Source organism: Thamnophis elegans, chromosome 13, assembly GCF_009769535.1.
Source record: "Thamnophis elegans isolate rThaEle1 chromosome 13, rThaEle1.pri, whole genome shotgun sequence".
NCBI classification, from domain to species: Eukaryota; Metazoa; Chordata; class Lepidosauria; order Squamata; family Colubridae; genus Thamnophis; species Thamnophis elegans.
The window spans coordinates 17,256,193-17,471,419 of NC_045553.1; the positions used below are offsets into that span (position 1 = coordinate 17,256,193).

Genomic DNA, 215,227 nt, shown 5'->3' on the forward strand with positions numbered 1-215,227 from the left:
TCACAATATTCTAATTTTCTGAGATTGTGGATTTGGGGTTTTCATGTGCTGTAAGCCATAATCATAATTATGAGAAATCATGGCTTGAACTATCTTGCTTTGCATGTAATGAGTCTATCTCATATATTAGTTTCACCTTTTAGGTTGAATTACTGAAATAAACTTTTGCATGATATTCTAATTTTTCGAGTTTCACCTATAGTTTATCTTTTTTTTTTACCATTTGTCCTTTTTGCTTTGTATGTTTTTGAAATGTTTATTTTTTTAGCAGATTTTTTTATTATTTTTTCCCTTCTACACCACCTTAGTCATTACATCAACATTGTTATGTCATCATACCTGTACATGTATATAATATTTCGCTTCTATATTTACACACCTTTATACACAGTTCTATATATATTTATATATAGTTTTTTGGTTTAATTAATTTTATTCTTGTTTTGCAGCCATTTGTACCAATTGTTCCAAATTTCATAATAGTCCAACTCTTCTTTATCTTTTAATTTCAGTATTAATTTGTCCATCTCTGCACAAATGTTTAAATGGAGGTAGCTTTAAAAAAACCACCAGTGCTTTTGTTTACGTTTTTTATTTCCATAATTTAAACACTAGAAAAAGTGAATTTGAAACAAAAAAAAATACAGAAATAAACAAAAAACATGTGATAATGGCACAGAAGAGCCACCAGTACAGGTGTGCAAATTCCCATTTGGTTTGGATTACGAAAGGCCAACCAAGCAGTCTTCCTTTCAAGCTGCTCCCAGTGATGGGGGTGTCTGACCAGGCTCAAAAACCATTTGTTGGAGCTCAGAGCTGCTCTTGGCCCCATGATGACACCTGCATTGAAGAGTGAACCCCCATCCCTGTTTCTCCCAGATAGGCACAGTCCCCTCCCAATTAGATATTAGGAAATATTAGTCTACCCACCCCAAAACCTAATCACATCCTTGGTTGCCTCCACATTTTCCTGAGAAGAGATTTCTTTCAAGTGCTCTTAGTAGAATCTTTTTCATGATTGTACTGAAAATCAGGTGAGAATTGGGTCCTTGCCTGGGGAGAATGCTGCTTGAAGGCAAGCTGCCTTTTGCAGGCCTGATCCAAGGGCCATTCAGCAGCAGCCCCCATCCCCACTCTGGCCCCCTCCACAGTGGAGCTTTCTTGGTGGACCACAGAGCCCACCGTCACTTCAGTGGCCATATTTTCTTCTGCAGGGCTCTTCAGCCATGACGACTTTAAGACTTGTGGACTTCAACTCCTATAATTCCTCAGCCAGCTATGCTAGGAATTGAAGTCCAGAAGCTTAAAGTCAGTATGGTTGGAACGCCCTGTTCTTCTGGACAGCTGCAGCAAAACCATGCTGAGAATCCTTGCCTTCACATCAATGTGATTTCAGACATAAAGCACTGAGAAAAGAGATGAAGCACGCCAACCGCCATATTAAGGTTGCCAGAAGAAGAGGAAGGCCAAGTAGTCGCCTGCCCACCTGCAGTCAGAGCAGCAGCAGTTCCACCTCAGAGCCACCCCTCCGGCATCTATACTGGCGTGTCATGTCATAAAATCCCACTATGGGACAAAAGGATACTTCTAATAAATGATTCAACTCAGCCCACCCAAAACGTGGAGATTACAGACAATCTGGGATCTTCTACAATGATCCAAAGTACGAAGGGAGAATCTCCGGTGTCACCAATTTGCATGCAGCAACAGCAGCAAACACATAATGTCCCAGTCACACGGGAACCCAGATCTGGCTCTCGGCTATTAAAAAGTGTTCCCATTCTCTTTTCCCCAATGGGAAAACTATGTGGAGCAGAAATGCTACATTTCTACTTCCAGGCACACATGTGGCAGGGTTCCTCTACTTCTCCAATTTCAAGGCCCTCTGTCATCTACAAGGCCAATTTCATCGTCTTGCCTGTTCAGGTATGGAATGCAAGCTCAAGGAAGAGTCTTCCATTTCCATCCCGGTCTGGCATACCCTCATTTGCCCCCAGAGTCCACGCCACAGGTGACATGAAGCGTCCACATGAGGTAGCAAAAGTGCAAATTTCAGATATGAGAGAGAAAACAAAAGGCAAACCCTTTGAACGATTCAGCCATTAAACCTGGCCCAAATTACAGGCACTATAGACAGCCAACAGCTGTTGATCATCATGTAAAATTTTCATTTAAGATAAATGTTTCAATCTCCCTAACACCCCTAAGGAAAAATCTGTCATTTCCTCTCTGTGGCTTCGTACAGCTGCTACTTCCATCAGGATCCAGTAACACGCTGCTACTCATGCTCCCAACCACTTTCTTCTGTTGCATTTGTACAATTCACTCCACTTGGGATCCAAACAAGTCACAATCCGGAAACGGGAATCAACAAGAGGTGCTGAGCGACAGTTGAGGTGGTAGAAGGAACACACACACAAAATGGAGGACCGTTGAAGTCTCATTGGCATTCTGGCATCACATCAGAATTAAAATTTCCTACGACAAATTTGCTGGCCCCAATTCCAAGGAATAAGAGAGAGGAAGCCTGCAGAACAGGCTGCGATGAAGGCGGAAGAGAGTAAAACCACTTCCTTGGGATCCTGCGTCTCCTAATGCAGGACCTGGAGGTGAACCTCTGCGCTGGGTCCCCACGCAGCAAAACAAAGCAAGTGCCACATCTAGGTATGTCTGCCACAGAATACAATTTGGATGCCGCACACAGCTTCTCTTCTTTGAGCAAAACATGCCTGTTGATGGACACAGTGGGCCCTGCGGCCCAACAATGCAAACTAAGATTGGCTAGAAACAAACAAAAGAATAACAAACACCTTAAAACTCTTTCGTCCTGGCTGCCACATTACTCGGGTTGAAGAAGAAGAAGAACAGCAGAGTCAAACCCACAGCTAACTTCGGGAAGTCTTTACAATCCTAATGTCTCTGAAGGTGCTGTAGCCTTTGTTTAGCCTTTTTTATTTTTTAAAAAAACCAACCCCACAGATGCAAATTCCTTGTGACAATGGAGGCTAAAGACAGGGCTCTTTCATAAGGTTAACAGAAATTAATTATTCTCCTCCAACATGTAGGAAAATATCACTCTATGGTTCAGTCAGGTAGGTTAGTCCAACCTTGGGAAAACAAGGTTCCCCCTCCAGGCACACCCAATCATTGAAGCGCCACCAGCTCTTCTGGCAGATCAACCCAAACTCAAGTACACGATGAAGCTTCTTCCTGTGTCTCCTCCTTGGCAAAGAAGGTCTCAAGATCGGTCAGTTTCTGAATGAGGAGGACGTCCAGTTCCCTTCCTTCTATGGCGGCCTTCTGCGCCCGAGTGTAGCCGCCCATCACTCGGACTCTGCTACGAGCTCTCCTCTTCCGGGGAATGGTGAAGTCCTGGAACTCCAAAATCCGTTTTCTCTTCTGCTGGCTGATAGAGATTAAAGACCCATTTTTCTCTTTTGGCTCTTCAAAAATGGTTTCCAGGCACCTGGGAAAAAAACCCCAAAGAGGTGAACTTCGGGCATCATCATTGTAATCTGAGCAAGGACCCAAAGCCCTTGCACACAATTAGCAATCGGGCTCAAAGCCAGATATGTTTTCTCAAGCCACAGAGCACATGGATGTATACCTCTGCAGCCATGGAGCAGATGTCAAAGGGAGACCCACTCAAGCCATTTCCCCACGACTTTCCTTTCTGCACCAAATCACCAAATCCCCCATTCCAATGCTATGCTGTCTACAGACTCCTGCTGGGTAACCAACCTGGTTGCCGGGGGAGATTTGTAATTCTGATTGGTATAGATTTCCTCCAAGCTGAATTCGGTCTTCTTTAACCTGGAAGGCAAAAGGAGGCAGCAACTCACCACCAACTCATCTTGTTAACTAATAACCTCACATTTCAAGAGCAGTTTCCATTGTTTAGTCAGAGAAGAGAAGACATTTAGCTATGTACCAAAGCTGCTTTATCATGCCTGAGTGAAGCAAGACCCCTCTTCATCCCACCAGGGAAGGCTTCAAATTGTTGCAAATGTTAGCAGCGTCGTTGTCTCAGCTGCAGAGCTAAATATGGAGTCCAGAACTGTTTTTAAAGTATTTAAATAAGCAAATGCAAATGTAACAACACTTTCTCTGCTGGCCCCAACCCCTTCTGGTAGGACGGCTGCTTCACCTCTCTGCCCCAAGCATCACACTGAAGATATTGGCACACAATCACAGAATCCCTTGGACCAACCACTCCTGTTAATGGGACAGCTATGGCAAGAGAACCTTCAGCCAGCCATGAGGGAATCACCAGGCGGCACCGAGGATGGTCACTCAGGCCCTTGTTATCTCTGCTATTTGTGTGTCGTCCAGCTACAGCTGGTATGGAAGCTGGTGCCCATTTGCTGACAAGAGCACACTCATTCGGCTAAACAACATCTGGGTGTTGTAGGGGCCAGATCCAATTCAAGGTGCTGCCGTTTACTCATACAGCTTGGCCCCTTGTTACTTCTGGGGCTGTCTTTTCCAGGGAGAACCCGCCTGCCCTATCTCATCCTCAGGAGCCCAGAACCGCCTGCCTGCCCCAGCGTCCCCTGGCCCTTTGCCCATGTGATTCAGGCCATTCGCATTCAGAGGCCTCTTGGGAAAGATCTTCCTAAGGAAACCAATGCATCTTCACCTTAATTCTTTCATAATATTTTTATGTACATTGTTTTAGGGTTGTGAGAAAAAGTGGCATACTACTTTTATTATTTTATTGCTTCACAGTTATATGATTGTTTTACCTATTGGCCTTAGTGCTACTTGTGTGGGCCATCCAGAGTTCCTTCAGACAGGCAGCCAAAGCAAGAACAGATGCAAATGGGGCCAAGCAACCCCAGGGCTCTATAGACAAGAGGCCTGCTTCCTGGTCAGCTTCTGATGCAGGGGGGGAGGGGGGCTCCCTGGAGCTCTGCAAAGCCACCAGAGGGGCTGCTGGCCGGGATGTTGGGAGCCACACTGGAAGGCTCCCTTCTTTCTGCCCCAGAGCTCCTCCGCAGTGGCTCCACACGCAAACTTCATGGCCTCCTGCTACTCCCAGTTCTTCTGGCTGCTTCCATCCCACGTGTGGGGGGGGGGGGGGAAGAATTTACACCGAAGCTCAGGAAGAGAAGCAGGAAGTCTACTGCAGATCCTCTGCCTTCTTATCCACTACTGTGACTGCAGGGACGAGCCACAGACTGAACGGTTCTGGTTCTCATGTGGACCAAGGCAAGGGACGGTTTGTGTGTGTGTGTGTGTGTGTGTGTGTGTGTGTGTGTGTGTGAATACCGAAGGTATGAATAGTTTCAGTATTCATACCTTTGGTATCCACTGATCTAATACGGTTGGCCGTATGCTAATCCCCAACCCAGAGAACGATCTGGTTTTTTTCAACCTGTGGCTGCTTTCAGAGAAGTAACCCAAGCACTCTCCCCTCCCCATCTGTCTTTCCTGACACCCTCCCCATCCCTGGAAAGCTCTTCAGTTAGATATGCCGATCCTCCCCAATCCTGGGAAGCTCCTAGGACTTCACATATGCCAAGCAAGTAGGCAGACAAAGGCAACGGTCCTACCTCTTTGGTCTGGGAAGCCCCATGGGGGTGAGGTTGGGGTCTGGCTTAGGAATCGTTTTCCGAATGCGGATCTGAGACACTTTCTTTGGCCTCTTCTCCGACTCGTCCTTGGGGGAGATAAGAGAGATGTACATTTTCAGCATTAGTCCAGATGTGCCTTTCCCCATCTGCCCTTCTGGTCCACATCTTCTCCTCCCTCAAGTCCTTGAATGGCTGAGCCGACAGACAGTAGAACCAGATGCTGACAGGAGGAGTCCCTGCAGTGGCTTTCCCAACCCTTATGCTGAACCCCACACTGGCACTTCCAGGGGCCCTTAGAAAGATGAGGCGGCCCTGGAGCTGATGCTGACTGAGAGTAACCGCCATCTCCATCCCCTTCAGCCCCAGCAGGCTTTCCTTCTCACACGTTTATTTCCACCCTCGGTCACTTACTCTACCAACAAAAACATGGTCTCCGTGCAGCAATGAAAACACCCAACAGCCAGCTTGAGTTCGTACGAGGTCTCCTCTGCACTGCACCACTTACGTTTTGCAGCTGAGCTCCAGTCTTAGGCGATGCCGGGGCAGAAGCTTCGTGTCCATCTCCAGAGCCAAGAGCTGGAAAGCCTAAAGGAGGGTGAGCCGGTTCCGGAGCTTGGCAAGATGTTGGCAACACCACAGACAAGATGGATTCCAACCTAGGAAAGGGGCAAAGAAAAGGAAAGGTGGCTGAGCCCAGTTTGGAGCTGTGACACCGTGGCAGTAAAGTCAAGCATGGCAAGGAACGTCAGAGGGCAAGAAACGGAGGTGTGTCAAGCCGGGAGGTCAGGAAATCCAGGCGGTTCAACTAAATATCAAGGTTTTTTGCAAGCTTAAGCTCTCTGCAATAATCTGAACTAACAAACAGTCAAAGCAGGTTAGAGAAGAGAGAAGTGTTGATGGAATTCAAGGTGGGCTGGACTCTCTTGTAGCCATGAAGAGACTCCAAACTGATACCACTCAGCCTGGTCATCTCCCACATCGGGGCTGGTGGAGCCTTGAGCAACTGAAAAGGCAAAGTAGGTTGCAAAGGGAACCTGGCTCACCCCAGTTGATCTGAATAAACAGAGGCAGATACGGTGGGAAGCTCTGCAGACTCCCTTCATTAACCAGAAGAGAAACCACCTTTCAGTGGGAGACTTAAAGCAGGAGACTTCTCAGTATCTCAACTCCTCCCCCTCCCCCCAAAAGCCCCCCAGCTTCCATGCCTTCCCGAAGGCTCAGCTGCCAAGGCTCCCCAGCTGCTTCTGCACACCTGGGGGCACGCAGGGCAACCCTGAGGATGGCCGATGGCTTCAGGACGCTTCCTTTGCCTTCTGATTTTTTTTAATGAGAATTTTGAAAAACAAACTTTTACAAATATTTACTTCCCTCCCCCCACCCCCACCTTCCCAGAACCAATACAGGGTATAAATCTTTAACAAAAACAATCTAAAATACACTTTAAAAAAAGATAATAACATCTTTCAATTGAGCTTTAGCTCCTCCTTGCCAGACTAGCTCTAGACAATTTATAATTCCTGGTCTCTAATCATAAGCTATCTGGAATTTCTTAGTCCCATATTTATTTTGAGTATAGTCAATCCATCTTTTCCACTCCAGTTTATATCTCTTGTTTGAATGGTCCTTAAGATATGCAAATATTTTGGCCATCTTGGCTAGGTTTGTTACTTTCAATGTCCATTCTTGAATAGTAGGCAAATCTTCCTTCTTCCAGTATTGCGCCACCAACAATCTAGCTGCAGTTATTAAGTGCAAAATCAAATTAATCTCTACAACTGTACAATCAGTAATTATACCTAACAAAAATAACTGAGGGGTAAACTTTATCCTTTTTTAAAGAACATTTTGCATAATCCACCATATTTTTATCCAAAATCCTTTAACCTTTTTGCAAGTCCACCATATGTGAAAATATGTAGCGTTCACACAATCACATCTCCAGCATTTAGGTTGTAAATTCGGATACATAGAAGCCAATTTTTTAGGATCTAAATGCCATCTATAAAGCATCTTATAAAAGTTTTCTCTCAAGTTTTGAGCTTGTGTAAATTTTACATTTCTTACCCAAATCTTTTCCCATGTATCCAACATTATTGGTTCTTCAATATTTTGAGCCCACTTTATCATACAGTCTTTAACTAATTCTGTTTCCGAGTCCATTTCTATTAATACATTATATAATCTCTTTATATGCATTGGACTTTGATCTCTAATTTGTTTGAGTAGATTATCCTCGACTTGCATAAAGCCAATTTTTTGATCTATTTTCCATCTGGCCTGTAACTGCCCATACTGAAATCATGTTTGGATTACCTTTTCCTCTTTTAGTACATCCAAGGGTTTTAATTGTAGTACACCTCTTTCTAAGGTAGGAAGCTGTCTGTAAGTAGTTACATCCTGTTTTTGTACTATGTTCATATTTTCTATTGCGTGTCTGGGAATTGCCCACATGGGTATCTTTATCATTTAGTTTGCATTGATATTTTTTCCAGACCCGCAGTAGAGCATTCCTTAAATTATGACTTTTGAAATTCTTGTCCACCTTTTTGTTATATAGCAGATAAGCATGCCAACCATATTCCAAATCATGTCCTTCAATATTAAGTATTCTATCATCTGTTAAGTTAATCCAGTCACTAATTACAGATAAAACTACTGCTTCATAATATAGCTTTAAATTGGGTAATTTCAAGCCTCCTCTCCCACGCACATCTTGCATTATTTTTAGTTTTACTCTCGGCTTCTTCCCTGCCCATACAAATTTATTAATGCCATTCTGCAATTCTAGCAGGCTCACATCTTTTTAGAGTATTGGTAACATTTGAAAAAGAAATAAAAATTTAGGTAGAGTATTTATTTTCACTGCTGCTATTCTTCCCAGCAAAGATAACTGTAGTTTCTCCCATTTTTTCATCTCTGTCTGTATATTATGCCATAGTGGTTCGTATAACTTCCCATTTGAGGTTGAAATATAAACTCCTAAATATTTGACTTTTTAAACTATTTCACATCCTGTCATTCCTTCTAGTTCATCCCTTTGTTTAGTGTTAATATTTGTAACTAGTATCTTTCTTTTCCCTAAGTTTATTTTAAATCCTGACACTTGGCCATATTGATTAATCATATTCATTAAAACCTTGCTAGATTCCTGTGGTTGGGTTAATGTTATAACCAAATCATCCGCAAACGCCCGTACTCGATATTCTTGCTGCCTAATCTTGATTCCTTGTAAGTCCTCTGAACACCATATTTTATTCAACAATAGTTCCAATGTTATGATAAACAATAATGGGGATAAGGGACAACCCTGCCTTGTACCTTTCTCAATTTTAAATGAATCTGTTAGATTTCCATTAACTATGATTTGAGCTGTTTGTTCCTGATATATTGTATTGTATTGTATTGTATTTGGTTTATTTGTATGCCGCCCTTCTCCAGGAGGGACTCAGGGCGGCGAACAACTCAGAGGGGAAAGGGAACATAAACAACAGTACACATAATTAAAATACACGAAAATCACACAGCCATACCAGTCGAGAGGGGAGGGGAACTCATCAACCCCAGGCCTGCTGGCACAGCCAGGTTTTGACGGCTTTCCGGAAGGCCTGGAGAGAGGTGAGGGTCCGGATCTCCGCGGGGAGTTCATTCCAAAGGGCCGGAGCTGCTACAGAGAAGGCCCTCCCCCGGGTAGTAGCCAGATGGCATTGGCTGGTGGACGGAACCCGGAGGAGGCCGACCCTGTGAGATCTGACGGGTCTTTGGGAGGTAATTGGCAGCAGGTGGTCTCTCAAGTACCCAGGTCCAATACCATGAAGGGCTTTATAAGTTACGACTAGCACTTTGAAGCGTATCCGGAGACCGATCGGTAGCCAGTGCAGCTCGCGGAGGATAGGTGTAATGTGGGTGTACCGAGGTGCACCCACAATCGCTCAGGCGGCTGCATTCTGGACGAGTTGAAGTCTCCGAATACTCTTCAAAGGCTGCCCCATGTAGAGCGCATTGCAGTAGTCCAGTCTTGAGGTCACGAGGGCATGAGTGACTGTTGCGAGTGCCTCCCGGTTCAGGTAGGGGCGCAACTGGTGCACCAGGCGAACCTGGGCAAATGTCCCCCTGGTCACAGCCGACAGGTGATGTTCTAAAGTCAGCTGTGGGTCCAGGAGGGCTCCCAAGTTGCGCGCCCTGTCTGAGGGGCGTAAATTTTCACCCCCCAGCCTGAGTGATGGAATACTGGCCAAATTCTTGGGAGGAAAACACAACAGCCACTCGGTCTTGTCTGGATTGAGTACAAGCTTGTTAACCCGCATCCAGACCCTGACAGCCTCCAGGCACTGGCACATCATGTCAACCGCCTCACTGAGTTGGCACGGGGCGGACAGATACAGCTGAGTATCATCCGCATATTGATGGTATTTGATCCCGTGCCGTCGAATGATCTCACCCAGTGGCTTCATGTAGATATTAAACAGAAGGGGGGATAGGACCGAACCCTGAGTAACCCCATATTTCAGGGGCCTATGTGTCGACCTCTCTCCCCCAACTAACACCGACTGCGACCTGTCCGAGAGGTAGGAGGAGAACCACCGAAGAACGGTGCCGCCCACTCCCACCTCTCGTAACCGTCGCAGAAGGATACCATAGTCGATGATATCGAAGGCCGCTGAGAGGTCAAGGAGCACCAGGATGGAGGAATGACCTCCATCCCTGGCTCTCCAGAGATCATCGGTCAGTGCGACCAAAGCGGTTTCCGTGCTGTAGCCAGGCCTGAATCCAGACTGAAAGGCGTCCAGATAATCGGCTTCATCCAAGGACCGTCGGAGTTGAGAGGCTACCACTTTCTCAACAACCTTCCCAATGAAGGGAAGGTTGGAGACTGGACGGTAGTTGTTCAAACTAGCTGGGTCCAACGATAGCTTCTTCAGGAGGGGTCTCACCACCGCTATCTTCAATGCCGGTGGGAAGAAGCCCTCCCGAAGAGAAGCATCCACCATCGCCTGGACCCAGCTCCGCATCACCTCCTTGCTGTTCGCGACCAGCCAGGAGGGGCACGGGTCCAGTACACACGTGGCAGCACTCACCGCTCCCATGGCCTTGTCCACATATTGCTTTAATTGATTGTAAAAAGTGCTCTCCTATTTGCATTTTTTGCAATATTTTCAGCAGGAATTGCCAATTCACTCAATCAAAGGTTTTCTCAGCATCTAAAAATATAAGCGCAGGGTTGTTCTTTCCCAGGTATTCTAATGTATTGACAATTAGTCTTACATTACTTCTCATTTGTCTCCCTTGAATAAAACCTGTTTGATCATTATGAATCAATTGCTGAATAACCAACATTAACCTATTCGCTAGTATATTAGTAAAAATTTTATAATCTATATTGAGTAATGATATAGGTCTATAATTTTTTGGTTGAGTAAAATCTTGATCTTCTTTAGGTATCAGGGATATGAAGGCTGTCTTCCAAGATGGGGGTACCTTCCCTTCCACTTGGATCTTATTAAATAATTCCTTAAGAGGTTCTACCATTTCTAATTGTAAATGTTTGTAATAAGCCGCCGTCAAGCTATCTGTACCCGGTGCTTTCCCTGAAAAATATGGAACGCTTCACGAATTTGCGTGTCATCCTTGCGCAGGGGCCATGCTAATCTTCTCTGTATCGTTCCAATTTTAGTAAATGTGCTGCTGAAGCGAGCACGCCTTCTGAATTTTTTAACTTTTAGGTTTTACTTTTAAGTTTTAACTTTACCTCCTTTTCAACCTCTCCTTTTACTTCTGATTCTTTTACAGGGAATCTTCGACTTCCAACTGTTTGTTTAGGGACCATTCAAAGCTACAATGGCCCTGAAAAAAGTGACTTACAGTTTTCACACTTAACAATCGTCACATCTCCACAGTCATGTGACCAATATTCAGATGCTTGGCAACTGACTCTCACTTAACAACCATGTTAATTTAACAACTGCAGCAAGAAAGGACATAAAATGGGGCAAAACCCCAGTTAGCAACTGTCTTGCTTAGCAACAGAAATAGGGCGTTGGTACTTACCTGATACGCCTCTTCTCATAGTGGCGGGGGGGGGGGAGTATCCAGGATAGGATGGGTTGACTTTATCCTCTCGTTGATTGGACTGAGTCATCAGAGCTCTTGGTATAAGCCTCTGGTCCACCAGGCTCCACCCAGTTTATAGACGAACAACTCTATCCGACTCGTTGAACCATCCACTCCAGACCTTGTTAAGGTTTCTACTTTTTATTGAATCCTACTATGATCCTGTTATTACAACCTACAACATAGTAAACTGTTCTGATCCCCCTCTTCGCTATTACACACATGACAGTCAGACAAGGCTTGTAAAAGAATGTCTTTATCAGTCCTGGCTCAAGTTGGCTGCGAATTCAAAACGTAGATAAAGTCTCTGGCAAAAAGTTACGAAGCAAATGCAAAACAAAAACTCTTACAGCAAACCAGGTTGACAGAAGGCAAATCACTTATCCAAGTGCCTCTTTAAATCACGAAACTGGACTCATGAACAAACCACGATGAACCACGAACGACGTTGACTTCTGCCACGAAGGCGTGGCACCATCCGTCTTTTATCTGCAGAAGACCCTAACGAGCAACAGCTGCTCATTATTCCTGCATCCCGACGCAACTCACAGCAAGCTTCTGCTGAGTCACAACCGTAAACGTTACCTTATCATGACAGGGGGGGTCTGGATACTCCCCCCCCCACTATGAGAAGAGGCGTATCAGGCAAGTATCCAGGATGGGACGTACCAAAGCCAAACGTCCCTAGGGTGGGTAATAAGTTGAAGACCCCTGGCCAAACTAAGCCTGGTGAGATGTATCCCCTGCCCTGTGGACAGCCTGTAGTACCCTGCGCTCAAACGAAGCCTCCACCGAGGCAAAGGTGTCCAGCTTGTAGTTCCTCACGAAGGGTGAGGAAGAAGACCCTGCGGCTGCCCTACATGTCTCCGTCAATGAGGCCTGTGTAGCCCAGGACGCCGAGGTGACTGCACTTCATGTGGAATGTGCTGTGATGGGTTGGTGCCTGCATGCCCTGGGATTGGTATGCTGTAGCATGCAGATCCTCACCACCTGCCTATTGTGGTGGAAGTCACCTTTTTACCCAGAGACCCCGGTTGGTAGGAGAGCAACCGGGCCTTGGACTTTCTATTTGGTCAGGTTCTTCTGAGGTAAATCCTCAGAGCCCTCCTTATGTCTAGGGTGTGCCACTTACTCTCTAGCGGGTGAACAGGGTCCGGACAGAAATTGGGGACACCCAGGTCCTGTAATTCGTGGAAACATGAACCCACCTTAGGTATGAAGGAAGGGTCCAGCCGCAACACCTCTCTGTCCTGGTGAAAGATGCAGAGGTCGCCCTCCACGGACAGGGCCTGCAGCTGTGATGTCCGCCTGGAAGATTGATGGCCACCTTAAGGGTTAAAAACTTTAGAGACATTGTTTGCAATGGTTCAAATGGAGCTCCCTTAATGCGTCCAGCACTTTATGCAAGACCCAGGAAGGGCACCTGTGTATCGTGGGTGGTGTGAGGTTGGATGCCCCCTTCAGAAACTGCCTTGCCAAAGGTTGTTGACTGAGTGCCTGGGCTCTACCGCATAGAAGCCCGAGGAAATGGCCGAGACTTGTCTCCTAACTGTGTTAGGTTTTATGTTGTAATATAGTTCCTTGTGCAGGTGTGTGTTCTCCATGGCCTAGTTCATACTAGGGCCTGCAGAGCCACGCTGAATCACACAGGAGAAAACAAACTCCGAAAAAGCCATAACATCCTGATAATGCATAACATAACAATCTGAGATGTGCCCTACCATTGACGTCCAGGATTTGACCATATATAGACTGAGCAGTAGATTAGAAATTGTACTTTTACAGGCTGTTTTTACTCACATGCTATTGCTCTTCCTGCCTTTGTTCTATCCCAATAAAAGGGGCTACCAGACCCCCAATCTGGGTCGCTCCATCCCGAGAAAATTTGTCTCCTGTCTTTTCTCAACATTGGCCTCATGGGCGAACCACGGAAACTTCACATTTGGTGACCCCGACGTGATTTTCCTGTGTCACCAGCCTTTCACTCATCCACGACTTGGCAAAGTCTCGCAACCAGGGCCAGCCGTTAGCGAACGGAGCACCCTCCCAATCGTGAGTATGGGCTCAGGCTTCTCGAAGGCTCAGACTGCACACCTGCAGGAGCTTCGGGAAATCGTTAAATTGTCTGTTGCAATCTCTCAAGCGGCAGGTCATCCGCTTCCCATTCCCCCGAAAAAACATTTCCTCTCTCTATTGGCTTACATCTATAAGAATTGTCCCATTTACCCAGAAAAGGGCTCTCTTAAAGTCTCCTTATGGCTCCAATTGGGTATTTATTTCCATGAGGAACCTCGAGCCCCGCCAGAAGTTCTCACTACTTGGAGACTTCTTGTAAGATGCCTTCAAATTCATGAGGAAGATATGCAGGGGGCTGCTTTTAAGCCCTCGGAATTATCTCCTCCGCGCTACGAGGAGATCGCCCCTCCTGCTAGCCAGGCGATGGCCCTCTCCGAGGCCTCTCCAATTCCCCCGGCCTCTCCAACTCCCCCGGCCTCTCCGGAAGAGAAGGTTTCCCCTCTCCCTTCCGCCCCTTCCCCCGCCCCGCAAGTGTGGCGTAGTGCTCTCCAAGATGCTCTGCGCGATGCTTACAATCAAGGGGACATGGAATTGGCACAGGATTGTTTCCTCGTTTCCTTTCAAACCAATGCAGCTGGGGTGGTTGTGCCTAATTATATCTCAATCCCCTATAGGGCTCTTAAAGATCTTAAGCAAGCAGTTTCCACCTATGGGGTGCAATACCCGTACTGCAAAGGACTGTTCCGAAACCTTTTGTCAGGGGACCCCTACATGCTGGAGGATTGGAAACTTCTCCTCGGCATGCTTCTTACCCCCTCTCAATATGCCATTTGGGCCTCCGAATACCTTAAAGAGATTAACAAGGCAATTGTCAGGGGTCTGCCCAACAATGTTACCGCCCCCAGCTACAGGGAGGGGCTGGGTTTGATACGGGGCCTCTGCAGGCTACGGCCCCCCGGGAAGCCCTTGATATAGTGGGACGGGCAGCTGTTAAAGCCCTGGAAAAGGTGGATGATCCTATGGATGGCACCGCCCGACGATCCTTTGCAAAAACTATGCAGGGTCCTAACGAACCCTACTCAGATTTCATTGATCGCCTGCAAAAGGCAGTGGTCCGTCAGATTGACAACGAGGACGCTCAATTTGAATTGGTGCGGAAATTGGCTTGGGAAAATGCTAATGCGGACTGTCAGAAAGTTCTGCAGCCTGTGGCAGCCAATCCCTCCTCCACTGTAGCTGATTTCCTGAAGGCTTGCCGGGTGGTGGGAACCCAAGTTTTTAAGGTGGAAAGCCTCGCGGCTGCCCTCCAACAAACAACTGCTGGTAAAACTGGAAATTGTTATAACTGCGGGAAACCCGGTCATTTCTGGACTCAGTGCAAAGCCCCATGGCAAAACTCTGTTAATCCTCCCCCTCGTCAGCCTGGGGCCAAGCCTCGCACTGTTTGCCTGCGATGCAAAAAAGGTTTTCACTGGGCTAATCAGTGCCGCTCTAATCCCCCCCTCCTCCCCCTCCTCCTTCAGAGCAGGGAAACTAGAGCAGGGGCCTTCAGCCAGCCCCGCCCCAAAGGCTGAGTCAGTCAAGCTGCTGATTCAATTTCTTCTTTATGCAGCAGAGACTGTCACCGCTCCTCTTCCTACTAACAATTATTTTCTGCCATTGCAACCGGACCGTCCCCTGCCCCCGCTTCCTCTTTTAGTCTTTCCACTCCAGGACTTTGTCTCCCGAGGTGTCTTGACATCCCCATTTCTGAGGGATGCTGAGGATCTTTCCTCCTTAGGATTTATTTTCTCTTGCAACATCCCTCTTACGGTGACGGCAGGTGACCCGGTCGCTACTGCCATTCCATTGTCGCCTGCTATTTATTCTGCTTCTTCTCCTATGCCTGTTTCCTCCTTCGCACCCTTTGCTCTTGCCTTGGAACAGTCCGTACAAGCAACCCGCCCGATGGCTTCTTTTAATCTTAACGGCCGCTCCTTTGCTGGGTTGCTTGACACTGGGGCGGATGTCACAGTGATTCGTAATGATGAGTGGCCCCCGGACTGGGAGACGGACGCTTCCCCCTCAGTTCGTGGGGTGGGCGGCTCCCAGTCTGCAAGGGTCAGTCGTCACTGGCTTTCTGTTTCCTCTCCTAAGCTTTCTACTACTGTTTTCATCAAACCTATTGTTCTACCACTTCATGTCAACTTATGGGGACGGGACCTCTTGTCTCGGTTGACTACCACACTAACGATTGAATGATTCCTCCCCCTATCCGCCTCACTTTGACCACCACGGTTCCAGTATGGGTTGACCAATGGCCCATGCCTGAGCACAAATCTTCAGCATTAAAAACGCTAGTCCAGGAGCAATTGGACAAAGGCCACCTGGAAATCTCTTTTAGCCCTTATAACACTCCGGTGTTTGTGCTACAAAAGAAAACTGGAAAGTGGCGCCTCCTCCAAGATCTAAGGGCCATTAACAAAATCATTCAGCCCATGGGCCCATTACAATGTGGCCTCTCGAATCCCAATCTTATCCCTCAGGACTATGATCTGATGGTACTTGATTTAAAGGACTGCTTTTTCTCTATTCCCCTGCATGCAGAGGACCGGCAACTTTTTGCTTTCACTATTTTAGAATACAATAATGCATATCCCAATCGCAGGTTCCAGTGGAGAGTCTTGCCACAAGGCATGTTGAATAGCCCTACCATGTGCCAATATTTTGTGCACCAGATCTTACAACCATTCAGGGCACTTTATCCTCATTTCAGACTGTTCCATTATATGGATGACATTTTAGTGGCAGCCCCTGGGCCCAGGGGGACAGTCTTGAAGGAGTTCCCGGTACTCAGGGATATTCTAACACAAGCTGGTTTGCATATTTCTCCTGAAAAAATACAAATGTTTCCTCCTTTTTCGTACTTGGGTCATAAACTGTCATGCTCTTTCTCCACTCCTGTTCTTCCTTCCTTAACCCTCCCCCGACGAACCACGCTAGTGCAGTTGCAACAATATCTTGGCTCTGTTAATTGGGCGCGCCCCTACATGGGCCTTTCGACTACTCAATTGACCCCCCTGTTCTCGGCTCTTAGCACAGGAAAGCACCCTGCCGATCCCATAACGCTCAACGATGCACAAATGCAATCGTTGAGAACAGTCCAACAGGCTCTAGGGATGGTTTGGGTGGACCGATGTGCGACGAGTGCCCCCTTGTGCCTAGTGATACTCAATACACCATCCCTCCCCACTGGTGCGATCATTCAAAAACTGCAAGATCGCACCCTAATTCTGGAATGGTTACATTTGGCACATACTCCAAAAAATACAATTGTACAAAAAATAGAGCAAATTGCCCAGCTGGTTGTCAAGGGGCAACTTCGTACCAAAGCACTGATGGGCCTTGAACCAACCACTTTGTATGTTCCCATGCCGCTACATGCTTGGGAGCAGCACATGATCCACTCAGAGTCCTTGCAGGGAGCCGTTGCCGGGTGGAATGGGACGGTCTCCTGCCACCCCCCCTTTGACTTTCGCTTTAAACTTATTTCACAAATTCCTATGTCTTTTTCTTCGCTTTCTGCCACTGCACCTATTTGTGGCGCTCCGACTGTTTTTGCTGATGGCAGCAAGATGCACGGCGCCTGTGCCTGGATGGAAAAAGGGGTGTGGCTTACACAAACCACAGGCCCACAATCCAGCGCGCAGAGGGCTGAACTTGCTGCCACCATTTTGGCTTTTGACAGGTTTTCGCATACCCCCTTCAATCTCATCTTGGACAGCCTGTATGTCACTCAGATTGTCAGGACTGTCCGTGGCGCCTATCTTTCACCTGCCACGGAAGCCCCGCTTATGTCTCTCTTTCTAGCCTTGCAAAAGGCTATTGCTACGCGTGCCTATCCTTTCTTTGCCGCTCATATTCGCAGCCATCAGCCCTTTCCTGGCCCTCTACAGGAAGGGAATGATCGCGCCGATGCAGCCGCAGCTGCGGCGACCAATTTGGAATTTCTCACCCAAAAAGCATTATGCACCCCCTGGGAAAGCCATGCATATTTCCATCAAAACAAAAAAGCTTTGGTAAAGCAATTTGGCATCTCTATAGCAGAAGCCGCTGCAATTCTCCAACAATGTCCCACTTGCAGCAAACAAGCACACAACCTCCCCATTGGGGCTAACCCCAGGGGGACGGGTGCATGTCAAATTTGGCAGATGGATGTCACCAGATATCATCCCTTTAAGCCCTGGTCGTATCTCCATGTCACTATTGACACCTATTCTGGTTTCATCATGGCTACCCCCCAGAGGGGAGAAACCACAAAACATGTTATTAACCATTGCCTGCGAACTTTTTCGGTGCTTGGCTCTCCTAAAGAACTAAAAACCGACAATGGACCCGCTTATACAAGTTCGGCATTTGCCTCGTTCCTAGCAAAATGGAACATTATTCATAAATTTGGCATTCCATATAACAGCCAAGGCCAGGCAATGGTAGAAAGGGCTAATCAGACCTTAAAAGATGCCCTAGCACGTTACACGGCCGGGGAAGGCAAAATAACACCCCCTAATTTACCGGCCATTCAAAACATCCTTAATCTTTGCCTTCACACACGTAACTTCCTCAACGTCTCAGGCCAACCTCCAGCAACAGCAGCAGAACGACATTATGCGCCTCCAGACACCAACCCAGCTAAACCTCTCGTCTACTTCCGTCAGCCTCCCGATCCGACTTGGAAAGGCCCTGCGAAACTACTTGCCTGGGGGAGAGGCTACGCTGCCGTTCAGCATGACGACACCATCCTTTGGGTTCCTGGACGAGGTGTCCGCCCATACCACCCACCTGCTGTCGGACACACCCCCGCCATACCACCTGTCATCCCGCTGGATCCGGTGCTGCAAAAAACCAACAACCTCACGCCCTAAATTTGGCATCATTTTGATCTTCGTGTTTGCTGTCTTCATCCTCCTGTTCCTGTTAAGTCACCGTACCGCCAACGTCTCCACTCCACACCTTGTGTCCCGCAGAAACACCCTCCCTACAAGCAACTTCAACTGTAGCCAATGCATCATCAAAGTATCCAAAGGGTCGGCAACCATCAGCACGCTGATCTACTCCAATATCCCTCCCGAGGGATGTACTCAGGATCTCCCTAAGTGCATTCTTAACAAGACTGAATACAGTGTTTGTAAACAGGGCAATGCAGTGACATGCCACAGCCCAGAAATACTTACCAAATACAACATCACCCTATGGGCCGGTCTTGGCATTGTTGCTGGGAACGCAGGAGCAGCCTAACTTGCATACCTTAATCACACCGTTCGCTCAAAAGCAGAACAATGGACTATTGACATTGATGTCTGTCTGGCCATGGACAAAATAGCCTTCCGCTCTTGTGGCTCCCACGCCTGGCGGGAAACCTACAAACACGACCATAAATATCTTTGTACCCGTAACATGCCAACCCCCCCTGAATACTTTCTTCACCCCTGCGCATCATGGGGAGAGCCGCAGAAGACCGTTTGGCGTGGAGTCTGTGATCACACTGGTGGCGGCTACTGAGGGTGCTACAACCCTTTGAACACAGCAAAACAGACTATTGAATCCTTTCGTCGGATACCAAACAGCAACAGGGTCTCTTTCACCCTCTCAAAAGACCATCCTAAAATTGAAGCCTACGGCCTGGGAATTGATGGAACGGGCAGTGATCCACTTATCTATATTACAATCACAATTGACAGTCTCAAAGAATCCAGAGGCATACAATGGTCCGTTTATGACACCATCGAAGGACTTGAAACCAACGCAAAACCAATCATCTCTGACAAAGCTCGCAACCTGTTCCTAGAATTTGCCACCGAAATTGCCCAAACCCTAGGGGTAACAAATTGCTTTGTATGTGGGGGCACAAACATGGGCGAACAATGGCCCTGGGAGGCCTTAGAGGGTGACCCAGTGTTACTGAACAACCTTTCCCGGGCTGGGAATCTCACGATACGGCCCCACGCTTCTGATACCACCTGGACATTGACTACTAACATTGTGGGTACCCACTGTTACTTCCGCAATGGTTCCTTTGCAGTGGGCACCCTCTTCTGCAAAGGCCAGTGGGTCAACTCCTCATGGACCTCGGCTGCCAACATCTCCAAGCCGGAGCAGTTGAACACCATGGTTTTTTCCTACTTTTCCTCCTCAACACGAAACTGGACTGCCCCGGTGGGGATGTATTGGGTGTGTGGAAATTTTGCTTATGAGTACCTCCCTCACAATTGGGGAGGCGCCTGCATTTTAGCATGGATTAAACCCTCCTTTTTCTTGCTACCCCTCACTGCTAGACAACACCTGGGAATCTCCGTGTATGATGATTGGAGAAGGAAAAGGGTCCTAGACCAGGGGGAGGGTTTTGGGGGGGTGCGGGTTGGGAATTGGAAAGATGACGAATGGCCCCCCGAACGCATTATTGCTTATTATGACCCCGCAACATGGGCAGAAGATGGGTCGTGGGGTTACCGAACCCCAATTTATATGCTTAATAGGATAATTAGGCTGCAAGCTGTGCTAGAATTAGCTGGTAATCGTATTGATAGGGCGCTTAATACCATTGCCACAGCACAGGATAAGCTGCGCACTGCAGTTTATCAAAACCGCTTAGCTTTGGACTATCTACTTGCAAAAGAGGGAGGGGTATGTGGGAAGTTTAACCTGACAAATTGCTGCCTACAGATTGATGAAACCGGTAAAGTGGTAGCTGATCTCACTGCTGACTTGAGAAGATTAGTGCACGTGCCCGTACAAACGTGGACAGGGATTATGGATGATGCGGGGTTCTTGGGGGGCATCTTCCGAAACTGGAAGCAAGCCGCCTTTATGGCAGGCAGCATTTTCTTAGGCCTCCTATTACTATCCTGTTTTATCCCTGTCATCCGAAGTATAATCCAGTCCACAGTGGAGGGCATGGTGCAAAAAAGGAGTATCAACATGGCTTTAACAAGCCTTGATATGCAGCAACAAAAAGCACTGTTGACAACTCTGGTAGATGAAGAAGAAGAGTCTTTTGACAAAAAGAAAATAAAAAAGTAGGAGATGTTGTAATATAGTTCCTTGTGCAGGTGTGTGTTCTCCATGGCCTAGTTCATACTAGGGCCTGCAGAGCCACGCTGAATCACACAGGAGAAAACAAACTCCGAAAAAGCCATAACATCCTGATAATGCATAACATAACAATCTGAGATGTGCCCTACCATTGACGTCCAGGATTTGACCATATATAGACTGAGCAGTAGATTAGAAATTGTACTTTTACAGGCTGTTTTTACTCACATGCTATTGCTCCTCCTGCCTTTGTTCTATCCCAATAAAAGGGGCTACCAGACCCCCAATCTGGGTCGCTCCATCCCGAGAAAATTTGTCTCCTGTCTTTTCTCAACATTGGCCTCATGGGCGAACCACGGAAACCTCACAGTTCTAACCCCTTGTCCAGGCCTGCCTGAAGAAATTTGAGATTAAGGGTTCTATCCCCTTGATGGAAAGTCTTTCTTCCTTCAGGATGCTCCGCTCAACCGCCAAGTGGTCAATTGGAGCCATTGGGGTTCCGGGTGTTCCAGTGACCCCTGCCTGAGGGAGATCCTATCCTGAGGAATCCTCCGCGCTCTGTCCCCCAATAGCAATTGAAGGTCTGCCAACTGTTCTGTTCCACCCTCCTTCACTTGTTAACAGACGACAGGCAAATAAAAGGAAAGGGAATTCTCTTTATCAGTTCTCTGTTTCAAAATGGATGCGAGCCAAACTAAACTAATTAAAGTCTCTGCCAGAAGATAACGGACTTTAAACATAAATCTTTCTTACGGTAAATACAAGAAGAATCGAACGGGAGCAAAGCCCTTCTTCCCAAAGTCTCTACAAATCAGGGTTACAGAAGTCAAACCACTTTTCGAAGTGCACAGCAAAGAAACCACAATCCAGGATCAAGGAATGTTGACTTCTGCGAGCAGGGCGTGGCACCACCAGTCCTTTTATCCCTAAGGGAAGCCTCTAACGAGGCACATCTGGTTGCAATCACCTCCTCGGAGTCCTCCATTGTGCCTTAGTCGGTCAGCTCGTCTCCTACGTGCATCCTGAAAATACTCACAGAAGGGTTCTTGTTCAGCCTCTTGTCTCCTCCCCACTGCTCCAAGGCTCAGTCTCTCTTATGTCCTCCCCACTGGCCCAAGGCTCTGCCATTACCTGGGGACCAACTAGTCTCTCTGAGCCCTGCTCGGAGGCAGACCCCTGTCCAGAACCCTCCTCCTCTTCCAAACACGACTCAAAAGCTCCCTCGCTGTCAGAGTCTGATAACAGCTCCCGAGGCTCTAGCCGAGTCACAACAGCCAACCATGGCCTCCTGGGCCAATAGGGGGCAATCAGTACCACCTCCACCCCCTCCCAAATAATTTTTGGATGAATGCCTCCTCCTTTCCTATTTAGATGGCTTGGGAGGCTTGTGACACCCCCCCCCTTGCTTCCAGCTCTGCCGTGGGGGAGAGGTGCTTCTTTTTGTCTCTGCCTTTCCTCCCCCCTCCTTCTCTGGGCCGCCTGAGGGGTGGTCACTAACCTGGTGGGACTGCCGGCTGTTGTTGCCAGTACCTGTGTCCTGCCAGTCTCCTGTTGCCTCTGGGCGCCGCCATCTTGGAACACGTGGTCCCTTTTGGCTTCAAGATGGCGCCTGTGCCAGGAGATGAAGGCGCCCCTTTTGAATCTTCTGGCTGGGCGGCTTTGCTCCGAAGAGCTGCCGTGCGCCTCCACTGCCGTTTTCTTCGCTTCCCATGCCGCTGGAGTCCTTGCTCTGCCCATGAGCCCCCTCCAATGAGGTGGGTCATGTACCAATGGAGCGGGCGCTCCACAGCGTTTGCAAGGCTCTCTTCCAGGGGGCGGGGGGCTCCGCGCCACCCTCGCCTGTCCCTTCTCTCGATCCGCAGCTCTTGGGGAAGTCTCCGGTGCCGCTGGCATCCTTGCAGCAGGGCTTGCTTGCCAGAGGCTTCTGCCCTCCGTCTCCTGCAAATTCCTTTCTGAGTGTTGCTTGTCTCATTCACAAGCCTGGGTGGCGGGCCGCCCCCTGGGGGGCTTTTGGCCGATCCTTACAGTCCAGGGAGTTGCCAGCTCGCCTGGGATGCTGTAGGAGGGAGACACTGGAATTTTCCTTCATTCCCTTTCTTGTATATCTTCGACCTGTCGGAGTTCCAGGATGGTCAACCGTCCATGAGTGGACTGAGTCTAAAAACTGGGTGGAGCCTGGTGGACCAGGGGCTTATACCAAGAGCTCTGATGACTCAGTCCAATCAACGAGAGGATAAAGTCAACCCATCCTATCCTGGATACTCCTCCCCCTCACTATGGAGAACTGGGGCTAATCGTAAGTTGAGGACTACCTGTATTATGTAAACTGCCCAGAGACACTTAGGCAAGATTGGTAGTGCAGAAATAAGGAACAAATTCTAAAAGGGAGGAGAAACACGGATAAAGGGAGAGCTCAAGGCAAGAACAGAAACGGTTTCTTTTGTATCTAAGGAGGTTTTTTTTAGGGGGGGGTGTAGAGGAGGAGCGCACTCACCTCACGTCCTTCTTCACAGCCCTGGAAGTGTCACTTGGCAGGCTGGGCACCAGGGGAGGCAAGCTTAGGCTGCTTTAAAGGGGGGGGCGGGAATCACAGAAAACAAACAGAAAATTAGAACATAACACAGAATGAGATGACATTCATTGAATCTATATTGCAAGGAAGATTGAGCGGAATTAGAGCTTTCCCGGCCTCTGTGCTAGCACAGGGGTTTTCAAATTTGACCACTTTAAGACGTTGGGGCATTCTGGGAATTGAAGTCCACAAGTCTTAAAAGTGGCCAAATTTGGAGACCGCTGGTCTAAGAAGTAGTTGCGCTGGAGGTAAAAACGGACACCTGAACTGGGTAGGAGGAAGCTCCCCTTGGCAGCAGCTCGTCTCCCAATGGCTTCCTAGACAAGGGAAAACTTATCCCAGCCACCACCCAGCCCTCCGTTGGGCTGCCATCCTCCCTCCCACTCTGCCAGCACCTCTGAAATGGGTAGGAAAGGCCAGCCTCAAGAAGGGCATTCCTAACAGGCGCTGGACTGAAGCAAGAGCTTCAACCAATGCAAATTCATGGGTTGAGCACAAAGGGCAAGGAATTCTGCATGAACACTGGAGAGATTGACTGAGTTCTCAGCTTCCAAGAGGCCTTCAGATGGACCAAGAGCAAGTCCACTTGCAGGCCGCAAGCGGTGAACGTTTGGCTGGGCCGGGGGGGGGGGCTGATGAGCAATGTGGGGGAAACGCTTCTTGCCTCCCAGCTCTGAGCCTTGGGGCCAAGGGCTCCTCCCTTTCATCAAAGCTTCGGCTGGAACTACTGCAGGGCTTTGTGGAAAGGCCATTCCGAAGCCATCTTTGCTTTTGCAAAAACAGAAGGTTGATTCTACGTGAGAGAGGATTATAAGGCGGAAAATCCACCTTGACCCAAGACTGAAGTCTCACGCAGGGCCAGGAGGCTGAAACTTAGGAAGAACGCTTGCAGGAATTGGAAGGCCTGGTCTAGTGGAAAGATGGGTGTGGGCACCTTCCTGGAAACATCAGGGCATGGCTCAGTTTGCTAAAAAGTTGGGATGCTGGCATAGATGCCGCGCACCTTTTCTCCCAGCAAATTGAGATGTGTGTGTGTGTGTGTGTGTGTTAATGAGCCGATTTTACTGCCCTTTGAGTTGACATGATAGCAGTGTTCCAATCTTTGAGGGGCTGCCACAAAGAAGAGGGTGTCAAATTATTCTCCAAAGCACCTGAAGGCAGGACAAGCAATGGATGGAAACTAATCAAGGAGAGAAGCAACCTGGAATTAAGGAGAAACTTCCTAACAGGGAGGACAATTAACCAGTGGAACAGCTGGCCTTCAGAAGTTGTGGGTGCTCCATCACTGGAGGTTTTTAAGAAGCGATTGTATAACCATTTGTCTGAAATGGTCTAGGGTCTCCTGCTTGAGCAGGGGGTTGGACTAGAAGACTTCCAAGTCAACAAGCAGATGAGGAGGCAACACCTGGGCATTTACAACCATTATAGGCAGACAAGAGGACTGTCATTCAACTGCCAGGACCAGGTGCTCCAGGAAGCAGCCCATTGTGGTAAAATTCTGGACCCAGATTGCTGGAGGCAAGAAGCTGACTTGTAAGCTGCTTAGAGGGCTGTAAAGCACTGGGAAGCGGAATAAGGGCTACTGCTATTCTGCCTGGGCTTAAAGTTCAGTTCTAAGAGCAGAGCCTGGTTTGGAGTTTGCCAGGGATCACGAAAACAAGCACCACACTAAGACAGCACCTAATCCCAACAAGGATAAGAACTTTTGGAGGGAAATGGAGGCTGGATGTCCCTTTGCAAAGTTTAAGACTTTGATCTGTTGTAAGGGCTAAGTACCAGACATTGATTTATGTGGCTACATCTACTTGTAAATCCTAGCCGTATGGAGTTAACGCTGCCAACCAAAAGCTTATGGAAGATGTGTGCTGCAATAAAGTACATACTTTATTGTATGTACATACATTGTGTACATACTTCTCTGTTGCGGACAACAAACAGCCCTCATAGTGGCTGCGAGGGAGAGAAGCAGAGTCAGTGGGGTCCCCCTGAAGAAGCAGATTTACCCAAGACCCCTAAGGAAGGAGCTGGGAGGCCTCCCACCCAAGAGACAGACAGACAGACAGTCTGATTCCCAGGAGGAGGACAGGGCTTTACCTGGTTCGGTGGCTCAGGCCGGCTGTTGCAGGGATGGCTGCTTGTCCCTTCCTGGGACTGGAATGCAGAGGAGTGGATTCGGAGAGATGGGTGGACAGTCCATGCTGGCGCCAGATGGACAGAGCGCTGCCCAGCAAAGAGGGCCAGGAAGAGAAGAGGTCAGCTGACACAGAAGTGCAACACTGGAACCCCTTGAAGCCTCGAGCAAATTGCAGCAGGCTCAGCCACTGGAATGCTGGACTTCGACTGCTGGGGCGTCTCCTCCTCCTTGTCCAAGCACGAAAGCAGCCGGGGGAGAACAAGGCTAAGGCTGTAGGGAGACCGGGGGTCGGGCAGTCTGGACTGCAAGCAACGGCCTCTCCCTCCTTGGGGACCGACATGGAACTGGGCTCAGCGTCTGTCTGGATTGGCGTGATATCTGAGCAGCTCTGAGGCAGAAGGAAAGAGGGGCTCCACGTAGAGGGCTGCTGAGGCTGTGGACTCTCCAGGGCCAATCTGGAGATGAGGCTCGGGGACCCAGTCTTGGGGAGCTTCACAGTGGGGCCAACACCCACTTGGTGATAGAAAGACACCGGGAAAACCGGAGTGCTGCACCCGCAAGGACTGTCGTTGCTCAGCTCAAAGAAGCAGAGGATGGTCGACTCGACGGAATAAATGGGCAGAGGCTGGGAGCCCCCCATCTTGAAGCAGCAGCTGCTGAGCCTCGGAGGAGAGCTCAACTTTAAACTGACGGAGAAGATTTCCAGCAGCCTCCTCCTCCTCCTAAGCGGGCCCCCCTTGGCAGCTGAAGGAAGCAGCACCCTGCGAGGTGGGAAGGGCAGGCATGGAGGGGGCAGCAATTTCTCAGCTAACCAGGAGAGCCTCGTCAACAAGGCGGCATCTTTGGGCTGCCCGGTGAGCCAGGAGGTGGCCAGCGAGCTGCTCCGGTGGCCTTGCTGCTTTGCTGGGGGGTCCCAAAGAATGGCTTCTGGGGCTGCCGATTGTGCAGAATAAACAAGCTCCCCCTTTTCCCCAGGGACTGTCTCAGGGGGGGCCTTGGATGCCAGAGGTTTCGGTGCCCTTAGCCGGCGTGGCATGCCAGCTTTTATGTAGGCTGTTCTGGACACTTTCCCCAATGCTGGAAAAGGTCTTTGCAGGCACAAAGACCCAAAGATGACGGTGCCTCTGCTCTGATCGCAGCCAACAGCTCGAGCGAAGCTGCCGAAAGCTCCCATGGAGTTAGGCCAGCGGTTGGCCTGCCACCTATGATTTCGGAAGTGAAGATTCAGGCTTGCTGTCTCTCCACACCTCTGGCCCCTTTTTTGCCTTTTTGATTCGCTTCGCATGTGGAAAGGGGGCTCCTGCTGCCGCCTCTTTTGTCCTAGAGAAGCCTTCTCATCAGAGACGTTGCCTGGAAGCTGTCCAATGGCAAGCCTTCTTCCCACTTGGGACTTTGCTTTTGGGGGAGGCAACTGAGCCCCTGCTTCAGAATCTCCCCTCCCGATACGCTCGTCCAGTCCTTTCTCTGGGCCTCCTGCCAGCTCCTGGCCGCTCTCTACTCTCAGCAAAAGTCCTCCTTTAACACTGGGCCATGTGGGGAAGCTTGCTAACCTCCCGTCTTTGGGGCCAGAAGGTGAGGACACTGAGCTGCCGAGGGTTTCTGCCGATTTCCTTGAGACAGAGAAAAGTTTAGCCTGCAGCGCACAATTCGGGCTCTCTACATGCCACCAGGTAACCAACGTCTCTGGGGAATCTTTGGCTTTTATGGAATCAGATTCTGAAATGTCTTCAGGTGAGCCAAGGGGGAGTCCTGGGGGTATCGCAGCCTTGACTGAAAATGTGGCCTTCCCATCCCTGAAAGGAAGCACTGAATTTTCCAGGAGGGTTTCTGAAGACTGTTCAGTGTCAGAAAGAAGGTGAACTGGAAATCCTTCCACCATCTCAGCTGTCTGGCCGGCCTCACTTGGGTCAGCTCCCAAATCCTCTTTTGCCTCCCAGGACTGCTCTAAAGGATACAGGGATACAATCGCTTCTGCTCTGGGACCCTTGAAGGGCTGGCATGTCCTCCTGCTAGTTAGAGGGAAGGCTGCAGCCACATCTCGTCTAAGGGAGCTGCTCACTCTTTCGCTTTCCAAACCAAAGGGCCGGCTGCAGCCATCAGCTCCTCTTTCAAGCAGAGCAAGGGGAGAGCCGTGAGTTTTCAAAGAAGGGAAGGTTAACGCTGCCTCCTCTTTTGGAAAGAAGCACATTTTTTTATTCTGGGAGCCTAAGCCTGCAGATATCAAACTAGATGTTTTCCTTTTTCTGTACGATTTTAAAAGTAGTCCTTTCATTCTTTCCTGGCCTTTAATTTTGGCAAAAGCTGTTTGAAAAGGAGATGAAGCCAATTTACTGGCAGACAATAATCCATATTTAAAATTGAACTTCTCCGATGGACTTTTGTGGACTGATTCAGAGGCAGAATGGAGATCATTGGTCTTTGACTGAGGAGCCCGATTCTTCGCAAAATCATTCCGGTTCAGTGATTCAGAAGTAGACTCCGGGCATCCACATAGTGTCCTGGGACTTTGTGATTTTAAAAAATCTTCATTCAGCAGGTTGCCAGTAAATTCAGACCCCTTATTATTATTGGATGATTCAATGATGATTTCTGGAAATGGACCTTGATGATATTCTGTTAAAAGTGCAGCGGCTGGTGGAGTTACCTTCAGCTCCATCTTTGAATGCAATGATTCATTTTTACTACACTGGACATATTTTATAGCCGAACTAATCACAGTTTGCAAATCATGATGATTTAGTTTATTGTAGAAAATTAAGGAAGGCTGCTGGCATCCTAGAAACTCTGTCTTTGGTGAATCGTTTTTCTGTTCAAATAAGGTGCAACTATCAAGGAAATAACACGGATAAAGAAATATTTTCATCTGATAAATGGGTTCCCTCTGCCGAACTGAATGTTTAGTACATAAAGAGTCTTTTTTATTTAAATAAGAGAGATTCCATGCTGGGGAAGAGGGGTGAATCCGATATTGTTCTTGTTCTTCTAGGCACTGACCTTTTCTAAAAGTGGCTCTACAAAGAAGGAAAGTTCTGCTCAAGTCTCCATCAAATGCAAGCTTAAGAAACAGCCTAGTATTGTTATGTCCTGTTGCCTTTTCTATTGTTTTCATTCCACCAGCCCCAGCGCTAAGTAAAGCTTTGTGGACTTCTCTTTCACGGGGAAGGAAAATATGACTCTTCCTCTCCAGAATACTTTCTGAACCATCGAAAACATCTCCTCCATTAACACACCAGTTTTCAGCTTCTGCCTTTGACAGATTAGAGCAAGGAACCTCCAGAGGATGAGCTGAGTCCAAGGGGCTTCCCGCCCTCTCCAAGCCCACCCAGTTATTACTGCAGGGAGAGCAACTGAAAAATTTCTGTAGGGAAAAGTATTTCATGCTGGACTCCAAAAGGGCCGGGCTTATTCCCAAGCTGAAAGAGATTTTGAGGGCTGCCTCTCTACTGCCTTTTTGTAGATTCTTGCAATCGAAGAAGAGATTTCTTGCCAGGGCGTAGATCTCCTCTGGAGCAGAAGAAAGATCATTCACGGTCTGGTCACTCAAGCGGAGGGCTTTTCTCCAGAAGGGCTCCATGGCAACCTCCCCATTCCCTGCCCCTCTCAGCACCCATCTGACCATCTCCCAGGCCCCTTCCTTCATTGCCGCCTGGAGTCTGCCACTCGCTTGACCTGGAGCAGATGCTTTCTTGTGATGAGGACAGGCCCTGGCCTTTCCCATCACAATGACTTCCTCTGGAGACAGGCTGCCCAGGGGCCCTCCGGGACCTACACTTGGGCCAGCCTTCTGGGCAAATGGAGGTGGGCCAGGGGGTTGAGCGACTTTAAGGCTTTTTCCATCAGCAAGCAGGCTGACCTCCGTGAGGCAGAAAGAACTGCTGGCACACCAAGGCAGAGCAAAGTCACAGAGCAGGAGGGCTGTCCTCAGATTGTCCTTAGGCTCCACTCGGAGGGGCAAGCCATTTCGCCCCAAGTCCAGCTGAGGAGCCAAGCAGCTGGGAAACGCAGAAACAGACTTTAGACGGCAACTGTTCTGGAAGAACCCAAAGTTCTTTCTTTTCAGCAAAAGAGCTCCATTTCCTTTCCCCAAAGTGATACATTTTTCATGGCAGAGAGAATCTTGGATGCCGCTGGGCTCTAAAGAGCTCATTCTCAGCTCATCCTCAAAGGCTGCCTGGGCAACATCACAAAGGGGGGAGCAGCCAATTTCAGAATGCCGGTCTCTTGGCACGGTTAGCTGTCCAGCTGGACTTGGAAATCTGCAGTGTTCCAAAGGAAAATGTTCTCCACCCCCTTTGCAGCAGCTGTGCACAGCAGGCCCTTTCTGGATTTCAACTATTCCTTTATGCACAGGGCTAGAAGGAAAATCCACACTGTTGTCCCCCTTGTGCTCGTTGTTGGACAGCTCTCCCCGAGGGCTCCCTGCCTGCAATGGAGCCTCAGCTGTCTGCAGCTCAGAGGCTGCTCCCAGATCTTCCATTCTTCCACTGCCCGGATTGCTCTTTAAGCTCCCCACTTGCACTTCATAGGCCGCCTCAGAGTCATCCATGCGCTCCCCCCAAGGTGTGCTGCCTTGCAAGGTCTGACCTGTGGTTTCAAGCCTCGTGCCTGGTGGGCAAACATCCAAAGGCAGACCAAGGCGGTGTTTACTGGGTGTGCCAAATGTTCTTTGCTGAACTGATGGACGACTGTTAAAAACGGCATTTATTTCTTGGCCTGGATTCCGACACTTCTCTTCCGCAGCCTGCCTGGCACAGGGTGAGAGTTCTTCTTCTTCTGACGAGTCAGGACAGAGAGGTTCTTGAGAGCCTAAGCTGTCATTTCCTGAAACTGCAACTCCACCTGAGCACGCACCTGTCCTCGCTTGGGCCCTGGGCTCTCCCGTGTTACAATACAGCCCAGTCCCATCAGCCTTCATACCTGCCGCTTCTTTCGGGAGCCTGGATGGCTTTTCAGACACCACTTGCACTTTTGCTGGGCTATCTTCTAGAAACACAAAAACAAAAGGAAAACAGGACTAAGGTGGGACCATCCTCTTTTAAAACAATCCTAATCCATATTGTCCTCACACTGCCCATATTACAGCAGAGGCTCCTGTGCCTAATGCTCTGCCTCTCTGCGGTGCCCGTCCTCACACCTCTCAAAGGAAGTATGTCCTCAGCTGCCCCCCCCCCCCCCGATTTTTCAGAAAAATCCCCCTTGGGAATCCTTCCTAAACACCCACAAACGTAAGGACTCAGTGTCTTCATCCACTCAGCAGGTGCCCTGGAGGCAAAACCCGGAAAAAGGCCACACTTGATATGCAGGAGAAAGGAAGCTTCATTTTCTGTCACTACCTGCCTGGTTTCCACACAGAGGATTATGTGAAGGAGCAGCCGGGGGAGGGGAGGGGAGCTCCGGTTCATGACAGCCACATATGCTTCTGCACAGCGAGGTCCCCACACACAAGGCTTGTGATCAGCAGGACACCCGCTGCTCTGTGGACATGCCAGAACTCCAAGAAGGTTCTAGAATTCAGCAGGCGCTACTGTGGAGTTTATGATGAAAGCCAGAGGAAGCGCTTCAGGTGTCCCTGATTCCTGGCAGGAATCAATGGAGGGACTCAGAACTCATCCTGGCCAAAGACGAAGAGGAGCCTGGGAGCATCTTTTTCACTCCAAAGGAGGCTTTTCTCTGAGGCTTCATCTTTTAACTTTTCCTTTTGTTTTATTGTAATTATTTGGATTGTTTGGAGTTGTCTAGTTGAGAGTTGGGCAGAGTACCAGTTAATAAATTAGTATTATTGATTTTTCATTAATATATGGTAAAGGTAAAGGTTCCCCTCGCACATATGTGTTTGTCGTTCCCGACTCTAGGGGGGGCGGTGCTCATCTCCGTTTCAAAGCTGAACAGCCAGCACTGTCCGAAGATGTCTCTGTGGTCATGTGGCTGACATGATTCAATGCCAAAGGCTCACGGAACGCAGTTCCCTTCCCACCAAAGGTGGTTCCTAGTTTTCTACTTGCATTTTAAAATGTGCTTTTGAACTGCTAGGTTGGCCGAAACTGGGACAAGTCACGGGAGCTCCCTCCATTATGCTGCACTAGGGATTCGAACCGCTGAACTGCCAACCTTTTGATCAACAAGTTTAGCATCCTAGCCTGAGCCACCACGTCCCATAATGCATGATACACATTAAAAAAAAAAAAAAACAATCCTAGGAGGGAACTAACCTCTGCTGCTCAACTAGAGAAATTCATGAATGGGGACTTCCGGGGCGGGACTTTGCCGTTGGCGGCGGCTTAATTGAGCTGCCCCCAGATTTCTGGCTCGTTATCTACTTAAACACCCGTAGATATCTCTTTCTTCAGACAAGAAGATAGCAGAGAGAGACCCAGCCGGTAAGAACTTTCTTTGAAGTTTGCAGCTTTTTTTTTGCTGCGAACAGAAGGGGGGAGTTAACCAAAGCTGAGTCATACCTCCGGCCAAAAATCTCGGCTGTTTTTACAGCACAAGGCAAAGAAACCCCTCTTAGGACAATTTTTGAAACTATTTTATCTGAAACTAATACAAGCAGAGCCCGTACCTGAGAACTTTATTTGTTATTCCTAAGAAAAATCCTAGCTTCGGTGTTATAAAGGCTTCCTTTGTGCAACTGTTTTCAAAATGGCGATTCTGCAGCTTTCGCATTTGCAATAATGGTATATCCCTAGTTCCTTGGCAAGGAATCAAAGGAATAGCCTCTCACGAATTAATCAGCTCTACTTCTCTGAAGATTCTTTTCTTATCAACCTCTAAAAGTTTTCAAAGACTCTTTGCTAACATAGAGACATTCCAAACAGAGGTTTTTTTTTTTTTTTTTCTGAACTGTTTTGGTGTAATGCCAGTCTTTTGAAACCTTCCGTAAACTCTCTGCAAAAAGGAGGAACTTTTCCTTTCCTTTTTTTTTTTTTGTAAGTTGCACAGTGGGCCAGCAAAATTTGATTAAGTGCTTAAAGCAAAGACATAATGGCATCAAAATTAAATCCAGCGAAATTACCTCCAAGAGCTACGTCCCCCATACCTGGCACAAATTCGCAGCCCCCACCCTCTATGCCCCCTAGTGAAGAAGTACCAACGAAAGAATTCTTTTTGGAAATGTTTAGAGAATCTAGAGAACAGAATTTAGAAACTTTCAGAGAATTCAGAGATGAAATAAGGAATGAGATAAAAGTCTTATATGATAAGTTTGATACTAAGATCACCAAAATGAATGATGATATGATGGGAATTGTAAATGTACTGACAGAATATGTTTCCGGAATGGAAGAGAACTTAGAGGTTCTTAATGAAGCTAAAACTAACTTGACATCTAAAACTGAAGTGGTGGAACAAAAAGTTGAAAATGCTGAAAAACAAATTATTATGATACACTATAAACAGATGGAGCTTGCATTAAGAGTTAGGGGGCTGCGTGAAGAGAAACAGGAGAATTTAAAGCAGATGTTTTCAGAGGCTTTTGACTGTCTGGTGGGAAGACCGGGATCCAATTTTGATTGGCAGATCGACAAAATTTATCGCGTTAATTCTTGGGCGGCAAAACAGAAGCAACTCCCTCGAGATGTGGTAATATACTTTGTTACAAGAGAGTTCAGAAACATGATACTACAAGAGTCCTATAATACCAGGCTTCAACTTGGCGGACAGGATTTGATTGTCTTGAAAGAAATACCACCTCAAATGTTAAGAGCCAGGAGAGATTATGCTTTTTTGGTGGAAGAGCTCAGAAAGCGTCAGATACAGTATAGATGGGACGTCCCATTTGGTATCATAGTTACATTTGACAAGCAAAGATATCGTCTCAACTCTGTATGGAAAGCTCGAGATTTCTATCATAAGATCCTGAAGGTGGGACACCCTGAATCATCTGGATATGGAGAGAGACCACGAGAAGGACAAGATAAACAGCAAACCACACAACTACCAGACAAAACGTACCATCTTCCCCTCCCGGAAGGGCAAGGGGTCAAGGAACAAAGACCTAACCGTACGACTACCAGACAAATGGAAAAACAAGCTACAACGCAACAATCTCAACAACCATCGGCCATTGATCAAGGAGTCACAGCAACAAGTTCAGAAGTCGTGGGAGGAGCCAGACCAAAGGTTAGACAGGCCATGCGGGAGGCTCTAAAAAAACTTCAGGCAACCAAAAATGACAACTAAGATTTTGACATGGAATGTGAACGGACTGAACTCTCCACAGAAGAGAAAGAAAATATTTCATTATCTCAAACAGTTTAAGAATGATATAATTTGTTTGCAAGAAACTCATATCAAATCAACTGATCAAAAATACTTGTTTAATTCCAAACTTGGTCAACATTTTGTGACCTCTGCTATGGAAAAGAAAAATGGCATAGTTGTATACTTAAGAAAAGACATTAAAGCCGAGCTAATTGAAGCAGATCCCTTTGGAAGATATATCGCACTAGACCTAATCTTAGAAGGGAAAAAGACATTACTTTTGGGAATTTATGCTCCTAATCAACAGCAAGATGGATTTTATAGAAATCTCCATGCTAAATTAGTACAGTGGGACTTTAAGTCTTGTATACTACTGGGTGACTGGAATGGGGTGATTGATACTAAAAGAGATAAGAAGACATCTCGCCCGAACACTAAAATCCGAGCTAAGTTACCCAAATCTTTTTTTGACATGATGGATGATTTCGAATTGCGAGATGTTTGGCGCGAAAGGAATGCAGAGGAATATGACTTCACCTTTTTTTCTGACAGACATCAATCTTTATCAAGGATTGATTTTATACTAATTACTAATGATTTACTTTCTAGGGTGAAGAAGACAAAGATTGCGGCGAGAGTTCTTTCGGATCATAACCCAGTTTGGATGGAACTGGGAAGGGTAGTGCAGGCAAGAAGGTCTTGGAGGTTGAATGAAAATTTATTCAGATATGAAAAGTACATTAATGATTGTAAAAAATTGTTATCTGAATACTTTGCTCTCAACATGAATAAGGGTACATCTATGGAATATGTATGGGATGCAAGCAAAGCGTATATGAGAGGAGTACTGATGAATATAAACAAAATACATAGACACAAACAAGGGCAAAAACGAAAAGAATTGGAAGAGGAAATTAAAGGGAAAGAGTTGGAATTAATGCTGAATCCAGGCGATATAAAGGCTAAGGAAGCAATCTCTATATTAAAATCCCAATTTGATATGCTGATCTCTGACCAGGTAGCCACCAGTTTATTATATGCAAAACACAATACTTTCTGCAACGCAAATAAACCCGGTAGGTGGTTGGCTAATCAGATTAGGAAAAAAAGAAAAACTCGAAATGTATCTAAATTGTGTTATAGAGGGAAGGAGGTGTTTCAACAGGAGGAGATTCAAAAGGCATTTCGGGAATTTTATACAGAACTGTACAAAGGGGACAAAATTAGGGGTTTAGACATAGATAAATACTTAGATAAAGAGAAAATCCCCTTAGTTAGAGAAGAATACAGGCAAAAGTTGAACCAACCAATAACCTCTGGGGAAATCCTGCAGGTAATTAAACAACTAAAGTTAGGGAAAGCACCAGGTACAGATGGCCTAACAGCGGTTTATTATAAAAACTTACAGTTAGAAATGGTAGAACCTCTTAGAGAATTATTTAATAAAATTCAATCGGAAGACAGAGTTTATATCATCATGGAAGACAGCGTTTATATCATTGATACCCAAAGAAGATCAAGATATTACTCAGCCAAAAAATTATAGACCTATTTCATTACTTAATGTAGATTATAAAATTTTTACTAAAATATTAGCAAATAGGTTAATGGTGGTCATTCAACAATTGATACATACCGACCAAACAGGTTTTATACAGGGGAGACAGATGAAGAGCAATGTTAGATTAATCATTAATGCTTTAGAATATTTGGGAAAGAATAATCAAATCCCTGCCGCATTCATATTTTTGGATGCTGAGAAGGCCTTTGATCGAGTTAATTGGCAATTCCTGTTGAAGATATTGCAAAAAATGCAGATAGGAGATAGTTTTTTACGGTCAATTGATGCAATATACCAACAGCAAACAGTCCAAATCATAGTCAATGGAAGCTTAACAGACTCTTTTCAAATTGAAAAAGGTACAAGACAGGGCTGTCCTTTGTCCCCACTATTGTTCATTATAACTTTGGAAGTATTGTTGAATAAAATACGGGGCTTGGATGGTTTAAAAGGGATCAAGATTAGACAGCAAGAATATAGGGTCCGTGCCTTTGCGGATGATTTGGTCATAATATTGGAACAACCGCAGGAATCCAGTATGGTTTTAATGAATACGATTAATCAATATGGCCAAGTCTCTGGCTTTAAAATAAATTTAGGAAAAACTAAAATATTAGCCATAAATATGAATACTAAACAAAAGGAAGAATTAAGAGTGATGCTAGGATGTGAGGTAGTTAAAAAAGTCAAATATCTTGGAGTTAATATTTTAACTTCAAATGGGAAATTATATAAGCATAATTATGAACCACTTTGGCATAATATACAGACGGAGATGAAAAAGTGGGAGAAACTGCACTTATCTTTGTTGGGTAGGATAGCGGCAGTGAAAATGAACATCTTACCAAAATTTTTATTTCTTTTTCAAATGTTACCAATACTTAAAAGAGATGCGAACCTTCTAGAATGGCAGAAGGGTATCAACAAATTTGTATGGGCAGGAAAGAAGCCGAGGGTAAAGATGAAAATAATGCAGGATGTACGTGAAAGAGGAGGATTGAAATTACCTAACTTAAAATTATATTATGATGCAGTGGCATTATCTGCAATTAGTGATTGGATCCATTTAACCAATGATAGAATATTGAATATCGAGGGACATGATTTGTTATATGGTTGGCATGCTTACTTGTTATTTAACAAAAAATTGGATAAGAATTTTAAAAATCATATTTTAAGAAATGCTTTATTGCGGGTCTGGAAAAAATATCAACACAGACTAAACGATAAGTTGCCCATGTGGGCAATTCCTAGACATGCAATTCAAAATATGAATATAGAACAAAAACATGATAGAACCACTTACAGACAACTTCTTACTTCAGAAAGGGGGGGTGTTACAATTAAAATCTTTAGAGGTACTTAAAGAGGAGAAGGTAGTTCAAACATGGTTTCAGTATGGCCAATTACAGGCTAGGTGGAAAATAGATCAAAAAACTGGCTTTGTTAAAGTTGAGGACAATCTGTTTAAACAAATAAGAGATCAAAGCTTAATGCATATAAAGAGGATATATAATGTACTAATACAGATGGATTCCGAAACGGAACTGATTAAGGACTGTATGATAAAATGGGCTCAGAATATTGAGGAACCAATAATGCTGGACACATGGGAAAGAATATGGGTAAGAAATGTGAAATTTACACAAGCACAAAATTTGAGAGAAAATTTTTATAAGATGTTTTATAGATGGCATTTAGATCCCAAAAAGCTCGCTTCTATGTATCCGAATGTACAACCTAAATGTTGGAGATGTGGTTCTCTTGATGCTACATATTTTCATATATGGTGGACATGTCGTAAGGTTAAGGCATTTTGGATAAAAATATGGTGGATCATGCAAAATATCTTCAAAAGAAGGATAAAATTCACCCCTCAGTTGTTTTTATTAGGTATATGTACTGATTTTACAGCGATGGAGATTAACTTGGTTCTGTATTTAATAACGGCAGCAAGACTGTTGGTGGCGCAATATTGGAAGAAGGAAGACGTGCCTACAACTCAAGAATGGACTTTGAAAGTTATAAACTTAGCCGAGATGGCAAAAATTTCAGCATATCTTAAAGAACATTCAAACGAGAGATATAAACGAGACTGGAAAAAATGGATTGATTATACACAAAGCAAATATGGGACTAAGAAACTCCAGATAGCCTATGCTTAAGATTAGCAATAAGTTAAACTGTTTAAAGTTTGGGTAACAGTAAGAAGCTGAGTTGTTTTAAGATACTTTAGACTGTGTTTGTTAAAAAGTTATACCGTGTACGGGCTCTGGGAAGTCGGGGGGAGGGAAGGGAGGTGGGGTTTTAGGGGGAGGGGGGAAATATAATATGTGTTAGATCTTAAAGTACATGATTGCACTTGTATACTGTGGCTTCTTAATGTTAGGGTAAGAATAGGACAAGCTGAACATATTGATAGACAATACAAATACACCGAAGAGAGGAGTAGAGCGAAAGAAGAAAGAGGGGTAGAGAGGGTGGGAGAGAGGATTGTAGGCAGAAGGGGAAGGAAGGGAGGGAAGGTATTGGGAGAGAGGAGTGCTAGAGGGGGAGGGGAAGTAGGTAGAGGGGAATGTCGGAAGGAAGAATGAAAGTTGGAGGGGGGTGAAAGAGGGTGTATGGTGGGTCAAGGTGGTATATTGGGTTTGTATTTTGGGGGGTATTGTTTATAAAAGCGAGGGCTGTGTTTATTATTCAATGTTATATGCCCCGGTTATGCACAGTATACATGTGATGGTATGGAATGAAATGGAAATAAACGTATTTTCACAAAAAAAAAAAAAGAAATTCATGAATGGGGACCCACCTTCTCCCCCGTTGAGGGCAATGGAAACTTTTGTAGAGGGCAGCCGTGAGGCTAGGCGAAGGGGTGTCAAACGCAGGCCACACCCACCCCAACTCCATGAAGGGGAAAATCATTGTGAAATGTCAAGTGACGGCAACATGACACCACGAGTTTGACATCCATGGGCTAGGTGAAGGGGAAAAGTTTGCTAGCAACTTGACAGTCTCAATATAACTGATGAACCATTATTATCCTTCTCGATAAAAAGAGGCCATCCACATTTTTAGATAAGGATCTTGCTAGATGCTGGCTGGGGAATTCTGGGAGTTGAAGTCCATACATTTTAAAGCTGCTGAGGTTGAGAAATACTCCATTACTTCACTTTGATGGTACTCCCTCACTAGCCCAACTGTAATATCCCTGCTTAGGTACACTAGCAATGTAGCCCAAGGGCTTAATCCACTGGCAATTAATCTTTTGCATTTATACACAATATAGGGAATGATAGGCACTGCTAAGCAAAATGCTTGTAAAACCATCCCTCAGAATAGTGAAGACAGGTACACACGTGTAGACACACATACACACACACACACACAGTTATAGAGCCCATTTGGTGTTGGGAGAGCAGGCATCAGTCCAGAAACCAGAAGACTGTCCTTCTAGTCCTGCCTTGGACACAAAGGCAGCTGGGTGACCTTGGGCCAGTCCCTTTCGGTGATGCAATGCATGGATAACCTTGAGAAAAGGAAAGGCCAGCTGCTGACCTCCAACTCTGGAAAGGCCCATCCTAATCAACCTAGCAGTTAAAAGGGATAGAGGGAAGGTTGCATTTTCAGGCTTGCAAGAATCTGTTAATGCAGCCTGACAATAAAGTAGACTTAGCTCATCCAGTCACATTTCCTATCTGGTTTACTCAGGAAAGCCAACATTAACCTTGCAAGTCTTCTACTTCCTTCCAAAGAGAGGAATTTCAAGAATGGCTTGGGACCCCCAAGGACCTCCACTGACCGCTGAGCTTCTGGCAGCCATGTTGTGGCAGCATCAGCAGCAAGCAGATGCAGAGGACTAACTTTCAGAATGCCATCCAACAGCCAGCACAGCAACTGGGGCAGAACGTGCCTCAACCAGAGGCCCCACAAGTTCTTCTGCATGCTGGAAGTGTCGGAAGGTGGGAGTGAAATAATGGAATGCAGGGATGGCCTTGAGAAGTAGGGAGAGAAGAGGCTGCCTAGGAAACAATTGGCAAGAAAGGCAAGGCTCCCCACAGGCTTAATGGTCAGAGAAACAAAGAAAAGAAAAGAGAAAAATAGAATAGAAATAGAAACAGAAAAATACGTTATTGTCACTTTAAATGTATACTAATCAGCATACATTAAAATGAAATTTTGTTGCATTCAGCTTTCTAAAAGATAACCATTATATGCGCGCGCACACACACACACACACAGGTCTGACACAGAGAAACATCATAGTCTAGTCTGAATGTATACATATACATGGCAGGGGAGGGGGGAAGAAACCTGAGTTTTATGCCAGAGGATCAAAGCTGCTACAGAATCTAGTAATCCTACAATAGATACTTTGAAACCTCCTCCGGGAGCAGAGCAGCAGAAACAGATCCTAAAGTGTGTGTGTGGGGTCTCTAACAATGCTGAGAGTTCTATGCACATAGCGCTTATAAGCAGTATCTTGAATGACAGGAAGTGAGCGTCCTATAATAATCTCAGCTATCCTTACAACTCTCTGTAGGGGCCTTCTATGTGCTACCACCAAAGCAAACAAGGATGCAGTTTGTTAAAACACTCTCAATTGTGCCTCTGGGAAAAGGGGCCAGGACAGAAGGAGAAAGATGTGCTCCTGATCCAAAGCAGGAAATACAGACACTGGTTTGCATGCTCAATGAAGGTAATGTATGAAGGACCTGCCCTAATTCAACATATAAATGGCAAAGCGGGAAGTTTGTTTTTTCAGATTTTCAAAAATATGTTAACATGTCAATATGATAGTACATTTAGGTCATCTATTTGTGTTTCCTGTCTGGTTTACTCAGGGAGGCCCGACCAAAGGAAGCAAGAGCAAACCACTCTGGAAAAATCTTGCCAAGAAAACTACAGGAACTATTTATGTATGCATGCATGTTGTATGTACATATGTACCGGTATATACACGTGTACATATTCATATATTCATATATATATGTGTGTGTGTGTGTGTGTGTGTGTGTGTGTGTATGTATATGTATGTATGTATATGGAACGTACACATACACAGAGTGCCTCTCAGTCACAGTGAAGCGGGGAGCAGATTTTCCCCACCTCAAATGGGCCTCAGCAGCAATATTGGCGTTTGCAAACCAAAGCCACAAACAATGTATGATCGTACCTAGATTCTGCAGCAAGTCTTTTATTTCAAGGCAGGAAGGACTTGAAACGCATTCCCTCCCCTTCTGGGTCAGCTGGAACTCATTCTGAAAGGAAAGCAGGTAAGTTAATCGGCAGAACAGGGGGAAGACGAGCAGAGCTGTGGGGAAAAGTCAGAATTTCCCGAAAATCTTTCTGGGCAGAGCAACAGCCTCCCAGCCCATCCGTGTTTGGAGGCAGGCTTGCCACAGCCGGGAGCATAGAGAGGCGATGGGCGGTTTCCGGGCGCGGACTTCCGGAGGAGCCCCAGGCGAAGGCCCCGCCGGGTGAGTTGCTGAGGAAGCGGCCCGCCGTGCCTCCTGCTGCTCTTCGCGCCCGTCTCGCCCCGCCCCCAGGCGGGGGTGAAGGCGGCGGCAGGAGCCCCGGCCCGCACCCCATCTCGGAGGCCGGAATCGGCGGCCCCTCGAGTAGGAAGCGTGGGCGGCTGGGACCGGCCGCTTCCTTTAGGCCTCGCCCTACGCGGCGGCTTCTCCGCTTGCAGGGAGAGGCCTCTGCCGGGGAGAGCGAGCGAGGTTCTTGGCCGGGCGGAGGAGCGGAGAGCAGCGCCTTCCAGAGTCGGCCCTGCGCTGCCCGCGGTAGAAGCGGGGCCGCCGGTCTGTCTCCCCGCCTTTGGAGCCTGAGGCGACGATCCAGGATAAGGAGCGAGGAGGATGGACGCAGCCTCGTAGGTGGCCCCTCCGCCCCCAGATCCCAAGCCCGACCCCGGGACCGCTCTTTGCACCCCGTGGGACGCTTTGGGGGCTCCGTTTCAGCCCCGCAAAGATAAAGGCATGAGCTCGCAGGGCAGGCACAGTCTCCGTTGATGGTCGGAAAAGCCGGTCCCTTAAAGGCTGGTCTGGTCTTCAGGAGGCTCCCCAACCTGTGAAGGGGGCTGGAGGGACCTTAGAGCTCTGGATTATTTAGCCATCGCCTTAGACTTACATGCCGCTTCCCAGGGCTTTTACAGTCCCCTCTGAGCGGTTGACAGAGTCAGCCTCTTGCCCCCAACAATCTGGGTCCTCATTTTACCCACCTCAGAAGAACGGAAGGCTGAGTCAACCTTGAGCCAGTCAGGATTGAACTGCTGACAGCCGGCAATCAGCAGAAACAGCCTGAAGTGCTGCACTCTCACCACCAGGGCTCATTTACGTGATCCTCTTTCCTGCAAAGGGGCATCTTGGGGGCAAAAGCTTCCTTTTCCTTCAAAATAAGCTGTTTATCACAAAATGCTCATTGCAGCCTGGCCAAAGGAAATCAAATGTGGATTTCCAAAATGGACTGTGCTGTCCATAAACACAACATTTTAAAAGTCTGGACTGAGACCAGGCAGGGGATCTTAGACTTTGATGTATAGAGGGTTGCCTCATCCCTCTTGTCTTGGTGAGTGAGATATTTCACTTCTCACAAATCCTTTCCCTCACCTCTTGTGCCCTCATAAATAAGGGCACTTCCTTACACTGGGCCACTTAGATGCCCTGTCCTGAGATTCAGAAATCCCTGCTAAAATTATTTGGAATGTATTTGCATATTGAAATTGAACCAGCTGTACACATGTTCAGTTGAATTGTCCAATAGATCATTGTTGGACATTGAAGCTAATCTCCCCTCTAACTGTAAAACTTTTGAGTTGGTTCTAATGGGCAGCTAAAACATCACTTATGAAGTTTCCAAAAAAGTTATCAAATTTTCTGCTTGTGGAAATCGATCAGAACAAGCCATTGGATTAGAACAAAATCTAATTAGGCATATCTGTTAGAAAAAGGATTTTTCTATTGGATGCTTTGTATTTTAATTATTTCTTTAGTCTATGTCCGTACAGAAATAAACAATATATAAAGCTGTTGGCACCTGTGATTTTATTTTGTTTGCTTTGGCTTCCTCACAGCATATAATGGAAGAGGAATAGCTTCTCTTGTATTACTTGCCTTTGTTCTGCGGAAAGTAGAAAGTTGTCTAATGCCTGATTTTTGATAATCAAGAAGATCAAGAATTTGGAAATCAAGATGAGAACCAACAAAGTTTACAAGCTTGTCATACACAAGAAAGGCTTCGGAAGCAGCGGTTAGTAGCCTGATTGAGTGCAATGGGCCTTGGGTGCCCTGAAGGTGCAGGAAAACACTAATAAATCTTTTGCCCCTTGGGTGCAGAATCTTCCAAGCTGTGCAATATCTGGAGAGCAACAAGGCCTTTTAGGGCAAATTTGAAGTTCCCAGCTTAATGATAATGATAACACTTACTTGTAAATCAGTCTGGAAAAAATGCACTCTGTTCAATGGGACATAGTCCCTAATAAGGTTGCTTAAGGTGTTAAAATCATTTATGTTTATAACTGACCAACTTTATAATGTGTTCCATCATATGCAGGGAGGCTAAGACACACCTGCTTAGTTTATTCTTAGGATGAGGTTTGGATTTGAAGTGAACGCCCCTGCTCTCGGTTACAATGTTTTCTCAATTTAAAAGCTCTTGTCATGACTGCCTCTTTCCTATCTAAGCTTCATGAGCTGACAGTGTGAATTTAGCAAGGGTGGGGAGGAAGGAGAGAAAGATTGAACTGCAAGGAAGGAGGACAGAAGCCCCCCAGCTGAGCCTTGTGAATAGCTCCAGCCAGCCAAGCTCCAGCCAGCCAAGCTCCAGCCAGCCAAGGTCAACTATATGCAGAGCTGGGAACTGATAATCTGTTTCCTGCACAATAGACAAGCACCTTATTTGCGGTGGGGGGGGTGTTTGAGGGGAAAAATTATTTGGTGGTGTTTGAACAGAAAAATCTCAGATTCAGCATATGATTCTTCTGTAACTGCCTAAGCTTTAGTGAAGTATATTCTTGGAAAAAGCAAATGGCCAGGAGTCTTTCTTTGCTAGATGACTGAGGGGGACGGTTGACCCTCTCTAGTTTTTCTGTATATTTCCCTCACTCTGGCACTCCTCCTATCTTGGGTTTCTCCGCTTTAGGGGCATTGAGGATAACTTTGGAACTGCTATGAAAGTTGCTCTAAACCACAAACATCTACAAGGTTCTTTTCCAACTCTCCTTTTCAGATGATGAACTTATGGTGAACCCCAAAGTATTTCTTCAGATCAAGTTGGGAGATATAGTGGAAATAGCCCACCCCAATGATGAATACAGGTGACTCTCCTTGTGGCTCAATCTGCTTTAGGACATAATGCATGATGGTGGGAGGAGTAGTTAGGGTTAGGGTTAGAAAGGCCTCAGCACCACAAGCTGAACTGGTGTTTTTGCTTTAGCTGGAGAATAGTGGGAGCTGCTGGGAAGTCTGGGGCAGCCAGTCAGATGGAGAAGACCTTGTGACTGTTGCTTTGTTTCAAATGGCAGATGTTGCCTGCTTCCTAAGAGCCGAGGTGGCGCAGTGGTTAAATGCAGCACTGCAGGCTACTGCTAGATCAGCAGTTCAGCGGTTCAAATCTCACCGGCTCAGGGTTGACTCAGCCTTCCATCCTTCCGAGGTGGGTAAAATGAGGACCCAGATTGTTGGGGGCAATATGCTGACTCTCTGTAAACCGCTTAGAGAGGGCTGAAAGCCCTATGAAGCGGTATATAAGTCTACTGCTATTGCTATTGCTTCCATTTGGGGCTCTTGGTGGTATAGAAAACATCAGCATGTAATAATATATCTATTAGAAACCAAGAGCATACAATTAAAAACCCTTAAAAGCTTGTGGGAAACAAAATGCTCCTAAATGGTGACCAGTAGGACTGCTTTGGGAGTTTTACTTGGCCAGAGGCATGAGAAATTTGAAATTCTCGAGGATCTTCTTGGCTGAAGTGCTTTTTGGTTGCTGGAGAGACCCTGTCCCTGATTGTCACTCTTGCTTTCCAGTCCACTCCTCCTGCAAGTGAAGTCACTCAAGGAAGACTTACAGAAAGGTGGGATTTTTCTCTCTCTATTGAAAACTGCCAGTGATGCTCTGACAGCCGCCAGTTCTCATTAACCGTCAGCCGATAACCCACTAACCAGAGAGAGCAATTTATTGTATATTCCTTTGATTTCTATTCCCCCTTTTCTGCAGAAGCTCAAAATAAAGTCTCTGCCTTCCACGTGTCATCACACATTGGTGAAATAAATTAGATGGGACTAGCTCAGGCCCAGCTAGGACCTTCCAAGGCTGCATGTAGAGGACTGTTCATAAGCAGAGGAGCTGGTCTGTGCCATAAGCTTTGAAATGAGCTTGGCCCTTAAGCGGTTTGCACAAATCCATCAGTTGGTAGGACTGTGTTTCGCACTCAAGAGAAATCTCTTCTCAGGAAAGAGCAGAGGCAGCCAAGGATATCATTCTGTTCTAAGGGTCTAGATCAAGCATATCCATTCCGTGGCCTGTGGGCCACATGTGGCTGTGGACCCACAAGATCATAAACTTTTAACATCGCTATGTGACTTATATACCTTAACTATATTATATATTTTATATGCAGTCTTCACTCAGGTAAGCCAAAAGGTTGGACACCGGTGGTGCAGAGTAAAATATTCACTTAAGATCTGGTTTTGGGAGATCTGGAAGAAATCAGGTTTTTTTTTCTTCCAGTCCTGGAGCAGGTGTCATGAATCCAAGAGCAGCCCTGAGCTCCAATGGTCAGTCTTTGATCCCTGGTCAATTGCTTGCAGTGAGACTTGAGCCCCTTCAGGCTCAATCACTGGGGAAAGCTTGAAAGAAATCCTGCTGGGTTGGCCTTCTCGTAATTCAAGCCAGATGGGAATTGGCACCGTTCTGTATGGGAGAACCTTGAATCGCTGATCACTGCAAAGTTTAGATGGGACTGACGACATTTATGTCAGACTTCACTTCCCAAATAGCAGGCATAGTTGATTATTTCTGGAACAGGTATAATTTATGCCATTTTCATCCTACACGGGAGTTGGCTCTCAAGCCATCTTCTTAGGATGATGGGTTCCTGGCTTGTCATCATCCTTTCAGGTCAAGGTCAGAAGCCAGGGTTTGTTCATCATTTGCTTGAGAGTTGCCTTTTTAGACGGGGGGGTCACACTGGGAATATTTAGGTACTGTTGCAAGAGGGCAGTTGGGGAGATTTTGCATCTAGTCTGCTGCCAGCACTACCAGTCCAAAAGCATCATTTCACCAGTTGCTGTACGGTGACTCCCTGCCTTTTATTCTCTTTTTCTGGAGCCTATGGGGGCGTTTCTGAAACACACTCTGGGTCATTGTTTGTAATTTCTAAGCAAGCATTGGGATTACTCTGATTGAAGCAGGTGATGTTGGAGGCTGTTGCTTTGCTCTGAATTGGCCAAAAAAGAGAAGTCAGAAGAATAGGGGACGAGGCCGACCCCGAAGCAGGAATCTGTAGGCCCAGCATCACCCCAGAGATAGGTCAGTGTTTTTGTCACTGAGTGTTGCTTTGGTTGCTTGCTCATCATTCTCAGTCATTGGTCAGTGGACCAACTCTTTATACCCTGATAGGCAGGTCAGTTCCTCTGATGTCATGTTTCTCAACCTTAGCAAGTTTAAGATGTGTGGAACTCCCAGAATTCCACAGCCTGGAATTGGGGAGAGGAATTCTGGGAGTTGAAGTTCACCCGTCTTAAACTTGCCAAGGTTGAGAAATGCTGCTCTGATGTTACTGCTGGAGTGATTCCACGGAAAGCCTCCTCCAATTCTATCAACTTTCTCTCCTTTCTTTGCACAGAAACCATCAGTGTTGATCAGACTGTTGCTCAGGTGTTTCGACTGAGGCCCTACCAGGATGTCCACGTGAACGTTGTGGATCCCAAGGTGGGTGAGCTTTTTGCTGCCCTTCAGCTTTCACTAAAGATGCTTGGTAGGCTTCCTGCTGTAGGAGATGACCAGGCTGAGCCCAAGGGAGGGGTCCAAGGCATCATCAGTCATGAGTCCCTTCACTCCCACCAGAGATTTAAGTCCAGCTCACCTTGAATTCCTTCTATTCTTTTTTTTTTTTTTTAAACATTTTATTTATTTCATTTTCATTTTCATTTTATACAATCACTTATATACTGTGCGTAACAAAAAACAAAAAAAGGAAAAAATCCACCATAAAAAAAAAAAAAACCCAACATGACGCTTCAATCCCCCATACACCCTTTCTTCTCCCCCTCCAACTTTCATTTCTCCCCTCCAGCATTCCCCTCTTCTACTTCCCTTCCCCCTCAGACATCTCCCCCTCCCTCCATCTCACCCTCCTTACATTCCCCTCTCGCTCCCTCTTTACTTCTCCCTCTTCTTTCCCTCTTCTCCTCACTTTGGTGTATCCCTACAATTAATCTATTCAGTTTATTTTTTAGAAAATAAAAGAGAAAAAGAAAAAAAAGAAAAACGAGCCGCAGTATACAAGTGAATTCTTATTGTTCTAAGAATTGAAACTGTAATTCCACCCTCCCCCCTCCCCCCTATAATCCCCCCTCCCTAACCCCCTTACGGCTTCCCAGGTCCCATACCCGGCATAGTTCTTTAACAAGCACTTGAGTATAATAAAGCCAGCTAACTTTAAAGTTAAAAAAATAAAAGAAAAACAAAAAAAGGGAATAGTAAAAAATAGAAAAGAAAAAAACACACACAGAAAAAGAAAAAAAAAAAAAGAAAAACAAGAAAGATCAATAAACCCACTACATTAACACAGCTTCCCATCATCTGTAAATCTTAAACAATGTAGCTCATTCCAAATTTCGGTTATTTTACTACTTGCAGGGTTTCAAACTGTGTTAGAGCCAGGTAAGTTAATCAATTAGGATTCCCCAACTAAAAGTCTCATTGCTTTATCTATCTATTCAGACCTTTAATTTATCTCTTTTTTATCCGAATATCCAAACCTTTCTATAAAACCATTAAACTCAAGTACTTCTTTCATTTTTCGTTTCCAACACCTCCCATTCTATCCTTACCCACATCCACATGTAAATTTTTTTACCTTCCACCCTGCCTTTATCCATATCCACATATATATTTTATCCGCGTCCATTGCTCCTCACATATTTACTCCACCTTCCTGGAGACTCTCTGACTAATCTTTCTTAACCTTATATTGAAATAGCAACTGATACAAACATCAGCTTGCATTCTAGCCCCAAGTAGTCTTGTTAAGCTTTCGCTACCCTTCCCTCTCCCACGCGCCTCCCAACTCCGTTCGTCCCAGACCACAACTCAAAAAGATCGCGATCTCCGCTCTCCTCGCCTAGGAAAATAATTCATGCGCAATTTGAGTTAGAGTTCAAACAAATCTTATATACAATATGTGTCCACAATCAGCAACGCTTCTTTCAGTCTCCATGTCTCATCGTCGATATACAACTTTTCCATTTTATCCCAGGCAGAAATCATAAAGTTTTAAGAACATCGCTAAGTCTTTATTCTTTACTCTTCTGCCCTTCCGGAAGAGGAAAGCAACACCCTCCGCCTTGTAGCCACGTGTCTCGCTGCTTGTCTTCTCCTTCTCCTTGTCTCTCTCCAGGTCCGGATGAATCAGGAAGTCCCGCCTTCAGGGTCTTGTAATAAAATTCTCGGGATTCACAGACAGAATTAATGCGGTGTTTTTGATTGCCAAATGTAACTGTAATGCCAGCTGGGACTTCCCATTTGTATGGAATCTGAGAATTTCTGAGTTCTTCAGTTAAGAAAATGTAATCTCTCCTTGCTCTTAATATTTGAGATGGTATCTCTTTAAAAACAATCAAGTCCTGTCCATCAATTCTCAACCTCTTGTTGTAAAGCTTCTGTATTATCACATTTCTGGATTCCCTTGTGGTAAAGTATATAATTATGTCCCTCGGAAGCTGTCGCTGTTTTGCTACCCACGAATTCTGGCGGTAAATTTTTTGAATCTGCCAATCAAAGTTAAGTCCCGGACTTCCCACCGAGCGGCTAAGAGCCTCAAAGAAGATCTGTTTCAAATTCTCCTGTTCGTTTTCACGCAGTCCTCTAACTCTTATTGTGAAGGCAGTCTTATTATAATTTATCATGACAAGTTGTTTTTGAGCATTTTCAATTTCCTGTTGTAACGTTTGAATTTTGGATGTCAAATTAAAGTTAGTTTCTTCCAAAAGTTCCAATTTATCCTCCGTTTCAGCAATATAATCTGTCATGACTGTCATTACTCCGATCATATCCTCCTTTGCTTGAGCAATTTTAGCATCAAATTGATCATATAAATCCGATATCAGTTGATTAATTTCCTGTCTGAAATTATTAAGCGTTTTGAGAAGAAATTCTTGTGTTAACAAATCTCCAGTGGAGGACGTAGGAGGCAAGGGTAGCGGCTTCATAGCAGTTTTTTGAGATATGTTATTAAGGAAGCGCTTCTGCTTAGATTTGGGAGCCATTCCAGAATAAAAATAAAAATAAAAGACAAGCAATCAGGCTAGCCAAGAATCAAAGTCTCTGCTCCCCTCAGTTAATCTTTTAACAGTTAATACGGAGAAGCCTTCAGGAGAGTAGGGCTGACTAAGTACGTCACATCAAACACAAAAGCTATAAGATCGCCATCTTGTGACGCAGCTAGAAAAGGGAGCCTTTTGCAAAGTTGAAGCTGGTATTTTAGATAGTAATAAAAGAAATTCCTCAGGAATGGTCCCCGCCCGGATTAATTTTTAAATAGCTTAGCTTTGTCCTGGGGAGGGGGGGCACACTGCCTAGGGCTGCAAAAAAGGCAGCTGCGGAGAACTGGCTGGAGTAAAAGCTCAGCTAATGTTGAACCTCTTCTCCATTCACAGCAAAAAAAAAAGCTATGAATTACAAAGAGATCCTAACGACTGACCTTCTCCCTGCCCCTTTCTGCCAGAAAGGGGAGATATCTATAGATCTTATAAGATATACAGACCAGAACCCTGAGAGGAGCTCCGTTGAGCTCCCGACGGCGGCAGACTCCTCCCCCCGAAGCCCGAATTCCTTCTATTCTTAACTCCCACTCATTTCCCTTGATTGTTAGTAATTCTGATTCTTGTAGAGAATTTAAGCTTACAATAAATATTTATGCACATTTTAACTGCTTGGTGCTCCTGGTTTCTCTGGTGCTTGACACTTGCTGAACCTTCTGATGACTAGAGAAGTTCTAAGAGTAGCAGTATCTGGGCTGGTCCTTAGCTATAAGTGCCATCGCAAACATAAATTTCCTTTCCCAGCCTAGCTGTCAGTCCTGCCTGTTTCTGATGTGTGCTTTGGTATTTTGTCCTATATGACAAATATGTTCACTCCATTCAACCATCCCCTGTGTCACTGCCCCTTCATTTAATAACCAAGAAAGAAACCACTCAAGTCCATATTTCAGAATTAAGTGTACTTTTACTGGTTACAAACGAAAAGAAGCAAAGCAAAGCTGAATCTGAATAAAAAGGCGCGAAAGCAATAGATATCAATGCAAGATTCAATCCCCTCCCCTTGGTACCCCAGTCCATAGTCCAATCATAATTCACCCAACTGTCAGGTGGGAGACATCTTCGAAAATCATCATCAGGATGGAATGCTGAACAGTTGGCCTTGGCGGGAAACTCCCTTCCGCATGCGCAAAGAGATGGTGAGAATAACTCCCTAATTAAACAGTCCTCCAGCACAGAATGATTCCCCTCCCAAATACCATGCCCCCCCCTCCCCGTTTCAATGGCAGCCGAAAAGTAGCAGCGAAGCAGAGGCTGACACCCTGCTTTTTCTTCTGGAGATTGTCAAGGAGTTAAGATGGCTAAATTTATGAAATTTGCAAAATCCTCTGGTGCGCAATAATACAGGATTTCCCAACCTTGCCAACTTTAAGATGTGTGGAGCTTAACCCAGAACTCCTGAGCCACCAATGCTGGCTGGGGAATTCTGGGAGTTGACATCAAAGCACCTTTAAGTGGGCAAGGTTGGGAAAACCTGCAGTAATAGATAAAGAATTGCTATTTAGGTTTAGGTTTATTGGACTTATATGCCGCCCTTCTCCCAAAGGACTCAGGGCGGCGTACAACATAAAAACACATATTACAAAAGTTAAAAGAAAGATTAAATAGAATGTCCAAAAAACTCAATAGACATTTACAATGAGATTTAGAAATTAAATTAAAATTAACAATTAAAATTAGTAATTTATTTTACTCAGGCCAGGCCGGCTTAGTTAACAAATGCTTGAGTGCTGTTGGTATTTATGTCCTGAAGTTATTTGAAAAGGGAAGTAATATGCAGATAGTTTGAAGGGTTGGAAAAACTGTACCCAGGAATATCAGCAGAGGAGGAATGCTGGAGGCAGAAATCATAGTGCCCTCATGTTGCTTTTTAGGATGTGACTCTGGATTTAGTGGAGCTGACATTCAAGGACCAGTACATCGGACGCGGAGATATGTGGCGCCTTAAGAAAAGCTTGGTGAGGATCACATCTGTTGATCTGAATATTTCCCGACTAGAAATGTCGTGCCAGCTAGAAATAGACTTGCTTCTTAAATTGTTATTTATCTCCTGCAAGTCCTCTTGCGTGCATATTGTTCTAGTTCTCTTTTTTCCTTTCCTTGTCCCCTCAGGTTGGCACGTGTGCTTACATCACTCAGAAAGTTGAATATGCAGGAATTCGGTGAGTACGCACCTGTGCCTTCCTCCCTTTCACAGTGCGTATAGAAAGTAAGTTGAGTTTTAACAGGAATTAATGCCTGTCTCCAAATAATCAGGTCTTACCTTGCAGGACAGACTTCGGCTGTTTCCATTCCCAAGGAAACCTCTGTGGTCCCCAGCTCTTTTCTCTTAGTGAAGTTCAAAGCCCAAATTTGTCCCATTTGCTTCGGTAAAACTTCCTCCCAGAATACGGGCATGGGCCCTCATGCCAGATCTCACCAGAGGAGGGAGGTGGAATCTGCTAAGGTCTCCTCCATTCTTCCTCTTTGCTCTAGACTGCAGGGAGAAGTACTTGGAGCTTGTTTTGCCCGGGGTGGCACAGCTTGGGACTTCAATTGACGACAGAGCCAGCTGATGAAGCCTGTTTGCCCTGCTAACATCCTGGCACTTTAGCACTATAGTCACTGAGTAAGGAGGCCAGGATGAATGATAGCTGAGAATCTCCTTGGGAGTGGAAGTTTTGCTTGAACCCTTGAATTTATTTTCTGTTTAAAGAAGGAGGTTTAAAAGGCACCATGTTGAGGTTTTGATCATTAGCGAAGGCACATGTAGACAAATCAGATGGATGAATTTAAACATTGATGGGTGGTCTGAGGAAGATACTTTTGGACAAAGGCCTCTGCAGTGAGGTCAAGTGGCTGAGGCTGATGAAAACAATCATGTCACAATACAAACCCTGCCACCCCTTTGTACACATGTCACAATGTGAAGCAAGTTGAAAAAGCTAGCACCAGGATGGCATTTTTGTCCTTTTGATAAAAGCAGCAGGAGCCCATGAAGGTCCTGGATTTGGGAGGGAAAGCTGCTCCTGGAGGGAGAGAAAACTCTCCCAGTATTTAAATCCCCCTCTTGCTTTGCTTTTCTTACCTGCCTTTTGGCCAGCAGTTCTCCATTTTTCACATCCAGCTTTCCCAGCAAGGTTTTCCCCATGTTTTCAGTCCTCTCTCTTGGTTTCCTTGCAGGGCTCAGGCAGGTGAACTGTGGGTCAAAAGTGAGAAAGTCACCTGTGGCTACATCAGCGAGGACACTCGGGTAGGACTCTAACTTGAGACATTTCCTTTCATTTCTCAAATGCTGAGCTCCAGAATCCCTGCAGTTAACAACCAGGGAAGCCACTTCCCAGCGTTCCTTCTGCAGGAGATCCCTGGGTTATCTGGGGAGAGGGAGGGTGCTAAGGGCCCCCTCAGTTTGCTCCCATGGCTTGCTCATGGGGCACGGGGCCATGGCTCAGCCTTGCCAGGCAAGTGTTGCGGTATCTCCTGCTAATAATGGAGGCATCAGCTGACTGGCTCTCTTAGACTTACCTGCCATGAGGGCAAATCTTAAACATGGAAACCATTTGAAGCAAGAATGTTGCCCAGCTGTGAGTGCTGGAGTTCTTGTAGCAGTCCTGCCACTGCAGTCCCACAAGTAGCTTCCGGGTTCTGAATCCAGCGCTTCACGCTGAAGAAGTGGATGAGGGTCTCTGGAGCATGAGCTGAGGCACGGGGCTCCTTGCCCAGAAGCAAGCCAGGTTTGATCATGCTGATTCAGAGGGAGTCCTTCAGACCAGGCTCAGCTCCTCTCTTCTGGGTGCCTTGCAGGTGGTGTTCCGCTCGACTTCAGCCATGGTTTATATCTTCATCCAGATGAGCTGTGAAATGTGGGACTTCGACATCTATGGTGAGGATCCCTTGGCCACCTTGGCTGAGTCTCGGCTTGCGTGGCAACTCATCCACCCCAGCCAAAGACATCCTCGCTCTCCTTTGATGGAGAAAGGGGGCAGATGGCAAAAGAAGGACCTCCCCTTTTTAGTAAACTTCAACAATTATGAGGAACTAGAATATCTGTTTTAAGAGTTTAATTTGTTTACCTGAAAAGGGTTTTTTTTTAAACTGACATAAGTTATAAGTCAGTAAAAATGGCATGGAGGAATCACAAAGGAAAGCAGGAAACTATTTTCTTGGTGAATAATTCAGGCAGACGCTGATCTCAGTTTTGCCCACAGATGCCATGCAGAACACGCAGGGCCTCGGCCACTGGGCTCCAGAGGACCAATCTGGGTTAGGCTCAGGGCTTTGACTGCAAGAGCAGCTCCCCTATAGGTGGAAAGATGCAGGAGGGTCTACTCCTACAATAACAGCCCCAAAGCCAGGTAGAAAAACCCGAGTCTGAAAGGTCCAAGAGAGGAGCCCCACTGGGCCTCCCAAAAGAGGCGAATCCACAGCCAGGCTCTGCCACTATGTGGGGCTTGGATCAGATGGAAGGATAGAGTCATGTGGAAGGAAGCTGCCCCTCAAAGGCTGTGCCTGTGGCCCTAGGAGAGCTTGAGGGGAGCCAGGGGTGCAGGAACTGGTGACCCTCTTTTGCACCATAGGTCCAATGCCACCTCTGTCCCATGCAGATCTGGCTGGGTGAAGTAGCCCAAAAGCTTTTCTGCCAGAGAGGGGGCAGCCTCTCTGCTGGGGTGGCCCGGCTTCCCTCTTACACTTGGTTCTCTTTCCTCTGCAGGAGACCTTTACTTCGAGAAGGCCGTGAACGGCTTCCTGGCTGACCTTTTCACCAAGTGGAAGGTAGCTCGGGAGCAAACCCTGTTTCCCCCGAAAATAAGACGGTCTTTTGCCCCATGAAATATGGCCTTGGGCTTATTATAGGGGGAGGGCTTATTGTTTTCTGGGGCAGGTGAGAAGCAAGGCACACCTTTTACCTTTCCAGCTCCATCGCGTTCCTCGCCATTGTGCTCAGGGAAGACGCTAGTTAAAAAAAAAACCTTCTCGCGAGTTGAATCAAACTTCTTGAAGTTGCGAGAAGGCTTATTTTTTTACCAGGGGCTTCCGTGGACACAATGGCGAGAAACGCAACACAAACCTGGAAAGGTAAGAGGCGCGCCTCGCGGCCCAACACCGCCCACCTCACCCCAATGGTAAAGGCAGCCTTCCCCGCCGTCCCTTTAGCGAGGGTTGGCAAGTGGGGGGAGGGGAAAGAGGTGCGCCTCTTACCTTTCCAGGTCCATTGTGCTCCTCGCCCTTTCGTCCAGGGAAGCCCCTTGTAAAACCTCATGAGTTCAACTCGCGAGGTTTTTTTACAAGGGGCTTCAATGGACGAAAGGGCAAGGAACGCAGCGGAGCTGTCAGTCTCTGGTAGCGCTAGGACACACATCTCGCTTCTCCCCCCTGCCACCTGCCACCCCTCATTAAAGGGGCGGCAGGAAGGGAATCAGGCAGGCTGCCTTTACCATTGGGGTGGGCGGTGGTTTTTTGCGCGAGAAGGAACAGGCAGGAGGGGGTGATCATATTTCTGGCCTGCTGCTCTTTTTGCGTGGGAGGGAAGGGCAGGGGGTGGAAGCACTTTGCTTCATCTGCTGCTGTTTTTGCGGTGGGCCCTCTTTTTGCCCTGCAAGCTGTACCAGTAGGTGGTACAGTGGTAATGGCGGGGACCAGTTGCACATGTGCTTAAATAGTTGGGGCAGGCTTATTTTGGGGGGAGGGCTTATTATGGTGCATGCTCTGAAAAGCCCCATTGGGCTTATTAGCAGGGCATGTCTTATTTTTGGGGAAACACGGGCAGAGCTTGTCACTGGCCTCAAGGGATCCAGCAGCTGGGCAGGGCTTGTGGTCCTTCCTCAAGCCGGCCTGCCTCAGGACAAGCTCTGGAGGTTCAGAGACCAAGCCGGAAGGGCTCTCGGAAGCAGGGGGCTTGGGGGCAGGGACTCTGACGAAGCCCCTTTCTTGCTCAGTGGGGAATTGAATGTGGAGGAGAAGGAATCCGTTCCTGCCTGACGTGACATTGCCTGCCCTCTGTCCCTTGACTCCCCAGCAAAGGAAAGGTTCTCTTGGGCTACTTTAGAATTCCCCCCCCCCCCCGCTGTGGTCAGAAGGAAGAATGTAAGTTCTTCCTGTGCTGCATCTGTAAATTCTCCCTCTCCCACCCTCCCATGTCCTTCCCACTTGGGGGGGGGGAACTGAGCAACCTCTGGGCATGTCAGAGGTGCAGTTTGTGTGGAAGGAGTCTGTGGTTCCCATCAGGAGTGGATCTGCTTTTGTCCCGACAGGAGAAGAACTGTAGCCACGAAGTGACAGTGGTTCTCTTTTCTCGGACCTTCTACAGCGCCAAGTCGTTAAGTGAGTCTGGAGAGACCCCGGCCTCTTTCTCTCCTTCTCCTCCTCCTCGGGAAGCTTAAAGCAGCAGCTTCCTCTGATACCCAGCTTGGTTTGTTTCCAGATGAATTTCCAGAATTGCACCGTTGCTCAGTCCAACAGGACCACGAAGGGCGCTTCTACGAAGACTTTTACAAGTAGGTCTTCCCTGTGGCTGAGCCGCCTCTCTGGAAGAGTCAATCTGCCCATGAAAGTGGCAGGGTCTCTTCAGCCTGCCAGTCAGGGGCTCTGGGAGAAAGCTGTAGGCAGAGAGCCCTTGACCTCTCTGGGGAATGGACAGTTTGCCTTCTTTCATAAAGCGACTTCATCATTCTACGTAGTCCTTGATTTACAATTGGTTGCTCAGCAACTGGGCAAAGTTATAATGGATCTCCCCCCCAAAAAAACTATTTATGACATGGTTTTGAAGTTATGACACACACACACCCCCAACTGTGAAGAAGTGGACAATGTTCTCTGTAGCATGAGCTCAGGCACCTGGGTGGGGTGTGTATGTGTGTGGATTGTTGCCCCATCTGGCTCAGTCAGCTAGTGTCGGCAAAGGATTCGGGGGATTGTAGCCACCCTTTTAAGAAAAGGATTGGTGCAGGCCCACTTGGGGAGGTCACCTCTCAGTCTAAACATGCCAGGCAACCTCTGCCTGGTCTACACTCTTTTATTTTGGGGAAGAGTTTGCAGAGTTGAATGCCAGCCAACTAGGCTCCCTCTCTGCCACAGTTGGACATTTACAAAGAAGACTGAAAACATTATAACTGGACAACTTATCTAAATTTTAAACATCTGATGTTTTCATGGAAGCAGTGCTGTGCTACTTGGGGATTTTATTTTATTTTTTAAAAACATTTAGAATTATGACAGCTATAAAGTTGTTGCTATTCTGAAAAAGTCACACATTTTTCTCTTGCAGATTCTAAATTTGCAATGGCTTAAGATTTCTGTCTCTCCCTATAATCCCCCCCCCCCCCCGGCCGGCCCGCTGTAGGCCATGAGTGGCTCCTGCTCCGTCCTCATTCTTTGTGCTCTTTCTGGGTGGCTCACTCACGATATTCATTGCAGGGTTGTGGTTCAAAATGAACGGCGAGAGGAATGGACTTCTCTGCTTGTGACTATTAAGAAGCTCTTCATCCAGTACCCAGTTCTGGTGCGCCTGGAGAAGGCAGGTGAGATGTGATGGGCGGCACAGGAAGTCCTCGATTTATAACCATTCATTTAGCCACCGTTTGAAGTTATGATGGCACTGAAAAAAGAGGATTATGATGGAGCCTCAGAATTAACAGCTATTTGCAGCATCTCTGTGATCATGTGATCAGAATTTGGGGGCTTGGCCACTGGAATGTATTTACGACCGTTGCCATATCTCCTGGTCATGTGATGGCTATTTGCGACCTTCCCAGCCCTGCTCCATCAGGCAAAGTCAATGGGGGGAGTCAGATTGGTGTAACAACCATATGATTCACTTCATAAGGGCAGCCATTCACTTAACAGCTAGGGCAAAAAAGGTTGCAATTGGGCATGACTCACTTACCAACTGCCTTCCTTAGGGATGGAAATTTTGGTCCCAATTGCGGTTTAGGTCAAGGACTGATAATATGGCCTTCTGGTTTGATTCCACTCTGTAGCTTCTGCTGCTTCTGCTGGGAACTTGGCACAACGTAGAGCTACGCAGCAGTTATGTCCTTGGGCACCCGGACATAGTAAACAAAATGGGGCTTCTCTGGCTAGCTAGCTGCAGGCTTGTATGGCTGACCTGGCAAGTCCAAGGAAGGGAGGGGCTGTGGGGAAGGAGTTTGGCTTTATCTCCTTCCTGTACAGGTGCCTCTTTGCTGACCTGTGAGGCCATGAAAGGCCTTGCCCAAGATCTCACTTGCCACAAGGTCCCTGAAGACCATTTCCCCCACAGGCTTCTCAGCCTCAGTGGGACTGGACTTTGTGCTTGTCTTGTTTATACACATCATGGTTAAAACTTAGAGCAACGAGTAAATTAATAACAATAAAGAATGCTGGTTTATCTTCTTTGTTTCCTCCTCCCTCTGTTCTGGATGATGAACAATCAGAGAATTTCCCACCAGGATACAACTCCACCTCTGCTCAAGGAAATTATTTGGAGGCCATAAACCTCTCGTTTAATGGTGAGTTTGGGAAATTCTTGCCTTGCCCTGGGATGTTCTTGGACCAGGAAGAGCCCCATTGCCTTAGCTATTTATTTGTATCCTGCCAGTCTTACAGGACCATCCCTTCTCCCCTCCCCCAGGCTGCCAAGCTGAAAAGGTTGGGGGCTGTTTTAGATGAATGCCTTTGTTACGTGCAAGAGATGCTCCTTATAAAGCCCCGGGTGCCCTTTTCATTTTTGTCCTCCTTTGCTCCTTTTTAGTGTTTGACAAACATTACATCAACCGAAATTTCGACAGGACAGGGCAGATGTCTGTGGTCATCACGCCAGGGGTTGGGGTCTTTGAAGTGGACCGTCTTCTCATGATCTTGACCAAGCAACGGATGATAGACAATGGTAAAATAATGTTATTAACAATGGGATAAATTCCAATTGGTTATAGTTTTTGCCTCAGTGCTGGGGATCGGGGTTAGGGTTATGGGTTCCCTTCTCCCCTCTCCATGCAAAGCCCCAGTGATGGAGAGAGCCAGAAGGTCTTCCCTCAGAGTCGGTTGGCTTCAGTTAGTTTTTCTGATCGTCCCCATCATGGAAGGGTTTTGAAACCACCTGGCCAGCTTTGATGAGTTTCCTAAGATTTGGGGCTCCGAGCATTCCATAAGTGAATCTGCTGCTCTTCTTGGTTCTGCCTCAAGGGCTTTACTCTGAGGGTGTCAGTTGCCATCAGCTTCTGGGCAGGCTTGTACTCGGGACAGCGGAGTTACTTTCATCTCTTTAATCTAATCGAATTTAATTTGATCTCCTTAATTTAATCTTTAATCTTCAAGGCAGCTTCAGTGCCCTTGTCTTTCAGTTGGCATGAGAAGAGCCTTAGCTGAACACTTGCCTTCCTTCATAACCCAGAGTGTGGGGTTACTCTTTGCCCATCACAATATGCCTCATTTCTTAGTGAGTTCTGGGCTGTGGGCATCATGGAAAGCCTAAACAAGAGTGTGAAGCTGAATGAAGCCAAAGACCCACCTAAACCGGGTGGCTCTGGGAAGATCACACCTGAGGCATGCAAAGGTTGAATAGGCCACCTCCTGGGTTGGGATACTTTATGGTGGGGTTGTGCAACACTTCAAGTCAGTAGCCAGAGTGTTCTTTGGAGAAAATACGGGGCCCAAGGCACCCTTGTGGGCACCCCCTTCATTCAGGAAACTGCATTTGGCTAGATATGTGGTCCCAGGAAGTACATCTTTGATTAAAGAAGTTGTGACAGGGGGCTTTAGAGGAGTTGTGGGCTTTCTCTCTCCAGAGGTCCAAGGTGAAGAGTTCTTCTGTGAGGCATAGCTCTCTGCCGTCCAAGGAAAAGGCTCTGCTTCTCTAAGGAGGTGCTGGCAGGCACAGAGTGCAGGAGGGCCTTTTCTCCATCTGCACATAATTAATTCATCATTGTTGACTCTTTAGTAGCCTATTTCCATTTTCACTGTAAGTAAGGGATAAGAATTGGGTCTTTTGGAAAGTCAGATCTTACTATCATTAAAATAAAGTGAAATAAAGGCCTTTTTTGTTTGCTTATGAGACATCAATCAAATATATGAGCATCATATATTATCCACAAAATGGGTTTTTTTCATTATGCGTGAGGGATTGTGAAGCTGGACAGAGAAACCTCTTGACCCCAAGGTCCGACATTCGCCCAGAGGTCACAGGGTTTTGATGTGATTCAAAGGTTTGCTCACAAACAAAAGTATTTTTAAACGGAACCACTTTGATGCAGTTCTTGGGTACTTGAGCTGGCAATGTTCCTCTTCTTTTCCCACTCCTTCTCATGTCCCTCTTTGGGTTGCTTCTCTTTGCAGGGATCGGGGTAGATCTGGTGTGCATGGGAGAGCAGCCCCTCCATGCAGTGCCGCTTTTCAAGGTAAGGACTCCTGGCTCGGCCCATCTCCTTCAGCTTTCATCCCCGACTCCCACCAAGGCAAAGGGTCAGCTACTGGATCTTTCCCCAGCATGGGCACCCAGTTCCTCTGCCAGAATAAAGCTTCTGGATGAAAATGTTAAAATGTGTCCATACGGTTGTGTTTCTACCATCCTTGAGATTTGTGCAACATGCGGCTGCAGACGTTATCAATCTATCTTCAAGCTTTTTTCCCTCGGTTTTCTTCTTCAACCCAGATTGTTGGGGGCAATATGCTGACTCTCTGTAAACCGCTTAGAGAGGCCTGAAAGGCCTATGAAGCGGTATATAAGTCTACTGCTATTTCTTGTCAAATAAATTGTTTAAGGAGAGAAAGGAAACAGGATCTCAAAAGTCCTGTGGGTTGATGGCCTTGTGGGTCACCCTGTCCCTCCATCTGAAGGCAGGTGGTACTTGGGGGAGGGCTCAGTACTGGAGGGAAGAGAAAGGCAAAATTGGTCAGGAAAGAGAGCCGCAGAGAAAAACTCAACTCCTCAATGCTTTCGGCTCCATCTTCCACACTGGCGGAAGCCCTCTTGATTTCAGTTTGCTTCTGAGCACCTAACATTGAGGGCCAGGGACAGTCTTCTTTTAAACCTGGGCAGGCCACCTCCAGCTTCTTTGTTGCCTTTCAGCCTCGGCTGGTACCAACACGATTGGGACCATTGCATTCAGTATTCCAAGGGCCACAGATTGCTGGGCTGAAGTATCCATGGATGAATTCCTTACCTACAAAGCATCTCTTTTGGTTCTCCAGACACCTCACAGCTATCTGACTCTTGGTTTCTCCTTCTCTCTCCTCCTTAGCTACACAATCGCTGCAGTTCTGGGGATCCTCGCTTGGGAGATGATTACAATATACCTCACTGGATCAACCACAGGTGCGCATCTGAAATCCAGACCATTGTGGCTGGGCTCTGGCAGGAGCAGGCGGTGTCCACTTGGGGCTATCTACCTATTGCAGCTTGGGTTTTGGAAGACAGGCCCATCACCCTGACTTTCCCAAGGCCTGCAAATACCTCTGGCTGCCTGGTTTGACTTATCCTTTTCTGCTTAAGACACAGAAAGTGGGTTTGTGGGGGAAGTGAAAATGATAATGCATCTTTTGTTTTGGCTCAGTTCCTTGTTTCCGAAGTGAGGCGTGGGAGGAGTAGCACATGGGTTACTTTTGCCCTGGAGACTGAGGTAAATCTTGAGGCCACACCTCCGTTCCTCCTTCTGACCTCCCAGATTAACCTCAGTCTCCGGCCCAGAAGGAGTGTTTTTCCTGACTCTCCCTCACTTCGTAGACTTAGGAATTTTTCTTACAGGTTTTTTTCCACAATTTTATCTTTTTACCTTCTGCATCTGCTGGATTGCTGCACCACTCCTCTGCCGTGCTCAGCATAGCTAGAGCTCAAGCCTCATTGCTTGCTAGCTAGAGCTCAAGCCTCATTGCTTGCTAGCGTGCGCGCGCGCCCCAAACAACTTCCTCCCCCTCGCGTAAGAGGGGGAGGAAGCTTCTGCACCACGTGGTGCAACAGAAGCCGCTGCGCGGCTCCCAGAAGGCCGACGAAGACCAGCAGAGAACCGGGGATCCAGCGGGGATCGCCCCAATGCTTCCCAGCCTTAGGAGGAGATCGGGCCGCAGATTGGCAGCCGCCATCTCGCCCATCGCCATCTTGAGCACATGAGTGAGCGCATGACCGGCGTTCTACGGACGCCGAGAGCACTATAAAAGCACCGCCGAAGCCGGAAGAGGCTTCTTCAGGCCCCAACTCCGTCGGTAATCCGGGGAAGCCTGCAAATCGGTGCCTGCCAGTGACTCGGGCCACCGATCGGCGGCAGGAAGAAGAGGAGCTGGGATTCGTCGCAAGAGGATCGAATCCCACCTAATTAAGAGGCCGGCAGAGAGAGAGAGGAGGCTGTTGATCAGCACGACTGTAAGTACAATGGCGGAGGCGGCGAGGAGCAGGGGGGCTAAGCCCAGATCCCTAAGGGTTTTGGATCCGGGTGAGGGGACCTCCAGGAGGGTTCCCCCAGTCCCCAGAGGGAGGTCCCCAGCCAAGAAGGGCAACCCCAGGGCCCAGGGCAAGGCAACCTTTGTGAAGGATATTAGGATCACCAAGGCCTCTGCAAGAAGGTTCAGGGCCACCATCAGCCCCTCCCCTTCCAGATCTCGCTCCCCCTGCAGGCTTCCGGCCCTGGAAGAGGCCTGGGCGCCATCCCCAGGTTCCCCAAGGGGCTCAGGCAGAAGGCATAGCTCCCTATCGCCCCCCCCCCCCATCGCCTGCACACACATCTGAGCCTAGGGGTGACCCATTTGGGCGCAGGGCACCCAATCCAGACAGGCATCGGTTGACACCGCAATCCCCTGAACCCAGGGATTATCTACAGTCCCCAGAGCTCCACCCTTCCCTGCCTGAGCTCCCTGCAAGCTTTCAGGATGTGTTAGCCAGAGCCATAGCCCAGGGGATCACTTCTGGGATGAAGCACCACTCCCAGAGCTCCAGGAGTAGGTCTTCCCGGGACCAGCCCAGGGGTCACCAGGATCGCTCCAGGGCATCTGCTACCATAGGGGCCAGGTCTCCCTCTCCCTCCACTGCCAGTGAGGATTCGGAGTTAGAGCAGGGAGAATTGAAGGAGGTGGGGTTCTCTGAGGATGAGGATGCTCAGGCACCTGAGGCCCCCAACATCACTGGTCTTTCCCCCCCCTCTTTGTTTAGCTCCTTACTTCATAAGGCCAGAGCCACAGCAGACCTGGATACCCCCACTAGATCCCAGGCCTGCGACTGCCACGCCTAGCACTAGCTAGATGGATGCAGTTAAGTATGCTTCTCGAGCCTTGTCATCCTCTGTAGCGTCCAGGCGCCTGTTGTGGTTGCACCACTGGCAGGCGGAGTCCCGGACTAAGTGGCACCTGGCAGGAGCAGACTACGCCGGGGACAAGCTTTTCGTTGCCTCACTGGATCCTATCCTGGTGGAGGACAAAAATAAGCGGAAGGTCTTCCCGGCTACGACCAGACGGTCAGATCACCGGCATGCTCTGTACCCCAGGAGAACATCTTACTGCCCGCCTGAATCGGACGTCCAGAACCAGAGGTACCAGACCCCCAGGTTCCATAGACAAGGGGATAGGCAGTTTCCTAGAGACAGGTTCAGGGGCCAGCAGCAGAGCAAATGGCCCTTTCAAGGAGGGGGCAGTCGCCCATTCCGCAGGTTCAAGTTATCCGTCCATGGATCATCCCATCGGCGGTCGCCTCTCCCTCTTTGCGGATGCCTGGGAGCGAGTCACTTCAGACGAGTGGGTCCTCCAGACTGTTAAGCTCAGGTTAAAGCTGGAGTTCCGCTCTCAGCCTCCAAATAGGTTCCGTACCTTCACCACCTTTGCAGATCTGGCCAAACGAGCCCTTAAGGCAAAGGCCATCAAACATCTGTTAGATATCAAGGCCATTGAGTTGGTACCAGAGGGGGAGAAGGGTTCTGGATTCTATTCAAACCTGTTTCTGATCTCCAAGAGTTCAGAGGGGTGAAGAGCCATCCTGGATCTTAAGTTGCTCAATTCCAGGGTGGTCTATCATAGGTTCAAGATGGCCTCCCTGAAATCCATCTTAGAAGGCATCCGTCAGGGCGACTTCTTGGCCTCTATCGACCTCACGGAGGCCTACCTTCATATTAGAATCGCCCCGAAACATCATAAGTTAGATTTTCCCTTGAGGGCAGTCATTTCCAATATAGGGCCCTCCCCTTTGGGCTGGCTTCAGCCCCCAGGACCTTTACCAAGGTGCTGGCCGCGGCCACGGATCACCTGCGTTCCTTCCCAGTCTGGCTCTTTTGCTACCTAGATGACATCCTCGTCCTAGCGAGGTCCCCAGACACTGCCAGGCAGGATCTGGGGCATACCATGGACACTCTCAGGTCCCTGGGGTTCGCTATCAACCTAGAGAAGAGCCACCTGGACCCATCTACCAGTCTCCAACACCTAGGGTCTATTATAGATTCGGTATCCGGAAAGGCTTTCCTTTCCCAGGATCGAAGGGACAGCATTGTGCAGCTGGTTCAGGAGATACGCAAATTACGCTCTGCCCCTGTAGTTCTTCTTTCCAAGCTCCATGGGAAATTCATCTCTTGTATAGGGATCGTGCCTTGGGCTCGCCTACACGCCAGGGAGCTTCAGTGGTTCCTGCTTCCATACCAGAGAGCCGGGACGAGCGACACCAACTTCAAAATTTGAGTGTCACTTCAGGTGCTGCTTTCGCTCCGTTGGTGGCTGCCCAAGCACTAGACAAGGGAACCAGCGAGGAGGGTACTCACAACGGACATGAGCCTGTTTGGCTGGGGAGCACGCCTGGAGACCCAGATAGCCCAGGGACGCTGGACTCCAACAGACCTGCGCAACAACATAAACTGGTTGGAGCTCAGGGCTATCCATCTGGCCCTTCGTCACTTCAAGACCACCGTGACCGGTCACCATGTCCTGGTCTTGACGGACAACGTGGCAGCCAAGGCCCACGTGAACAGGCAAGGGGGCACACATTCCAAGGCCCTTCGCGATGAGGCCCTCTGGTTGGGGAACTGGGCAGAGAGGCATCTCCAGTCCATCAGAGCGGAACACGTCTCCGGGACAGAGAACCAGCAAGCGGATTGGCTCAGCAGGGAGACGGTTGACAACGGACAGTGGCAGCTCCATCCCAGCATCTTCCTGCAGATCTGCGAGAGGTTCGGACGCCCAACGGTGGATCTCTTCGCAACCCCAGCGAACGCCCAGCTGCCGAAATTCGTATCAAGGTTCCCGTCCAGGGGAGCCATGGACACGGACGCCCTTCGATGCAGATGGCCACCAGGTCTTCTCTACGCCTTCCCTCCCCTTCCCCTCATTCCGGGGGTTCTGAGGAAGTTAGTGTCAAAGGGAGCAAAGATGATTCCAGTGGCTCCTTTCTGGCCACGCCATCCCTGGCTAGCAGACCTGGTGGAGCTGTCCTCAGCTCCTCACTGGAGGATTCCCCCGGGGGAGGTGTCCCTACACCAGGGGTCTCTGGAGCATCCAGATCTGGAGTGGCTCCATCTGACCGTCTGGCGATTGAGCGGGAACAGCTGAGAGGGGCACATTTTTCTGCAAAGGCCATTAGGACCGTCGAGGCGTCCAGGAGGCAGTCCACCACTCGCATCTACAACGCCTCCTGGGTTGCTTTCGTGGAATGGTGTCAAGTTAGGGACATCATCCCAGCTTCGGCCTCTGTGCCCCAGGTTCTGGACTTCCTACAGGAAGGTCTGGAGAAAGGTCTGGCCCCCAGCACCCTTAGGAGACAAGTCTCTGCCCTCTCCATGGTCCTGGGGTGTGTGTGGATGCACTGCCTTTGTCTCAATATCTGGTCCTAAGGCGCTTCCTTAAAGGAGCAGCGAATCTGAAACCCCCAGTGGTCCATCGATTCCCTATCTGTGACCTACCCACAGTCCTCCAGGCATTGACGGAGGCACCATTCGAACCCTTGAGGGAGGTTTCCCTACAATTCCTGACCTTTAAGGTCGTCTTCCTGGTTGCATCACTTCAGCCAGGAGAGTATCCGAGCTCTTTCCAGAGTCGACCTCTGCACCTTTCTGGAGAACTGGGTCATCCTCAGACTGGACCCCGCATTCATGCCCCAGGTCAATTCTCCCTTCCACAGGGCGTTAGAGATAGTTCTGCCGGACTTCTGACTGCAGCCCTCCAGGGATAGGGAAAGATCATGGCACAGGTTGGATGTCAGAGGAGCCTTGCGCATCTATTTGAAGCGCATGGCGCCCTTCAGATGTTCAGAGGCCCTCTTCATGTCCTTTCAACCGTCCACACGGGGAGCCAAGGTTTCCCCAGCCACCATTAGCAGGTGGATCAGAGTGACCATCTCTCAGGCCTACGAGGCACGGGGACTTCAGGTCCCAGAGGGCATCACAGCGCACTCCACCAGAAGTGCGGCCACTTCAGCAGCCTGGGTCACCCAGGCTCCCATAGAGAAGATTTGCAGGGCTGCTGCCTGGTCTTCTCCATCGCCTTTCATTAGGCACTACCGGCTAGACGCTTATGCCTCCGCAGAAGCAGCCTTTGGGAGGAGGGTTCTGCAGGGAGTCCTAGACTCTCGAGGGGCTCAGGCCCATTGATCCCTCCCAAGGACATCTAGCTTTGGTATGTCCCATGTGTTACTCCTCCCACGCCTCACTTCAGAAACTGTCAGTTGGTCTTACCTGAACTGCATGTTTCAAAGAAGGCGTGGGAGTACTAACTTCTCCCCCTTTTTAGGATGCACCGCACCAGGGGCCTGAGTTAGTCCAGTGGTCAGTCAGGGCCAGACAGGAAGGATGTGTGCTTGTGCTATCTCTGTCCCTTCCTTCCAGGTGCTCTGCTACGAACCATCGGTTAATCTGGGAGGTCAGAAAGAGGAACGGAGGTGTGGCCTCAAGATTTACCTCAGTCTCCAGGGCAAAAGAGCTGGGTTAATACCCATGTGTGACTCCGCCCATGCCTTCTTCGAAACATGCAGTTCAGGTAAGACCAACTGACATTTTCCTTTTTCCAGAAAAGATGCTGCTTCAGATATTTTTCCCAACCTGTTGTGCTTTTGCTTCCATCTCTTCATAGTTTCTACACTTCAAAAAGTCAACTTCAATGCAACAGTTTCACCCCACGGATCAAACTGGCAGCTCGGAAGGTGAGTGAAGTGGCCTAAATGTGGAGTGCAGCCATGGCAGTGTAGCTGTACCGTCTCAGATTTCAGCCGCAGGAATAATCACCACCAGCTATTTTTAAGCACAGACATTGCAATGATTGAAGGGAGGAAATTAAAAATTCACCCTGCAGAGCAAGCTGTGCAACTCATAGAGGGGGAGAAGGATCCGATCAATACGTGAAAAATAATTATGACCCACAAGTAATGATTATGCCAATCAGCTATTGGGCAGCTAATGATATATGGCAGCTGCCTTGGAAGTGGCAGTGTCCCCGAAGCCTGGTGGTGTTGGGGTGCCCAGCAGCCTGTCTGTGGGGCAGAAATGGCTGCACAGAAAACCTTGTGGGGGCCAGTGGATCTTTCTTGGTAGCAGCAACTTTGGTGGCAAGAGATTGGTTGTTTCAGACAACACCGCAGAAGGCTGCTTGGTGGGCTACATCGTGCATGTCTGCTCTAGAATACTCATTTCAGGATGTTTTTTTCTTTTTTGCATGTTAAATTTCAGCCACAGAGTGAAAAAGCCAAAACTAGCAGGGAATCTTGTGAGTAACACTCCTACATTACTGCATTATTCTTTTTAAAAGATGGGAACCTCTCCTTCTCTTTACTATATGGAAGAGAAGCAGGGCAGTATTTTCATTTGTAACTAGCCCTTCTACTGCACAAGCAATTTTCTGTATTCATGGCTTTAGCAAGAATCCTACACAGACTCAGAAAAATGGGGCACTCTGTGCCACATAATATGCGATAACTGTTCTGAAGGAAAATGAGTTACCCCTGTGGTAAGATGGGTGGCCAGTACATTTTACAAATGAATGAAATAAAACAGACACATCAAAGATTATTGCAGGGACAACAGTTTAATCCCCACTCCGTATAACGTTCCAGCATCTCCCTGCCTGCCCAAACTCAACAGCACATTTTCCAGTCGAATGAAGTGATATGATGGATGCAAATTGTGTTAAGCCTGGCACTGCCAGCTATTGGACTGACTGGCCTGGGGTGAAAAAGCACCCCGGGCCTCCTGAGACCTGCAGCCAAGGGCCTCTGAAAGAGATGCTGCTCAGTTTCAGCCCTGCTGAGACTTTGCTGGGATCCCCTCGTGAGTTTTGTCTCTGCAGAGCTGACCTTTGTAGGCAAGGAAATCAGGCAAGTAGGTGGAGAAGGTGGAGACTGGACTCTCTGCTGATCTACCCCTCCACACCCCCACCCTGTTGGGCCACATGCTCCATGTTTAAGTTGGCAGAGTGGTTTTGGTGTGGGTTTGCCCACAGCCTGGGACCCAGCTCTTAGAAAGCCCTCCAGTCACAGGCGGCTCTGCTTGTATTCCAGCCTTGGGAACGCCTAAGGAGACCGAGAACGCTCTTCCCATTCAAGTTGACTACGATGCCTACGATGCCCAGGTGTTCCATCTGCCTGGCCCCTCCAGAGCCCCACGTTGCACCACCTTCAGGTAAGCCTGCATATTGCAAAGCGTAGGTGACTCCACTGGGGAAAAGAGAGGCGAAACGTTTATGTTTGGGTACAAGGAATTAAAAATACTGTGTAAGATAGGAGAGTCCTAGATCTGGGGAGCAGTAAGGAGGGAGGGGCCTTAGTGGATGAGAAAAAAACTTGCCATGCTCCACTCTGGCTGAACAATTATCTCGACAGAAATGTCTTGCCTGGTCACAGCTTCCACCTTCTCCCAGTCCCACTTGGCCTACTGGCTCCACTCTCCATGCTGAATGGCAGGGCAGACGTTGATCAACAGGATGTGTCTGGGAAGGCAGGTTACATGCGTAGGGTGGAAGAAATGCGGGGTGGGTTTATCTACCCTAGAGATGATTAAGGGAGGCAGGCTCTGGCCTTCAAGTACTGCAGGAGACCAAGGAGGAAGAGAACCTTCTAAATTCTAGGAGAAACATCCTGGCAATAATGGTAGTTTAGTGGGGAACAGGCTTCCTCGAGAGCTGGTGGGCTGTCCCTCACTGGGGGTCATTTAAGCAAAGGGGAATTTGGAAGCAGCGTCCTGCACTGGATGGGGAGCCAGAGAGAATCTCTTGAGGCAGCATCCATGTTGCAGTTTGCTATGTGATGCCATCCCAACCCTGGCAGTCTCCATGATCCGTTATACAGGCCTCCTAACCCCATGTGATCTGCCCCTTGTGGGTTTCCCAGCAGGCCTGTACGGGAGAGAGAGAGTCGGCCCTGGAAGACCTCCAGTTCCTACGATGCGTCCTCCAGCCCCTCCATGCAGAGTCGGCCTCTGCCCCCCGAAGAGGTCCGGAGCCAAGCTTCAGATGACAGCTCTCTGGGGAGGATCTCGGATATCCTTGTGATCCCCCGGGCCCACCTGCACCTGCAGTATGAAGTCAGCAGCTCTTTGGGCTACACCAGCAGCCGAGGTCAGCACAGGGCTCCAGCCACTTCTTTGGAATCGGTGCTTTGGGTTTTGTCACCTTTAAGGGTTATTAGCTTAAAAAAACTTTCAGAGTCCCGAGAGTCCATTTCCACAGTGCAAATTACAACCCTCTCACAAGCAAGACGAAACCCAGCGTCAGTCACAGATTTCTTCCCAGTTTACCTTTTCCTTCCCTTTTCTTTTGGGCTGGTTGCATTTGCCTAGAATTTATAACTAAGGAGAAGCTTAGTCCTCCTAGAACTTCTCTATCTTATCCTGGAAATGTCACTCTGTTTGAGTCCCAGTGATTGGTTGGACAGAGTGCACTGGTCATGGGTTGGAGCACTATGGAAACAACCCTGGTCTTACCTGCTGCATGAACCAATCAAGAAGTAATGCTTTTCTAAAGTTAATTGAGCAGATCTCAGGTGAGGAGAGCAGTGGTGCTCTGTTAAGCCATGGTTAGAATTGAGCCTGTTGTGAAGGGGTCCTTGGTGCTCTCTGAGCTTGGTTGTTTTCTTGCAGATATTTCATTACCAAAGTAGATAACATCATCAGTGCTCTCCATGAACTTGTTGCATGGCACAACCAGTGAGAGTACTTCATTCTTCTGGGAAGCAGCTCCCTCCTCACCTTGTCTTGGTCCATGTCCTCCTCCTCTCCCCACCCCCACTCTGGCCTTAGCTTGCCTCCTCTTCCTCTGGATTATGTCTTGCTCTTGGGCGCTTGGGAAGCCATGATCTCCTCCTAGGGTTCTTAGCTTGGGCCTTCTGTGGCTTCCTATGCACTGTCTCCACAGGGTTTTCAGCTCTCCTTTTCTGCTGTAGGAGAGACAGGAATCTTTTCCCCCCCCACATTCCACCCAACTGGAAAGAATGAAGAGGGCCTCTCTGGGTTCTAGAATTCTATGATATTTGGGAAAGCTGTATGCAGAAACAGGGCATCTTGCTTGAAAGCAGCACTGGATCTTTTGGAGCTCCAGGAATTTCTTATTGAAGGTGAGTTTTTATCCCCTCACAGATCACCTTGAGAACATGTTGGAGTCTCAGCAGCGAGACTCGAGCGCCCCTGGAAGATTTCACGTGGGGAGTGCCGAGTCCCGGCTGCACTTCCGCTCTGCCGGGGGATACACACCACAGCGGGCACTGATCAACCCCTTCGCGCCTTCCCGGATGCCCATGAAACTCACGTCCAACAGGAGGCGCTGGATGCACACGTTCCCTGTGGGTAAGGATCTCCTCTTTGGCCTTTGTTGGTTTGCGTAGTTGTGTAATATGCAACTTCTTCTTTTAGGGGGCTTCTGCCAACCATAGGGGTTCTGTCACCAACTTTTGCTTGGTTTGCTTTTTGTTCTATGGTTAGAGTTACTTCTATTGTCATACTCTTTGAGACTCATAGTTCAGTCAGGAAAGCTTGAGTTGATTGATTGGTTGATTGACTGACTGACTGACTGACTGTGCCATCAAGCTGTTGTCTGCTCTTAGCAAGCACAGAGATAAGTTTTCCCCATGATGCTTTCTCCCCAGTCTGTTCTTTTAGATCTTCCAAAGGTGCCCCCAACACCAGTATGATTGAGTCCACCCATCTTGCTACTGGTGTTCTTCTTCTCTTTCCTTCCTTGTTCCCCAGCTTTTCCATGATCCATTAGGTGTTTCCTTGGCTGGCCATGCTCTTCTCAGGAGTCTTCTCCAAAACTAAAGTGGAAAAGCATCAATTCTCCTTCTATCCTGCTTCTTCAAAGTCCAACTTTCCCTTTTGTAGGATGTCACGCAATACCATGGCTTGTCCATTTCTGATCTTTGTAGTTATAGAGACATGGTGGCATTAAAATACCTTTCCAAGACCTTCATGGCTGCTATACTGAGTCCTCGCCTGCAGTTGGACTGCTTCTTGGTTTAGTGTTGATGGTTGATCGTAAAAGACAGAAGTTCTTCACCACTTCAGCATCTTCATCGCCAATTCTAAAGCTGATTGTCATCTGTCATCATTAGTTTGGTCTTCTTTATATTTAATTTTAGTCCCATTTTTCACTGTGCTGTTTAACATTTGGAACTAGGGCTTGCAAAACCTTTGCATTCTTGGCTCTAAGGAGTACTAATAACATGGCATAGTTCATTGGTGTTTCTTACTCCACATCTTGAGTCCTTGGGCTGCGTATGTCTCATAGTTGGTGGGATGTGAGCAACAGTATATTGGCTTGCGAAGAAGTGTCTAGATTATATATCCCACTTATAAAACTGGACTTTTATTGTGTTTTTGTTACATTAGCCAAAATAAATCACAGGCTGGTAATCTCAGTTTCTTTTTTCTTTTTTTCAAATAGATTTTTTTAATTTTTTGTTAAAAATTTTAAAACCCTTTTACAAACAAATTGTTGTCCAGGTTTCCCCCTTTTACATTTTCTCATAGTCATAATTTGTCTTACATCACATTCCCATTCCAATTTCAGCCCCATTTATTTCTTCCCATATTTCCATCTTAAATTTAATTTTTTCTTAACACATAAACAATATTATTTTTTTGCCCTTTCAGAAAATATATCAAATTTATCATTTCATTTTCCATTTGTTATTCTAATTTCTATAGGTGGCATATATCCTCAAATTCAATTTTAATATAATAAGCAATTTACTTAATTGGTTATCCACAATTATTATCTTATTTAACTATATATCGTTAGCAGTATTAACATATTTTATTTTTCTACTGACCATTTTCTCTTAACTTATCCCTTACTCTCTTTGATGTTCCATTTTCCACCAGTTTTCTGTTTGTCCTACTATCCCCTACTCTTAGATCATTTTTTTCTCCCCCCCCCCTTATAGGTATTATATTTTTTCTTCTGAATTTTTCCTGTCATTCTTCTATAAATTATTTGAGTAACCCTCCCTAAGATTTCTCTTTTTTTCTTCCCACCATTTTTCTCTTCGTCTTTTATTGCTTTTAGTTTTTCCAAACCTCAAGCTCTGACTCTTTAAATCCATAAACATTAAAAACCTGGTGGAAAAGACAAGCTTCCGCATGCAATTCCTTATTAAACCCTCTTCTGCACTCCATCCCAGCACTTGGGGGGCATGAGGGGGACGTCATAAACCATGTCAGTTTTTGCCAAGCAGTGGGTATCTTCACGCTCCACTCTCCAGTTTTTTCTGGGTATAACAACTGGCTGAGCTGTCTGTAGCTACCTAATTCCTCCTTTTAGCAATGGGATCTATGCATTGGAATGTATGTGTGTGCGCACACACAGATGCTAATCCCATACATACCCAAAGAGTAATACAATCAGCTTTGATTAGGGAGAATAATGAAACAGCAAAATTTGTGATTGGACAGGTCCTTCTGGAGAAGCCATCCAGATCCATCACCAGACCCGTCAGAACATGGCCGAAATGCAGGGTAGCGGGCAACGGGACTGGACTCACTCCTCAGCTGAGCTGTTGGAACTGGCTTATCATGAGGCGGCTGGCAGGTAAGGGCAGTTAGAGAGTGGAGCCTGAACTCACTGGGCACCCTGCCATAGCAGGATCACCATCTCATTTAGGAGTTCTTCACTGGCAGAATATTTATAGCTTGGAGTTGAACTGCAAGGTTCAGCTGCAAACTATAAATATAAATATTCTAACAGCGTAAAAGGTCATTTGTAGTCTCTGAGCTTGGCTAGTCTCCGAAGTGAGGTGAGGGAGGAGTCACACATGGGTATTAACACAGCCCTTTTGCCCTGGACACTGAGGTAAATCTTGAGGCCACACCTCCATTCCTCCTCTGACCTCCCAGATTAACCTCAGTCTCCAGCCCAGAAGGAGTGTTTTACCTGACTCTCCCTCACTTCGAAGATTTAGGAATTTTTACAGGATTTTACCTTTTGAATCGATTCACCCCTCCTTGCTGTGCTCAGCGCTGCTAGCCAAGCCGCGCCACTGGCTAGCATGAAACCAGGCGACTGGACGGTCGCGTAATTGGATAGAAGGCCCTGCGCCACGTGGTGTGCCTTGGAGGGCTCTACGCGCCCAGGAAGCCTTCGGAGAACCGGGGATCCATCAGAATCGTCCCCCAACGTGCCCAAGCTTCAGGGAATTGGGTCGCAGATCGGCAGCCGCCATCTTCGTTTTCCGCCATCTTAGGAGCACGTGAGTGAGTGCGTGACTGGCATTCCTTCTATGGACGCTGAGAGCGCTCAGAAGACACCGCTGGAAGAGGCTACAAGAGGAGGCCTCAACTCTGCCGGCAATCCGGGGAGGGCCCAGAATCAGCAGTGAGCCAGCATTCGAGCTGCAGATCGGCGGCAAACTTCGAAAGAGTGTGGTGCCTTGAGGATCAAGGCACACAAAGAGAAGAACCCGGCAGGGAAAGAGGAGGTGGTGCATCATAACCGTGAGTACTATGACAGAGGCGGCAAGGAGCGGGGGTGCTGAGGACTTGGATCCAGGCGAGGGGACCTCCAGGAGGGTTCCCCAGGAACCAGAGGGAGGTCCCCCGCCAAGAAAGGCACCCCCAGGCCCCATAGGAAGGGAACCTCCGGGACGGAGGTTCGCATTACCAGGGCCTCTGCAAGAAGGTTCAGGGCCACCATCAGCCCCTCTCCTTCCAGATCTTGCTCCCCCGGCAGGCTTCCTGCTCTGGAAGAGACCAGGATGGCATCCCCGGGTTCCCCAAGGGGCTCAGGCAGAGGGCGTAGCTCCCTATCGCCTGCCCACCCATCTGAGGCTAGGGGAGACCCCTTTGGGCGCAAGGCACCCATCCCTGCCAGACACCGGCTGGCACCGCAATCCCCTGAACCTAGGGAATTTCTGTAACCCCCAGAGCTGCATCCCTCCCTTCCAGAGCTTCCTGAAAGCTTCCAGGAGGTGTTAGCCAGGGCCATAGCCCAAGGGATTGCTTCTGGGATGAAACACCAGTCCCAGGGTTCCAGGTGTAGGTCTTCCCAGGACCAGTCCAGGGGTCACCAGGATCGCCCCAGGTCCTCTGCTGCCAGAGAGCCCAAGTCACCCTCTCCCTCCACTGCCAGTGAGGCTTCGGATTTAGAGGAAGGGGAGTTGAAGGAGGTGGGGTTTTCTGAGGATGAAGACGCCCAGGCCCCTGAGGCTCCCAACATCACCGGGCTGTTCCCCCCTCCTTGTATAGCTCCTTACTTCGTAAGGCCAGGGCCACAGCAGACCTGGGACCCCCCCCCCCCCCCCCAGAGCCCAGTCCCGTGACTGCCACCCCCGGCACTAGAGGGGGCAACAAGAAGGGGCCCTTTCACAGGCCCCAGGTGGAGAAGGAGGAGATTCCCACTCCAGAGATGTTCCTAGAAGTGCTTAAATCCCAGAGGGTTAAGCCAGGGTCTTTTCCGAGGTGGCGCAGTGGTTAGAGTGCAGTACTGCAGCCACTTCAGCTGACTGTTAGCTGCAGTTCGGCGGTTCAAATCTCACCGGCTCAGGGTTGACTCAGCCTTCCATCCTTCCAAGGTGGGTAAAATGAGGACCTAGACCGTGGGGGCAATATGCTGACTCTGTAAACCGCTTAGAGAGGGCTGAAAGCCCTATGAAGCGGTATATAAGTCTAACTGCTATTGCTATTGCTATTCCCAATCCAGGGGGCAATGAGCGTAGATTTTATAATCTCAATTCTACCTTCGCCCAAGCTCTGCAAGTACCTTCAGTGGACACTCCGGTCGCCAGCCTGGCTTCAGCTTCTGCGATGGTGATTGGAGACATAGCTAACTGTCTCAAGGCAGAAGACAAAAAGACGGAGATGATTGTGCGTAAGTCTTTCCAGGCAATAACCTGGGCTATTAGGGCGGCCACTTCAGCATCCTTTTTTAACAGGTCAACAGTACTATGGCCGGCCACGGAGGTACGACTGCTGCAGGACATCTCCAAGGTGCTGGCAGCCACTCAGTTTTTGGTGGACGCCATGCTGGATGCAGTTAAGTATGCATCGCGACCTTTGTCATCCTCTGTAGCGTCCAGGCGCCTACTGTGGCTGCATCATTGGCAGGCGGAGTCTCGTGCAAAGTGGCACCTGGCAGGAGCTGACTACACTGGGGACAAGCTTTTCAGTTCTTCGCTGGATCCTATCCTGGTGGAGGGCAAGAATAAGTGAAAGGTCTTCCCGGCCACGTCCAGACGGTCAGTTCACCGACAGGCTCCTTACCCCAGGAGAGCATCTTACCGCCCGCCTGACACCGACTCCCAGAATCAGAGGTACCCGGTTCCTAGGTTTCATAGACATACAGGATAGGCAGTTCCCAAGGGACAGATTTAGAGGCCAGCAGCAGAGCAAGCTGCCCCTTCGAGGAGGGGACGGCCGTCCTTTCCGCAGGTTCAAATGATCCAATCGCGGATCACTCCATCGGTGGTCACCTCTCCCTATTTGCGGACGCTTGGGATCCCGTCACATCGGACGAGTGGGTCCTCCACACAGTTAAACTCGGGCTACAGCTGGAGTTCCGCTCGCAGTCCCGAATAGATTCCGCACCTTCGCTTCCTCCAGAGATTCGGCCAAATGGGCCCTTAAGGCTAAGGCCATCAAACACCTTCTAGACATCAGGGCCATTGAGTTGGTACCAGAGGGGGAGAAGGGTTCTGGATTCTATTCAAACCTGTTCTCCTATGCGCTACTTGGGGAATCCAAGCATGGGTTAACTTTGTCCATTAGCCTAGAGACTGAGTTATGTAAATGTTGACCACGCCTCCTCTGACTGGATGGGTCAGTTTTTTAACTCAGTAAAAAGAGACATACATCAATTTTCTCTAGACTGATTGACAAAATTCTCATCTATTTCTTGGATTCAACGATCATTAGGAAAGGTTAAATTTGGATTATTGCAAGACGGAAGGTAGAGGTGGCAATTCGCTGCCAGTCCAACCCTTTTCGGCGTTGGATTTATCGCCCGGGTATCGGAGGCTGCGAGGTCCACAGGAGCCATCGCACCTGGACACAGCAGCCGCATTTCTAAGTGTGGGATTGGTTCGCCGCTTCCCCTCCTTTGCTGATCGTGCGCACCCTGGGTTGGTTCGCCGCCCTGTGCTGCCTCGCATTGGGAGCAACCTGCCTGAGCGGCGCGGTCTATTCTCAGGCTTCTCTTTACCGCCGCCGTTGCCTTTCATCGATCAGAGCTGCCGTGGGTCTCGCCAAGGTTATCGTGGGGCCACAGGGCTTCCTGGCGCGTTGTCAGTTGGTTGGCAATTTGAAGTTCGCGCCTCTGTTGCGGTCACCATTTTAGATCGAGATTTTGCGTGCGCCCAGAAATGGCCGGAGGAGGCGTGTCGTGTATTTTCGCGACCAGGCAGTGGCGTTGCGCCAACGGCTCCTCCTCTTTCCCTCACTTTTGGCTTGCTGGCTTAGTGAGGAGATCGACTCAGCGCAGCTCTTCCGTTTCACGCCTTGTCCAGTGGTTCGAATTCGTGGCGTTTTGAAATACTTGAGTGAGATTGAGCCCTTTCAATTCTCCCTTATTATTACAATGGCTGATCAGTCCATCTGCGGAGGTACTGTAAAGCCCACAAGTGACTCCCGTTCCCCTGGTGATGGGGGGGGACTAGCCCAAGGCCCGGCAGGGCCGTTACAGGGCTTCCAGCCAAAAGCCCCGTGCCTCATCCACAGCTCGGGATAAGTCCCATAAGCGTAGGGATAAGTCCAAGGCAGCGACTAAGACCTCTGGGGCGCCTAGCAGTTCACCCCCATTGCTAATTCCGCAACAGGCTTCTCCCGTACACTCTACACAGCACCAAGGTTGGTCCCCTGATATTCAATTGCCCCGGGCATCTACTTCTGCAGAGGGGGTATTTGGGCCTCAATCCCCCCCGGTTCTATCGGAAGCGAGTGTAGCCTCGGCCCGCTCACCCCCATGTGCAGGGCCCTCTGCTACATTTACTCCTACCGCTGCAGGCCTCAGGCCGGTGGAAGGCCAGGATCTGGGCCTTCCCCCCTGATCTTTATCAGATGATCTCTGCAGCTATTTCTAGGGGCGTGGATACGGAGCTGCATCGTAGAGCCCAGGTTCCAAGGTCCACTGGTGCCCAGACTTGCCCTGATCCCCAGGCCATGCAGGTAGATTTATCAATTCCTCAGACAGACCCACCTTCGCCTCTACCCTCAGTTTATAGTGAGGATTCGGCCTTAGTGGAGGAAGGTGACGTAATAGACAGGGATTTTTCTGATGATGAAGGATTGGCTCTGGATCAGCCTAATTCTTCTGGGTTATTTCACCCCACCTTGTTTAAGTCTTTATTGTATAAGGCGAAGACCACCACTCACATGGGGGAGGCAGCCTCTAAGGATAGCACTGCAGTTGGTCTGGATGCAACTGAACGCCTTTTTGCTGAACAGGTTTCCTAGCAGGAGGTTATTCCCAACTCCAAGCTGTTTCTAGATCTTGTTCAAAAGCAGTGGGATCAACCGACTGCAGTTACCCCACCCAGCAATGGGGATAGGAAATTGTACACTTCCACTCCAGAATTAGAAGATATTCTACAATTCCCAACAGTGGATCTACCTGTTGCTGCCCTAGCTTCCCCAGCTTTAATTCCATCAGAGATTTCTGAAGGCCTGAAGGCGGAGGACCGTAAAGCCAAGTTAGTCATTCGTAAGACCCATCAGCCTGCGGCCTGGGCCTTATGTGCTACTACTGCGGCGTCCTTCTTTAATAGGACCTCCTTGGTCTGGCTCAGGCAGTTGCAGAGTAGGCTTGCCCCTGAGGACATGCGCCTTCACCAAGATATTACCAAACTGATGGCAGCCCTGGAATTCTCTGTGGATGCCACTCTTAATGCAATGAAATTTGCATCTCGGGCTGTCGTTTCCAATGTTGCGTCCAGGCTTTGGTATGGCTTCGCCATTGGCAGGCTGACATTAAATCCAAGTGGCACCTTACTTCCACGCCTTTCAAAGGTGGAGCTTTGTTTGGATCTCTTCTAGATCCAATTCTCATTGAAACTAGGGATAATCGTAAGGTACTCCCTTCCACCAGTGGGCGCACCGACAGGAGGCAGCAGTCTTACAATAGTCCTTTTGGGCCGGAGATTCAGGATTCACTACCACCCCTTATGTTCCCCACTATAACAGGGCCTTTACCCAACCGCAGGACCGCGGCCAGGATCGCACGGGATCCAGGGATAGGGGCCGCCAGCAGAACCAGGCACAATCCCAGGCCAGAAGGCCATTTCGTGGGGCTGGCAACCGGTCCTTTTGGAGGTACTGGTGACTCACAGGGGGAGGAACCCATTGGCGGGCGTCTCCTGGCCTTTGCTCATCAGTGGGCAGAGACCACGTCCGAAGCCTGGGCCCTTCAGGTTGTGAGGCTGGGCCTCACTCTAGAATTTTTCTCTATCCCCCCGAGCTGACTCATCAAGTGCCCTGTACCCACGTGCCTGGTGAAAAGGCGTCTCATGGACACCGAAATACAACACCTTATCTCCATCAACGCCATAGGTGCCAAAGGGTCAGGAGGGGCTAGGTTTTTACTCCATCTTATTCCTAGTGCCCAAGAGCTCGGGGGGATGGCAGGCCATCCTAGATTTGAAAAGGCTCAATCTATACATCAAGTATCAAAAATTCAAGATGCAATCTCTCAAAAGCATCTTGGCATCCATCCGCCAGGGCGAAATGATGACATCAGTCAACATCAAGGAGGCGTACCTCCACGTGCCCATCCATCCGGCACATCGGAGGTTTCTACGCTTTCATTTCGCTGGCCGGCACTTTCAATACCGGGCCTTACCTTTGGCCTGTCATCGGCCCCTCGAACATTTACCAAGCTCCTGGCTGTTGTAGCGGCGTCGCTTCGCTCAGTTCCAATACGAGAAAATTGTTATCTAGACGACATCTTGGTTTTGTCTCCATCTCGGAACCAGGCCCTACGGGATCTATAGGTAACAATGGACTCACTACAGAGCCACGGGTTCGTTCTGAACTTCCCCAAGAGTCACCTGCAGCCGACCACATCGTTACTCCACCTGGGGAGCATCATCAATTCCGTGACGTGCGAAGTGTCCCTGTCTCCAGAAAGATGACAGAGCGTCCAGCACCTGGTGAGTCAGGTATTATCTCAGAGACTCTTACCACTGGCAACGCTTTCCCACCTACTCGGGAAAATGATTTCCTGTATCAACATTGTTCCCTGGGCCAGGTTCCATGCCCGCCCACTTCAATGGTTCCTGCTCCCCTTCCAGAGGGCACACACCAGGCATTCCCAGATCAAGGTTCGGCTCCCGCCCAAGCCTCTCAGGTCCCTCCGGTGGTGGACATCCTCCAAACTTCTCAGGGGGTGTCCATTCAAGGAACCGGACCGCATCCAAATTACAACGGATGCCAGTCTATTCGGGTGGGGGGCCCATGCCCTGGACCGAGTCGCACAGGGCCGCTGGTTGACTCAAGAGCTGAGAAACAGCATCAATTGGCTGGAGCTCTGTGTCATCTGCCTAGCCCTCCAAGAGTTCCGGGACATAGTGTCACACAACCACATACTGGTCTTGACCGACAATGTGGCCTCCAAGGCCCATGTAAACCGCCAAGGGGACACCCACTCCAGGGCCCTGATGTTGGAGGCAGAGAAACTACATCACTGGACGGAGAACAGACTGTTGTCGATTCGGGCGGAGCACATCTCGGGTGTTTCCAACACACAGGCGGACTGGCTGAGCAGGGCCACTGTGGATCAAGCGGAGTGGCAACTCCACCCCAACCTCTTCCAGGAGCTCTCTCGCCGGTTCGGCCAACCTGAGGTGGACCTGTTTGCCCAGCCTCACAACTTGCAACTACCGCGATTTTACACCAGGTACCAGACTCCCAGGGCGGAAAGGGTGGATGCTCTACGCAGCCCATGGCCGGCCGGCCTTCTTTATGCCTTTCCACCTCTCCCGATCCTCCCATTGGTCATTCAAAAGATCCTGACGGAGCAGGCGGAATTTCTGTTGGTTGCCCCGATGTGGTTCCGGCGTCCCTGGTACGAAGACCTCATGCACCTGTCGGTCTCACGTCCATGGAGGATTCCAGACGACCAGATCCAGCTCAACCAGGGGACTCTCATCCACCCAAACCCCCAGCTGCTACAGTTAGCCGTGTGACACGTGAGCAGGGTATTCTAACCGGACTACACTACTCAAGTAAGGTTATTGACATTATTCAAGCAGCCCGTCGCCCATCTACTACTCATATATATGAAGCCACCTGGCAGACGTTCTGCAGGTGGTGCCACTGCACCGGAACTGACCCTCTCAAGGCTTCAGTGCCCCAAGTCTTGGACTTTTTGCAAACGGGACTTGACAAGGGCTTAGCACCCAACACACTTCACCGGCAGGTCATGGCCTTGTCCACGGTGATTGGGGGCGGCCAGGGCCGTCCATTGTCTCAACACTCACAGGTCAAGTCCTTTCTAAAGGGTGCAGCTAATCTCAGACCCCAGACCGTGCACCGTTACCCTACTTGGGACTTGACTTTGGTTCTCAGGGCTCTCACAACTTGTCCATTCGAGCCCATTCAATCCATCAGCCTCTGGTTACTAACGCTTAAGATGGTGTTCTATTTTTTTTAAAAAACATATTTTATTTCAATTTCATAACATATAATCACATGTATACTATACATAGCCAATATCATGTAGTATTAAGTAGTGATTACATCAGTTCCTCTTGTCTTCAACGCCCCTAAAAGATTAACACCCGTTATTAGCTCTTCTACGCTCCCTACACCTCTTTCTTCTACCTCTCTCTTATTTCCTATCTTCCCTCCCTCTTCCTTTCCTACTCTATTTCCCCTTCCTTTCTCCTTCTTCTCTCTCTACATTCCACTTCTCCTTATCCTCAACCTTCTCATCTTCCCCCCTTACCCTCTCTCCTATCCCTCCCTTCCCACTTTTCTTCTCCCTTCTGCTTCCCACTCTTCCTTTCATTGGTGTATTTCTGTTTCCATACTACTCTATTTCCTCTTCCTTTCTCTTTCTACTCTCTCCCCTTATCACTCCTCCTTATACACCTCATCTTCCCCCTTCACCCTATCTCCTATCCCTCTCTTCCTATCTTCTTCTCTCCTCTACTTCCAACTCTTCTATATCCTGACTTCCCTCCATCATTTTCTACTCTACTTCCACTTCCTTTCTCTTTCTCTTCTTTCCCTTTACCACTCCTCCTTATACACCTCATCTTCCCCCTTCACCCTCCCTCCTATCCCTCTCTTCCTATCTTTCTTCTCTCCTCTACTTCCCACTCTTTCTCTGATTCACTTAATGTGTTTCGGCATCTGAGCAAAATCCCTTTTGTGTTGATGGTATTTATAATTCCATTTCAATATACTTAAAAAAGAAAAAAATAACAGTATACATGTACAATCATCCAACATCCCTCCTCCAGCTTAGTAAACTCCACTCCCTCCCACCCTCCCCCCAAGCCCCTAACCTTCCCCCACCCTGACTTCCCAGAACCAATACAAGGTATAAATCTTTAACAAAAACAGTTTAAGATATACTTAAGAGAAAACGTAGAAAGTTAATAACATCTTTGAATTCATATTAGCACCTCCTTGCTAGGCTAACTATAAATAATTTGTATTGTTTCTGATCTTAGACATTAACTATCTGAAATTTCCTAGACCCATATTTATTTTGAATATAGTCAGTCCATTTTTCCCAGTCTGGTTTATATCTCTCATTTGAGTTATCCTATTTTAGCCGTCTCTGCTAAGTTTGTGATCTTCAATATCCATTCCTAACTAGTAAACAAATTTTATTTCTTCCAATATTGCGCCACCAACAATCTAGCTGCATTTATCAAATGCAAAATCAAGTTGATCTCTACTGCTGTAGAGTCAGTAATTATACATAACAAAGAATAGGTGGATTTTTTTTGAGAGAGAGAGCATTTTACATAATCCATCATATTTGTGTCCAGAATACCTTAACCTTGTTATAAATCTAGCATGTAGTTAATATTAATGTTTTTTTTTTCCAACCCATAGCAAGGCATTCCCCAGAGCATGACCTTTAACGTTCTCATCCATCTCTTTATTATACAGCAAACAAGCAGCCATATACCAAATCAAACCCTTCAATACTGCTAAATTAATCCAATTGCTTAACATTCCATATTAGGGATTTAGTTACCATCCTTAGCCCCCTGAAACTTTTTAATAGCCATCTGAACATCTTGAAATTTAACCTTTGGCCTAGCTCCTCCCACTGTTTCTGATGTAACACCTGTATGCTCCTGAACGATGGCTTGTGTACGTTGCTTTCTTAATTCCTGTTCCATTCGCCTGGTAACCACATGGTTTTGTCTTTGTTCTTTAGCATCTTGTACCTCTGAAAGAACAAGTTGATCCTCCCTTGTTAAAACTTGAGTGGCTTGCTTTCCATCATATCCTTCTCTTTGTCTAGTTCTAGAGGAAGAGGTGTTCTTGGTAGCTATCACGTCAGCCAGGAGGGTGTCTGAGCTGGCGGCGCTCTCAGTTCGCGCAGACCTCTGCATATTCCATCCCAACAGAGTCGTCTTTCATTTGGATCCGACCTTCCTTCCAAAGATCAACACATTGTTCCACAGGGCTCAGGAGCTCATCCTCCAGGACTTCTGCCTCGCCCTTCCCATCTGCAGGAACGCCAGTGGCATCACCTGGATGTCCGCAGGACTCTTTGGTACTATGTGAAATGCACTGCGTCGTTCAGACGGTCGGAAGCGCTCTTTGTATTCTTTCAACCATCATCCATGGGGCAGAAGGTGTCTTCCCATACCATCGGCCAATGGTTAAAGGCATGCATCGCTCTTGCTTATGACAGCCACTACTGACCGGCTCCCAGGCGCATTACTCCTCATTCTACCAGGAGTGCGGCTACCACAGCGGCCTGGGCTACGCAAGCTTCAGTGGAAGAGATTTGCAGGGCGGCTACCTGGTCGTCGCCATCACCATTTATTAGACATTACAAGGTTGACGTGTATGCCTCGGCTGAGGCCTCCTTTGGGCAGCGAGTGTTGCAAAGGGTGCTTTCTTCTCTGGAGGACCCTGTCCAGCCTAGTTCCCGCCCTGGCACTTAATTGCTTTGGCATGTCCCATGCTTGGATTCCCCAAGCAGCGCACAGGAGAACAACGGTTGACTTATCTGAACGGTCCTTCTATGTGCGCTGCGGGGGGAATCCAAACCCGCCCGCAGTTTCGGCTGGCCAGGGCTATCTCAATACTCTGACTCGAGGACTGACCTTGCTCTGCTTAATGACTTGACTTACTCTGGACGTGACTGTAAATACCATGTTCTTGGCTACAGCCATAAGTGACATTGCTACACATCTTTCAATGGCTGACTTTGTACAAAACTGACCCATCCAGTCAGAGGAGGCGTGGTCAACATTTACATAACTCAGTCTTTAGGCTAATGGACAAAGTTAACCCATGGTTGGATTCCCCTCGCAGCACACATAGAAGAACCGTTCAGGTAAGTCAATGGTCGTTCCTGGTTCCCAAGAGTTCAGGGGGTAGAGAGCCATTCTGGACCTTAAACTGCTTAATTCCAGGGTGGTCTACCATAGTTTCAAGATGGCCTCTCTGAAATCCATCCTAGAGAGCATCCGACAGGGTGATTTCCTGGCTACCCTCGACCTCACCGTAGCCTACCTACACATCAGGATCGCTTCTGAACTCCGTAGATTCCTCAGGTTTTCCCACGAGGGCAGCCACTTCCAGTATAGAGCTCTCCCCTTTGGGCTAGCTTCAGTTCCCAGGACCTTTACCAAGGTGTTGGCCGCGGCTGCGGGTCACCTTCGTTCCTTCCCAGTCCGACTCCATTGCTACCTGGATGACAGCCTAGTCCTAGCCAGGTCTCCAACCACTGCCAGCCAGGACCTGGGTCTCACCATCGACACACTTAGGTCCCTGGGGTTCTCGATCAACCTCAAGAAAAACCATCTAGTTCCATCCACCAGCTCCTAGGGTCCATTATAGATTTGGTGTCTGGAGAGGTCTTCCTCTCCCAGGAACATAGGGACAGCATTGTTCAGCTGGTGCATGAGATACGCAAGTTACGCTCTGTCTCTGTAGTTCTTCTTTCCTTGGGAAATTCATTTCTTGCATAGGGATCGTGCCTTGGGCTCATCTCCACGCCAGGGAGCTTCAGTGGTTCCTGCTCCCACACCAGAAAGCCGGGACTGGCAACACCAGCTTCAAGGTTCGAGTGTCACCCAGGTGCTCCTCTCGCTCCATTGGTGGTTGACCCCTAGACAAGGGGTCACTCTTCAAGGAACCAGCGAGGAAGGTGCTCACGACAGACGCAAGCCTGTTCGGCTGGGGAGCACACCTGGAAGCCCAGATAGCCCAGGGCCGCTGGACTCCAAAAGACTTGCGCAACAACATCAACTGGTTGGAGCTCAGGGCCATCCATCTGTCTCTACGTCACTTCAGGACTTCGGTGACATACCACCATGTCCTGGTTTTGACGGACAACGTGGCAGCCAAGGCCCACGTGAACAGGCAAGAGGGCACACATTCCAAAGCCCTGCGCGATGAGGCCCTCCAGTTGGGGAACTGGGCAGAGAGGAACCTTCGATCGATCAGAGCAGAGCACATCTCCGGGATAGAGAACCAGCAGGCGGATTGGTTTAGCAGGGAGACGGTCGACAACGGAGAGTGGCAACTCCATCCCAATGTCTTCCTACAGATCTGCGAGAGGTTCGGACGCCCGACAGTGGATCTCTTCGCAACCCCAGCGAACGCCCAGCTGCCAAGCTTCGTATCGAGGTTCCCGTCCAGGGGCGCCATGGACACAGATGCCCTTCATCGCAGATGGCCGCCCGGTGTCCTCTATGCCTTCCTTCCCCTTCCCCTCATTCCCGGGGTTCTGAGGAAGTTAGTGTCAGAGAGAGCAGAGATGGTTCTAGTGGCTCCCTTCTGGCCACGTCGTCCCTGGTAGCAGATCTGGTGGAGCTGTCCTCAGCTCCCCACTGGAAGATTCCCCTAGGGGAGGTGTCCCTGCACCAGGGGTCGCTGGAGCATCCGGACCCGGAGTGGCTCCATCTGACCGTCTGGCGATTGAGCGGGAACAACTAAGAGGGGCCCATTTCTCCGCGAAGGTCATTAAGACCATTGAGGTGTCCAGGAGGCAGTCCACCACTCAGATCTACAATGCCACCTGGGTCACCTTTGCGGATTGGTACCAAGCAAGGGACATTGACCCAGCTTTGGCTTCCGTGCCCCAGGTTCTGGACTTTCTACAGGAAGGTCTGGAGAAAGGTCTGGCCCCCAGCACCCTTAGGAAACAAGTCTCTGTCCTCTTCACGGTCCTGGGGGGCGGGAGTGGACTCCCCGCCTTTGTCACAGCATCCTGTCCTAAGGTGTTTCCTTAAGGGAGCGGCGAATCTGAAACCCCCTGTGGTCCATCGATTCCCAACCTGGGACCTGCCCACGGTCCTCCAGTCACTGATGGAGGCACCTTTCGAACCCTTGAGGAAGGTTTCCCTACAATGCCTGACCCTTAAGGTCGTTTTCCTGGTTGCCATCACATCGGCCAGGAGGGTATCCGAGCTTAACGTTCTGTCCACCAGAGAGGACCTCTGCACCTTCCTGGAGAACCGGGTCGTCCTCAGACTGGACTCCATGTTCATGCCCAAGACCAACTCCCCCTTCCACAAGGCATTAAGAGATAGTTCTGCTGGACTTCTGTCCACAGCCCTCCAAGGATAGAGAAAAATCATGGCACTGGCTGGATGTTAGAAGAGCTCTGCACATCTACCTGAAGTGCACGGTGCCCTTTAGGCGTTCAGATGTCCTCTTCGTCTCCTTTCAGACGTCTACCCGGGGAGCCAAGGTTTCCCCGGCAACCATTAGCAGGGGATAAGAGCGGCCATTTCCAAGGCCTACGAGGCACGAGGACTCCAGGTCCCAGAGGGCATCATCGCGCACTCCACCAGGAGTGCAGCCACCTCAGCGGCCTGGGCCACTCAGGCTTCCATAGAGGAGATCTGCAAGGCTGCCGCCTGGTCTTCTCCATCGCCTCTCATCAGGCATTACCGGCTAGACGTGTACACCTCAGCGGTGGCGGCCTTTGGAAGGCGAGTTCTTCTGGGAGTCCTGGACTCTCGGGGGGCTCAGGCCCATTGATTCCCTCCCAAGGACATCTAACTTCGGTATGTCCGATGTGTGACTCCTCCCACGGCTCACTTCGGAGACTGTCAGTTGGTCTTACCTGAACTGCATGACTCGAAGATGGTGTGGGAGTAGTTACTTCCCCCCCCCCCTTTAGGGCGCCCTGCGCCAGGGGCCTAAGTTAGTTCAGTGGTCAGTCAGCGCCAGGCAGGAAGGATGTGTATGTGTTTTCCCTGTCCCTTCCTTCCAGGTGCTCTGCTACGAACCATCGGTTAATCTGGGAGGTCAGAAGAGGAATGGAGGTGTAGCCTCAAGACAGTGACGTGCAGGCAGGGGAGGCAGGGCCTCACCACTGTCATCATGAAAAGAAAAAAAAAATTAAAAGGAAAAAGGCTGAGGTAGTTGCTGCCAGAGTCACAGTGGATGACTCTGCTTAGTGCTTTACTGTTTAAAAAAGCCTCTAAAAATGTGCCCTCTGCAGGAGGAGGCGGGAGAACCACGTGCCTCATTTAGTCTATCTTTATGATCACTGGAGCAGAGTTAAGCAAGGGTTAAAAGGCGAAAAATTCCTTATGTAGATGAGGCACATGGTTCTCTCGCCTCCTCCTGTAGAGGGCACTTTTTTAAGAGGCTTTTTTTAAACAGTTAAGCAGAGTCATCCATTGGAGATTCTGGCAGCAACTAACCCAGCCTGACTTCAGCAGCTCTTGCCTTTTTCTTTTTACATTTTTTACATTTTCATCATGGCAGACAAGAGGAGAGTTGAAATCCTCTGTGAAACAGCTGGAAAAGGTATGTGGGTCGGAGGGAGGAATTCAAAATTATTGTAATTTGTAAGTAATTGTAATTTGTATTATTGTAAGTAGTGTGTATGTGTGTGTGTGTGTGTAAGTGTTTTACCCGCCTCTGCTGGCGCGCAGGCTGGCACTTTATTTTTTATTGCAGCCCTTTCCGAAAGCCCCGCCGAAGCCCTGACGCCGCATCCACCATAGAGCGGGACGTGTCCCGCTCTATGGCAGACGCGGTGCCAGGACTTTAAAGCCCTGCAGCCCTTTCCGAAAGCCCTGCTGAAGCCATGCCGCCGTATCCGCCATGGCGGTCGTGGCGGCAGGGCTTTAAAGTCCTGGCGCCACATCCGCCATAGAGCGGGATGCGTCCCGCTCTATGGCGGATGTGGCAGCAGGGCTTCGGCGGGGCTTTCGGAAAGGGCTGCAGGGCTTTAAAGTCCCGGCATCGCATCCGCCGTAGAACGGGATGTGTCCCGCTCTATGGTGGACATGGCGGCAGGCCTTCGGCGGGCCTTTCGGAAAGCCGCACTGGGTCTTTGGCGGAGCTTTCCAAAAGCCCCGCCGAAGCCCCGGCGCTGGCAGACATAGGGCAGCAGAAATAGGTTGGCTTTTGCCCGCTTGCCTCACCGGCCATAAACCTCACTGCACATCACTGCCTCAAGATTTACCTCAGTCTCCAGGGCAAAAGGGCTGTGTTAATACCCATGTGTGACGATTCCCACACCATCTTCGAGACATGCCGTTCAGGTAAGACCAACTGACATTTACTTATAGACCGGGGTGTCAAACGTCTGATGACATGTCACGTCATGTATCATAACTTTCCCCCCCGTCGCTAAAATGTGAGTGGGCGTGGCCAGCGCGTGATACACCCGGCCCTCAAGCCGCGAGTTTGAAACCCCTGTTATAGACATTTACCCAACCAGGTAATATCATCAGTGCCTTCATCCTTGCATTGATAACATTATGTAACTGGGTCACAAACATCTGGAAGAAAACACCAAGGTCAGAGAACACCAAGGAACCCACCAAAATACCTGTTCCTGTCATTTGATTTCCATTTTAGCCTGGTACTTCCAGTTCTCATTTTTCTGACATGCCCAATGAGGTATTTTTTTAAATTGCCTTTTGATTTTCTTTTCTGGGCAAGGAGAACCTTCATGGTGACAACTGAATAAGTCATGGATGGAAAGGATTTTTATCATCCATTGAAAAAGCATCAGGCAGGTGGCCCACCTTGCCTCCTCTCTTTCGGTTGACTTGCAAGATGCTTGCTGAGCACATGGGGAACACCCGGGGCTTTTGTTTTTGCTGAGGTTTTTCAGGGAGGGGATGGAGTTGGGGGTCTGGCTCCAAGCAGAGATGCCTTCGTCTCAGGCGGGTCTTTCTTTTCTTCCCTCCAGGCATGGCATTTCTAGACAGTCAGAGGACAGCAGTTCCTGCTTGAGCTTCAGAGACATGAAAGATTATCCAAACCAGCTAGCAGGCAGCCAAGGTCCAGGTAATCAAGACAAACATTTCTGGCTGAGATGGCTTGACTCTCATCCACAAAACCCACCTGACTTTGGATGCCTTAAGGTAGCCAGGAAGAGCAGATCCCATGGGCCATTTTTAGCCATTTTTCTGCTGCTAGGATTTTATGGGCACACAAAACTGAATGGCGACTGGAGTTGGCAACTTGAACAGGAGTTGGAAAGGGACACCGAGACACTGGAAGTCTTCTAGTCCAACCCCCTGCTCAAGCAGGACACCCTATACCATTTCAGTTCGCTCCTCTTAAAAACTACCAGTGATGTTACCCCCACAACTTCTGAAGGCAAGCCGTTCCATAGTTAATTGTTCTCAGTGTTAGGAAATTTCTCCTTAGTTCTAGGTTGCTTCTCTCCTTGGTTAGTTCCCATCCATTGATTCTTGTCTTGTCTTCTGGTGTTTTGGAGAATACTCTTCTTTGTGGCAACCCTTCAAATACTGGAACACTGCTATCATGTCACCCCTAGTCCTTCTTTTCATTAGAATAGACATATCCAATTCCTACAATCTTTCTTCATATATTTTAGCCTCCAGGCCCCTAATCATCTTTGTTGCTCTTTTTTGTACTCTTTCCAAAGTCACAACATTTTTTATAATGTAGTGACTAAAGCTGAATGCAGTATTCAAGTGAGGCCTTACTAAGGCTTTGTAAAGCGGTATTAGTACTTCATGTGATCTTGATTCTGTTTATGCAACTCAGGACAAGATTGTTGTCTGTTGTTCTGCTGTTGCAGCCAAGTTCCTCCTGCATTGCCTTTGTCTGTGTGGGAGGTGATGCTCAAGGGATTGGGGCTCCCTCCCTTCAAAGAAACCTGCTTTGGGTTGGTTGCTAAGAAATGTGTAGCCTCCTCATTGATTGGAATCCTCACCGATCTTTACAGCATAAAAATAGTAATAAACCCAAGCTGTAGCTTGTAGATTTCAAAAGCAGGTCAGGACTGAGGCAAATCAAGGGGTTGATTTTCTGTGTGTAGGGGATAGTGGTGACGATATTATTTGTTTGATCCTTTGGAACCTCATGCAGTTCCTTGAAAGCCCTCTGTATCTCCTTCCCTTCCAGCAAAGGCAGGAATGAATGCCCAGACACTCAACAAGGAGCTGCTGGATGGTTCACCTGATCCAAGTAAGCACAAGGGGGCAGGTGGGGGAGATGAGGTTGGTGTGCATAAAGCCGAGTGAGTTTGAGAGCTTTGAGCTGGGGGGTGTCTCTCATGTGGAACTCCTTCCCGGATGCCCCTGAAGAGGAACAGACTGGCTGTCTCCCCTCTCCCTGGGAGGGCTTTGGGGTTTGGCATCCCAGTTCCTGCTTCTGGAAATGACCCATGAGGGTAGGGCTCTGAGCTCATAACAGATAAAAGGAAAAACAGAAGCAAGAAACAAGCAGGTGCTGGATGGCTTGTCCACATTGCTCTAGTCAGGGTGGAGAGAGCAGCTAATAAACCTCCTGATTCAAGCAGATCTTCTGGCCTCAGTGAGGAAGACACAGCAAGATCAGAGGGAAGGAACCTCCAGTGCCAGATCTCTCTCTTCAAAGGGTTAGCAGCCTTTTTCTCACAGTTCCCGAAGAAGCTGAGGGTCACTTAGGCAGCAATAAGAATCCAAATGCAGGCTCCTATTTTAAAGAAACGGTACAAATGGAAAAGCCCATTTTTAAGCCACTTCTTCTCTTTCCTTCCAAACGTTTCTGCTCTGAGGCAGCCAAAACAGAGTTTGAATGTTGATTTGGCTTATTGGTGTGCAGAATTACAACGATGGGAGGGGTTCCTTCCAAGAATGGGGACCCTGTCCTGGGAAGCAGCCTGGATCAGCTTTTAAGGGCCACCTTAGGCCAGCGATCCAATGAAGGCCCAAGGAAATAACTCCTTCAGCAGCCTTTGCCTTGGGTGGGGCTGGGGTGGGGTCTTTGAATGCTTGTTCCTCTCCCTGGGCTGGAACAGCCCTTCCAGGCAACCCTACAAACCAGAAAGTGGAGCCTTTCCCAAGCAAAGCTGTGCGAGATCACACAGGCACCGTCCCCCCTCTGGGCATCCCAGGAAGGACCAGCTGGAAGTAGAAGAGTAGCAAGCTGGAAATGGCTGATTTGGGGAGGCCTATTCCTGCCAAGGTTCTTCTTGAAGCCAAAGACGATGCTTTAAATTGGCATCGAAATGTATTTGTGTGTATGTATTTGCCTATGTTAAATATATATGCATCCCAGCAACCTGGATTGAAATGAATGAGAAGTGCTAGAAACTAAATGAAACGTTAGGCTCCTGAGCTGAGTTTTGGAGTCTTGTTTGATCAGCAGTGGGACATAACTGATGCTGCCATTTTCATCTCTCTTTCCTAAAGCTGAGCAGGAGAGACTTCTGGAACCCGCCTCCCCATCATCCTTCCTCCCCCACCCCCACCCCTGTCCTGCCTCTGCCAAGAAGATCCTTTCAGAATCCAATCCCAGCCCTCCCCTGGGCCTTTGCCTTTGCTCCCCACTTAAGAGCAGCCCTTCACAGTTTCCTCAGGAGTGTTTGATAGGGGGCTCTTTGCCAATAGAGGTATGAAGAATCTCAGGATCTAGTGCTGATTGGATGACTTCCAAGAAATCTTGAAAGGTCCCAGAGACAGATCCCCTCAGTCATAGCCTATGGGGCTTTCTTCTACCCTGATAGTTGCACAGAAGGGGGTGCCCTCTGTACCGTGTCCCTAGGAAGAGGTGAGGGGGTGGGGCTGGGTCCCCTTCAGAGGGGAGTGACGGTGGCTATGAGGGTCTCTTTTGGGGCAAGTCCAGCCAAACCACTTTTCCCTGGATTTCCTTCTCCAGTTTCCACTTTTTCCTGTCCTTGGTTTTTCCCCTCTTCCCTTTTCTGTTTCTTTTTGAGCCCTTGGAATGCCCCCCCCCAACTGTTGTCTCTCTCCGCTGTGGCTGCCATACTGATGTGCCTGTTCTGCCAACACAGGCTCCCCCCCCCAATTTCTCTTGCACTGACACAAGAGGAGGACCTGGTTTAATTCGCTGGGCTGGGCTTTGAATCCTGGTGCTGTTCTGTGTTTTTGTGTGCTTCATTGTGCTTGAGAGTGATGTTAATTCTCAGCGGCTGATTTGGCTTGGATTCCAAATCACCGGGCGAGAGAAGCATATTAACTTTTCAACCCCAGTTGCATGATGGGAATGAGCTGGCATGGGCTCACTGCACTGTTTAACCGACTCTGTCTTTCTCCCCCCACCCCCTCCCTCTCCCCTCTGGATTTCATGTCTTCCACCCCTGATGTGTCTTTTCTCTTCACTGGCTTCTGTGGCACCTCCCACCATTCTTGGCTCCTGGTCTCTCCTCCTCCTCCTCCTCCTCCACTTCCTTCTTCTCGCCCTCCATACACAACACGAGACAGTTCTGACGCTGTCTGCTCCCCCCATAGTGCCAGGCTTCTGTTGTACTGTTGGGGTGGACTGGAAGTCTCTCACCACTCCGGCCTGTCTTCCCCTGACCACGGATTACTTCCCGGACCGCCAGAGCCTGCGCAACGACTACACCGAGGGCTGCTACGATCTCCTTCCTGAAGCGGACCTGGAGAGGTGCGTCTGCCTGGTGATCCACTGGCTCTTGCGTGACCAAATCACACAGGCTTTTGCTTGAGCCCTACTGGGCGTGGCTAGGAGGAGAAGCACCTAGTGTTGTCCTCTCTTCTCTGGCTTGACCCAGGGGTCACTGGTCAACTTCTTGCAAAGAGGGCGAGGGCTCTTTTCCCCCCACTCGGGCTCTGTTGCTGATTGAGCCGCAGAGAGGAGCCGGGCTGGGCCTGGCTTTTGACGCAGCTATTCAGAAAAGCTGCATGCTACAGAGCTCCCCAGAGTGTTCCTTCCGCCAAGGGGCTCCTTTCAGTCCTGTTTGGCCAGTCTCTCTCTCTCACTTGTTTAAACCGATCCTCACTCTGCCCTCACCTGGGACATTCCTGGTAGATTTTGGGTTTCTGAACTGGGAGCTTTCAGTTCCAGCAACAGCACCACTGTAGTCCTTAGGCACGGATGTTCGTGGTCTCTTCCTCCTCCTCCTTGGCTGGGCTTGGAGCTAGTCCAGAGGTGGGTTGCTGCCGATTCGGCTTGGTTTGGCCAAACTGATAGTAGCGGCGGCAGGAGGCTCTGCCCAGACGCTTCTGCGCATCTACAGAAGTGTTGCGCATGTGGCCAAACAGGTAATGAAAAAATTGGCAACCCACCTCGGGGGTAGTCGTGTCTTGGGCTGCCTCTTGGGGTGCCACACCCACTCATGAAACAACCTTCAGTACCCAATGCCTTCCCTTGATCAGGAGCCCAGGCTCTTCCTACTCAACAAGGTTTCTGGGGAGGAGGGGACCAATCTTAGGGGGAGCTGAGTTGCCAGTGCACCCAGCCGTGGTGAGGGGGCACTTGAGCTGAGTAAAAGTGTGGCCTGTAGGTCTCCAGTCATCCAGGGAGCAGTGCCAGAGCGAGGGGCAGCCCCAAGAGTGGCACCAGCCAGTCTTAAGGGCACCTGAAAGGAGGAGAACCGAAGCAGCTGGAGATTTGATTCATTCATTCATTCGATTATATAGTTGCCCATTTCACATTTGTGACTCTCAGCGAGAAATAAAACAGATGAAGTATGTAATATAAAGAATAAAGCCCACAGCAGCCGGGCATCATCCAAACAACAATCAATGTAGAAGAACAAATGTCACAATGGTTGTAAGTTGAGACACACATGACCAACACCATTTGGGGATTTTTTTGCAATGGTCATTATGCAAACACTGCGGTCGTTAAGTGAATCCATTTTTTGCCAGAAACCAGGCCAATTTCCATCACTGTGACTGATCCTAATTCAAGGACCAGCTGCAGAGGCCTCTCCATGCTGTGGAGGCCTGGGAGCTCTCCCACACTCAGCTTCCCTGAGCTCCTGGGAGCAGAGCAGGAAAGGGGTCCTGGCCTTGAGCAGGGCCTGTGGCTGAAACTGCGGGTGTCCAAGTCTCAGGCCCCAGCGCCCCTTATTCCTGGCCTCCTCTGGTGCAGGTTGTTCTGGGGAAGAGGGAGTAAGGGAGGGGGAGGGTCCCCTGTGCCTACCTGTGATGACCTCTCCCCCTTCCTTTCTCAGGAGGGATGAGGAAGGCCTGCTGATGACAGCCCAGCAGGTCTTTGAGGAGTTCATCTGCCAGCGTCTCATGCAGGGATACCAACTCATTGTGCAGACCAAGCCCCAGAAGCCAGCAGTGGTCCAGCCCCCATTGAGCAGCAGCCCCCTGTACAGCAGAGGTGAGTCCCCACATTGGGAGGTAGTTTGGACGTGGGCAGCCAAGGGCACATGGACCAGGGAGAGGCTGAAGGTAACCAGCCATTGACCTGTCTGAGCATGAAACATCATGGACCTGATCAAGTGTATGATGTGCCCAGTCTGATGAGAGCCCATCTGAACACAAAGCTGCTCGGAAGCAAAAAGCATCCTGGGATGGTACCCAGGATCCAGGAAGATCCAGGATCTGCCCTGGACCAGATGAAAGTCAAGGAATGGTGGATGGTTAAAAGTTCCAAGACTGGGATTTGGATTTTCCTACTCAGGAACCAAATTATAGCAATTGTCCATGACTTGTCCATGTCCATGATGAAAACCAGCTGGTCCAGGAGAAATAAGAAGGGAATAGGAGAAAAAGAGAAGCTCTGTGTAAGTTGGGAGAACTGTGTGAAGTGTGTAAAAGGTGTGTGTGTGTGTGTGTGTGTGTGTGTATGTGTGTGTGTAAAGTGTGTTTCTCTGCCCTTGGCATTATATTTGCCCCTCCTACTTGCTGCATCTCTCTGTCTCTGCCTTGATGGGAAATCTTTCTAGACAGAATCAAGCTGTTTCAAGACAACGTAGAGAAACGGTGTGATTGCTAATTTCAATCTGCTTACATTTTTTGGGGGAAATGATCTGCACTTCTCCTGTGCGCTGCTTGGGGAATCCAAGCATGGGTTAACTTTGTCCATTAGCCTAGAGACTGAGTTATGTAAATGTTGACCACGCCTCCTCTGACTGGATGGGTCAGTTTTTTAACTCAGTCCAGCCAGAAGAGACGTATAGCAATTTTCTCTAGACTAATCGACAAAATTCTCCCTTATTTCTTGGATTCAGTGATCATTAAGAACGGTTTGAATTGAGAAGGCGGGGCTTAGCAGTGAGAAGACGGAGTTTCAGGCTATTCCTGAAATTCCTCTATTCCGAAGGATTTTTGGACGGGTTCTTTGAACTCTAGCTGTCCCGGAGACGACAGTGAAGGTGAGGAGAGACCCAGGACCTCAGAGACACCCGCAAAGTCTCTGGGGGGTGGTATTAACTCCTCGTGCCAATTCCTTTCTGGATTAGCTGCGTGCTAACTGAAACTGCAGGTTGCCCCTAAGAATGGTAGAAGTGATGTCATCTGGTAAGCTGATTTTATTATTCAAGAGAGACTGTCCGCATTAAAAGCTTAAGCTAATTGAAACCAAAGAATAGAAGAATTTAGCGGCGAATTGGTTTTTTTTTAATGGATTTATGGCTGGTGGCTACTTTACTTCTTAAACGCTTCAAGAAACTCTCCGACATCCTCCCCCCTCTGACTCTCCCTAAGTGGATCGTAAAGTTTATTTTCTACTAATTAGACCTTCACGATCTGACATCTTTATTACTTGGCTCTGTTTACGATCAGATAAGATTGCTCAGCTTGCAAAGAGACTAAGAAAAGTGCTTCGAAGTTTGTGGAAAAAAAAGAGCTTGCAATTTTTAACTGCGACACATCATGGCGTCTCAAAATACCTCTAAGATTTCACTCCAGATTCTTTTTTCCGCATGTCAAGAGCTTTTTGACTCTTATCAGAGACTGGAAAGAAAATTGGATCATCTGATTTTAAAATATGAAGTAAAAACTGAGATCGTTGAATGTTTAAATGTTCCTGAAATACAAATGGAAAATGTGAGAAATGGTGTCTGGTCTATCTCAGAGGAAGAAAGGAGGGGGGGAGCTATAAAGAAGACTCATTTAAAGAGACAGAGTGCAGGAGGAATGGAAAATCCACCCTTGAGAATTAAAGTCAATTTGAAAAATTTTACAAGCCCGGGACAACATTATTATTTCATCACTGACATTCAGAGTCAAAAGGTGCGAAGATATCTTTGTCTGGATTTGCTTATAAAAACATTTGGTAAATTTATCCAACGAATGACTATTGGACTGAGAAAATCTCGCTGTTGGAGGGACACAGGCTGACAGATGGGAGAATACAACTTAAAATTAGCTAAATCTGATTACTTTAATTTGTAATAGATATAGCTGAATAATAATTAACATTGATGGTAATGTATATAATATGGAATTGGCTAATAGACTGAAGAATACAATTGAAATCTAGCTAAACCTAATTGCTCTCTTTGTAACAGATATAGCTGAATAATAACTGATATTGATAGTAATGTATATAATGTGGAGTTGATATGATATATAACAATTGGATATGAGAAAATATTTTTGAATTATACATAAAGAGTATTAACTACAACAATTATTACTATTATAAAAACTAAATAAAATACATACAATCAAATGTTAATCAATACTGGGAAAATGTTATGATATATGATATAATTAAATATTATGGATGTTCAGCTAAAATAGGATATGAGGATTTGATGCTAATAGAGGATTTTACAAGCAAGTAAATGAAAGGTCAGCATGTGTTATGGATTAACTCTTTGGCATAGTTAAGGATGAAGGATGTTTAAATAACTATAGGTAATTAAAACTGAAGGTATAATGATGTTAATATGGTAAACATTTGAGTCAAGATATTTGAATTAATATGAGTTAATGGAAGAGAAGCACCAAAGCATGTTGTAACCAGCTGATATACTTCTTCTTTTTTTAAAATAGATACCTGTGTTTTGTTTTCCTTTCCTGCCTTGTCCTTTGTAGTTTTTGTCTTTTTTTGTTTTATTTTTTCTTGCCTTTTCTTTTTGTTTTGTTTTTCTTTTCCCACCGGTGTGGGCAGGTATTGTTCAAGATTATTACTTGCATTAATATTTTTAAATAATAAGTACAGTCAAATGAAAATGGATATATAATAATGTTTGAGGTAATATGAGTTATGTTTGTTGATTGTGGAGGATCTGTAATCGATTGATACATTTTCTACAGATGTAAAGAAAGATGCTGTACTTGTTTTACTTAAAATTAAAAAATATTTATTAAAAAAAAAAAAAGAACGGTTTGAATTGATTTATTGTGTAACGAAAGGTAGAGGCAGCAGTTCGCTGTCAGCCCGGACCTTTTTCGGCATGGGGTTGATCGTGCAAGGTTGGAGGCAGCGAAGTCCACAGGAGCAGCTCCATCTTCATACAACTGCCGCATTTTAAGCATGGGATTGGTTCGCCACTTCCCCCTTACTGATCGGGCGCATCCTGGGCTGGTTCGCCGCCCCGCGCTGTCTCGCATTGGGAGTGACCTGCCTGAGCGGCAAGGTCCATCCCCAAGCCGTTATTTATTGCCGCCATTGCCCCTTCCTTCTCGGAGCTGCTGCGGATCTCGTCAGGGTGGTCTCGGTGCCGGGAGGCTTCCAGGCACGTTGGCAGTTCGTCGGCGATTTGAATTTCGCCCTTCTAGCGCAGTCGCCATTTTGGACGGGGTTTTTGCACGTGTGCTCAGAAACAGCCAGAGGAGGCGGGGCGTGCATTTCACGCTCAAGCAGCAGCGTTACACTTACGGCCCCTCCCCTTTCCCTCACTTTCGGCTTGCTGGCTTGGTGAGGAGATTGACTTAGTGCAGCTCGTCTTTCCCATGCGGTGCCTTTGTGCGGTGGTGCAAATTCGTGGCAATTTACTATTGTGAGGTTGAGCCTTTTCAATTCTTCCCTATCACAATGGCTGATCAATCCATTTGCGGTGGTATTGTGGAGCCCGCAAGTGAATCCCGTTCCCCTGGTGAGGGAGGGGTCTAGCCCAAGGCACGGCAGGGCCGTTACCAGGGCCTCCAGCCAGAAGCCCCGGGCCTCATCCACAGCTCGGGATAAGTCCCATAAATGTAGGGATAAATCCAAGGCAGCGACTAAGACCTCTGGGGGTGCTGGCATTTCACCTCCGGTGCTACTTCCACACCGGGCCTCTCCAGTGCGCCCTACAGAACACCAAGGGTGGTCCCCTGATATTCAACTGCCCAGGGCATCTACTTCCGAGGAGGGGGTATTGGGGCCCCAATCACCCCCGGTTCTATCGGAGGTGAGTGTAGCCTCGGCCTACACTGTGCCATGTGCTGGGCCCTCTGCTACATTTACTCCTACCGCTGCAGGCCTCAGACCGGTGGAAGGCCAGGATCTGGGCCTTCCTCCTGATATTTACCAGTTAATTGCTGCAGCTATTTCTAAGGCTGTGGATGCGGAGCTGCATCGTAGAGCCCAGGTTCCAGTGGCCACTGGTACCCAGACTGGCCCTGATCCTCAGGCCATACAGGGTGATTTGTCAATTCCTCAGACAGACCCACCTTCGCCTCTGCCCTCAGTTTATAGTGAGGATTCGGCCTTAGTGGAGGAAGGTGAGGTAATAGACAGGGATTTTTCTGATGATGAAGGATTGGCTCTGGATCAGCCTAATTCTTCTGGGTTATTTCGCCCCACCTTGTTTAAGTCTTTATTGTATAAGGCGAAGACCACCACTCACATGGGGGAGGCAGCCTCTAAGGATAGCACTGCAGTTGGTCTGGATGCAACTGAACGCCTTTTTGCTGAACAGATTTCCCAGCAGGAGGTTATCCCCTCCCCCAAACTGTTTCTAGATCTTGTTCAAAAGCAGTGGGATCAACGGACTGCGGTTACCCGACCCAGCAATGGGGATAGGAAATTGTACACCTCCACTCCAGAATTAGAAGATATTCTACAATTCCCAACAGTGGATCTACCTGTTGCTGCCCTAGCTTCCCCAGCTTTAATTCCATCAGAGATTTCTGAAGGCCTGAAGGCGGAGGACCGTAAAGCCAAGTTAGTCATTCGTAAGACCCATCAGCCTGCGGCCTGGGCCTTATGTGCTACTACTGCGGCGTCCTTCTTTAATAGGACCTCCTTGGTCTGGCTCAGGCAGTTGCAGAGTAGGCTTGCCCCTGAGGACATGCGCCTTCACCAAGATATTACCAAACTGATGGCAGTTCTGGAATTTTCTGCGGATGCCACCCTTAACGTAGCGAAATTTGCATCTCGGGCTGTCGTTTCCAATGTTGCGTCCTGGCGTTTGCTATGGCTTTGCCATTGGCAAGCTGACGTTAAATCCAAGTGGCGCTTTGCCTCCACTCCCTTCAAAGGTAGGGCCTTGTTCAGATCTCTTCTAGATCCAATTCTCATTGAAATTTGGGATAAGCGTAAGGTTCACCCTTCCACCAGTGGGCGCACCAACAAGAGACAGCAGCCTTATAATAGGCGCCAGTCCTTTCGGGCTGGAGATTCAGGATTCATTACCGCCCCTTATGTTCCCCACTATAACAGGGCCTTTACCCAACCGCAGGACCGCGGCTAGGATCGCATGGGAGCCAGGGATAGGGGCCACCAGCAGAACCAGGCACAATCCCAGGCCAGAATGCCATTTTGTGGGGCTGGCAACCGGTCCTTTTGGAGGTACTGGTGACTCACAAGGGGAGGAACCCATTGGCGGGCGTCTCCTGGCCTTCACTCATCAGTAGGCGGAGACCACGTCCAACGCCTGGGCCCTTCAGGTCGTGAGGCTTGGCCTCACTCTAGAATTCCTCTCCATCCCCCCGAGATGATTCATCAAGTGCCCTGTACCCAGGTGCCCGGTGAAAAGGCATCTCATGGACACCGAAATACAACACCTCTCCATCAATGCCACAGAGCAGGTGCCAAAGGGTCAGGAGGGGCTAGGGTTTTATTCCATCTTATTCCTAGTGCCCAAGAGCTCAATCTATACATCAAGTATCAAAAATTCAAGATGCAATCCCTCAAAAGCATCTTGGCATCCATCCGCCAGGGCGGCATGATGACATCAGTTGACATCAAGGAGGCGTACCTACACGTGCCCATCTATCCGGTACATCGGAGGTTTCTATGCTTTCATTTCTCTGGCCGACACTTTCAATACCGGGCCTTACCCTTCGGCTTGTCATCGGCCCCTCGAACATTTACCAAGCTCCTGGCTGCTGTAGTGGCGTCGCTTCGCTCAGTCCCGATTCGAGTGAATTGTTACCTAGACGACATCTTGGTTTTGTCTCCATCTCGGAACCAGGCCCCTACGGGATCTACAGGTAACAATGGACTCACTACAGAGACACGGGTTCGTCCTGAACCTCCCCAAGAGTCACCTGCAGCCGACCACATTGTTGCTCCACTGGGGACCATCATCAATTCCGTGACGTGCGAAGTGTCTCTGTCTCCAGAAAGATGACAGAGCATCCAGCACCTGGTGAGTCAGGTATTATCTCAGAGACTCTTACCACTGGCAACGCTTTCCCACCTACTCGGGAAAATGATTTCCTGTATCAACATTGTTCCCTGGGCCAGGTTCCATGCCCGCCCACTTCAATGGTTCCTGCTCCCCTTCCAGAGGGCACACACCAGGCATTCCCAGATCAAGGTTCGGCTCCTGCCCAAGCCTCTCAGGTCCCTCCGGTGGTGGACATCCTCCAAACTTCTCAAGGGGTGTCCATTCAAGGAACCGGACCGCATCCAAGTTACAACGGATGCTAGTCTATTCGGGTGGGGGGCCCATGCCCTGGACCGAGTCACACAGGGCCGCTGGTCGAATCGAGAGCTGAGAAACAGCATCAATTGGCTGGAACTCCGGGCCATCCGCCTAGCCCTCCAAGAGTTCTGGGACATAGTGTCACACAACCACATACTGGTCTTTACCGACAATGTGGCCTCCAAGGCTCATGTCAACCGCCAAGGGGGCACCCACTCCAGGGCCCTGATGTTGGAGGCGGAGAAACTACATCAATGGGCAGAGAACAGTTTGTCAATTCGGGCGGAGCACATCTCGGGCAACTCCAACACACAGGCGGACTGGCTGAGCAGGGCCACTGTGGATCAAGCGGAGTGGCAACTCCACCCCGATCTATTCCAGGAGCTCTCTTGCCAGTTCGGCCAACCCAAGGTGGACCTGTTTGCCCAGCCTCACAACTCGCAACTACCGTGATTTTACATCAGGTACCAGACTCCTGGGGCAGAAAGGGTGGATGCTCTATGCAGTCCATGGCCAGGCGGCCTTCCCACCTCTCCTTCCACTGGTCATTCAAAAGATCCTGATGGAGCAGGCGGAAGTTCCATTGGTGGCTCCGATGTGACCCCGGCGTCCCTGGTACGCAGACCTCATGTACCTGTCGGTCTCACGCCCGTGGAGGATTCCGGACAATCAGATCGAGCTCAACCAGGGGGCTCTCATCCACCCGAACCCCCAGCTGCTACAGTTAGCCGTGTGGCACGTGAGCAGGCTATTCTAACCAGACTACACTACTCAAGTAAGATTATTAACACTATTCAAGCGGCCCGTCACCCATCTACTACTCATATATACGAGGCCACCTGGCAGGCCTTCTGCAGGTGGTGCCGCTGCACCGGAGCTGACCCTCTCAAGGCTTCGGTGCCCCAAGTCTTGGACTTTTTGCAAACAGGACTTGACAAGGGTTTAGTACCCAACACTCTTCGCCAGCAGGTCGCAGCCTTAGCCACGGTGATTGGGGGCAGCCATGGCCGTGCATTGCCTCAACACTCACAGGTCAAATCCTTTTTGAAAGGTGCAGCTAATTTCAGACCTCAGACTGTGCATCGTTACTCTACTTGGGACATGACCTTGGTGCTCAGGGCTCTTACGGCCTCCCCATTCGTGTCCATTAAATCCATCAGCCTTCGCTTACTGACTCTTAAGACTGTGTTTTTGGTGGCCATCACATCGGCCAGGAGGGTGTCTGAGTTGGCGGCGCTTTCAGTTCGCGCGGATCTCTGCATATTCCATCCCAACAGAGTCGTCCTTCCTGACCTTCCTCCCAAAAATCAACACGTTATTCCACAGGGCTCAGGAGCTCGTCCTCCAGGACTTCTGCCCCCGCACTTCCCATCCGTAGGAACGCCAGTGGCACCACCTGGATGTGCGCAGGACTCTTTGGCGCTATGTGAAGCGCACTGCGTCCTTTGTATCCTTTCAACCATCATCCATGGGAGAGAAGGTGTCTTCCCATATCATCGGCCGATGATTAAAGGTGTGCATCGCTCTTGCTTATGACAGCTAATCCCGGCCGGTTCCCAGGCGCATTACTCCTCATTCTACCAGGAGTGCAGCTACCACAGCGGCCTGGGCTACGCAAGCCCTCAGTGGAGGAGATTTGCAGGGCGGCTACCTGGTCGCCGCCATCACCATTTATTCGACATTACAAGGTTGATGTGTTTGCCTCGGCTGAGGCTTCCTTTGGGCGGCGAGTGTTGCAAAGGGTGATTTCTTCTCCGGGGCACCCTGACCAGCCTAGCTCCCACCCTGGCACTTAATTGCTTTGGCATGTCCCATGCTTGGATTCCCCAAGCAGCGCACAGGAGAACGACCATTGACTTATCTGAACAGTCCTTCTATGTGCGCTGCGAGGGGAATCCAAACCTGCCCGCAGCTTCGGCTGCCCAGGGCTACCTCAAGACTCTGACTCGAGGACTGACCTTGCTCTGCTTAATGACTTGACTTACTCTGGACGTGACTATTAAGGCTTGTTTTTGGCTACGGCCATCATTGACATTGCTACACATCGTTAACTTGCTGACTTCGTACAAACTAACCCATCCAGTCAGAGGAGGCGTGGTCAACATTTACATAACTCAGTCTCTAGGCTAATGGACAAAGTTAACCCGGCAGGCCTGGGGCTGCTAAATCTTTCAGCCCCATTCGAAGGGTATGACTGTTGCTGCTTTTAAAATGTGTTTGTCTTCTTATTTTTTATTTTCATTTTGTACCCCTCTTCCCTTTTTGATTGTTAGCCGCCCTGAGTCTCTCGGGAATAGGGCGGCATACAAACCGAACAAATCAAATCAAATCAATCAAACCCATGCTTGGATTCCCCTCGCAGCGCACATAGAAGGACCGTTCAGGTAAGTCAACGGTCGTTCTAAGTAATCTTTTTTCTCCGCCCAGGTCTTGTGTCACGCAATCGACCTGAGGAGGATGACCAGTACTGGCTGAGCATGGGCCGGACCTTCCATAAAGTGACCCTGAAGGACAAAATCATCACGGTCACTCGGTATCTACCAAAGTGAGTATCTGTTCCTGTCCACTCTTTGATTAGGCAATGGGAGCCACTGGAAGTCTTGCAGGGTCTTCATTGTTCTTTAGGGCAGGGCCTCCATTCTTGGCAATTTTGTGGACTTCAACTTCCAGCATGGCTGACCGAGGAATTCTGGGAGTTGAAGTCCACAAGCCTCAAATTTGCCAACATTGGAGGCATCTGTTTTAGAGCGTTGGAAAAGAATCCTGAAAGCCTGTCAGAGCCCTTGCTCTTCACCCTAACACAGACAATGCATCCGGTAGCCTCACCCGTCGGCTTTATATTCCCTGGGGAAGTCAGCGGGCCATTCATAATTAGCAGGGGTCATCAGGTTTCACGGTCTTGTGCATGAGAGTAGGAAAGTCGGTGAAAGGCATTGCCTAATCAGCTACTTTTATGTTAAGAGACCTCCCCTCGTGGCATCTGACTTGAAAAGGCTTGCTTTCATGTTTTTGTTCCCTTTAGGTACCCGTATGAATCTACCCAGATCAATTACACTTACAGCCTGTGTCCTTCCCACTCAGACTCCGAGTTTGTCTCTTGCTGGGTGGACTTCTCCCACGAGAGGTTAGAGGAATATAAGTGGAATTACCTGGATCAGTACATCTGCTCGGCTGGTTCGGAGGATTTCAGGTAAGCAGAGGGCCTTGGTTCCCCAACTCTTTAAATAGTGCATAGGAAGCACCTGGTTCTTTAAAAGGATGCCCTTGTGAGGGGTCCCAAAGGTAGGATGGCCAGTCTAACTGAAATAATGCTGGTTTATTGTAAGACTCATTGACTAAAACTACAACTCTGAAGATACAAACCACTTCTAACTGCTTGATCCATTCGTGCGGATCCTTTTTAAGTTTCTTTCTCTGTCCGTTTAAGCCCCTAGGGACTCCTGTCTCTCTTGCCTGGTTGCTTCGTAGGCAGCTTCTCTTCCCCTCGTCTCCCAAGGTCACCCACACAGTGCATTACAGAACATGAGGGAGAAATAAGGTTTTTGCTCATCGTTCTTGCATTTCACAGAGAATTTGGAATTAATAATAATCACAGCTGCATCAGCAATGTGCATTCTCCGTTAACCCAAATTCAGAGGGTCCTGTAGTCTCAGCTAGAAGGATAAGGCTCTGTTTCAATTAGCGATCTCCCGGATTCTGACATGTGGGAAGTGCCATCTCTAAATCAGGGAACAACCCTTGCAGCGGGAGGGATAGCAAGATATGTAGAGAATATTTGTAGCTCAGGATTGAAATGAGGGGCCCTTGGTGCTCTCTCAGCCTGGTTGTTTTCTTTTGTTACCCAAACTAGGTAACATCATCAGAACTAGTGATGCTAGCTAGTTAGTGCTAGTGATCAGAGCTAGTGGTAGCACTGATGATGTTGACTACTTTGGGAAATGAAATGTCTGCAAGAAAACATCCAAGCCCAGAAAGCACCCAGGATGCCTTTAGCAGTATTGGGCCAGGAGGACGAAGCGTCTGACCTGGAGCAACACCTTGTGTTTGCTCCTGGGTGTGTCAGAGGTTAAGGGAGAATGTAGAGAAGGGAGTTAAAAGAGGTTGATGAAAGGCCATGGGGAATGAGAGGAGGGGAGCATCGCTGTGCAGGATCTTGAAAGATCTTTCACCTGGGTCTCTATTTTTCAAAATGAGCCAAAGCGTTCCAAAAAAAACCTGGAGGAAAAAAAATGGAAGTCATTTCAGTATTAATAGGAGACATTTGCAGTTGCCCAGTAAGAAAAGATGCTCTGGACTTTCTCTTTAGGCTTATTGCTCCTGTGTGGGAAACCAGAGGCTGGAAGCTCAGATGTCCACCGATTCCCTGGAACTGGATTCAGGGCCTGGGGAGAGGAAAGATGAGGAAGGATGTCCAAGGCGTGGCTTTCTTTTCCCCTGCAGCGATAAACGTGCTGCTGTAATAGATTCCATGACTTGCCATCTGCAAATCCCTTTTTGCATTTTGGTTGTTATTTTTTTACATGAATGAAGACAAACATACAAGTCCCAGGATAAAAGTTGCAGGATCCAGTCTGAGTCGGTCATCGGGGCCAAAGGTTTTTTCTTCTTCCAAGCTTTTGGGAAACCATCATCAGGGAAATTCTCTCTCTCCAAAATGTCTGGAGGGAAATATCTAACTATTCTAGAGAGAGTGCTTCCCTGATGATGGGCTCCAGCACGAGCCCAAAAACCTGGAAGAAGAAACTTTTGGTCCCGGCGATTGAATCCTGCATTATGACTTTTAATACAAATATGACTTTCCTGATCTGTATCTCTTAATATTTCAAGATATGGAATAGATTTAATAAACGACCCTCCTGGCAATTCAATGCTCATACCTCTTATCATTTTGGGGCAGAAGAAAAACCCTGTTTTGGACACTTATCCTTCCAGATGGCCCAGTGGGGAAGGGCCTCTCTTCCTTCCAGGCTTTTAATATTTAAAGGTTTAAACTGAAGGTTGCGGGGACAAGAGAGCTTTTGAAACCGTCACTGGGAAACGTCTGTGTCCAATGACAGCCTGTGATAGCCCCATGGAGGAAACCACTGATTTGATCTCGCCCCCCCATGGCTGCCGCTTTCTCTCCACGCAGCCTGATTGAGTCGCTCAAATTCTGGCGGACACGTTTCCTGCTCCTGCCGGCCTGCATCAGCGCCACCAAGCGCATCATGGAAGGCGAAGCCCACTGTGACATCTATGGCAGCCAGGCTCGCTCCGACGAAGAGGAGTGGCAGCTTTTGGACGGCTTCATTCGCTTTGTGGAAGGGCTGAACCGCATCCGCAGGCGGCACCGTTCAGACCGGATCATCCGGGTAAGTCAGGGCACTCCGTCCGGGAGCTTCGAGGGGCTTGGGGTTCCCCACTCGACCTCTGGTTGCAGAACAGAACTGGGCTGGGATTCCATTGTAGAAGGAGCACAAGGGTGTCTCATCCTATTGGCCAATGGAGTTTTTTTTTTAAGAAAAGGAGGATGAAAAGGTCTCCTCCTCCCAAGTGAAGAAAGTAAGATTTCATTTACCTGTCAGATTTGTTTCCTGCTGAATCTTCCCGTGTCTCATCAACTCAACACAATAAAAACCATCTAGTTCAGATGACCGTCCTTGGAAGATTGTGCAATGCCTGCACCTCTGCTTTCAAGAAAGGGATGGAACAAATTCTCTCTGTTGTTGGAGCTGCTGTCCATCATAGATAAAAGGCAGAAAGCTCCCAAAACATTTCCAGAGTCCTTTGGGAAAATTCAAGGCTGTCCTAAAACTGACCCACCCCCCTTTCAGGTCCCCATGAGAATCTCTTCTCTTTCCCTCCTCTCGCTGACTCTTTGTTGTCTTCCTCCTGTCCAGAAAGGTCCTGTAATGAAAGGCCTGCAGATCACCAGTCCCCTTCCTGCCCCCTCTCTGGAACCTCCAGGGCCGCCTCCGCTGGCCAAGAAGGGGACCTCGGCACTCTCGGCTCTCTTGGAGATGGAGGCCAGCCAGAGGTGAGTTCCCGGAGAAGCACACCTGCACGGGATTGTGTCACTCTCTCCATATATGCATCCACCCATCCCAGTTTCTCAGTTTAGGAACCTGCATGCTTCATATCTGTCCGGCACGGAAGTGGTTCAGCCAATCAGTGAGTTGGATCCCTCTGGAAGAACCTCTGAGTGCATAGGATCTACTTCATGTATGCACACTTGTTAACTCTCTCTGGAGTCTTCCACCCTTTTCATGCCTCAATAATCTGACACAAGTCAAATCTTGTGTCAAGGCTCCGACTAAGGAGCCCAAGCAAATCTGATCCCTGAGACTAGGATCCTTCTTATCCTCCTGTGGGGCGCGGTTTCAGTACAACCAAACTATGAGACAACTCCATCCCCAAGTGTCAATTTGGCCAATTGGGCACTTCTTCCCCAACCTCATCTGTTGCCAGTAGAGATGACCTTGGTCCTCAAGAGAAAGCTCTCTGTTGTGTCTAGTAAGGCATTCCAACCTCCCTTCCCCTCTGGGTGGCCACTGAGGAAAATGGCTGCTGCCAGGTTCGGTTCGAAGTTGACATCTGCATCATAGATAGCAAGGATGACACAGGGCCTTTCATATCATCAAAGTTTGAATAGCAAAAAACCCTTTACGACCTGTGGATTTCAACTCCCAGAATTAGGAGTAATGACTAACACCTTGAAGGGGATCAAGAAACAAATAGGCAACAGTGCAGCTCGTGCAACAGCAGTGTTGCATGTGTCACCCAAGGGGCCTCCAGATCTCTCCACAGTGCTGTCTTTTATGCCAGCTGTAACTTCTGAATATTCTTCAAGGGTAGCCCCAGGTAGACCACATTGCAGTAATCCAACCAAGAGATGACCCGGTGCATAAGTGACTGCCCTTAAAATGCTCACTTTTACTTTTGAAATAATCATATGGGTCCAATTTTGTATGAGGCATTTTATTTGTTTGTTTGTTTAATTAATTAATTAATTTGTTTGCCACCCATCTTATCACAAGAAGACTGGGTGACTTACAGTGTTAAAAGAATAAAAAAATGCAAAAATATGTATTCAGGTAGTCCTTAATTTACAACCACAATTGAGCCCAGAATTTATGTTGCTAAGTGAGACATTTGTTAAGTGAGTTTTGCCCCATTTTACAATTTTTCTGGCCACACCTGTTAAGTGAATCACTGCAGTTGTTAAATTAACATGATTCTTAAGTAAATTTGGCTTCCCCACTGACTGTGCTTGTCAGAAGTTCACCCCAAAATAATCATATGACCCCAGGACTGCGACTGTCGTAAATATGAACCAGTCATCAAGCATCTGAAAATCATGTGACCATGGGGATGCCAGAAGGATCATAAGTGTGAAAAATGGTCATGCCACTTTTTTCAGTGCTGTTATAACTTGAAACAGTCACTAAATGAACGTTTCTTCTACAGTGAAGGCTGAGAGATTTTCAGGAACTTCTTTGGCTTGTTTCTAGGATATTGGGGGAACAACAAGCCACAGTCCTTGCTGGGAAGACCTCTGTTCAGCCAGCGGAGACGGGCAGCATCGCCATGACACCCACCTACATGGACAGTCCACGGAAGGTGAGGACGGAAGCTTCAGCGCAATGACACACTCCTGCATGGGGCTCCGTGCACGAGGCTTGCATGTGCCCTCTTTTAACCACTGACAGGGTCACCAATCGGAGATAAGAGTCTTGACACCAGATCAGGTGGACGAGGTATATGTGAAAGAGGCCGTACGGTGGCTGAGGAATTTTCGGAATCAAAGTCCACCCATCTTAAAAGTGGCCAAGGTTGAGGAGCACTGAGCCTCACAGTTAGCGAGTCTTTCAATGTTTGGGCTGTTGAGCTGAGGAGGTCCTTGCATTCTTCCAAGGTGAAAACGTGTATGTGTGTGTGTGTGTTGAAATGCTTGACCCACAGTGCAGCTTTTGCGTTGCATGCCTGTTTTGATAGTTTTGGCTCACCGCTGGGGGCTCAGCCCCAGTTGCAAGATGGCTCCCTTTGGCAAAATACAACCCTGATATTCCAGCCCCTCCTGGTTGGGTTCAGACTTGGGATGTGAATGCTGGCCCAGCCAGGGCTTTGCAACCTCCAGGTTCAGTTCCAATGCTTGGAATCTATTGTAGCTGGCCAGCTGCAAGCTGCATTCTGCAACGCATCTGCTTTTCCACCTGCTTTGAATGTCCCAGTCATTCAGCTAAACTCTCTTGGGCACTAAGTGAGACCTTGGAGAGGTTCCTGCCCCCCTGAGACAGTTGGAGCTAGCGGGCATTTCAAGAGGTTGGACTTTGAGTGGTGTGGCAGGGCCAGGACTTCCATTTCTGCTCTGACTCTCAGCTGGTCATCCCCATCTGTAAAATGGGCAGCAGAGAGACGGCCTCCTGCAGGGCAGCTGAGCCAGCTTTTCTGTCAAGGTTTGGGAGAAGATTGGATGATGGTACATTAGCACAGATTGGCACCAGGTTTTTGTTTTATGTTTGAACTGGTTGTGTTTTATAGTTTTTAAAATCACTTTCATCCTCATCCTCATTCTAGACATTGTCCATCCACTGCAGGATGAAGAAAGGCCTCTTCCACATGTTTCCAACCAATATGGCCCTGAGCTTTCTTTGGCCAGTTGAGCCCTTGATACTTGCTGATGTCCTTAATCCATCTTGTTTTAGGTCTCTTTCATGGACGCTTTTGATCTATGACCGCCTTGGTCCACCTGCCCTCAGTTCTTCTTGCTCTGTGACCAACCCATTTCTGTTTCCATTCTTTTACTCTTTTGATGATCTCGTATACTTTCGTTTGTTCTCTAATCCACGTGCAGCTCTTTATATCTTGTCTTGTGATGCCGAGCTTGTCTCTTTCCGAGGTTCTTCTCCCAGTAGGTGGAGACATCATCCAGACATGGGTATTCCAGCCAGTATCCAATAGGACTGGGTCTACCAATTGACAAGTCCCGACCTCCATGCTAGCCTCCCCAGCTTAGACTCAGTCCGTTTCCTTTGGACTGGTTGTGTCTGGTGATCTCTCCGACAGATTTATTAGTTGCAAGTAGGATTAATTGGTAATAAGTTGTAATTCGCTTTATTGGCTATTCTAAATTGATAAATTAGGTGCTTGGTGCTGAGGTTTTTTGGGTGGGATTTATTCCCTGGTCCTAACGGCTTCTGAGGAGATTGGACCCACGAGTTCTTCTCTCCAGCCTTTTTGTTGCCGTTTCGGCACCTGGCTGTGTTCCATGGAGGCTTCACCGCTCCGTTAGCCATTCAGCTTGTTTGCGGTTTCTGGGCTTTGGCCGCAGAATTGACTGTCAGCAGCCTCCGTTTCCAAGCTGTCAGCTGCCGCCGTGTCGTGCTGGGTTTGTTGTTGGAGCAGCGGATCCCCTTATCAAGGCTAAGGCTGTTTGTTGATGGCATTAGCGACTGCGAGGTTCTTTGCATCACTTGTAGCTTTTGCATCAGTTGTGAGGTGAACGCCCATGTTTCACCGGAATGTGTTGGAGCAGGTAGCACACACTGATCAAAAACCTTTCTCTTCAGACATACAGGGAGGGAGGTTGTTCTTGAAAATTATATTAGGTTGCCGAATGCCTGCCAATCACATTTAACATGCCATTTAATTTCCTTTATTGTATTGTATCACCTTCCATTGAGATCTGTTGGACAAAGAGTATTTAGTGGTCTACTACTTCTAGTTCTTCTCCAGATATAAAAAAAAATCCACTATTTGATGAATTTATTAAACATAACCTGGCTCTTTTTCAGGCTTTATTTTTAAGCCAAATGGTTCTCCTGCTTCGTTGCAGCCCTTGTAGGTGTCTTTGCAGCTCTTCTGGGTCTCGTGAGAAGAGAATAACATCATCTGCAAATGATTTAAGCGATTTAAATTGATTTTTATTCCATATTTTGCCCAGTCTAGTTTGCTAAATCCTTCTTCAAGGCAGGCTGAGAAAAGGATAGGTGATAAGTCTCCTTATCATACTCCTCGTTCTATGTTGATTTCCACTTTAAGATCATGAAGGCTAATTGGCATCCCATGTTACAGCATTTCATCCGTAACACGGTCGTTTCATCAGAGATTTTTGACTGCACAAAGTGTTTTTCCAGTGGTGCTATAGATGTACCAGATTCAAGGATGTTTTTGACAATTTGTCAAAAAATCTCTTCCAAATCTTGCAATAGAGCAAAGTGGTTTGATAATCTCAAAACAGCTCCTCTAACAGTTTATCACTCTATTTTTGTTTTTTGGTGACGTCTTTATCATTTTCATATGTTCTTTTCACAGTCTATCATCACTTTAGTTCGTACCATTCTATGGTCACTTCCAACATTAAAACAATTGATAACAGTACAATTATAAAATATGGTTTTATCACTTGACACAATGTAGTCAATTTTGCTTCTGTACCCAGATGGACTTTTCCACGTCCACTTTCTGCTAGCTTTTTTCTTGTAAAATGAGTTTATGATACAAAGTTCCTGTCCTTCATCAGACTCTACTAGGCCGTCGCCTCTATTATCACATTCACCAATTCCATACAGGTCAGTTGCTTTTTCTCCAGATATTGTTCTTCCCAGTCCTGCATTAAAGTCACCCATTAGTAGTTTGCATCGCCATTTTTTTTGTCTTGAAGGCGAGACACATTGTTGTAAAACTCTTCGACCTCATCATCACTATAGCTTACTGTTGGTGCGTAATCGTGGATGATTTGAAACATGTATTGTTCATTCAATTGAATGATACATTGGACTACTCCAATAGACTTTTAAATTTTACTATAGAATATTTCAGCTTTTGGTTGATGAGAAAACTAAATCCGCCATATTCTCCCTCTTCAGTACCTCTGGTGTAGAGGAAATGCCCAAACCTATCAAGTTCAACTCAATTTTCACTTTTTTTGTCATAATCCAGTGATATCCCAATGCATATTGTTGAGTTCAAACAGAAGTTCTAGAGGAGCATCCGTTTTCATTGTTCAAATGTTGACCATTCCTATGTCCAAAGTCCAAAGACTTTGATTTAACTCAGGGATTCTTAGCATCCTCTACCTTTGGGCAGGTCTTACTTCTGCCATGGTAGTTGCTTTAGGGCAGGGGTGTGAAACTCACGGCATCACATTGTTGTCACATGATGTATTGTGACTTCAAATTCGCTAAACTGGGGGTGTGCGTGGCCAGCATGGGATGCATCCGGCCTGTGGGCCGTGAGTTTCACACCCCTGCTCTAGGGCCTCCGGGGAATGAGGGCCGTTTTTTAAAGTTGTATCAGCATGTGGAAGGAATAGATCTGCCACGCTGGTCCAATGCGGGTTGGCAGATGTGATCGGTGTTAGTCTGGGGTAAAAATATATAAAATCACCTTATATATTTTTAAACCTTTGATTGGAAGTGCCCTTTGATTGGCTAAAAGATGGGCAGCTATATAAAAGTTTTAAACCTCCTCGAGACCTATAAGATCTCACAGATTAGGCCTCCTCCGAGTGCCATCCGCCAGCCAGTGCCGGCTGGCCACTACGCGGAGGAGAGCCTTTTCAGTAGCAGCTCCGACCCTTTGGAACGATCTCCCCGTGGAGATTCGTACCCTCACCACCCTTCAGACCTTCCGCACAGCCCTCAAGAGCTGGCTATCCCGTCAGGCCTGGGGGTAAAGATTATAATTCGCCCCCACCCGAATGCTGAATGAATGTTGTTTATTCTTTTAATTACGTGTTATGTCATATGTTATTGTATGTATCCCCTCCCATATAAGTTGTTAGCCGCCCTGAGTCCCCTCAGGGAAAAGGGCGGCCTATAAATAAACTTATTCTAATTCTAATTCTAATTCTAAAGAAACAAACAAATAAATAACTGGTAGCATGAAAGAGATGCCTACCTTTCTTTGCACCTGCTGCTTCAGCCTCTCAGCCGCAGGAGCCCAGAGCAGCAGTCGCTCTGCTCCATTCTCCACGCTCTGTTGTCCTGGCGAAAGAAATACATTGATCTGAAGTGCCCCAAATTGTTACCTTGGGAATGCAAACTGTGGAAGAGACCACACCTGATCCAGCTTCTCATGGCAGCCTGGGTGGGAGCAGAAGGCTCGGCTCTCCTTTGTGCATGCTCTGAATGCTTCCTCCTTTCACCTCGTGGCCCCTCCCCACAGCCTGCTGCAGTTTTCGTGCCCTATTACCCTTCCACTTGGAATAACAGATCTGCACAACATGTCTCTCCCCCCCCCTCCGTTTCTGTTGCTGCCTTTGCTGTTTCCTGGTTCTTCAGGATGGGACCTTCTTTATGGAATTTGTTCGAAGCCCCCGCGCAGCATCTCTCTTCCACACACAGGTCAGTTTTTGACAGGTCGAATACTCTTTGTGGCAATGCTACCCAATGTCCACATTCCTCCCTGGGGAAGGCCAAGTCCGTCAGCCTTCCAGGAAGACAACAAGAAACACGACCAGAGGAACTGATTCTATTTCATTGTAACAGAATCTTGCAAGTCTGAGAGTACAAATCTCTCACCATCTCCAAGAAACCTTGGACAGGCCCTTCTGAGCCTTTCTCCACCCACTGTGCAGCTGAGGGCTGTTTCCTCTCTTATCTGATTGTTCCCTAAGCAAAATCTCTTTGCCCTGTTTTTCCAAGGTCTTCCCCAGTACCATTACAGAGTCTGCACGAGTTACAAGGATGTGGTTTGGTTGAGGAGGAAAATGCTGTTTGCCTGCCCTTTTTGGTGCCCTTTCCATCCCTGGACTGTGGTTTTCTTTAGAAAGCAACCAGGCCGAAAGCTCTTGGCCCTTTTTCCTGTAGAGACAGGAGAAAAGTCTATGGGAGCTGGACCACCCTCGGCCTTCAGCTTGTGCAAAGGAGCAGAGAACAGAAGTTCTTGGCAACTTGATTTATGGTGGCCTTGATGTTTGGAAGACCTGAATTCCCCATTAGAGCAAAAGGCGCTTACACATCACAGCCCCCCTCTTCCGATTCCCCCAACCCAAACTCGGGCTGTTCTGCCTAGCCAGAATGACTACATGGCTCTGATACCGACCGGATTGAGAGCTGAATACCATGGTTGGGTCAAAGGGCTGTAAATTAGAGAGGAGGGGCTGGCCCATGGGTAGTGGCCTCTGCTCCAGATGTTGGAGACATTCCGCCCCAGTTGGCTTGCACTGCTGTCTTGAGGTTTGGCTGGGCAGATCCAGGCCCAGGTGAGGGTGCTGGCAGTGGAGGAAGGAATTTCTCAACTGTAGCAATTTGAAGATGTGTTGACTTTAACATGAGGAATTTGGGGAGTTGAAGTCCGCAGTTTGCCACGGTTGAGAAAACTCTGCTCAAGAACCAGTTCAGGTTAGTTGTGCTGTTGCTTATTCTGCAGAGGAGGACTTGAGGGGGTGGTGGGTAGGTGAGACCATTGCAATGAATTCAGGGCAGGGCCACCTCTGATTGCCTCCTGACCTTCTGCTTCCAGCGGCTGGGGAACCTGTACCAGCAGCCTTCTCTGAAAGGACACCTGGGCCCAGGAAAGAACCGAAGCTCCTCTGGCTCCCCTTTCAGCTCTTCAGGTGTTACTTGATAGAAAGGCAAAAATAGAAAATGGGGCAGAGGGGCTAAGATTTCTTTTATGGGCAAGTAAACAAATTGTACGTTGAGCAATTTCTCCCTGGCATAAATTGGGATTGCTTCTAACTAAAACAGGACAGGTCAATAGTTTGTGGAAGATTAGGACCTAGCACAGGAATTAACCATTTCCAGTAAAAAGAGGTAAAGATTCCTCAGTATTCATTCATAGATGCTGGAAAGAATGACCATTGGCTTACCTCAGCCGAATACTGAGATGCTGCAATAATCTTATTTATGTCCTGATGGAGACAAGTGTCCTCCACAGGCAATTTAGACTGCAGGTCTTTCAACCAAAGGTTGAAAGCCCTATTAAAAAAGGAGGCAGAAGTAGAGGCCTTAATGGCCCAGGCTACCGCTTGGTGTGTTTTGTGGCAAGCCTTTTCTGCCTTCCTATCCTCTGCCTTGAGACCCTCCATAAGATCAGCTGGATGAACCGAAGTAGATGTCAAGGAGGCCACTGGAGGATCTACAGGGAGTAATTTGAGGACATCTTCCAAATTTGCCTCCACTGAATAGAGTCTCTTATCCCATCCGCTTGGAGCGGCTAGGGTTAGGGTTAGGAAATCTGGCTGGGACTATTGGCGTTGCACCGTGTCCATAAACAGTTCAAACAGAGGGACAAGATCCTGGGCCAGAGCCTGCTTTTTGAACATGCTGTCCCTGGGACTAGGAGCGGCCGCTCCGGGGTTCCCTGTCCTGGTGGTCTTTGCCTTGTGCAAAATGGACTTAACTGTAGTGGGTTTGAATAACCCCGAGAATGCAGGGGTGTCTGGGGGGAGATCTTCATCCTCAGACAGTTCCTGATCATCCTAATCCTGCTCATACCCTACAGAAACCTCGCTAATGGCAGAAGATTCCAAGGATGGGTGCCTCACCCTGCGCGTGAAGGGCCCAGAGTCCTTCCTGTGCCCGCCTTCTGATTGGCTATCTTTGCGCTGAAATACTTCAGCTATGCCCTGTGAAATGGCACGTACAATCACTCCTGCACTTCAGAAGAAAGCACGATGCCCCTGTCCTTCCTGGAGCGATGCCTAGCCTGAGGAGGGGTGAAAGAAGGCTCTGGGCCTCAAAGCCTGGGAGGAGACTCGGGAGGGGAGCCTGCCTCAGACTGAAAAGAATGGCCTGGAGAGCTGGGGCCCACCACTGAGTTGTCAGGGGACAAATCTAGGTCCTCGCCCTCCTCCTCCAATACGTGCAGGGGGTCTGGGTGATTAACGGGGGAGGGATCCCTCTCTTCCTAAAGCCAAGCAGATCTGCCCTGGTGCTGGGCGTTTGGGGCTGCTTCCCCTGAGGCCTTGCCCTTTCCTGCCATCCTGCTCCTCCCTTGGGCCTTGCCCCGGGTGCTGCCCCCGGGCGGGCCAGAGCTACCGTGTCCTGAAGGCCCAGGCTGCTCCGATGCGGCGTTAGGCATCTCTGCAGGCTCAGGTGGATCTGCTGGCTGGGGCCCTCTCACAGCAGCCAAGAGGGAGGAAAGCGTTCTCGCTGGGAAACGGTAGCCAAGCACGCCTTGTTTCCAAACCTCAGCTCCCAGCTGCGTGGTTTTGCTTTCTCTGTTACCAGCGTCACTGTGGGAGGCAGAGGCTGCGCAGTAGTTGGTAGTGGAGGACCTGGAGAATGACCACTTGGTAGCCAAAACAGCGCGCCTGCCCAGAAACAAAAATTAAGGCTTGGGTGGTAGCAGCGCTGCCAGCGACCCGGACAATGCCCACACACTACCCGGCGGCAATCCTCCCAGGAGTTGAGCAGCGCAGGCAGTCTTATGATTGGCCACTACACGCAGGGAGGGGGGGGTGTTCCAAAATGGCGGCCACAGCCATGTCAGCCGCAAAAAGGGGAAAAGCCGGCTCTTTAAAATCGGAAGCAGGGTAAGCTGTTCGCGGCGCCAGACGCCCGCAGCAACCTCTCAGCTAGTCAAGGAATGGAGGCAAGCATCCCCCCCCCAACAGCTCACTCCTTGCTCTCTCACCTCATAGCTTGATCCGATGCATCAAAAAATGGGGGAAAGGGAGAAAAATACACACAAGTAAAATAACAAGTTAAAACAATAAATCTGTGTGCTCAATTTAGAGAGTCCAAGCCGAATTACATAAAAACAGCTCGAGTTCAACCTCAAATGGGAAGCTATATAAGTATAATTATGAACCACTATGGCATAGCATACAGACAGAGATGAAAAATTGGGAGAAATTACAATTATCGTTGCTGGGAATAATAGCAGCTGTGGAAATGAATATTCTACCTAAATTTTTATTTCTTTTTCAAATGATACCAATACTTAAAAAAGATGTGAATTTGCTAGAATGGCAGAAGGGCATTAATAAATTTGTATGGGCAGGAAAGAAGCCAAGAATAAAACTAAAAATAATGCAAGACGTGCGTGAGAGAGGAGGCTTGAAATTACCCAATTTAAAACTATATTATGAAACTGTAGTTTTATTGGTAATTAGTGATTGGATTAACGTAACAGATGACAGAATACTTAATATTGAAGGGCATGATTTGGTATATGGATGGCATGCTTATTTGCTATATAACAAAAAGGTGGATAAGAACTTTAAAAGTCATATTTTAAGGAATGCTCTACTGCGGGTCTGGAAAAAATATCAATACGAATTATGGAATAAGATACCCATGTGGGCAATTCCTAGACACGTAATAGAAAATATAAATATAGTAGAAAAACAGGATGTAATTACATACAGCTTCTTACCTTAGAAAATGGTGTATTACAGTTAAAACCTTTGAATGTACTAAAAGAAGAAAAGGCAATTCAATCATGGTTTCAGTATGGGCAGTTACAAGCCAGATGGAAAATAGATCAAAAAGTCGGCTTTATGCAAGTCGAGGATAATTTACTCAAACAAATTAGAGATCGAAGTCCAATGCATATAAAGAGATTATATAATGTATTAATAGAAATGGATTCGGAAACAGAACTAGTTAAAGACTGTATGATAAAGTGGGCTCAAAATTTTGAAGAACCAATAATGTTGGATACATGGGAAAAAATTTGGGTAAGAAATGTAAAATTTACACAAGCCCAAAATTTGAGAGAAAACTTTTATAAGATGTTTTATAGATGGCATTTAGATCCTAAAAAATTGGCTTCTATGTATCCGAATTTACAACCTAAATGCTGGGGATGTGACTGTGCTGATGCTACTTACTTTCATATATGGTGGACTTGCAAAAAGGTTAAAGCATTTTGGATAAAAATATGGTGGATTAGGCAAAATGTTCTTTAAAAAAGGATAAAGTTTACCGCTCAGTTATTTTTGTTAGTTATAATTACTGATTGTACAGTTGTAGAGATTAACCTGATTTTGCATTTAATAACCGCAGCTAGACTGTTGGTGGCACAATATTAGAAGAAGGAAGATTTGCCCACTATTCAAGAATGGACATTGAAAGTAACAAACCTAGCTGAGATGGCTAAAATATCTGCATATCTTAAGGACATTCAAACGAGAGATATAAACTGGAGTGGAAAAAATGGATTGATTATACTCAAATACGGGACTAAGAAATTTCAGATAGCTTATGACTAAAGAAACTAGGAATGATATAAATTGTTTAGAGCTAGCCTAGCAAGGAGGAGTTAAAGCTCAAGTGAAAGATGTTATTAACTTTTTTTCTTTTTAAGCTTATTTTAGAATGTTTTTGTTAAAGATTTATACCCTGTAGGTTCTGGGAAGTCGGGGGGGGGGGAGGTTGGGGGGGAGGGAAGTAAATATTTGTAAAAGTTTGTTTTTCAAAATTTTCATTAAAAAAAAACAACAGCTCGAGTTCACTTAAATTCATCCTGACTGGGCCAGACCGAGTTAAAAAAGCTGCCCTTAAGGAGGAACAGGAGGCGTGGCCAAAGAATTGGAACCATACTAATTTAACCCACAGGAGAATCTTCTTTTCCTAGCACAGAACTGGCAGTTGGAGAGGTTATCCTTGATAGGTGGCTGTTTTCTCATGGGTTCTTCCTCCAGATGTTGCTTCAGGTCAAAGGGAGGCTGGCCTTTCTAGACCCAGCTGATTTTCGGCTGATTTTCCAGGTCACCTAGATTATGTATCTGCCTTCACTACTCCTGAACGCCGGACCAATTCTCATTTTCATGATGGATGTTTTCATTATTGAAGCCTTTTGATGCTTGGGAGGATACACCTGAAACTCCCAAGAATATACACTCGGGGCCAGCTCAGAGTTCCTCTGAGCGCCTGCAGGGCTTTATCGGGTGCTTTCAGGCCGATGACCTCCGTGGTGGCCACTGCTTCCCTTCCCCCAGGTCTCTGTCGACCAGTCTGTCCCAGGAGTCCTGGAAAGCAGCACTGCTGTCAACCCACCCCCGCCTGCAGATCGTAGCAACATTCAAGCCAGCGCTCTCCACGGAGGAGACCAGACCTCGGCCACCTCTGGTCCTGTGGAAAACAGGTAAGAAGGGCCAGGCGGGGCTTTGAGTGAAGATCTGAGAGCTGTCCTTGAATGGATGTCTCCTGCCTTTGTGGCTGTCCTGCAGTCCTTTCCCAGCTGAGGGCATCTTTTCTTTCGATTCTGCAGCTCCCAGCCGTCCTCTGCCACTTCCCTGACGTCTTCCTCTACTTTGCTGGAAATACTTGAAGCTATGAAACACCCCACGTAGGTTTCCTCCGCCCCTGGCAGCCCCTTTGTGAAAGAGGGTGTGGCAAGTGGAGTCCAGCCATTTCCCTCCTCGTGGGAATCTCGAGGCAGGCATCACAGGGCCGTGGGGGGGGGGGGGAAGAGAGGCAAAGGTTGGGGACAGGTGAGAAGACTCTGGGCGTCCTTTACCTGGATCTTGCTTGGCTCTCAGCACAGGGATCCAGCTGCTCTCAGAGCAGAAAGGCCTCTCCCCCTCCTGCTTCATCAGCGCAGAAGTCGTGCACTGGCTGGTGAACATGGTGGAAGGAGTGCAGACGCAGGCCATGGCCATCGACATCATGCAGGTGAGGAGCTCTTGGCAGCCCTCTGGCGTTCTCTCTCTGCAGCCTGGATGGGATTCCTCCCTTCTGCCTTAAGGAAGACTGGGCATCGCTTCAGGAGCCCAGGGGGGAGGGAAGGAGGAGGGCTTCCTGGCAGAATCTGGGGGCTTCAGGCAGCCTTGGGGACAATTAGAGAAAGTTCCACCTGTCCTTCGTCCTGGAACAGGGTCCCTTTCCTCCCTTGGGAATTCCTGCCTACCTCTCCCTGTAGACCAGGGGTATCAAACTCAAGGCCCGGGGGCCGGATCTGGTCCGGGGTGTGTGTGTGCTTAGATCTGGCTCGTGGACCGGCCCACGGTGTCTCTGCCAGTGAAAATGGAGCTCAGGAGGGCCACGGGCAGTCCCCTCAAGCTCCATTTTTGCTGGCAGAGGGTTGCAGGAGGCCTTCCCAGCTGAAAATGGAGCCAGGGAGCCCGATTTCACTGGCAGAGAGCTTGGGCCACCACAGGCATCCCCGATACGAGTGACGTTGAGCTGGGTATGCCCCCCCCCGAAGTCAAACACAACCTTGATGCAACCCTCAATGAAATAGTTTGACCCCCCCTGCTGTAGACAGTTGGAGATGAACAGATTCTGTGGACCAGGATTCCCCTCCCCCGCCCTTTTGCCTGCATGTCTGCTGGCTGTCCTTCCAGCTGAAGCCACTCTTCGTTTTACCTTCTCTCTAGAAAATGCTGGAGGAGCAGCTGATCATCCACGCTTCCGGAGAGGCACTTCGCACTTTTATTTATGGGTTTTACTTCTACAAGATGGTGGAAGACAAGGAGCAAGAGCGAGGTCAGGTTCCGGGTGGTTTGGGGCCACCTATGTCCCCTCCAGGGGCCCTGGGCTGCCTCCTTGGACTGCTAGAGAGCAAACGGGCGACACAAAAGAGGCCTGTGGAAAAGCAATGAAAACTTCCCTGCATCAAAGAGCCTTTCTGCGGGGGGGGGGGGGGGGAGAACAGCACGATGGGTTGATCACGGTCTCTCCTCCTCTCCTCACCCTCCCCTGCTCAGAAGGAGCCCCAGGAGGCACCATTCAACCTTCTATCTTGGGAGAGAAGCTTCTGGATTGGGGAGGGGGACAGATGGCTCTAACCTTGAGAGACCCCCGCCCCACCCTGGCATTCCTCTGCCCAAGGGGCAAGAGGTCAGCTGTCTCCCCGCGAGACTTCCCCCGACTTTTCTCTTTGAGCAAAAGGCTCTGCTGGAGGTTGCACCCCAGACTGATACCTGAGCAGGGAGAAAGTTCCTCCCCGCCATCTCCTGTGGGACCTTCCCCAGGCCCTGCCCCAACGGAGCATCTCTCCCCCTCTTCTGCAGGGGGCATCCAGCAGCCCTCCCTGTGGCACACGGCAGCCAAGGACGAGTTCTCCGCCTTCCAGCGCAAGTGGTTTGAGGTGGCCTTTGTGGCAGAAGAGCTCCTTCATTCGGACATCCCAGCCTTCCTCCTGCCATGGCTGCCCAGCCGCCCAGCCTCCTACGCCAGCAGGCACAGCTCCTTCAGCCGCAGCTTTGGAGGACGGAGCCAGGCGGCGGCGTTACTGGGTAACTGGAGCGCAGAGGGTGGGTGGGGGTTCTAGATGGTTCCAAATGTGGGTTTTCTGTTCCTCCAAGCTAGGTGAGACCTGGCCAGGAAGATGGGGGAGGAAGAGAGTGATCTGGAAATGTTGCATTGACTCCCGTGTTAGAGCGTTTAAGCCAGGGTTCTCCAACCTTCACAACTTTAAAGATTTGTGGACTTCAATTCCCAGAATTTCCCCGCCAGTAAAGCTGGCGAGGGAATTCTGGGAGCTGAAGTCCATATGTTTTAAAGTTGCCAAATTTGGAGATTCCTGCTTTAGGCCATGATGGGTATTGCTGAACCAAAATCACCTGAGAAAGTTAATCTCAGGTATCTGGGAATGTCCTTCCCTGCTATGTTCTCATATATTTATGTAATAGAAAATATGTTCAAAGGCCAGCAGGTGAAAAAAAAATTAAGGGAGAATAAAATAACCCTGAAAATAAAGTTAAATATAAAAGGTGAAAACTACAGGATGACAGAAATCCGGTAACAAGGATCAACAGCATTAGGACAAATCCAATATTGTTGGTTGCTTGGTGGTTTTCTTGCAGATGTTTCATGACCCAACTAGGTAATATCATCAGTGCTAGTCAGTCCCAGAGAGCAAACCCCATTCCCATTTAGCACTGATAATGTTCCCTGGTTGGGTCATGAAACATCTGGAAGAAAACTACCAAGCTCAGAGAGCACCAATGCCTCCCTCCCCCTAATCCTCCTCCTCCTCCTCTCCATTAACTCCATTTCCTTCGGTACTGATGATGTTACCTAGATGGGTCGTGAAATGTCTGCAAGAAAAGCCAAGCTCAGAGAGCACCAAGGACCCCACAGTTCAACCCTGAAGTACGAAGATTCTCTTCTGTGGAAGCCAATCTTCTCCTTTGGCTTGAGAGGGCAGCTGAGGAGAACTGGGCCTGGGTCTTTGGCCTTGGCCTTAAGAGTGGGATGGAGTTCCACTCTTGGGAGGTGGGGCGTTGAAAAGGGAGGGCACCTGGAGCCATGGAAGAGAGCCTGCACAGGCCTAGGCCAGGTCTTCAGGTTGTTTAACTACCTGCCCTCTGACATTGCTGTGGAGAAGCTCTTCAGAGGGCAGCAGAGGTGACACAGCAGGACCAGGGGGGCTCTGGCCTAGTTTCCCCCCAGTCACCCCAGGTGCATTTCCTAAACTCCTGGCAGGTTTCTGCCCCAACTTCCTCTAAACTGAAAAAGTAACCGAAAGTGGCAGTGGGGAGGACACCCTGGAGTGACCCAAGTCAGCCAAAATGTTTGCCTTCCATTCTGAAGGGAATTAAAGAGGCCAGTGAGTGGCTGATTAAGGAAAATTCAACCATTAGCTGCAGCAACAAATGCAGGCTCTTGGCTCATTTCCTTATTCCACCTGGGTCACAGCATTGGAGGTGCCACCTGGGGGCACCCAAAATAACAGGACTGCAGAGTCTCTGGAGCACCCAGGATTAAACGCCTGGAATAAGGGCTGGTCCTGCTTCCTGTACAGCTTACGGGTGAGCAGGCTGCCCAGAGGCTGATCTGTCCCATTTGCCCTTCCTCCCTTCCCTTATGTTCTTCGGCTCCTCTCCGGGCAGCTGCCACAGTGCCCGAACAGCGGACAGTGACCTTGGACGTGGACATCAACAACCGCACGGACCGGCTGGAGTGGTGCAGCTGTTACTACCACGGCAACTTCTCCCTCAGTGCCGCCTTTGAGATCAAGCTGCACTGGATGGCGGTGACGGCAGCTGTTCTCTTTGAGATGGTGAGCTCTGGCAGATGGGCATCCTGGGGGAGGGGTCAGAACGGCCTCTGGCGGATCTGCGGGTTTCCAAGGATGTGTCTGGTCCTCATTTGAGCCCGGTTTTCCCATCGCCCTCCCCTGTGTCCACAGGTCCAAGGCTGGCATCGCAAAGCCACTTCCTGTGGGTTCCTGCTGGTCCCAGTCCTGGAGGGGCCGTTTGCGCTGCCCAGTTACTTGTACGGAGATCCCCTTCGAGCCCAGCTGTTCATCCCACTCAGCATCAGCTGTCTGCTGAAAGAGGGCAGCGAGCACCTCTTTGATGGTGAGCGGGGGAACGGGGGGGACGGTTGCTTTTCATGCCAGGGGTAAGGATCTGCCTCAACTGCTCTCCCAAGAAAGCAAAACTCTTGGAACCAGCTATATTCCAAAAGGAAACTGAGTCATTGCAGGAGAGTCAGGTGGGGTCTGAAATCCAGGCGCCAAGAAGCGGATAACTAATTGCCCCCGTCAATCACCACCACCACCACCACCTTTCTCAGGGCAACCTTTGAACCTCCCTTCTCTGAAGCTCCCAAGCACTTACAGCAAATGTGAAAGCATGAAAACTATGCCTGGTGGCAACTCTGCCTGTCTGTTTATTTATGAAATGTACCGTATTTTTCAGAGTTTAAAATGCACCAAGATTTTGAAGAGGCAAATTTTTTAAAAAAGCTTTTGCACTCTGCAGACTCCAAAAATGGCCCATTTTTCACAAAAACAGGCCCGTTTTTGGGGGGGGGGGGGGGGAAAGCATGCATAGCCTTTAGGAGGCTTATAGAGTGCTCCTGGGGGCTAGGAGGGGACAAAAACGAGCAAAAACCAGCCAATTTTTCACTCATTTCTGCCCTCCCCAGCCCCCAGGAGCTAGCATGGCCATTTTGGTAAAAGGGGCGGGGTTTCGGGAGACAAAAAATACGTCCAGATTTTCAGCTTCTTCTTTTTTTTTGCAATTTTTTTTATTTTTAAACGTAAAAAACAACATAAAAAAATTTCTCATCCATTACATACAGCATGTCATTTGGTTACAAGTGTTTTTGCATCCATATTCTCAATTACATATACAATTACAGATTTTCCGTCTAATATAACTAGATATCTCACTTTCATTGTACAACATATATTCAATTACGATTAATATTTCTTTCTTTTCAATAAACCTAATTCCCTTATATTCTTTACAGATTTTCAGCGTCTTTTTTGAGGGAAAAAGGTGCGTCTTATACTCTGAAAAATACGGTATATGCTGCCTATCTCACTATCAAGTAACTGTTACAATATCAAAAGCAGGCGTAAAAACATTCAATATTAACCTAAGTTAAAAACAGAGATGCAACAGGATCTTCCTCCTAGTCCACTAACCGTCCCAATGTGGAATGTTCCCCTCAGATCCCCAGCCAATCAGCCATCCATGCCTTCATAATTGGAAGGTGAGCTCTTCCTCTACCTGAACCTGCAGAAACACTTGCATGGGTCTTCTTAGGAGGAGGAGAGCTGACAGGGAGGGGCAGGAGAGGGGAGTCCAGAGAATGGAAGAGGGAAGAAAGCATGGGACCAGCAACTCCTCCGCTAGGCCAGGGCAGGCAATTCCAGCAGTGGCGCAGCAGAGACCGGGCAGGGAAGGACTTTGTCTACTAACTTGGGTGGGAGAGGCTGAATCACCTGGAGCTCTGGGGAGACCAGCTCAGGGCTTTCTTGGTATCAAAGAAGGTAACGCACAAGCATTTCCCAGTTGTTGATTCTCCATAAAGCTTCACGGGAATTGCCCCAAAAGTCCTGGGATCTTGGTAGCAACCAGAACCTCCCTCCTGGTTTTCTTTGCAGGCTTTGAGCCAGAAACCTATTGGGACCGGATGCACCTTCTGCAGGAGGCCATTGCACAAAGGTGAGCAGGAGAGGTGCAGCTGGCCAGGAGGGAGGGGCAGTGGGGGACCCAAGGCCTAGAAGGAAGCTAGAAAGTCCGCAGTGCCTCCCCCGCAAGGCTGGGCTTTACTTTTCCTTCCTCTGCTCCTAATCCAGAGAAGAAGCACAGCATTGGATGGGGAGATTTCAGTGGGGCGATGAAGCTTCGGGCAGGCCAGGCTCTGGAGGGACTAGCCCTACATGACGTGCCTCTCCTTACGTGCTCAACAAGAGCTGCGCTTTGTTCCCACCAGGTTTGGATTTGTACAGGATAAATACTCGGCCTCTGCCTTCAACTTCCCTGCAGAGAACAAGCCCCAGTATATCCATGTTACAGGTGAGCTCTGTTTCCCTTCTGGAGTGGAGGTGGTGAGTCCTGCATCAGATTGCTTCTGGGCAGGTGACAGATACATCCAAAGGGGAGGCTGCAGCCCTTGTCTGGCAGTTCCAGGACCCCGCAGACAGCAAGGAAGCCAGAAGAGCCTTCTTCCTGGAAGCTCACCTCTCTGTGTGCCCACGTACCTCTGCCCTGCCCTGCTCTTGCTGCTGGGCACAGGAGAAAAAGGGCTTGCCATGGCTCTCTGCTTCTGTCCTACTCTTGCTGCCCTGAGGGCCCCACCCCAGCCTCTGGCTGGTTGATGGCCATGGCTAGTCCAAAGCCCAGCCAGCCGGTGTGATGCTTCTTGCCGCTGCTCCTTCCCACCCTGCCAGCTTCAAGTGAAACTGAACTTCTGCTTCAGAACTCTGCTTTGCTCAGGAAGAATTCTGGGCTCCTAGCAGGGCTCTGGTTTGTGTAAAACCAGAGAACGCTGTAAACTTTGCTTCCACAGTAGCAGCCCACCTTCTAGAATGGGCTGGAGAACCGTGGCCTTTTTATGACTTATGGGCTTCTTGCCGGCTCAGGGATTCTGGGAGTTGAAGTCCACAAGTCATAAACAGGCCATGGTTCTCCACCCCTGTTCTGGAAGAAGCCCCCCCGCCCCGCCCCCCGGTTGAGGTGGGCCCAAGGGACACGTCCCGCGCATTAAGCTCCTATTCTGGAAACCTTCCTCTCCCCACTCAGGCACAGTCTTCCTCCAGCTACCGTACTCCAAGCGGAAGTTCTCCGGACAGCAGCGCCGTCGACGCAATTCCACCAGCTCCGCCAACCAGAACGTCTTCTGCGAGGAGCGCATTGGCTATAACTGGGCCTACAACACCATGCTGACCAAAACATGGCGGTCCAGCGCCACTGGCGATGAGAAGTTTGCTGACCGGCTGCTGAAAGACTTCATGGACTTCTGCTGCAACAAGGACGGCCGGCTCATCTCCTTCTGGATGGGCTGTCTGGAGAAGATGCATGCCAGCGCGCCCTGAGCACAAAGGCAAACTCGGCCGGCAGCAGCCAAAGCCACATGGCAGACTTTGCATCCGAGCGAGCAACCAGGGCCTGCAAGGGCCAGACTGAGAGGGAGGAAGATTTGAGAAACCGGAAAATAGCGGAAGGCTGAGGCTGCAGATGCAATGTGTATATCAATATGTAAATATATACAGTATAAATATGGAATTTACAATTTAATCAATGGGAAAGAACATCCTTTCCCTCCGTTCTTTGTATTCTGAGGAGCCCACAGCCTATTTCAAAGGGAGGTAAGGAGGGAAAGAGCCAAAATGGCCACAGCTGAAGAGATCCCGGTCGAAAAGAGATTTTACAGGTGCCAGGTGGGAAGAAGCCAGAGAGGAAGATTTTGACCGGAAAGGATGAAGGAGAAAGATGGGATCCCCTGCTGAGAGGTGAAGCCAGAGAGAGGAGCAGAAGGAAGCCCCCCTGGCACCTTTGGTCTGGGAGTTCAAGTCCTGTCTCAGGCAAGAAAACCAGATGGGTGACTTTGGGCCAATTGCTAGGAGACGGGAGTTCTAGTCCAGCTTTAGGAATCAGAGCCAGCTAGGTGACCTTCAACTGGTGACTCTCAACCCAGCCCACCTCACAGGGTGGTGGTGGTTGTGGAGAAAACAAGAGGGAGGAGTATTGATATGTTCGCCCCCATGAATTATTTGTAAATATTTAATAAAGGTGGACTGTAAATAAAAGAAATGCATAATAAATAAATCTGGGCCCAGGTGTCTCCCAAAGGGAAGGAAGAGCCTTGCTAGCCTCCACATTCCTGCCTGTTCAAGAAGGGAGCAAAGCCTGCCCTCCTCCTCCCCAGATTCAGCCCAGTTCCCCAGAAGCCCTTGTTCCAACAGGAGGAGGATTCCTCCAAAGGAGGCTGGTGCCCACCTTGCCAGGCAAAGCTCAGAAGCTGCTGAGTGAAACAGAAGGCCAGCATGGCAGGCCCTGCATAGAGGAAGAGGAGGCAGAGCGGAAGGTCCTGCCTGCCGGAGGTGCAGGCAAGGACACCTGCAGGTCTCCACAAGGGCTGAGTGGGGGGATTTGGCCAAGGAGGCCTCCTGCTTCTTCAATTGGTATGCTGCCCATCTCTCTCTCCAGGGACTCTGGGCAGCTGCCTGGGCATTGGCCCTTACCCAAGCGAAGGGGCTGTGGGAGTGCAGCCTTCCTTCCCCAAACCCTCTGGCTTTACACCACCAGCATCAGTGGGGCCTTTGGGCACTTGCTGGCGCTATCAGCCATCCACCAGAGCATGCATCTCTTGCTGGAGGAGCCACCTCGCTAAGGACACATTGGTCCCCTCAGGCAGAGAGAGGAAGCTGGGCACGTGCCAGAACACCGCCCCCCCCCCCCGCTGCCCCCAGCAAGGCAAAAGCAGCTGCCCTGCTTGAGAAGCAATGCAGCAAAGATCGGGGGAGAGAAAAGGGGGTCCCGAAGGCCGCCTCTGGAGCGAGACGGGGCGGCTGCCGTCCCTTACCAGCTAAGTCGAAGGGGAGGCGGGGCTGCGTGGCACGGGGGGAAAGAGCAAAAGCCTCCATTGCAGCCAGTAATGGTTGGCGGCCGCTGCCGCCTTTCCCGGCTGCTGTCCACCGGCCGCTCACCCGGGCACGAGAGAGCTTCGAGTCCGGCACGGCGCCCGGGAGGCAGCTGCGCACGCCGGCCGGCACTGGCAGGTAAAGGAGCTCCGCTGGGCGCTTTCTCCCCTGCCGGCGACCCCTGCTGCGCCCCGCGGGCAGCGCCGAGGTCGGGCCGGTGCTTCCTGAAGCCTGGCGGCCACTTCCTGCAAATCCGCTGACCGGCGTCTCCCACGCAGCCGGAAAACGGGCCAAGCGTCGGGATGGCTTTGCGGGTCTTGGAGCGCCCCCTCCGCCTTTCCAGCCACGGGAGCCCCAGGCCCGCTCCTGGCTCGCCCGGAGGCGGCGGCGGCGGCGGCTGCGCCTCGGTCTGTCGGTCTACAGGGACCGCGGCTCTCCCCCATCGCCAACCCCGGTTGCTGAGAGGGGCCCGGGCAGGGACGGCCTAAGAACACCGGCGATAACCTGATCATTGGTTCCACCATGAAACTGTCCCCTCTCAGGAATCTTCTCCAATATGCTCAGAATCATAGGGTTGGAGAGGGTTTAGTGTAGAGGTGTCCAAACCTTAGCAATTTGGCTTGTGGACTTCAACTCCCACAATCCCCCATCCCTCTTCAGTAAGAGAGGGCACCTACTCACATTCATTTTGTTAATTTTTCATTCTGGATTCCCACAATCCTAGTATTGAGTTTCTTTCAACTCTTTTTTTCTACATTCAATTATCTCAAAATCCACTCTTGGCGTTGTAGTGATCTCTCTGACATTCAGAAACCTTTTGCCACCCTTGTATCCATCACTAATCTTCCCAGACTTTCATCATAAACAAATCAAATCTACCGTGGTTTTAGATTTCGTTATAGACCCCCATGAATAGATTTAAGCTTACAGATCTTCTTTTAAAGAGAACCGTGGCCATTGTTCTAATTCACTGTGGAGTTTCCAAATAGCCCATTCACTTTTTTCTCTGCTCTCTTGTCTCACTCCCACCCTTGCATTCATGTCAGCCAGTGGAACGTTTTGCCCCGGATTGTTCAAATCATTGCCAATTGTTCCCCAAAGTCGTCACAGGTTCTTTTTCAGTGTACAATGGAGCAGGATGTGCAGCTATCACCAAGCCATTAATTACTACATTCATACCCACCCACAGTAATCTCATGACTCCCATTCTTACTCCATGAGATAATATAACCCTTCCATTCTTCCTTGAACCCTCACACCTTGCTTCTTTGCATGCAGTCAGCTCCAGTCCAATTACGTTTTCAGTGTTAATGACCAACTTGGACTTTCTCCCCTTGTACTCTGTGGAAGGAGCATGTATGCCTTCTCCCTATTCTTGATTAAGTCTTCTCTGGTTTAAGGGCAGCTGACCCTCTTGTGCCTTCTTTCACCTCCTAAAGGAGAAAGCTAAGCTCAGGACGAGCCAGGTTATTTCCAGGAAGGCCATACTTGGCACAGTTTGGGGTAATAAAAGTCTCCCGTCACTGTGACTGCCTGCCTTTAGAGAGATCTCTTCTTTGTAGCAATCTAGCCGTGCCTTATTTTTCCCCTTTTCTCTTCCCAGTTTGTCTCCAAGTGGCCCAGTTAGCATAGAACCTGGTCCAAAGCATAGCCAAGGCGTGGCTGGTGCACAGGTAAGGCCCAATTACACAGTTCCCAGGGGGTTTGGCTGGATTATTGTTCCTTTTAGGAAGACTCATTTATTGTCAATCTTAATGGCAATCTAAAATGATTGTATTTTAAGCAATTTGTTGAAAAATAAAGCATTTTGAATTCCCTTGACTGAAAAGGTTTGGATTAGGCAGGGGAGACCCACAGTCCTAAAAGGAAAGAGGACCCTTGTGTGGTTCGAGGGAGGAGAAGGGACCAAGGATGAAAAAGGCAACCTGTCGGCAGCTGCTTTGGCGATAGAGGCAGAGGAGGCCAATCACCACAAGTGCCTCTTGGGGGAAGGTTGTCTAGGAGCCTTTCCTGCCTGCTGGACTTGTTCCCCAGGCCTCTGGCTTCAAGGAGCCCCGAAGAGAATCCAGGGAAGCCTTAAACTTAGAGCTAGGATTCTGCCTGCCTTCCCTGAGAGAGACTGCAGCAGCTGTGTGGTCAACTCATTCTCTTCCTGGGTCCCCTGAAGAGGTTTAATATTAGGATGATATAAAGGATGGAGAAGATGAAAGCACATTTATTGATTTGGAGGGGAGCCTTTAAAAGTTTGCCCTTCATCACTGAGACACAGGTGTGAAATTAGCAGTTTGACTTATATACCGCTTCATAGGGCTTTCAGGCCTCTCTAAGCGGTTTACAGAGTCAGCATATCGCCCCACAGTCCGGGTCCTCATTTCACCCACCTCGGAAGGATGGAAGACTGAGTCAACCTTGAGCCGGTGAGATTTGAACCGCTGAACTGCAGATAACAGTCAGCTGAAGTGGCCTGCAGTACTGCACCCTAACCACTGTTCGGGTGATCCCTGCATCGTCTGGGAAAATGTGCTTTCTTTCATACTTCTGGTCTTCTTCATCCTCCAAAAGGAGAAACACTGGACTTGGTCTTAAATACTTGGAGGCGCCTGCCCCCCCCCCCCCAAACCAATACTGACTGGGAAGTCCCATCATCATAACTGGAGCTGGTGGGAGAAGCCGGTCTTTGCTCCTTCCAGTCATGGATGGATTCAGCATGCAGGGACAATGGTAGATGCCACAACAGTTTGGATCGGGAGGCACTTCAAACAGTCACTCACGCCCTCGTCACCTCAAGACTTGACTACTGTAATGCGCTCTACATGGGGCTGCCCCTGAAAAGTGTTCGGAGACTACAACTAGTCCAGAATGCAGCCGCGCGAGCGATACTGGGTGTTCCAAGATATACCCACATTACACCTATCCTCCGCGAGCTGCACTGGCTCCCTATCGGTCTCCGAGCGTGATTCAAGGTGCTGGTCATTACCTTTAAAGCCCTACATGGCCTAAGACCCAGATATCTGCGAGACCGTCTTCTGCCGCATACCTCCCAGCAGCCGATAAGATCGCACAGGGTGGGCCTTCTCCAGGTGCTGTCAGCCAGACAATGTCGGCTGGCGGCTCCCCGGGGGAGGGCCTTCTCTGTAGCCACTCCGACCCTATGGAATGAACTACCCCCAGAGATCCGGACCCTACCCACTCTCATGGCCTTCCGAAAGGCTATCAAAACCTGGCTATTCCGGAACTTCCTGGGAGGAGCCTACTGGGGGGGGCAGCAAAAAATCAGCTGCCTCCGAATTCCTGGCTACGTACCTGTTTAGAGGATCTTCCATCTGACGTCTTATCAGGTTTTCTTATCCTTCAGGCAAGAAGGAAAGAAGAAACTGTTTTGCTGGCAAATGCTCTTCGATTTTTGCAGCTTTGTGCTTGCAAGGAAAGGGGGGCTAGCCCAAGGCAGAACGGCTGTCCGTGCTGGGAACTTCAAACTGCCTTGTGCAGGACAAAGTAGGTCTCTCCCACTCTGCTCAAAGTTTTGTTTGATTTAATCTTATCACGAGCTGAATCCGTTTACTGCGTGCACAATAATTGCTTATCAACATTTTAGCTTCTTTTCTTTTTCTCCTCCGAAAAATTATTTACTCAGAGGCTTTTAAAATGGCGCCGAGCAGGCTGGTTTCTCCGGTAATAACGAACACTTTTTGCTAATCCCCACAAGAATTCAAAATAAAAGAGATTGCTTATCATATGTTTTGGTTTCACAATAGAAGAATTTTACTCCTTCATTAACCTTGCTTATCTGGAAGTTAAATGGTGATGAATCTGCTGAACGGTCTTGTTACAATGTTTACTCACTGAAAGTTTTGCCAAGCCTTAAACTTCAAAATAAAAGCCTCTTTACTTAAAGCTGCATATTCAGGCAATAGAGTTTTATTAACTGCAGGCAGACAAATTTTGAAATGGCCTCAAAACCAAGTATTAACTTGAAGTCGTCACCTTCTACTTCCAGGGGCACATCCTCAGTGCCTGGCACAAAGCTGCAGCCTCCGCTTCCTACGCCCCCTGCTGGGGATGTATTAACGAAAGAATTTTTTCTGAGTAATCTAAGCGAGGCTCTTAATGCACAGACAATTAAAATGGAAGATAAATTTAGAGATAATAGAGAGGAGAGAAAAGAGGAAATAAAAGAAATGAAAGAAGAAATTAAAAGTGAAATAAAAGGACTTAAACAGGAGCTGTATGAGAAATTTGAGGCTAAGGTTGATAAAATTAGAGACGACATGCTGAGTCTTGTAACTGTATTAACAGAACATATTTCTGGAGTGGAAGATACTCTAGAGGTTCTTAATGATGCCAATGCTAACTTGACATTGAAAACAGAGGTGGTGGAACAAAAAGTGGAAAATGCTGAAAAAGAAATTATTATGATACAGTACCGACAAATGGAGTTCGCATTAAGAGTAAGGGGGCTGCGTGAGGAGAAACAGGAGAACCTGAAACAGATCCTATCGGAAGCTTTTGACCGCCTGATGGGAAGACCAGGGACCAACCAAGGCTGGCAAATTGACAAAGCTTACCGCGTTAACTCCTGGCTGGCAAAGCAGAAGCAGCTTCCTCGAGACATTGTTATATATTTTACTACAAGAGAGTTTAGAAATATGGTACTGCAAGCGTCTTATAACACTAAGCTTCAAATTGGAGGTCAAGACCTGGCTGTTTTGAAAGAGATACCACCTCAAATGTTAAGAGCCAGGACAGACTACGCTTTTTTGGTCGAAGAACTCAGAAATCGTCAGATACAGTATAGATGGGATGCACCATTCGGCATCATATTTACATTTGATAAGCAAAGGTACCGCCTCAACTCTGTATGGAAAGCCCGAGATTTTTATTATAATATATTGAAGGCCGGACACCCTGCACCATCTGGACCTAGAGAAAGACCACAAGAAGGACAGGATAGACAGCAAACTACACAACCACCAGACAAGATGGAGCATCTCTCTTCTCTAGAAGTGCAAGGTGCTATGGAACCAAGACCTAGCCGCATGACTACTAGACGTATGGAGAAACAAGCTAAAAAGCAACAGCATCAACAATCATCGGCCATCGATCAAGGAACTACAACAACAAATCTGGAAGCAGTGGGAGGAGCTAGACCTAAGGTTAAACAGGCCGTGCAGGAAGCTCTAAAAATGCTTCAACCAACCAAAGATGACAACTAAGATTTTAACATGGAATGTCAACGGACTGAACTCTCCACAGAAGAGGAAGAAAATATTTCATTATCTCAAACAGTTTAAGAACGATGTAATATGTTTGCAAGAAACTCATATCAAGTCAACTGATCAAAAATATTTGATCAACTCAAAACTTGGTCAACATTTTGCAGCTTCTGCTATGGAAAAGAAGAATGGTATAGTTGTATACTTAAGAAAAGATATGAAAGCTGAATTAATAGAAGCAGATCCCTTCGGAAGATATATTGCTTTAGACTTAATCTTAGAAGGGAAAAAGACATTACTTTTGGGAATTTATGCTCCCAATCAACAGCAAGATAGATTCTATAGAAATCTTCATGCTAAATTAGTACAGTGGGACTATAGTTCCTGTATACTATTGGGTGACTGGAATGGAGTGATAGACACTAAGAGAGATAAGAAGATTTCCCGCCTAAATACCAAGATGCGAGCAAAGTTACCCAAATCTTTCTTTGACATTATGGATGATTTTGAATTGAGAGATATTTGGCGAGAAAGAAATGCAGAGGAATGTGACTTCACTTTCTTCTCGGACAGGCATCAATCCCTCTCAAGGATTGATTTTATTCTAACCACTAATGATTTGCTTTCTAGGGTCAAGAAAACAAAGATTGCAGCTAGGGTCCTTTCGGACCATAACCCAGTTTGGATGGAGTTGGGAAGGGTAGTGCAGGTAAGAAGGTCTTGGAGATTGAATGAAAACTTATTTAGATATGAAAAGTATATTAATGATTGTAAAAAATTACTATCTGAATATTTTGTTTTGAATATGAATAAGGGTACATCTATGGAATTTGTATGGGACGCAAGCAAAGCATATATGAGAGGAGTTTTGATGAATATAAATAAAACACATAGAAATAAGCAAGGGTTAAAACGAACAGAACTGGAAGAGGAAATTAAGAGAAAAGAGCTGGAGTTAACAATGAACCCAGACGATACAAAGGTTAAGGAAGCTATTAACATATTAAAATCTCAATTTGACATGTTGATCTCTGACCAGGTAGCTACTAATTTATTATATGCAAAACACAATACTTTTTGTAATGCAAACAAACCTGGCAGATGGTTAGCTTATCAGATTAGGAAAAAAAGGAAAACTCGAAATATATCTAAACTGATTTACAGAGGGAAGGAGGTGTTTCAACAGGAAGAGATTCAAAAGGCTTTCTGGGAATTTTTTACAGAACTGTATAAAGGGGATAAAATTAATGGTTTAGACATAGACAAATATTTAGACAAAGAGAAAATACCTTCAGTTAGAGAAGAACACAGGCAAAAATTGAATCAACCAATAACCTCGGGGGAAATCCTGCAGGTAATTAAGCAATTAAAGTCAGGGAAAGCACCAGGTACAGATGGCTTGACAGCGGTTTACTATAAAAACTTACAGTTAGAAATGGTAGAAAGAGAATTATTTAATATGATTCAAACGGAAGGTAAAGTCCCTCCATCTTGGAAGACAGCGTTTATATCTTTGATACCCAAAGAAGATCAAGATACTACTCAACCCAAAAATTATAGACCTATTTCATTACTGAATGTAGATTATAAAATTTTTACTAAAATATTAGCAAATAGGTTAATGTTGGTCACTCAACAATTGATACATACAGACCAACAGGTTTTATACAAGGGAGACAGATGAAAAGTAATGTTAGATTAATTATTAATGCATTAGAATATTTGGGAAAGAACAACCAGATCCCTGCTGCGTTTATATTTTTGGATGCTGAGAAGGCCTTTGATCGAGTTAACTGGCAATTTCTGTTGAAGATACTGCAAAAAATGCAGATAGGAGATAATTTTTTACAGTCAATTAAAGCAATATACCAACAGCAAACAGCACAAATCATAGTCAATGGAAGTTTAACAGACTCTTTTCAAATTGGAAAAGGTACAAGACAGGGCTGTCCTTTGTCCCCATTATTGTTTATTATAACTTTGGAAGTATTGTTGAATAAAATACGGGGCTTGGATGGTTTAAAAGGGATCAAGATTAGGCAGCAAGAATATAGAGTCCGCGCTTTTGCGGATGATTTGGTCATAATATTGGAACAACCGCAGGAATCCAGTATGGTTTTAATGAATACGATTAATCAATATGGTCAAGTGTCGGGCTTTAAAATAAACTTAGGAAAAACCAAAATATTAGCTATAAATATGAATATTAAACAAAAGGAAGAATTAGGAGTGATGCTAGGATGTGACGTAGTTAAAAAAGTCAAATATCTTGGAGTTAACATTTTAACTTCAAATGGGAAATTATATAAGCATAATTATGAACCACTTTGGCATAGCATACAGACAGAGATGAAAAAATGGGAGAAATTGCACTTATCTTTGCTGGGTAGGATAGCGGCAGTGAAAATGAACATTTTACCAAAATTTTTATTTCTTTTCCAAATGTTACCTATACTTAAAAAAGATGCGAACCTTTTAGAATGGCAGAAGGGTATCAACAAATTTGTGTGGGCAGGAAAGAAGCCGAGGGTAAAGATGAAAATAATGCAAGATGTACGTGAAACTACCTAACTTAAAACTATATTATGATGCAGTGGCATTATCTGTAATTAGTGATTGGATTCATTTAACCAATGATAGAATATTGAACATTGAGGGACACGATCTGGTATTTGGTTGGCATGCTTACCTGTTATTCAACAAAAAATTGGATAAGAACTTTAAAAGTCATATTTTAAGAAATGCTTTATTGCGGGTTTGGAAGAAATACCAATATAAATTAAATGACAAGATACCCATGTGGGCAATTCCTAGACACGCAATTGAAAATATGAATACAGCACAAAAACAGGACAGAATTACTTACAGACAGCTTCTTACCTCGGAAAGGGGGGTATTACAATTAAAATCTTTAGAGGTATTAAAAGAGGAGAAGGTAGTTCAAACATGGTTCCAGTATGGGCAATTACAGGCTAGGTGGAAAATAGATCAAAAAATTGGTTTTATTCAAGTTGAGGATAATCTGTTTAAACAAATAAGAGATCAAAGCTTAATGCATATAAAGAGGATATATAATGTATTAATACAGATGGATTCGGAAACAGAATTAGTTAAAGATTGTATGATAAAATGGGCTCAAAATATTGAGGAACCAATAATGTTGGATACATGGGAAAGAATCTGGGTAAGAAATGTGAAATTTACACAAGCTCAAAATCTGAGAGAAAATTTTTACAAGATGTTCTATAGATGGCATTTAGATCCTAAAAAGCTGGCTTCTATGTATCCGAATGTACAGCCTAAATGTTGGAGGTGTGGTTCTCTCGATGCTACATATTATCATATATGGTGGACCTGCCAAAAGGTTAAGGCATTTTGGATAAAAATATGGTGGGTCATGCAAAATGTTTTTAAAAGAAGGATAAAGTTTATTCCTCAGTTATTTTTACTAGGTATATGTACTGACTTTACAGTGGTAGAGACCAATTTGATTCTGCACCTGATAACTGCAGCAAGACTGTTGGTGGCGCAATATTGGAAGAAGGAAGACTTGCCTACAATCCAAGAATGGACATTGAAAGTAACAAACTTAGCCGAAATGGCTAAAATATCGGCATATCTCAAAGATCATTCAAATGAGATATATAAACGAGACTGGAAAAAATGGATTGACTATATACAAAATAAATACGGGACTAAGAAATTCCAGTTAGCCTATGCTTAAGATCAGAAATGATTTAAACTGTTAAAAGTCAGTTCAGTAAGAAGAAGCTAAGGTCAATCTAGAATGTCATTAATTTCTTTATTTCTTTTTTCTCAATAGATTTTAGACTGTGTTAGTTAAAAATCCATACCGTGTACGGGTTCTGGGAAGTCGGGGGGGGGGGAAGGAGGAGGGGGGGGTGGGGGGAGGGAGGGAGGGGTACACACAACAAAAAAAATTGTACTTCAATGTCTTAATGATTGACAAATGATGACATTTGTGTTTTTTTTAAAGAAAAATAAAAAAGTTCTGTTCAAAAAAAAAAACAAAAAAAACCTGGCTATTCCGGCAGGCCTGGGGCTGTTGACCTCATGACCGAGGTCCAGCCCTGTTTAGATGGAGTGCATGATGTGGTTTATTTCTTAATTTGTTTCCTCCATTTTTTTTAACTCTGCACTTTTTTAAAATTTATCTTCTGTAAGCTGCCCGGAGTCCTTCAGGATTGGGCGGCCTATAAATTTATTAAATCAAATCAAAATTTATTAAATCAATCAAAATAAAGAACAAGGGACAGTTGTCAAGTTCTCAGGCCAGAAGATCCATGGAGGACAACAAAACTGCATTTATCACGCATGCAAAAGTGTCTTCCTTCAGCCTGTGGTTCAATTTGAACTGTCTGGATAAATGAATAATGTAATGATTATGTGTACTCTCTTTTAATAAAACACAGATATATATTTCAATCCAGGACATAGAAGCCTTTTTCCTCCATCTGCAGGACAATATCCTTTCACCCCTGATCACAAGCAGCCATGCTGGTCCAGGTGAGCCAGCAGAGTGGACTGCCTGCTTATCTTTTGCCTGTTTTTCCAAAGGATGTGAAATTCCAGGTGTGGTTTTCCTTTGGAAGTTGGCCAGTTTCCAAATTCTAATTGTAGTTGCTCTCATGATGGCATGTTTGGATGGACATTTGTGGTTCATTTGCACTCACAGCCTCCGTAGAAATGTTGGCTTCACTTATTAGGTTTTTTTAGGTTTTATTAACACTTATAGGCCGCCCTTTTCCCTGAGGGGACTCAGGGCGGCTTACATAAAATGAGGGGAAGGGATATACAAACAATAACACATACAAAACATAAAGTAAAATAATAAGCAACATTCATTCATCATTCGGGTGGGGGCAGTTATCTTTGTCCCCAGGCCTGACGGGCTAGCCAGGTCTTAAGGGCTGTGCGGAAGGCCTGGACGGTGGTGAGGGTACGAATCTCCACGGGGAGATCGTTCCAAAGGGTCGGAGCTACTACTGAGAAGGCTCTCCTCCTTGTAGTTGCCAGTCGGCACTGACTGGCAGATGGAACTCGGAGGAGGCCTAATCTATGAGATCTAATTGGTCGCAGGGAGGTAATTGGCAGAAGGCGGTCTCTCAAGTACGCAGACCCACTACCATGAAGGGCTTTATGAGTGACAAGTAGCACCTTGAAGCGCACCCGGAGATCAACAGGTAGCCAGTGCAGCTCGCGGAGGATAGGTGTTATGTGGGTGAACCGAGGTGCACCCACAATCGCTCGCGCGGCTGCGTTCTGGACTAGCTGAAGTCGCCGGATGCTCTTCAAGGGCAGCCCCATGTAGAGCACATTGCAGTATTCCAGCCTAGAGGTCACAAGGGCCCGAGTGACTGTTGTGAGAGCCTCCCGATTCAGGTAGGGTCGCAACTGGCGCACCAGGCGAACCTGGGCAAATGCCCCCCTGGTCACAGCCGTCAAATGATGGTCGAAAGTCAGCTGTGGGTCCAGGAGGACTCCCAAGTTGCGAACCCTCTCTGAGGGGTGTAAAATTTGACCCCCCAGCCTGAGCGATGGAACACTGGTCGAATTGTTGGGAGGAAAACACAACAGCCACTCGGTCTTCTCCAGGTTGAGTACAAGCTTGTTAGCCCTCATCCAGTCCATAATGGCCTCAAGACCCCGGTTCATCACGTCCACCGCTTCATTGAGTTGGCACGGGGCGGACAGATACAACTGGGTATCGTCCGCATATTGATGGTATCTTATCCCGTGCCTTCGAATGATCTCACCCAGCGGTTTCATGTAGATGTTGAATAGTAGGGAGGATAAGACCGAACCCTGTGGCACCCCATATGTTAGGGGCCTAGGGGTCGATCTCTGCCCCCCCACTAACACCGACTGCGACCTGTCCGAGAGGTAGGAGGAGAACCACCGTAACACAGCGCCTCCCACCCCCACCTCCCGCAGCCGTCGCAGAAGGATACCATGGTCGATGGTATCGAAAGCCGCCGAGAGGTCGAGGAGAACCAGGATGGAGGGATGGCCTCCATCTCTGGCTCTCCAAAGATCATCGGTCAATGCGACCAAAGCGGTTTCTGTGCTGTAACCGGGTCTGAAGCCTGACTGGAAGGGGTCGAGATTATTGTTTCTGTGACAACGTGTTGCTGTCTGGAAACTAAGGGAGAGAGCAGCTGCTGCACCAACTCTGCCTGGTGCGCCATTTGCCACCAATCTTTGATCAGGAGACTCTGCTCAGAGTCATTCATGCCTTGGTCAGCCCCAGTTCCAAACTGCCTCTATAAGACGGGCGTTAAAGGCCACCAGAAGCTGCAGCTAGCCCAAGAGGTATGTGGTCACAGGTGCATCTCTATTTGCCCAGGCAAGATCCCTCCGCTTTAATTGCTCTTCTGGGTTAATTTGTTAGTTGCATCCAACAACTTAAGCCATTCATTTACTAACCACACCTGGGCGTCTTCCCTGCTCTGTGAATGATCTCCTGGCAACCCCATCAGATCTACAGTTGGAGGTCGGGGAGGACCGGAGGTCGGGGATTATACGAAGCTCCGCGGGCAGTTCATTCCAGAGGGAAGGCGCTCCCACAGAGAAGGCTCTCCCCCTGGGGGTCACCAGTTGACACTGTCTGGCTGACGGCACCCTGAGGAGGCCAACTCTGTGGGATCGCACTGGACGATGGGAGGCTACCGGTGGCAGTAGGTGGTCTCGCAGGTACACTGGGCCCTCCTGAATTGGGGTCTTCCACATCACTCCTCTTCAAGCCCTCCACTGACCTACCTCAGCTCCATCCCACTCCTGCCCTACAGGACTCTACTGTTCAGGCGGGTCATCCAACAGAGGTGGGGCTCCTTAGAAGAGGGAAGCAGGAATTGCTGGCCAGGCAAAGCCCTTCAGTAGCTGCTTAGATGGTCTTTACGTAAAGTGGCTGCTTTTAGCAGGATTCCAGATCCTAATAGCAGATGGCTGTGGTTTTGTTTAACAGGATTGCACCACTTACACCAGTTTAAGAAGCACCAGTGCAAATAAAATCTGTCTTTAGTATCCTGGGCCTATCTGTTTTCCTTCCAGTTTGCCAGCCAGCCAGCCAGGAAGGAAGGAAGGCTGCTTGGGGGAGGACTTAGCTGCATGTTGGAAAAAAGACAAGTCTTACCAGGCGAAGTTGGTATGGCAAGAATGCGGTTAAAACCAGTAACCTGTTCCACACTCTAGGAGAGTAATCCAAAATGAGTTCTCCATTGACCAATCCCCCCTCCCCCTGCCATGTATTGCTGACAGAAACTTCAGCAGTGATAGTTTAAAAAGCCAATATTAGTCACTTAAGTTATCCCTTGCTAAGTGCATCAGCATTCTAATATGAGTTAGGTGGTAGAGAATAAACATGGTGACTTGGACAGAGATATGCAAAAAAAACCATTATCTTGGCAAAAGGGGGCAAAGCATTTTGCAAAAGAATTTTTTTTATTTTTCCATTTTTCATAGCATATAATCACATGTATACTATTACATAGTCAATATCATGTTGTATTATTAAGTAATTACATCAATTCATCTTACCATCAACTACCAAAGAAAGAAAAAAAAAAGAAAAAACCAGTTATTGGCTCTTCCGCTCTCCATACACCATATTTATACCTTATACAACACTTTCTTCCCCCTCTCTCCTTCCCCTTTCTACATCCTTTCCTCCCTCCATCATTTTCTACTCTACTTCCCCTTCCTTTCTCCTTCTCCTCTCTCTCCTTACCACTCCTCCTTGTACACCTCATCTTCCCCCCTCCCCCTCTCTCCTGTCCTTCTCTTCCTATCTTTCTTCTCTCCTCTGCTTCCCACTCTTCCTCTAATTCACTTGGTGTATTTCAGCTTCAGAGCAAACTCCCTTTTGTGTTGATGGTATTTATAATTCCATTTCAATATACATAAAAAAGAAAAAATAGCAGTATACATGTACAATCATACCTTAAAGTCCAGCACCCCTCCTCCAACTTAGTAAACTCCGCTCCCTCCCACCCTTTAAAGGCAAAGCATTTTAAGCCCCAAACAATGAGATAACTTTGGAAGTGACTCATGGAGACCCTGCCCTAACTAACTGAAGGTGAAGGGGCCACACTGTCAGAGGCACCAAGGTCTCTTTCTATGGGCCACCTCAATCAAATACTTTTGGCCTTTCAGTAGAGTTGATATTGTAGTCTGCCTGTTGAGTGTAACTGGCGATAGGGATGGAACTTAAAAGGATTTAGATTCAGATTAGAAATAACTTTTGGGCAGCAAAGTCTGCCAAGAGACTGGATAGTCCTCTTATCAGGAATGAGATAGTGATTTCTGCAGGGAATTGAATCTGGTGGTCTCGTAGGTCACTTCCAACTGATCATGGTTCTCTGATCTGTGCAGCAACAGATTTAAGTGAATTTGGTTTGGTTTGGATTTATTGTAGTAGAAGCTCACTGGAAGATCCTTTTGAACACAAGATAAAATAATATTGTTGGACTTCGGGTTGCAAGTCTGCATTTTAACAGGGCATTTAAAAGATAAGGTATTTTGCACAACAAAAGACTAGCCCATAAATATTTCTCCCACATACATTCTTCAAGGATTTAGAAGCTGCATATCTATAGAAACAAGGCTTTGTAGTACAGCTGAGCATGTTGAAACAGATAGTAACCTAGGAACTACAAGACTAATGAGAATAGGTGGGATGACAGCCCTATATTAAACCAAATCAAATTACACACAGTGTGATAAGAACAATAAATGGGTGCAAGGTCATCCGATTGTCAATTAAATTCCCAGGGCTTTGAGCAGCTCTAGAGGTGAAAGGAGAGATGGGAAATAAGTTCAGGCTGGAGCAGGATCTCCCTGCCTTCTCCCTGTTCAGCCTAAGGCAGTGGGAAGACATCCAGGAACGCCCATAAGGTGCTGGATTACAGTTGAACACCTGTTACGGGATTAGTATTATCAGCATAACAATAATATTGAATTTGTATTCAAAATGAAGGCACCTGGTGGAAAAGAGGATCTGGGATTGATCCTGAGAGATACCTGCTGCAAGGAGAAATTTATTGGTGGAAAAAGAACAAGACGACAAAAAAAGATTTTATCCAAACAAGGGCCCAGCCAATGATACCAGGTGGCTTTCTTTATGCCAGGGACAGTAATCTGGATTATCCAATGGAGAAGTGCCAGCACAAGTAAAGCTTTGAGAAAAGACCTTCTCAGTGGACTGGACTGGCCAAAATCCAGACTGAGATGGACCCAGAAGGTTTTTGGGAGATTAAAAAAGCCAGGTGTGAGAGAGGAAGGCAAAGGTTTTAAATAAAGGATGCAGAGCCAAGGCTGCTAAATTGCATCCAGAATGATCTAAGGACCTCCTCCTCCTCCTCCTCTTCTTCTTCTTCTTCACCACCAAAGGATCAAATGCATGCTTATTAAAAAGACTGTGATTAAAGAAGTAAATAATACAGGCTAGAAAAAGAGATTAAAGAGTAGGATGAAAAAGGAAATCAGAAAGGAGCTGTCTTATTTTTTGTTGAATTTCACTCTCCTTCAAATATGGAGGAAGTAGGAAGCCTAGCAGACGACAGCTAGGAGAAGGAAAAGAATGGACATCATTGGTCACCTTATTAAAGAAAAGTCCTCACAAACCCTGAATTGAAAGAAATACTGGGAGATTACAGATTTCCTTGACTGAGTAGAACTGGAGGCAAGCAGGGAATGAAGGCAGGCATAAAGCTGGGGAGGGATCCAGCCTCAAAGCAAGCCAGTTTTGGATGAAACTAATGGCCCAAAGCACTGTGTGTGTGTGTGTTGTGTGTGTGTGTTCACAAGGTATATGGTGAAGAGGCTCTTAGTAGTAGTTTGTAGCCAGGAGCATACTACTCCAGAGTGACTTTGGTGAGAGTAGGGTTTGATTATAAAGGCGTGTCATGTATATGTTGGTAGTAAATTTACAGATACAGATTAATAGAGTTGGAAGGGACCTTGTAGATCATCTATTCCACACACTCCCCCGCCCAAGCAGGAGGTCCCACACCATTTTTGACAGATGGCAGTCTGGTCTCTTCTTGAAAGCTTCCAGTGATGAAGCTCCCACAACTTCTGAAGGCAACTTCTGTTCCATGGGTTCATGGTTCTTCTTATTTCTCCATATTTCTAAGTTGAATCTCTCCTTGATCAGTTCCATCTGTTATTCCTTGCCTGGTCTTAAGGGGCTTTGGGAAATAGCTTGACCTGCTCCTCTCTGTGGTAGCCCCTCAAATATTGGAAGACTGCTATCATGTCTTCCCTGATCCTTCACTTCATTAGACTAGACGTACCCAGTTCCTGAAACCATTCTTCATATATTTCAATCTTCTAATCAATTTGGTTGCTCTTCTCTGCACTCTTTCTAGAGTCTCAACATCCTTTTTATAGTTTGGTGACCAAAACTGGATGCAGCATCCTCACTTGATCTTGATTATATCCCTTTATTAAAACATTTTAGGATTGTGTTGGCTTTTTTGGCTACTGCTGCACACTGCTGCCTCATATTTAACTGGTTGTCCACTAAGACTCCAAAATCCCTGTCACAGTTACTGCTATTAAGCCTGGTTTCACCCAGTCTATATCTGTACTTTTGGTTTTTCTTGCCTAAGTGTAAGACTTTACTTTTCTCTCCATTGTACTGAGTACTGAGAAAGTCACCCAAAGAACTGAATTACAGCATTTATGGAAGATCAAGTAGCTAAACTCCACTTAATGTTGATCTTTTTATGGCTGTTTTGAACTCTAGGGGTAATTGTTGGCAATAAATACATTCCACTACTCAACAGCTGATCTACTGTATTTGTAGCTATAAAATTGTCATGGATGATTACAGCCATAAGGTACAAGCATGCATGTTTGAGTTTGCATGTGTATTTTTAGAGAGAAGTTTTGTCCTCTAAAAATGACATTGCCAACAATTTTGTGTGCATTTACAGGTTACTGAGCTGAATGAGCTTCTTTCAGATGGAGAGAGAAGAAACCTGTTATCTAGCCTGGGAGAAAGGAAGTGCCAGGGAATCTTTCTGGTGACTCATCAGCAGCATCGAGCAGAAAGCCAAAGCTGATGAGAATGAAAGGAAGCTGGAAAAACGGAAAGCATAGAAGGAGAAAATGGAGAACACAGGGATGTCTCGGCTTCCCAAGGTAAGTTCTTGACCAAAAACTCTGCTGATGTTCCATGAGAACAAGAACGAAAAAGGGTCATTGCTGCTGTTTGGCTAAAGAATTCCAGAGGCGAAGAAAAGCAGCATAATGGATGCATCTGAAGTTGCTTACAAGAAAGGCTGCGAAATGGCTGCTTTCTAGCCAGATAAACGTTGGGTGCAGGTATTCTAGGGCTGGACCCGTGGAATGAGGAAGATCACCTCACTTTGAATGTCAATCAGCAGGAAGAGGAAGCCATCGGAAGAACTTTGGGATCCCAGCTCTCCATCCATTCTCACCTCACTGCTGCTCTCCTTTGTTGTGCTCTCACCATGCGCCTAGTGCATCTCTGTGTGGTTGGCCAAATGTACTGCTGCACAGACAGAGCTCTATGGTTTAGCATTGTGGTGTGTTTTTATATAATTTTATGATATCAAAATATAAAATACAGGTTAAAATAAAGATAACGGGGAAGGAGAAAGGAGGAAAAGAAGTGTGGGCTAAAGGGAGGAAAGCATTAGGTTCTCCTGCTTGAGCAGGGGGCTGGACTAGAAGACCTCCAAGGTCCCTTCCAGCTCATTCTATTCTATTTGAAATTTCCTGACAGAATTTATCAGCACAAAGATAATAACATTACAGCCACAACTTTTTACTTTTGCATACTTAGTGTCCACTAGCTGTTTCTATAACAACAGACTTATCTAATCAGCAAATCCCAAAATCAACCTCCCCCCCCCAGCCCAGAACAAAGTTTAGATGGAGTTTCCAAGTAGAAACAAAAGTAGATGGTTTTTTTTTCTTTGATTAAAGCAGCTAGTGTGGCCATCTCAGCTCCGTAGCTCTCATCAGTTTTTCCAGCCATTCTTCCATTGGGGAAGTTAGTGCATCTTTCCACTCTTGCTGTGGTCAGCATATACATCAACAAAGTTCCTGATTTTTTTTTCACGTTCCTTTTCCACTCACTTCTTGAGTTCTATTTTCATTTTGAGGGTCGTCTGTATTAAAATACGAACCTTACCCCAGTATTTCTTCGCTTTGTCACAAGTCCACCAAAGATGGTAAAAAGATTCTTCTTTACATTTCCAACATATATTTGAAACACCAATATGTCATTTTATTTAAAAAAATCTTTTAAGTTATAATACATTGTAAATTTTAAACCCTTCACGTTTTCCCATTGTTCAAGCATTATATTATACTTCCATTCTTTGCCCATTGAATCATGCTAACTTTCACATACCCATTTTCCAAGTTCAAATTCAGTAACCATAAACCTTGGCAATAACATGTTCATCATTACCACAGAATATAATTTCAAATTCATTTTTTACAGAGTCAACCCTCTAACATTTTTGGTCCAGGTTGAATGTTTCCTTCAGTTGTAAACATCTTAACCCATGACAGACGTGTCCTTCGGACTCCAACTCTTCTTTGGACTTGAGATGAGGTTCATCTTGATCAAAAAATGTCTAGCCTCATTACCAATTCTTTTCTAAAAAAGAAAAAAAAGTTCCCTGAGGTGATATCCAAGAGGTACCTTTGAAGAGAACCTTATTTTATGTTTATTCCAAACTTCTGACACACAAGAGCTGCCCCTTCCCTCTCTGCTCCCTGCCCCTTTGGGCATCAAAGTCAAATGCTAGAAGAAGAGTTTATTTTGCCTCTGTCCATGTTTAAATCTCTTTATACAACCTGGATGTAGCTGTGGGAGAGGAAAACTGAAATGGCTGCTGGAAGAAATCCAGAAAATGGCTTTCTAGGACAGCTTTGATCACCGACATCCCTCAGAAGGAACCATAAATCCTTCTGTTGTGTTTGCACATGGGGATTCATTCATACAGTCCCCTCCTGCCTCATCTTTCAGGGTTTTAATGAAAAGCTAACATTCAGAAGTACTTGATTTGGTGCTTGGTGAGGGGTCTGTTTCCACATAGAGTTCATTCCAGAAAAAGAATCCATCATGGATCTGAGGCATTTTGTTAGGCTTGTCAGCAGGGCCTCTGAAGGGTTCTCCATTCTGCCAACAGTGTCTTTGTCTGGCTACCTTCTAAGCCTTGGTTGAGATGGGTTCTCGTGCTTAGGTCTGCTTCCCCGTTTTCACATGCTCCATCAGATCACCAATCCTGCCTTGCTTCTGAGGGCTTTCCTCTTGACTTTCAGGGAATGTAGCCCTACTCATGCCATGATGTCATTGCCCAAGCAATGGTTGCCATGGGGACTGGATGACGTGTCATGTTGAAGTTGCTAGGGATACAGAGCTGGTTTGGAGGGAGGGGAGATGAAACATCTGCAAAGATTCTTTGTCAACAGAGGAGAAGAGCAGGAACATAATTCAGAGGAGACACAATACAAATTTAATTTCCTGGATTTTGAATGTCAGAGAGGTCTCACGTGCCATCCACTCAAATTAATTCCAAGACAGGAACTCGTAGGGAAAGAGTTGAGTTTGGGAGGGGGGACGAGCTTTTTCAAAGAGTCCTAAAAAGATAATTTTGAAGACTTAAAATGACTGTGGGGGGGGGGGGGGGAGACAGCAGCAGCCAATCTCTCTGTTGGCTTTGTGGAAAGGACTCCTGTGGCAAGTGGAAGGAGGTCACCCCAGAAATAGGTACAGAAACGCCTTTGCAGAAGGAGGGCCAGGAAAGCTAAAAATAAGGTGAGATTAATGACAACGCAAAGAGTGTCTTCAGAAACTCAGAAGGGAAAGGAAACCATAAACCAGCAGCTTAGTGAAGGAGGAGAGAAGAAAGAAGCCAGAGTGGCTTCACTCAGGTGTTGGATGGAGCAGATCCTAAGGGACTCTTTCCAGGTCTCCCTTCCTAGGAGGAGGTCCAGATTCCAGTTCATGAATGTTACAGAACAACTCACAAAGGTCTTTACAGAAGGAACTTTCGGCCAAAGGGGCCTCTGGCTCTTTGGGAACACTTTCCCTTTCCAGAGTAGCCGAGCCTTTGTCTTGGTGAAGGGGGAAGGACCCATTGGTGGAATTTCAACCTCCTTGTCCTCCTCTCAGGAGGGCTGAGAAAACTCAATGGAGCAACGACCTGCATTTCTGCAATGACACTGCAGGAGGCAGAGCACCCCAAGGGGTGAGTCAACAGCGGCACAGATGCCATTCTTCAGGATGATGAATGCAGGGTGAATTATTTCATTTCCCCACTGAACCATTTCGCTTCCTCCGTTTATTGGCACAAGGCACGGGTAACGTCTTTGGTGCAAACATGTGATTTTTGCAACAGGGCAGGCCACTAAAACAGTCACCACTCATGAACAAAGATACTGTTGGAGAAGAGCCAAGGTAGCCCTAGAAGAAAAGCACTGTTTCCCACCAGCCAAAAGTCAGAGGATTTTGTGAGCTAGGTTGATATGGCATATCAATTGCCATATGTCCTACATCAATCTAGCCTGCACCAGTCTAGTCCCTCAGTGAAACTGCTTGGTCAGAAAAGGGACTTCAACAAAATTGTGCCTAATACTGGATTTAGTCCTACTTGAGAGACCTGCTTCAAATTCTAATTCAGCCAGTTGCTATCATCTGACTCTACCTCACAAGGTGGCTTCAAGTGGGAAGGGGGCAGATCTATTGGGCTTACCTACCTGGAAGAGTGGCAGGACAAGAAAGGCATGCAATAAATAATTCAATGTTTTCCATGCTCTGCTCAGAAAGGTCTAACAAGGAAAACTTTACACCTTCCCAGTTACAAAATAGTTTTATTGATTCATGTAAGTAACCAACTGCTTCCTTTATTGATAACCACTGAAAACGGTATAAAAGAACAGAGTAAACAGTTTAAAATACAAGGCAGATTGCATAGTAATTAATTGGCTGAAAGCCAGCATTTAAAACCAAAGCAAATTTCTCTCTCTCTCTTTCTCTCTCTCTCTCTCTCTCTCTCTCTCTCTCTCTCTCTCTCACACACACACACAGATCTTCAGGCTCTTGCAAGAGGCATTTAAAGGACAAGGTCCAGGTAGAGGGCCACTCCAGGTGAGATTGTGTTCTGCAGATCTTGGCAGTTGCAAAAGAACCATGATGGAGAGGAGGTTTTGTTTGTATCTCCCTCTGAAATGGTGGTTAAAGGGAGGCAGCAAATGGTTGGTCAGGAGTCCCAGCCCAATCCTGGGCCGAGAAGGAGGGCAGCCCCCAGCACCAAAACTGCCATCTCAGCAAGAGGTTTTCAGGAGATGAACTTGGTGGGGGGGGGGGTGACATTGTCCTTTGGGAAAGTGGACCCTCCACTGAACAGAAGGTCTCCAGGTACCCCTCCAAAATCACCAGCCCCCTCTGGAGTGCAGCCCCATTGAGAACAGGCAGGCTCCCCACCACAACCCCATTCAGGAGCCTTTGGTCTTCTGAACCTTCGTCTGGTCAAGAATCGTCATTTATTTGGGCAGAAATTGGAAGAAATCTGGGGGGGGGTGTTTCTGGGGAGTACAAGCACACATGATTCAGGGGTTGTGTGAAAGAGGCCATTGGCTGTCGAGTGCTGGGAAAATGAATCACCTGGTCAGGAACGTGGCCCGTCTGATGCCACCTGGGAAACCGGTGCTGGGAAGAGCCAGTTTCTTGGCAAAATCCCTTGGCAGAGCAAATGCAAGGCTGCTAACTGCTTTTTTCGGCTGCTTTCAGACAGAAGACTCTTCCTAATGCTGCCAATTAAGGATGTGGCATAACTGTTCGTTCTTCCCGTCCTTAATGCATTTTCTGTGGGAAGCAAAGTGAAGGCAGACGCGAGAGAAAAACCGTTGCAGGCTGAGCGCCTTCCCCTCAAGGAGCCGGGAAACAGAGGTACCCCACAAGGGTGGAGAAGAGCCACCTCCAGGAGCCTCTGCAAAGCCCCCCCCCCCATCTGCTGACATTGAACCCGCAGCCTCAGGCCATGGGGTGGAAGTTGGGTCTGCCCTTCAGGGTCAAAGAGGCTCTTGGCTCACTGGATGGAACAGGCAGCACCGATTAGCAACGCAGCCTTTTTCTTAACCCTCAAGTACGCCTATGCGATAAGTATTTTGATAAGCTCAGCAATAAATAAATCATCATGTTCGAACAGCCACGTCTCAGGAGGATCATTGACCAACTGGGGAAGGTTTGGGAGCAGCCGTTTCTCCACCTTGGGAGCTTTAAAATGGATGGACCTCAATTCCCAGAATCCCCCAACCAGCATGGGCCGGTCCGTCCATCTTAAAGTCGCCAAGGTGGAGAAGCACCTGGTCAGAGGAGAGCAGCCAGAGTGAGGTAGGGCTTGGAAGAAAAAGCTGAAGTGCAACAGTTGGCAGTCTGGGAAGGTGGAGCCTGGAGAAGGAAAGACTACATCAGGGGTCCCCAAACTTGGCAACTTTAAGACTTGTGGACGCCCACAAGTCTTAAAGTTGTCAAGTTTGAAAACCTCTGGACTACATGATGGAGAGCTTTATTTATTCATTAATTAAATTTATATGCTGCCATAAGAGAAGGCAGGGCAGATGGGAGAAGGTGCAAGAGGCTCCCCTTACATGGAAGTGAATTTAGGAAGGGAGCAGCAGGCTCTCCTTCATGGGGGGAGGAGGGGTATCCATCAGGGGACCCTGCAGGAGTGGAATGGATTCCCGTGAGCGAGATAAATGAAAATAAATAAATAAATAGCTTTGGCCTCTGGGCCGGTGGTTGGAGTAGAGTTGTTGCAACTCCACCTCCAACCAATCATTCTTTGTTTCTGTAGCAAATAATGACATGGCTAGTTTCATATCGGTGGACTTTAAGCTTCTAATAGGATTAAACTTATAAGCATATAAACCTGGTGAACTTTGACATTCAAATATGAAGCTCATCAAAACTGCAGTGGGATCAGAAGAATTTTGAATGATTCTTTGGATTTCACTTTTGAATTCTTTTGATTTCTCTCAGCAATGTATCCTGGGTTAAGCGTAGGAGAAAAGGGGAGAAGAGGACATCGGTGAGCACAGATTGATGCTAGCATGGCATCAGTGCCAGCAAAGCTCTGGCAGAGATTGCTCCCTCCCTCTGTGGAGCAAAGTGCGCGTAGGGGGGAAGTGGTGTGTCCTCCATTAGCCACCTTCAGATTCTCACAGCCCCACTGGGGGCCCAGGTTAGTTGGCACAGCCACATCTAAAAAGGCCTTTTGGAAGGCCAAAAGGATGGGTGCAGATCTCACCTGGGGGGGCACGATGTTCCAGAGGAGGGCAGAAATGGAGCCTGCCAATTGAAATTCCTTGAATGACAGGGTCTACAGCATGGCCCTTCTGCCAGGATAGATGGGGAGAGCTTCTCCCTCTTTGGATCTCTGGCTTAATGAAGCTGCTGGCAGGATGCCTGTATTTTCACGTACAGGCATTTCCTCTTCATTGCCTTTGCACATTTCTTTTCATCATCAAAATGTTTTTATCTCCAGTTTCTTCCCTTTTACCCATTCACCCCCACCCCATGTCTTGCTCCATCACCCTGTTTCAGTTCTCCTCCAAGGAAGCCCACAAGGTGCCAAGCAGGAGGTCTGGAGGAGAGCTGCAGGAGATGGAAGAAGAAGAATTGGTGAGGTGATCTGGCCTGGTTTGCTTGGTCCTTTCTTCTCAGTTCTGGAGGCCATCCAGGCTTCTGCCCTCCCTCTTGCCAACACAAGGAGCATCCTCAGCTCAGCTTGAAGGTTGCTTCCTAAAATTTCTGGTGTCCTCCTGAGCTGTCGGTGCCTCCCAAAGTTTGATCTCTTGAAGCAAGATCCAGTGATGGATTAAAGGCACGTCCTGCAGGTTGGATTGCCTTACTAGCGTGGACAGGAGGTTCCCCCCCCCAGGAGCCTCCTGGCCCAGGCAGAGGGTCCCTTTCTTTCCCCAGTCTCCATGCTCAGCTGCTCCTTCCTTCCTCTTCCTCTTCATTGCCTTTGTCTGCAGTGCTTCATTCAAACTCCATAAAGGACATATGCACGTCATTTGCTAATTGGCTGCTTTTTAAAATCAGTCTTTTTTATTTATTTCCCAAAAAAGGGAATCCAACATTATTTAACAAAAGTGATAAAAAATGTGAGGTTGATGTCCACCCTCATGTGATCAAGCCCCAATGCTATTCTACATGTGCCAGAACATACTTGCAAGACAACAAAGTCAGCAATATTTGAAAAATTTAGAAGGACATAACTCTCCCCCCCCCCAAAATGTTATAATTGTAAAAGTATGTAAAAAACAGAACCAATCTTAAAAGCCAATATTCACTACAGTGCTATTTTTGAAGAATTTTTATACACAATAGTTGGGATATCAGACCTTCTTCTGGTAGAGCCTTCTTTAAACCAGGTGCCACCACCAAGAAGGCTCTGGATCTGACGGCTCTAGGCCTAACTTCATGACATGACATCCCCACCTCTGCCTGCCCCCCATCCTGAACAAGCAGAACTCAACTCTCCCCAGAGTTCAGCCAAGGTGGGGAGACTCTAAACTGATCTCTGTTTGGACAATGGCCAAAGAGGTGATGCTGAGCTGACCTCACAACAGAGCAAACTGTGAGGCTCCTGGGGAGAGCAAACCCCATTACTCAGAGGAGGAGAAGGGACAATTTATTTTTTGCCTGCTCAGCTGTTCTAATTATACTAATTATTAATTATTAATATTGATATTAATTAATTATTAATTATTGTACTAATTATTACCATTACCAAAATGGACCTTTTGAGGGCAGCTTAAGAATTTAAAATTATGAAAATATAAAATATTGGAATCCTTCCAAGAGAGTCCCCTTTAAATCCAAGAGAGAAGAACAGCAAAAGTGATAACTTCCCTAGGAAAGGAATTCCCTTTCACAAGAAAAGGTTTCAGCCAATGCCTTTAAACAGTATTAGGCAAGAATTAATCAAGCTCTGTAGAAATGAGCCACCAAACGTTAGAACTGATTCAGTTAGGCACCGAGTCTAAGCTTCACTTTGCCGGCTTTCTTGCAAAACTGAACAACAAGTCATAGATATGCAGCAGAAAACTTCTGACAAGACTTCCGGTCTGGCGTCACGCTGGAACGGGCTGCTGACAGACTCTCTGTTCGGTTCGCCCGGTCTTTCCACGAGCGTGGCCGTAATAGGCAAGGTCCCTTCAAGGTGCGAGGACCTTTGGAGAGGGGAAACCTCTGTGCAGTGGAGGGTGAAAGGCGATCTCCTCCCACGAAGCAAGAGGCTCCCTCAGAGTTCATGCAAAAGAGGTCGGCTGATTAATGGCCGACCAGAAGGCGTGACTGCCAGCCACTAATAAGGAAGGGAGAGACAGCTGCAGGGAATATAGCGGACCAAATGACGGTAATCACAAGATCTGACTTAAAAGCCTAAACCTAAAAGATAAACAACTTTACTGCAATAAATACAGATACGTGTGTGGGCGCATTTATCTGCAGCGGCTATTAAATACAAACAGTGAACTTTTGTGAAAGCTGATTGACGTTGTGAATAGAAGAAGACAGGCTTTGGACTAGTTAAATTTGAGGATTAACAGAGGACGAGACGAAGAAGAGAAGCTGGATTTGCCTGCCTGGGAAAAAGGAAAGAAGTTTAATCACAAGGGTTTGAAGTACCCGGTGTCATATTACAGCCAGAGACAGCAGAAGGAAAACACTACACTGACAACAGGAAGAGATTGATGGGTGAGTTCTAAATACTTTCTGGCCTCTCCTGCACCCTGTCGTATCACGCTGAAACGTTTCTCTTCCTGACTCTCCCAGATACTATAGAATTAACTGAGCCTATATTTCACAGCCCTGCTCCAGCTTAATTACCCTGTATGTACCCCGGGCTCTGTATAACTACTTAAGCAGCACTCAGAAGGTACTAGACTTACACCTTATAGGGGAAGAGCTGAATTAAAGCAAATGGCAACGAAAACAGTAACCTTAATTAAAGGGAGTAAAAAGCAAACTCCCCTATCTACCCCGGTGAGGGAAAAGTCCCCTGAGGGCAGGCAAACGGGAGATAAGGCAGCCCCAACCCTGCAAGACCAGGAAGTAACAATGGACTCCCTACAAGAGACAATATTGAAGATGGGGGAAAGTGTCGCCAAAGGCCTGGAGGGAGTAAAGAATGAAATGCGTGAAGTAAGAAACAATATGGGTAAAATTGAGGAACGTATAGGAGTAATACAAACAGCGCTGCTGAAAAATGAGCAGGAAATTCAAAATGTTAAGGGGAGAACGGAAATAGCGGAAAAAAGGATAGACAAAGTGGAGGACAATCTGGAATCTATAAACTCAAGCCTGGAGGAGGCCATCCTCCAGCTAGAATTAGAGCGATCAGCATATTATTTAAGACTACAAAACGTGGAGGAAGCAAAAGATGAAAACCTCCGGGAGCTGATTGGAGAAATCCTGGGATTAGTCCTCGGCAGGCCGAAAAAAGAGGTTATTAATGATCTGGACGAAGCCTATAGAGTCAATACAGGCTTCGCGAGACGCCACCGGCTTCCGAGGGAGATCCATGTGAGGGTGTTGAGAAGACAGCTGAGAGAGGACATTCTAAGTACAATAAGAGGGGACTCTCTAACATACAAAGGTAAAGAAATTCTCATCTTAAAACAGACTCCACGGAGAGTCAGAGAGAAGAGAAGGAAATACAACTTCCTCTCCACACGTTTAAACAGAGACAGAATTCAGTTCAGATGGCTCCTTCCAGAAGGAATGTTGATAACATGGAGGGAAAAGAAATACCGAATAGATACCTTGGCGAAAGCTCAAGAATTCCAGGAACTTTTACTAGCAGACGATGAGAGATTTAATAAAGAAGGACTTTTAAGACAGGGGGACACTATAATTGAAACTCAACCAGAGGGGCGGGGGCCAGGAGAGGCCAGAGAACGAGAGAGATATGGCAGAGAAGATTCGAGAGCAAGGTCACCCATCGAGACTCGATCCAAAGGTGCCCTCAAAGCGAATAACGTGTAAGGGAATTGAAGAATGGGAAACGAATGTACTATCAGCTAATGTAAATGGTCTTAACATAACTTCCAAAAGAAAACGTGTACTGTTGGATCTAGTGAAACAAAAGTTAGATGTAATCTGTCTTCAGGAAACCCACATTAAAGAAAAATACAATAACCTGTTGGTCTGTCCAAAACTAGGTAAAACATTCTGCTCGTCAGCACAAACCAGAAAAAGAGGAATTGTGATGTATATAAAAGAATGGTTGAACCCCAAATTAATATATGCAGACAAAGATGGTAGGGTATTAATGGTGGAGATAATTAATGGTGGGAAAAAATTTTTACTAGTTGGAATCTATGCCCCAAATCAAAAACAAGAGAGATTTTATATTAATCTATATAAGAGGATAAATGAAATAGAGTGGCAAAATATATGTATTCTAGGGGATTTCAACGCTATAGCAGATGGTAAGATGGACTATAAGGGTACCCACAAGAAAAGCACAAGAAGGAAACTACCGTCTGCCTATGTAAATATGGTGAAGGATTTAGATCTTTATGATGTCTGGCGAGCAATGAATGACAAGATGCAACAGTACACGTTTTACTCCCATCCACATAATTCATGGTCCCGTATCGACATGGTTTGGTCAAACTCGGAGCTACTCATGGATACTGTAAATATTGAAATAATAACCAACAAGTGGGCCGATCATCACCCAGTCTTATGGCAATGGAAAGGGAAGGCAAGGATAAAAGCTAGGTGGACATTAAACCAGAACATACTACAAGAGAAACAATTTGTACAACAAATAGAAAAGGAACTGGGCTACTTCTTTAAAGAAAACGGTAAAGAGCAGACCTCAATACAAAATGTTTGGGACACGATGAAGGCAGTTGTGAGGGGAATTTCCATAGCCTATATAATAAGAAGAAACAAAATACACAGGGAAAAACTTAATACACTGAACAAAGAACTAAGAGAGACGGAACTGCTGACCCAGAAAGAGCCAGAAAATAGTAGACACAGGGAAAAAGGAGAGTTAATTAAACACCAAATAAATTTGATCTCCCAAGAGGAAATAGCACAAAACATTAAGAAAATGAAGCAGAATTATTTTGAACATGCAAATAAAACTGGGAGATGGTTGGCCCACAAAATAAGAAAGGAGAAGGTCAAAAGAATTATTAAACAACTGTATGACGAGGAGGGGAATCTGAAACAAGAAATAGGAGAAAAGAAAAAGATAGTACAGAACTATTATAGGAAACTATATAAACAAGACGAAATTATTGAACAGGACATTAGAAAATACCTTATAAAGCAGAAGCTTCCAGTCTTGTCGGAGGAGATGAGAGAGATGCTCGATAAAGAAATTACACAAGAAGAACTGAAAAAGGCCATTCAAAAACAAAAAAACAATAAAACACCTGGGCCGGATGGGCTCCCGTCGGAAATATATAAAAAACTTCAAAATACCATAGAAGACAAATTATTAGAACTATGTAATGATACATTGCAAAATGGTAGGGTCCCAAAATCATGGGGGGAAGCTTACATTACCCTAATACCAAAGGAAGAGGCGGACAGTAGCAAGGTCCAAAATTATAGACCCATATCCCTGTTAAATGCAGATTACAAAATCTTTGTATCAATATTGGCGGAAAGACTAAAAATAATATTAAATCAAAGTATCCATTCGGATCAAAACGGCTTTCTCCCAAAAAGACATATTAGAAACAATACAAGAATAATAATGGACACCCTGGAATTCTATCAAACAAGATCCGAGAAACAACTCGCATTAATCTTTGTCGACGCTCAGAAAGCCTTTGATAACCTAGATTGGAACTTTCTAACCACTCAACTAAAAATGATGAAATTTGGCGATAAATTTATTAGGATTATAGAATCTATATATTCACGGCAATCTGCAAATATTATAGTCAATGGGGAACTAACGGAGAGGATACAAATTGGAAAGGGTGTTAGACAAGGGTGCCCGCTCTCCCCACTACTATTTATTACGTCACTAGAGGTCCTTTTAAATCGGATAAGATCAAATCAGGAAATTAGGGGCTTGACCATAAAAAGAGAACAATATAAAGTACAGGCCTTCGCGGATGACATGGTCTTTATCGTAGAAGACCCCTTACTTTCAGGACCGAATTTGATGAAGGACATTGAGAACTTTGGGTGTGTGGCCGGTTTAAAAATAAACAAGGAAAAAACAAAAATGATTATAAAAAATTTCCCCAAAAACCAGATTGGAGAACTAGAGGAAACAATGGAATTAAAGGTAACTAAAAAAATTAAGTATTTAGGGATCTGGCTGTCTGCGAAGTGCTCTTCCATAAAAGAAGACAACTATGATAAGTTGTTACAGAATACCCAAAAGGACTTAAAAACCTGGTCAAAACTACAACTATCACTGATGGGAAGAGTCGCAGTAATTAAAATGAATGTTCTCCCAAAAATCCTCTACCTATTTCAAACGGCACCGGTTAAGCTAGGGGAAAAATTTTATAATGATTTGGACAAAATGATTCGAAACTTTATATGGAATGGTAAAAAGCCCAGAATAAAATATATGCACCTGCAGGATAAAAGAACTCAAGGGGGAATGGGATTACCGGAATGGAAAACATATCATCAAGCAGCAACAACTATGTGGATAAAAGAATGGGTAATGTTAGCTAATAAAAGAATCTTAACAATAGAGGGCCACGACCTGCAATACGGGTGGCACAACTACTTATGGTGCGAGGGAAATAAAATCCACAATTATTTTAGTAGTCACCATTTAAGGGGGGTATTGATTAAGGACTGGCTCGAAATTAGAAGGAGATACTATACGCAACTACCTAAATGGATATCTCCGACGGAAGCCCTGATATACCCGAATTTGATAAACTTGGATAAAATTGTTACCTACCAACAGTTGCTAGACGACCAAAACAAACTAAACCCCAGGGAAAATTTGGCTGATAAGGGAATAAACATCGATTGGTGGCCATATCTTCAAATTCAAAACAAACATAAATTCGATCTAGCACAACCTGGCTTCCAGAACAAGAACCAGGAATTAGATAAAATTTTAATTGGACCAGATGAGAAATTAATTTCAAAAATATACAACTGCTTACTGATTCGAAAAACGGAAGCAGAAAGAGTAAAAGAAGTCATGGTAACCTGGGCCCAAAACATCGGCCACTCAATAGATCTAGACGACTGGGAAAGAGTCTGGGAATGGAATCTAAAATTGACAAAGTCGACGGCCTATAAAGAAAATATATATAAAATGTTCTACCGCTGGCATCTTCCACCGACAAGACTGGCGAAAATGTCTTCAAAAGTTTCAGCCATATGCTGGAAATGTAAAACGGTGCTGGGCACGTACTACCATATGTGGTGGACGTGTCCGGTAGCCAAAGCATATTGGAAGCAAATACTAGGATGGCTGAATGGAATCCTGTCAATTAAACTATGCTTTAAGCCGGAAACTTTCTTATTAGGAATAATAGATCAAAAAATTTGCAAATCTGACCAATACCTCCTAGTCCATATTCTGACAGCGTCAAGGATTGTTTACGCACAGTGCTGGAAGAGTGAAAATGCCCCCACCAACACTATGGTGATGAATAAAATTTTAGAACTAGCAGAAATGAACAGACTGACGATGCGAATTAATGACAAAGAAGACACAGACTTTTATACAGTCTGGGAGAAGCTATACAAATGGCTTGATGAGTCAGTGAAGACCTAGACATAAAAAGAGATAGCTAACTAACCTATCACGATTAAACCAATAACTCAAATGAACAATATACAACAACTGAGAGATAAACGAAAGGAGAAATGTATCAGGGGCGAGAACCCACCGTCGAGCAATTTTGTCACGCTACAATGCTGGGAAAACTTTAAAAAGCTGATAGGAAATTCGCTATAATTACCTGCATGAAATTAGTGATCAAACTTCATTTTAGATGAGGCGAGAAGACGTATAATCCTTGCCTCTTCAAGCAAGGAAAGGGAAAGAGAACCAGATTGTCCTCAGCAGAGGAAAATATGCAAATGTAACAAAGGTTAGAAGGGAGGGAAGGAGGATAGTAGGGAAGTCAGGATGGAGAGGAGAAAGGAGAGGAATAGGAAAGGCAGAAGAAGGGGGGAAGAAAGAGGAGGAAGAGAAAGAAGAGAAGGGAAAGAAGGTGGGAAGAAAGAAGGAGAGAAGAAAGAGAAGAAACTGGGGGAGGAAGGAGGGAGGGAAGAAGAGAGGGTAGTAAAGAGGGAAAGAGGGAGGGAAAGAAAGAGAGAAGGAGAGTTGAAAGGAAGGAGGGAAGGAGGGAGGAAAGGAGGGAGATTAAGAGAAAAGGAAGGAGGAGGGAAAGAGGCAGGGAAGGAGGGAAGGTATGTGTGAAGGAGGGGGGGAGCGAGGGAGGGAAAGGAGGGGGAAGGAAAGGAGAAAAGGAGAAAAGAAAGGAGGGAAGGCAGGGGAGAAGGAAGTAAGGGGGGAGGGAAGAAAAGAGGGAGGGAAAGATACCTAACCTTTGATGTTTATAATGATTTGATAGTATGGGAATATCTCGAAATGTAGTTGTATTGTTTGTTACAAGTTATGGATGTTGTATTTTCTTTTTACCAATAAAATCTTTAAAAAAAAAAAAAAAAAAAGAAAACTTCTGACAAGTAGGATTAGGAAGGTTTCACAAGGACCCATTGTGAGTAACCTTGTATTAAATATGACACTTGCATGACAGAGTGTTCAGTTTCATGACAACTGTAATCAAGTGTGAATACTAACCTTAAAAAAAGTGGCCTAAAATGACATGTTGTAAATAACAAAGAAACTTTGTGTGTACTCTGAGTAAAAACCAACTTTTACTCAGGGCAGCTTGGGCCTTTGTCCCAAGTGTGAGGTGCTCTATTTCTGCAGAAATAAGCAGCTGGGACGTGGCTTTCTCATTCCAACATGGTTTATTGGCCATTCTAGTCAGGAAGACATAAAGTCAGCTGAGGCTCCGGCCAACTATTTGCTGCAATGTCAGCCAAGAGGATTCCGTGGTCGATCTACCTGGGGCCCCCGGGAAGGCTGTCCTGGATGCTCAGTGGACCAGAAGAGAGTCTTGTCCCCAACTCTGCTCTGCTCTTTCCTGTCGGTCTGATTCTTCCTGAGCCAGGAAGTGGAATCCTGCAAAAGAGCCCCACGGACCATTGACCGCTTGACCAAGAAAGGTCTCAGGGCTGTGCCTGGGTCTCCAGAGTTGTCCTGATGCTGGCATCTGCTTTGAAGGCCAATGCCCCCCCCCTCCACATCCCCACAGATGACTCCTGCTCTCTTGCTTTTTATGTGGTTTTTTTGGGGGGGGGGGCCTGAGCATGCGCATCTCACCTTCTTCATAAAGAGGCACCCCATATTTTTACAAGGGGCTACAACATTTGGCTACCACAATTAAAAGATCATGAATTCATTTCAATCAAATAGGTTGCAGCATATTATTTAATAGAGCTCAATGGAAACAAGAACACATTTTCTGTATTCTTATTCTCATCCCACGGATAATCAGGCAGAAGCCTTCTCCATTGTGCTGGATGAAACCTTCTATCGCATTGTCTACTAGATGAAGGTTCTGGTCTAATTAGATTTATTATTTGTTAAAAATTCCATTATTTATTATTCTTTTATTATACTAATTTAATTTGCGGGGGGCACAGAGAAACTGCATTGCATGTGACAGCAGTGTAAACAAGAACTGCCTCTACAAAGTTAGACTAAGGACCATCTAGCTCAAGAACCAGTTCAGGGTCTCCAAAGTTTGCAACTTTAAGATTTGTGGACTTCACTCCCAGAATTCCCCAGCCAGAGCATGCATTGGGCTCTATCATAATAAGCTGCAACCTATTTGATTGAAATGAATTTACGATATTTTTAATTTTTTTAACAGAATCCTGGAAACTAAATGTTGTGGCCTTTTGTGAAAATTTGAAGTGCCTCTTTGTGAAGGTGTGATGTGCATGCTCAGGGCAGAAAAAAGTCTGGGAGGTGAAGTCCACAAGTCTTAAAGTTGCCAGCTTTGGAGACCCCTGAACTAGAAGAAGCTCTCCAAGATTTCAGACTGTTTGGGGATTTTGAGGGGGGGGGGTATGGATTTCTACAACAAGAAACCCACTGAGCAGATGCAATTCAGGCTGAAATCACAACCAAAACATGGACCTAAACAGCAGTGAAAGTGATACCAAAGAAATACAGGATTTCCTCATGAGCATGGGAATTTTCCTTGACCCTGTTCAAACACGTCGGTCCTGGCCAGCCGCAGAGATGCGTCCTCTTCCTGAAACCGAACTCCCTTTCCTTGTGAAACTGATCCAGCTGGTTCAGCAGCTCTCTAAACAGCACTTTCCAAATTTTGGCATTTCAAGAAACTTCTTTCCCAACAAACTTTATGTGTGACACATCTTTAGAGAAACCAGCACGACTCTGTCAAGGCGTAAACAGAAGTAAATGCATCCTGAAGCTTTAGGCAATTAAGTTTTTTTGATTGCTTTGTTTTTCTTGGAAATGTTTACAGCAAATATTTAGGCAAAGTCTTCTGATGCTTGAAAGCATGGTCAGAATAGTTCTCCCAATGCCCAAAATCATTCTCTCTGTTGGGCAAGATCTTGAACACGACTCACTGCTGTTGGATGAAGAAGAGTCCAAATCTATGGGGAACACAGTGGCCACCATGCTGCTCAGCACACGGAAAGGACATTTTCTGGCCCAAAGTTGTTTCTTCAGCTGCTGCCCCTTCCATCCCACTTCCAGGAGGGCAGAGCCGAGCCCAGGCGACCTGGCCTTGTAGGAGAATCCTCAGCAAGTGCTCAGAAGGGAGGAGCAGCAAGCTGGGACCGGGTCTTCAGAGGAAAAGGGGGGGGGGAACTGATAGAATGAAAGGGGGGGAGGAGAAATCCAAGGAATTGCTGATGCTTTTTGTAGAAGGTGATGTGAGGGCCATGCCAGGACCGAGAGCTGAGAAACTTTGCCCAAGGGGAGGATCTGGAAATGAGAAAGTCGATTCAGGAATTCTGAGAGTGGCGTCTTGGGGAAGGGGATTTGGGATCCCAGCAGTGGGACCTCTGTCTGGACCAAGAAAAGCGCACAGAGTATCCATGACAACCATAAAGAGGAAGGAGTTCAGAGGTTCAAGATCCATTTCACTAGAAAACAGAGACCAACCAGGGGAGTGTCAGGGAGCTGGGAAAGAGAAAGGAACTGACTCCCAAGAGGATATCAAGTTTCAGGTCAGCAAAGGGCAGCAGGATCTCTTCCTGGGCGAAAAGCACCCTTCCTGTTGTACCCGATCGGGGTCTCCCGAAGGAAGCCCCCAGAGAAGCTCAGAAGCCAGCTGCCAGAGCCAACCAGGACTGGTGCCAGGAGTGCCTGCCAGAGGTGGTGAGGGTATAAACTGCCAATCGCCCGGACTCGCCCCTGAAGACTTCCTCCAAATCCTTTGGCCCAGAAGCACATTCATGCATTTTGGCCTTCAGGGGAAGAGGATGTGAATATTTTAGCCCCGACGGCTTATAAATGTTCCGCTGCTTTAGTGTAATCATCAACCAGCATGGCTGGCCGGGGAATTCTGGGAGTTGAACTACCTGTCTTAAAGTTACCAAGGTTGAGAGGAAGAGTGGGCCGGAGAAAAGAACAGGACCTCTTGGGGGGGCTCAAGCATAAAACTGATGAAACTTTGGCTCAGGTTTTGAAGTCACGGATGGTTTTTTAACAGTAACAGAGTTGGAAGGGACTTTGGAGGTCATCTAGTCCAACCGTCTGCTCATGCAGAAGACCTGTACTAGGGATTCGAACCGCCGAACTGTCACTAGTTGCCCTAAAGTCTGTTTTGCTGTACTCATCACGTTCTATTTTACGATATCCCACTTATCTACACGGCTGGGATTTGCTCCTTGGCCTTGCAGGACATGCCACTGTTCCCCCACCCACCCAAAGTCCCTTTCAAAGGCTTCAGCTTCTTTGGAGTCTCTTTCTCATGGACTCCCCTTTATTGCTGGGAGTTGAGAGAGAATTTGAGGCCCTGAGGAACTACTCTGTATCCAGGACGCACTGGAACATTAAAATATTAACAAGGCCCAAATTCTTCCTTTTGCACTTTTTTCCTCCTCCTTCTTGTAGCCATGTAGTAACTTCCTTCGTGTCTTTTTTTCATGGTGACCACAGGCTCCAGCCCAACACTCTGCTTTCCATGTGGCCGCTTTGACAGGGGCAGTGATGGGGCCTCCAGAGGCTTTGGCTGGTGTGATGTGAAAAGGCCCACAGAGAGAGAGAGAGAGGAACAGGAGAATTCCCTCTGGCCCAGAAGAGAAGATTTGGGCCACGGGTGGTCATACAAGATGCAACCCAGATTCATAGTCAGGACTACTTGCCAGGCTAAACCAAAATGCTGCTAGATGACATCTGTCATTCCATGGTGCTTGGCTGGGGTTGACGGAGCTTGTATTTTAGTTGGGAAAACCAGCTTGAGTCATTTGCAGGGAGAGGACTTGCTGGAGAAGCTCCTACAAAAAGTTGGCTCCTTACCAGGTTCTCAAGGTGGATGTAGGCTTCCCAGCAACCCTCCCTCTCTTCCCCCTCTCCAGTCTTGAGGTGTCCCTGATTGTCCTGGAGATGAAGAACTAAAGGAAGGGGGAAAAGTGCTGGCTGTGGAGCTCCAGCAAGTTTGCACTCAGGTCAGAATGTAAATATTCAACCTGGGCAGGAAGTTTTGCTAAGAGCAGCCCCTCCCCCCTTATCTCAAGATAAGCTGTGCAAACAAAGGTGCTTAGGAAGATGAGGGCCTGGTCAGCCCTTGCATGGGGCTTTCAGGCTCAGTGGCATAACAAGAGTCTTCACCAAGCAATCATTAAGAGAAGGAAAAAGGTTCAAGACTTGATAGAAAAACTCATGGCACGACAAAACCGCGCTTGTCAAAATAGCGGTGATTAAACCGCGTCGCTAAAGCCGCGACACCATCACCGCGCGTCATCACCGCCACGACAACAGCGCGGCGACAGAAGGGCACTTTAAAGCGGATTTAAATTAAGGTAAGTGTTAGGATTAGGTTTAGGGGTTTGCTATAGATCCAGCTCCAGATACATGCTTCGTTCTTTGCCTCTGAACCTCCAAAGGTAGCCCTCCTCCTCCAGCTGCTCCTGCTGCTCCAACAGGGGCGTCCTGCGTGGGTCTCAGCAATCCGGGGGGCGCAATGCCCGTCTTGGGGGTGCCCACCAAGACCCCCGCCAGGGCGGCCGGGCTGACAGCGGCAGCGGGCACGGGGCAAAGCAGGCTGCCCAGCAGCAGCAGCCCGCGGGAAGGGTCAGCTCAGCCACGGGGGGCAGCAGCAGGCGGGGCGCGGGCTCCGCCAAAGCCGCCCGCCCTGCCTCTTCCTCCGGGGGAGGCACCGGCGGTGGCGGAGGATGCGGCAGCGGTGGCAGCTGAGGCTCTCCCGGGGCCGGCGAAGCGGGCTTGCCCGGCGGCGGCCGCCACCCGTCCAAAGAAATGTTGAGGAAGAAGAAGGCGGCCTGCCTCCGCCGCGCGTCGCCGCCCCACTTGCGAGCCCCTAGGTTTAGGTTTAGAGTTAGGTTTAGGGTTAGGTTTAGGGTTAGGTTTAGGGTTAGGTTTAGGGTGCTTCGGTAGGCGCGGATTTGCCCTCCGCGGTTATGTCATCGCGGTAGGGTCGTTTTTTTCTTAGTGCTTCGGACGGCGCGGATTTGCCTCTGCACTTATGCTGGCGCGGATAAGGGCTTCCTGGTTTTGTGGTGGAACCAGAAAAACTGTCTCTAGCTCCAGGGATAGCTGGACCTCATCCTAGGAGAAATGTGCAGTACGTCCCTCAGGTGAAAGTCCTGACTTCAGAAGGCCTGTGGCCAAAGTGAAGGAGGGCTTATGGCTGTGTTCTTCAACCTTGGCAAATGGGAGATGGGCGACCTCAACTTCAAGAATTCACCAGCTAGCCAGCTGGGGAATTCTGGATGTTGAAGCCCACCCATTTTCAACTTGCTGAGGTTGAGAAATACTATGTTAGGCACTTGAGTTCAACACAGTCTGGGTACCGACTGATACACAGCTGTGTCCAGTGACTGGGGAGAGTCAAGATGTTGGTGGCCATTGAGGGCAGAGGAGAGGGAGGGCAAGGTGCTGGTATGGGGGGGGGGGTGAGAGCCTGGCCATAGAAAGGCCAAGCTGAAAACTGCTGAGGACACAGAGAGAGCAAGGGCCCTGCCCACCCTGTGGTGGCCTAAATTTTGTTTTGGCCCAAACCTATTCTAAGTAAAATGTTCTAGATTTCAGTCCTGATCTCGAAGAGTTAGGCAGACTTTCCAGAATGCCAAGTTCGGGGTGCAAACTAGCTGCTCTTCCATTTTATGTACATCCCTACCTCCTAGAATCCTGCAGAAACTTGCCTGATGACATGGCCAAGCTTTCATGTGTAATCTTGGTGAAATTCTGCAGAAAGGATAAAGGGCCAGGCAAACTGAGGGAAGCAAAGGTTATCACTGTGTTCAAAAAGGTGAAAAAGGAATATCCAGGGAAGACCAATAATTCTGATAAGGTTACTTGAGAAAGTGTCTATGGAGATCCTTAGTCACTCTGGTCATGGTTGTCCCAAAGTTGCTTTTTCAAGAGGCAACTGGACAGTCAGAGCTGAAGAAGCTTCATGGCAAGCCATCCCTTGTGGTGCTCGGTCCATAATTTCCTTCCAAGCTCCAGAGGAGCCACCAATCAGCCCTTGAAAGAGGGTTTAGATGACAGGTTTGAGTTAAATGTCAAGCAAGATCTCCTTTTCCTCTGGGATTCCTGGGAGGGAGGTTTACTGGATGACTCTTTGATCCTTCTCTCTTTGATTTTCAGAAATATAGAAAGAAGAACGAGTAGCCATAGGAGGAAAGAGGAGATGACTTCATATCTTCCAAATTCCAGACTTCCACTGTTAGGCTTAGAGTCAGGATGTTCTTGAGAAATTGGTCATGTGACCTTGCTATATAACTGTAATCAAAGAACAAGCAATTAAAAAAAAAACTTTATTGCTAGTCAGAAAAACAAAACTCTGTTGTTAAAAGGCAGATGAAAATGGAGCGGCCACTGAACTGCTACCCTTCAGAGGAGGATTACAGGCCACTGTGAGGTTGGCTCTGGCAGGACTCTGGCCCTGAGCAGCAGAGAGGAGGATGCCCAAGGTCCTTTTGGAGAGTCCAACTTCTGAACTGCCAGAAGTGTTGCTCCATTTGTCTTGGAGTTTAGGGGCAAAGGCTACTAAATGAGGTCAGCATTTTTTTTAGGAAAAACACCTCCGAAGGCTCATAGCTCTGCCTGAGCTCACTCTTGCTGATGTCACAACACCCACTTCCTGTTCTTTGGACAATTTCCCTTGTTTTTAAAATGCAACTTTACCCCAATGGCAGGAAGGATGAGGTCTTGGCTGGGGAATTTTGGGAGTTGAAGCTGCCAAGGATGAGAGATGCTTATGAGGCGTCCTCCATAATTGGAGAGCTATCTGGTGCTGCCTCTCTTCCCAGAGTCAGTGGTCTTTCTAAGTAATCCTGTGCAAGCCTGAACCCCAGGAGAGATCCCTCATCCTTCAGCAGATCCTGATCTTTTCCTCTTGAGAACAGATTCCCAGAAACGCTCCTTCCTCATTCACTTGGCAAGGAAAAACCAGTGGAAAGCACTGGAACCACTCCCCCTCTCCCTGGTTAGCTGGGCTTGGCTATGGATGGAGTGGATGAGTCACTTGCTGTGCAAGAGGTGCTCTCTTTGTCCATGGTATTCCTGCTGTGAGAAGCTCACAAGCCATCTGGAATTTCCACATGCCTGAGGTTCCCCTGAAGATTTATTTCAACAAAGGTTGATGTCTGCCAGGAAGTTTGGTCCATGGCTACAAAAGGGCTTGTTAAGCAACTGTGTTACCTGTGCTCCTGCCCTTCACTTGTTACCTTCGAGTTCAGGCACCCCACCCTTGGCTGGAGCTGATAAGAACTAGACCCCTGAATGAGAGAGAAAGGCAAAGGGGCTTCTTTGTCCACCTGAAAATAGGAATCACCAAACAATTCATGCAAAGCAAAAAGCATAAATTAATGGGAGGGGTTTCTCTTTTTACAAAGTACAGAAAGAGGTGATACATACATTTGGTACATGTGATACATCAAAAAGCAAATAAATTGATTACATGTGAAAGTTGAATAGTAGAAACATTTTGTAGAATTCTAAATAACATTCCATAAATGGCCAATTTATGGGTTACATTGCTCTTTCACAACTGGGCTCCTATCTCTCTCTCAAAACCTTCAGGGACTTCAGAATATGCTGCCTATGGCATAAACGTCTATGGAGGTTCTCAGTCATCCAGGTCTCATCCAGGTTTCACTGGTGCTTTTCCCAAAAGGCAACTGGACTTTCTTGGTTTTTTCCTTGAAAAGTTTCACTTCTCACCCAAGGAGCTGCTTCTGTTCTTTGCAGTGGTGGATTTCTACCGGTCCGCACCGGTTCTTGCGAACTGGTTGGTCGGTGGACCCGGAGGCCAGTAACTTCCGGGAATGCCGGCACTGGCCCTGTCGCTCGCTATCGCCCTTGCCGTCCCGTCGCAGCTCGCACGCTCGGTCTCTCATCTGTCTGCACTAAACTAGACTAGCCCAGCCTGCCTCTCACTGATTGGCTGGAGTCCAGCCAATCAGTGAGCGGGCTGGCGGCGAAGCATTTAAAAGCGTGGCGCCAATGGCCAACATTCCTCTTTTGAAAAGAGTCTTTCTCTTTTGGAGACTTCTCTTTTCAAAAGAGTCTTTAGTTCCCTTCAGGCCTTGCCTCGTGAAAGCCGCGGGCTGGTGTACACCACGCGGGCGAAGGCAGGTGGGGGGCGGTAGCGGCTGCAGCGGCGATGGCGGACTAGCTTTCGTGGGGGAAGGCCTGAAGGCCTTCCCTTGCGAAAGCCACGGGCTGGCATACGCCACGCGGCCGAAAGGCCCCCGCCCCCCAGCTCTAGACTTGCCTGGCTGGCTAAGCCTGCCAGGCGACCTGCTTACTGACAACCCTGTATTGAGTGTAGAATATTTTAAAATGGTTTACTTCAATTTATTGTGTGTGGATTCTTTTTTTAAATTGTCTTGGACTATTTAAAAAAAGATTCTATCCAAAATAAATTAAGATAAACCATTTTTAAAAATTCTGTACTCAATACTTTAAAATGTATTGTGCATAGAATTTTTTAAAATAGTTTTACTTAAAAGTATTGAGTGTAGAATATTTTAAAATGGTTTACTTCAATTTATTGTGTGTGGATTCTTTTTTAAAATTGTCTTAGACTATTTAAAAAAAAATTGTATCCAAAATAAATTAAAATAAATCATTTTTTAAAATTCTATACTCAATACTTTAAAATGTACCAGCACCATCGCTCAGAAAAAAATTAATTGAACATTTTCAATCAAAGGCACACCTTATTTGCATGGAGAGCAGTAAGCAACAGGAGCAGGAAGCTTTAACCAAATCCCTGGATAAGTCAACTGAGAAACATTTATCCAGTATTTGCACAATATTTTCTACTGATAACGATGTGGCGCAAAGATGTAATCCATTCTCAGACATCGAAGCGCAAGTAAATTTGCTAAATATTGTTGGAGTGGATGTGGGAGTTGGCTTGCATTCACGGAGATCTGCAGTGAAAATCGTTGAATTCATTGCAAACCAAATCAAGACCACCATGTTTTCAAGGATTATTGCAAATAATCGAAAGGTGTGCCTAATAATTAAGGAAGCCTCAACACTTTCAATGAGAGCAGTGCTGATAGTTTTTGTTAGAGTTGAGGATCCAGAATGCCCAGCAACCATCTTCGTTGAGCTTCTGGAATTACAAAGACAAGATGTGGAGACCATATATTCTGCATCAATGGAAAGCTTGCATAAAGTTGGATTTACCACCGAATATCTACGGAAGAATTTAATCGCTTTCTGCTCCAATGGTGCCAACGTTATGCTTGGTAGAAAATCTGGAGTCAGCGCCAGAATAGTTCAAGACTTCCCAAACATCATCATCTGGCACTGCTTGAACCACCACCTGCAACTTGTGCTGGATGATGCAATAAGAGAAGTGAAGCAGATCAACCACTTCAAGATCTTCCTGGATAAAGTGCACACCACCTTCCACAAATCCTGCAAGAGCCAGAATCACCTCTTCCAAATCTCTGAGCAATTGGGCATAGAAATTGTGAAGATTGGCAAAGTTTTGGGACCAAGATGGGCTGCCTGTAGTTTAAGGGCAACCATGGCTGTGTGGCGTGCTTATCCAGCACTACATCAGTTTTTTCAAGGCAATGAAAGGTTCCCAGGCATGGCTTCCTATTTTGAAAATTTAAATTTTTTGCAGGATTTGGCCCTGATGATCGACATCCTAAGTGAGATTTCTGTTCTGCCAAATGCCCAACAGGGGAGAGAGACAAATATCATTGTGGCCGAAAAGTTAGTGTTGCGAACAATTGGTGCTTTTGAAGTGCTTAGACAGAAAAAGGGCAGATATGAAAACGAACTTGTGGAATTGCTAAAAACACAAGCCTTCCAAAATATCAATTTAGCTCCAAATCAACAATTTGTTGCCCTTCTTCATGAAAAACTTTTGCAAAGCATCATCACCAATTTAAAGAAAAGGCTGATGGATTGCGACCATCTAAGAACAGGTAGCCTATTGCCAGCAGTAAACAAGTTACACTTTATCACATATTTGGAGCTAGGTTACTGGAACATGAAAGATGTAGTTGTTCCATGGGGTGAGGCAGAGGAAGCATTGGTTGAATTTGGCAGTATTTTTAATTATGAAATTGATTTGAACAACTACAGAGATTTTTTGGAAAATGTGCTGAAAAATCCAGAGAAGTACAAAATTCCTGACAGTATCAGAAAAGTTAGAGATATTGTCATGACAATTGCTGTTAGTTCAGCAGAGGCGGAAAGGGGGTTCCCAAAAATGAACCTCATATGTTCAGAGCAAAGAACACGCCTAATTGTTCCAAACATCAGTAATCTGATGGTGATAAGTGTTGTTGGCGTACCTGTTGAGAGATGGGACCCAATTCCTACAGTGAAAGTTTGACTCAGAGCGCACCACCACACGGCTGATGACCCACGAGTAAAGACGAGGAAAGCTGCAATATAGGAATCTGGAAGCCTAAGAACAGTATGGAGATATCAACAACCAGAAAAGCAATAACACAAGTTCTTGAGTGTATCTCTTTCATTGTGTTATTCTTATGTAAGGTGTAAGTGCAAGCAATTAAAGTCTTCCTTTCTGTGTCTGTCCTTTGTGCAGGTTTTCTGAGCAAAGTAAAGAAATAAGGTGGTGTGCAGAAGACCGGCAAGCCAGTGATGCTTCCTCTGTAAGTATGTATCTTTATTGTTGGGTGTGGTGTGGTCTGTGTTGTGTTCATCCTTGAGATAGTAAAGTGCAAGCAATTAAAGTCTTGCTTTCTGTGTCTGTCCTTTGTGCAGGTTTTCTGAGCAAAGTAAAGAAATAAGGTGGTGTGCAGAAGACCGGCAAGCCAGTGATGCTTCCTCTGTAAGTATGTATCTTTATTGTTGGGTGTGGTGTGGTCTGTGTTGTGTTCATCCTTGAGATAGTAAAGTGCAAGCAATTAAAGTCTTGCTTTCTGTGTCTGTCCTTTGTGCAGGTTTTCTGAGCAAAGTAAAGAAATAAGGTGGTCTGCAGAAGACCGGCAAGCCAGTGATTCTTCCTCTGTAAGTAGCTGTCTTTATTGCTGGGTGTGGTGTGGTCTGTGCTATGTTCATCCTTGAGATAGTGAAGTGCAAGCAATTAAAGTCTTGCTTTCTGTGTCTCTCCTTTGTGCAGGTTTTCTGAGCAAACAAAGTAAAGAAATAAGGCAGTGTACAGAAGACCGGCAAGCCACTTATGCTTCCTCTGTAAGTAGCTGTCTTTATTGCTGGGTGTGGTGTGGTCTGTGTTGTGTTCATCCTTGAGATAGTGAAGTGCAAGCAATTAAAGTCTTGCTTTCCGTGTCTCTCCTTTGTGCAGGTTGTTTGAGCAAAGAAAAGCAAAGTAAAGCATATAAATCCAATAAACCTAAACCTAAACCTAATAAGGTGGTGTGCAGAAGACCGGCAAGCCAATGATGCTTCCTCTGTAAGTAGCTGTCTTTATTGCTGGATGTGGTGTGGTCTCTGCTGTGTTTATCCTTGAGATAGTGAAGTGCAAGCAATTAAAATCTTGCTTTCTGTGTCTCTCCTTTGTGCAGGTTATTGGAGCAAGGTGGTGAGGTGGTGGTGCAGAAGACGCAAAAAAGGAGGGTAATTTTCCTTTTCTATTATTTTGTGTGCTGGTTTCATCCCAATGCAGTGCATGCAATGAAAGAGTTCATTTCTGTGTCTCTTCTTTGTGCAGCCCATTCATTGGAGTTCGTGATACTGAAGACTGGCAAGAACAGTCATCTTCCTTCTGTAAGTAGCTCTTTTATTGTTTTTGTACTTATTTTAATCTTATTCATCCATTGAGGCAAAGAATTCAGTGACATCGTCTTGGCCACTCCCATCCAGTCACATGGTCGGCAAACCACTCCCACAAGGTCACATGGCTGGCAAGCCACTCCCACCAGGTCACATGGCCAGCAAGCCACTCCCACAAAGGAGGCCACACCCACAGAGTAGGTTCCAAAAAATTTTGAAACCCACCACTGGTTCTTTGGATAAGAAGTAATACGTTTTCAAAGGAAAAAAAACAAGAAAATCTCTCTTGTGTAGCTGCTGAAAAACAAGTCCTCGCCTACCAAAAGAAATGGCCTTGGCCAAGAGGGAAAAAACAGGTTTTTCTGAAGTTGAAAAAGAGGTGCAGTCTGCCATGTTAAAAGAACTAATATCAGCTTTTCAGATGCTAACCATGAAGCCTAAAATTCCAAGTAAGCCCATGTTACCCAGCCAGGGGGAGGCTTCTCAGCCTGAAGGGAGCCCTTTTGCCTTGGAGTGGGTGGGTGTGGGATTTGCCTGCATTTACCTTGCACTTGTTTTGCAAAAGTGCAAATGTTCAAACTATTTTGACCTCTGGGTCATTCCGCGCCTCCCACTCCTATAAGGGTGGATCCGCCGCTTGGGTCTCACTTTTGTGCTGATGCTCCCACATCTTGTCCTCTCCTGCATTCCGCATTTAACCCTGGGATCCTGCAATCATTACCAACTTTATTTAGACAAGGTGAATAGCTAATCATACCCAGAGATTAGGAGGTATCAAGGCACTTCTAACATTTACTCTCCCTTAAAACCACACAAAATACTGATACACACACACACACACACACACACACACACTGTATATTCAGGTTTGCTGCTTAGAATATTGATGTATTCCCATTGTTATTAAATCTGATTTGTGTTTTTTATTTTATAGGTTATATTATTTTACTTCTGTTTGCAGTCCTTCCATTTTCTCCCCTTTTATTACTGTAAGATGCCTAAAGTATCCCCATGGTAAGAAGACAGCAAATAAATTTTAAAAATGAAATTTTCTTGTCTGAGAAATGGAGAGTCTTTCTGTCCATCTTCTTTCCTTCTGTTGCTGCTCCAATTCCATCATTTTCTCGTCTCCTCTAGTTTAAGGAAGAGAAGGCTTAGGCGTGATGTGATAGCAGTCTTCCAATATTTGAGGGGCTGCCACAGAGACAAGGGAGTCAAGCTAGTCTCCAAAGCACCTGAAAGCCAGATAAGAAGTAATGGGTGGAAACTCATCAAGGAGAGAAGCAACGTAGAATTAAGGAGACATTTCCTGACAGTGAGAACAATCAACTAGTGGAACAGAAGTTGCCTTCAGAAGTTGTAGGTTGTAGAGGTAGAAATAAGAGGGGGAAATAGCAAAAACAGATGTTAAGATGATACAATGTATGGTAGAACTATGAGAAGGTTTAGAATTGAAGGATATTAGAAATTACGTGTTAGCAAAACTAAAAATGGAAATGAAATGTAATTACTAGGAATAATACTGTTATGTTTATTAGTATTGAACTGTATGACATCCAGAAATCAAACCATTCAGGCAATGAGATGTATAAAAATAAAAAAAACTTAAAAAAAGAAATTGTAGGTTCATCACTGGAGGTTTTTAAGAAAAAACTGAACAACCACCTGTCTGGAATGGTACAGGGTCTCCTGCTTCAGCAGAGAAGTTGGACTAGAAGACCTCCAAGGTCCTTTTGAGTTCTGTTATTCTATATTCTATTTCTCCTGCTCTGCAATGTTTTGTATCTTTCTTTGCTTCTCTGTTCCTGCTTTCCCTGTTGTTCTTGTAGGTAAGAAAACCAGGCGGAGCCTCCAATACTTTATGATTAATGCTCCTCACCAGCTACTTGGGGTGAGAAGTCCAGAGTACAGGATAACAGTACAGCACCTTCAGTGCTTTCATACCATGCCAAGGAATCCACTTGTTCCCAAACAGCCTGGACACTGTGGCCAAATAACAGCAACTCTGACGTTGACACACTACTTAGGACAGAGAAGAAATGCATTTCAAAAAGAATGTCAATTTTTTTGAAAAAAAAGCAATGCAATGAAAGAAGGCAATATTCTCCCCCTGCATGTAGGGCACTTCCTTTCCCTCCTCTCTCCAGAATCACTCTGTGCTTGGAAGGGGCTGCCTTCCAGATGTGCTAAATTTGCAGGACTGGAACCTAAAACATCTGGACATCAGGCCATTTGGAAAAGCTGCCCAGTGCCCCCACTCAGTGGGACAGGCTGGGAGTCCAGGTCTTGCTTACATGGCATGCATTTTTTACATAAATAAACCCTTTCTTCAAAAGAGGCTCCTTGAATGTTTGTTTTAATCCATGAAAGGGAACTTATTATGGAGAAAATCAAGGAAGGCTGTTGAGTAGAATCAGGGTTCTACAACCTTGGGAACTTTAAGACTTGTGGACTTCAATTTCCAGAATTCCTCAACCAGCTGTGCTGACTGAAGAATTCTGGGAATTGAAGTCCACAAGTTCCCAAGGTTGGAGACTTCTGGAGTAGAAGGAAAAGAGAGAGAGAAGGAAGTTGGTGTTCTTTTGTGGGGGAGGTAGGGAGCCCAGATTGGACTTTCTGAAGCAGAGATGGAAAACCTTGGGAAAGACAGGAGGGTGTTGGGGATGGAGCCCTCTCTTCAAGGGGACAAGGCTCAGCTCCATTGAGGCCCCCTCCTCTTTCTGCCCTCAGAGCAACAGCCTCCAACTCAGCCTAGCCTTTTGGAAGGGCCAATTGTTTCGTGATTGGCCCCCTCCTAGGATGGCCACATTCCAGACAATGGACCTTCTCCTTGGCCAGGCCAAAACTGGTGGGCCAGGCAGGTAGAAGCCACCAAGGCCCCCTTGTCACTGCAGCAGCCCTCACCATGCAGGGTTTGAGCACCGTTATGCTGGCTGCTTGTGGTTTGGCCACTTGGCTTGAAAGTTCTGCTCTGGCTGGAGTCCGTAATGCAAGCGGTGGGTCAGTGGGGGGTTTTGTACAGAAAAGTTACCTGCAGAGATTTGTTTTTAGAAGGTCGAGCTCCAGCTTTTTCAAAGTTAGGCTCCAGTAAACAGTTGAAAAGTTGTCAGCCCTTGTCCCAATTAAGGTTAATAACTTGCTTTCTGGCAAAGGTTCATTGATCTTTAACAGTTGCATGAAGCAGCCAAAGACATTCCTCTGTGTGAGTGTGTTGTGCGTGTCTGTGAGAGGGGGGAGGTGAGGGAGAGAGAGACTTTTGATGCTTTGCAGCTTCTCAACCCCCAAGGGGCTTTGTCGAGAGAGAAAAAGATTTGTGAGCCAAAAAAGGTGAACTTCCTTATGGTACTTTCAGTCCAGATACTGGCAAAATGCTTCCCTCAGAAAGTTGCAGGTGCTCCATCACTGGAGGTTTTTAAGAAGAAATTGGACAGCCATTTGTCTGACATCGCATAGAGTCTCTTGCTTGAGTACATGGTTGGACTAGAAGACCTCCAAGGTACCTTCCAACTCCTATTCTATCTGTGTTATGAGGTGAAATGAAAGAATCTTAAGACGGGCATCTTCCCACAAGTCCCCAGTTGGCAGGCCTGCCCCACCTGGGTTTTCTCACACATGGGTTCAGTTTAGGATTGCAGGGTCAGAGTGCCCAGAGTAGGAGGGATGCTTTTTTCTCCTTTGCTAGTTGTAGTTTAATCATTGCTGTTTGCCCATGTATTTCTTGTTTAAGGTAAGTGGACCCTTGCCAAGGTAAGCAAACGGGCAAGAATGCTGCTAACTTCCGTTCACATCAGCAGACACAGAACCTGCTGGTGTGAATACTTTCAGATCTATTCAGGGATCTTCTTTGGTAGTGAGGGATTCTGTCACTCTGTTTCCAATTCTTCTGCTTCTCTGCTAACTGACTTAAGTGAGATGGATGGCAGATCTACTTAGAGACATTAGGGGCTTTGACTGCACACCATTGGCACCAATTGGATTTGGTGTCAGAGCGCAGTTTTTAATGCCCTGGATCAGAAAACCACTCCTGGGAGCTTGGGTATCTCCCATAAAAACATCAGCATCCAATGGTGAACCTCTAAATAGCTGACTAGATGGAATGACTTCTCAGCTGGTCTTCATTAGGAAATTATTTATAATGTTCTGTTGGATTCATTTAGAGCAGGGATGTCCTACCTTGGTAACTTTAGGACTTGTGGACTTCATAGCTAGCTGGGGAATTCTGGGAGTTGAAGTCAACAAATCCTAAAATTGCCGAGGTTGGACATTCATGAATTAGGGGAAGATGTCCACCTAAAAAGAAAATCTGCACACATTGGTCCTCCTAGCAACTGCTCTTCCCCTTTATACAACTCAGAGTTGCCCTCTATCCAGGCACGTGTGTCCCAGAATCCCTTACAAATGTCGCAAAGATGCTGAAACGCTGAGCTTGTTGATCAGAAAGTTTGGCAGTTTAGTGGTTCGAATCCCTAGCACCGTGTAACGGAGTGAACGCCCATTACTCGTCCCAGCTTCTGCCAACGTAGCAGTTCAAAAGCAGGTAAAAAATGCAAGTAGAAAAATAGGGACCACCTTTGGGGGGAAGGTAACAGCATTCGGTGCACCTTAAGCGTTGAGTCATGCTGGCCACATGACCACGGAGACGTCTTTGGACAGCGCTGGCTCTTTGAAATAGAGAAGAGCACCACCCCCTAGAGTCAGGAACGACTAGCACTTATGTGCGAGGGGAACCTTTACCTTTAATGTTTTTAACTAAAATCTTCTCTTTATTTATTTTCAAACCTGCCACTTCTCCATATTCTTCTATTTTTCTTATTAATTTAGGTCCTATTACTAGTGGATCTTCCACAATAAAAGCTAGATGGTATGCAAATGCCTGTAACTGGTAGTGTTTCTTTTTAATCTGTTGATGGTTCATTTCATATTACGGGCTCAGAAAGAGCAAAAGCTAGAGTAGCTAAGGTTTGGACGCCTGCTCCTTTCTTCGCCTTGACTCCTGAAGGGCTCCGTGCATCTTACGCTCTCCAGGTTGGCAAATAGATGAGCCACCCTGGTAAGAATGCCAGGCCTTCTGTCTTGGGGAGTTCCCGGCCCTTGTGTCAGGATGCTGAGTGATCTGGAGTTCTTGCATGTTAGGAACTGAACTGGCCGGGCAGGCTCCTGAGCACAGAGCTCCTCTCGCTGAGCAGCAGCCCAGCCACTCCTCCTCCAGCGTCTCCTGCCAAGTCACCTGCTGCAGGACTACAAAAACCTGCCACAGCTACTGCTGCAGGGCATGTGCAGTTGGGCTTCCCTCCGTGGCCACTCCGGAGAGGAGCTGCCTCCGCCAGAGCACCTGCGGGGACTTAAGCATCATCCCTGGATTAGGAACTCGATCTCCAAGTTACATATTATTCAAAAGGGAAGGGGAAACATTTATCATTAACTGGGCAACTCAGCCAGGTATAAGAAGAAGCTGATCAGCCCAGATCTGGAGGCTCTGAAACTGGCAGGATGACCACCCCGGCGGCTACCACTGTCCTGGCCCAACAGGAGTCAACCTCCCCTCAAATCGCAATTGCAAATGCAGCTGACATCTCGGTCATAGTCATCTACTTCCTCGTTGTGCTAGCGGTTGGCCTGTGGGTAAGTGTCACTTTCTTTGCCATCATTGGTGGGGTCCAGGTAAGACGGCGGAAGTAGCTTTTCTGGAAGATTTGGGTCCAGGAACCAAATCCAGGAGGGCCAAGTAGAACGGTTGCAGGAACTGGGCATGGCTAGTCTAGTGAAGAGAAGGACCAGGGGAGACATGATGGCAGTTTTCCAATATTTGAGAGGCTGCCACAGAGAGGAGGGTGTCAAGCTGTTTTCCAAAGCCCCTGAAGGCCATACAAGGAATAATGGAAACTGATCAAGGAGAGATTCAACCTGGAAATAAGGAGGAATTTTCTGACAGTGAGAACAATTAACCCATTGAACAGAAGTTGCCTTTGGAAGTCGTGGGAGTTTCATCACGGAGGCTTTCAAGAAGAGACTGAACTACCATCTGTCAGAAATGGTGTAGGGTCTCCTGCTTGGGTTAGGAGGGTTGGACTAGATGACCTACAAGATCCCTTCCAACTCTGTTATCTGTTATAGCATATGAAGAACGGTTGCAGGAACTGGGCCTGGCTAGTGAAGAGAAGGACCAGGGGAGACAGGATAGCAGTCTTCCAATATTTGAGGGGCTGCCACAGAGAGGAGGGGGTCAAGCTATTTTCCAAAGCACCCAAAGGCCAGACAAGGAATTATGGATGGAAACTGACCAAGGAGAGATTCAACCTAGAAATAAGAAGGCATTTTCTGACAGTGAGAACAATCAGCTCATGGAACAGAAGTTGCCTTCGGAAGTTGTGGGAGCTTCATCACGGAGGCTTTCAAGAAGAGACTGAACTGCCATGTGCCAAAAAAGGTGTAGGGTCCCCTGCGTGGATGGGACGTTGGACTAGATGACCTACAAGATCCCTTCCAACTCTGTTAATATATAATCTGTAATCCCAGGGAGGTCTGGGAAGGACCAAAGCTCTGCCATCCCAGGGCTGCTGAGCAGGAGATGGGGAGTTGCAGAACAACGGATGGGCCAGAGGAAGGGAGGGGTGGGGGTGTTACTGGGGAGCAAAGGTGGGTGTTGAGGTCACAGAAGAGAGGAGGATGCTATGGGGACGAAAAAGGCTTCCCACTGCTCTGCCCTGGAGGGGTGGGTGGGTGGGGTAGATCCCATCTTTTCCCACTGCTTCTTCCTCCTTTGGATAGAAAATTCCCACCTGGGCGGGGAGTTTCAAAGGCCATCAGGCACTTCCCACCTGAGAAGGAATGTGATGGGCTGTGAGAACAACCTTGGCAGGCAGGAGGAGCAGCTGGAACCTTCTGAAGAACAGAATCTGAGTACAGACCAGAAATGGAAATGGAGAACAGGTCTCAGGGGGGGCATCCATCCCTAAGCGATGTGGTCATAAGGTGTGACATCATGTGGCCACACCACTTAGTGACAGTACTTCTGGTTGAGAATCCATACCATTGTCGAGTGTGAGATTTGCACTCTTGCTATGGACAACCTCCTGCGGCTTCCAGGCTTCATTGTTAGTTTCGCTTGTGGGAAGCTGGCAGGGAGAATCACAAATGGCCACTACACAAGTATGGAGTTGCTGCGACTGTTGGAAGAAGACCAGGTGAAAGTGCCACTCATTCAGCATCATTGTAAGTTTGGACAGGCACTGGATGAGTGGTCATTAAGCAAGATCTACATATAAAGGCAGGGAGCTTCAGACTTTCAAGTTTCTGCTACTGTAAGTGGACCTTAAAGGTGGTCTTTGCATTCTTGGCTGTGATGTCCTGCCTGGACTACCTAGAAGGGTTAACAAGGTCTACCTTTGCAAACAGTCTGTGTTGGCTGGACAGGAGGCCCAAGGAACCACATATTGCCCCAGAAAATGGACCCAAGCGGTCAGGGTGTGGGTCTCTGCAGCCCCCTTTAGCATGGAGCAATGCTATCAGCAATAAAGAACGGTAGGAAGGAAACACAAGGCGGCTTTCAACTTAGAGGGGCACCGACATTCTGCACATGCCTAGTGAAACTCTCCTCTGTCTGTTCATGTTCCCTTGGGGGTTCTTGGTTTAAAACAGGCTAAGAATTTGATTCTGTCCCATCCCGTCCCGAGGCAAATCTCAGCCATGTAGCCCTTTGCCAAAGGCCAGCTGCCAAACTCCAGGGAGAAGCTGGCTAGAGAATCCTGAAATTGGAGTCCTCCCATCTTAAAGTTGCCAAGGTGGGGAGGTGCTCGTGTGGGCATCATCTTCTGGGCCTCCTCCCACGGTGAAATTGCCCCAATGAATGAAGCCTGGAAATCCCCAGAAGAGAATCTGCTGCCAGCTCAGAGGGAGAGAGCAAGGAAGCATCCATGGCCACCATCGCCAACCTCCCTGGGCAAACAGCCTGGCCCAGGAACACATGCCAGGCAGGATGGGGGGGGCAGCGGGAGGGTCTCCGTTCAAAGGCTGGAGAGGACTGTGGGGAGGGGGGGTCTTTCCCAAGATGGAGACAGGTGGGAATGCCAAGGAGGGTGAGGCTGAAGCAGAGGCCGGACAGGGTGGTGGTGGGCAACTCTCAATCCCCCCCCCACAGGCAGTTTGCCAGGACCTACAGCCAGCCTTGGGCAGCACAGCAAAGTCCCATGCTGGGGAGGCGTTCTGGCCCTCAATGGGTCTCTTAGGTTGCTTCCTGGGCTCCAGACTGTCCACTTGAGAGGAAGCCCAGCCCACTGCAGGGAAGGCCATGGAGAGGCCAAAGGGCAGCTTGGCCCTTGCTTGGGTGGCTGGAGCAGCAAAGGAGGACTTGAGGGAGGCAAGGAGGGAGACTGAGTTATTTTGCCATAGGAAGAGCAGATCTCACAGCCAGTTGATCCAACCACTGGCAGGAAAGCAACCACAGCAGCCACTTAGGGAGCAAGTGGTCAAAGCCTTTCCTAAGCCCCAGACTAGCTTCTCAAGACAGGCACCTTCTTCTGACCAAAGAAGCCCATGGACTCAGCAGGGGTGCTGGGCAGCCTCTTACACTGACGGTCTTTACACTTCTGAAGGTGGGAAGCCCAGAGAGGCCCCAATCCCTTCCTTCTTCTTAGGACCTACAAGGACCGAAGGTCTTTATGCCTCTCTTAGACACCCCAAGAGCTGAGCTCCCTTCAAACAAACCAGGAACTCCCTGCTTCTGAACCAGAAAGCTAAACCTTCCCCCTGCCCAGTGTTGGCTGTCACTGAGTTTTGTGGGTGCTGGGGACCCCTGCCACCTCCAAGAAATAGCAGACCTGCCTTTCCTTTGGGTCAGCAGAGGCTAAACCAGGCTGCTCCTGCATTTGAAAATCAGGGAAAACGAATAAAGGCAATGAAAGGGATCCTTTGCAACTCAGGTTCCAAAAAAGGAGAACTTTCCAGCCCCATCTCAAGAAAAGGCCTGGGCATCCCATGCCCAAGAGCTTGCCAAGGGGACATTCTGGCCAACTGTTCCTTGGCGCCCTCCCAGATACGCTTCGGAGTGGGCAAGCAAGCAAGGCTTCCTGGGCAGGCTGAAGGCCTGATGTGGGAAAGAGCTCTCCTTGGGCCCCCAATGTTTCATGCTCCAACTGGTCTTTAAGCAGTTTGAACAGGAGCATCTTCAACAGCCACCCTCTCCCTTGCTGGCTATTGCAGCCTGGCCAGGGGAACAGGGAGTGCAGAAGAGACCGGACCTCAGTTCCCTTCCCCTGGGGTCAGCTGCCCCAGTGCTTATCCCTGGAATAGAAGGCAGGCCCAAATCCAAGGAGGGTGCCAGGACAAGTGTGATGGCCTCAAAGGCCTCATCCCTGCCCCTGCTGAGCTGGGTGCCTGAGGGCTGGACTCCCGAAAGAGTTCCTGGGGCATCTTGAGGAAGTGCCCAGTCGGGTGGGCAGATGAGGTATCTCTCCCTCTAGTCTTTAGGCTCACACAGCTGTTCTTGCAGGGGACTCTCTGGGTTGGCTGGAGCAGCTGAATCTTGGTCTCAGCCAGGGGTTTTCAGCCCTGGCCACACTCAGGTGGGCAGACGTCACGCGTGGCTGAAGAACTTGGTGCGCCGATGTCCATCCTTCGGAAAGTGGCCAAGCTGAGCAGCCCCAGCCTGAGATGTGCTTCCACGCTGGAGATGCTCTCAAGACGAAGCCCGTCTGAAGGGACACCCCCCCCCCCTTGGGCAAGTGGAGCCATTTGCGGGGGATCAATCCTGTCTCTTCAGGTGGTAAAAAATCTGACTTTTTTGGGGTGGGGGGAAGATTCAAAACTGGGCCCTTGGATCAGTGCAGGCCTTCAGAAAGTGGGGGGGACGTCCCTGTTCCAGCTGCCCCTCCCTTCCCCTCCCAGCGGTTTTCTGCAATTTGTGTCACTCAATATCCAGGAAATGCTTGTCTGCCTAATGACTTGTGGTTGAAATATGCACGGGAGGCTTTCGTCAAGGAAGCTCCTTCTGCATGGAATGCTCTGAGGTGGGGCACTGGGTGGCCACTGCTGCTTTGGCACTCACTTTTAATGGATCTCGTAAGAGCAGCCTCCAGATTTTAAAACGCTTTGGAAATCTTTGTGGAAGAGCACTTGGGTTCAAAAGGCCTGTTTTTAAAAACAGGCCCTGGAAATGAACGGCCCCTCCTGCTTGCAGGTCCAGGGCAGGAGCCCCTCTCTGGCGGGGCCAGGCAGCTGCTCATTGCCAGGGGCCAGCAGGTGACTTTGGAGTCTTCAGTTACCTGTGACAGATGGACCAGCCACCTGTTGGCATAAATCTCTGCTAAGGAAATTCCATCCGGGCAGCCGTTTTGGTCAGTTGCAGCAGAGACAATTAAATCGGTCCCAGTCCGATGATAAATTGTGGCTCTTCCGCTCTTTTGCAACAAGCCTTGGATGCCTCGCCCGGTGGAACTGCCACTGCCCATTTGTAATAGCCACCGTTGCCCTCCTTCTCTCCGTGCAATTAGCACAATGGATGGATGGCAATCACCTGAGGGATCACGCTAAAGGCGAGGGACACAAAGACACAATATTTACCTTCCTGCTTTACACCAAGGCCTCTTCTGCTGGAAGCCACAAGAACCCGAAGGCAGCCCCTTAACTCCCCCCCCCCCATCTAAATCACCTGAAGAATTTGGATGATGTCCAACGTGGAGCACGGAAATGCTTTGAAACCAGATGATCTACTGTCCCTTTATGCAAAACCTCTGGTGAGATCATTAGAAAGAGAAACAGGAGAAGCCAAATGGCTAAATGAAGCATCAGTGCCAGATACCGAGAAGCCTGTTTGGATGGCTGAAAGAGAGGACGCATTTCTTGGAGGAAGTGAGGCTCATCAGAAAGAAAGACCTGGGAGGGCGTGTCACCTCCTAGCCTCAACTCTATGCAAAACAGACGGGAGAAACTGTCCCCACCTCGGCTGTCATATCCACAGGGACAGTGTCTGTTGCCAGGAAATAACAATACACCCTCTAATGCCCTTTAAGTGGTATTATAGTAATACCTTTATTTTAAAATGTTTACATGTAGGAAGAAAAGACATTCAGACATGAATCACATGATAAAAAGGATAAATGCAACCAACACCCATGTAAGCAGGTATGAACACCAAACAATCTAGCATAAAACAATATCCTAATCAAGGAAGTAAAGGCAAAGGTAGATTCCCCTCACACATCTGTGCTAGTTGTTTCCGTCTCTCCCCGTTTCAAAGACAAAGAGGCAGCGCTGTCCTTGGTCATGTGGCCGGCATGACTCATTGCCGAAGGTGCACGGAATGCTGTTTGGTGGTGGTTCCTATTTTTCTACTTGCATTTTTATATGCTTTCAAACTGCTAGGTTGGCAGAAGCTGAGACAAGAAACAGGAGCTCACTCCATTATGCGGCGCTAGGGATTCAAACCACCGAACTGCTGACCTTTCTGATCGACAAGCTCAGCATCTTAGCCACCGCACCACCGCATCCCTATAATCAAGGAAGTACCTAAGAGGAAATTCACACACCCACACCCCAATTCTGACAGAACAAACTACTATCTTTAAATAGGGAGGAAACCTCACTTGCACTGATAATATTGCCTAGTTGGGTAAGGAAATGTCTGCAAGGTAAAAAACTCAGCTCGAGAACACCAAATGCTACTTTAAGCAACTTTCCTTTTGGAAGCAACTGGGATCTTTCTTTTGTTTTATCTATAGGACACGTCATGATAAATTATTTTTCTGATCCTTTTCCTCCTCCAGATGTCAAATGCCAGAGAGGTTATTAGACGTGTGTGTGTGTGTGTGTGTGTTTGCATGCATGTGCACCTTGAAGTCGGTCCTGGCTGAGTCTGTTCTTGGCAAAACTCTGGGTGGGGTTGGTTCTGTCTCTTTCCTGGGCTGAGAGAGGGACTGGCCAGCTGGCTTTGTGCCCAGGGTGGGATGAGTCTTACCACTCCTGGCTCAGCACAAACTGGTCCACAGACTGTGTGTTGTGTGCGCGTGCGCACGTGTGTGGGTGGGTGCAAGAGAGAGATAGAGGGAGCGAGGGAAGCTCAGCTCCACTCCTTCATTCCGGGGACCTCCCCTACACCCGTGGGATTCCCTGGTGCCCCCCCCTCCAGAAGCTGCCCAAGGCTACTAACCAGGCGTGGCTGGTGGAGATCACTGGGACGGAGCTGCATTGGAGACAAACTATCTCCCCCCCCCCATTGAAGGGAATCCCTCTGTGACCAATTTTTCCGCTTTCCTTGCCTTCAGGCCATGTACTCCACCAACCGTGGGACCGTCGGGGGATTCTTCTTGGCTGGCCGGAGCATGGTGTGGTGGCCGGTGAGTTTCCCCAAGGGAGTCCTTTCCTCCCACCGATCTCCCTCTCTGGAAAGGCAACATCTTTGCTTTGCACTCTCCTACTCTGGGGGGGGGGGGAGCGGATGTTCTGCAGGACAGGAGCTTCCTTTGGCTTTAGGGCAAGAGAGGCTTCTGCACTGCAGCTCAGAAGCTCCAGAGGAGCCCAGCAGCTGTTTTCCTTCCACCACCTTCTCCTGACGGGGCCTCCTTAGTGGATTTCAGATGTCCCCAGATGACGTCTTCCCTTTTCCCTCTCCTTCAGAGGCAACTTTTCCTCTGGAGGCTCCCAAGTGTCCCCTCGTTGCTGGGTCAGGAGTGGGATCTGTCCACTCCTGCTGGCCACTTGGCCTGTGATGGGAACCCTCCCAACTCTGTTGGGCATGGCTATCCATGAGCATTCTGCTTGGGCTGCAGGCAGCCTGGACCCCCGACTCCTATGGTGCTTCCTTTAGCCCCTGTCGAGTCCTAGGTGGCTCCACTGAAGCCATTATTCCAGCCTGTGTGGGACCACAAGGTTGCCCCACCCCCATCACCCCACCTAGAGAGGGACGGACACACACACACACACACGTCCCTCACATCCCCCCAAGGCAGCCACATCCATTCACTGCTTTCCACCCCCAGGAGCATAACAAATTAAAGTTTAATTTGAATTGTTTAATGGACTGCTAAATTGGCCACACCCACCCAGTCACATGACCACCCAGTCACGCCCAGCCTGTCCAGGGCCCCAACAGTCTGAGGGGCCGTGAATTGGCCCCCGTTTAAAAGGTTTGAGGATCCCTGTGCTAAGAAATCCATTTATAACTAACTTTCTGGCTGGTTCCCTCTGCCCTCGCTACCCAGCTTAGCTTCATGCCACCCCTGCTTTACTCACTGGAGCTGCCTGAGTTGATTACCTGCTTCTTTGAAGCTCCATTTCACTCCCAAAGGGGCGCGTGCAAGCACTCACAATCAGCGAATGGCTTGTGAGCGTAAGTGCCGCCCACCTCTGATTAACCCTCCGCCTGATCTGGATTCCATCCCTCTGTTGATGTAACCTAGAACTATGTCGGCTTCTTGTCAGCTGCAGTGCAGAGGCCGACTGAGGTTAGTGTGAGTGGCCCATATTTTGAGCCACTTATCTGGACATCATGATGGCCCTTTCCTAGCAACTCTGTGAGGCTGACAAGTAGCTGCGACCACAATTGAGCCTGAGCGGTTGTAAGTCCGGGGATTGCCTGTATTTCTGGCTGAATCTTTATTGGCTGGAAGGAGAAGCTGGACGGTGGGAGCCCCTAAAGTCCTTCATCTTTCGTGGCCCCTTTGGGCCCCTGACCCAGGGCTCCCTCTCTTTCTTTCCTCCTCTCCAGATCGGGGCCTCTCTCTTTGCAAGCAATATCGGCAGCGGCCACTTTGTGGGCCTGGCAGGGACTGGCGCAGCTGCAGGAATTGCCATCGGAGGCTTTGAGTGGAACGTAAGTCCTTTCCTCTTTGGTCAGTCCTGGGTGCGAATCTCCACTGGAAATCTCCTTCTGAGCCCGTCTCTAGGCTCTCCAGGGGGACCCTGGGCCCCATTAGCTGGAGGGGGGGTGGATGCCCAGGAGGAGGGGCCAAAGACCACTCAAGCCCCTTGGAAGCCCCACCTGGAAGAAGAACTTGCATGGGCTGGGGCTGGGCTGCTTTGGTGGGTGGGGGGCTCTTCCCCTTCCTGCCTGGCCCTGTGGGAGAGACAGAGCCAACCCCTCTTCCCCCTCCTCTCTTTTAGGCCCTGGTGATGGTGGTGATCCTTGGCTGGGTCTTTGTGCCAATCTACATCAAGGCTGGGGTGAGTAGACAATTCAGCGATTCTGCTGGCTGCTTTGGGTGTGTGTGTCCGTGTATCTGTCCGTCCATCCGTCTGCCCGTCCCCCCCGAAGAGATGCTGCCTTGTACTGGGAACTCTGGGCAGGCCAAACTATCGGATCACCACAGAAAGTTGAGATTAAATCCAAATTAAAAGAGAGAAGGTGGTTCTACAAAATGGGCAGATGAAGGAAAACAGGGAATAAGACACTCATGTGGTTTCAGCTTCCCACATGGTCCTATCTGGTCTCATAAGCCTCATTCATTAACACCCCACTTTAGCACTAAAATGCTATTTAATATGCCACTGTTTCAATAGAGCAAACATTTTGAAGATGCAAAACATTAAAATATTTAAGGTAAAAACTTTTCAATCAATGAGATGCTTGATTAAGATCACAAGTCAGTGCCTCTAATTGGCTTCAGTGAGTTCAGGAATAGAGCGTAGTTGAAAATAATAAAATATCTTATGCTTAAAATCAGTAATAACTTAAACTGTTAAAAATTTGGGTAACAGCAAGAAGCTGAGTTCAATGTAGAGATATTTTAGACTGTGATTGTCAAAAAGTTATACCATGTATGGGCTCTGGGAAGTCGGGGGGAGGGAAGGGAGGTGGGGATCTAGGGGGAGGGGGGGAGGGGGAAAATATAATATGTGTTAAATTTTAAAGCATGATTGCACTTGTATACTGTGGCTTTTTAATGTTAGTGTCAAAACAGAACAAACTGAATATATTGGAAGGTAATAGAAGTATACCGAAGGGAGGAGCTGAGTGAAAGAAGAAGGAGAGTAGAGAGGGTGAGAGAGAGGAGGAGGAGAAGGAAGGGAGGGAATGGATTAAGAGAGGGAGTGATAGGGTTAGGGTTAGATAGAGGGGGAGGGGAAGTAGGTGTAGAGGGGTATGAGAGAAGGAAGAATGAAAGTTGGAGGGGGGTGAAAGAGGGTGTATGGTGAGCTAAGGCGGTATATTGGGTTTGTATTGTAGGGGGCATTTTCTATAAAAGTGAGAGCTGTGTTTATTACCCAATGTTATATGCCTCGGTTATGCACAGTAAACATGTGATTGTATAGAATGAAATGGAAATAAAAAGACTTGTGGAAAAAAAAAATAATAAAATATTTATCCACCATATTTGGTGCTTCTTAAGGCAGCGCCTGCTTTAAGCTCCTTGCCAGGTAACGGTGGATCCTTATGTTCAAGTAAATATTTTCCATAAATACCATCTGGGGCAGGGAGGTTTTTTTTCTTCCAAGGAGAAAGAAAAGTTCTGCCAATATCTGTGCAGAAAAATGCGGGCGAATCTTTCGGCTGCCCTGGATGGGGAACAGTCAAGTGAGCGTGGGAGAAACTCTGCAAAACTGGGAGGCTTGTGAATAGGCCCAAGAAGGCCCTGGCCACTGCTTGCCACAACTCGCTTGGTTCTTTCAGCCTGCCCCAATCAGTCACTCTCCTGGGCGGGTGGATCTCTGCTCCGGGAACAGCTTCTGTGTTCTAGACTAACTTTCCAGGCGCATGGAACAGCTCTGCCGGCATCTGTGGGGCCAAACCTGGTGCAGGAAATTCAGCCGTGGCCAAAGGTTATGTCTCTCCAGTGAGCTCTAGTCCAGGAGTGTCCAGTCTTGACAACTTTTAAGACTTCTGGACTTCAACTCCCTGGAAAAGAAGGAGGGAATTGCCCCATCCAATCCTGACGCTCCCTCAAGAACCCCAGAGGCACCCCTGGCCCTCCCTACCCCCTGTGGCCTCAGGGAGCTCCATGAAAGTTCCCCTGATGAAGTTCTTCTGTGAGCCTGCTTGGTGGGGCCCGGAAAGAGATTTAACAAGAAGGCTTCTTCACAAGAAGAACATCTCTGGCCCTGTTGCCCTTCCAGGGGATTATTTACCTGCAAGGATGCTGGCCAGATTTCTCAGCAAGTGGCCCCCAGTTCCAGGGTTACCTGGCTCTTTTCTTTTTGTCACTTAAAGACGTCCAGCAGAATCGCTCCTGTGGCCCTTCCCCCTTCTCAAGAGTGAAGGCAGGGATGCTCCGCTCTGCACAGATGTCAACTCCAAGAAGGAGAAAGAAAAAGCAAAGTGGGAGGAGGAAGGGGCCAACCACCCTCTTCCTGGTTACTCACTAAGTAGCCTTTTGGGTGGTTGGGTTTCTAAACCTTGGAAAATTTAAGACGTCTGGACTTCCAGCATTGCAGGCTGGAGAATACTGAGAGTCCACACATCTTCAAGTTCACAAGGTCGAAAAATGCTGACTAGAGGTTCTTTATGCATGGTGGGCCTAAATTAGCATCTCTCCTTTTTCAATCCATGCTTCTGCAGTTCTTGGGATCCTCCCCCCCTCACATCAGCACCTTTTCCTCCCTCACAGGTGGTCACCATGCCAGAGTATCTGAAGAAGCGCTTCGGAGGGAAACGGATCCAGATCTACCTGTCAGTCCTGTCTCTGCTCCTGTACATCTTCACAAAGATCTCGGTGAGTTTAGCAGCTGAATCTTCTCCAGGCTCATAGAAGAACTTCATGGTGGGACCTTCATGGAGCTCCCTATAGCTCAGGCACACGGTGTCCCTCCACCCTCAGGGGGTGGGGAAGGGCTGGGGCTTTTGAGGGAGTGTCAGGGGTGGAGGGGAACTTGAAGGAGGGTCTTGGGACCCTTCCAATGGGTTGGTAGTCATGCAATGGGCCAATTGCCTGGGGAGGGCTGGGTATTCCCACATCACAACTTCTGGGCTGGATGGATTGCAACATCTGGGCTCCTGCACAGTGAAAGCCAGTCCCAGATACCTGAGCCCCCCATCTTCCCATGGAACTCTGAGGGGCCCAGTCCAGAAGGAACTCTGGTCCCTCACTCCCAAATAAATGGCTGCCAGAATTCGTTCCCAAAGCAGATGGCTTCCTACAAGCCCTTCTTTTCAGGGTTGGAGGTTGCAAGAAGCCCTGGGGGAAGGGGGAAGAGACCTAGAGCTAGTCAGTCTCACTCGGCCTTTCTGTCTCTGTCTCTCTTTTGACAGGGCACTGTTCCTTGCAGATGCCCTATGATGCTACTCTTTGCCCTGGTAAACAACGGGCTGGAGTTAATTGTGCCCATTAAACCAAGGCCCCTGCCTTCTCTCACTAGCTGGCAATAAATGATCTCTATCAGGGTTAATGATTAAACTGTAATGGGATGGGAAGGAACCCCCCTCCCCCCACACACACCCAAGAAGCAGGGGACATGATGGGAGTGGGAGAGATGTGGATGGTTCTGCCTTGATGGGCGAGCAGCTGAATCCGAAGAAACCCATGCTGGAGCCTTTTGGCTACAGGCTGCCTCCTGGAGGGGCAAGGAGAGGCAGGCCCTCCATTTCTTGCCAGGCAGGCAGTACCAAAGCAACAGGAATAATGCCACACTCTGTTAGGATGCAGAATCTGTTAGAGCCCCCCCCATCTTTTTGCCAATTAGCACAACCAGTTCCGAAGGGGAGACCCCTTCCCTTTCTCAGAGATCTCAGAGATTCTCAGACCTACCACAGCAGGTTGCTTGAGGCCATGAAGGAGGCGCAGGTGCCAGGAGGGAGGTGGGGGCACTGCTGTTCCTGTAAGCAGCACTTTCCAGAAGCTGCACCTTTCATCCCACACCTGTAATGACCTCTTGGGCACTGGGGGAGTGAGAGGGGAGGAGGGAGTGAGGCCAGGACTGAGACCAGCCTCCTACTGGGGCCTCCTTTGTGGGTGCTCGAGTGCCAAGCCCCCCACCCCACTTGGCTGCACAGAAGGAGGAGGAGGGGGCGCTCACAATCCATGGCAGGAGCAGGCTGGTGTCCAGGCCCTCCGGGGGAGGAAGACACAAGGCTCTGGGCAACTCCCCGGCTCTGGAGGAACCTCTCTCCCTGCACCCCCTTTTAACTCTGACTCCCTAAGCCAGAAAGAGCCTACAGGTGGCTCCTCTTTGAGCAGGGGCTAGACTAGATGGTCTCTAAGGTTAGGGTTGACTCTTTCCGCTTCCAGGAGGCAGAGGCTGGTGGCAGGGGAGACGGCTGATCCAGGGTCAGCTGCCGTACCTCCTCCTGCCCCCCTCCCCTCCTGCTTCTCTGGGGCACCCCTGTAACCAGGCCCCACGTGCAGCACAGCCCTTCCGGGTGGGGCGGAGGGAGAGGCCCCTGGAGGGTTTTCGCAAACTGCCCTGGTGCTCTGGGTTAACGGGTCAATTCTTCCTTTGCCCCACAGGCAGATATATTTTCTGGAGCCATATTTATCCAAATTGCTATGGGACTGAATATTTATGTGGCCATCATCATCCTGTTGACAATCACGGCCCTTTACACCATCACAGGTGAGTCCCATTGGCAGGTGAGCCTCCCAGCCCTGATGTCAGGCTCAGGGCCCAACCTCTCAGGCCCCCTTGGCCCCTGGGAAGCCTCCCCGTCTGCCCCCTGCCCATTTCTCTGCATGAGGGGCATCCCAATGGAGAAGCCCAAGGATTTTCTCGGGGGTGGGTGGGCTTGGCCCTGGGCCGCCTCCCTCCCCTGATTACAGCCTTCTGCTTCTCTCGCTCTGTCTGGCAGGAGGACTTGCTGCCGTGATCTACACAGACACACTGCAGACCGGCATCATGTTGGTGGGATCCATCATCTTGACTGTCTTTGGTAAGCCTGAGTTCAAAGCCAGCACCGAAAGTGCCTTGCCCCCAGGTGCCCCATGGCTGGAATGAAGGGGAGGCCTCCAAAAGACCCTGAAAGGCTTTTGATGGATAGCTGGGAGTTCCTTTCAAGAAATTGGTTATAGGTGCCAGAGGACAAGCCCATCCCTTCACTGCATGGCAACCCCTGGAGGAAGGGCCTGGGTTAGGCAGCTTTCAATATGGTAGGCTGGCCCTTATCTAGTTTAATTTTCAACATATACGTGAGAAATCATTCGGCAGCACTGCATTCAAGATCATCCATGTGGATTTGTGTTTACCGGACATAGTTTGGAAAAGAACAGAACAGAGCTGGAAGGGACCTTGGAGGTCTTCTAGTCCAGTCGCCTGCTCAAGCAAGAGACCCTATACCATTTCAGATAAGTGATTGTCTAGACTCTTCTTAAAGTCTCAACATCTTTATTTGTAGTGTGGTGACCAAAATTGGTTGCAGTATTCCAGGTGTGGCCTCACTGGGGTTTTATAAAGCGGCACTAATATTTCACGTGATCTTGATTCTATGCCTCTGTTTAGACAACCCAGGATGGTATTTGGTTCTTTGGCTTACTGTGCTCTGTCCATTAGAACTGTGGCTGAGGCCTCGTCTGTTGAGGGGATGGAGATGGTTTGGTCCTTCTTTGGTTTTTGAGACCGCTCTGTCCTCTAGTTCGAGCTGCTTCTGTGTTCTTCTGGTCTGTGGATCGGCTGTTGGCCTCACCCCTGGTGGTTTAAGCCACACTTCCAAGGCTGCAGAGAATTCTGACCGACTTGCATCATCCATGTTTCTTCTGCGGATGTGGTCAGTGGGAGGGGGGGGACATTGACAACCAAGTTCAGTTCAGGTGCCTCTTTGCTTCTGGGATTCAGCTGAGAAGTTTGGTTTGGAATTTTGTTCTGCTTTATTCAGCTTGTTTTAGCGATGTAGTCTTGGTGGTGATTGCTGGTGTCTGTGTATTCTGGCTTGTTCCAGCTCATGTCACCTATGATGTGCTGGCACTTATTTAGTCTAAGGTCAGCATCCCTGAGCATTAGCGGTATCGCTGCTTTGTTGAAATAATGAAATCTTTATTTTTAATTTTGCAGCAGTTGTAAAAATGACATCTATTTTTTTTCTTGTTTATTTCCCCTTGGCATTTGTAAATCTAATAAGTAAACAGTACAGACTAGTTTTAAAAATTGTGGTGGTTAACATGCTATGTGAACCCAGCAAATGGTTCCGTACAGCATGTGAACTGAGAAAATGGTTCACTCACTCTCAGAGTGAGCATGTTGCACGAACACAACCATTGCGTATTCAGCTGAATACACAAACCAAGTTTTCTCCTGCAGCATAAGGATTGGAGGCGTTCTTTTTAAAGCAAAACTGAAGCTCCCAAACCTCCAGACTCAGCTGTGGCCAGAACTGGTCAGGTTCCAGGATGTATCTTCTAGGAAATGGTCCAATTCTGCCTTTATAACAGTCCCCTGAGCTAAACATGGGTTTGTGGGAGAGGAGAACTTCTGCTTTGTCACAGACTTCCTTGTCCTGACCGATTGTATGACCTTCCGCAGCATTTACCGAAGTCGGAGGATATGAGGGCCTGGTGGAGAAGTATATGAAAGCAATCCCATCCAACATCTCCTACGATAACGTGACCATCCCTGAAAAGTGCTACACTCCCCGTCCAGATGCCTTCCACATTTTCCGGGACCCGGTGGACGGCGACCTCCCTTGGCCTGGACTCATTTTTGGCTTGAGCATTCTGGCATTGTGGTATTGGTGTACTGACCAGGTAGGGTTATGACGCTCTTGGTATTTTTGATGTTCCCTGCACAGAGGTCTTCTCTGTGGGGTCATCCTGATCCTGTGCTTGGAGACCTAAAGAGGCAACACTTTGGTTTGAGGAAGTAGGACATTAAGTTCTGAACTTGTGGGCCCACATCAATGTCCTAGCTCCACCTTTCAATGTGGGCTTCTGAAGATGAGAGGGGCCTAGTGTTGGGCAGAGGCAGGCTGATTCTGGTCTTTGGATGCCATCTGGGAGGACATCACCAGTCCCAATTCTTATTCTCTGGCTGGCATTTAAATAAATTCATTAAATAAATAAATAATCCAAACATTCAGAGATTCTGCTTCCAAACTATGGTTGATTGCATGATGTCAAGTAATTTAACTGAACTGTGGCTTATGGAATGAAGCTGATTTTCAGGATACACTGAACTGTAAACTAATTGGTGCAACCAGAAATTGAAACTCTACTTGACTAGTTTGTGGCTCAGTGTGTCATGTGAATCTAGCCTGAACATCTTACTCAAAAAGCTGCACCAGCGACTTCCAGTGGCACCGTAGGCGTTGAAGGATGTTCCTGTGGGAATGCCAGCCTCGTGATCACGTCTAAGCTGCTAGAACAGCGTAAATCAACTGTCTAGTGGCTTGAAAACTTTCTCCTTGGGAAAAGAGGGGGAGATGAGCAGCCGGGCAAGGGTAGAGCTCCCCATAGACCCCTAGGAGCAATTCTGGGGCTCGAAGGGTGAGACTCCCCCAGCAGCCCAACAGAGCTCCGCATCAGGGACGCTTCTGCTGTAACAGAACAAAACGCCACGGCCATTCCTTCAATCAATGTTTTAATCTACACTTGAATAAGAAGCAGGCAGAGCAAAGACAGGAGTGATTATAATTGCAAGTACAAACTTTAAGTCTGATGTAGTATTACTTCCTTCTGTGAAGATTGAGGGGAACAAAAGGGTAATGAAGATGGCGTCTGGAAGTCAAAGGGTGTGGTGAAAGTGAAACTTAAAAGGAAAGTATTTGTTAAGTACTTGTTAACGTCGTTAAAAGAACCAAGAGCTCAAGATTAAAAAAAAACAGTATTGGTTTACTAATAAACTATAAGATCTAACAAATTTGGGGATGAAGTGGTCTTTTTGGACTCAATAATTTGGCTGTTGGAAAGTGTGATTTAAATAAATGGCTTCAAAACAAATAAAAATAAGTGTTTCTAAAAGTGCTGGAAGTCTCCCAGCCCAGCCACCTAAATTGCAGTCTTTATTACCTTGAGTGGATACACAAACAGTGACATTTGAAGCCCTCCAAGGCGCTTTGAAGGCACAAGCCTCTGTTTTGCAAGAAAAAATTATAACTGCCCTTAAAGATGTGTCTGACGAAATGTCTGAAATTAAGGACTTAATCCAAACTGGCAATCAACAAATAAGAGAGGACATAGTGGATGCATTTAAGGGTTTGTTTGGTTATGTAACATCACTGGAGGATAGGGTGGAAGAAATTAATCAGTCTAAGGTGAATTTGGAGAACAAGGTTGATGAGGCTCAAATCAAGATCGAAAAATTAGAGGCAGAAGTTACAATGGTACAATACAGAGCTTTGAGAATAAGAGGCCTGAAAGAAAATAACCAAGAAAATTTGAGAGAGATTTTTGCAGAAGCCTTCGCTCAATTAATTGGTGAACTAAAAGCAGAATATGATTGGCAGATTGATAAAATTTATCGTGTTAATTCATGGATTGCGAGACAGAGACAACTACCAAGAGATATTATAATCTATTTTGTCACCAGGAAAACAAGGAATGGAATATTACAAGCGACTTACAAAAACAAGCTACAGGTGGCAGGACAGGAGGTGGCGGTACTGAAGGAAATTCCCCCTAAAATGTTGAGATCCAGAAAGGACTATGCATTCTTAGTTGATGAACTTAGAAATTGCCAGATACAGTATAGATGGGAGGTTCCAGCCAGATTAGTGGTGAATTACTTAGGAGAAAGATATCGTCTTATTTCAGTTTGGAAGGCAAAATATTTTTACAGTAATGTACTAAAGGCTGGATAGCAGTAGACTTAGCAGTAGACTTATATACCGTAGACTTATATACCGCTTCATAGGCCTTTCAGGCCTCTCTAAGCGGTTTACAGAGAGTCAGCATATTGCCCCCAACACTCTGGGTCCTCATTTTACCCACCTCGGAAGGATGGAAGGCTGAGTCAACCCTGAGCCGGTAAGATTTGAACCGCTGACCTGCTGACCTGATGGATACCCACCATCTCCAGGATAAATCAAAAAGAAGAATTGGAAAGACTAACAGGATGTGAGATAGTAAAAAAGGTTATATATTTAGGAGTTTATATTACAATTTCAAATGGGAAATTATATTATAATTATGAACCATTATGGTACAAAATACAGACAGAGATGAATACATGGGAAAAATTACATTTGTCTTTGCTGGGAAGGATAACAATAGTAAAAATGAATGTCTTGCTTAAGTTTTTATTTCTTCTTCAAATGATACCAATATTTTAAAAAGATGCAAATTTGGAAGAATGGTAGAAAGGTATTAATAACTTTGTTTAATAATGATGGAAACGGGAAAAGATTTGGGTAAGAAATGTAAAATTTATGCAAGTTTAAAACTTGAGAGAGAATTTTTATAAGATGTTTTATAGATGGTATTTAGATCCTAAAAAGTTAGCTTGTATGTATCCGAATTTATAATTCAAATGTTGGAGATGTGATTGTGTTGATGCTATGTATTATCATGTGTGGTGGATTTGTAAAAAAGCTAAAGCATTTTGGATAAAAATATGGTGGATTATTCAAAATATTCTTAAAAAGAGGATAAAGCTGACTCCTCAATTGGTTTTGCTAGGTATAATTACAGACTGTACAGTTATAGAGACTAATTTGATTCTGAATTTAATAACGGCAGATTGCTGGAAGAAGGAAGATTTGCCTATTATTCAAGAATGGACGTTAAAAGTGATAAACTTAGCAGAGATGGCTAAAATTCAGCATTTGAAAGATTATTCAGATGAGAAATACAAGTTGGAATGGAGAAGATTGATTGACTACATTTAAAATAAATATTGGACTAAGGAATTTCAATTAGCTTATGAATGAACAAGGAATGTTATAATTTATCTAAATTTAGCTTAATAAAAGGGGAGTTAAAGTACAAGAGGTAGGTAAGATGTTATAGTTAGTTAGCTTATGTTAGTGTATGATTGTTAAATGTTTATACCCTGTATTTTGCTCTGGGAAGTTGGGGGAGGGGGGTTGGAGGGATGGCAGGGTTGGGGTGGAGGAAGGGAAGGAAGGGGAAGGGGAAATATTTGTAAAACTTATTAAAACTTTTCAATTAAAAAAAAAAGCTGCACCAGCCAGTGGTTATGAGGCGGTCCTGGTGAGGTGGGTCTATAGAACCAAAAGATCTTCACATCACTCATGGAAGCAAAGCATCCTTGCCCTAAGAGTAAGGAAAGGTGGTGTCTGCATCTGGAGGACCTGGGAATAACATTTTCCCCCAGATCCAACCCTTGTGGAAAATGTCATTTCCAGGGCTTGTTCTGAAGGGTGGCCTTGTCCCAGTGTCTGGATAGCCATTTGTAGGGAATGATGTAGGGTCTCCTGTGTGGGCTGGACTCCTTTCCAAGCCTATGATTCCATGTTCTGTGCTCTATCTTGGCACTTGTTCATTTGCCCCTCTCTTGGGCAGGTCATTGTCCAGCGATGCCTCTCGGGGAAAAACATGTCCCATGTCAAGGCTGGCTGCATCATGTGCGGCTACTTGAAGTTGCTGCCCATGTTCCTGATGGTGATGCCAGGCATGATCAGCCGCATTCTCTACCGAGGTGAGAGCTGGTCCACCCAGGAGGGAGAGGGCAGAGAGACCAACTTGCTCACTCACTCATGGGGCCCACACTTTCCTTTTTTCTCACAGATAAAGTGGCGTGTGTCGTTCCCGCAGTGTGCCAGAAGACCTGTGGGACAGAAGTTGGCTGTACAAACATTGCCTATCCAACAATGGTGGTGGAGCTCATGCCAGATGGTGAGATGAGGCCAGGAGGTTGGGTTATTTGTGCCTTGGACTGCAATGCTGGCTAAAGTCTGTGGCCAAGATCGTGCATCCCAAAGGCTGTGCATTACGATAGGCTGCCCTCTGCCCACAGTTGGCCATAAAAAGGGACCCGTGTGGATGCCACATTGATCCTAGTGTGGTAGTGGCTTTTTTATTAAGCATTAAAAGGTCACTTCAGTTTAGTGCATGAAGGAAATGCTTCTTCTGGCATGATGAGTGCACACCTTGATCACACAGCCTTTTTCCAGCCCTGCATTCCATTGCTAGGCCAGCGGGTTGAGTTCTCACCTATGTGGCTGTGCAGCCAGCCAGTTTTGGCTATAACCCTCAACCGGAGTTGCTCACACCAAAGCGTTGCCTATTCACACCTCCCTTGTTTTATTTTTCAGGGCTTCGAGGCCTGATGCTGTCTGTGATGCTGGCCTCACTGATGAGTTCCCTCACTTCCATCTTCAATAGTGCCAGCACCCTCTTCACCATGGACATCTACACCAAAATACGCTCCACCGCCAAGGAGAAGGAGCTCATGATTGTTGGCAGGTAAGTGCTGGTGGTAGCAGCGAAGGCTCAGCAAAGGGGAAACTGCAAGGAAGCTCAGCTGGAGCCCAAGATCAGGGCGCCCAAACTCGTAAGGCACCCTCCCTTTTGGCATTTGGGAAACCTGTGGGGTCACCTTCCCAAAATGGCTGCAGCACAAGGAAGACTGCTTCCCCTTTCCTGCAACCGGCCTCCAGGCTCTGGAAATGAAAGCATCGGCCAAAGTATCAGGTGGCAAAGCTTTGGAGCCCCCAGTGCCATCTTCACCAACCAGGAACGGCCTTTATCTTCCCTCTGCCTCTTTTTCTTCACCTGGAAAGTATAGATTGAGGGCCACTCCACTCATTGGTCTGCACAGCCTCCTATCTAAAGTCTACAAGAACAGGTGGACCAGACAGCATCTTGGCACCGGCAGTTCTGCAGCGCCCCCTGGAGGGCACCTGGCTTAATTGAAGGCAGTCTGCAAGAAGGACGAGTGACTTTGCTGTCTCCTTTTCACAAAGGAGCTGATTGACAGGAGGGACAACCCACCAGGTCACTCAGTTGATCTGGCTATTTATTGAAATTTAGGCTTATTTGCCTCTTTAAAAAGGGGAGGGGGTCTGCAGGGGTGGTCAAAGAAGTCAAATCCCCCCTATTTTCTCTGTGCGATGCAGATACAAAATGAGTAGGACTTCACTTCCTCTGCCAAGGCCCCACCCTTTCTGCTGTTTTTTGCAATTAACTAAAGACAAAAAAAAACCCAAAGAAAAGGAACACATGATATTCATAGAAGGAAAAAGCTGAAAACAGAAACAAAAACATAGAAACACACAAAGCGCATATTTGCAGTCATGCACTATGAATAAATGTAAATATACAGTAGCAGCCGCCCCTGAAACAAATGTGGATAAGCAGGACGTGGATCCCTCTGCCAAGGTAGTTCTTGGGCAGCTTTGGGGTTCATTGACTGGGTTGGTATCACCCAATATCTCTCTCTGCCTCCTCCTCCTCCCAGGCTGTTCATCCTGGTCCTGATTGGCATCAGCATCGCCTGGGTGCCCGTGATCCAGTCTGCGCAGGGCGGGCAGCTCTTTGACTACATCCAATCCATCACCAGTTATCTGGGCCCACCCATTGCCGCCGTCTTCTTCTTGGCCATCTTCTGCAAGAGAGTCAATGAGCAGGTGAGCAGCTGGCCCTTGGTGGACGGGGGTGTCAACCTCTTGCCGAACTCTGTCAGGTGGGCCCTCCACTTTCTCTACCTCTCCAGCTGGAGGGAGCCAAAAGGAAGCTGGAGATCCCCTGTCGGCTTCACGGCTGGAGGGTCTTCTAGCCCGTAGAAGCTCTGTGTACCACTCCCCTCACAAAAGGAGGGGTGTTCGTGCCCAGGACACAGAAAGGGTGGGCTTTCCGGGGCACAAGAGGAGGAACAAGTAGCAGCAGCGAGGGGAAGAGGACAATATTCCATCTCCCAGGCTGCAATCGTTCCGTTGGCTGATGCAGGCTTTCATCTTAAGTTTGATTTAAGAACCTTGCTTACCTATCACAAGACTTCTTGTCTGATTAACACCTGGGCTGAGTCAGTGTAGTTATTTTTGTTGCAGCCAGATTTATTAGGCTGAAAAGATGCAATCAATTGGCCGGATCCATTTCTTAATCGAGTGTGCCTGAACGGTTGGTCCCTGGGAGGCTCCTAGTCCTGGTGCTAAGCCAGACTCCCTGGCAGGACAGAGCACCGGAGGGTGTTTCTTCTCCTTTGGGCTGATGGTGTCTTCCTGGTGCTGCTTTCAAACACCAAAATTGCTGCCCAGCTCCAAGTTTTCCGAAGGATTTCCAGAGTTCTCGGGGAGGGTTTGATCTGACGCCATCTGCAATTTCCATCCTTCCAATCACCTGGCCAATCTCCCTCTTTACCCCCTAAGGAGCTTCTGCTCTTCTGGGGGCCACAGGGGTCACTGCAAAGAGCCCCCTGAAATTAATCAAGCGCTGTATGAGAGCAGATGCACAGGTAGCATCTTGGCCTCCGACCCCCAGTATTTCCTCAGCCAGGTCCGGTGCCACACAACATCCAAGTAACCACTTTGCATCTCCTCCACTCCCCCCCATTTATGCTCTCTCCTTTTTCCATGTTCCTTAGCCTTGTCAAGCATCCTCCTTGTTGTAATCCCTCATCTCCTTGCATCAAAGGAGCTGAGGATTGCCCTCTCAAGGGATCGGTCACTACTCAGCCTGGGCCCAAACCAAAGACCCAGATGAAAGCAACCAACATCGGCTTTTATGAGGTAGCAAGAGTTGCCTATGGTGAGAGGCACATGCATAAGTTTCATCAATCAACCAAACAGTCCTAATCTAGCAAATGAGGAGCCTCCAACCTAAGAGCCCATGACTTACAACCTCCATGCCTCCCAGGGAATGGCTGAGCTTTAAAGCTCCTTCCTGCCTCTCATGAAAATGGCTGCTTGAGCTTTAAGTGATCTTACACGAACAGGTAGTCCTCAACGTACAACCACAACCGCATTCTGGGAGCTGAAATCCACACCCCCTCAAGTTGCCAAGGTCGAGAAACACTGGCCTAGACTCTCCAGCTGCAGTTGTCCACTCGCTTGTCGGGCAGCCTTGAGCCTTCCTTTTGGCTCATTGCTGGCTGGCATGGTAAGCTTCTGAGTGCAGTGAAGATGCTGGTTGCTCCCTTTAAAAGCAGAGTTGCTGAAGGTTCAGGGGTTTCAAAAGTCTTCTCTCCCTGGCAAATCCCTCGGGGGGGGGGGGCATTTTTGAGCAAACATGGCAGCAGTTTCATTTCCTATCGACCCCTGGAGTGTCAATATGCACCTCAGAGGTTCTGGTTGATTTCAGAGATCTGGCTTATTCAAGGAATCCACAGATGGGATGTGCCAAAAGCATCTGTGTGTGCAGGCAGATTCCAAGGGGAAGGAAGTGGGTTGCCTCTTGTCCCCAAAGTGTTCTTGTGAGTCTGAATGTTGTCTGAAAGGCGCTTTTTCAAGAGGCAACTGGACTTTCTGGGTTTTCTTTGAAGACATTTTGCTTCTCATCCAAGAAGCTTCTATCTCCAGTCTACAACACAGTCCTTTCAACAGTTCCAAGAAGCCCCCACCCCTATTTGCACTACTCAGGTGACCCTGAGGACACAGACAAACCTTCAAGTGGCCTTAATGACTCGCTAAAAGAAAGCAAATATCCAGCTGTCTGCAAGGAATATAAATCCTTCCATTCCCCACTATCCTGCCAGAGCTGAAGAAGCTTCTTGGATGAGAAGCGAAACATCTTCAAAGAAAAACCAAAAAGTCCAGTTGCCTCTTGAAAAAGCACCTTTGGGACCATCATGACCTGGATGAATGAGAACCTCCTTAGACATTAAGTCAGAATGTTGTTTTGGAGCTTCTCCAAATTGTGAAGATTGCTGAAAAGTTGAATATGCCCCATATCTATTTCTACCATTTGTCTCAAATGGTAGAAATAGATATGGGGCATATTCAACTTTGTCTCAAATGGTGTAGACCTCCTGTCAGGCTTACCCCAGCAGGTTCCCTAGCAAAGAAAGACCCTCAACTCCATTCGGTTGAAGTGATAGGTTCTTTTACTAAGAATTTGTGGTTGCAGTAAAAGCAGGCTAGGACTAAAGTTCCTACGCAAAAGGTTTTCCCTCTTCTCCCAGCCCCCCCCCCCCCGCCTGATTCATCTTCAACCAGTGGTGTGCCAAGTAGGGGTTTGGTGCCTCTTGGTGCAATTCACATTCCTTTCTCAGTCTCCCCAGCTTGAAGACTAGAACAGGCTGGTTCTCACACCCCTGGTTTCTGTCAATCCCCCTCTAACTCCCCCCCCCCCCCGGCCAGGTCATCTCTACTCTCTACATGCCATTTGCCTACGTCCTCTCACCCCACCCCCCAACGATGGCAGGATGCCAGCGAGGTGCCAAGGTGAAGATGGCAGATCCGACACTCTCCTACTCAAGCAGGGGGGTATGAACTAGATGACCTTCAAGGTCCTTTTCAACCATCATTCTATATCTGTCTATCACAATATGTGTACAATTGTGAGTCCAAAGAATCACCCAGTTGTGAGGAATAGGACCACAGGACGTGAGGGGGAAGAGGTTTTCCTAAGTGCATTTTCTTGTCTTTTGCAGGGTGCCTTCTGGGGTCTGATGGTGGGACTGGTAATTGGGCTGTCTCGAATGTTTGCAGAATTTGCCTATGGCACTGGTAGCTGCGCTGTGCCCAGTGAATGCCCAGCGATCATCTGTAAAGTGCACTACCTCTATTTTGCTATCATCCTTTTCGCTATCTCTGTCACCGTCATTTTGATCGTCTCATTCCTGACCAAGCCAATCGATGATGTCCATGTAAGCAATGCCCTTCCTCTTCCTCATCCTCCCCACCTCACTTCTCTCTTCTCTGCCCTCGCTGAGATTTTGACCACACGTAAAGAAATATCTGTGGGTAGCAATGTACAGGAGCTGGCAAAGCCTCCGTCCAACCGAGCCTATCATGAATGCCCAACATGGATAAGAAGAAAAGGAGGAAAGGCCATTTTCCTTTCCTTTCCCTTCACATCCATCTCTGAGGCTCTCAGATCTGGGGCAGCCACTCCTCAGGTTCAGTAGAAGTGAAAGCCAGACAGGGAGGAGGAAACCACTTCGAAGCCCCATTAGAGAGGATGCTTCCTGAGGGTGCATCTCCCCAGTTCTGTCTTGTTGGGAAGTTCAACACTGCACAAGCAGTTCCACAGCATGTTGGGTTCTTCTGACAGAGGTATTGGGTACAAGTGAGTAGGAGTAGTGGAGTTACCAGGGCACTTCTAGCCATCCCTTTTGAATCAAGACTGGGGCCCCGTCTTGACCTCGTTCAAGGTCATTTTAGCTGTTCCGCTTCATTGTTGTTACTTTTGTTTCCTGAACAGCTTTATCGCCTTTGTTGGACTTTGCGCAACAGTAAAGAGAAACGTGTTGATCTGGATGCAGGGGAGATGGTGCAAGGAGTGGAGGACTATGAGGAAGAGCCAGGTGAGATCACCTTTACCATGAAATGTTGAGCTATTACAAGTCTTGGACAGACCAGACTGGATCTCTCCTAAGCTATCTGACCGAGCTATCAGAGGGAAGAATTTTGGCCAAGATGCTCGCAGGCATCCTAGCTCATTGGGGAGTGATCACTTTTTGGAAAATCAAATTTAGGTTGGGATGCAAACAAACAAACAAACAAACATGCCAGGAGGCATTTTGATGGTCCTCAAGAAGACTGAATAGTTCAAATATGTGTTTATCTCCATATTAGTTAAGAATTTTGAGGCAGATGTTCAGAGCGTGCCTGAATTGCTATTTTTGCACCTTAAAATCCCCCTCTCAAACTTGAAAATGAATGTAGTCATTTAAAAAAAACGATAAATGAAGAACATCCTAGTTTGTATCGGAATCCAGATTTTACAGGGGAATCATGTAGAGTTTGAGTGGGTGGCATTAAAATGCCTTGTTGCCCCTCAGCCTGTTGTGGTTAAGTAGCAGCAGCAAATGAGGAAGGGGCTTCTTTGAATTCAGGGGGAAAGAGAGGATAGAAATCTTATAAACAATATTATAGTATATTATTATTATTATTATTATTATTATTATTATTATTATTATTATTATTATTATTATAAACAATTGTATCACAGCGGCCAGTTGTTTCACCGGATTTGGCATTGGTTACTAGTCGGGCCCCACCCAGGGGCCTAGGACGTTGTAACGTATTTTCGTAATATGCGTGCAGATCCAAGCAGTGCGGCTTTTTGTATTTGACTGATGGTGATTTTGTCAATTTTTAACTGTTTTAAATGTAATTCCAGTGCTTTTGGAATAGCACCCAATGTGCCAATTACCACTGGAATTACCACTGCTGGTTTGTGCCATAGTCGTTGAATTTCAATTTTTAAGTCCTGGTATTTTGCGATTTTTTCATGTTCCTTCTCGGCGACCCTGCTATCACCTGGTATTGCGATGTCTATGATTGTGACCTTATTTTTCTCAACCAGTGTGATGTCTGGTGTATTATGCGCCAGTATTTTGTCTGTTTGTATACGGAAATCCCACAAGATCTTGACCATCTGATTTTCGGTGACTTTTTCAGGCTGATGTTCCCACCAGTTTGTTGCTGTTTTAATATTATAATTTTTGCACAGATTCCAGTGGATCATTTGTGCTACTGAATTGTGCCGCAATTTATAATCAGTCTGCGCAATTTTTTTACAGCAGCTGAGGATGTGATCAACAGTTTCATCAGCTTCTTTGCAAAGTCTGCATTTGGCATCATCAGAGGATTTTTCGATTTTGGCCTTAATGGCATTTGTGCGGATAGCTTGTTCTTGCGCAGACAGGATTAGTGACTCTGTTTCTTTCTTTAATGTACCTGTTGTTAACCATAACCAAGTTTGTTCACTGTCCACTTTATCTTTTATTTTTTCCAGAAATTGGCCATGCAGTGCTTTGTTCTGCCAACTCTCCATTCTTGATTTTATCACTTCTTTTCTATATTCTTGTTTCGTCTGTTGGGCCTTCAGTAGATTTTTGTTCTTTACTTCGATTAATAAATGTTCTTGACTTTCTTTTAAATAATCAGCCAGTGCATGTTTTTCTTCTTCAACTGTTTGCTTCACTTGTAATAATCCTCTGCCACCTGATTTTCGGGGCAGATACAGTCTATCAGTATCACCACGTGGATGTAAACTGTAGTGCATTGTCATTAGTTTCCTGGTTTTTCGGTCCAAAAGGTCCAAATCAGCTTGTGTCCAGTTAACTATACCAGCTGTGTATCTTATAACTGGTATTGCCCAGGTATTTATGGCCTTGATTGTATTTCCGCCATTCAATTTAGATTTCAAAATTTTCCTAACTCTGTTGGTGTACTCTCGCCTGACAGTAGTTTTTACTTCTCCATGTTTGATGTTATCCAACTGCAGAATGCCTAAGTATTTGTAGGCTTCATTTTCTTTGCATTTAATTAATTGGCCATTGGGCATTTCAATTCCCTCACATGCAGTGATTTTGCCCCTTTTTATGGATACAGTGGCGCATTTTTCCATGCCAAACTGCATTGAAATATCAGTGCTGAATACTCGAACTGTGTTTGTCAATGATTGGATTTCTATTTCTGACTTTCCATAGAGTTTCAAATCATCCATATATAGTAAATGCGAAATTTTTTCAGCTTCTTTGGCTGTTTGGTAGCCTAATTTCATTTTTTTTAAAATTACTGATAGTGGGATCATTGCGATGATGAAGAGAAGAGGTGAAAGTGAATCACCCTGGAAAATTCCTCGCTTGATATTAACCATTCCGTAGATCTCATTCCCTACTGCCAACTCAGTTCTCCATTGTTTCATCGCCTTTTCAGTAAAGGATGTAATATTTTTGCTAATGCCAGTTGTTTCTAAGCATTTTATGATCCAACTATGTGGCAGTGAGTCAAATGCCTTTTTGTAATCAATCCAGACCATATTCAAGTTCGTTTTTCTGTTCTTACAATTTTCTAATATCATTTTATCAATTAGAAGCTGATCTTTTGTGCCCCTGCTCCTTCTTTTGTTGCCTTTTTGCTCTACTGGCAAGATGTTGTTTGTTTCCAAATAATCCATCATGTTATCTGCAATAATGCCTGTGAGTAATTTGAAGGTTGTTGGTAAGCATGTTATTGGTCTGTAGTTTTCAGGTGTTGTTCCTTTAGTTGCATCTTTCTGAATCAAGTATGTTTTTCCAGTTGTCAACCATTCATCAATTTGGCCCTTTTGTAAAATTTCATTCAGTTGCTTGGCCAATATTGCATGTAAACTGGTCAGATATTTGAGCCAGAAACCATGTAATTGGTCCTTTCCAGGTGATGTCCAATTCTTTACCTTTTTTACTCGATTTTTGACCATCTCAGTTGTTATTTCTAATACTTGCATTTGTTTGTTGCCAATGCTTTTCTCAAAGTCATGTATCCACTTTGCTTCCTTGTTGTAGTCCTTTGCATTTTCCCACAATTCTTTCCAGAATTCAACTGTGGCCTGTTTTTCTGGTTTTTCACTTTTGGTGTCACCATTCACATTAAGACTTTGATAAAAACGCCGTTGGTCTGATCGAAATTGCTGATTTTGTTTATATTGGATGATTCGTGTCTCATATCTTTCAATTTTTCTAGCTGTTGCTGTTATCTGCTGTTTTACAATCTCTACAGCTTCATTGATGTTTCTTGTATCCAATCTATATCTTCTGATTAGCCGATCTATGATTTTGTTGTTTTTAAGCCGTTGCTCATGCATGTTCTTTAAGTTACTAGCATCTGCTCTTAATTTTTTGATTTTTTGTTCTAAACGGATTTTCCACTTTGGCTTTGATGCTTTTTCTGTTGTGTGACTAGGTACTTTAATTTTAATGCCTAGTTCATTAGTGACTATTACAGCTGCGCTATACATTAACTGGTTTGTTTCCAAGATGGATCCCGGTTCAATTGTTGAAAACACTGCATTAACCATTTTCATGATAGGGGCCAAAATTTTCTTAGGCACGGTTTTTAGTGATGGTAAACGTTGCCTTTCCTCATTAAGCAGAAAATGTTCCATGATCTTATCCTTCAATTCTTTTTGTTTTTGAGTTAGTTCATCAGTTGGTTCAGTGATAACTGGTTCTAGTGGTGGTGATGTTATTTCCTCCCCGAGAGCTTCTTCTGGGAGTTCTACTATACTGTCTTTAGTTGTGTCTTGAATATCAGTTATTTCCGCTTGTGATATTGTTTTTTGGGTTTTGCAATTTGCCTGAATTTCCTCATGTTCAACTTCACTAAACACTTTATTCCGTATAATAAATCGCCTTTGATCTGCTAGTCGTTGTTCACTAACATTTGAATCTGGATATTGTTGTTTCCATAATTCATATATTCGCTTTAAATAGCCTCTTTTTTCTGGCTCTGAGTTATAGTAACAGGCCATTATGGCACGGTTTTCATCTGCACTATATTTTTGTCGTTTTGATGGCTGGTCCACTTGTAGCCCACTTGTCGACGGATGTCCAGGGACCCCAACATCCGCCGCGGCCCTTGTTAACCCGCGCGACGACCGATGCGGTATGAAATTCTTATTTGTTTTTTTCACCATATTGTATGGGTTGGCGGGGTTTTTTTACGGGACCAGATGCCAACCTGACCCCAACCTTCCTCCTTTCTCATCCGGGCTTGGGACCGGCAACGGCGGAGTTGTTGTTATTATTATTATTATTATTATTATTATTGTTATTGTTATTATTATTATTATTATTATTATACAATTGTATCACAGTGGCCAGTTGTTTCGCCGGATTTGGCATTGGTTACTAGTCGGGCCCCACCCAGGGGCCTAGGACGTCGTAACGTATTTTCGTAATATGCGTGCAGATCCAAACAGTGCGGCTTTTTGCATTTGACTGATGGTGATTTTGTCAATTTTTAATTGTTTTAAATGTAATTCCAGTGCTTTTGGAATAGCACCCAGTGTGCCAATTACCACTGGAATTACCACTGCTGGTTTGTGCCATTATTATTATTATTATTATTATTATTATTATTATTATTATTATGTAATAAGATTACATTTTTGAGCCAGTTTGTGTACTGGTTAAAGCACCAGGCTAGAAAGGGGGAGACTCTGAGTTCGCGTTCTGCCTTGGGCACGAAGACAGCGAATGACCTTGGGCCAGTCACTTTCTGACAGCCCTAGGAAGGAGGCAATGGCAAACCACCTGAAACCTGGCCAAGAGAACTGTGTGAACTTGTCCAGGTGTCAAAATTGACTTTAGGGCACAAATCGCGCACATAGCTACTTTTAACAGACAACAATGTCTCCCCATTGCTTGTCATCATGTAATAGCAATGGTAAAAAAAATGATCTTTATTCTCTGATATTCTACTTTTGTAATATCTTTTCATTTTTCAAATTTGTCCTTTTCATTTCTTGTTGCTAGAGAGCCACTTGTGCATCCTTGGTGGCTCATGAGGACCCTCCCATTTTAAACTTTTTTATTTAGTATTGTTTGCATTGGGGCCTTAATAATCTCCTTTCCAAGGTGCTGAAGTCAAATCTTCAGAAATGCAGAATAGTAACCAGGCAACTTTTGGTTCTGCTTGCCTGCAGGGTGAATTCTAGGAAGAGAGCAGTCATTCACTCTTGCCATTCTCTCCTTCCCACCTAAGCATCTCTTCCTTTTTAGCAAGCATGAAGCCTAACATGGCTAGTTCTCTACTCCAGTCTTTGGATGATGAAGTCCTCTACAAGAAAAAACCCATAGAATAGAGGTGTCAAACTCAAGGCCCACGGGCCGGATCTGGCCCCTGGGGTGGTTAGATCTGGTCCGTAGGGCCACCTTGGAAATAGTGAAGGACCCGCCTAAAAGTGCCTCTGTCAATCACTCATGTCAGGGGCGCCTGTGATGGCCCGAGTGCTTTGCCAGTCCAAATGGAGTCCCAATCTCCGTTTTTGGTTGGGATGGCCTCCTGCAACACTCTGCCAACAAAAACGAGCAAAAACGCACACGGCCCTCACAAGCTCCGTTTTTGCTGGCAGAGGGTTGCAGGAGGCCATCCAAGCCGAAAACGGAGATTGGGACTCCATTTTCACTGGTAAAGCATTTGGTGCCCATGACATGAGTGACGTCAAGCTGACCACATGCTGCACCCTGGCCATGCCCCCCCTCCCGAGGTCAAACACAATCATGATGTGACCCTCAATTAAATCGAGTTTGACACTCCTGCCATAAAATCTCCCACCTGCCACTTTGGTTGATTCCCAGTTGATGCTCAAGTGGTTGAAACCCCACTTGGCACCATGATGTGTTTCCTGGACATTCAAGGACTCAATCTGCAAAGATTTCAGTCAGACCTCCTGCTTGGTTGGTGGCCTGTAAAGCCTGCCCATGCCTGGGTCATTTTTGTTTGTTTTGCTTTTTCTCCTTCATTTTCACTCAGATGCTTTCGGCCAGATTTTCACACTCGATGTTCTGCATTTCTTTACTTGTGTTGAAATTCTTCACATATAATATGACACCTTTTCCCCTTCCCCTTTTTGGGCTTTTTCTCTTGACAACAAATTATACCCTTCTAATTTTATATTCCAATCATGCAATCCATTCTACCAACTTTTAAAGATACCAATAATGTCACGTTCCTCCCTCTGCTAAGACTTCACGTTATCCCTGTTTCTTCCCAAACCTCTGAGCATTGATGTACAAGAAGCATCTGATTCTCAGCACTGGCCTTCTCAGCTTTGCCTCCTGCAACTCCTGATGTATTCTGGGGCCCCTCCCTCTTACCACTTCCTCTCTTGACCTCAGGGCATCTACCTTTGGACAGAAACTGTGGCTGCCTTCTGATTTCCCTCCTAACTCCAGATTTAGTTTAAAGTCTGCCACATGACCTGAGCACAGTAAGATGTCTTCCAGACATGTCCTTGCCAGTCTTTGTGAGGTGCAACCCATCTCTTGCTTGCAGAAGTCCTACCTATAGATGGCACAGATTGTGGTCCAGGAATACAGAGTTTTCCCGGGTACTCCATCCCTGAACCAACACTCTCCCTCCCCCCCAAATCTCCATTCCGTCTTCAGGCCATGCCCTGCCATTCGAGGAACGCAGGAAAATCCCACCTCTGCTCCAAATTCTTTTGGCTTCCTGCCTAACTCCTTGTGGTCCTTTGAGACTCTTTCCAGTCACTTTTTGGCAGTCTTTATTACAACATGACCCAGAATGAATAATGGTCAGTAAATTTGATAAAGGGACCCTTTCAACTCTATGGTATATTGGGGCATATATAAGCAAAATGCATGAGAATAGGAGTTCTGGGCATGAAAGGGTCAGTTTGGCAGCTACATCTAACAATTGGCCATGTTGTCCTTGCAGCCCAAGAGAAAGAGACCAACTGTTGCAAGAAAGCCTACAACTGGTTCTGTGGCTTGGAACAGATGGGCCCCAAGCTGAGCAAGGAGGAAGAAGAGGCCCTGCAGCAAAAGTTGACAGACACAACGGAGGAGCCCTTGTGGAAGCGCGTGGTAAACATCAACGCCATCATCTTGCTGTCGGTGGCTGTTTTCTGCCATGGATTCTTTGCATAGGTCAAACGTTTTGTTTTGTTTGGGAATGAAGTTCTTGATTGCTAAATTGCACTGTGACATCATAATCTGTAAATTGCACTTTATCAGACTTGAAACTCGTTTGTCAGGAGAATCATTTAACTCATTCAGTGAACTGAAAACATGACCGACTGTGAATGGCATTGGTTGGGAGGGGCTGTGTGGGTCTGCAGACTCTCCTCAAAGGGGACAATCCTCAAATGTTTTCAATCCCTGTTTTTGGATTGTGTTATCAAAGTGTATGAATGCATGTGTCAGAAATTCAGCTTTCCAGTTGTTTCCCCCTTCTTGTTTTTTAAGTGTATGATTTGCACAGGAAAAATGTGTAAGTTCAGCTGCCTCCATAGGCTGACTTTAATATTGTTTTAGAGGCAGAGTCTTCTAATCTTGCCCCTCTTTATTTAAGACTCATGCAGAACTGTATTAACTTTGGAACTGGAAGTGTTTGAATTGAATTGTTAATACCTGGCTCAGTTAGAATCAGCTTGAAGTGGTTTGAAGGTGGTTTGAATCTCTTTCCCTGAGACCAGGCATGCTGATGTTGTTCTCATCCTTTGTCATTTGGATTTACTGTATAGCTGTAAAAATACATATATATTTTAAAAAATGACTGTGTCTTGTTGAAAAAAAAAATGAAGCAGAACTCCTGCCTTGCCCCCTGACATCCAGCTATCTATTGAAAGCCTGCAGACCAGGCCATCCCCATCTCTTTCTGACAGGGGGCCATTTCAGTAACTGGGGGAAAGCAGGGAGGGTGATGCAACAGGGGGATGTCAGGCCCTGGTTGATGCTAAGATTGCCTTGGAGAAAGCAATGTTCAACTGAGGAGCCAGCCGGGTGTAGGGGTGCATCTGGGATCAAGAACCTTCTCAATCGCAGCCTAATATCAACCTTCTGAGAATCTTCCCAAGAGGAAGACGAGGACTCACAAGCAGGAGCTGGGAGGCTCCGACTAAGTGGCTGCTTTTCCAGGACCATGGAGAGCTCCCAGCATATATAGTTATATATAGGGGAGCCCAGAGCCCCCCTCCCTCCCAAGCGCCTTGAATACAGGCGACAATATTTGGAGTTCAGCAGGGTTGAAATGAGGGTTCTTTGGTGCTCTCCGAGCTTGGTGGTTTTCTTGCAGACGTTTTATGACCCAGCTAGGTAACAGCATCAGTGCTGAATTGGGTAATGAAGCATCTTTAAGAAAACCAAGCTCAAAAGACTTCACAGCTCCATTCACCAGTCAGTTCTCTCAGGCTCCAGAGTCGGCCAGAAGCCTTCAGAGGCCCATAAAGAGAAGTGCCTCCTGGAGTGAGATGGAGCCATCATGGCAAGCAGCCACTCATAACTTTTCCATACCTTTGTTCCACTTCCAAAGCTATTCATTTAATGTATGGTAATGGGCTTCACAGGTTCACTACTTGTGCTCTATGGAAGATATTAATGTACCAGACTTAGAAGGAGCAGTTGCTGACAGCCACTTTCAGGCTGAAGGTGCCCTTGGCCCAGACTAGTGTGCCACGGCTCCGCTCAGAAAGAGCCTTTTGCGTGTGTGTGTGTGTGTGTAAATAATTCCAGCATATGGTTTTGTTTTCTCCAAAAGGCTCTGCCCTTTGCTGTAATGAAAAGGAGGGTGGAGATATGGACCTCCCTGGAGTGACTCGGATGCCTCCCCTGTGGGCTCTGCTGACCTTGCTCCAACTCAGTCTGCAGGAGGGAACCCGCCCTCTCCTGAGACAAGCTCCCAAAATGCAAGGAAGAGGCCCATGAAAGCCTCTCCACCTGTTGCCCCCTTGGAGTACCCTTGCTCAGAAAATGCCCTCCCCACCCAAGGCATCCCAGCAGCAGGAGAGCACCTGGTCTGGGGAGACCAAAGGCCGAGCTCTTGGCAAGACCCACCCCTTGCAGTGCTCCACAGTGGCCTTGCACCAAGGCCCTTGGTAGGGTTGCCTCCCTGAGGGTCCATGCCTTCGGTGTTATGGATTGGCACACCAAGTCTTCTTGCTAAAGGACGGGCACCTGGCTCTCGGTGCTGCTTAATGCTGGCTCCACTACTTGCAGCATGATGTGGGTCCTGTTTCGGGGAGCAAAAGAGGCAGCGTCGCAGCACTGGCTGCTCAGTGTCACTGCAGGCCCAGCAGCAGCAGAGGTGGGTTGCTACTGGTTTGCACTGGCTCGGGTGAATCGGTAGTAGAAATTGAGACTGGGTCGCTGAACCGGTAGGGATGGGAGGCTGGCCATGCCCTCGAACTGGCTCTCGGCCGCCGTTGCCATTGCCTGCTTGTTTTTCAGTCATTTTTTCATGTTCTGCACATGCAGAGCTCCCTTTCCCAAATCCCTGGGCCCTGTGACATGTTAAACCAGTCATCGTGATAGTTGTTGCAGTAGAATTCATTGCCCACATGTGACTCTCCTCTTTCACTTCATCTGTAGCAGGGGTCCCCAACATTGGCAACTTTAAGACTTCTGGACTTCAACTCCCAGAATTTTGGAAATCCACAAGTCTGAAAGTTGCCAATGTTGGAGACCCCTCAATAATGGTGTCCTGAGAGGGAAGAAAAAGGCCTTGAGTGCTCGTCCCCCATGGCTGCAAGAGAAGAGTTTTGGTCACCAAGGGAGTAAAGGAGGCCTAATGTCAACTGTCCAGCTGGCATTCCCAGAAAAAGAAACACCATTATTTTTCCAAGAGTATCAACTTTACTGAATAAATGTAGAAGCGAAACCGGCTCTGGACTTCTTGTGCAAATGGATGCATAGTTAATTTCCCCTTTTCCCACAGGTCACCCACTGTCCACCAATCACTTCTGTTCATTTTTTTTGGTTGCTGTGGCATCTGCTCTGGGTGTCCTTGAGAGGGGGGGGGAAGCACTCACTGTCTCATGCTTGTAGGCCATTCCCCCCACCCTTGCATTCCAATCCACACACACACACAAACACATTCTTTGTCAAGCTGTGAGCAAAATGGAATCTAGGTGAAAGTTTGAGTCAATCTTGACCCTGAGGATGGAGCTTTCTGTGAGAGCTCTGGCCTGGGCATGTACTCAGCCCCGTGGCCACTTGGAAAGTGCTGCTGTGCCCCAAGTTATTATACGCCATTTCTATGCAAGGCAGGAGCTTAGCCCAATTAGTCGGTTGATGATTTATATACTATAATATCACAGGTATTGCTCTATTAATGAATTGGCATGTCAGCCATCCCATTGGTCCTCAGATGATAGGTCCCTGGGAGGAGCCTATCAATTTTAAACATTCCTGCCAAAGTTTTGCAGTGAATTACAACCCCGCCCCCCCTGTCTGAGATAATGTGCTTTGGGACCCCACGTAGTCTGTAGATGTGTTGCACAAATATCTTGGCTAAGGCCAGGCGGAAGGAATCTTGGGACCTGCCGCAAAGCGTGCTGGTTTCAAAAACAGGTTGATGACAGTCCAAATTACTGGGTTCTCAGGCAACTCCACAATAAAGCAGCTCCTGGATATCTCCTGCCACAGGCCAGGTGTGTTGGCTACTGACAGTAGTAGGCCTGGAGGCTTCCCAAGTAGGTATTTCATGGAGGGTTAGGACAGCTGGCCAGATAGGCTTCTCCTTTTTCATCTTCAGCCACCAGAACTGTCTCTTCACCAGGTGAAGGGTCTTCACAAACCCGAAATGTCCTGCAGATTTTGCATCATGGTTCCTCTGCAGGACCAAAGTTCTCTGGCTGGCTGGGACTTACACTCTGCTCCCCTTCCACCCCAAGCCCTCCATCATCCTCTTTATGCAGATGCACCACCCAACTGGCTGCGGGAAGACTGCTCTCTGCTGCCTCAGGAGCATTGGTGCTGCAAGCTGCCTGGATGGGATAATGGAGTTAACTGCTTCCTCTCGGGTACTTCTGCCCTGGGGCATGCGAGAGAGGGCATTGACTAAGAAAATCTTCCCACCCAGCAACTAGCAATGGGTGAAATTGAAGCCACTAAAATACTGAGCCCATTAGGGACAACTTCCTCGGGACCTTTAACACTTCCAGATTCTTGTGGTCCATCCACACCTTGAATGGAATCTTGTTGCCCTCTAAGAACTGCCTCCAGGTGAGAAGAGTCGATTGAACCATGTATGCCTCCTTCTCCCAGATGGCCCACCACCTCTCAGTATCAAACAATTTACGTGACGTTTAGGCCCATGCAACTTTCCCTTTTGGTTCCTCTGGAGTAAAACCACCCTTACTGCCACATCACTGGCATCTGCCTGGATCACAAAAGGTTCATCTGGATTTAGGTGCTTCAAGACCAGTTCAGCAGCAAAGAGCCACTTTAGCTTTTTGAAGGCCGCCTGGCATCGATGGACCAATTTAATAACTGGGTCGGTTTGGGCTTCACTCCCCCGCCCATATTGAGCAAGTTGGTGATGGGCAGGGCTATCTGGGCAAACGTGGAGATGAACTGCCGGTAGTTTGCAAATCCCAGGAAGCTCTGTAACTGCTTTACTCCTCAGCTACTGGAAGCAGTAAAATTCTGAAGGTGGTTCCCAGAAGAACCTTCCAAGTTTGTGTCGCCTGCATGAAATGATTGTTGTCAGGCATTGTCCCCCAAAATGTTGAAGTGTGTAACATTGATGCACACCATAGATTTGCCATCACTGATGTAGTTCAAACTCTGCTTTTTGCAGATTCTGATAAGTATTTTGGACAAATGACTATCCAGTCTGTTTGGATGGGAATGTACCATCTCAAGAGGCAAGCAATTCCAACAATAGGAAATAGCTCCTCGTCTCTAACCTGACTCTATTTCTCTGTAACCTCATCATCTGGGTTCTGCTCCTGTCCACATCCTCTCCCATGTAACAACATGATAGATAGCTAAAAATGCACCATCAGGACTGTCCTGTTTTCTTTTTTGCAGACTAAAAATCCCCGGTTCCTTTTAGATAGTCCTGAAAGTACTCAGCTTTCTGTCCCCACAAAACCTTGATAGTCCTCTGAACTCCCTCCAGTTTGTTTACATTTCTTTCTGTTAAATTTTCATCCTATTTGTTTCAGTTCATTATGCAAGCCTTCCTCAATCTTCTTGAACCTTCTCTTTCTTCTCTAAAGTTGTATGTTCTAGTTTTTGTATCACCTGTACAGTTGATAATAGACTAATAGAGTTGGAAGGGACCTTGGAAGTCTTCTAATCCAACCCCCTGCTCAAGCAGGAAACCCTATACCATTTCAGACAAATGGTTATCCAACCTCTTCTTAAACATCTCTACGGTAGAGCACCCACAATTAATCACCCACTGATTAACTGTTCTCACTGTCTGGAAATTTCTCCTTAGTTCTTGGTTGCTTCTCTCCTTGATTTGTTTCCGTTTATTGCTTCTTGTCCTGCCTTCAGGTGCTTCGGAGAATAGGTTGACCCCTCTCTTCTTTGTGGCAGCCCCTCAGATATTGGAACATCTTATAGGTCATCTAGTCCAACCCCCCTGCTCAAGCAGGAGACCCTATACCATTTCTGACAAATGGCAGTCCAATCTCTTCTTGAAAGTCTCAAGTGATGAAGCTCCCACAACTTCCAAGGGCAACCTGTTCCATTAGTTTGTTGTTCTCACTATCAGAAAAAAGTTCCTCCTTATTTCTAGGTTGAATCTCTCCTTGGTCAGTTTTCATCCATTATTCCTTGTCTGGCCTTCGGGGGCTTTGGAAAATAGCTTGACCCCCTCCTCTCTGCGGCAGCCCCTCAAATATTGGAAGACTGCTATCATTTCTCCCCTGGTTCTTCTTTTCATTAAACTAGCCATGCCCAATTCCAGTAACCGTTCTTTTATGTTTTAGCCTCCAGTCTCCTCATCATCTTTGTTGCTCTTCTCTGCACTCTTTCTAGAGTCTCAACATCTTAATATTGTGGCAACCAAAATTGTGGCAACATTCCAAGTGTGGTCTTGCCAAGGCATTATAAAGTGGTATTGACACTTTGTGTTATCTTGATTCTATCCCTCAGTTAATGCAACCTAGGGTTCGCTTTTTTGGTGGCTACCACACTCTGCTGGCTCTTGTTGAAGAGATTGTTCATTGGACTCCTAGATCCCTCTCAATTACTGCTGAGCGAGTTTCCACCTATTCTGTATTTGTGCATTTGGTTTTTCTTGCCTAACTGTAGAACCTTACATTTCTCACCATTAAATTTCATTTGAAATTCATTACTTTGTTCAGGTTTGAATGTGACAATCCACCTGATACTCCTTTCCAAGCCGATATGAAGCTTGGTATCTCTGTGTGTGAATATTTGTTCAATTATGAATACACCTACAAATGTACCATCTAGTCTTTATTTTGATTGATTACCAATTGCCATCAACTTGCTGTTGACTCTTCATGCCACATAGATGGACCTTTTCCAGAATGGTCTGGACCTAATGCTGCCCTTCTGGTCTCCCAACACGTGCCTTGTAATTGACTTCATCTTCTTTGCTGCTGGTCTTCCTTTTCTCTTTCTTTCCACCTCTCAGTATTATGGACTTCTCAAGGTATCTGTGTCATTGCACAACATGTCTGAAATAGGATCATTTGAGCCAGGTCTCACCTGTGCTTCAAGTGAGAACTCTACATTGATTTGTTCAATGATTCTTTGATCTCTTGGAAATTCTCCAAACCTAAAGTTCAAAATATTGTTGGTATCTTGTTTTGTTAATGTCCAACTTTTACCGCCATGGGATGTCACCTTGCTTGACTAATTCTGAGTTGGTAGGTAGACCACATTTTACCACTTTATTAAAAGAGGATATAACTAAAAATGTTCTGAAGCATTGGCTGAGTTCCCCATGGCATTTCCCCAGCATCCCAAGCTAGTCACTCTGTGAAGGAAGGAAAGGCATCTGTCATGACTTGTTTGTGGCAGACTCACACTGGCTCTTTTATTAGCTGTTGTTTTCTCTGGTGCTCTTGTTTTCTACATGTTCACAAGCAGGCCGTTTCATCAGCTACTCCAGGATCTTGCGCAGAATATACTGCAAGCTGTGAAATGTGCCATTTCCTGGATTCTCTTGCTTCCCTTTTTAAAAATGTAGCCCCGATCTTTTTCCTTCTCCAGTCTGTCTTTCCCAGGAGGTCTTCAAGGTTGGAGCGCGTGGTTCTGTGGGCATTTTTGCTGGTTCCCTCAGTAAACTGGGATGCAGTTTTTCTGGTCATGGAGCCCTGACTTTATTTAAATGAGCTGTGTCCTTTGCATCCCACCTTGTCTATCTCGAACCACAGTTCCCTTCCTTCCATTAACGGCAGACTGACAGTCAACAACGGTTGTGTTTATCTTGTAGGAAAGAGCAGACATAAAATGTGTTTTCAGTTGCTCTGCTTCCTCCATCCTCTCCTCTTCACCATGCATCCATTTTCACTTTCAAGTTCTTTATTTCTGTGTCGCCAAGCAAGCATCTCCTTCCCCTCTGTTAAGTTTGGAATAAGTGGCAGCCTTGGAGGGGATGTCTCGGTCAGACGTGTCACCCATATTTCGGTGTCATCCCATGAGTCAGGGATGCCTGAGTGAATTCAGAGCCTCCTTTGCCAGCATTTGTTTGTTTCCCATCGTGCCCTGGAGTGGAAACCTCTGAGGTGATGCCTGGTGCTCCCTCCTGCTTTTGATGTACTTCCCTGCCAGTCTCCAAACCCCCTCCCCTCTTTTGTCCCTCCACTCTTTTGCTTCCCCACTTGTCCTCTGCGTTGTTGGCTCCAGTCGATGGCATATTTGCTCTTGGAGAACATTAGTCCAATTCCTGCCTGGGGTAAGAATCCATTAAATACCATTTTAGTCGATACGGCAGCCTCCCTGACAGATGGCTGTCCCAGCTTTGTTTAAACATCTCCACAAAGGAAGAGTTCCGTGTCGCCTGAGGCTCCCTGTTCCATCACTGAACAGCTCTTAATGTTGTGAAATGTTTCCTGATATCAAGCAGAAAGCTACTTCGTGGTTACTCAAGCCCATTGTGTCTCTCGCCCCATCTTATGGGGAAGGGACAGCAAGCAGGGAACATTATCCTTCTTTGCTCGTCAGAGGAACAGGGAAGCAATACAGTCAGGGAATAATAAAATCCCGGGGTTGAAAGTGTCTATGGAGGCCTTCTAGTCCAACACCCTGCCCAGAGTAGGAATTGTTGTGCCATCCCAGACAGACAGCATCCAACCTTCGCTTGACAACTTGAAGGAATGGAGCACTCATAATTCAAGACTGTTCTACTGCTCAACAGCTCTCACACCAGGAGATTTCTCCTTGTTTTCTTCCTCTATGAAGCTTCTCGTCTACCTTTGGGAACTCTGAAAATAACTTCACCGCCACTTCCTTGTGATACACTTTCAAGGAAAGAACCAGACTACATTCTTCTTTTGAGAAATGATGAAGGGACTGTTCAGAGTCCAGGCCCAAAGAGTCTACCAGCAGAATTGTAGATTTGAACAATAAAGTTCAGCCAAGGGCTTTGGTTGCGTGTTTAGGTCGAGACACCAAGAAGTGGGTTAGCTGGATGAGTCAGAGCAGCTGAGGGAAGCCCCTTTGGGACTTAGACAGAAGGTGTTTTTGTATGTTTGTGGGTGTGCTTGTTTGCTGAGGGGGGTTGGTGTTGAGTAGCTGAAGGTGCTGAGCCTCTCCTTCAGAGGATGTTATTATGGGAAGTCTTTTAACTTACATTTTAATTGAATCCAGGTAACTGTACCTTATGGCCATTCTTACTTCCCTTACCTTCTGGGACAGGGAAAACTAAGCCCTGGCCATCTTCCCTGGAGCACCATTTTATCCAACTATCCCTCTGATTGCTTTTTTTCCAGTCTGAACACCCCTGGATTCTCCAGCCTGTCCTCCTGTGGCACATCCTCAAATTCTTGTGTCAACTTTGTAATACCTTTCTGGGTATCTGCCCATATCTTTCTGGAAATGTGCTGCCCAGAATTATACACAGTACTCCATCTGTTATATCCTGAATATGTATTGAAAAAGAAAAATGGAATTAAAATTAAACATACTGTAAACAAGCCTCACAATGGATGAGACACTGAAATAGTGGATAGCCTCTGTCCTTTGGGATCGACCATTAGCATAAAAGCAATCAGCAGCCAAACAGAGTGCCACACAGTAGCTCAGGTAAAGTAGCAATGAAGGCATGTTATGTGAGATGAAGCCTTCTTGAAGTCTACAACCCTGAGGACAGATGAAGAAGAAGAAGACGATCAGCAGTGAGGCAGATGGATTGTGGGAGCAATACATGCACCTTTGTAGATCTCAAGGCCTAGGTTGGGGATAGGTTATCTTGA

At 47.2% G+C, this 215,227-nt stretch overlaps 4 protein-coding genes, 1 long non-coding RNA gene and 1 other non-coding gene across 16 annotated transcripts; 4 read left to right on the forward strand and 2 right to left on the reverse strand.

Annotated features, from left to right (window-relative positions):
• Positions 1 to 484: 484 nt before the first annotated feature.
• On the reverse strand, positions 485 to 40,491 carry PRR14L (proline rich 14 like). 3 transcript variants are annotated; one of them, XM_032229082.1, is made up of 7 exons: positions 40,411 to 40,491; positions 25,435 to 30,454; positions 23,263 to 23,334; positions 6,082 to 6,232; positions 5,556 to 5,662; positions 3,742 to 3,813; positions 485 to 3,466 (listed from the first exon to the last, which is right to left on the reverse strand). In XM_032229082.1, exons 2-7 carry the CDS (start codon positions 30,387 to 30,389, stop codon positions 3,187 to 3,189), a joined length of 5,637 nt encoding a protein of 1,878 aa, XP_032084973.1. In that variant the 5' UTR covers positions 30,390 to 30,454; positions 40,411 to 40,491; the 3' UTR covers positions 485 to 3,186. The 3 variants fall into 3 exon arrangements, with proteins under 3 accessions (XP_032084973.1, XP_032084974.1, XP_032084972.1); XM_032229083.1 differs by having other exon boundaries at positions 23,263 to 23,331; positions 25,435 to 30,457; XM_032229081.1 differs by having other exon boundaries at positions 25,435 to 30,457.
• On the reverse strand, positions 11,165 to 11,271 carry LOC116517259. The gene has a single exon (XR_004256434.1). It is a non-coding gene; the product is annotated as a U6 spliceosomal RNA (small nuclear RNA).
• Positions 40,492 to 40,632: 141 nt separating the features above from the next.
• On the forward strand, positions 40,633 to 125,144 carry DEPDC5 (DEP domain containing 5, GATOR1 subcomplex subunit). Of its 9 annotated transcripts, none has more exons than XM_032230073.1 (43): positions 40,633 to 40,714; positions 42,313 to 42,488; positions 43,467 to 43,554; positions 44,267 to 44,313; positions 46,087 to 46,172; positions 50,656 to 50,739; positions 50,894 to 50,943; positions 51,944 to 52,013; positions 52,565 to 52,643; positions 53,472 to 53,533; positions 55,012 to 55,081; positions 55,182 to 55,254; positions 56,174 to 56,277; positions 57,172 to 57,246; positions 57,489 to 57,623; positions 59,069 to 59,130; positions 59,974 to 60,047; positions 65,759 to 65,828; positions 66,352 to 66,388; positions 67,179 to 67,299; positions 68,007 to 68,233; positions 69,250 to 69,456; positions 71,563 to 71,698; positions 87,461 to 87,558; positions 88,648 to 88,710; positions 90,978 to 91,134; positions 92,669 to 92,826; positions 101,681 to 101,798; positions 102,276 to 102,443; positions 104,385 to 104,604; positions 105,133 to 105,269; positions 106,744 to 106,852; positions 111,517 to 111,579; positions 117,129 to 117,274; positions 117,401 to 117,478; positions 117,672 to 117,804; positions 118,509 to 118,617; positions 119,145 to 119,369; positions 120,969 to 121,138; positions 121,268 to 121,439; positions 122,978 to 123,038; positions 123,310 to 123,392; positions 124,119 to 125,144. In XM_032230073.1, the coding sequence occupies exons 2-43, from the start codon at positions 42,431 to 42,433 to the stop codon at positions 124,409 to 124,411; spliced, it is 4,776 nt and encodes a 1,591-aa protein (XP_032085964.1). In that variant the 5' UTR covers positions 40,633 to 40,714; positions 42,313 to 42,430; the 3' UTR covers positions 124,412 to 125,144. The 9 variants fall into 9 exon arrangements, with proteins under 9 accessions (XP_032085964.1, XP_032085967.1, XP_032085968.1 ...); XM_032230076.1 differs by having other exon boundaries at positions 68,010 to 68,233; XM_032230074.1 differs by lacking the exon at positions 40,633 to 40,714 and adding an exon at positions 40,888 to 41,112.
• Positions 60,201 to 65,659, forward strand: LOC116517219. The gene is made up of 2 exons (XM_032230083.1): positions 60,201 to 62,247; positions 63,282 to 65,659. The coding sequence occupies exons 1-2, from the start codon at positions 61,961 to 61,963 to the stop codon at positions 63,700 to 63,702; spliced, it is 708 nt and encodes a 235-aa protein (XP_032085974.1). The 5' UTR covers positions 60,201 to 61,960; the 3' UTR covers positions 63,703 to 65,659.
• Positions 125,145 to 167,893: 42,749 nt separating the features above from the next.
• On the forward strand, positions 167,894 to 168,296 carry LOC116516597. Its single transcript, XR_004256381.1, has 3 exons — positions 167,894 to 167,960; positions 168,073 to 168,143; positions 168,256 to 168,296. It is a non-coding gene; the product is annotated as an uncharacterized LOC116516597 (long non-coding RNA).
• A 5,672-nt stretch (positions 168,297 to 173,968) lies between these two features.
• On the forward strand, positions 173,969 to 206,584 carry LOC116516990 (sodium/glucose cotransporter 1-like). Its single transcript, XM_032229710.1, has 15 exons — positions 173,969 to 174,305; positions 180,941 to 181,012; positions 182,383 to 182,487; positions 182,778 to 182,837; positions 185,219 to 185,323; positions 187,055 to 187,160; positions 187,393 to 187,473; positions 189,057 to 189,277; positions 192,992 to 193,127; positions 193,217 to 193,324; positions 193,744 to 193,894; positions 194,889 to 195,057; positions 198,018 to 198,233; positions 198,791 to 198,893; positions 205,762 to 206,584. The coding sequence occupies exons 1-15, from the start codon at positions 174,174 to 174,176 to the stop codon at positions 205,971 to 205,973; spliced, it is 1,977 nt and encodes a 658-aa protein (XP_032085601.1). The 5' UTR covers positions 173,969 to 174,173; the 3' UTR covers positions 205,974 to 206,584.
• The last annotated feature ends 8,643 nt before the right edge of the window (positions 206,585 to 215,227 follow it).

Coding starts and splice junctions, on each gene's coding strand:
- DEPDC5 (XM_032230073.1), top strand. CDS start 42,431: ATGAGAACCAACAAAGTTTACAAGCTTGTCATACACAAGAAAGGCTTC. Junction 117,275..117,400: donor TCTGGTCCTGTGGAAAACAG/GTAAGAAGGGCC, acceptor TCGATTCTGCAG/CTCCCAGCCGTCCTCTGCCA. Junction 117,479..117,671: donor GAAGCTATGAAACACCCCAC/GTAGGTTTCCTC, acceptor CTTGGCTCTCAG/CACAGGGATCCAGCTGCTCT.
- PRR14L (XM_032229082.1), bottom strand. CDS start 30,389: ATGAAGGCTGATGGGACTGGGCTGTATTGTAACACGGGAGAGCCCAGG. Junction 23,335..25,434: donor GGCCTGAGCCACCGAACCAG/GTAAAGCCCTGT, acceptor CCCCCTTTAAAG/CAGCCTAAGCTTGCCTCCCC. Junction 3,467..3,741: donor AAATCTCCCCCGGCAACCAG/GTTGGTTACCCA, acceptor TTTTTTTCCCAG/GTGCCTGGAAACCATTTTTG.
- LOC116516990 (XM_032229710.1), top strand. CDS start 174,174: ATGACCACCCCGGCGGCTACCACTGTCCTGGCCCAACAGGAGTCAACC. Junction 174,306..180,940: donor TGCTAGCGGTTGGCCTGTGG/GTAAGTGTCACT, acceptor CCTTGCCTTCAG/GCCATGTACTCCACCAACCG. Junction 187,474..189,056: donor CATCATCTTGACTGTCTTTG/GTAAGCCTGAGT, acceptor GACCTTCCGCAG/CATTTACCGAAGTCGGAGGA.
- LOC116517219 (XM_032230083.1), top strand. CDS start 61,961: ATGGATGCAGTTAAGTATGCTTCTCGAGCCTTGTCATCCTCTGTAGCG. Junction 62,248..63,281: donor TCGGACGTCCAGAACCAGAG/GTACCAGACCCC, acceptor TCTCTTGTATAG/GGATCGTGCCTTGGGCTCGC.